The sequence below is a fragment of the Meleagris gallopavo genome, chromosome 2, assembly GCF_905368555.1.
Source record: "Meleagris gallopavo chromosome 2, MGAL_WU_HG_1.1, whole genome shotgun sequence".
Classification (NCBI taxonomy): Eukaryota; Metazoa; Chordata; class Aves; order Galliformes; family Phasianidae; genus Meleagris; species Meleagris gallopavo.
In genome coordinates this window covers 35212308-35464996 of record NC_139405.1, presented here as the reverse complement: position 1 = coordinate 35464996, position 252689 = coordinate 35212308, and the positions used below count along the sequence as shown (strand labels likewise).

At 36.4% G+C, this 252689-nt stretch overlaps 1 protein-coding gene across 1 annotated transcript; it reads right to left on the bottom strand.

The window, feature by feature from the left end:
* Positions 1-21324: 21324 nt before the first annotated feature.
* Positions 21325-248350, bottom strand: RGS7 (regulator of G protein signaling 7). Its single transcript, XM_085219651.1, has 16 exons — positions 248249-248350; positions 151851-151947; positions 118272-118322; positions 99444-99550; positions 89909-89960; positions 76261-76325; positions 74368-74444; positions 74149-74230; positions 63090-63164; positions 62473-62571; positions 61670-61731; positions 60324-60434; positions 59718-59843; positions 51691-51877; positions 48082-48171; positions 21325-22078 (listed from the first exon to the last, which is right to left on the bottom strand). Exons 1-16 carry the CDS (start codon positions 248324-248326, stop codon positions 21917-21919), a joined length of 1521 nt encoding a protein of 506 aa, XP_085075777.1. The 5' UTR covers positions 248327-248350; the 3' UTR covers positions 21325-21916.
* Between the last annotated feature and the right edge of the window lie 4339 nt (positions 248351-252689).

Below are 252689 nucleotides of genomic sequence, written 5' to 3'. Positions count from 1 at the left end.
CATCTGAGAGGTGCTGTTAAGTAGTGTTGGTATATCAGGTGCCCTCAAAAGTCAGCATTTATTCACATTTAGTGCTGTGGCATTTGAAACACAGAGGTTGGAGTTGCTGCGATACTCCTGCATTGCAGCATATATATGTTTTTAAAATGGTAACTTCCCCAACATTTCAAATTGATTCTGCGGATTTGGGATATTTTTTTGGTTGCTTGCTTTGGGGTCTTTTGTTTCCTTTTTTCATAAGGTTGGATCCTATTTCTCCCTCTCTAGAAAAAGTGTGCATACAGACCTAGTTAACAAAATGGTTTTGTTTATTTTTTTTTCAGGCAAAAGTCAGAAAAATAAGAACAAAAATATTGAGAAATATATGAAAACAAGGATATGTAGAAATATCCGTACTTGTGGTATAGTCATTCCTTATGTTACCAGCTCTGGTAGTGGAAATGTCCTTCAGTGTATTCAGTGGATCTATACCTCTGGAACATGAGAGTAACTAACTAACTAAATAAATTTAATGGTTTTTTATTATACATGCTTCCTTCATATATTTCTTATTTATTTTTTGCCTGAGATAAATGAAATCACTGGCTTAGAGACCACATACCTACCCATGTCCCAGTGGGTTTAGCCCCAGCTGCCATAGCAGTTCCCTGACCCACCAACACCTCACAGCAGACACATTTCTTCCTGCATCTTCTTGATCCATTCTCCTGGCTTATTTTCCATCAGAATTTCCCATGTCAAAAAGTGATTCCTTCTTTCACACTGTTTCTTTCCTTGGAAGAGTCCTGTATGTCTTCATACAGTATTATACTTCTAGAATTGCTGCTTCCCATAGCCCATTCTCAACTTAGCATTTGTCTCCTTTTTCAGTTCAGATTCCTTTGCTTCACTGATTAGGTTTCCCTCCAGTCTTGTTCAATTTAATAGCTTTTAACCTGTCTGTTTTATTTATGTCTGCTTAAGTGCTTATTTAATCTTTTCCTTTATAACTATAATGACCTTCCACAGGTTACTATAATCCTAGAAGGTATGTGGGGAATTTAAAGATTTAAAAGTCGTTTGACTTCATAAATAATTTTTATTTTCTCATTATGTGCCTTATTTCTAAAACAGGGACTTTTCTATTACAATCAGTGTTTGTTTCTCACAAATATTCCTTCTGCATATCTTGTAGAAGGGCTTGGTGAGAAATTCTGATTCCAAAACAGCTTTATTTATTTATTTTTTATATACATACAATTTTGTTAATGGGAATTATAAGAGGTGTTGAACTATCGTTGGAAATATGTAACACGTTTGTTCTCTGCCACAATTTTATGCTATAATTTTATGCTGTAAGAAGTATTTTATGTGCAGGTTTAATTTTTTAAAGTGTTGGTATTACTGCATCTTTCTTACAGCCAGATGTCTGTTGCATGCCCTGCTTAAGCAAATTAAACAAAGTTTTAACAGCCCCTCACAATTACAGATGCTGTTGAAGCATATATCTACTTTTATTCTATGTATTTCTGGATGGTCTTTCCTTCTGATGTGGCCATTCTTCAGGAATGGCTATTATCCATATCTTTGGTCTCATGTTGAGACAAAACACAAGCAACCAGTGCCCATCTCCTTCACAGAAAAGACTATACCTCTGTCACCATCATGATAGAAACACTGTTCTGCTTTGCACCTGAGCACCGTGATCTGTAGCAGTGTCCTACAGCCATGAGAGTCCTGGGAGGTGGGGCAGCCCATCACACCCCAACCTCCTCCCGTCCTCAAGTAAGAGTCACAGTTTCTTGAGATGGAAGAGAAGCCTGAGTGCTCTGTTAACGTCGTTACACCCATTTTCCAGCGCTGACCGGATAACCTTGTTATATGCTAGAGGTTCAGCACATGCATCCTCTCTCAGGCCCTGCAACCAAGCACTGTAGCCAGGAACTGGGAGGTCAGTATCCTGGGAAGCCTGACTACCTGAGATTGGTATGTTCCTGATTTGGGCACAGAAGGAGACCTCGCTAACTGCTTACATTCCTTGGTATCCCATTTGGTTCTGAAGAAACTTCTTGACTAACCTGCTTTATCTCTTTGTAGACTTAGCTCATCTTTGTCTAAGACTTTACCTTTTACTGCAAGCTCTTTCATTTCCTGACCTTGCTTTTAATTTGCTCATTGGTTTGGGGTACCTCCGGTTTCTCCATTTTTCCAAGTACACTTTCCATCTGGAGCCTTGGGCTGGTCTGTCCTTGGTGACTGACTCCTGATCTTGAGTTTCCTCAGGCTCAGTGACTGGTCCCACCCCAGCTACCGTCACCACATGAAAGTATTCCCACTTGTGACTCCTTAACAGCACCCACTTATATCCAGCTTACTAAATGGAAATGATACTGCGTGATATCACAGTACTGACGCAGAGAGTTTGGCTCATATCTTATCTGCATGATAATTCAGCACCTCTGTAAGAGACTGTAGCAGTGGTACTGGGTAAAGGTTTAGGAGAATCTACGAGAGCACATGAGAATGTCATGTCCCCTTAGAATAAATCACACTTGTCAAGATCTTCAACAGCTCATACTGTTTTCATAGACAATTAGGCACCTAAATGCCTTTGGACATGGTGCACCTGTTTTTTAATTTGGAGTTCTTTTTGACATTGTGGATTCAAGCCAGGAAAGCACTCTAAGCAGCAGTAATTTGAATTCTTCTTTTTTTTTTTTTTTCCCCCCTGTACTTTATCTCTACTGTGTAAAACAACTCTAAAATACATATCTACCTGAGTTAGTGCAGTATCCTATCACTGAACATGAGTAAATTCTTCTCCCAACCACCAGTAATGAAATTCCTTAAAGTGAATAAAATTATTTTTGTCAAAGATGCCTTGTATGTATTTCACAGCAAACATGAATGAAACTTTCACAGGCTAGCCTGATTCCAGCTTCAAACAAAAATTACTCTGTGTACTCTTTGGAAGGAAAAGAAAGAGCTAACACATTTCACTACCTTTATCTTCTACTGTTTCATTTCCAGCAAAATTTCATTCAAGTCAAATTCCATCCAGATGTCCAGAGCCCAGCTCTATGCTCCAGGAACTTGTGCTTTGGGTAGCACATCTCTGGCTATTCTTCAGAGGCTCACATATTCAGTTTACCAAATAATTAATTTTTAAAGAGTCCTAGCAGAGGCATGAAATAAACAGTTTTCCTTGACCAGAATGTTTTCCAGCATGGGGGTGATTTCTTCCTACCCCAGTGAAGGTTTAATGATACACTCTGCCAAATTGTTTTTGGGAAGATCATGGTAGGAAACGGAGTAATAAGTGAGGAACAGAAAATAATCTAAGGGGATGAAGAGTTGTGAGATGTTGTGAGATGTCAATGCTGTCATTCTATTTTTAGACAGAATGGGTCTGTAAACATTCACTGTTCCTTTCCTTTAATGTGCTCAAGGTAGACCAAAATATACTTCTCATCACTAATTTTAAAGCTATGATTTCTTAAGTCATGAAAATTTTACAAAACCTTTGATGTCTCAGAAAGAGTCTGAGAGCCCTGAGCCGCCCACAACCCTTTGCGTTGCAGTGTTGCAACCCTGAAAACAGTGATCTCATGTGTCCGAACATTATAAGTGTATGGACTTACTTATATATTTTATCTCACAATCTAAGTCCTAGACCAGGATTTTTGCTTGGATGTACTTTCACAGTCATCCCTCATCTCCAGACTAACCTTAGACACTCATTTTTTAACCTGTTTTGATGATGCTCTTTCTGTTTAAGAGAAGATGATCCTGCCTAAATCCCAGAGGAGGTAAATGAATGAGGGGACTTACTCACTCCACCTCTGTTTTCTCTAATTGGATGGAGAGAATGTCAAGCCAAGGAAGAAAGAGAAGCGGCACAGCACAGAAATACATTTGGTATGAGTTCTTTTCCTTCTTCACTGTCATAAGAGACTGTGAGGACATCTGGATCTCTTGGGAACATCACTAAACAGGACCAGATAACCTCAAAATGTTAGAGCCAGACCAGCTCTGTCATGTATGATTCTCTTGCTGTATAACGACTAATAAAGGCAGTATGTGTGGAATCAGGAAAGCAGCCAATATAGCTTCTTCCAAGAACTGTGAGTAATTAACTGGGTCCCTGCTTAATTTCTTTCATGAAAATGTGTTGAGAGAGATTCTTACAAGTGGTTCTCTTTGTGTGACATCTCACTCTACTCCTAAATAGAACAAGTTCATGCAATTAGAAAGGAAGAAAAAGTAAAATATGAAGCTTAAAAATCTTGGGGATATTTTTTTCCTATAGAAGCATCAGCTTACATTTCCTTGTTACTCCTTAGTTCTAAATCTCCTGATGGTTTTCCTCTCAAAACTTGTTCTATAATCCAGATATATATACACTGAATCCATGTATAACACGCTGTAGCGTCTTGCTTTAGTCTGAGGTGTTTCAGTTTTCAGGTGTTTCAGAGGAAACATTCTGTAAAACTTCCCTACGATGGAAGAAACCTTATTAGTTGCAGAACCTCCCAAAGGAGGAAAAACTCACACAAGGGGCCACGTTGTCCTTCTTTGTGAACCTTCCATCACAGCAAGGAAGAAGAAGAAAAGACAGCTGTTAACCTAACCTGCTACATCACTGTTGCACCTCGTTAAGAAAGCTCGAGTTCTTTCGCTCTGTATACTTATGGCTTTCCCGTTACTGCTCTGGAGGAAGCCCATAGCTATCCACTACTGAGAGCATGCCTCCTTCAAACTTGAGCATTTTTTTTCTTGCTACTACAGAGTTAGCAGGCTGTGAGAGATGTTCGAGCTACACAAAGCAAACAGAGCTTCCCCCTCTCACACCAAATGCAGCAAAGGATCCTCCAAACAAACAAATTAAGTGATGGATTGCTCATTCTGACAGCAGGGCAGATTTAAGTGACAAGAATCCCATGAAGGATATGTTCAGTACGGAGTACATATGACAGCAATTTAATATGTACAGCACACAAGGGAAAAGTATATTAATATCACATGGTGAAATTGCATTAAATATTTTAAGTAAACTGAAATTTATCTCACTTTGATAATGAATGATAGTGGATGTTTTGGGAAGTGCACAAGTATTTTGCTGAAATCATTGGTTTAAACAATAGGATAGTAACTTCTTTCAACATTTCAAACATATTATGAACACATCAGCTAAAAGTTATGAAGAAATAATATTTAGCTGCTACTGGATGAGGTAAATGAAGTGACAGAGCACAGAATATCCTATAGCATAACATTTGCCACAGATTACTGTCCCTGAAATTCCAGTCTTTAGGATGCCACTTGAGCATAATGTCCAGTCTACATCCTCTTACGCTATTTTTATTTTATTTTTTTTCCCCATAATCCTAAGAAATAAATAGATGTGATCAGCGCCCAGGAAAACCAAATGACAACAAAATCTGTATCACTGTGAAAACATTCACATGTATTGCATGAACAAGAAAGGGACCAAGATTTGGCCAAAACAACCTATCTAAATAGGAATATATGATTTGTTGGGAATCTAGGAATATTTCCTTTTTTTTTTTTTTTTTTCCCCTAGGGAAATGTACCAGTTTGAATAGCACCAACTTGTTTTTGTTGTGTAATTTGACTCTGTGGATTGAGTTATTTTTGCCAAGTTTTGTCAATCTGCCTGGCCTGTTTTGTACAATTTATACACATTTAATACATCATTCATCAACTCCATGTAAACGATAGTATTTTTTTCCTTCTTTCTGCTTGTATTCATATAATATTGTCTGCTCAGTTCTAAATAACATATCCAGCTAAAGTTTGAGATATTCATGTATTATCTTTGTCCTTCAGTTTCTCTTTTTTTTTTAAATTAATTTCCAGTTATCTCTGTTAGATGTGGGTTTGATATTATTAAATAACAAATAATACTGAATACTGAACGTTATGCAAATAAAATCACTTATTTTCTGTATATTGAAAGTATTTACACACAAGAACTTATATGAAAAAGAAAAAAAAAGATATTTCCTTTCTTCTTTTTAGAGAGGCTAGAAATTCTTTGAATTTGAGCTGACTACATATGTGTTTTTCTACAAAGGTACAAATAGAAGGTTCAAACTGACACCTGAGTAGAACTATCAAAGCAGATGTCTCAAGAGCAAATCTTCCATCTGAAAAGCTCTGCTGCTTTTCCTGTCCTGTTAGAAAAATCCCCCTGTAATTTGAGTTAAAGCAATTATTTTTAAGAGCAAAACATGCCATCTTCCCACTAAGTGCAAAGGATCTGGATGGAGTGTAGGAACAGCAAGAGCCTGGTCAGAGGCTGTGGTTCTTCTGCTCATTCCTCCGTGCTTACATAACTAACCTTCTGCCTCAGAGGAGTCTGAGCTGCATCCACTCTCAAAAAGCAACTATATATTCATATATATGTTCCTTTGAGTACTGGAATAGATTGCTCAGAGGAGGATTCTCCATCCTTGGAGATCTTGAAAAGCCACCTAGACATGGTTGGCTGCAGCCTGCTCTGGGTCCATTACTTGAACAGCAGTTGGACCAGATAGCCTCCAGAAGTCCTTGCCAACCTTAACAGTTCTGTGACTTTGATTTTGTGAATGCATGAGCAAACTACTTAGGGAATTCCTCAGTGATGGAGTGAAATTATTGACAAAGTCCTGAACATCAAAAAGTGGGGTGTTCCAGGTAGATGTATCTAACAGATAGCAAATTGGTTATGGATAACAATGGTTACGATAACAAATATGTTCTACTGATTGACATAAAAGCATAACAAATGTGCATTCCTAAGTGCAAATGCATTTTCGTACCAGAAATACATAAAATGAGATATATATTTTAATTCATGTTAAATTATAGAAGGACAAGAAGGAAATCAACCATAAAAAATATAAATAAATGGGTGCAGTGTAATAACATTTATTACTTTTGCAGGGTTTGTAGGTGTTATGAATGCTTGACAGTAAAATTGGAGAAGTATCATCCTTTCTACAAGGGGCTGAAATATTTTTTTGCAACCAGGCCTCCAACTCCAACAAATATTTGAGGATCTTCAACAAGTTAAAAATGGCATTATTTATGAATATATATTTCTCTCTTTTTATAGTCACACTGTATAGGAACTGATAACTAACCTATCTAAATAGGACAATAAGCCTCGATCAAAATAGTGAAAAATCTGCGGGATAGAGAAAGATAAGATTACTAAAATTATACTAGAAATAGGAAGACAAGACACACATAGACAAGACCCCATTCCCCATTGAGGATCCTTCTAGTCCTCAAGCTATTTTTCCTATTTTTATTTTTATTTTTTTCTACTGCTTAATCTGTGTTTTCGTAGATCCACCTTGAGTCATCTTCTTGTTCAGAATGGATGTTAGAGATGGACTGGGATTATTCATATTACTGACTCATATTAAGCCAAGTTAGAGAACTATAAATACTACTACTAATAATAACACTCACACACAAAAAAAAAACAAATTTCTGAATATATAAGCATATCTTCAGGTCTTTTTTCAATGCCATCTCTATCTCCATAAATGGAGAAAGCAGGGTTAACTATTCTCTCCATTTAATTATCTGTAGCCATTAGGAAATTCAGAAGACAGGTTTTTTGGCCTAGTATTTGGAGATACGAGTTACAAATATGGCAGTTCTTCAGGTGTTGTTGGTAACTCATAATGAACATATTTATTTAGGTAATTAAGTACTATGTACGCGAAGCACTCCATTCAATGGAGAAATACACTGCAGAAGTTCATAGTGCAGCTACAGCAAAGTGGCTTGCACATATGCCTCCTCATTTTTCCAAATAATACAGTTTTATAAGCTTAGGGGCTTCCATCTGAATATGCCACTATTTGTATTGGATGTGTTAGACTATTAATCCACCCAACGTAAGCAATACCATGTAGCCATTGCAATTCAATGATCAAATAAATAAGTAAATAAATATTTACAGTAAGATTTTATCTGAAAATAAAATAAATGGTCCAATACCTTCAAATATTGACCAAATGTGATGAACTTACAATTTGCAAATGGATATTGAATGAATCTCAAAAGAAAAAGTCCTAGTGTAAATTTTTTCTGCATAATCTCATTGTTTTTACAGCATAATCTCTTTTCCAAGTCTTTGGACATATGCACCAACACATTAATTTCATGAATTTGGATGAAAATTCAAGTCTCTTCTACAAGGAAAAAAAAAATTAGAAGCATTCCAGTTATCCATCTATAAGAACCTAAGAATGCAGTTTAAAATGATCAGTTACCAAAATTGGCTCAGCTTGTCTCAGGTTTTCTTTGGGTATGAGATTATTGTACCAACATTCATGTAGCTACTAAAAAAAAAACAAAAAAAAACAAAAACAACAACAAAAAAAAAAACCACACATGAGGCTTATCGCTTGAAATTAAGTACCTCATTCATCGCTGCTTTGGAGTTTGACAAAGCCCAAGGAGAATCTTACTAATTCTGGTCTCAAATCCATCATTCTGGTTAAGCATAGGATGATCTCTTTAACAAGAGAAGGCAGTCTAGATTCAAAACTTGGAGGTGACAGAGAAGCTTACTTGACACTCCCTGTCTAGAAACTCCTTTTTTCTAACCTGAACGTTTCAGGATACAGCTTTCCGATACTGGATCTTGTTATGCCTTTGTCTGCTGGATTAAAAAGTTCTCAAAGCATTCCTGAAGCAGTTTCCTGAATTCTTTCCAATTTTTCAAAAAAAAATACTGGAACTGGACACAATATTCCAGCTGGCAGTTGAGTTTTATTACCTTGAAATAAGGATTAACTGACTTGTAAGTCAAAACTACGTAACTTGGTGCAGTGACATTTCACCCTTAGTGACCTAGGCTTTAATTTGTGTTTAGTCAGCAATGGAAATTGTTTTGCTAATCTTATCCTAGCTCTGTCTGACGTTTTTCCATATCAAATAAATACCACTTACATTGGCATAATTTTCTTTCTCAACTAAAGACAGGCCCAGCACTTGTGTGCTGAATAATGGATTAGAACAGCAAGGACGCAAGTGTGAGGTAAACTGACAGAACTGTGTCTGCCTCTGGCACATGCTATCAGCTCCTGGGCTCCCAGACACAAACATGTCCTGAGCAAATGCTGTGTTTACATGAGTCACAGCAGCTCATTTCTCTCTGTTCTGACCTCAGGCACTGCCAGCACAGAGCCTAGCAGGATACTTTCGCCCCTTTGCTTAGTGGTCCTGCTTGAAAAATGGAGAAGAAAACAATTTTGTTTACAGCTCTTAGAATGAAATGATATTTCACAGCTGTAAATTTATATAATGACTTGAAGCTCACAAGCTGAGCAACAGGAAATAACCCAATTCTAAAATCACTTTTGCAGTATAGAATATTGCCAAACAGTACGTGATAGAGAGTACAAGATGTTTCCAAATGCTTTTCCTTCAACGAGTTAAAAAATCCTCATCACATACAAAGTATGTAGGCAGTGATGTCTTCCAGACTATGAAGAGACCGAAGGATACGTCAGGAAGGAAAGAGAAACAAAGAAACTTGACGTTGCAATCAATGTAGTTCAGGCAAATTAGCATAAGGTAGTTGTATTTATAGCGGGTTTTAGATAAACTTATTAATATTTATATACGTATACGTAAGCATATGCATAATTATGTTCCTGCTTAACAGCTTTTTAGTTAATGTAAAAACATTTTGTTCAGTAGTTATTAAAGCTAAGAAGTAGCTGTTAGTATTCCTGAGATGTAAGACTAACAAAATTATAAAAATTAGTTCAAGTTAATCACCCAGGACTCATCTTATGATTGGCAGAGTGGCAAAATATCACTACGGAGTCATTTGCGCCATAGTCTTACACGTGTCTCCAGAAGAAACGATTTGCTCTACTAAAGTTCTCTCTCTGTTAAGTATCAAATAAGCTAGGGAAGTCATTTACAATTAATGCCTAATTTTTAGAAAACTGAGGTTAAGGAGTTATAATGGATACCCCCACATATTCAGATTAGAAACATATACATATCAATGGCTACACACAAACTGTCCAATCAAAGAAACAAATGATTATTGCCCTCTTTGTGGTATATTTTTAATTCAGCATTTCTCAGTTTTGTGAAGTAAACTAAGTGAGAAACTGTTAGAAGTCTTGTATGAGTTGATATCTGCATTTATTGTAAGAGCTACTGAAATGAATACCAGATTTTGATATGATGTAATACTAAATCAATATTCTAAAAAGGATGTGAAGGGGTAGTTAGGATACTTATTAATGTGTGTTGGAGAGGGGTAAATAAACTATTTCCTTTGTGTCAAAAGAATACTATAGCATATAAGACAGTTTAGTCAAACTTGTATGATAAGCCAGCTTCGTCCATTTTACAGTTTCAGTATGACTAAGGATTTCATGCCCTTTGGTGGCAGAAGACTCATGTCTCACCTAAATATCCTGGGAATTCTGGCATGGCACTCTTGAACTGAATAAAATAAAAGAATTAGTTAAAATCAAGGCTGATGGTAGGCCTGATTGTTTTGACAGAATACAATAGAGCAAGAGAAGAGGGAAAGAACAGGCTTCCAATGCCAAAGGTCCAACCTGGCTATTTCTACCACTGTTTCATTGAAGAAAGAGCTGGTATGTTGGAAGTTGTCACCATTCTGGTCTGGAAGCAGCATTCTCAGGCCCATTTTCCCTGTCCTCCTAGTAGTAGCAGTAGCGAGTCTGAGGATCTAATGCTTTTCCTCAGCTCTTCATTCCACGTATGTACCTTTCCGATCTACTTCTCCTGACCCCAACAGGAATGGCCTGGCTCTCACCCGTGGGTGGCAAAATTCAGGTTTGCTTGCACAACCAAGACTTAATGAGTTATCTTTGATCATTAAATCTTGATATCCTTCAACTGTGTAGACACAACATGGAGAGCCAAGCATTTGGCATGAAGAACTGCGTAGAAGAGTTGAAATATTCTTGCATGTAAAAATATTGTTTTGATTTCAAATTGATGTAGTCTACACTGAGGCTGCAATACTTCTTGCAGTTCAGAAGCACTGTAATTTCCACTAATCATTTTTAAAATCCCTAGTGAAATTATGTTTTGAGTCAAAAGATCAATTGGTATAATACAAATATATCATTTCTTGCTTTGCTATAAATGGCAATTTCATTGCTTTTATTCAAAACAAAAACAAACAAAAAATGTTTAAAATGTTCCATTACGTATTTTGTTTCAAAGTTTTTATTTTCTCCTAAGTCTGTTTAAAACTTCCTGGAGAAAATACAAGATTATTCTTCAAGCAGAAACATTCCTCAACATTTTATTTTAAAAAGTTCTTGATGAGATGTATTTGGACTTCTGACCAGCTATTGCCATAAATCATTTCATCACTAAGCACAGTAAAAAGAAGTCTCAGTTGGTGAAAAAAAAAAAAAATAATAATAATAACAACATTCAAACAGCCTCATCTGGAAGAGTACTAGTGGTAGCAGAGAACTTCAAGGCATTCATTTGGTTAGTAGATCTACCAAGATTGTGAAGTAGAAATGGTTCCTACTTCAGAAGAAATAATGGTAAAGATGAACTTATAATTCAGATTGAAGGAAGAATTTGATTGAATTGCTTCCCTAAGCAATTCAGGTATGTAAGTGTTTACAGAATTGTAATAGTTACAGGTTAATGAACTGATCAGTACAGTTCCTAAAGCTTTCCTACAGCTTTCCTAAAGCTTTCCTACAGTTCCTATGGGCTTTCAGAGATTTTAACGGCTGCATATGCGGACTTGTAACAGTTATTAAAAAAAAAAAAAAAAAAAAGGGCAGCAAACTTTGTGTTTATGTATTTACCATTCAAACTGCACCATGTTTTTCAAAACATGCATCCGCATACAAGAAATTCCCAGAAGCTATGGCTGTTATCTTACTGTCAGCTGCCATTTCAGGCAATAGTAAAAACTCCCAAGTTGAAACAGAACTAGGGCAATGTTAAACACAGCTGGGAGTATCACCCATGCTGCGAAAACAGTGTAAGTGATCATTTGCACTACAAGATGAAGTATTTAGCGATTTCCCCACATATTATTGTTGGACAGTAGATAGGAGATCAACTGTCTGCAAGGGAAAACGTGAGAGGTAGGTTAACGGAGCAAAAGGCGAAGAGGGAAGACATCAAGTATTAGTGATCTGCCTTGTGCCTAAAGAATGCTCTTACATACCCAAGCAGTCACATCATGGAGACCTTCTCCATATTTACTGATCTGAAATGGGTGCTGGGAGACAAAAAGGTAAGCAGTCTCATAAGAATTCATCTTTAGTTCAACATACAAACTGGGAAGTCCATGTGCCACAAACCTGCTGAATGAAATCTAGTTATGAACTGAAAAAGACTCTTTCACTTCATCTTGGGGCAGAGAGGCCTGGTTTTCATCTTAACCAAGTGAAAGATGGCTTCAAATTTTGATCAAAATGTTTTGATAAAAAATTAATGTAGGAAATGGATGCATTTCCATCACAAGGCTATTAAGTCTCCAGTTTTGGCTTTGCTCCATCTAGTGGTAATCAAACAGAAATTCTCTTTGCTCCATTCACTCAGAAACAGCAAAGTGTACAGTATAACTGAAAGTCTGCGTTTGATGTGCTTGGCATTGTTTGGGCATGTTTGCAGTTAGTGAAGCGCAAAAGAAGTCAATGAATTGGCTTTGATGTGTTCACTGCTGGAAATGTGTTTCTCATTAGACTACACTGTCCTGGGTAATGAAGCCCTGCGCAGGAAGCATCAGAAAGGCAGGAGGAGACCGTGTCTGATGCAGATGGAAGGAAAAGTCCGCTGCATATACATAAACAAGAGGTGTGATGTTAGCAGGGTTTGAGAGAAAGGCATTCTTAACTTCTGTTAAAGATTTTCCAGGCAATAGAAGTGTAGAGACAGATTCATCTGGAGTCAAGTTTGTGACCTAGAGTCCTCAGTCAAAAATCTTGGATCAAATCTTGTTTTGTATGCTGTAAACAGACTAGTTCTGTAAAAATTCTACATGCTTTATATTACTTTTTCTCTGATGCATTACCTGAGCTTGTAACCCTACAGTTTACACATGACTTTCCTAATGAGACAGAAACCATCTCTAGGTTTGCCCAAATGAAGATTCAGAAGCAAAGGATCTGTACTGGTCATATCAGTCCTGACATTTGTTTTCTGTGATACAGGTTTGGACTTTGTGTTGGATTTGGATACATTACATGGTCTGTGCAAATACTATTAAGACATGCAAGCTTTAATTAAACCTTGAAAATTGTTTATATGTATGTGCACATACACATGTATATTATTATACATATACATTTATGCAATAGTGTAGTCGTTCTCTAGAGATACTACAAAAGGATCTGGGTCTCATTCTGCTCTATTTTGTTAAATAGATACTTAAAGTGCAATCTTTTTGCAAGGAAGGGGTTGGAAGAAAGAAACTGTAGGAATGCATCTTATATGACCTTTCTATCAACCAGAATAACAAAAAACTCCAAATGTATTGAGATAATCATCACTGAATCACGCTCTGTTTTCGTTCAAATCATATAGTAATTAGTAAGTGATGATCTGGTTTAGAAGAAAGAACATATTGTTTTTGTACACTGTGCTTTGTGTACTGTTTGGGCTAAATTAAGACAAATAACCAAGAAAATATTTTGCTTTGATATCAGTAAATATTGGCATGAAGAAACCATTGCCCCATTATTTTTAATGGGAAGAATTCAGCCTAAACCTTTTTTTCATCAAGTTAAGGAGGTGATGTCATATGGTAAAGGCTGGATATTCAAAATAAATCACTAACAAGTCATTTTGGCTGAGCAGTATGTGTATCAGATATGCAGTTGAACAAGTCTGGAAGAAAACTCATTATTGTCATAAGATTTAGGAGTCAGAGCCTGATGAGTTTGTATATCTCGCAAACAGTTACACAACTAACCAGACATTTCCTGCACTACTCAACATTTTTCAGAGAATGTGCTAGACTTTATAGGAAATTACTTTGGGTTATGCACTTAGATCCTGATTTGGCACCCATTACTGAATGCTTTTCTCTCTTCCCGCACATCCCAAATGACATGCCTGTCAAATACATGTTGTAAAATCATTGCAACATCCAAAGTGAGCAAGTGACCAAGCATTTTATATTCATTCATGTGTTTGGGATCTGCATTCCTGGAGACACTGCAGCAGATAATAATTATGTGCCTTCTGTACTTCACTCAATCTGTGATCCTGAATACCCAGAATGACTTAAGAGCCAAGTGAGCCAAAATTCCCTATTACTCAGAAAAAAAATTCTGGTTCCCCCATGCTTGTTCTGTAGGTAGAATATGAGGAAATACTATTTTGGCTGCTACTAGGATTCAGTCCACACACAGCAGGACACAGATGTATAGGTGTCTGTCTATCAATGTCTGATTCCAAAGCAGATGCCCTGGATGATGAATTCAGCTCCCTGTGGGGATTATGTGGGTGATTTAAGAGCCTCATAGACAGCATGTGGTACCTGAAAGTTCTCAGGGTAATTATGAGTGCTCCTGCTAATTTGATATGCAGTAAATCCTGAAAGGTTTTATCAGCAGGAGGTATATAAAAATAAGCTCATTAGTCTTTCTTACAAATCACCTATCATTTTTTTCCCCGATTTCGCTACCTAGCTTTATGAATTGACAGAGAACAGAGCATCAGAGGACAAATTAGTGTCTTTGCCTGATAACAACACAGCAGACATCCCTTCAGAAAAGGAGTTGTATCAGTACAAGCTTGGTTTATGCATTTTTTTCTTTCAGTAGGGTCACTGTGTATCTACCCTGCAGAAAACCAGAGCAGATGTGTAGTGTCTGTGTGGAAATAGGAGCCTTCCTTTCTAATCTACACAGAACGGATACCTTTGACACAGATTAGAATCCAGGCAGGGCATTTCTCATGCTATAAATTCTGACGGTGGGTGAATATTTTCACAATCAAAGTGAGGCTGGAAAAAGAGTTGGCTTGTCTCCAGGAAGTTCTGTTTTTCATTTCACCTGGACTGTTTAGAATTTTACAACTGAAAATTGCTTCTTTCCATCTGTGAAGCATTTGCTTCTTGGAAAAGATGCACAAAGCTGAGACATGAAAGACGTTTGAAATAAATAAACTAATGCATTCTTTGGAGAATCCACACTGTTTCCCTACTGCTCCCCGTTTTCTTACAAAGACCCACACACAGATGGAGGGCAGCCACGGTCTCCTCAGCAGTAACAAGGTATGGAAAATAATTCTAGTAAGTAAACTACAGTAGCTAATATGTCTGCAGTCTTAAGTTCTATTTCTAAAGCATAGGACACAAGTTGGCTTAGTGGGGGTAAGACATCTTTCATATATAAGCATTCGTAAACTTTATAATGTCCATAGAAATTCTAGCTTACTTAATGTGATCAGCTGTGAATACTACTGGCCTACATAAACATTTTTGGGCAGGAATGGTGTGGTGATGCCACGTGAGGCAGCAGCACATGCTTAGGAATGATTCAGGTCACTGCTTTTTCTAACACAAAGGTAGCTGGAGACTGTTGTTTCATGTGGATATGGAGAGGCAGAGATACAACGACTTATTTCTCTGGATTCTCCATAATCTCCCACAAACCCCAAGTACCCAGTAGCAATTATGAAGGTGCAGTGGTGGTTTAAAGTCACCTTCAAACCTTCTCCTTCTGCAGTGTGACTTTTGTCATCACTCATCTTGGAAACACATCACACAAAAAAACTTATCCAGAGACATTGATGAACTGAAACTGTGTTAGGCAATTAGGGAGTTTTCCACTACTCTTTGATCTGAGACAAGTACAGTAAAGTAGAAAGAAAAGTCCACAAGCAAAGAAAGCAGTAAGGGCCAGATATTCACTTGGAACAACTAGAAATCTTTCCATCAGCCTCAGCTGAACACCACTAGCTCATTTCAGCTGTAAACCTTACCCTAAATGTTTCTCACTGGAAAGCTGCTGCCAAGTGTTCTCCCACATGTTTCTGGTAGTGAAAGAGATCAATTGGTGATTATTATTATCAAATTCTCTCTATCCACATGAAGGGACTATTTGCTGGATTAGGGTTCAGAAAGTAAAAGCTGCGTTAACAAATGACAGGAAAAGATCCTGGCCTTTCTTATTGCAATTAATTATTTGATGGCACTTTTCTTAATTGTTGTTTTGCAGTGCCAGAGTAGTAAAAGGAGTTACTTCAGAAAACGACACACCATTCAGTTAACTGTTTGATACATTGATTTGCAGCAAAATGGCAGTACCAATCTCCATGGTCCACCAAACTGGAGACAGCATTTTTTTCATGATTCTTACTGCTGGAGCTATGATTAGATTGTATTTGTGGAATGCAGAAAAGAAACTGGGTCTGATAAAGACCTGAGGAATCAGCTCGATACTAAGGTTGAAAGCCTGACTGCTTAGGAATAGAGCACAAAAGATTTGCTCTCTTTTCTGTAACTACTCTGAAATACAGAGAGATGGGATCTGATCATCCTGCTGCTATAACAGACTCGAGAGTAAATTTCTTGTTCTAAAAACTTCTCCTTGGTTCACAGAAGTTTTGGTTAAACAACCTATCAAGTTCTGAGCAAAAAAAAAAAAATAGAAATAAACAAAAAACACTAAAGGCAAGGCATTTGATCACAAGAACAGCAAGGCTGTAGATGAATTTGCAAACATCAGTTATATCTCTATGCAATAGTCAGAGCTATCAGACTCTCCTTAATGCGTTACACAAAAGGGCTTCAGCACACAAAGCCTGGAACACATCAGTTTACAGATCCCAAGAGGGTCCTGTGGAGTCTATTACTTTGATGAAGTGGTATTTAAAACCGCATTACCCAGCAGTTGTTTAACCCTCCAGATGTTGCCCCTGTGGAGTGTTTAATATGACGTGAAGCGCTGGTAGGCTAGGCCATAACCTCATGTCATCTTTTCAGCAGGTCACATCAGGTCTTACTGTCTTCTACTAAATCAATACAGGACAACCTCACAGCAATTTTCTTCTGCTGCTATACTTTCCTAAAGTAGTGAATAGAAAATAAATAAATAAATAAAGGAGAGAGAATCAATCCAAAAGAGGAGAAAGAAAGGAGATATGAAAGCAGATAAACTCTGAGAAACCTTCACTCTGCCAGATTCATAGCTTACTCAGAGTTTGTGCCAACAGCATGGATGAAGCAGCCTGGTGCTGCCATCTGCTGTTTCTGCTGCTTTTGACTTTCTTCATCCTTTTCAATGCATCAAGAAGCAGTTACAAAGAAAGCAACATCACAAATAAATAAACCTAAACAGAAATAAGCAGAAAGTCTGTACGTGCTAAGTGGGATTATTTTGTTAATATCTCTTAGCTTTCTTGACTCTTTTTACTCCTCCATTCACCAAGAGATGAGGCATGCTTGTGAGTTCAGCTAATTTTATTACCTTATGATGAAGTTTTAGAAACATTTGCTCAGAAATCTCACGTGGCTCTCACAGAGAACAAGGACCTGACATATTCTCTGTTTTTCACAGCTTAGATATTTGGTGTCACAGGTATTTGCTTTATAGACCTGACTTCTAAAGCCCAGAAAATTAACACGAAATATCCCTTTGACTACAGCTAGCATTTGCTAGACAAGACCTGCAAAGAGAAAACTTTCTGTTAAAGGTTCCCTGATTGCCTGAAGCTCCTGTCTGAGGCTTCAGAATCAGATTCACCACACTTCTCAGAATACAAACAAAATCCCAACATCTACCAGAAAGAATTCAGTTAATATCTGTAACACGATAGAAAACACAGCAATAACAACAGAGCAACAAAGTTCTAGGCTACAGCAAGGGAGGATATGCTCAAATGCAGCAGCAGCAGCAGCTTAGACATATAAAAAAGAAAAGAAGCTGCTTACCTTTGAAAGGCCCTAGTACACACAGATCTCCAGCAAGATACCCTTGCCTCCACAGCCAACCCTCAAATGAGGTCTGGGAAGGGAGGGATGGATCCTGGCTCCACCCCTTCTGGTCATTCAGGTAAACTGCATGCACCTGAGCTCCCCTAGGTTGGCTCTGCTTTCCCACCTGGTGCTCAGTCACTTGTTCAAGCTGTGACTTAATGATTACAGTATCAGATCCATGTCACTGTTCTGATACTTGGTTAGCAGTGAATCTGCTACCATTAGGATTAAAACATAGTCTTGCCAGGTTTACTGTTTTAGAGAATTAGAAATGAATCACAAAATCACAATGGCCCGGGTTGGAAGGGACCTCAAGGATCATGACTCTCCAACTCCCCTGCCACATGCAGGGCCACCAACCTCCACATTTAATACTAGACCAGGCTGCCCAGGGCCCCGTCCAATCTGGCCTTGAACACCTCTAAGGATTGGGCATCCACAACCTCTCTGGGCAGCCTGTTCCAGCGCCTCACCACTCTCATAGTAAAGAACTTCTACCTGACATCCAACCTAAATCTGCCCTCCCTCACTTAAAACCATTTCCCCTCATCCTGCAGTTATCTACTCTTTCAAACCTATCTATACTCCTGTTTGTAGACTCCCTTTAGGTACTGAAAGGCTGCAATGAGGTCACCCTGCAGCCTTCTTTTCTCCAGGCTGAACAAGCCCATCTCCCTCAGCCTGTCTTCGTAGGGGAGGTGCTCCAGTCCCCTGATCATCTTTCTGGCCTTCCTCTGGACCCTCTCTAACAGCTCTCTGTCTTTCCTGTACTGAGGTCTCCTGACCTGAACACAGTACTCCAGATGGGGCCTCACAAGAGCAGAGTAGAGGGGGACAATCACCTCCCTGTCCCTGCTGGCCACCCCTCTTCTGATGGAGCCCAGGATACCATTTGCTTTCTGAGCTGTAAGAGCACACTGCTGGCTCATGTTAAGCTTTTCATCCATCAAGACCCCCAGGTCCTTCTCTGCAGGGCTACTTTCAAGGATGCTCCTTCCAGTCTGTAGAGATGCCTGGGATTCCTCCGACCCAAGTGCAAAACCTTGCACTTTGCTGTGTTGAACCTCGTTAGGTTCACCTGGGTCCAAATGAAGTTAGAGGAGTGAACTCTTTATTGTTCTTCAATTTTTATAAACTTTAAGGCATTAACATCCAGGATGTTGAAGAGCAGAAAAAATTAACCATTACATAAAATTCTGTTTTTCCATCTATTTATTTTTCCATGAAAATCAATTTTACTTCTCAGTGAAATTTTTATGCAAGGTTTCAATAGGGCCAAGATTTCAACCCTTGCTGGTTGCTGTTAGCACAAATTTGACTGCTGTTACTATGATATTATATCTAGAAGGAACCGGTGCTTAGAGAAAATAATAGTTTACTGGCCTCCTTCTTCCTAAGTTTTTGAGATTTAAGTATCAAGTATGTGTTCTTGTATTGAATTCACCATGCCAGCACAAATAATCTCTTGACACATGACTGCAACCGCAAAACTCAATGCCAGCATCGTTCTATCAAATTTGAGACCACTTCCTTTCATTGTTTGAGAATCCTGCATAGGAATGTAAAGAAGATATCTGTAGCACATGGCAGCACGGGAACGGATTGTCTGTCACACCAAACTGTTGACAGACATGTTTTCCATCAGCTGCCTTACCCTTCTGCTATTCTAATAAACAGTCCTACTGAGTGACATCTTTGGTCTGCAACTAGTTCTGGCATTTCCTTGTCTAATATTAACAATAGTAGTAAACCAGCATTTATTGTCACTGTTCTTTTCTGCAATAAACAAACCAGAGATGTACAGTAACTTCTTGCTCTGAGGAATGCTCCTTCGCACCTTTGCCAGTCCATTTCCTCCATTACTTACCTCTTTCCAAAAAACAGGCCTCCTGGAGACTTCTCGCAGCAAGAAGCACTTGCACCTTTGCATCATTTTAGAATGAAACAGCTAGGGTAGAAGTGTTTTGTATGCACTTGTGTGAAAAGAATTAAGCAAGCTAATTGAGCAGGTTTGTGCTTACAGAGTGTCAGAGCTCTTGCTGAAGGTGCAGTTGCTGTCAGTGGCAGAGAATGGAGTCCAATCATCAGAACTGCAACAGTAGCTCCAGTGATGATGTGCAACCACCACTTCAGGTCTTAGACTGAAAGTGTGCTGTCAAAGACTCCTCAGATTCAGACTCTGGGACCTAACCCTATAATGCTACTGATACACCCAGAACATACTTTAGTCTCTTCCCTCTTCTCAATTCCCTCCCATCCATTGTTAGTGAGCTCAAATATAAACAGTTAATGCAGACATTGAGTGTAATGTAAAATGTAAAGTGAATTGGTATTAATAAAAAAATCTGAAATGCAGATATGTGGAGATACTACATCTGAAAACTTCTTTGGTGTATTGGAGTGGCAACCGTTACAATTACTAGATGGAGAGGAAATAGTATTGTCAACTTATCTTACCACATTGGAATCATTTGTGCTCACAGCAAGACTGTAAATGTAGGCCTGGAGCTGGAGGTCGTGTTCAAGTCTATTCGGACCATCCAGGAAACAAAAATCACTATTATTCTGACAATGTAGATGCAAACTCATGCTATTTGCTTAGTAAAATTCATGTTTCCTTGCTTGATGCTTTAGGGAAGAGAGAAAACACATAGAAAACACGCAGAGAGCAAGCTGTTTGAGTTTATATGGTAACTGTGGGCCAAATAAGCATTTGCCTTTTTCAGGTTGAGCATACTCTCAATAGTGAAACCAGAAACAGCTGATCTGACCTTTTAAAACCAATAGTATTATTTGCCCAGATTTCAAGATGCACATGAGTTGCCCATACATCCTCACAGTATCCTTGCCCTTTATTTTGTGAAGTCTGCAAGAAAAGATTTCAAAGATAACACTCCAGTGATTGTTTTGGAAAAGAAAGACATCAGTAGTTCACTTGCTCACCACAGTCCTCCCACTTGGAATTCTTTTCCTGTTCACAGACCAGTCAGACCTTCAGAGAGCAGCGCTCCTCACCTTGTGTAACAGTTTCACAGCAGTCAGGTATGAGGGCATCCCGTGGGCAGGAGTGGGAGACTTTACACATCAAACTATGCCTGTGGAAAATGGATCTGTAGCTTTTACAGTAGTTCTGTATTTCTTTACCTCTAGCTCATGTCAGCTCCCAGTTTTCCCAAACCACCCTCTGCTGTAGCTGTTAACATAAAGACAATCTCCCCAGGCTTTCTTGGGGACAAAGACTATTTATTAAAAAGTAGATTTTGCTGGATCATTTTCCATGGTTCAGTTTACCTTTTGGTACCAATATCATATTTAAATGGTTTATATATTAGTTAAGCACAGTTGAGTCATTACTTCATCAGATTTTTGTTTCATCTGACCTGATAGTTTCCATTCCAAGACCCGTATCTTTAATATAATTCTGTCAAAATACCATTTTCTGAACATCAAAGCTTCAAAAGTTTTAAACTGCTATTGTCACTGACCTATATCCAATAGAGGGAACATATTTTTACTGCAGAGGAAAATGAATTTTTCATGCTTCTCATATATTATCTTTATTAAACATTCTGACAGATATGCATCCATTTATCGTATGAATAACCTATGGCTTAGTCTGCAAATGCTGGCTGAAAGTTCACAAGAGCAGGCTTTTCTGTGAACTTTTTGTATCCATATGACCAGTCAGTGCAATGCTTGAGACTAATGCCTGCTTAGCAGTATTTTGCACTGCATCCCCATGGCTATACCACGGAAGCTGGGCGTTCTACATCTGAGTATTTCATAATCTCCGAGCAGCTTGATTGGAGCTTCATTTTCTTCTGAAATAGTGCAGGTGGTTCTGAGGAGAACACATAATGACAGTTACCTCCTACATAAATCCTTAGTGGCTAACATACAAAGCTCCACTACTGCTCAGTGCTAATAGAGGTTTCGGTTAAGCAGAGCCTATGGAAGCATTTTGTAGTCACTAGAAAAAAAGTGTTCTTTGTGCGTGCTGTAGTTCAGAGCTGTAAGGTCTTTATGAATGGTTACTCTCAAAGCGCTACAGAAGTTCCCGTGTTCAAGGTGGTTCCTGGCTCCTCGGAAAAATGAATGTGGGGTTCCAGCCTGGGAGGAGAGAAATGAGTGAAAAAGGAGCATCCTTGACCTAGGCAGGAGAGGTCTGCCTAGTGCAGCTCTGCAGTGGTCACCAGTCAGCGCTATGCTGGGTCAGAGGAAGGAACAAAGGTGAGCGCTGACCCCAGTAAACATAATGAGCACCACTGAATGCAAAGTTTCAACCAGAATAACAGCTCCTCCAGCCTTATTTGTCAGAGGAAAGATTTTTGGATTACAGAACTAGGAGTCACCATGTGGTCACATAATCACATAACTTAGGACACAGAACATCCTTGAATGAGATCCAATTTAAACTTGAGTACATCTTTTAGATTAAAAAAGCAACAACAACATCTATTCTCGGTTTAAAAATTATGAATGAAAGAAAAGCCACAGTATCTTATTGCTGTCCATGCCAGTAGATGCATATATCACTGGTGTAGCTGCTTCCTCCTGTAAAATTGTCCAACTCTTGCCACCAGATCTTTTTTATATCTTTGTTTGCTAGATGGGAAGAGCCCTAGTCCTGAAGTAAACACTTACCGACCATGATTGGTCACTCTTTAATGTTTAAGCTCAGAGGACTGGGTACTCAAAGCTTCTACTGGAAGGTCCTTTCCAGTCGTTTAGCTGCTCTAAGTGCTGTTGTCTTTCAGAAGGACTTTAAGAGCGCCTGAAGCAAATGGGATGCTTCAGAGCTCAACACATGTGTCAAAGAAACAAGACTTCCCTGTCAAAAATTCTTATCCACAGGAATCACAGCAGTTTTGGACCAGCTTTTCTCCTTTGTGTTCAGCTGATGATCTGGACACGGGTCTACACATTCTGTTTAAAGTTCTTATGGAGAGTGCTCCTGCCAGCAGGCACAGCCTATACTCTGCGTTCCTCTATGTCCAAGCTCATCTTTGTCAGCAGTAGAAATGACTATTGTTCATTCAGCTGCCATCAAATGACCAAGCGCTTCACATTTTCTCTGCTTGAGATCCTTTTATCTTCATTATATATGATAACCCTAATCTTTGTAATATTTGCCAATGTTTTAAGCGATGGTTTTATTCTCTTGCCCGTCATTAGTGATTAGTAAAGCAGCACCATATTTTTGCAGGATACTACCAGACATAAGCTGTTCCCTGCTGAAATGTTCCACTGCAGAAACATTAGTTTGTAACACTATTATTTTGTTTGGCTTCATTTTCCTGAAGTCACAAGTTATTATTCACTTAATGTCTAAGATATTAAACAGAGTTAACTGCACTGCATTTTCACACCAGAGATATCTCTCCATAGTGATGCAAGGAAGCTTGGCAAACAGAAATCATTTTCTCCAAGTCTGTTGTGCTTTTCAGCCGAGAGTGACAAAGCCATTTATTAATTAATCAGCTTCATTTACTAATTGAAATAATATATCCTCCATGTACTATCTGAAATAATAGATTATACATAGATAAAGCTGCAACAAAAATAAATAAAAGTTTTATGAGAACTAAATGATAGAACTCGAAGAGGACCCTGGGAGAACAGTGGAAACAAGTCTCAGTTGCCCTGTTTTACTCACAAAGGTAGATTTTTTTCTGTCTGAAAATGGTTCATACTCAGTCTTTCCAGGCTAACCAACAGTATCTTGAGCTGCATCAAAAGAGGAATGGCCAGCAGGGACAGGGAGGTGATTGTCCCCCTCTACTCTGCCCTCGTGAGGCTCCATCTAGAGTATTGTATCCAAGCCTGGAGCCCCTCGCACAGGAGGGATGCAGAGCTGTCGGAGTGGATCCAGAGGGGGGCAACAAAGATGATCAGAGGGCTGGAACACTTTTCCTGTGAGGAAAGGTTAAGGGAGTTGGGCTTGTTTAGCTTGGAGAAAAAGAAGATTCCAGGGAGAGCACATTGTGTACATCCAGTACTTGAAGAGAGCTCACAAGGAGGAGGGGGATCAGCTTTCTACGTGATTTGATAGTGACAGGACAAGGGGGAATGGCTTTAAACTAAAAGAGGGAAGAATTAGCTTAGATGTTAACAGGAAATTTTTTCCTCAGAAGACCTGACATTGTTGCGCAGAGAATCTGTGGGTGCCCCATCCCTGGAGGCACTCAAGGCCAGGTTGGATGGGGCCCAGGACAGCCTGAGCTAGTGGGGGGAAGCCCTGGCCACGGAAGGAGATTGGAACTGATTGATCTTTAAGGTCCCATCCAATCCAAACCATTCTGTGATAATGTTCTATGCTTTCTTTTTTCCTTTTACAGATGCTGGGTGTCTCTTGACGTGTCAGATAGGTCTCCATCAAACTATTTTCATCAGGCTCCTGTATATCATGTAGAAAAAAAAATCTCACGGCTCCTCTGCCACATGAATTTCTGCAAAAATAACCAGCTACAAATAACCAGGGATGCATATTTTCCATGATTCATGCTGCAGATTCTGCCATAGACTGAGGAGCTGTTGCACAGAATTTAGCCTTCACACGAAAAAATGTTACCAGCCTGTATGATGGTGAGGGAAGCCTTCCAAAACAGGAACTGAACATGAATCAGGTCAGGATGACTCAGATTGTTTTTGTGATTCTGCAATCTGAGATAATAACTGGGTTGTGTGAACTATTGCTATAATTTATTGCCGTAAAAATTCAAAATACAATGACTTACATTCATATTACTGCTGTGAGTTAGATTTTTACTTTTACTATGTATTTCTAGATCCTTTGTGTGAATGGACGCACAGAATATATTTATTAAAAGTCTTCTGTATGGTTCTTAGGCAAAATGTGAAGCTTCACCCTAACAAACACAGTAGTGTTCCTTTAGTGGGTCGAATAAGTGCATTTTGCTATGAAGACAGTACTGTCACAGCAGGACTGAGTTACAGAGGTAGGTAGCCAGACTGAAGACACTGAAGAATTCATAATACGATTATTACATGTTGAAGCCTGGAGCTTATGACAGAAAAACATTTCCTTTCCAGATGGTGAAAAAAACACTGGGAAAAAGAAGGCCAAGCCTTTGGTTAAATATCTAAATTAGATTTCTGCTGCTTTTAATATGAGGAAAGAAATAAACCCAGGCAATTTCTATTTCACAGAATAAAATTACCACCTGGTTGCTGCAGCCAGTGTAGCGTAGGCAGCACAGAGTACAGTACAAGGACATCTATGATTTTTGTGTGCTGTACAGGCAGGTTAAGTAATTGGTTTTAATTTAAATAACCAAATCTTATGACTAAAGGTGCGAAAAATTCTTCTTTAGTGCTGCATTCCATCTTTGCCAGAAAGCTGTTCTCAATCAAAACTATATTTATCCATTATTTACCAGTTTAGTCAACTGAGGACAAGCTGTACTGAAAATATTTTTTTAAATCAGTCAGCCAGGCAGCAATAGGAATAAGGGAAGGAAAGAAAGAAACAAAAACAAAACAGAAAGACAAAACACATCTAGAATTCCAGGGAAAGCCTTTCTGTTGACTTTACCAGGGTTTGGCTGAGAACTGAAGTCAGCAGATGAGAATGATGGTTATTAAAATACGTGAGAGAGACTAGGGACTTTGAATAAAGAGGAGGGAGAGGGAAGGAAGAAGTTTGCAAGGTAAAGAGAAAACTGCAAACAAATAAAAGAAAAATGGGAAAGCAAATTAGAAGATACGCGAACACTGACAATAATGGGTAGAGGTTTTTTGTGGATTTTTTTTTTTTTTTTTTGGTAGATTTTCCTGAGTGGGTTCTGGAGTCACAGGGTAGGTTTATTATGGCCAGGAAATTAAAAGAGCTACAAAACTCAGAGAAAGACTATTCACATATGAAATGTTGGGAATATCACATCTAGGTAGTATTAAGAGGAAATACTTATCTTTTCATTGTAAATTACAATTAGTTTGGAAATGAACGGGGAGTTTTTGTTATGAAAGTTATACCTGAGGACTTCCCACTGTGAGAATATTTTAATTTGCACCTTCTGCCCTGACAAAATGATTTTAGTAGTGCAATGTATTTTATGAGTGCAAAAAATACATATTAACGATGAGAATGAAATGACAAACTCTGGTCAGGTAAATGCAGCTCCAAGAAGTCTTACATTAAGGAAGGACAGAGTCTGAGTTTTAGGAAGAAAAAAATCCCAACCTGTTAAGAAATGTGACTGTAATTCTATGACTAGCAAATACTTCAAAAATGAGCCCTTGTTGGAAGAATAAACATGAAAGGCATATTTTGTCTTTTTAATCCATAACAGAGATAGACACATCTTCTGAAGAACAAAATGCAAGTCTTTCTAAATTATGGAATCCTGACTGGAGAGCAAACACAGGATCTGAACCACACCAACCCTGGGAACGGAACAACCAACTTGCTGGGAGTGCACCTTTGCCCAAATGATTCTTAATGATCCAAAGAGTCTGTCAAAAAGAAAAAGAAAAAGAAGCTCTTCCAATTTTTTTGTTTTTAAGAGCAAAACAAAACAAACAAACAAACAAAAAACAAGGAAGAAAGAACCAGGATTTTTCCGCCATTGTGAAAAACATCAGCATTCACTGAGCACAAACACAAGACATTTTTTCTTCAGTAAAAAATACACTCAGCATAGAAACAGATGGGTATTTGATAGAAGCTGCTTGCTTTTTTTCTCCCATGCTTTTCTGGTTGGTAAGACTTTAATTTCCTTACCATGTTTCTGATTCAGCTTCCAGTGCAGTGAATGGTTTCCATTTTTATTTTGTCAAACTTAGGTAATTACAGCTTTCTCTGTGGACGTGGGGAAGGACCTGGTTGTCTTTACAACCACATTATAAATGATGGATGCACGTGCTGTTGATATTTCAACTAGATGAACATAGGCTGCCAAACTTCATATTAAAAGACGTTTTTATCCTTGTCTTACAGCCATGAATTGGGACAGAGATGATCCATCACCACAAATATCTTCTCCATAGCCCAGGTCATGGCCATCACCTTCTTTCAGCACATCAAGATACTGGTGTCCTTGTGAGCTGCAGCACCTCCTCACCTTTTGGTCCATGGAGGCTCTGTAGACTGTTTGCCTCTGTTGTGAAATGCTGCCTCTGAGGCCATACACTTCATACAGTTCTAACAGTTATCTGACTTGGGCTTCTGCTCCATGCAGATGGGCACCATGATTTGTCCCAGGTGAGAAGGATATTGCTCTTTTCAATTTCTATGTAGGTACAATGTGATTCTTTAGTACAAAGTCAAAGAACAATCTTGCCAGTTTTCCAAATCCTTGGAGAATGCAGAAAGGCGAGCCTGACTGACAAAAGCCACCTCTGATGAGAGACAAACTGTCACAAAATTGTTTCTTTTCCTAGCATGCATCTCATTTTGCTAGCTTGCTTCATCAAGCTTCTCCCAAGTGGTAGAAGATCGTATAGGATTACACAAAAAGTTATGTAAAGCCTTGCTAGGAAGGAAGAAGTATTTGGCAGCAGTCTTCCACATTGTAATGCTCCAAAAACATCAGCTCTGTCACTAAATGGCCTGCAGGAATCACAGCAGCTTCCAAAAATCCAGCATTTCCCTGGAAGCAACCAGATCTTCCTTCTTCCATCATCAGCTGACAGGTTTTGAGCCAGCACAAATTACTAGTAATAGTAGTATTAGTGGTACGGTCGTTGCATCATCTAGATGGGAAAAGGCTTCAGGATAATCAAGTTTAAGCACCAAGCTGACCTTCCTAAACCATCACTAAACCATGCCCATAGCTGGGAGCAGCAGTAGCAGTGACAGCGGCAATACTACTACTAATGCTTGCTCTGTCAGTGCTCCTCATAGGAGGTTTTGAAGACCAGTTTTCCAGCAGCGCTGTGCCAGTCGCACACACAGCAGGCAGCAGCAGAGCACATCTGTTTCAAAGAACGTGCTGTCTGCAGCAGGCACTCCCATGCTCATGTACACAAAGGCACCAGCAGAATTGCTGTAGGACACTGTGGGGTGGGAGATCTGTTCCTACCGTGGACAAAGACAGAGCTGTGCTGCCTGTGTGTAGCAGTTAGCCACATGCAGCCTGCATCCTGCTGCTCTGTACACGCAGCACCACACGGCTACACTCACTCACCAGCACAACCATCAGCCCTCCTTCTCCCTGGGAAGCCAGCACCGCTTTAAGCTGTGTGAAATCCACAACCAGACCCCTTGTTTTCGGTTCCTGTGCCTGCCCAGCCACATCACCAGACTCAGTTTTACCAAACGATGCAGACAGGAGTGAAGTCTCCGAGTACTCCGGGAACGTCCTCCTGCCTGCTGCCCCACCTCATAATGTGACCCCCCACTTTGAGTGCAGTCCTTTGAGTTATCCTTCATTTGTTTGTTGGTGTGTTCCCTCAGATCTGCAGGTCGCTTTGATTATTTGCACATCTGGAAGTTGTCACACGCTTTTTCTGACCGTGACCATCTGAAATATTATCCAGCAGGACTTGAGGGAAACACAGTAAAGAAACAAAAACGTCCTACTCATAACAACATGTGGCAGAAATTATTAAGTGACACCATCTCAAAGCGGAGTGCCATATATCCAAGCAAAGATAAGCTTAACTCCATTCCCTAAAGCTGGGACAATCGCTTTACATAGCATCTGGTCCAGACATAAAAGATATTACATATAAGTACTTATTTTTCATTAAACATCATATAATGAAAGTTATCCATCTGTTACAAGGGCTGGGGTTAAACAAAGCCATTCCTTCCATCCAGAGGGGAAGACCATCTTCCCACTACATGATTTTCCATAGAAAAACCTCCCTGATAAACAGTTCAGAGGACACCGGGGTGTACAGCCCGTTGATCCCACACAGCCCCCAGGGTAAAGCTACAATTCTGTATGCAAAAAAACAACGTACGGACACGGCTGAAGTAACAGAGGCTGCTTTTCAGCAATCCCAACACACGGATGGTGTGAGAAAGAGGGCAAAGATAGCCTGAGATCGGTGCCCGAGAAACCCGTATATTTGCACACAACGCATCAGCACACGCCTTACCCCGAGGCCCCGCTCCTGCCCCACGGTTCCGGGTGGGGGCGCCGTCCCTCGCCACAGCGCCACCGCGCGGTGAGCGCCACCGCCTGCGGGGCCGCGCGTCCCCGCGAGGTGTCAGCAGCCGCCCAGGCCGGGCTGGAGAGCGACAGGGCCGCTCCCACAGGGCCGTAGCGTGAGAGGGCTAGGTGAAATGAAAGGGACTTTTTGTGTTTTCTTTCCGTCAGCAGCAGTTCTCAGCAAGGCTTAATCAGAAGGAAAATCCAAACGGAAAGAATGGAAAAACGATCACTTCAGAACGATTTGGGAAGGGGAGAAAGTAAATAACAACAAAAGAATCAATCAAAAAGCAAAAACAAACCAGCCCGTGTACCCCCTCCCGCCCCTCAACCCCTCCAGCCCCCCCCCAAAAAAAAACAAAACAAACACCCCCACCCTTTTACAGCACCAAACTGTTTGCTTTGCTATGGTAAAGAAAATTGTTTTGACTGATGCTGCTCCTTTGGTTTTGATTTTATGCTCTATTTAGATTTCTTAGATGACAGACTGTAATGGATACCAAAAATGTTCCATCCAATGCACATACAAAATTTGTATTTTAAACCATTACACAAATCCAAGTGAGTGCTACTGCTCTGATTATACTTTTATCCTTAGCAGAATTAAAACCTTGGCCGTATTGTGGCAGATGTGTGCTGATATGCTGACTGTGCTGGTGCTGCCACGTCAGTACCAATAAACAGAGTGCTGCAGAGCCCAGGGGAAGGCTGATTCAAGAAGCCAGCACTGCATGGCACTGAGGACAGGTGCTGAGTGCTGCAGGCAATGTTTCTCTGACTAAGTAGGAACTTGGAGGCAGCCACAGGATCACAGTGCCTCAGCAAGGAGGGGCACAGAGCTCCATCTTGGCACAGGTGCTGTCAGGGCTAAGAAAGGGACACAATGGCAACTTTATAAGTCTTTGCCACACCAGGAACTTAGCTGGTTTTCTTCTTCCTTCTTTTCTTTTACACAATGCAAACTTTCTTTAGATGAAAAGTAAATATGGTGGGCTTTGCACGGTTTGAAGAGCACACAGATCAAGCACCTCTGGCGCCTGACCTCAGCCTTTTATTTCTCTGTGCCAAGCAATATCAGCAAGTGTGTGCAGTCCACATCTCCCTCTCTTCTGCTGCTTCCCCCAGAGCTTTACTGGGACACACAGAGCAGAGGCTGCAGCCACCCAGAGCTGCTTGCAGGAGGCAGAAGTTGGTGGCTGTAATAATGGTACCAGTGCCACTACTGCAGAGGTTATTTTTGTGCTCTGTTCATTCCTCCTTCCTTGTTTTATTTGTTCTTCTGGGTCTCCTGGCCTTCAAACCTTTGTTTTTTCTTTCCTAGGGCTCATGAAAAGACATAGAGTGATCAAAGTCGCTCTGCCCCATCTATGTCATTGGTGGAAAGAGACTTCAAAAGCTTCCAAGAGACATGTGCACGCCCCACATAGGAGGTGGGGTGGGCAGGAGTGAGAGGAATCATCAAAAACATCTTTCAGAAGTAAAAAAAAAAAAAACACCACATCTTATTGTACCAAAGAAGCAACACAGGTGACAGCAAACATGATAGTACCCACTGAGCAAAAGTTGATTGCACTTTAAGTCAGCCCTGGCAGGTTTCACATCTCCAATTGCAGTGGAGGTCTGCTGGGAGGTTGGGGCAGGAGGAGGCAGTGGAAGATGCCACCAGAGGCACTGGGAGATCAGCAGATACTCAGCTCTCCTTGTAGACAGGAACCCCAAAGTGCAGTTTTAACATGGCAGTGAGGTCAGAGTAGATAGTATTGGTCAATTAGTTTGTCTTTAGTTCCAGTCTGCTCTGACCAACAGAAATTTTAGAAATAATCAGAAAAAAAAAAAAATAATCAGAACTTTCTTTTTTTTTTTTTTCTGAAAAAAAAATAATCTTTTTTCATCCAAGTAAGACATCTAAGTGTCAATAGTAGACAAATACAAAAAGAAAAAAAAACAGATCATATCAGTCTGTATGACAGGAATTGCACTGTGAAGAAGCTCTTTGGAACAAAATGAAAGTCTGACAGTATGTGTTCCCATTACAGGCAAAAAAAATAAACATAGAAATCAAAATCCCTCCTGCCCACACATGCACCAAGTAGGAGCAAGCTGCAGTGACAGCCCCAGGTCTGGGTTTTGGAACAGGGACAGAAAAGGATGAAGAAAAAGAAATGAGAAGGGAGTCGAGAGGAGATCTAGCCAGAGACCCAGCCAGGCTAGTTAAGTGATTCAGGTGGGGTGAAGAAGAAAAGGACCAACCTTAACTGCCTTAACAACTATAAATGCATCCCTAAAACTGTCTTGCTAGAAACCAGTTTCATCATTAAGTAAACATTATCTAATTGCCTTCACTGTATATTCAACAGTTGACTGATAGTGCCACCTTTTAAAACACCGGAACCTTTTTTAAAAAGGGTATCTGTTGATGAAACTAGAGACTTACATTTCTTCCTTCAAAAAGCTGCCTGTACACCATGGGCTTCCATACATCAGTTCATTAGTGGATCAATATTTAGAAACACTTGCTAATCTTAAGCTTTAAGCTCCCTTTCTGTCTCCTACAGATATTTTCCTTGTTAAGGAAAGTTCCAGGTGTTCTGCATTACCCTGTCAACTCTCCCACCCCTCTGTTGCTTGGAGGGAAATCCAAGCTCCCAATTACTCTGAAACACAAATGCCTGCAGTTGGTCCTGCACCTCCACCCCATCCAGAGTAACACAACTAGACTTCCTTTTGTCTATACCTGATCAATGCACCTGAGCTAAAGAATATCCAGCTCCCTCCTACCTCCTTTCAGGTCCATATCAGGGCTTGCTCATTGGGCTTCCCTAGGACAACACACCAGGCCCTTCCTCCTCCCACACCTGTTATCTGCTTGGGCCCTGTAGGCACCACATCTTCTCTACTTCAGTCATATATGTCATTTAAATGCTGTTTACCAATGTTAGCCAAGTTTAATTGGGAGAGAAAGAAGACAAGGCCAGACGCTCCACAGCTCCATTACTGTATCAGTGGAATCATGCTCAATATAAGTATAGGAGTCCCAATGAGGTGTGGGTTCCTGCCTTTATGGAGAGATCTGGAGGGCTTTTTCAGCAAAGAAGGTGTCATCGCTAACAGCCATCCTCTAAAGTGGGGAGTTTGGGGAAGCACTGGCTGGAGCACTGAATGGAGGAAGAGTGGAGAGTTGGTGGAAGCTGAATAGGAAGGTGCTGCGAGATCAGGTCATGGTCAGAGGCATTATGTGAATCAGCTCTGGCACCAGTTGCTGACCATCCTTTTCTTTAATGTTTTCTCCTTATTTTCATGCAATTTCTTTCAAGTCCAAGAAACATAAAGCAGAGGAGGGAAGTGCAAAGAGCATTTGTGGTCACTGTGAAGGAAAAGAACCACAAGAGACTGAGAATCCTAAAAAGGTGTTATCTGGGGGGAGGGGAAGAGAAGAAAGAGAATCTAAAAGAAGAGATGAGCCATATAAAGAACAGAACATAAAAATAGACGAACTCAAAGAAATGTCATAGACTTCAGATTATGCATTCAATAAAAAGGTGGAAAAGCAAGTTATATTAAAAATGCCATTGCTGTGCATCTTTCAAAAAGGAAAGGAGAAAAGGAGTAAAGAGGTGGATAGAAAAGTTACATGAATAATGAAAGGCTTCATTCACATGACATAGCAGAAGCAGCAGCCACAGGGTTAATAGCAAGGGTGGTAAACAGCATTTGTTTTGAAAAAGTGACATCAACATAATGAGAAATTTCAAAATCAATTTAAAAAAAAAAAGAAAGAGAGAGACAAGGTGAATGCATCAGAGTATATTTGGTGAGCAGAGAATATGTATAATAAAAATTGTGCAAATGCCACTAACAAGGTAACATTTACAATTGTGTCTGAATATTATTTGATATTTATTATCCATGTTTACCCTTGTAAATAATTTTTGCAGGTTCCCAGAGTCTATTGTCATGGCAATTTCTTTTAATGATCTGTATATACAGATCCCTTATGTCACTACCATTCATGTTTAAGCATTAACAAGTTTGAACAGTGGATTCCTCACTCCCACTCATCCAAATAAATACCAGCAGGAAAAAGGAATACAAATATTTCACAACCTAAATTAAAAAAAAAAAAAAGAAAAAGAAAAAAAAAAAAGTGACCTTGGTAAAAGAAAAGTACAGTCTGAAAAACTAGGATGCTACTCAATGAACAACTGAAGACATCTCACTGACCCGGGAATAATGCTCTACACACCAATGGGAATAACACCTATGTGTTACCACAAAAGACTGGGAAATCACAGTGCCTCGTAAGCCAACACAGTTCAGCAGCCACCACCTATTGCAACAGGGGCAAGCTCTGCCACTTTGTGTATAGGCAGACACACAGCTGGCACAACATGAACAACAGTCCTCCTCCTAGGAGCCAGGGCAGGAGCACTGTGGCCTCCACGGGGTGCTGTCCTCCATAAAAGATCCATAACATCTCCAGTCTGGAGGAGGGCAAAGGAGTCAACCCACATCAGTAAGGAAATATCTCCTTGGATACACCGAAAGAGGCTGCAGCATTGCAGTGGCCATTTTAAGCAATAACAGAGGGGACATTTTATTATAGTCAATGCAGCAGCCTCATCAAAACCTAAAGGGATAAACTGAAGCAAAGAAGATTTTATTGGGCTTCTTCAGTGTATCTTCAACTCAAAGGAGACAAAAGCATTAATCTGTTCATCCTAGTCAGATCAAAAGGCAAATCAGAACTATTTAGCAACACACTTAAATGAATTATGGACATAGAATATGTTCAAATAAACTATTGGCAATTTCCCTTAAAGATCTTCAGATTAAAACCGTATTTTAGAAATGTCCCTTAACTATTAAATTCCCTTTAGCAAAATTTGTTTTATGCACTTAAGTTAGTAGTTCAGTGGTATTGGTTCTATGCATGACATCTCTAGCTAGAAAGCAAATTAAAAATATGGTAATTTTTAAGTCTAAATTCAAACAGCTGCTAATAACTTGGCATAAAGATAAACAAATGGTAGAGCCACAAAAAATCACTGACGATTCCCAACTGTTACTTAAATAAGACAGCCTTCTCTCACTTCAGTCATCGCTTTGGCTTTCACTCATATTTTTAATAAGTGAATATTCTAAATGCATTCCTGCAGTTCTCATTTTCTGGAACTCTTTTTTGCTCTCCTATCTGTTATTTGTTGGAGAACTACTTGGCATTTATGCCTTGCGATTTCAAATAATATTAGGAGTGCAGTTTGAACAAAGCAATTCCGTATATTTGGTATTAAGCGCTTTCTTTCAGAAGAAAAATGTCTGAAGGAGCAGCCGCAGCTGGTGCCGTTGGATGGTTTCTGCTGGCAGCCCTGCCTGGCGCTGGCGTCTCAACAGTGGCATGCTGCCTCTCCAGCACCCAACTGCTCTGTGCATGAGTTCTCCTCCCTCATCAGTTCTGTTCTGGTCACTGCAATTAATTTTCATTTCTTTCTTTTGTCTTCACTTTCAGCTCATTAATTTTTGGCCAGTCTCCATGGCTCTTTCAGCTCAGCATTTTGCTCCTTCTCTCTTCCCTCTTTAAGGCCTTTTCCTTCCTTTTTTGGTCTCGTAGGTTCGAGGAGCAGCTTTTAATGACATCTTACACAAGGTCTGATGACTGTTCTGCTGTTCTCAGGTCAAGTGGTTCCTTTAATGAAAAGCAGGATGCTTCCAGCCTCCTGGGAGGTGCCAGGAGGTGCTGACTGATGACTCTGCCCAGGAGGCAAAGAGCACAGCCCCTTCCCATTGGATTTCTCCTTTGGTTCTTATTTTTCCTCAACAGATTTGTGACCTCACTGGACTTCCTAATGGATACACCATTGTGTAACCAAAGCTATACTTCATCTGCTCGGTGGTTGCCCCAGTAAGAACAAATAAACCTTACCCTGGGTTAATCCTAATTTATGGAAGTGAATTTTCATAATGTTTTGAAAAAAAACAACAACTATCTTTTCTCAGTGGGGAAGTAAAAGGATATTGTGCCATTCCCACTGTGGCAGCACTGACAGATGACAGTGATCAGTGGAGGGATGAAAAGATCTCAAATAAACCCTTTAAAAATCAACTGGCTGCAGAGCAGGTTTTGTTTGGTTTTCATTTTCAGCCAGATTCACTCACAGGTAACAGTGGAGTTGCATCACTGGAAACACAGGCTCAAATGAAACCTTGATAGAGCTCCCTGACTACTTTGAAATCCTTACTTTAATGCATACTTTTACCTTATAGCCATTGTGTTAATTCCTGTGCAAATACAGGAAAAGACTGCCATTCAGTATAAGCTTCATATCTTCTGAGGCAAAAGAAGAACTAGAATGAAATGGGTCTAGGGATACAAATAATCCACGTATTTGTCTGGACAATGTTGCAAAATGCTTTGAGAAGAAATAAAAATAATAATTTCTTTCTGGTAAAGTTGCATGAAATATTTAATGCGTGAATCTGAAATGCTAGTTATTTGATGGGAGTGATTCTTCAAAGCAGACACTGGTATCTAATTAGTTAAATCCTAAGGAAAAGCAGGCAGTATACCAGCTGATGCAATCGGTGGCAGCAGGAGTTGGGAAATAAATATCTCCATTTGGCACTGAGAAGTGAAACAGAGCTCAAATTTCTGTGGATGTCCTGGCCCCAAGTTCATGCCTCAGAGCTCTCATTTCTGCAGTAAAGGAAAATTAAATCTCAGAGTTTAAGATCTGGGGTTCAGTGTGACTATTTATTAGAATTCATCTAGCCTCCGTAGACAGAATATTTTGACTTGACCTAGATGGAGCTCTTGATAAAATCAAGCTCTCATGGGCATTACCAGTGTTCTGTGATAAAACTCAGCTTGGAAGCATTGTGCTGACAGAAACTGCAACACTTTAACGCAGTGATTATTATCCTAGTTGAAAACCAGAAACACCACAGCATGTGAAAACAAAGAACAACAAAAAAAAAAACAAATTCCCTTCCCTTCTCCCAAATCTCAACCAAGCAAAAAACCAGGGGAGAAGCCATTCACGGTGATGAACAATATTCCTAGGTTCCTAGGTTTGTTCCTAGGTTTATTCAGACCGTTTCTCTGGGGATGCTGCAGTCAGGGTTATGACAGCTTAGCTCCCTTCTGCCCACAGCAGCCCTGTCCCAGCGGCAGTAACGCAGGTAGGCATCTGGTGCTGACCGAGATGACTCCAGCACTAATCTATTCAAATGTAATACTGGATTGTGTCTACGGCCAGCTTGTTTTGTGTCAGGAATGGGGGGGCGGGGGGAAAGATGACATTTTTAGGTTTAGCGGTCCCTCTGGAACAAGATCTCTGTTTATCAATATCACACAAAAGTGAGTACAACAGATGGTACCGGCTCTGGCTGTCCTGAGCCAGTCCTGTGCATGGCTAAAAAGGCTCTTTCAGTACATTTGTCCTACACACCACATAATGCCCCGGAGCTATTTGTCATTTGCCTTAGTTCACACCACTGCTTTTCTACTAGGAGATTCTGCCACTATCTTTACATCATCTATTATTCAAAAATGCTTCTTCTCTTCTGCAAGCAGAGATATTATAGCTCTAGCTCCGTTTAGCATCAGAAGGCTCTATATCCATTGTCTCACGGACAATGTCTACAAGCTCCTGTGAACCTATGAGTAGATCTCTTAAGTGAATATCACTATTAGACACACATACAACAGCGCACTTGAACTGAGCCCCTGAGTTAAAATTGCAGGTTTCTTCATTTGCAACCCAAGGTTTGAGCTCTAGTCTCAGCACTTCCAAACCACCACCTTTTCAGCTTAAAATGTTGCACTGTGGCACACATGACAGCAAGGAGGAAGAAATGGTGTATATTTAGCAAAAGCATACTCATGTTCTCAGCCAGACTTGATCACGTCCATTCCTAAGAAAATGCAGTTCAGTTGATCTGCTCTTGGACAGCAACTGAATCGCTGAGCAGACTGTGTAGACTGCGTAATTACAGACCTGATCTAGCTTAAAGAAAAGTTTGCTTATGTGATGATGAGCAAGCTGAAAAGGTCTCACTGCTACTAGCTTGCTAAAAAGAAAATGAAGAGTAAATGATTATCAATAAAGTGTGTTTGGTTAGGTGTCGCTCAGAGAAAGAAAATGCCAGTTCATGTCACTTTTTAGAAAGCACAAGGTATGTAACTTTTGGAAATGGCTTTGCTCTGGACTAATCTTCAGATTCAGTATTAAAATCTCAAACTTCCCAAAGGAAAGAGACTCTGCATATTTTAATGAAAGATAAAACAACAATATAAACATACACAAATTTACAGAGGAAGGATCAACTTTAATACAACTGGAGTAAAAGGTGTTCTTTTTTAAATATGGTATAAAAATAAATGCAAGAAACATTAACAGAATATACAGACAACAGACAAAGACACAGGCTTTCTTTCTCAGTGTGAATACATCAGTGAAATGAAACCTTCTGTGCTAATTTATTGTGCAATAAATGTGATGCCATATGTATATTTATTAATATATGCATTTTTTACATTTCTTCCAGTTTTTGATTGACGTATTTTTTTAATAAACTGTGCCTAGCAGAAGCTTTTTTTTCACTGTACTTGAGCTTGCAGAAAATAAAAAGACACAGATCCAGCTTGATATGAAGGAGGAAGTGAGCAGACAGTTTTCGAAATGGAGGCATCGAAAGGCTAGAGAGTCCCTCGGAGTCTGTAATGCCTTAGTATACACAAAAGAAAACAAGTCAGGTCCTTGCTCATGCAACATCTTGTTCTACTGTCCTCTGATTCAGGCAATCAGTGAGCTACAAAGTATGTATAATGATTTGAGTCTGCTTCCATGCTACAAGGTGATCCTTTTAGTAGGACTGCACTAGACTGGTTAACCTCTTTGATGTGAGCGATTTCCCCTGAGGAAAAGATAAAAACAAAAAACAAAAACAGAAAACAGAGGCATGATCACTGCAAACCTGTTCATCAGCAACCACTCAGTGTTGCCACATCACTGTCAAATATCTAGGGGCACCAACTGGAGTCTGTCAAATCTTAAACCACAGGAAGCCCTGACACTTGCACACCTGCACTGCCAGCCAGCCATTCTGCTTCAGAGCATAATCCAGCAAATTCAAAGGCCAGTTTTGAATGAGATTGGGTTTGGCTATTAAGAAACTACTGCTGAGGGCTTTGCTGTTAGTCACTCCCAGAACTACTTGACGGTGGCCACTAGAAGTGAGGGTGCCTCATGCTACAGCGATGATGTGCACAATGTAGTAGCTCCATCACAGATTGCAGAAAGCTACTTTACAGTTAAAGTAAGAAAGTAAGAGGCAGATTGCATACAGGCAGGAAAGCAGCTTTTCCACGAACTTTGCAATAGACTTGCTCATACTGCATTTACTATTTATAAGGAGTATTGGTCAGGTATGTTACATGGGACTGCCTAAAATTGCTTAGAAGGTGTTTGGATTTTCACATTGTCTTTTTCCTCATCGGTCCTCCTATTGCAGAGATGCTGTTTCAGTTTTTTAGGAAGTTCTGTCCCACAAGAGTTAGCTGTAGAGTCCGAAGAGGATAGTGTAGGTATGTTGTGATGGCATATTTCAGGCAGATCTGAGCTTTAGCTGAGCCAGACAAAAGCCTCAAAACCACACAAGATGTCAGTTAGCTCTCCTCAGGCCATCCTGCTGTGGCACCAATTCAGCAGAGGCAGAACTGGCACAGCAAGCTTACAGCACTTCTCAATACACCACAGGGATACCCTGATAACATACCATAATTAGATCATAAAAAAATAAAATAGTAAAGGGCTCTATCTAACCTGTCAGTTAAAGGGTATGTAATATTTACATCTATTGTATTGTTCATTTTAAAATCAAACTGACTTGAAGGAGACTCCAGTAAGAATTACTGTAACTGTGAAGAGAGATGACCTGCAGTAAATGGTAGATAAACTTATTCTGCTTTATCAATGAGCTGTAAAGTAATCTTTTGTGTAACTCTGTGTTTTCCCTACCAATTAATTTTATGCTCAAAGAGATATGCAAGTTGGTTTTTAATATTTGCTTAAATGCAATATACCAGAATGGATCTTGACAAAAAGAATAGCCATTCTACTCTTTGTGCTCTGAAATAAATGTCATACAGATGAGGGTGAACTTTCACCCTACAGTATAATCTTGAAGGGAAATAATGATCTGTAATGTTGGATTAGATTCCTCATCTCTCAGGTTCACCATATTGCCTGACAATAATAGCACTTGCTTCGCAGAAGGACAGCATGTCTCCTTCTAGGCATGGTCTCCTCTCTTTATCTAGCTTTAACTCTATGAATTTCTACCTACATTAAATTCAGTTTTTTGGCATTAATTTAGCTTTAGATTATGTTCTCCCATAATGTAATAAGTAAGCTGTTTAAACCACTAAGCTGAACACTTTTTAGATAACCAAAATGTCACCACAGCTATGTGGCACTGGACTACTACAATTTAAGATGCTATGCCCAAATTTGTTAATTGATTTTAGAGGTGGTGCAGGGTTGTCAGCCTTGTACATAAGCTAAGAAAATATTCAGCATCTGCTGATCTTTCCTTCTTACAGAGATTTTTGTCTGTGAATCTGTGAAATAATTTTGTCTTCTTATTTGCAGCAGCTGATTCTTTAGGAGTTGTAATTCCATGGAATTTGAGATGAACCATTTTGGCAATTATGGAATGAACTGTGATATTATATAAAGTAGGAATTTTTGATCTAAGTGCAGGCAAAAAAACTATTCATTAATTAGTTGATCTGACTTGATAATCTTATTCTGTGTATTAATTGAAATTTTTCCTATAGATGCATTAAGATGTCATGAAAATGTTGTTGTTGTTTGGCATCACTTCTTCCCCAGATACTGCTCACTACAGTAAGCTGAAAGACTTTGGATAGTTTTTCTCCTAAGTTAAGGATTTCTCTGAATGTCTTATTCACTACCTTCCTTTCCCAGGGTTGCATCTATTTCTTTCAGGTACAATGCTAATTACAGTTCCTTAAGCCAATTTTTCAGTTTGATCAACTACAATAAACAGGCAAGTTCTAAAAGGTGTGGCACACGACTAATCACACATAGGAAATTGTTTGCTGTGCTAGTAAGATTAAAGAACGTTTGAAAACAAATTCCGAAGTACTAGATTTTCATCTGAGGAATGAAAAGAAGATCTTTAGTATTTTTGTTGCATTCTTGCCATCAACATGTAGGAGTATAGGGCCAAATTCTAAACGAGAGGATTTTGGTCTTTTAGGTACAATTTGGACATATGAATTGAAACAATTTAACAATTTTATTGTAACACACCAGCCAAATGAAGCCTTGTGCATATATGCAAATGACCTTTAAAGAACACTTCTGACTCTAAGGATTCCATGATTCTGTGATTCTGTATCTCAACAAGAGAGTCAGAGTACAAGCAGGCAGCAGAACAACTGGAGTCAACTACATTGATGAAAAACAAATAACTGACCTCAGTGTTCTCTCACCTACCTGAATGCATTAACTTTTTAAATGCAGAGTTGTCCTTCCGACTGTACTTTTAGAGAGCTTGGGGAGAAAATTACAAAAGTATTTGCAGATTTATGACCATGTGCAGATTTATGAACATAAATATGCTGACTGACCTATTTATGTAGCTGGACACTAGCAACTCAAATAATCTGGCAAGTAAGTCAGCAACAACTTCGATTCATATGTGACTTATAAGAGACCAATGTGAAATTTATATAGGGACCAGAGTTGAAATATATGAAGGTTAAAATATTAGTTTTCAAATTCTTATCCTTTCTGCTAAGCAACCTCAGTCACTCCTTTTTCAAGTTTCTTTATTGTCCTCAGGACTTATATTTCCAATTGATAGAAATGGAAAGGGAAACACCACATATCCAATAGGGAGAATGCCATGCACCTACTAGGAGCAAAATGAGACAAAATGAGGACTGGCCCTCCTTGCTCTCACTATTCCTGATCTGCTTGTGTGTGGCATACATGCCGAACGCCAACAGCTTGGCCAGCATCAGCAGGCAAAGATCCCAGGTGATATCCCTGGTGCCACAGACAGTGCTGAGATAAACAGCCCTTGGCAGGCGCACATCTGGAGAGGCACAGAAGCAGAAACAATAAGTCTCTGGTCAGGATTTAGCCAGCCCTTGCTCCTCTAAGGCAGGCAAATGGATTTAGCATTGCCCAGGGGATCAGGATTTTGCTTTGATTTTCATCCAGCTGTGCCAGCGTATTTTTCTTTCAGGAAGGTGGTGAAGAGGAGGAGATTAGCATTCACTGAGTTTAGGGGACAAGTTCTCATCACTACCTTCAGTGGTTGCATGTGCCTATAGTGGGGATTTGCAGTCCTCTTCTAATTTTACACTGCAGCTCTTTCCTGTCCTGGGCAGTTCATAGACAAAAAGGAGTGTCTGAGCAATTGCATATTCTTGGTTTGGCTTGTTCCAAACTGGGTGATAATTCCTCTTTCTTTCTCCTTCCCCAGTAATCTGCATATTCTGATGAGTTGCTCTAATTCCTGCTTAACCTGCAAAGTCTTTCCATATGGGATAGTTTTAACTTAAAAAATCATCGGAAGGATGGGGTAAAATCTAAGATTTTCTAAGGTGCCAATGCATTCAACAAATAGTTCATTTCATTATCACTCTGTGTTTCTCAGTCTTCCAGTAGCTTAGGACACAGACAAATATTTGTCAGCTGGGAAATGGTAGTCACTGGCCTAATATCTGAATGGGATTGCTCTGCTTCCTAGTGGAGACAGACCCATGTGTGGGTCTTCTGTGCCAGTATCACACAGCAGCCCCTCCGCCCCAGCACAAAGCAGGGCAGCTCAGCTCATCATTGCAGAACTGGGCAAGGAGGCCAAGCTTCACTGGAATCTCCTAGGGATTCTCCTTTTGATTTTCCTCACTAAGCTGGGCATCATTCCTCAAAAACAACCTAACACTGGATTTTTGGACTAATTATTAGTCCAAACTCAAAATTTCAATTTTTTTTTTTTTTTCATTAAGCCATCTCTTTCCTAAAAAGAAAAGGTTCATTTCTATGAAAGTTTATTGTTTTTAGGGTTTGGGTTTTGAGTTGTTTGTGGGTTTTATTTTATTTTTCAAAGCTTTGTGATTTTTTTCTGACACACTATTTTTCTTTCATGTTTTAAGAATAACCCATAAGCAAATTTCAAAAGTCTAACTAGGAAGAATTCCATGATTGCACATTCCACAATTGAACAGAAGATCCTACAGCTGATATTACATTAAAGCTTGTTCAAAATGCTATTCTCAAGAAAAATATAGCCCATGCTTGGATTTCAGGGTGAAGTGGACTTCTGGTCTGGCTCTCAGGTATATATAAAAGGTTTTTTCTGTCCAGAGAAAAAATTATTGGCTAATGGGAAATTAATATCTGCATTTCTCAGTAAAGGGGCAGTTCTTAACATGGCAACATCAGTTTAAACATTTATAAAGTCTATACCTGACTGAAAAGAAAAGAGGAAGATATTTTAAAGAGTTTTAATTTCCACCTCTAGACTATGATTTGTAATTTTTCATATTAAGTTACACTGGACATTGGATTGTGAAAATGTGCTGTGTTGCATGGCCTTCGTATTTCTTGTCTCGTGCATTAAATAGTCTAATGTTACTGATTTGGAGAGGAAAATCCTCAGAGGAAACTGGTGAGCAAGTTTTAAGCTAAGTGGAAGCAGAGAGCTCTAAGTGGAAAGAGCATGGGTAATGTAAGATATAGTAGTTTTAAACCCAGTGTCATTAAATGGGGTTCTTTCTTATGAGGCTATGAGAGAAGACTATTATCATTTGATGACTCTCTGGTTTAATAAATGAACTGAGTTAGCTCAGTTTTATACTGGCTGTCTTTTCATAAAACACCACAAACTTGCAAAAAGCCCATTTTTTCACCTCGACAGTTAAGCAGCAACAGATAAAACTCTGACACTGGCAGTGGAATCTGAAGCTGTCACACCCACATACAGTGATTGAGCATCTCCCCAGGATGGCTCTGAGGAAAAGACTGCACCTTACTGCCCTGTTAACTCGTCTCCTGCCAAGACAGGAAAATTTGCATGTAGTGGAAAAAAAATGAGCATACTGTGCTGTAAATGAAATGCTTTGTTCTGGCTTTCTGGACCACTGATCACAGCGAAATACAGGCAGATGTTCACAAAGGTGTGTTGCTCAGAGACTACCAGTCTGCTACTGTCACAGTTCCTGATGGGAAGGGGAAATTAAAGTCTTCCTTAAAGGACCTCTTTTCTCCCATCAGTGTTATCAGTGCACTTTCCTTGTGTTTTGTTTTGTTTTTTTTTCTATGCTGTGTAGATGTTATTACTTGAGGTAGAGGAAATTTCCTAACTTTTTATTTAGGACACAATATTACACAAATATGAGTATATATATAGCAAATATTAATATTAATAGCAATATATTATAGCAAATACGAGTTTGCTATTACTTTACCTGTATTGTATCTTATGTAAACATGTTTCTGACACTATTCACATTGTCTGTTATAGAATGCCAAAAGCATTAGCAACTGCACTATATAATTTACAGAGCAAGCTAAATAACTAGTGCTTTTAGTTGTGCATATAGGGCTTTCATAAAGTGCACTGAATTATTGAAAGCTTTCTGAAAAGAAAACTCTACAGTCTCAAAGAAATGCAAAGCTAAGCCTAGTTTTTATGTGTGGATAGATTCACTTCTGCTTTTTCCCACCAAACTAAAATAATGAGTGATTATCTTAGGTGATTTCCATTTAATTTTATGATTAATATAGAGAGATAGATGTAGAAAGTTTTAAAACTTTCTAGCTTAGCAAATGCTTTCCGTTTCAAGTATAACTCACTTCCAATTACTGCTCAAAAGGTTCAGAAAGCTCTTATAGTCTCAGCTTAACAAATCAGGTTATGAATCACAAGGTCATCCTCTCATGTTCAGTCCCTATACACAACAGGTTGTTTTTTTTTTTTAACATTTCAAATAAAAATACTGAGGTCTAATTTAGTTCAATGCAAAGCCACTTGGGTGTAATTGAGAAAAATAAAGGTGGAAATGAGTCTAAGTTTTCTAAATTGTGAGAAGATAAGTGAAAATACAATTTTCTTCTTTATAAATCATTCAGAGACCACCACATTTGGCTAAGTTGTAGAAGACCTGTTTCACATCTGTTTTCTGTATTAATCAGAAGAGCAGGTCTTTTACCACAGTCTGTCCCTTCACAGTAGAACAAGTTAATCAGTAGGATATTCTGAGAAACACTTGCCTCATCCCTGCATGTTAGAACCAGTGTACCGAATCACATAATTATACATTATAAACTCATCATAACTGAGAACAAGAATGGAAGAATAAGGATCCCTGGTGCCAAGGGGTCCTGGGTCTGTGGGGGATTAGAAACTCTGATCTCTCACAAAATGTTTGTACCTGAGAACCCTGATATTTGGGAGTAGTTTGCAAGCTTCCGAGCTGCTCATCTCATCAGGAATGTATGCTTAAAAGTGATATTTTTTACTTTTGTAGCTGACCCAACTTGACAGATTCCACCCAAATTCATAGGGCAGTAGTTTAAGGAAAAGCAAATGCACAGTATTTACATTATAGCTTGCACCATGAGAAAAGAATCACCCTCTTCTACTGAAGTATTAATGCTTCCTATACAGAAATCCTCGCTCCCCTCGTTCTAGCTCACAGCTTTGTTACTGGGCCTGCCTTACATCTCCAGCATCCTGCTGATCTCATCTCATCTGCCTGAGATTAGCTGCTGAATGTTGGGCATGCTGGCAGGGCACTATGCTGCTCCAGTGCTGCTGTACAGGGCTGATGCTTTATCAGAGAGTAACTTTAGTGCCTCCCAGTCTGTGTTCACTTTTACACTTTTTTGTGTTGTTTTCCTTGCACCGGCTTGGAGCTTGCTATTTCTCTCCTTACAGCCACTTGTTTACGTACTTTTTATCACAACCAGTTCCTGATCAGCTGGCTACTTAAACCCAGCCTATACACTGTAGGCACTATGATGAGCAAAATCTCGCCTCTCAGAGGTCCCAGATGTACTGTCTGCGCTCTCTCTCATTAACCCAGGCTCGTTTGTTACTGTGGAACTTCCTGTTAAACATCTCCATGGAAGAAAGTAGAATCATTATGTATAATGTTGTCACGTATAACATTGTTGTATAGATCAACCTGTTTAGACAACACACAAATCACACTGCAACATGCTATGGCAACACCACCATGCAAAAAAATAGGGGTTTTTGTTTCAAACACTGAGATAGTTTACTTTGTGGCTGTTTATTTACTTTTTAGTCTTACTGACTTTGTCCCATTGAATTCAAATTTGTTCCTGATTGCAGTGGATTCAAAGCATATTACAGGAAGCCTTTACCTATAAGAAAGTAGTCAAAGGATTACAGTTTTGTTTTAACATGTGAGATATTCCTACAACCTCACAGAACTTTGTACTTTCACTGTGTTTGTTTCTTGTTCTGATTATTGGAACGTATATGCAATTTAAATACTCGAGGAAACACTCTTAAGCCTCATTATATGGGAGGCAGTTTCTGAGAACTGCTTCTCCTTCCCTAGTAACTAAAAAACAAAAACCATGATCTTTGCTGAAAGCTCTCATATTTGTCATTTCAATGCACACAGCTTCACTAACCAGGTCACAGAAAAAGCCACAGATGCACACACACACAGCAGCATCAACTGCACAATTCAACAGACAATGCAGACAAACTTGAGTAGAATCCAAGATCTTTCTACCTCTTTTCATAACAGGTTAGTGCTCGCCCTCAGTGTTGGTGTACAGTTTTTATGGCATGGGAAAATAGGGATGTTTCTGCCCTACAAAAATAAATGCGTTGAATGCTTTAGTTGGAACTTTCACAAAGTTTAAAAAAAAATCCAAAGAAACCGGATAAGTAAAAGGAATCCCACATTTCAAGCAATCAGTGGATCTTTTGGCTGGTGGCAAGATAATGCCCACAGCAAATTTACTAGCCTTCACATTTTTACCCTGGTGAAATATATTTCCAAAATTATTACTAAAAAGAAAAATAATCAGTTGCTGTATCCATAAACAAATTGAAATCTTAATCAAACCCTTCTGCATCATCAGCATCAATTCTTTGGTCCTAAAGAAGCTGTGCATTAAGGAGGATAGGGAAAGAGAAATTATTATTGTTTATTTTTCCCTGTCCCCAATTACAAAAATGGGACAAATGCTTTTCTAGTAAAAAAAAAAAAAGAGAGACAGCAATGAAATCCATTATTCTTAAACTATATCAGGCTTAGTATTTTGGGAGGCAATGGAAAAAGGAACAACATCAAGCAGGTTTTCACAGATTCTTTACTACACATTAAAAAAAGAAGCAAATCATTTCATGCTTCCTAGTGTAAAAAGCATGGCTCCCAAAGTTCCATTCCTCCATGTGTGACTGTGGAGGTCAGCAGGAAAGGGACTAGGGAGGAGGGGTTGTAATTAAAGTAGATTATAAATCTGACATTCCTAGGAAAATTCACAAACTGTGATAAACAGACTTTTAACTGTCAGGTTAGAGAAGCAAAAAGGGAAAGGAAGGTTCGGTGAGGGGGGAAGGAGAAGGATGTCCCATCAGGTTTACTAGTCTTCCGAGGCAACAAACTTACCACATTGCGTGTGAATTTCTCAAAAGATGTTCGACGATCCAGTGTGTTTTCCAACTTAAATTTAAAATAAAATTAAAAGAAAAAGGAGGGGAAAAAGAAAAGCAAGAAAAAATGGAGTAGAAAAGGACTGATGAAACAATGGACTGCAAAACAAAGTTTGTATAAATAAGGAAGCAAACATAGGTATGAAGCTGTAATGGAACTCTGCAAAACAGCAGATGGGCAAAGCAGATATAATATTTGACAAAAATCATTTTTCATGGGAATCAAAATGGTTTGATTAAAAAGAAAAACTGAAAATAAAAAGAAATAATGAAGTGCACATCTTGTGTTAATGAACTGACAATCACAAACTTAAGGACTTCACACGGACAGTTGTAGCTTTCTGGTATTTTCAACATTTCTCTCTATATTGGATCTTCAGAAATCAATGTTTGAACAAAAAACAAAATCACACAGTACTTTCATATAATTTTAGGTTGTCATTATAAACAGTAGAATGCTACGATGTCAATAACTACCTCATTTCGGCAATGACAGGGTCCTGATTTTGCAAGCACATGGCTCCCAGGTGATTCTAGGAGATGACTATTTAGAGCCCTCTAATAAAATTATTTATCATTATAGAATTCTGCATTGCACAAACTGCTCCACATACTCTGGGCTGTGCCTTTTCGGGAATCAATTCCGAATCTGGGCTTTTCTAAGCAAACATTACATGCCAATACATGAGCCTCTGATTGTACAAGTGTGACATGATCAGTCTTTCAAGTCATATTTCTGATCTGTTTGAAACTATTCATGTAATAATAGGGAAAGAAATAGGATTAGGAAGCCCCTATTTTTATAGTTGGAATCAGAAGTTATTCATATAAGTGAGACTGTTTCTAAACACATTCTGTCGATTTTACAGGTGGAATAAAGAGAACAACAGTTATTACATAAGCAAACTTGCAAACATGAAAGACTATTCTTCTGGGATTTTATTTTATTTTTTAATGTATTTGTAAAGCACTTTGCAATTTAAGGTGCTTCATAACAGAGAAAACAGTACAATATGGGATGTAAAAATAAAAATACGTTTTGCTAGAATAACTTATTGCAACATGCCCACATGCAGGATATATACACATATATGTATATTGAACTCCTGTGTATATGTGACCCTCCAAATACGCCAAGTTGGTCACCTACCAGATATCCAGTTGCACTGGCACAGGGGAGAGAAGACTGAGTATTGTTGCAAACATAACCACTGCTTTGCACAGTGGCAAGACAAAGGCAAGATGGACCAATACCTTTTTCTTGGCCTGTAGCAGCTCCTGGTAGGCACTGGATCGTATAAAACGAGGGTAAGAATCACTTTTCATCAGTTTGTAAATGTGCTCCTGAAAGGAAAAGAAGGTGTTGTTACTCCCACAAAAAAAAGATATAGGTGAAACAGGAGGCAGTTGTATATCTTTAGCCAGGTACCACTACTTAGAATAGGCAGTGTTATGAGGTAGGGTTAGCTGAGCTTGCAGTTTCTCAGCTAAAGATGAGTTGCTTTCTGTTGTTAAACCAGAAATTCCACTTATTTGTTACGTATAAAGGATATAGCACACCTTCCTTAAACTTACTGTCCCTATTTTCTTACAGAATTATTTTTTCTGAGAATTTACAACTCAGTTCTATCTTAAAGCCCAGCTTGAAACCTCCCTTACATCAGTCAGTTCAGTTAAGCGACCACATTGCTTAACTCAAATCCTATCCCATCAGACTTTCTGAACTCATTTCTGGAGATGCTTTTCTGACTTGATATGCTTGAAGAGGTGGTAGGTTTCTAATTTAGCACTACAGATAAGTTCTTAACCTAGAGAGGGTGTCCCCTGGCTACTCTTGGAAGCATTATTTGAGAGATGTTTATTCTGCTACCCAGCTGATGATATAAAAAGGAAAATGCACGTGCAAACTGAAAAAACAGTTCCAAGCTAATCGAATTTTCAAGATATTTATTCTTCAGAGACATATAAAAATTTGATAGCACTAATGGAGAAAGAAGTGACACAGGCAGTTTATGGAGCTTTTCTTCTCAACATTCTCATCTCTTTAAAATAAATTAATCAAAAAATGAGGAAACAAATGGAAAAAAAAACAACACTAAAAATCTGCAACATAAAACATTTTATAATCTCATTCCAGTTATAATGTTAGGAGAGGGATTTTTAGGAAAAGCAATTTGAACAGGAAATATTCTCACAAAAGTATTTTAAGAAATGTACTGCATTGTGTTAACTGTTTTCATTTTCTTTTTCACTTAAGCCCTACCTTCTACCACAGGAAACTTTAGCAGAGCAAACAGGAAACAGTAAATAAACTCTACAGTAAATACTGTTTTTGAGGTTGGTACTGCATGCAATTAATGAATAGAAAAAAACCACCAAATTAAAATTATAGTGATGTAAAATTAAAGCTTTTTTTTTTTTTTATCTTAGATTTGTTATTAACTCTAGAGAATGATTCTAAGTGCCTTTCATTGTGCTTTCTACACTAAGCCAAGAAATTCTGGCATATAGTCAGAACTCAGGCTTGTTCATTTGGGGAGTTTTAATTCCATTCAGTTTATACAAGAGCAGCTGATTCAGGCAATTGAGAGCAGAAGGGAGACTTTGGTACTGGCGTACAGATCAGTGATGATGGGCATTAAAATGCTACCCTATAAAAATCTACCCTATAAAAACAAGACTAAATTAGGTTGCATTAATATTGTTAATGTACAATAAGTCAGGAATTGAGGATGGATATTATTTAGCACAATTGGTCTATTTTTACTTTTGTATCTCTCTCATTTGATATAGAATCCCACAGTACCATCTTTCAAGTCCAGAAATGCTTTTCAAAGCATTTTAAAGCACAATTAAATGACTTGGTGTCTGCCAAAAATGAGTTGTTAGTGGTCCCTTTCCCAAGAGGCAGTGCCCCACTCCTGACTGAACTCTGCCACTGCAGGTGGGACACAATGAGAGGTGGTAAAGCATCAAGCTGGAGTTGGGCCTGCCCCTTTTACTCTGCAAAATGGATCCTTCCTGGCTCGAGCTGTATGCTGAACTGCATCAAATACACAGAAGCCTGAATGCAGGTAAGGATTCTTTCTTGCATATGGACAACATACTTTACCTCTTTTAGAAACTGAAGGGGAGAAAAAAAAGAGGAAAAAAAAAAAGAAGTAAATCTGGAAGTAAAATGACATTGAAACTTTACACCTATTTTTATGAAACAAAAATTGGACGCTGGCAAGGAATTAATTTTTCCTTTTCTGACTCAATTGCAAAGAAGTATTTTCCTTTCAACCTCTGAACTTGCTAGAGCTTTTATTTGAGCAACCTGTTTTTGCTGTATGTTAAATTCCTAAATCTCCAGTGGCTCAGTATATGTAAGCAAGACCCACTTGTTTGGCTTATTAAAATCAGTATGAATTATATAGTGTTTAATGACTATATTATTGTTACATCATAGGTTGCTATTATAACAGCAATATGGGAGCACACAAATTTTCTTTCTTTTTATATTGGTAGAATTATTTGTCTTCCTATTTAGGGCAGAGGCACTTTCCCAAAAAGTAGAAGTACTGTCAGATTCAATTTCCCTTCTGCTTTGAGGGTCTTAGAGCAGTATGTCCTGGCTTCCAAGTTGATGGCCTAATAATCAAGCTGTAGAAAATTCTGTAGGGATATGATCTCAATCTCTCCTTTTGACACCATTTCACTTTGCATTAATAATTAAATTTTCATCACTAGGCTGCTTATGAAGAACAGAGGGTAGGAGTAGTTCTACAACTTTTGTTGTGAATCCAGTTATTTCTGTTGCATTACTCAGAAGTCTTCAAGTATAAAATATTAATCTATGAGTCAAATGAAATTTCATTTACTATTTAAGTGCTTGGTTGTTTTTTTTTTGTTGTTGTTTGTTTTTGTTTTTTTTTGGGGGGGGGGGATTTTTGTTTATCAGTTTCCCCTGAGGAAAACAGAAATTTGTATTTTACTGCTTTAACTTATGCTCCCTTCTCAAAAAGTAAGCATCTTCACAAACTAGCTCTGAATGAAAGTATCTTTTGATTGTGGTATTCAAAAATGTACTAACTCAAACCCCAAAAAGCCAGATTAGACATTTACAGACCGTTCTTTACTTCTGTAATACTGCTTATCAAAGAACACATCCTTAGGATGTTCTGTAGATGATAATTTAAAACAACATCCATGGAATATGATATTTCTGCATAAGCCATTATCAAGTTTTCTTCACAAGTCATATTTTCTTCATGATGAGAAGGCTCACTATTATAAATGACAACAGCAGTTTTGGATGAGCACTGAGAGAAAAGATACTGAGTTTGTATAAAGGGAAGTCCTTCACAGGCAGATCTTGAGAACTAGAAATTGATGCATACCAAACCCAGTTGAAGACACTGGATACAGAAGTTTCATGAACAGAATTAATCATAGAATCATAGACTCGTAGAATCCTTTGAGTTCAAAGGGACCTTTAAAGGCCATTTAGTCTAACTCCCCTGCAACGAACAGGGACATGCACACCTAGATCAGGTGGCCCAGGGCCTGATCCAGCCTCACCTTGAAAGTCTCCAGGAATGGGTCATCAACCACATCACTGAGCAACCAGTGCAACCACTGGGTTCAGTGCCTCACCACCTTAACTGTAAAAGATTTTTTTCCTTATGTCTAACCAAATCTCCCCTTTTTGAGCTTGAAGCATCCAGATGCAAATAAATGTTACACATTTGAATTTCCAAAATATCGATTTGGGAAACAGAACATTACTGTTTAATTTTCAAATATATCTTCTTTTATGCATATGCATCTCAGTAGCCAATATTGTGTTTCAGATGTCCATAAAAAGAATTGCAAACTGACCTGAGCATCTTCAAATGTGTATCTTCCAGGGTCTTTTACATTCTGCGTGGTTTTGTCATAACTTTTTGAATCTAGATTGATGGCACTGGGTGCACCTGGAGCAAGAAATTCTTGCCAGATTTCTTGGACACGAGCAGGAACTTCACGGATAGGCCTCTTCTTCAGGTCTTCTACTGCTAACCAGAACCTATGGCACAACACATCATCTTGACTTCCAGCTCAATATAATCACTAATGAAATGCTGACAGTTTTCTTTGCTCTTAAAAAAAAGAGTAAGGCAACTAAAAGTTTCATATGAAACGCATGAAAATAGGTAAAATCTATCAATTTATTCTGGGATCAAAACTGGTGCCTTGTCAGGCAATCCAACTGTCATAAAAAGCAATTACAAGCCTAGATAAGAGAGGTGAGAAATGCTTCATTTCTTATGTATGTGTAGCTTTCTTAGGAGGTTTTCATTTAACTGGAATTAAACTGAGATTTCATTTCACCTGAGTCACAAGGTCTTACATCACTTATAAACTTATTGCTTTTGACATTCCTTCAGAAGCTAATAAGAACTTATGCTCCTGATTATCTATGTAAATCTAAGTCCTGCTAAGCTATCAGCCAAATAACTGTATTGACAATATTGCTACTTTTACTCCATAAATTATGTATATAAAGGAAAAGCATTTCTATAATTTCATTTATTTGTTCAGTATTGCATTTCTAAATTTATTTATTTTTTTTTTAACTGCAGCATTGAACAGAAGCACCCATTCCCCTGCTGCAGAGCAAACCAGCATCAGGCAACCACAGTGACAGCCATTCTTCTCATTCTAGAGAAGGATCACTAGAAAGGGCTTGATCAAGATGTGATCACAGCCAGCTAGCTATGAGCTTTGTTATTCTGTTGTTATTTCCTATTAGAAGCTCTTTATTGTTACCTCTCTTACAGCTATTTGGACTCTCACTGCACAAAACTCAAATTAAATCAGGATGTCATGCTTATGTGCACTACAGAACCCTTACACTGTTGTATTTTTTTTCCTCAAAGAGCTCGATTAAAGTATGATTTTTATCACGTTACATAATGCAACCACTGCAAAAGATATAACTTTTCAGTATTGTTTTGACATGGTTGTCCCTATGAAACAAGTCGGCTGAGTTAACTGTGAAACAAGTCAGATTTTTACAAGGCTGACAGCTAATTTAGGTGGACCTTTAAAATGTGGTTCAATCCTGTTTAAAACATAAAATCAAACTGAAATCTCCTAGCTTTGTCCAGGAGTGAATGGTTGGAGAGAGGAACTGTGGATGGGTGTTCAGGTAAACAAAATAATATCACACTAAGTAGAAGTCATAATTTGGTTACTGCAACAACACATAAGAGACAGTAAAGCACTGTAAAGAAAAAGAGTATTCCTCTTAGGATACATTCTTCAATTGAGATAATTTATCTTCTGGGCAGTAATTAATCCTTCAGTTCTGTTTCGAAACTGCTTTATAGCACAGATGGAAGGAGCCCATGTTCATGGCTTCCAAGCCACCATAGTCGGTGTCACACCAAGCTGACTATTTTAGGTACTTCTGCAGCTTCCAGTTGCATAGTATTTATGCACAGCCTCTCAGTCTGTTAATCCCATAAAATTCTCCAAGAGATAAAGAAGTAATATTGTCCCAGTTTCACAAATACATTAATAATGTACAGTGTTTTCTCCAAGGTCACAAGGTCTGTGCCAACACAAAAAAAAACTTTAGTTTCAAATATTCTGAGTAGAACCACATATTTGTACGATCTGCGATATGAATTGAAAATAGTTCTGCACAAAGCCCACAGATATATTCTGGGAATCTGACGGCAATGCAGTAAGTATAAAGGCCTCATAACTCAAGTTTAAAAACTGCACAGCTCAGAAACTCTAACTCAGTTCACTCTGTCAAATTTGGGCAACCTACTTTGGTTTCCTTAAGCTACTTTTAATATTTGCATCTAAAAGTGCATATCCTGCAGTGCCAACCCCTTTAAACGCATCTTCTGGGACTGACTGATTACTCATGTGTATCAAAGTCAGGTAAGGAATAGAAAAATGAAAGAGAAGGATGTTCTTTGTAAACATACATTTTCTATCACCCTGCAGACATCCTGAGTATCTAGCTCAAAGCTGTCACATTCTTGTTTGTTCCTTTATATGACTGCCAATATTTCTGAAAGTCACTACAAGTATGCCTTAGGATGCTATTTTCTTTTTCAAGTAAACTGTTTCCATACAGTAGGTTATACTCAATTATAGAAAAATAGATGGGAGATAAATTGGACTTCTTTGTGTTAAACAAGAAGCTTCCAATACGGAATAGCAAGGTTGTATGGATACATTCTTAGAGGCTGAACATCAGATTTTCAATAAATTAATTTTATTCCACCCTTCTAACATTAGCATTTAAAAGCTCTACTGGAAATGTGAGGCTCTAAATATAGAAAACACTTTAAAAGCATGAAGAAAATGCTGATTTCTGCAGTATGCTCCATCTAAGAAGCTTATTCACAGTCAAAACCCAGTTCACTAATTTAATCTACTTTTCAATTTCTTAATCTACGTTTAAGAGAAAATGCTTACCCTCCTCCCACATAAGAATTAAAGTAAAATATGCAAAATTAGGAAAAGCCAAAAATGAGGCTGCTACCTCTTGTATTTTCTAAAATAACATTTCTGAATATCACATGGCTACCAAAAGCACAGATTATTGAAGGAAGTGAAAATGGATTCTACAAGATCTCAGCAGAGGCCTCGAATCAAAAGATGCACCTGTCCTCTTTTATACCTCTGCCTCGCGGGCAAGAGCTTAAGCATGGAAAAACTCCAGTAGCAAAGGGTATGTCTGCAAGAGTAAATATACAAAAGGGGAAGAGAGGATAGAGGGGATCCCAACTGCATTTTCTGGACAAATTTATGCACATACTTGGTTCTACACTTCACAGAAGGAACTAGAGCTTTGTCTCTTTCCTTGGATAAAACTTGAAAATCCTGTTCATGTAGGTTAGCTTCAGTCATGGAGATCCTCACTAGAGGTTGCTCAATACCATTTGAATAGACAGTCTGAGGGCCAAGGTATAAACCTTGCTGCTTTGTTCATCCCAGCATTTGGGCTGTGTTATACTGGGTCACAAGCCAGATGTATGGCTGAGTGAGAAGCATGAGAGTTGTACCTCCAGCCACATAACATGATAGGACACATGTTGAAAGACATCTGGGGCTTATGATCTCCAGCTGGAAAACTTTCAAAGTGTGGGTGGCCATGCCAGATATATAGCACAGCTGTATCCCAGCTTCTGTCCCATTAACTGACCTAAATGTATGAGGCAGCCAACAGCAGATCCCAGATTAAGCTAATCAGCTATATTTAGCCCATAGGAACATAAGAACACAGAGGAAAAAAGCTGCAGAGATTCTCAACAAATGTGTAAGAATTAAGCAACATTGAGAAAGCAAGGTGGATTTTCCATGGGCTTTGCAACCAATGTATGTGTCACAACAGGTCAGACACAGACCTCAGCACTTTCAGCAAGACTTTAACAAATTGCATTGAGAAAAACAGCTAGCATTTTTTTCTAGCTGCATGAAAGATTACTCTTTGACTCCTAGAAACCACCTTCTTGCCAAATACAACTTCAAACTTCAAGATTTGTCTTCTGATGCAGAAATTACAATATTTTGGGGACTTGGAGTTTACACTTCTGACTGAAACAGAAGTAAAGCACAGGCAATTTCAGCCTCAAAGATTACATTTTGGCCACATTAGAACACTTTTTTGGCACTTAGAACAAGGTCTCATAATCAACAGTATGAGGAATAAACACTAGCAGTGCCTCAAAGAAAGTTTCCTTACCAGTGCTTCTGTTCAGATTTGCTAAACTATTAAGTACAGTTAATTCTTCATTATACATTTATAACTTCCCTGTTAGTGAAGATTGGTCATCAATAACAAAGAGCGACAAAAGAAGAAAGTGAAACAAGCTGGATTTAGAGAAAGAACTTCGCTTCTTGCACTATTTTCCCTCTAGTGCTCTAGTAAAAGTACTGTCATGCTGTAATTAAAAAAATTACCAGTACCACTGGAGTAAATAAAACATAAAATTAAGCACTATGACTGAAACAATTTGTGGGCAAAATTACACATTTTGGTAGTACTTTTTAATTCATTTATTTTATAGGACATAATCACAGCATTGATTTCCAGTGTAGAACATTTTTATAGCAATTTAGGAGTCCATGATAAAAATTTCACATAATCTCAGCTTGCAGAGCTCTGAGCACATCAAACTTCATTGGGAGAAAACACTTAATTTAACTAACTTCTCAGTCCCTCACCTTTCTCTAAACAGATAGAACTCAGTGCCTCTTTTCCTTAACTTGCTCATTCATTATTGAAGATAGTAAATGAGGATCAAAGGAAAGGGCAACAGGTCCAGTGGCTTTTGCTTCTGTGTATCGAGGAAGATGCTCTGTCACTGCCCTCCATTCATTAACCTGTGAGGCTTTTGCAACTTTGGAGATCACCCCTACTGCAGTACTGCATAATAGACTGTGACAGGCTTTCAGATTGGCAGCACTGAAACTATTTAAATCTTCCAATCGTTGGTAATTCCTACAAAACAACCACATAGAAGCAAACGTACAGTTCACATGAATGCTATTTTTCCAAAAAATTCTGCTGCATTGAAGACAAAAGAAGGGTAGGGAGAGGAATGGAAATTTTCTACAGAGATGAAGAAATTCAGTTTCCAGGTGCCACATTTCCATAAGATTCATTTCAGTAGGTTATTCTTTGAAAATCTCCTTTCCCATGCTTGAACTGCCTTGCAACTGAACTCAGCAGCACTGGATCATGCCAAAACTTAAGTCTCATGAATTCTGAATATTGGTCACCATGTTTGTAATATGTAGTGGGAATTTTTATAAATTATCCAAACTTCAGCTGTTTGCTCTCCTGTATTGAACTGTATGCAAAGTGATCCATTCAAAACAGCTGCATGATAAGGAGAGATTACAACCCGTAGATATGTTAGGTGAATGAAGAATCCATTCTGGCTGTTAGTAAAACACAATCACATTGCAATTAAGCTGCCATGCTGATAAACCTTATCGGACTTTCTAAAGAGCTCTTTGCTAAATGATCAAGCAGAGCTAGATTCATGAGATGGCTTAGAGTTTTACTGGATATCTCCCTCAGAAGGAACATTCCTTTGCTACCCTTTACAACACCCCTGGAGAGGGAAATACTATTAATTTCAATTTATAGGCAAAGAAAGAAAAACAACAGAGAGAGACAGAAAAAAGAAGTAAGTTCTGATTGCATTCCCCATGATTGCACAGTTCTTAGTTTTAACTCATGACTCAAGTTTCTTTATCCCTGTTCTGTTTCTCAAAACACAAGCTATATCCTTTAAGACTCAGGTTCTCAGCCAGTTTAGGCACTCTCAGTTCAAGTCAATGAAACAGTAATACTGGAGCATTTAACTACTTAGACAATCACACTTGAATACAAACGGTGTATCTGGTAGACTTAGCAACTGATTCATATTTCAGGCTTTTGTGATTGTTTGTTTTGAAGTGAGGTATAAGAATTCTAATCAATTAATACTGAATCTCTCTGTAGTGTCTGAATATCTCTTGTACTGTACTGGGATTTTATATTCCTTTTGCTATTGGTGAATGAGAAGTGGTACAGATGACATTTGACAAGATGGAATATAGAGAAAACAGTGGCATACATGCTTATGTACTATATACAGCCTGACTCATCAATCGAAATACTGTTATTGGTTCCTCTGGTAATACAGCTGTATTACCTCCCTTGAGTTTAATGGCACTTATTGATTATGACTGTAGAAGGATAAGAGCTAGCTACTGACTTGAATTCACACTGTTACAGTAGGAAGATGTGAATGGAAATAAACATTTTGTTCAACGTGGCTGTCAATTCAAAAAAAGAAAAAACTAATTGCTGTAGTGAGGTTAATAGCCGAGCAAACAGACAGGTAGTCTTTTAAATTTAAGGTTTCTCTAACAATAATGCTTGAAACCACCATGCCTCAAGTGCTTTTAATTTTTCTTAGTGTGACCTGTAATATTTTTTTCTCATATACAATGAGTCTTACAAATTCATGCTTTGTAACCTGATTTTACTGTTTGAGCTTAACTGTGGATTGATTTCCCCAGCTTGAGAATGCATAAATGTAATTCGGAGCTTGTGAGACAGTTTTCAGTTAATCATCGCAGAAAGCCCCTTTAAAGTAAGAATTTGATCCTCTGCTTGATTTTTCCCAATGAAGCCTTTAAGCTCATATTCACTACTGCTGCTAGGTATTTTATAATACCAATGTAAAAATCTAGAGAGATAGAAGAGAAGATGGCATGTCAAGGAATCAGCTCTGAACAAATTTCTCTAGTGTATTTTTCTGGATCAGTCACTTGCAGTTTGCCTGTGGTTAGTGTTGTAAATAGGATTAGAGAAAAGAGCCGGGGATTATGTGGGTAACACTGCAGTTGGCAGAGAGACAAATGAATCACAGAAACACACTGAAACTGCAGTACATACCAGGCTGGATAGGTTTATGTTTGAACAGCTGCTCTGCATAAGGAATTGCCAGAATGTTTTGTGAGTGAAAAAATGATTTTTTCCCTCTTTGAGTATCATGCTGACTTCACCACTGGATTTGTTAATTAACAAAAAATCTGTATATGTCACTAATGAACTTATCTGCATAGAAATCAGGCTATATTTCCATGTTTGAGCCATATTTCCAGAGGGGTAAAGTAAAAAAAGTGATTTGGGTAATATAAGGTACAGAGTAGACAATATACACTTGTGATGCAAAGTTCAGAGTATGAACATGGTCAGCAACTTAGATAAATCCATCTCTCTTTATTCCGTAGTTAATTCTAAATTAACAACAAGGAGGTATGTGCAGTTATTGAGCATTTAAGGAATCAACACCACAAAGTGCTAAATGCCTTTTGTAAAATACTATGTAAAGGTAACTCTAATGCTGTGTAAAGGAAAAGGAAAGGTTATACTGCACCACTTAGGACTAGGTGCAGGCACACATGAAAAAAAAAAAAAGTGGTTCTGGAATTTTCTAAGTTTTGTAATGTAAGCAAATAGGATTTTATATTCCTTATGCTATTGGTGAATGAGAAGTGGTACAGATGACATTTGACAAGATGGAATATAGAGAAAACAGTGGCATACATGCTTATGTACTATATACAGCCTGACTCATCAATCAAAATACTGTTATTGGTTCCTCTGGAGTAATCCCTGCCATAAGACTTCCTCAGAACAGCAATACTAAATATGCTGAAAGCCAATGGATGGAATATGATTTATTTAAGACAAAGAATATTTCTCTTGAAATATTTGAAATAGTACTTTGAATAATCTTTTTGAAATAATACTGCTTATATACATATGTGATTTAAGATTCATACACTAAAAACAAATTTGCATTTTGCAATTAGTAAGAAATTTGAAAGGTGAACATCACACTACTTCTGTTGTGTCTGATCCGTATGATCTTCATGGAGCTTCTCAAAAGACCAAGAATCCACATAAATGGGACCAACAGTGAAAGTTTTAATTTTTATTTCTAAATACTTTATTTTTTTTTAACAAATTTTCTTTAAAACTTTACTTTTTTCACAAAACCAAACAAAATGAAAGCTACTGAATAGGTTTTGAGTAGGTCAGTGTTTTAATGCTGTATAATAGAATGAGCTAAGAGAAAGTCTCTTATGTGGGTATTTGGACCAAAAGTTGAATATGAATGGGAAACTATTTCTTGTGAGTCTCTGCTAACTATATTAGTTTTTCTCTCAACCTAAGTATAAAAGCAGGCAGCAATCCACATGACTTGACTCCAAAAGATAAGATACAAGATAATTTTTGATTGGATTGAAGTCAAGAAAGAATATATCATCCAAAAATATTAATAAGAAAATAAGAAGTATCTTAGGAGCTACTAAAACATAAAGTATTTCACCTTAAATTTTCAGAGCTGAATTCTGACTCCAGGAACTTGAGAAATTGCTCTCTTCCCACAGGGTCTTTCAAAGCTTCATCCATGCCAAATCCCCATCGTTTCACCCTCTGCTGTCCTGGCTCTTTGCTACAGGAAAGGAAGCAATAAAACCCACAATCAGCAATACTTCAGTGTTTTAGCGCTCTATGTACAGAATATAGTAGATAAAGTCCTAGAGCTCAGCCAAAATTTCTCACTTTCCAGATCGCTCACATCAGTGCAAAGTTCAACAATGAGTAACCCGACTGTTAGCGCTCAGACAGGATGAAGATAAAATGCATTCACTTTTGCAAAAGAAAAAGGACTTCCAACCAGCAAATGTTACCAGATTTCAAAAAGTCATGGTTTTTTTCTCGACACTGGAAGCCTATAGACTGGTTACTGTAACTTTACGCAGATTTATTAATCCATAGCTCTTCACATGTTACGAAACTAAAGCTAGAAAGACCAAAAGGATATTGCATTTACTTTTGCTTCAGTACTTTCCTTCGATACCTCTTTCTGTCTGAAACTTTCACATTTCAAGAGAAGCACCCTTCACTCAAAAGACAAAAGAAAAATATATACCTTGCTTCCAGTTCCCAGAAAGTGGTGTCATCAGATATCCAAGGGTTTGAGGGATCAGGGGGCACAAGAAAAGGATCATATTCCAAATACTGCTCTGTATAAGCTAATAGACTAGGAAAACAAGAGCACCAAACATTGTCATGTCAGGAGGGGAGAAAACCTTATTGTGTTATCCAGTGAAGAAGCTACTGTGCCTCAACCGACCCATTGTAACCAGGTATATGTGCATTCCAAAACAACCTACAAGCTCAAGCTAAAATATGTTTGCTCTGCTTTAAAATAATTAATGATTCCATTGACACCAAACTTGTGGATCCTCGAAGAAAGAGAGTGCTTTAAGTCTTTCTTATCAAGAGCTGAAATAAAATAAATTACAAACTTTCCTAATATGTCCAAAAATATCCCCAAAAAACACAAAGCTGTTTTTTTTCAAAAATCTTCAGGGTTCATGAATAGGTCTGAATCCCTGAGCAAACTAAAAACTTCTTTATGTTTTGTTCTGTTACTTTATGTCTCCCACGTTCTAATTCCCACTTTCTTTTTGCCTAATAATTCTTGAAAATCATTGAAAAGTGAGGAAAAATATTAGTTGTTGTTGTTTACTGCTTACAGTGTACTTAGTCTGGTCTGTAATCTCTACTGTTCAGCAAGCAGAACACAATGCATGTGAATACATAAATATGTATATATAAACAAACACATGTGGACACACCTATATGATAGGATGAAGACATGTTTGGTTTTATTTCCTTCAGTTGATCTTATGCAGCTTAATCTTTCTGCAGTTTTTACTTTATCCATGTACTTCATGATCCGTAAGGTACAGCAGACATTTTCTTTACCTAAACTGAAGGTGAACTCCTTAGAAAGGAGCCTTTTTGAATGGTTTGGTCTAGCCCCTTACTTGCATATTTTGTTCCAACTTGGAAACAGATTCCTGCTAGTGTTACATGCTCTTGTTGGTTGTAAGCTCAGAGCCATTTTGCTCAAGCTGAGAGCTCATCACCCTGCCAGCTCTATCAATCAGATCCCTTGCTTTGTCAGTGATTACCCTTTTGAAATATCAAACTATAACCCTAGACCTATTTCTAGTTAGCCTCCCTGTCAATGCAAGGGGAAACTTGAGAACACTTGGTCAGAGGCCACTACAGTGACTTGAATTTATCAAGAATATCTGGGCCATTTTTTATCAGAAAAAGACTTCATACCTCACACTTAAACTCTCTTCAGTTATTTCTGTGACATGAGTTTTCTTGCCTCTCTTTCTTTCAAGCTATTTCATGCTGACATTTTCCCAATAGTTATCAGTCTAATTGAAAAAACAGAAGCTGTAACAATATACTTACCTCTCTGCAACTTTTGACATTTTTAATCGATGTCTGTCTAATTGCATTTGCCAGTGTTTAATCTGCAAGAAAGGAAAGCAGAGTGTTATGAGTAATTCATAACATGACTCTATTTCCATAACTTTTTTATTAGGGCTGTAATTTACCCTGAGGCACAGAAAAGAAGTATATCTGAAATAAAACAACACTTCATCAGTGTAGTTCTAAAATAAATGGAATTTTCCATCAAAGAGAAAGATTATACAGAGGCAAAAAAAAAAAAAAAGACCCAGTGTAACGTGTAACATTTTCCCTACAGGTTCATCAAAAGAAATTCAATTAGCCTTTTTTAGATTTTTGAAGAAAGCTACTAACTCTTCAGACATTTACCTTCTCCCAATTCTAATGCCTCAGGAAAGATTAATGAAACATTAACAATAGATAAATGTGTGAACCCATATATGCACACAATGAGAGGTTAGTGTGCCCCCATAGCTCAAATCAGAGTGTTGAAAGGAAGAGTGATTGAGCAGTCTAATACTAAAGGAGCTAATGGGCTGAGCTATGCAAAGAACCCGCCAACTGGACTGTTTCTAACTGCCTTCAACTGTTTCATGTGAGATATAAAACATGTCACGTTCTGTCTCATTAATTTTAATAGAAATTACATACCTAAGTCCATATATACGGTGCAAGGAAAAGGTCTACTAAGAATTCACAGATCTACTCTGAACATACTTCCCAGGTAGGACAATTTTTGGTTTACTACCTACTTTCTTAAGAAGTTCATTTAAAAGTAAATGCTTGTAGTTATTTTTTCAAACCTCTTGGTGTAGTTCATCTTCTGTTGGAGGCTTAGTCTCTGGTACTGGTGTGTGAGTAGGGCTGTGACTTCGGATGTCATTTTGTAAGCCATAGACAGACTATGCAAAAAATATGGAACAATGATAGTTGCTTTTAAACACCATTTTCTACATTAACCCACAGTACATAACTGGAATAAAGTGCTCAAGACTTTATTCCAGATCACCAGCTTCTAAAAAAACTGTAAATAAACCAATGTGCTCACATAAAATTTTGTTTCTTTTCATTAAAGGTTGCACAAGAAATACTACTGTTATAGTTTACACTGCAGTTTTCATTTATTTTTCCTTAACTAATGACATAAACAATTTATTCAAACTACTGAACAACATGAATAACATATGCAAAAATGATTATTTTCATAATCTCTGAGTATTCCTCCAAACACTTTCTTATGTGACAGAATTTATTATTAGAAAATTTGTAAATACTAATTAATTTAAGAGCTTATTAAGTAACAAAATATGTTCATGTACTCATTCCTGCAGCAGTAATAAAAAAATATTTTAATAAACTACAGAATTTCATGCAATAAATTACCTCCATTTCCTGCTTCTTATATAATAGCAGTACTTACCTTTCTTGTTTTATGTGGATTTCTCATTCTTGAAGACTTTTTTATATCCACTTCAGTAGTGTTTACACATCCAGGCTATTCAAGAAAAAGAAAGGAAAGCACTAGTTTCTTTTAATTCATCTTTCATAACTTTCTTTAAGTACTAACTCCCTGTAGAAGTCCATTTTTTTAATTCATTTCTGGAAGCAACTAATAATTGTTATTCTCTCGGGTGAGCTTCACCTATTGATTTTAAGGGGATTAGATATCCCACTGGGTGTGGGAAGTAAAAAATCTACTCTCTAGTGAGAGTACATTCTTAGTGAAAGTAGGTTGGCTTGTTTTATTTTTAGTGGAATTTGGAATTTACTTGCCAGACAAAGTAGAATTATTATCACACTAAAGGCAAAACCATCAGGACTGCTCCAAAAGTAATGCCTCCTGTTTTATTATGTTGGCTCATGATATCAGAGGTGGATATTGATGGTATGACAGTCCAAGTTGAACCCTCCCATCAACATTCTGTTACATGTTGTTGCCATGTGACAGACAGCGGCAGAGGGGCAGTCTGACAAAATGGTATCTGACATGGAAGTACGAATGGAGCAAAGGTGTGTCACTGAATTCCTTCAACCAGAAAAAATGCCATTCATGGACCTTCATCTATGCATACTGAACATTTATGGAGATCAAGCAGTGGTTGTGAGCACAGTGAGGTGGCGGGTGGTGTGTTTCAGCAGTGACAACAGCAACAGTGGGTCACCTCTGTTAGCATGCGAGCTCCTGTTCAATGCTGGTAAAAATGCACAGCTAATGGTGGTGATTACATAGAAAAATAGTGTTTTGTAGCTGAGAATTTGCTCTAATTATTGTTATTGTGCTCTTTTTATCCATTGTAGTTTCTATGGAAATAAATAGGAGACATTACTTCAAGAGTAACCTACATGTCTTCTCATCATTCTGCAAAACGCTTGATAAGGTGCAGGTGTAAATCTTCACAGAAAAAAACTTTTATATCTTTCTTATATTGACAGAGCCAAGAAACAAATACATTTCATTAAACAGGACAATGGTACTTTATCTCAAGAAACCTATTTCAAATAACAGCCTGATTTTAAATGCAATATTTTTTAAAAATTACACTTTTTTAACTGTAAAGTACTACAATTATATGTATTTTATTCATATTATATTTCAAGAATAAACAGTTCTTCATTACTAAGAATATACATAGGCACTGGGATAATATCAGGACTGGATCTGTGTAATGTACCAAGAATACCATTTTACTGCAGAATTTGCATGCAAATGCATTCTTATTCCTTTGGATTGGTACAGAGCATTAATAACCCATTTACTGAGACATTTTTTTCCATGAAAATATAATGTCCATAAAATTTAACATTATCCATGTTACATAAGAGGAACTGTATAAGTTCATTGCAGGGTACATTTGAAATTTTGTGGGTTTATTTCTTTTTCCTATAGCAATCAGTACGCTGTATTCAGCACTGCTCTTCTCTGCAGATCTGTTGGCAATAAATTCTTCTACACTGTTTTCTAATGTTATTATCACTGAAACAGCTCACCTTGTGGCTTTCCACAGTAGGGAAGGACAGTGATTTAACAATATTTTGACTGTGAGTGTTGATAGATTAACCAATGATTAGACTGTCAAGAATCACTGTTGTAACTACACTGTTGTAGTTGGGTTGGTATTATTTAGGGGAAATAAAGCTCTACCCAAAGATATTTTCATCTTTTAATTATGTAATAATGAAATAAAATGTAACAAACAACATTTTTTCACCACACTAGCATTTCTTCTATTTAGCAACAAAAGTTAATTGAGTGCTAAATCTCAGAATAGTTTGTAACTCTCAAACTCAACAATAGGTTGAAAAGTACAAAATTCCGTATGACAATCAATTTAAAGCTGAAAGCAATTTCACAGGATAGTATACTGAGATACAAAGTTAAAAAGAAAACATTATATCTACTTCAAGATTATGGCAGCAGCTGGCCATGAAGACTCGAGCTTTTAACAGTATTTCAGCCCCTGAAAGCAGCTATTTGAATAGCAGGCACACTTACATAAGGTACAAACTGTTACAGGTTTTTTTTAGTTTTCAGTTATGGTTTGTTAAAAACATGTCTTAAAACAAAACTTAAAACTCATCTGAGGCATCTTGTTTTGAAAGATTTCAAGTCCACTAGCAATGAATTGGCATAACCAGATCTAGCACTTTGACCAGGTAACTTACAAGTTCTGCAGACCGATGACAACAAGAAATTCTGGGAAACTTGTAGGATTGAAAGAAGGGCAATGCCTGCACTTTTCAGAAGGAGACCCAATTCAATAATGAATTTCTACAGCATCAGGTAGAATCTTACTGAAATCTGGCTGTTTACAACCTCTTGGGGTGATGTTATGTTGCTGTTGCACAGCAGGAGTAGCAGCAGAATGGAAAATCAGGAAGCTTCATTGAGCAGGGGAAGGCAGTGAAAGGCACTATCACAGTACTATCACAGGCTAGGGTAAAAGGGGCTTAGCAGATATGTCACCACTATTACAAGAGTGTTCTCATAATATGATTCAAATTATAGCACTAGAAGAATCAGGGTCATAATTTGTACTTTATTCTCAATTAAAGAATATTTATTAAAGTGATTCTTGATATAAGTTTTCTTGTTTCTGTGGTGCTGCCACACTTCATCTGTCAGTACTTAAGAATAAATACCAAACATCTTTTCAATTAAAACAAAAATAAAAGGTTGCATCATTTGAACATCTTGCCAAAGTAATCCAGTCTTTGCTGGAAAACCTTTGCTTTGCTGGACAATGTTTCATTTTATTCATATGCCCCTATTAACATAATAAGTATGTCTTTCGATACAATTACATCCAGCTGTGTTTTGTGTTGTTTTTTAACTGGGCTACCATAGTTAAAATAGTGAGATGCCTGTCAGAGTGCTCGGCTGCAAGACTCCCATTTAGTGTGTAGTATATAATTTCCATACTAATGCCATAAATAATTTTCAAACAGACTTCCTGGAAGAATTGAAGCCTATTATATAAAAGTAAATAGAATGCTTATTTCTTCCAAGACTAATATACTATATGAAAACAGTCCCCCATAGTCACAAACACATAGGAAGCTCTTGTGACCTTGCTGAAATTGTCATACAGCAAGATCATAACCAGGATAGAATTAGACCCCTATCTGATATTAATAAGATGTCTGAAATACTGACACATATTTAAAGGAACCTGATTTTATTTTCATCCATCAGCTGACTCACTCTCAAAGTATAAATGACGCTGTTAATTTACACAGAATCGCTGAGATTGGAAAGGACCTCAAGAGATCGTTGAGTCCAACCTCCCTGCAAGGCAAGGTTCCCTACAATGGGTTGCACAGATAGGCATCCAGATGGGTCACAAATATCTCCATAGAAGGAGACTCTACATCCTCTCTGTGCAACCTGTCCCAGTGCTCCATCACCCTTCCCGTAAATAAGTTCTTTTGCATGCTTTTATGGAACTCCCTATGTTCACATTTTAGGCCATTGCTCTTTGCCCTATCACTAAACACCACCAAGAAGAGCCTGGCTTCATCCATTTACCTCCCACCTCCCTGTAGATTCCTATAAACACTAATTAGATCGCTCCTAAGTCTTCTTATCCCCAGGCTGAACAGACCAATGACAATAAATTCAGTGCTGAATTGAAAATTTACAGATAAATATTTAAAAACAAAAAAATAAAACCCACAACACATATTGAAGAATTTATTTATTCCTACTTCAGTTATTGAACAATCACATTAGTATGAATCCCTGTCAACACTACTTTCTATTGATACTGTATAGGAGGCTACATGGTAGGATTCCACTAAGAAACACAGCAGAAGGATGAAGCTTCTCTTTCTTTGCATCACACGGCTGGTGGAGTGGAAGACTTTATGTGAATCTGACCTCATCTGTTGGAATAGAGTGGGAATTGCCTGCCTGTGTTGCTGCTCTGTAGAAGCTGAAGTAGGAGTCAGCAGCGTGCCCTTGCAGCCATGCAGGTTAATCACACATCCAGCTGAATTAGCAAGAGCACAACCAGCAGGCAAAGGATGGGGTTAATTCTTTTGCTTAAGGTCTTGAGAATAATACATCTGGAATCCTAAGACCAGTTTGGGGCCTCGCAGACAATGCAAGATATAAATTCAAAATGGAAAAATCTAGTGAAGGAATATGATCAGCAGGCTAAATGTATGACAGACAAAGAGAGGCTGAGGGAATCAAACTTATTTATCTTTCAAAAGGGGACAGCTAACTGCTGTCTTCTGATGCCAGAAGGGGGCTTGCAAAGCTGGACTTGTTCCAGACGTGCACCGTAAAAGCACGAGAAGCAACAGTCAGAAATGGCAGTAAGGGAAAGTGCTGTTAGCTACAAAGGAAATCTTCTTCGTAATAGAAAGAAATTGCTTAGAGGGGCTGCAGAATCTCTATTCTTTGTGATTTTCAAAACTTGTGTAAACGAGGGCCTGGACAATTTTATTCAACTTAGCACTGCTATGAGCAGGAGGTTGAAATCAAGGACCTCCAGAGGTCCCTCTCAGCCCATGTTTTTGTGATACAGGCTATGATCTTTACAAAGAGCAGGGAATGAAATACAAATAATCCACACTGTGAAATCTTCAGTGAAATGTTCATGGCAGTGTGAAATTGATCACCCTGTCCTCCAATCTCCTCAACAGCAGAATGGAAAGACAAGACTGGTAAGTTGCTTCCTCTGCTCTCTAACAGCCAGTAGTGTGTGTTCTCAACTCATAAAAATAAACTAAGTGTTGACCTAAGGAAAAGTAAATCTCACAGCCTCTTCAGCTAGAAAAGCATAGGTGATATTTAAAATAATTGCATCCTTTCAATATGCACACCCATAAATGCAGGGTACATTAAAGTAGTAAATGTAAAATTTCCCTGGGTTTCATTGTCAATTCATTTTGAAATAGATCTTTACATTTGTTTTGCAAGCAGGGACTAACTGGTTAAATGTAATAAAAAATAACAAATTTAATGCTTCAGATTTATGTAATTTAACATGAAGTATCTCAGTTCCCACTTGGAAAAAAGAGAGTAAAAAAAAAAGACAGAGCAAGTATGTCAAATACACAAATGTAAAGACAATACAGAGGTTGAAAACTGTCTTTTGACCTGTCATGATTTCTGTCATGATTTGTTGCTTTTTTAGGAAAGGAGTCTTCTAAACCTCAGCAGTCACTATTAATATTTCTCACTTCTAAATGAGGGAAACGAAGATAATTAGATAATAAATACTTTGGAGAATATCAGAGTTAAATTTTATCTGTTGTTTTAATATTCCAATTTACTTGTGGAGCTAGCTGGACTGTGCATAGTTGAAATTCAAACAAGAATAAGAGGATGAAAGAAGCATGGCAAAGAAAATAATGCCAGTGGTGCTCAGCTGGAAAAAATAAATGAGGATAGCCAGAGGAATCTCCAGTTTGACCTTGGATATGTGGGAAAGTTTATTTTTCTCAGACAACATCTAGCATCAAAGGAGACATTAAAACCTTTTATTGAGCAAGTTGTCAGTAATGGCTAGGAGTGTTTCTCACAGAGAAAAACACAGGCTATATTCTCCTGCAATGCAGCAATTTTTCATTTCCCAGAGATGCAAGTCATTGGAGTGTGTAGAACCTGTGAAGACTTATAAGGAAGGGCTGAGGTTTTCGTACAATTTTTTTTATATTTTTGCTTTTTCCTCATTTTACTCTACGTTATGCACTTCAGGGTCAATGGGTAAAAAGGCTTTGCTGTGCAGGAGCTCAACTATTAATAACTTTGATGGTACAATGGAAAGTCTTATAGAAACACTCCCAATGTGCCAAGTACAATTGGTCAGCTCTTTTAAAAGAGTTTAGAGAAACAGCCTTTATAAGGTCCTGTCAAAGGATGGTTGCTCTCTTTGATTTTCTTTAAAAGAAAATCAAATAACTGTTTTCCTGATGTTTATTTGATAGCTCACTTTATAACTGTTACATCAATCAGTGTCAAATAACTGACCAAAAAAAAAAAAAAATCCAGTAGCCATAGATTAAAGTCCATGGGGACATTATAGAAATTGCAATAAGTAGATTAGCTTGATTATGACTTTATGTACAGATATTACCAAGTTCTTTCAACTCTCTACAACTCCAGACCAAACTTTTCTAAAATCGTATCACAGTTTTCCTAGTTCTTCTCAAGGACTCTCTTTTCTGTTGTAAGTTAGCTCATCTGGGAAGTACAGTGATGCTTTCTAATTAACACTGATAAATTATATTTAATGTTTAGGAAGAAAATCCCAAGATTTTCTTACAGGATAAATTTTGTAGCAGTTATGTTTCAAATTAATTCCTGGGTGCCTTCCCTGTAATCAGGAAAAAATTATTAAAACCTGCTTGTTCTACTGAAGTATTTTTCACAATTTCTTCAGCCTTTTAATCATTCATCTTATAACACCTGTACTATACTACTAAATACAATCCTTCTGGAACACTAATAGGGTAAATAATTACAGTATTATGAATTCAGTCTGACACTAAAATAAGTGAATACAATTTGGAAGTGGACTTGCATAGAACAGACACAAATTTGGTTATACTCCTTGATTTGAATGCATTTTTAAAACATGATACATTTGACAAGATGCTGGAACTATCTTTGAAAATAGTGATCTACACTCAAGTAATATTATGGAAACAAATTTGTATTACACATCTTAGCTGCTAAAACTTGCCTATATCAGCTGACAATGTACAATCTGTTGGCTTTTAATTTCCTAAATATAGCTTTTCATGCTTTCTTATTCATTTATTGAAATGGCATTTCAGGCCTCAGTATATCCAATGTCAAACCTTACTGGAGTGGTTCCTACAAAGGAAAGGATCGTCCTGCTAATAATTAATAAAAGCTTTGTTAGGATTAACTGTTCTCTCCTGTTGAAGATTTTAATAGAGAACTACACAGGAAGCACAGAGTGAATTTAAATGCTCAATATATGTCCTCTTTAGTTAATTTCATTTTGAGTTATTACATAAAAGAGATATACAGTTACAAATTTATTTATTAAAGTGAAATGAATGAGCAATAATCCTCATTGTGTCATCCACTGGAAATACACTGATGCAGAAATAATGAATTCTTGATAAACTGCAAATACAGGCATAAGCATAAGTTAAACCTACTATAGACAAGTCTCTTATAAAGGACAACTTGCGATTTGTACCAGTTAGTAAAATCAATACATGCTTTAGTAAAGGATTTATTTGAAGATAACTGATACTATTAAAATGGCAGAAGATCCCCTGTTGTTCTGCAGTTTAAAATTAATCGAAGCATGAATAGGATTGCAATCAATGGATTAAAATTTAACTAAAAGTTGACAAGTTCTCTTGTTTAGACAAGAAAAATGAGGTTCAAAGAGCATCAGATACAGAAGAAATGATCAATTAGTTTGATCAAGCTTTAAGTAACACGTGCAGTACAATAAAACTAATTGTTTTAAAAAGTAAGAGATGGGAAGTCACACTCAACCACTAACAGCAAAGTTAGTGTTGCTTAAAACTTCAGCATCTTTTCCAGTATCTTTAAAAAAAAAAAAAAAAAAAAAAAAAAAGGATCTAATATCAGGCACAAAATAAATTCCAGTGCCTTTGCAAATAAAGGGTTTTCTTGGGACAGGAGAAGAAGAGATACATAGAGATTTTCAAGAAATTTAATATAATAAGCTTAGCCATAAATTTAATCCATATGTGAGCATCTTGAATCGTGACATTGATGCTCACATTCTCATTTCCTTGCTTGTTTAAGATTTAGTACAAAACTGGGTTTTCACTTTAAGAGAATAGGATTTCATCATATCACTTTTGAAAATATTTCTTATAGTGATTTCTTTGTCACAGAAAAGACATAATATATAAAATTCATACAAAAGGGATGTTGAAATGTAATTTTTAAAGACTTAAGTCACTTAAAAGTAAACTAGAAACAGTGCTAAAGAGTTTATGACTCGACAGAACTGATATGCTTAATTCTTTCTGAAAGCTAATCCAATTTCTGACTATTCTTAATTTACAACAGGTTGTTTTAGGTTTGTAGTGACTAGTTTTCAGAACCAGATATTACTGTACATAAATTACATAAAGTGCATAGATTCAAAATTTGTTTAAGTAGTATGAATATTAATTAAGAATGTGTTAATATGATCTTTGTGAAAATTACAGTATTTGCAATACTAATGCATAAGGAAATCTGTTAAATCTATGTTTTGTACTGTACTTAATATTTCAGCTTATTATCCCAGTTGCTACCAGAACTGAGTCTTACTAAAAACCAGGTCATCTCATTTTTCTGCATCTTCCCATTACCTCATCAGTTTTATTTCACAATTCCAAAAATAACACACTGTACAATGCATTTATTTTATTACCAGAAGTGTGATTATTTGAGGCTGCCAACAGCTGTGTTGGCCACATTCCCTGACTGTTGGATGGGTAACTCCCTTGTAAAAGTACATGGTGAAACAGGTGCAAAAGAAGACATGATACATCACCAGATAAGTTGGATGGCATAATTTATGTCTGTTTCCTATAGATGTTTACAAGGAAAAGCAGAGAGAAGTGTTCTGTTGCTGAACAAGTAACTGACCCAGAAAAGTTCAAGGTCTGTAGCACATGAAGTGTGAAAAAAAGGACTGTTCCACCTTGGCCAAGTTAAATGGAGTCCTTTGCCAAGTCTTTGAGGCTGATCTTGAAGAACGGGATGGAAAAGTCATTAAAAGCAAAATAAATGAAAAAAAAGAAAAGAAAGCCCAGAACAAATAACCACAGTTATCCACCGCATGACCCTGAACACCTGGTAGTATTACCTTCTGGCTCAGATACTGAGGATCATGTTCAGACCACATAAATTACAATTTTAAAATATAAATAGGTAAAATGAAATCAATGGAAACAGAATGCAGTAAACAATGTAATAGGCAGAAAAGATGAGGGTGTGGAATGTGTGACAAGGCCTTAAAGAAATGACAAGGTTACTTTTTCCTTACTTTGCTACCAGGCAACAAAGTCATGAAACCCCTAAATCTTGAAATCAGAAGTATTTACAAATGTTGTATCATCAGTGTATTGGTCTTATAGTCACTTTTGATCTTAACAGAATCTGCCTAGATTCAGGAAAGCTATGAGTTCTTTTATAAAGGCTTCAATCCAGACATTTAACATTACTTTTCAAAGAAGAACAACTTAATTTCTTTTCACCTTAGAGGAACTGTCTTCCCTGCTTTAGCTGTTTTGTTACTGCTTTTTGACTGAAACTCTAATTCTCCTAATCAATTTTCATTCAATCAGTTCCATAGTCTGCTATTTATAGAAGTTTCAAAATTAGGGAAATGCTCTTTCAGGGAAGATGTAAAGAAAAGGAAAGCTCTTAAGATATATTTACTCTGCCATTACACAAAGGGGAGGGAAAAAAAAAAAAAAAAAAAAAAAAGTGTTGTTAGGTTTAGCCCAAGTGCCAATGATTTCCTCTCCATTCTTCTATTTATATCTCTCAAAGTCAGCAATCTAGGCTCCTGACTATAAGTCAATCTTTTATCTTTGATATTTCCTAGGTCTGTCTACAGCCAGGTTAAAAATCTCAGAAAGACTAGGTAGATTTATCCACAGTTCAGTCAAAGCTCTTAATCAGATTCAATTTCCTCTATCTCTGATGCCTTTAAATCTCTCCTTATTGTCTGCCCATACCTTAACTCAAACCTTCAACTACTTCTCTTCCAAACATGGAAACAGCATCTCATTTCCAGATTCAAATCCCTTAAATCCATTTCTGCAGCTAAGATAAGTGCTGTCTGCTTTTAAACTTCTTATGTGCATAGAAACATTCCATGTCTCTCCTATTGGCAGCTTCCATCAGGTGGCAGAACATCAGGTGGCAGATTGTTTTTCTGCCCTCCTTTGTTGTTTAATGCCAGTGACTAGACAATAATGTTCTTGTATCTAATGCCTGCAGACTGAATCTTTCACTTCAAATGATTTTCCCTACTTGATGTTTTAAATCCTACCTAAAAATCCATTTCTTCTACTGCTCTTCCAATACCACTCTACACAAGTGCAAGTTGACTCTGTTGAAGTTCATTATTTTTTCTTTGAAACTTTTTCACGCCATCCACCTCTTCTAAAGGTTTCATCAACCTGACCTTACTTCCTCAAAACAATTACTTGGAACATAGCACCAGCTGTTGTTACATTTTAAGTCATCTAACAACTAGGAATAAAAATGACTAAGCTTTAGTTCCGTATTTATTAAAATGTCAGTGGAAGATACAGTCCATGTTCTATTTCACTGACAATTATATCAAAAATATATATGTAGCTTAAAAACAGATATAATTCTGTAGTAATGCAAAACAGTGTGATTATTCACTTCTCAAAGATCAATCAGAATTGTTGTGGCATTCAGTGTTTTCTCTCTAGTTTTCACTCTCTGAAGCAGTAGGACTTTTTTTTTTTTAATTTCAGATGGACTTTGAAAGAGAAATCTGACAAATCTTGTCAAGACTGTACAGCTTTCACATATCATAGCTAACAATAGCTAACCCTTATGCACATTAAAAAAAAATTGAAACTATGACCAGTGAAATTGGAAGGCTTAGCAAGCAAATAATTAGATTAAAATATATTCTGATTTATTTAAAAGCAGTTTTAGATATGATGAAAATTTGGTGGTGTGACTCATACCTTGCAAAAGATTTGAGACTGTAATAGCCAAAAAAAAGTTACTTTCTGATTCAAGAAATTAGACACAACAAATCTATTTCCTGAAAACCCTAAACTGTGTGTAAACTTAAAAGCAGTCTTAAATAGCAGAATGATAGAAACTGTTGATATTGCAAATAGGAAGGCGGGCCCCAAATCATGCTTTACAATCCTTTTACTTGTTTCCAAACTACCTGAACACCCTGCAGAGACTAATGTTCATTATCAGTCCTGCTCCCAGGCAGCACAACTCCACCAGCACTCACCACTGGCCGGTGCACATCCCAAAACGCTCGCTCCTGGCTGTCAAGAATTTTCCTTTCTATCTTGTCTCTCTTCTTGTCAACTCTGTCATTATTATGAGATATTTGAAAGAAAAACGTGTTAGTGATTTGAAACACAAGAGGCTTCCAATATCTTATTTATCCCCTATTCCCTTTAAAAGCACACACACATACACAAAACTCATCTTCAAAGGAACTTACTTTGCTTGTGCTTCAGCTTGCATAAAAATAAACTCCCACTTCCGAGCAAATGCGCGCTGTAGCCTGGCCAAGCTCTCCTGAAAACAGATCACAGTTTTGACAAGTTAGGTAGCAATTTACTGTTTAATAGTTTTTGCCTTACCTTTTCCTCCTCCCATGCCTCCCCCCAAAAAAGACGTAATGCAAGCCATAGTGTGTACCAGTGTAAAAGTACCTTATGATTTAAAGTGTTTGCACAAATCCAAGGAGGATAGAACACAGCATCAATCTACTTTTTAATGTCCTCACTATTCTTGCTTTGAAAATTTGATGATAAGGGTGGAGGAAACCCTCTAACAGAACAGGAGATTTTTGAAAGATTTCCATGTGCTGGGTGTTGGACTGGGTAATCCTGTAATAATGCAAAACCACATTCTTGTTTTATATCTACTCATGAAAGGTAACAGAAGAAATTTCCATATTGAATGATCTACATGACAAATTCCATCAGTTGCCTGTATGAGTGACCTGTGTTTGATAATGTTGGCTACATTCAAATGTATTTAAAATACAATAATGAGAAAGTAGGAATATTTTTGTAATGTGGGAGTCTTTCAAGCTATCCACAGCTATTCTCATTTCAAAAGAAATGCAGACTAAAGTTATTTAATACTGCATGAGGAATGTATATATACTATATTCTACTACTAATAACAGGAAGAAGATTTTCCAATCCTTGAGAAAATTATTTTGGTGGCACTGGAACAGTTTCATGGTCTGTGACAGAGCTTTTCTATCTCTCTCAAGCTTAAGAGGCAGCAGCACGCAGTATGATAACATGGAGAAGAATGAGGTACTTACATTCATCAAGAAAGATCCCAGTTGCCACTGCACATTTTTTTTATTGACATTAAGTGAAAAAACATCTTTAAACTTCCTAACAAAAGGTGTTGTGTTAATTGTATTTCTATGCATTGCAAACATCTCTCAACTAAATTCTTACCAAAAATAAAGATTACAGAGACTGGAAATCTTGCAAATACCAATAAAGGCTCTTATGAATAGCATACTGGAGGTAAATATTCTAAGGTATGCAAATATAAAATCATACATATCACAGCGCAGTACACTGAAAATCAAGTTTGTGCCAGAAGATGCAATGAAGTCTGTCAGCATGATGCTGAGGCTGGAGTATTTGGCATGTTGAGAGGTCTGGCTGACTATCCTGCTATCATGTCATAGTAACACAGCTGGACAGCTTTCAGAGCGGAGACAGGACTATGCATGAATTTTATGTTGACACTTTCATGAAAAATTCAGGAACTTTTGGAGGAATAGGGATGGAATCCAACCCATCTCCTTGGTCAGTGCCGTCCTCATCACCTAATCAAACTCCTTCCTCCTACTGCTCTTCCTGGCCTCAATTACCTTGCTTTCTTGCCTGGGGCAGAGCACGACATTCAGAGTGGGAAGTGCTTCTACTCTAACAGTCTTTGCCTATAGTATAACTGATGAGATGTAAGCTCAAGTGCCTGCAACACTTTTAAGAATGAGATTCATATCTCTATAGCTACTAAATGCTTCTCAAAACATTGCCAGAGACTTTTCATTCAAGCCTTTACACTATGTAGAGTACAATTGCTTTCAAACACGAGGTGTATGTGGGATTTGCAAGCAGCTGTTTCTGATCCTTGCATGATGATCCTGTATTAGAGACAAGCCAAAAGTGTCAACTCTTGCCCAGCCAGCCTTTGCTACTGTCTCTCAAACAGCTTTTATGACTCCTGAGCAATGTCAAACCCACATGCTGGCAAAAGTTGTATAACTACAGAATGCCCACAGTTCTCATGCTTATCATTATTTTACATGCTAATTAAGATCAGCAAAGAAATTTACTTTTCCTCAGGTACTTACAGCTTCATAGTCTGCTAGCTCTAGCCTTGCTTTATTTTGCATTGTCCGCTTGCAGAGGTAAACCGCTGAAACAGAATAAAAATCATACAGGATTTGCGACTATCTCACAAACACAGCAGACCAGAAATCTAGAGCCTTCATCTATATTTTACTGCTTGCTCTCTTTTTCGTTTTGAATTCTTCTTCTGTTCTGAAAAGCTTTAAATGGAGGATCAATACTACAAGTAATTTAACTGAAATTACAGGTCAGATACAAAGGTTCATTAAATAATTATAAAATCTGCTTTATGTAATAGATATCATATACAAAATGCACGAGATACTTGCAGTGAATTTATTTCATGGCAAATTAAAGACAAAATGGCAAAAACATCTTTAACTGTGTGTGCATTCCTCAGGAAAAATAAAAATTGTGTACCTAAAATTTTAATTAAAAATTGATTTAAAAAAAAATCAAGTATCATACAGGACAGTCTGCAATGACTTCCATTTAAAACAAGATTAGATCACAAAAATGAAAAAGGAGTAGCACTAGATATAAAATCTTTCATTCTTTTTTGAAACCAAAATCGTTCATCAGATCTGTTCTGCCTCCACTTCGTGCTGACTGAACAGAATAGTAAAATGGAAGTAAATACTGAAAGCATGAAAATGAAAGTTAAGGTTATACAGACAGCACAGTTGTTTCTATTTGAATAAAAGCTTGATTCTTACTTCTTTAGTCTCTATATTCTTTACAAATGAAGCATATTTCCAACAGATTTATTTACTTCCCAGCACCTCAAAACATTACACAGGATGCCCCAACAGAAAGATAAGGAGGGCAATACAATTCCTTCTGCTAAAGCCTGGCAGTGGTGTCTACCCACATCACTACTTCCGAGCACATTCTTACGTGTAAGATGGGAGAATCTTTTGATCAGCGCAGGTAAGAGAACCTTAACATAACAGTGGTCTCTGTGATCAGCAAAATGAGCCAATGGTTCGCCTAGGAATGAGCAATTACTCCTACCTCCCAACTACTAGCTTCCTCACTATAGGTCACAAAGAGAAATAACTACCTATAGGAAAATCACTCTTGCAATCTCTAGGAAGAAGGAACTGTTTGTTTTGTATTTAGCTTTGATTTTTAAAGTAATCAAACCAATTACGTATATTATACAACTCTGAAGGAAATATATTTATGTCAAACAAATCACTTGCAAATGCATGGAAACCCCCACTGATGGATGTTATTTTGGTGCAATTGATGACAAGCACTTCTCATAACTCCAGCAGCAGCTACAAGTGTTACTTGACATAAGATGAAGTTATTTGATACAGTTTTGTGTCTATTTTTTTCCTCATTTAGTATACATTACCTAGCCTATTTTCTTTCACACTTTTTCAATTCCTTTAAGAAGCAATGTCCACTTCCTCTGTTTGTTATACTCCCACATCCCCTTTGGTTCCAGTGCAGTGTCTTTGTCTTTAATATGTATGGATACAAATACACTAATCTCAGATCCAGTACAGCAAGCAAAGAATTTTTATAGCCTCTGTTTCCATACATTTTAATAGTACTATACAATTACACTAGTACATTGGCACACATACTGAAATGTCACAAAAAGATTAGATGAATTCTGAACCCTTTGTAGCTAGGATGTATTCACAGCTCTAGGAAAATAGTAAGTACAGAGACGGTCTTTAATATTTAACTCCTCTGATAGTGAAACATTTTCCCCCCTTTTCCTTCAAAATAAGTTATTTTTCTGAACATGAAAAAACATTCTTAAAATCCTTGAAAATATCATCAATAAAATTTATACATACAGTATATATTTAATAGAAATGTGTAGACAGTTCTAAGAATTCCAGAAGTCGTCCATTCCAACCATTTTAACAGAAACAAAACAAACTCTCTACTCTCTGCTCTCTGCACTTGCTTATCCTCTTCTAAGTCATATTTTCATGTTCCCCATTATAGGCACCTTTAGTTAGCTTAGCACTTCCTTGAATCCCATTATAGATAAATTTTGGGATTGGCATCTCCTGCTACTTTCAACAAAAGTCACTGCTGTAGAGGCAGCCAACTGTCCACCTTTCTGCCAGAGGAGGCTTCAAAAGAAGAGGCATCTTCAGATCACAGAGTACTCAGAGATGGCAAGACAACCACTAGGTCGCCAAGAGCAGATGTGGACAGAAGAATTAGCTTTCTGGACTCTTAATATAATATTGTGTCTGAGAAAATCTTTGTCTTCACTAGGTGAGCATACCACAGTATATTTCCTGCAGTTCTCTTAATGAACCTTTTTGCTTCAATTCCTTGGCAGAGAGTTCTTATAAGAACACTTTTTTCTCATCATGTACATAGTTAGCTAAGTCATGTTCATCCCCTAGACATGTTTCTCCAGAAAAAGAATTCCTCTAGTAGCTAGATCATCTCCCTTTCAGGAATATAAAGAACAAAACAGTCCTCAAGAACATTCCTTCTCCTTGACTCAATATACCATCATTGTGGTGTGCTAACAATTACATCCTTATAAAAGTGCATGTTTGAGGATCTTTTTAAGAGCTACTGTAGTCAAAAGAGAAGCGGGCAGCAGCTGAGGAATTTGAGTTCACTAGTTCACAATACAATACAAAATCTCGGCTTGTCCATAACAAAATTCACTAATCTATTGGAATGCAGAAAGAATGCGAAAATCTCTCATGTGAAAATCTCAGCATGCTGCTGTCTTTTTCTGGTACCACTCCTTTTCTGCACCAAAAAATGTAGCTTCACACTGAGCAGTGTGTCTCCCGTCCTCTACCAAAAGACAGTCATGATCCCTTGGCATTTCAGAGTAGTATGACAGTATCTGTTTTTCTAAGTTCATCATTTGAAGGAGATTCTGGTGTTTTTACAGCTTCATTTGGAACTACAATCTGCAGTAAGGTTCTCAAACTACAAGTTGCTCTATTTTCACATATGCTTTTCCAGCACAAAAAGATGATGCAGTTAATGACAACATACCCAGTGTTGTGTTTCCCATTCTTTTCCCGAAAACATGAACATCTGCATTTGTAGAATGGAAATTACAATAATAGAGAAGACATTTCCAGCTCATCAGTGTTCATTTATGATCTGCTAATGGGAGATTTTTGGAACTGCATCTTACATTGACTTACCAGACTGCATCATTATCAGATGGTCCTTGGTAACTGTAGTGTATTGGCAGTTTGACAGAATCTGTAAAATTCTGCAGATTGCTTTTATGCCTGAAGGAAGCAAGATGTCAAAATATTCTTTTTGTTCTTACATATCTTCTTGTAATCCTACTGCTCCACATTAGAACTGGAGGCATTTCCCAGCCAGGAATGCTTATGCTTAAATAAAAGCAAGTATGCTGAGAGAATGAAGAAAGTTTGAAAGACTTCAAAGAAAGGGGATTGTATCTGAATTCAGCCAAAATTTTTTGAAGATGAGTACTATCAGCTGACTGTCAAAAAACAAAAAGATAGGGCTGCAACTGTTCTTTCAGTTTATTCTGAAGCAGAATCTGTTTTTGAGCCTGCACTACTCTAAACCTGCACAGGGGGAGATCCATTAATTTGTAGCATACGCGATAAATAAAAAAGACCTTTACTGAAAGTGACTCCAAAGGACCCTGTTCTCGACCCTCAGTTCACCATGGAGCTGTAAGTGTTCTAAAGAACCCATCCCAGGACCTCTTCTGACCCATAGCTGTGTTCAGGCACAGCTACATTCCATGGCCCCTGCTTGATTGGTACAAGGTATGCCTGTAACCAGCCCTATATACTACCAATGCTGCCCTGAGTTCCTGGCTTAAGCCAGGACTTTCGTGGTCACTCAATACTTTGTTGGTGAGGGATTAGCCCCTGTCTGCACTGTTGCCACCCTCAAACCTCATATATCTTCTATTGCGGAGCTGCCTGTGCTTGCTGTTTCCTCACAGGGTGTTGAAAAATGCTTAACATATGGATGAGTGATACACTGGGAACAGGGTCTGATTAATATTCTCAATTTACTAAATATGAACTGCCACGTACAATCTTATTTTGGTGCCAGTGTATTCTGATGGATTTTGCAATCAACAGAATTGCCTCCACTAAAGTGAACTATGTATTAAACGCTATATGCTTTACAAGTTACTGATTAGCACAAGAAAACAGATTTTCCAGCAATTTAAAAAGCAGTGTGAATATGTAACATTTCATACTGGAAGATGGCCAAAGATATACAAGAGCTGCCCTAAAGTAATGCCTCCTATTTTATTTTGTTGACCCAGAACATCAGATGTGGATGTTGGTGGTATGGCTGTAGAAGTAGAGCCAACCCGCCAATATTTAATTACATTTTGTTGCCATGTGATAGATGGCAGCAGAGGGACACTCTGACAAGTGGCATCTCACATGGAAGTGTATATGAAGCAAAGGTGTGGGATTGAATTCCACCATTTGGGGAAAAAAAAATGGCACCTACTGACATTCACTGATGCTTGCTGAACGTTTCTGGACACCAAACAGTGAGTGAGAGCACAGTGAGGCAGTGGGTGGTGTGTTTCAGCAGCAGCAGCGCTGTGAAAAACAAGCTACATTCTGGAGGGCTGCACAGATTTTTACAAGCACAGCATGTAGGCTGTTGTTTATTGATGGAGAAAATGTATAGCTAATGGTGGCGATTATAAACAAAAATAATATTTTATAGCTGACATTTTGCTTTATCCAATAATATTTTTGTGTTCCATGTATGTGCTGTAGTTTCCATGGAAATAAATAGGAAGCATTACTTTTGGAGTGACCTACATTATATAAATGGTATTTGAACCACAAACTGGAATTAAAAAACAGTGTTATCTGTGAAGCAAGACTACTTGCTCTTGAAAACTCTGTTCAGACATTCACAAAACCCAGACAATTAGAGAGTTGAAAGTGAAAACCAGAAACTGGAGAGGGTGCATAGACTTTTCTCCCCTCCAAATTTTTTAATTGTTACATACAAAATAACATATTTTCATGGTTAATTACCTCTGTTTCCTGCTCAACTGCACTTGAAAATGCACACAAACTTCTATAGGTCACAGTGATAATTTTATTCTAGAATCAAGAAGCTGGACTGCCTATCGTATTAAATAAACATACTGACAGAAACAAAACAAACACCTCAAAACACAGAGCTTCCAACTGGAAGTTAAAGCTGGGAATTTAAGGTTGTTTCTAAAAGGGATCTAAATCTACACAGAGCAGAGAAAAAAAGCTTCAGCTGAATTCTATGGAAGTATATCCACACCTCTGAAGACCACAGATAATGCCACCTACACATCCACCACCACGTACACAAACTTAAAACCCCTTACGTAACTGTCCCAGTGCCAACAGTGTTACAGCTTGATTCACCCCTAGGTGGTGGGTGTAACATTCTGTGAACTTCATTTTCTTCACTGAAGCCAGATTAAATTTATAGCCTCTCTGAATCAAAACTCTCATTTCAGAGTCAGCGCCTAGTCATGTCTAGTCAGTATTTAAAGTGCAAAGAAAACAGAAAGTAATGTAAGCTCCAAGGGTTTCAAAGTGCCCTGTGGGCAAACAGAAGTTCTCCGTATGTGAGTATCTGCGTCAGATGGAGAATTACAGGACAATAAACACAGAGCATAAATACAGAACAGAGATAATGAAACCAACTCTTTTTTAACATCAGTATTTATAGGGTTATTTATGCCATTTTAAGATCTGCTCTAAAAAAATAATTTTTGGTATTTGCGGCTGCTGTTGAGTTTCTCTTAATTATAGGAAAAAAAGATAATTTTCTTTTAGGTGGACAAATGGGTCAGCCTCATTTATCAGTAAACGTACTGCACCCTTCAGTAAATGCTAGTGACATTAAGCAAGACTGTGACAGTTTATGTGTGCTAAATCTCCAAATGGTCCAAAACAAAATTTCTGTAATAGTCCTACCATTCACTAGCTTTTACTCTGTGGTCACAACATTTCTATAACATTTAAGGAATTTGGTATGATTATAAATTTAGAAAAGTAGAGCCAATTAATTACAAATTTCTTAAATAAATCAAGGACAAGAAAGAAACCCAATTTAAAAATACCAGGGAGTTCAAGAACTAGGGAGAGTTCAAGAAAAAGCAAATCTATCTTTTTATACACAAAATTCTCCAGATTATGTTGCCAGGTAAAATTGTGCAAAGTGACAAATAATAGTACAGAATAAAGGCCACCCAAGTCACCTAAATTCCTTTGAATTTGCTATGCAAAACTCAGCTGCAGAGATGGCAATTACTTAGTGCCCACCTGGCAGAATGCTGACAGTGTTAAAGCTAAAAAGGACATTTGTAGTCACAGCCTGAAAGCTCTAACTTTGATATTAATAACAAAACATTAAAAAAAAAAAAAAACATATTTAATGTGGTAAACATGGTGATTTGAAAGCAATTCTGAAAATTATGTTATGTTTATAAATCTCAGAATCTCTATTTTTAGGGGACCTAGATGCAGATTATCAATGCTTTTAAAGTAGCACTGTTAAAGTAATGCTGCCTACTTTAGTATGAATAGAAACGCCCTGACCAAACACACATCACATGTTACATGTATTACAGAGATAAATTACATATTCATGAAGAAAAAAAAAAAACAAAAAACAGAAAACAGGCAAGTGAAAAACGCTGAAGTGGTGAGGGGATTGGAGAGCATTTTCAAGAAATGCCTCCTGCTTACAGAGCCCTAACTGTAGTGGCCTGTCAGTGTCCGAATTGCAAGGTTCAGAACAAAATTCAGGACATGCTTGTTAAGGGAAACTTTCTTTTCATCACTTATATGACAGAAATAGTTCCTAATGAGTGAAATTTGTAGCTCTGAAGTATAATATAACTGGAAAAATCCAGAGTGGAAAAGTAGTTTACTTAGACCATCTTTCTGCTAGTGCAGTTCTCCTTAAAGCACATTTCATGAGGTTCTACTCAGATTAAATTTTATGCATAGCAAATACCTGATCCAGCCATATTTTCTCGAGGGACAATGCTGCTCATTAGATTTTAGCTCTCACCTAGCCCCATCACCAAGATCCTAGTCAACGAATTCTGTGTATCTAGTTTCTCAGTGAAGAGCCACTCACATAAGGAGTGACAACCAAGTAGTACAACAATTTGGTAAATTACTTGAGATGAGTGGAAGGCACTGTTTCTCACTGCACCTGGAAATCCAGGAAATTTTGAGATATCCTGAGGCAGATCCTTACAATAGAGATTTCTATTAAAGACCCAAGAGGATTGTTTACAGGAGTCATTGCTGACATACTCTTGCTGACATGAGCTGCTGAAAAAATGGTATGGAGCATCAAGATTCAGGATTATCGAATTGTAGAGCTGTGCACAAGCTATTTACACTATATTGATAATTTTTTCCTCATTCTCATGGCATAAATTTTAACAAAGATATTTTTATTCATATCTGACAATTTATACATAAGAAAAATGCTACTTTGCCACCAGCTTGCCCCAAGCTACTGACTCATATTTATGGATTCATTTCCAGAGATGCTGAGCACATGCAGTTTTCCAGCAGAGTTCAAGCAAGCAATACAGCTTAATATTTCTCAAATCGACATTGCTTACTGCTAAGCTGTTGCCAAGGGAATCCCTCCTGAGCATACGGGCAAAGAAAGGACATAATGCCTCTTCTGTACAGTCCTCCTTCTTGTCAGTTATTCCATGCAAAACAATGCAGAAAGATGTATAAGAAAAAAAATTCCTAAGAAAATCATTATTTCAGATAGAGATTTGAAGCTAGTTATATGTAAAGTAAGTAGGCAACAAATGCTAGAGAGAAAATTATGTGAAAAATTTCAAGATGTGAAAAAAATGATGCATGATAGCAATTATTTTTTGAATGCTATGTACTTGTGTATGTGTGGCTGCAAGCTTGGCAGAGGACAGGCAGATGAGCCAGTTGCCATGGCTCATGTTCAGAAAGGAGCAGCAGATGCTGAACAGAGAGAGGTCTTTTTCAGTTCTTCCTGGTAAGAAAGTTTCTTTTAGGAAGGAAGCTTTGTATGGTCTGACTTGTTATATGAATTATCAAGAAAATTTAAACAGGACAGAATCTTGATTTTACAGAAATTCTGGAGAACAATATCTATGAGACAAAAGCTTTCACATAACAAAAAATGATTTCTGTATTTTACTGTAACTCAGCTGGTAGGACCATCATGAATATTTATGGAATTGCCACAGAAGTTTACATGCAGCACTTGTTTTTATCTAAATAGATAGCATATCTATTTTAAAGGGAGTAATTAATTAAGGCATTTTATTGTGTGTTCTCATTTCCTAGAATGCTGCATTTATAGAACGGCTTTACCTGGAAGGCTAATAAACATAAGTACATTTTCAAGATTTGTTATTCTTCATAACAGAAATCACTTTGAATATATAGAAAATAGCCTTATTTAATGCAGTTTATAAAACAGATGGTCATATGCTCTTAAACTCATGTTGCAGTATCAGTTCTCCATAACCTACCAAAACTGCAAAACTCCTCCATTTCTAACTCACCTGGGGAAAATGCACACACAACAATGACAAGGCTGAAACAGATCCTCTTGCAACTGTGTAGATACAATTGATTATTGTCTTCTAGCATTAGTTCAAACTTCTTTTACATCATAAGTGACTGTGGCACTTACAAAATTTTCTGACTCTCTTTGAACATCTTTTTTTAATATACAATCAAGTGTAAGTGAACGACTTTATGTGTCAGATACCTTTGACACTAAACTTCAGCAAAAGTACATTAGAGAGAAAATGATTAAAAGTTACTAATTGTCCTTTGTATCTTATATGTCTGAAATCCTTATATGACTCTTGTATTGCTACAAATATTTTCCTGGGTTTTCTTAGACTTTGGCTTGAGATTCTCAAATATAAAAATCAGTTTGCGTTTGCTTGCGAGTAGATTTTTCCCCAAGACCCTTCTATTTCTTATGTATCTCATTCAGTGAACTGAATCCCTCAAATGTGCAACAGCTGTGAGTCACTACACCTCCAAGAGAATCAAACTAATTCCATGAGGCCAAATGTGTAAAGAATAATAATTTCATACATGACCAGTCTTCACCAGTTCAAAAATGAAACATACTTAAGTTTCCATCTTTAATTATATCTTAATGACGTGAACTGTTTTTAATATGCCAGGAAAAAAAAATCTTAGCAAAAAAAAAAAATTGTAGGAAAAATGAAGACGATTGTAGGTAAGATAGCACATTCAGCCATTCATTTTCAGAGACAGTTTTTTTTTACCTGAAATCCAATTCTATTTGTCATAAAACCAAACAAATTCAAGAATATGACAGCCCAAAGGAAATGCAAAGTGACTTAACCTACACCACCGTTTTTTTCAACAACAAGCAAACAAAAACTCAAATACTAAAAATGTGAGATGTACATAATTATTTTCACTAATAAGATCCCACTGAAACCAGTGAGATTCTGCACAGAACAACATGTCCTGCATGGGTGGACTCCAAGACATATGGCATTAAAATTGGTGTCTTCGACAGATGGAATAAAAGAATCCAAATTAACTCAAATTGCAAGTATTTTTTTTTAAATCTATCCTGAGATATCTTACAGCATGATTTTCAAGAGAAGATTTTCTGCAATTTGTGAATAGTAAGGTTCTCTAAGCAGTGGTCTGAGAATGATGGTCACTACTGCAATAGTTAAAATCAAAACCAAGGCTGCACACTTCGACTTTTGTATTTGTTATATTAATCCAAGCCTTGTTTTTGTCACTGAGACACAGCAATGCACTATTGTTTATGAGTAGAACTAGCTTGAAGTTTCTTGAAATTTTGGAACACTGTTTTTTTTTTCCACCTTTTCTTCATATATCTCTTTTTAATGAATATCTTTTATTTTACAAGCTAATATGGGGCAACCAATATTATTTCAGAGATGATAACATACTTTATAAAGTAGTAAGGATATTTATTTTTGAGTTAGTTCCAGTAATAAACTATCGCATGCTCTAACTCATTTAATTTCTGGTTAAAGATTAATTATTTTCTGGCTGTATTTTACATTCTGGACAGCAGTCCAGCTGTAGGTGAGTAAACATCAAGGGTTGGGCATAGTTGTTCAATTAAAATAAATCTGTAGTGTGCTTTAATAGAGTTGTAAAATTAGGTCAGTCCCATAGAAAGTGATTTTCTTTTTTGTTTTCTTTGATAAAGGAAGATTACACAAAGCAGATTTTTGTTTGTTTGTTTTCTTGTTTCAAAAACACCTAATTCCTGTCATTCGTTTTAGGATGCAGAAATTCAAGTTTGTTCAGGATAGACCCATGAAAATAGAATCAATGCACAGCACTGCAATACATGACAAGTACAAAATGCATTTAAGTACTGCAATAGAAAAAATCTATTTTATAGTAGGTAACAGTTACTATGAAAATCTGCAGAACCTTGTTGGAACATGTTTGTGATGAAATTTAATATCATCAAATCATTTCTATCCTTCTTTGGGTTTTGGAGTATTATTTATTTGAGTTTTCTTTATTCTTCTAATGACCATTTCTTTACAACAGAGATGTGATCCTTTCTCCAAATAGCTGTATTCTGTTCTCCCCTTATCTTTTCTCTCTATTTACAGAAAGCCATCAGGGAAAAAAAAACCTCAGGTCACAAAACAAAGGTTAACTTCTGGGTCTGAGAAGATGCAAACCAATAAAAATGTTATTGAAAAGTAGTCTTAAAAGACTACTTTCCTGTTAATGCTCTAGCCTTAGTCATTTCTGGCAATACATAGGTTCCATAGGTAGATCCTGTGCAACCACTGGGCAGATTTCTTACAGGCTTGCACCTTTGTCTCATGAGATGGCAGGGTTGGGGCTTTTCCTTCCTTCACCCCACTGCAACAGAACTTAAATTCACCAACTGGTAATTATTGTAATGGTCTTACATTGAATCTCGAGGGCTCTCAAGCTAGTAGACTTACTGCTCAATGAGGGTTAGAATTTGATCAAGTTAAATTCTGTATTTTTGACATGAAAAAGACTACACAGATTATATAAGGATTCTGTTCACCAACTTCTACACATAATTCATTGCTCTGTCCAGTAATAAGCTGGATCTAGAAAGTTAGTTTCTTACAATTTAGGTTAAAGGACATAAAAGGAAATCTCCTCAGACTAACCATGAGTTCAGGTGTGTTAAGTATGTGCTTATTAAAATTCCCCTAGTAATGTCGTACACACGACAGCTGAAGAACTCAATGTCTCTTAAAACTACAGCAAATTACTTTCTGATCTTTAACAAATTAGGAGACTATACTGAAGGGCTCCTGTGAGGAAAATAAATAACTTTCAAGGACAGAAAAAATATTTTAATAACTAGTAAATCAAGTATTTCTCCTTCAGTGATTAATTCCCTCATATGCAGTGGCTAATCACTCAGGTACGGTATGAACTACCCTTCCTTCATAGTCTTTGATAACTACTTGCAGGAAATCTTCAAATGTCAGTATTTTATAAGATTAACATTTTTCTCATTCTATAGAATGAGAAAACTGGTACATTTTTCGAACTCTCCTTTGAAGGTACTCATCTCTGCTCAGAGTCTCAGTTTGAAACTGTTTTATGTAGCAGTGTATTTGAAATCAAATTTTGTGAGCTCTGGAAAAGCAAGAAGTGTCCATCGGAACCATCCATTGTCTTGAGGTTCAATCTAACAAACAGAATGGTAGTTTGAAATAAAAACTATGAATCGTGGAGAGTTTATTCTGCTCCTCACCCAAGACTTTAGGTCAGGGAGGTAGAGTACCCTGGTGATAACTAGTATGAATTTTAAAGACAGATGTAAAGAAGGTGTTGAAAACCTCAGCCTTTTCCTCATCCCCAGTGGCTTTTCATCCTGGTTAGGCGATCTATAACAGACCCCTACCAAGATATCCACTTTGTTGGTCCTCATCATGATCCTCACTCACAGAGATTCAACCGTATTATTCCTGGTCCTACGCTCAACAACATCAAAACACTCTCTAGCATGGAGAGTCATGTCACCACCCCTCCTTCCTTACCTATCCCTTCTGAAGAGCTTGTTGCCATCCACTGCAGCACTCCAGTAGTTTCCATAATGGCAACTAAGTCATAGTTTGCATGCTGCACAATGGCTTCCAGCTCCTCCTGTTTACATTGGTGTAGATGCACTTCAGCTGAGCAGCTTGCTTCATCTCTAGTCCTGTAATTTTCCCCTAGACTCCTCCCTAGGAGGCCTGGTTTTATCCCCTTCCCCCTTCATACCCCCCCCCTTTATACCCCTTTAAAGCTCTCTTAATAAACCCTGCCAGTTCTAGAGCTAGGATCTGTTTCCCCTTTGAGACAGGTGAGATCCATCAACAGACATCAGGCCAAGTAAACCACCCCACAGTAAAAAGAGAAAAAAAACAAAATGTTTGCAATTGCACCAGCCTCTCAGCCATGTATTTATGAGATAGGTTTTCCTGCCCCTCTCAGTACACAGAGGAATGTCTCTTTGGTCAGTTCAGGTTAGCTGACCTGATTCTGTGCAGCAATTTGTGTCCTCCAGTCTTTTTGCTGGCAGGACAGCATAAAAAGCTGAGAAATTGAAATGCCTTTGGCTCTGTACAGCACTGCTCAGCAACAACTAAAACATTGGTGTGTTATAAATGTTATTTTTCTCCTAATATGGAATACCGATAAACCAGGACAAAGCCAAAACTCAACATCATACCAGACAAAATGAAGAAAATCAGCTCTGTCCCAGCTGAAAACAGGACATACCCTTACAATGACCCCTACAGTTTTCAGCTCCCAAGCATTGAGACTGAATTTGCCTTACAAGTGAACACCTGCCTAAATTTCCAAAAGATTTTAGTTGTTTTTTTTTTTTTTTTTTAAAAAAAAAGGTAAGCCATCATGTATGTGCTTAGTACCCTTAATAAGTGACCTTGCCTTCAGATGAAGTGAGTACTTACAGTCTGCAATGGAATGGAGACTACACAGACAATTTTTTTTTTTAAGGGAAAAGTTGGTTATTGTTTGCTGTACAGAGACATTTAAATCTAGTTTTTGAAAAGCTTAGCCTAAGGATTTTTTGGCAAGTCTAAGTACACATCAGTAATTGTTGCATGCAAGGTGTGAATAGAAAACCAAAAAATGGAGAAGTAAACAAGGAATTTTCTAATGCACTTCATATTAGAACTATAGCAAATAATTTTACATGTCACATATCAAAAATAAGAGACCTAAACTCATTACATCTTCGGGTCTGAATCTGAGAATAGCTATTGCAGAACTATCAATAAAATGTGTTTTGCTTCATTAAGACTTTATCATTGCAAATGATTACACTTCCTGGCAGAAATAGAAAATGTAAATTGTAAAATAGATAGGTTGCCCTTCGAGGATTTTTTTTCTCCCCCCTCAAATTAGCACCAAATCTGATTTCTGCTTTAATAAACTTTGAAAAGGGTAACAGCATATTTGTTTCAATATCAGCAAGTATTACACAGGAATTACATGACATTAATTACGCTTTTAACAGTGGAATGATTAAACAAGATAGACTGCAATGATATGTTCATTCATATAATACATAATTCCCAAAATAAAAAGGAAAGATTTCCACACTGACCATAGTCTGTGTTTTCCGGCTCCCAACAATTTGAAGGCCAAAAATAGGGTGTCTATAGACAAAAGAAAAAAGTAGGGAATTCAAGTTAGACAATGCAAGCATTATACAGTTCTTGGATCGATACAGTTTCTCAAAATTGATTTACGTTTTTGGCAGATCTACTATAATATTAACTTGATGATTTTGAAATAGGCATCAAAATAGAAAATTACTTTTGTATGCTTGTTTATTGCACTAGTGTCAGAATGGCATTGGAAAAGAAGAACGTGTTCTTTTTATTTTTAAAGTTAAGGGAACAAAAACAAAGGTTACATAGTGAGGTACTTTTACATCTTCCCTAGCAACATACTCATCACATGACCTACAAATTGGTTTTAGAAGCAGAAAAGATGGAACATACTTTTGGATACAATCCATTCTTCATTGTAGAGAGTTTTCTTTATTGTATGTTAATATTCAATACTGTTTTCTAGAAGCCATTTCTTAAAAAAATGCTAATTAGCATATCCAGTCTTCAGAGTTATCAAATTTGTTTTCATTTATGGAAGTCTATTTTTTTCTAATTATTTAACATCATTCAAAATATGATTTCTTAATAGAAAGCCAATAAAATGATCAATAAGTAGTTTAATGCTATGATAATAAGAACTGCAAAGTACATTTCTAAAACATTTCTTGTCTACCAAATGAAGAATATAAAACAATATAGGGATTTTTCACATCAAGAACTTCATTTTTAAAAACCTAACTTTCTAGTGAAAATGTAAATGGTTATGATATTTATACTTAACGCATAATTTTATATATCTGCCCACAGGAATTATATATAATTTGAGAAATCGTATTAACTTAACTGAATATGTTGACTAATATGAGCAGATGTATTTCAAACTACAGATACCTCCTTGGGGCTCACTATTTGCTTCACTCTTTTTTTCCTGTTGTTTTTTCCTCAAAGATCCCTCAGCTACACAAATGGAAACTTCTCTTGCTGCCCACTTATCTTAAAATTGTTTTAATGTTTATCCAAAAATCAACAGGACTGAAGGGTGACACATTTACACCTACTATCAGGTTAAACATACATTGTGAAAAATCTCTCCACTGTAAAAATGGCCTATCAACTTTAATAACTGCAATTTAAGACTTGCTTTTTACTAAGTAATAACAATGAGCTAAAGAATGAAAAAAATAAAATCACAAACTAACTTTGAAGGTTGAGACAAGTTTCTTGCCAGTTTTTTTTCTCTCTCTCTAGTGGAGAAGCAGTAAGTCATTCTTCCTACAAGAAATTCCTTCATTGTGCCAGTAAAAGTGAGCACTATAAGTACAGATATAAGTACAGATGGAAATAGAAAGTAAACTCCTCAACAATAAATAGCAGCAGTCGGAAAACGCTGGAGAAGTGAAAAGGTATAAAAATAATCTAAATCATATAATGCATAAAGTTACTTTTATTTACGTTTTCAGACCTGAGGAAAGAGAGCAGCCCTTCCTTTGACACAAAGTGCATTTTAAGAGATGCCTAAGAAGAAAAGCTGAATAAAATCTGCTTTCATTTGTCCAACCTAAACTTAAAAGAAGAATCCAACAAGGGGAAATATCAAATATGTAGAAACCTCACCCACTCAAACAGGTTCTGAGCTAAAACTGGCTGGAGTTCAGATATTGTTTGTGAAACAGAAGCAAGTTATGCTGCAGAAGGGCTAGAAAAGCTAGAAAAAGATACAGCAAGAGAGCCTTTTCAGTAGTAAAAAAGGCAAAGATTCTTATGATTGTGAAAATACTTGCATAACTTCTCAAAAACTTTGGATTTCTCTTTAGAAATTAGATAAACAACCCTCCCACACTGATGATATTTGAAAAATAAATTCTGTCTTCTGATTTTAATCCAAACCCATGACATCACGAGCCAATGCCAAAGAAAGTCTGTTTGCAGAGATTATCTTAGGCATGGAAGGTCCCTTGGAAAACTTAAGTGAGGGATGAAGAGGAGGAAGGGAGATCACAGTTATGGAAAGAGACCTTACTAAGTGTTCAATTACCTTTAGAGAGAAAGCACAGAGACAGACCAGTAAAAATCACACCAGCAATCTCCAACTAGCTAAACACAAAAAGAAATCATTCAAAAACCAAATAAGAATATGTATGCTAGTAAGGAGGAGTCTAAGCATTCCCATGCCACCATCCCTCTGGAGATAAAAAAAAAAAAAACAAGATAAAACAGAACATACACTTTAATTAGCAAAGTACACAATAAATCCGTATAAAAGATTTTATTAGTGTGTTGTAAGCCAAAAGAGAAAATTCACCACAAAGAAAATACTGCAACATGGGAAAGGTTTCACATAACAGTACATGTAAGCACAGGAATACATTCCTTGTTTGAGCCTCCAATAGAAGGTGGCTATGAAAGACAAGAAGCTTTCTGCTGCCAGAGAATAACAAGCAGGTATGAGCTTTCCTTGTTGCAGCTCTCAACTAGGCAGGCACAAGCAGCCTCCCAGCTGCAAGCCGTGACCTTGTCTGCATGGTGCTTGAATGCATTTAATTGGACCTGCTGAGAAGCACAGTTCAACAGCTCTGGTACTGCTAGGTGGCCAGGGCTAGCCTCGAGCCACCAGGCTCCTAGTGGGAACAAAGTTCAAGTCTCCTCACAATCAGCCACGTGAATATGCTCCAAATTAATTTTGATATGAAGATAAGATAAAGTACAGGAGAAAAAAAAAACACAATGAAAAGCTCAGATTGAGGCCCAATAAAATACATAACAGAATGCTTAAGGAAAATCATGTTTTCACATAGGTAAACTGCATGTATATTCATAGAAAACAAATCAAAAAACAAAGAATAGATAACTATTATTATCAATGCAGGAAATGGCACTGGTGGAGGTAAAGACAAGAAAAGTTCTCCTAAGGCCTGGCATAAAAGTGACAATAGAGGACAAGATTAAAACTTAGAAAGAAAATCCAAAACCCACACTGAAAATAGCATAAACACTGGTAATGAAACTTGATATAAAATCAGATTCTATTAAAGAATTTTTATAATTGTGTTTCTGTGGAAAAAAACAATAAACTTGTATATAGTTGAAATGACTGACATTTTCCCAAAGATGTATGCAACGTTTTCTTGCTTAACTGTTTTGTATTATCAACCATGAAGTTCTGGTCTTAAACTACTACCTTTTTATCTGTCATGCACAATGGGATAAACTGGAATGCTTCTTGAAAAATGGTCATAATAGAAGAAAAGCTAGCTGAGAAAATATCCAAAGAGATACCTTATCACAAGACTTCCAGAATAGTACAATTCAGTAATTAGAATAACACATTCTGCTTTCATGTGAATGGGTGTCAGTGAGCCCTTTTCAGGCTGGATGCCTGATGCACCAGGTAGGTCCTTGCAGTCTCTGCTCCACAGGGGATTATCCTCAGCATAGCTCTCCAGCTATACTCCTCAGCCCCAGTGCCACACAGGCTTCTGCCAGCACAAAGATGGAGACTGAGGGTCTCAAGGACAGAGATTCACGGTCTGACAGCAACAAGACAAGAGGGAATGGCTCCAAACTAAAAGAAGGGAGATTTCGATTTGGGTGTTAGTTGGAATTTTTTTTTTGTACTCAGAGGGTGGTGAGGCAGTAGAACAGGTTACCCAGAGAAGCTGTGCACAGTCCATTCCTGGAAGTATTCAAGGCCAGGTTGGATAAGGATCTTGGGCAGCCAGAACTAGTGGATGGCAAGTTTGCCTGTGGCAGGGGATTCGGAACTAGATATTTTTAGTATTTCTTCCAACCCCCACCATTCTATGGTTCTATGGCGATTCAAAACCCCAGTTTTTCTAAAAACAAACAAATAAACATCGAGATGTCTATGTTTTTCAGTTTATGCACATAACACATGGCTGCTTTCCTCCACTTCTATAACATAAGAGCTGAATTCACATCTTCTCTCTTCTGTTCCAAAAGTCTCTATCTCTACACAGCTTCACAGTCCAGATATCTAATATCCCCATAGAAGAATTTGCTGGAGAGTTTATCTATGAAGACTATGTGACAATGCTTTTACCTTATTCAAAGAAAGATTAGGAAATAAGACAAGATCAATAGAAAGATCTCTGGTCTCTAGGAATGAGGTCAGGAATGAGAAGAGGAAGAGTGTGCAAGACGACAGCTGGCAGCTCTCCTCTGATCTACTAAAACAGCCCCACAGCCATGCAAGGAGACTCTGCCCACATAAATGAACTTATCTATACCTGGGGAATGCTAACAAAGATTGGTTTAACTATTTCTTACAAATTATATTCAGAGCATATTGCAGTATTATTACAACATTCATTAAGTACCACATAATCCTATAATACAAGCATTATACAACCAGCGTACCTTGTCTCAAGATCTAGAAACTCTGCATAGGCAAATACCTTCCCCAGGAGGCTTTCAGATGTGGTATAAAATATTGTAACTCAACAAGATCATTTTCAAAGGCAAAAATATAAAATATCAACTAGCTTTCTTTGTGAAATATAGAAAACCTGATGGAATTTTACTTTTCCTCAGCAGGAAATGTGAAGCAGTTCGTCATGAACAAATATTAAAGAGGGAACATTTGTCATTTTGCCATGACATCCCACTTATAGCCGGAAGGAAGGTGGGTGGTAGAACAGTTTGGAGAAAGTCAAGTATGTTTATCAGCACAGGCAGAAACAATGCTGCCAGTTTTTATCAGTATGCACTGATAAGGCACTTTGTTTAACTTTATCTGCAATTTGAATAAGAAACCAGTCAGCAGCTAGATAAAAGAGGCTTACCAAGCACAATGTGCTACCGTGGAATCATTTAAGCACTCGGAACAGAACAGGCTGTCATAAGATTCTTCGTGACCATTGGCAGAGCACTGGTTTTGCACTCAGAAAAGCACTGTTTCTCTTGAAGTATAGACTTATATTATAAGCCAATATTAACCACAGAAATCCATAATCCTCCTTTTAATAAAGTCACATGAAACAAAATCTCATAACATAGCGCCTATTCCACACTAAACAATTTGTTAGAAGTGGCTGTTATGCATGGTGAGACATCCTGTGATAAAACAAATAGATCTGTTTTGGCTTTACTGTTAAATTAATCAATAATATGTGAAATAATGAAACAGCCACTTGTGAAAATCAGTGTTGCCTGTCAGCCTTTATAGAGCATGATTAATCTATGCATTAAAACTGTATTACTGCAGAAAGAAGCCATTAAGCATCTTTCAGCTACCATTGCTAATAGTAGTAAAAACAATTGTTTCTGAAGCTGCTCCACTCCATGACATTTTTTTAAAATTCACTGGAACACGGGAGGAATATTCAAATCACCCATAAGCCTTCCTTCGTATATTACAAAATCACAGAATCGTAGGGCTTGGAATAGACCTCATGAGGTCATCTTGTCTAACTTCCCTGCTAATGCAGGTTCTCTACAGTCGGTTACAGAGAAAAGCACCCAGGCAGATTCTGAGTATCTCCAGAGGAGACTCCACAACCTCTCTGGGCAGCCTGTTCCAGTGTTCTATCACTGGATAAGAAGATTTTTCTCAAAGAATCACAGAATGTAAGAGTGTGCCTGAGCAGATTTAAACAAAGACAAAAGGGCACTGATAGAACAGACGAATGGTCTTGAAATGATTTTTCCCTCTTTGAAATCTCAACTGCACCTGCATATGCTGCATATGAACTGAAGAGACAATGAATTAGTTCTTGCACTTGCAATTTCTAAACAAAATCTGTCAAGTCTGGATAAGACAACCTGCTTTTTTATTGCAAAACCTGGCTTCCAATAAAATGCTTCTCTCAAGGCACAGATGATCCAGCAAGACAGTGGACAATATCTAGAGAGCTGAGATATTCAGACATACCTTAAATAGATAGAGGCCAGATTAGGACTGAGTCCTGAGGTGGTTAGCTGAGCAGGGTGACTCAGTGATGTTGGCAGTAACACCATTTTGCAACAGATATTAAAAGATCTCAACAGTGACTGCTATATATAATTTCCACTACAGATATGGGAAAAACAAGGTTGGAGAGGTAAATGTATTCATCAATAGAGTGTTACAGTGGTAGAACAGAAGACATCACAGATGAAACCATCTTGCCAAAAGAATGAATTTTGCTGCTATCTTCACCAGAATCAAGCTTTCACAACAAGAAATTTTCCATTCCCACATTTGTTCTCACCTATGTATGCCTCCCAACTTAAAAGTCATAAAATAACAGAACCTAAACTTCATCTCTGAAAATTCAATCTCTTAAAAAAACCGTGCGATTATCAAAAGCCTCAATATTCCAGGAGTTGGTTTAAAAACAAAAAGTATTAAAAAACACTACTTTCATTATGAATGTTGAAAGACACTATACTGAGTATGTAATTTGTAAAATAAATCAACATTATTTCCCCGGGAAGCAATTACAGAAGCATAGCAGCTGAAAGGTTAAATCAAGCATTCCTCACCAGGGTCAGCCATATTATCAGCTACATGGATACTGATGAAATGCACTTAGTGAGTAATGCCTGGTCCTTAGAAGATCTTTCCAAGGTGCACCTTACATTTCTTATTTAAACCCCTCTTACATATTACCCTTTGAGTGCAGGAAGGTAGGTAGTAGATATTCAATTCCTTCTTTGGCCCCAGCTTTAAATAACATGCAAAAGCAGTATGCCTTATGTTCAGAATGGTTCAAAAAGTATCACTAAACCTAAGCTTCCACTTTGCTTTGTTGAGACAAAAACTCACCTCTCTCCAAGTAAGGTAAATAATATTTAGATCTATCCCCTTTGAGTTAAATTGCTATAGCAGGAACTGACCCAATTAAAACAAAGTCAGTCAAAGAATGATTAGGAATGATTGTTTATTTCTAAAGCCACACTGTTTAAAAGAGCAGATAAAACTACAGTTTTACAGCCATCTTAGTTGCAAGAGTAATAACTGAAAAAGCATAATTTTGTCTGTAGAAGGGCATTTGTGCAAATGAAGCACAATTGCTACTGCTTTTAGCTTCTTCTATACAACAGTAACTTGTTTAAAACAAACTGGAAGTAATTTTACTGTTAGGAGTGAAAGCATCATCCTTTGGAACATGAAAAATGAAGTGAGAGGGGAACACTGTTATAGCTAGCCTGTTTTTTGTAGGTCAGGTCTTTTTATTGTAGGCAAAGGTTTCTCTGCAGGAATGGCTTATGAACGTTTCAGTGCTAGAAGGTGCACTGTTTTCTTTCTATTTAAAACCTAGAAATTTGTGAACCCTGTCCAAGACTAAGGGGGTTCTGTTTCTGAAGCACTTAAACAGCTATTCCAGTGCAGCATTCACACATTTATAGTTATTTTCTCTATAGAATATGTTATCTTCATCTTCCAACTTAACTGCCTCAGAAGTAGATTTTATGCTAGCCTCGTTTTGTAAGGAATGTCGAATTTTAATGACAAATCTGGCTGGTACAAGTCCAGTTAACAGTTTGACACCACTATAGATTTCCCTTGTGCTATATATAAAATTAAATTGTTCTAACATTGTTAGCATGGTAATAGCAATGCAACGGGTGACACAGAACAGAAAACTGCCAAAGTACTGCAATTATATACAAGTATCATTTGAGGAAAAAACTTATTTCATACACGTCAAATAGGTGTTAAATCCTTAATTTATATAAATCAATTGATGTCATTTTACCATCTAAACTTAACTAAACTTTCATGTCCACATATGTAGGCTGTAGACCTCTCTGAGAAAAGTTTGTAAAAGGCTACCTGCAGTACTCTCAGCTGTTCACAGTGCAACTAATATTCACCTACACTTTCCCTCAAAAGAAATATCATGCCAGCAGAGGTGATGTTTTCTCATGTTTGAAACAGTAGTACGCTAGTAGCAATACAGAAGTCAATGCTCAGCACCCCTATTTATCCTATTCTTTGCAAAAGAAAATTATCAGATACTTCATCCTCCTGACCACTGCTTATGGGAAGACCCAGAAACTGAAGCCTTATCTATTTCATGATTTCTTTCCACTTTTTGCTTACTCCACAACCACATCAACCCCTTTCCTTCAGCAGTAAACCCCTTTACCCATATGCCATCCCTCTCATTTACACATGTGCTGTCCCACAGGGGTCAGTGCTGAGACAAATACTCTTTAATATCTTCTTCAGTGACACTGACAGAGGGGTTGAGTGCAGCTTCAGCAAGTTTGCTAATGACAGCAAGCTCCGGGGTGCAGTCAACACACTATAGGGATGGGATGCCATCCAGAGGGGCCTAGACAGGTTTGAGCAGTGGACGCAGGTGAACCTCATGAGGTTCAACATATCCAAGAGTAAGATCTTGCACCTGGGTCAAGGCAACCCTCTCTACTGACACAAGCTGGGGGAAGAAAGAACTGAACAGAACACAGTCCTGCCAAAAAAGACCTGGGAGTACTAGTGAATGGGAAGCTGGATGTGATCCAGCAGTGTGTCCTCACAGCTCACAAAGCCAACTGTATCCTGAGCTGCATTAAAAGATGCATGGCCAGCAAGTCAAGAGAGGTGATTTTCCCCATCTACTCTGCAGTGGTGAGGCCTCAACTTGTGTACTGCATCCAGATGTGGAGTTCTCAGTACAGGAGAGACATTGACTTGTTGGAGTGAGGACCACAAAAATTATCAAAGGGAAGGAACACTCTCTCCTACAAAGACAAGCTGAGATAGCTGGGGCTCTACAGCCTGCAGAAGAGAAGGCTCTGAGGTAACCTGATAGTGGCCTTTCAGTATCTAAAAGGGGAGCTACAGCAAAGAAGAGAACAGACACTTTTGCAAGGTCTGATGTTATAGAACAAGGGGAAATGGCTTCAAGCTCAAAGAGAGTAGATTTAGGTTGGATATAAGGAAAAACACTTTTACAGTGAGGGTGATGAGGCACTAGAACAGGTTGCCCAGTGATGCAATTGATGCTTGTCTCTGGAGACTTCCGAGGCAAGGCTGGATCTAGCTCTGGGCAACCTGATTTACTTCTGCATGTCCATTCATTGCACGGGATTTGGACAAGATGATCTCTGAAAGTCCCTTCCAACTCTAAGGATTTTAATTCTATGATTCTTTCATTCTATATGGAAATCATCAAATAAGAAAGACTACCTACATTACACTTCATTTTTAATCAGATCTCTTCTACAGGCTTAATAAGAAAAAAACTTCCCCTCTAAATTAAGACAATTTTAGAAGTCATAGTCTATAAGATAATTTCATTTCCTTTACTACATTTTCCGAATACTTCTACAGTTTTCATTACCACACTTACTAAATCTACAGGTTAAAAAGGTCATTATCATTTTAGTACAAGATATTGTCTTCATTTTCTAAATTAAATCCTTCTATTATTTTTAACTTTAAGAGGAATTGCTACCATTTACTAGGTTACATAAGAGAGAAAGTATTGTTAAAATTTACTATAAATCTTAGTGTGAGGTCTTTAACACGAGGCCTCCCTTTGTACAAGTCAAGAACATCTCAAAAACACTTACCTGGAATCGATAAAATGTGCCATCATCCTTTAGTGTTAGAACATGGTCTGAGATTGGAAAAAAATAACCATGTGCTGCCATCAGTGTTCCCAAATGTAGAGCTTCCACTGTTTGAATATCAAAACAAGATAAAAAAAACATTTTAGAAGTTAGATAACTTATTTTAAGCAATTCAGTTTTCTATTTCCTGCAGATAGCCACTTACTCTTACTCCAGGTCCTGGCACCACAAAAGACTTCTCTTTTTTTTTTTCTCTTGGTGATGGAATGATACAACAACAACAAAAAAAGTCTTTACTTTCCTTAATCACTGGCTATTAGACATCCCATTTTGTAGCTGTAATTTCACATCAGCATTAGTGGGTGGCTACTGTGACATTCACATACTTGATCCAAAGGTGAAAACAGCAATCACTTTTATCTTGATAGCTTTGCCTCATTTTCCTCTTCAGAAGTTTCAGATTACACAACATTAAAATAGTTGACTCCAACTATATGATATATTCCTCACTAGCTTTACCAGAAAAGTAGTAAAAAACAGAAATTTTCTTAAAAAAAAATCTCTCAATATTGGAAAAATAATAAAGGATCACAGAATCACAGACTAATTAAGGATAGAAGGGGGAGGTCATCTAATCTAACCCCTCTGTTCAAATAGAACCATCTAGAGCAGGTTGTCCAGGACTGTATTCAGCAGGTTTTGAGATCTCCAAGGACAACACTCCACAGCCTCTCTGGAGAATCTGTGTCAGTGCTCAGCCATCCACACAATAAACAAGTGCATCCTGAGTACATCCTGATGTTCAGATTGAACTTCATGTGTTCCAGTGTGTCAATTGCCTTTTTTCCTGGTAGTTGGGTACTAGTAGAAAGAATGTGGTTCCATCTTCTTTCACATCCCTCTTCAGGCATTTATAGACATCAGAAAGATCCTACTGAGCCTTCTTCAGGCTGAACAGTCTCAAGTCTCTCAGACTTACCTTATAAGAGAGATGCTCAAGCCCTTCATCTTTGTGGCCCTTCTTTGGACTCTCTCCAGTATGTCCACAGCTGTTTGGTACAAGAGAGCCCAGAACTGGGCTGAACTCCATTCTCTTTAGTGAATAAAACCATCATACCTAACAGGCACAATTATATTCGTGCTTGTATTTTCAGTAAACCACTGACCATTATCAATCTCTGAAGTCTCTTTCATTACTGTTAATATTTGGTTCACGATAACATCATACTGTAGGAAGAGGCAGTCATTAGTTAGAGTCATTCTCTCGATACTGTATTTAAATCCTAGTCTTCAGTATACTCTTTAACAACAATATAATGACTCTAGTGCACGTCCCTAAAATAACTGCGCACAGCAGTTTCTGCTGCTATATTGTTTCCTAGCATACAAGTGCACAACCACTGAAGCATATTAATTTTAAAAGATGAAGCTTGGAGAAGATTAAAAGGGTTTCTGAGCTCAATCAGAAAGCCATCAGATATGGGAGGGAGTGACAGAAAGGACAGCAGTGCAGCAGCACAACACCAGCAATGTTAAAAGGAAACAAATCAATACAAAAGCCATACAGGAGAACTTGGGAATAAAGGGAAACTGGGAAAGAGGAGGATGAAAACGACAGAAGAAGAACAGAAGTAGTGTGATCTAATAAAGGAAGATTTTTTTTTTTAAAATCTAAAATGTGACTTCAGCATTATATAATCAATGAATATACAGACATTATAATTAAGACATAAACAGGAAGCTAGGCTAAACAGGTTATCACACCAAAGAAGAATGGATAGAAAGCTTACCCTTACCCTGGACTACACTAAGAAAATTCCTAGAGGAGCAATCTCCAAAAGAGATCCTTCCCCATTGGTAGTCAGCTCTTAAATGGGTCTAGGAAAGGTGGAGCCAGGCTCCACCCTTTCCAGTAGCACAAGTGAATTATCTTCACCTGTGCTCCCAGGGCTGACTCATTGCTCACCTCAGGTGGTCAATCAGAGGTTCAGGCCATGATTCAGCAGTTCCATACAAGCATAAAGAGGTTTCAGGCACAGTATTATTGTGCAGAAAAAAAACCTGAGTCTTCAGACTTGTGTTTTTTATGAGGATGATAGAATCATTTATGTTTCAGCTTTATCACTTTGAACATAAGGATGAAACACAGACATACTTTTTCATCGATATTTCATCAACATTCCAGAAAATTCCCTCTTTCACCTATTTGCTTACCTAAGGATATTCATTGGTATAGAAGATACAGGAGGCAGAGTGGTATGTTCTTAAGCTATCCCAAAGCCAGCAAGCATGTGTAAGAAGAATGAAAGGGGTCTGGACGGTAGTTTATTGAGAGCACACAACCCTAGAAGGGCTTATTTGGTACCCAACAATCCTTGTGATCTCTGTGTTTTCCACAGTCTGTGATCTCTGGTTCCTGCTCCTCTGGCAGAGCCCTTATCTAAGAAAATCCAGCACCCTCTCTTTGGCAGTGAATTCCCTAATCTGCTATAAAATGCTGCAAAACTCTTAACAAGTCTTTTCCAAATTAAAAGCCTACAAGAAAATTCAACAAAAGAATGCAGTTGCATCTCTCCCAGCACTTGGGATGTGCAAACCCACGCATTAATTTTATCCTAATTAGCTTAACCCCAAGTATTGTTGTTATTCATCTACCTAAAGCTACAGAATTATATTATCCTTTGGATAAGATACTTTGAGAAGAACCTTCTGCAGTGAGTCAGTTGCTGATTTTCTTTTCATTTTGGTTTACTTTACTTTTTTAAAAAAATTTTATTAATCTTTTCTTTGTTCTTCACTCTGCAAGTTTAAGAAGGTTTTTTTCCAGGCATTATGAATCTTTGTGGAATAAGAGTAAAAAAAACAAAAGCAAAAAATGTGCTGACGTTTTCAGGGAAAGATTTCTTAGATTAAGGGTGACAGGGCTTACCACAGAACTCTTGACGCAGATGAGAATGCATTCCCTTCAGATATAAAAGAAACTAAATATGTTCCAGATTTGCTTCATGCTTTTCTTGGTTTCTTAATTGTAATATTTTTCAAGAACACAGAGAGATCACATTATTATCATTTACCCAGCAACCGTTAGAGCACATCTGGGCTACCATGCCCAGCTGTGAATACCACATCCACTCCAATACAAGAAAGACACAAGTGAACCTGGCTGAGTCCAGTGGAGGGTCACTGAGTTGGCTGGAGAACAGATCGCTGCCCTGTGAGGAGAAGCTGGAGGAGCTGGGCTTGCTCAAACTGAAAAAGAGAAGATTTTGGGTGTGCCTAGCAAAAGTCTTCCAGTTACTTAGAAGAGATTACCAAATAACAGAGCCATGATTTTTATAAAGGTGCATGACAAACGAAAAGAATATAAATTAAGAGAGACAGTGGTCATAAACTAAGTCAGGTTCTGACTTGACATATGGAGAACGTTTTCACGCTGAGAGCAGCTAAGCAGCAGAAGAGGCTGCCCATATAGTCTGGGTCCTCGGCAAGTTACAAGACTGAAGGAGCTAAAGTCCTGGACAGCCTGCTTGATCTTATATTTATGCTAATTAGAGCACAGCCTTGGACTAGAGCCCTCTTCAGTTCCCTCTCAACCTGAAACATATTACAGTTCTGTGACTCTTAAGTGGATGAAGCAAAAGTGAAACAAAGAGTGGAAAACAGGGATGTGGACAGCTGGAGAATAAATTATTTGAAAGCTGCCAGAGCAGCCAATAATCCTGGGAAGGCTGGTTACGGTAGGAGTAAGAGTTGATACTTCTCTAACTTACTACTGAGAAACTTACTGTGTACCCAAGTGTACAGTCACTACTGGCCCTCTACAGAGAAACAGAAAAGACTGTGATGGTTTTCTCTAGGCAATTAAAGCAATTAAGGTCAACTGAGATCTGAATTGTTCCCCATAGCAGCCTATGTCTCATCTTCAGCTATGCATGGAGACTAAAAATGTTATACTCTCACCTCAAGTACCTTATTCAATTAGGATGAATCTACACTGACTCAGTGTTAAGATTTCTCTCTGCAGAGCCATTATGAGGTAATAGGGACACGTAAACTTCCCTGTATTTTCCTTCAACTAATAGACAATTAATTTAAATTTGTATGACTATCAATCCAGAAATTTATTCCAGCACTGCATAAATATAAATGAAAAAAATATATCCTTTTAATAACAACCTAAGGTCCTCTGTAGCTCACACAGGTGAGGAGTACCTGTTCTATTAAAAGAAAAAAGAAAAAAAAAGAAAGAAAAAAAATAAGTGTATTGTATAATAAAGACATTAACAGATCCATTCACTTGGTAATCTAAAATCCTCTCCATTGATATTATCTGACAATGACGCAACTGCATAACCAAAGCATTTTTGATTTATACAGAGACTGAATAACACATAAATCAAATACAGATCAACTAGGTGAAAAATGTTCACAAAATTGTAAATGGTGAATAATGTCCAGAAATCTGCAACCCTGCCTCACATCAGACTGACTCAAGACCAACACTGCTCTTCTCTGCAGGACAGCAATGTAATTTCCACATAGAATGAAAGGATTCTTATTTTCAAGCAACAAAAGGAATTCTTAGATATACATCTGATTTTGCTAAAATCAAACTGAAAATCCAAATGAAGTACAATTGTAGGATTCAGGAAACAAAACCATGAAACAAAAAATGAGCTTGAAGAGGAGAATGTAGCCAGCAGTAGACTAGTCTTACATGCCTAAATACCTAGAAGTTCAGTTCAGACAGCTTCATTAGTCCCCAGGTATTCCTGCAAGTGGAGTTAGGGGATTTTGACCTAAAAAAACATCTTTTATCTGGAAGAATGGCAGAGGGAGATTAGGAACATTAAAAACATTGTGAAGTGCATTAGAAAAAAGAAAAAAGAAATCTGAAAAAATACTTTTATAAAGTTACCACTTAAGAAGTTTAATTACTTGTGTATATTCAGAATAAAAAATCCAAGAATAGGAGGAACATGGATTAAAACCAATAAAAAACTTCTTACGTGGCAACTGTACACAAACATGCAATGTGATATGTACATAACAAGTATTTCCAGGTATTTAGTCACTATGCGTAAGAATATGCAATACATATGAGACTACATTATCAATTTCACCCAGACAGCATCATTGAGAAGGTATAAGTCAATTGCAGCAGAGATGCACACAAACATTTGAAAGAAGCAAATCTCACAGAGGTATAACTGGTACAGAACACAGGAGATTTCAGCTTCCTCTCTTCTTGACTGCTTGTTTTGGAGATGATCAGTTATATGAATTAAGGTTCCAGGCATAACTTCCTAGCAGTGACAGTACAAGTAAGTAGAAAGTCATGTTCAAAAACCAAAATCACTAAAATCACTCTTAATTTTTTTGTGGTTGAAAAAGGGCATTATACTGCAGAAGTTCTAAGTTAAGAATATATAACAGAAAGACAAAAATTGGTCTTTATCAGCCCAATTCATTTCAACAGGATATGAAATATTTTTATATGAATTCAAAATATTGCTGTGGGTGGAATTTTGACTCTTAATGTGTATGCTATTGCTGGGCTAAAAGCCGAGAAGTTTAAAATGTCATGTTTCCCTCTGCTGTAGAACTTTATTTAGCTGTGTGGGTGAAGTGAACAACAACTGTACATTGATTAGCAATCACATTTGGGAGAAATAACACTGCCCTGCCATCCGCTATGGATTACATATGGATTACAAGGAGAGTGATTTTGATGGATTAAATGCTAGTCACCTTCTAATGTACTTTGTTATAAGAGAGAATCAGGCTATTACAGCACTTTGGGACAACACAAACCTGATGAAGTCTGAAAAATGAAAATACACCCTGATTGTTGAGTTTTCATTTTATTTTATTTTCAAACATGGTTCGGTTTTCTCCTTACTGTACAAGCTATTGTATGGATTGAGTGATTGTTCATCTTAAATTGCAGGCTGTGGTAATATGCATGGAAGAAGTTGTTTCTTATGATAACATTCACAGGGGAGGACTAAAGTGGATGGATTATTTGTTTTTCTTTGGAATAAACTTGTTTTTCTGCTTTGAAACCTCTCAAAGTGTATGATTTCAGTGAGAAGTCTGGATTCTGCTTTTTCTTATGCATCTCAGGGTTTTAGGTGATGTAGTCTCTATATTTGTGTTTAATCTTAATTCCATAAAACACTTTACAATATCACACCACTGTAATTTCAATCTCATCACACCTGAAGTAGATTGCAGTATTCTCTGAGGGACAAAGGAAATTCTGTTCCACTTTAAAATGTCATTTTTCAGAGCCTGTTTTATGTTCTTCCATGCAACTTCCATGCAAGTCCTAGAGAAAAAATTCCTAAAAGGAACATCATTTGGGGGCATTTTATGATCTTAAGATTGTTATATGATAAAAGTAACAGTAAAAACCCCAAATTTGCATGTATGTCATTCACTTTTCATTATTGCCATGTCAAAAAAAAAAAGGCAGCCTCCCTTTCCTCCCTCCACAATAAAGTGTTTGTTATTTGGGGCTTTTTCTCTAATCTAAAATCCATCACTGTGCTCAAGTGCATGCCACATGGATACCTGGAAAAAGAATTAATGACTCAGAACTTCACAAGCACACATTCGTTTTAAGTGCCGAATGCCAAGACGTTATCACTTACTCTCACCTCACTCCTGCTGTCACTTCATTGCCAGTGTGAAAACAGGCTGTAAGAATTAACTTAAGGCAATAAAATAAAACCCACTTCTGATGCTCACACAAAGCGTAGGAGAGCCTCCCTCTCTGGGCCTGACTTTGGCATTTAAAAAGGGGAAAATAAAAGAGCTAGAAAAGTTATTGAACGCCCACATGACTCTAAACTGTTCTCTTTTGACCCATATGAAGGATGGAATTGCAAAAGGAGCAGTAGTCACTGAGAGTCATTTCACAGAGAAGCAGAAAAGACAGTGAAGGAAGAGGTACTATTTACTCAAACACACTTAAAATGAGATTCATGCTTAATTGCAAGATACTCATCACAAACTTCTTTATGTATCACCACAGCACGTAGGGAGGATTTTTCTTGTGCCATGTGCTAGACAGTGGCATCAGTAGGAATATCACTCAACAGGTAAGGAGGAAAGTCTATCAGAGATCTGCCATGAATCCTCACCTGCCCAAGGACAGGTAGCAATCACCTTGACAGTCTGATGATCTATATCATGAGATCGCATGCACCTATCTCAGAGACAGGGATGTGTATATATATATATATATATATGTATATATGTATATATACACAGGTGTGAAATAACTACTTTATTCACAAAAATATCCAGCAAATGGGTATTTGGGAACACCACCAGTCTTGCCTCTTATGCTAACAGGATGTGGGTGAATTGAGACTATATCTGACATAACCCTGGTAGGATTTTACTCAGACAAGGTCAACAGAAGTCATGTCATTATGACAGACCAATTGAAAGGAAAAGATGGCCCCCTACAAAAGGCAGTTACAATTTGAAGTCTCATGAGGCAGACAAATAGGGAGTGAGGTTCTGAAACTGAGCAATGCTGAAACCCCACATCTGAAAGGATTGGTGTGTTTGTTTGGTGCACTGAGAGCAGATAGTTACACAAGGTGGAAGAAATTCATCTAAGCTGCAAGCATTATGTAAACCGAATATCAGGGAAAATAGCATACAGTGTCAGTTGGCCACTAGATAATCAGTTCATTCAGCACACCGTGATGGAGAGTAGCTTGAATCTATTTAAATTTGCTGTTAGTTTCTTTGTCACCTTCTGAATTTTTTTTTACGTGCCTATGTATATCACACTAGCAATCAGTCCTTCTAGTGGGGGAATTTAGCTCTCTTGCCAATGACCCATGTCAGCATGTAAAAAATATTTCTTCTAATTTCACTAGTACTACTCTTGAGTTTTTATATTCTCAATTTTGCCAAAATCACAGAGTTCACGATTATTACTATTATGACTGATATCTCTCATCTCCTAAAATTGGAAAGATAGAAAATGAAATCCAGACTCCTTTGAAGTACTACCTCCCTCTTTTTCCCACTGGCATTTCCTCTGAAGTGACAACTTTTTAGTTTGAGCTTTGATTCACATACTACTTCAAGGCAAAATACAGAAAATATAAAAATTTATGTCTTTTTTCCCCTAATAATAGTCTGAACTTGTCTTCATAAGATATTTCCTGACGCTTCACACATTTCCCTCCCTAGTATGAAACTCTACTCTAGTTTATACAGTCATATGCATAGACCTTTGAGTGAACCTGTAAACAACAAAATCAAAATTCCTGCAAATACTATACTTCAATTTTTCAAAAGTTTGTTGTTTTTTTTTTTTTCTCCACAATTTCAAGTATCAGTAAAAGATACAAAATATTGGACATAAATCACTTCTACTCAGTACTAGAATCTTTATATTATTTCAGGTTTTTCTTCTGTACTGTTTGTTACTTGCTGTTTGTATGCCAGATCATCCAACTTTCCTATCCTCCAGTAGCTGGGACTGCAGATGTGTGATCAATTCATTTGGCTGCATGTATTTGATGAGGAGGTATGTCATTCTCCGTGGCATATGGTACTCAGAAATTTGTGCAAGCACGTGCCAGCCGGAAAACTCATTTTACATCATGGTTCCTTCAGACATGCCTCTCTGCATGATGGTATGTTTCCCTGCTACCGTGTAACCACTTTTCTCTTTCTTTGTGATGCTCAAGGCAGGGCACAGCTAGCCACATGCAACTCCTCTCTCAATCAACTGTTTGGAAAGCATAGGCCCGTGAGCAGTCTGGAGGGGGGGGGGTTCGTGGAAGGAGACAGTTATGTAAGGTGCTGAAAAATGCGTGTGGATCAAGTAGCACTAGGATTTGTGGCCACCAGTGTTGCTCAAGAATTGGCACAGGCTTTTTCAGTGCACAAAATATTTGTTCCTGAAGGAACTATAGAATTGTTGAATAAGAGGGATGTCAGCTAATGTATTTTTTTGAAGTTGGGTAAGGGTAAACAATAGGTAGCACTATCTTGCTATGATTACTGCTGGTTAAGATGAATCGTGACACTTTTTTAGTCTCCGAGTCTGTTTTGATATCAATTGCTTACTACATCAACCATTAATTTCGTATCATTGTTATACATTGCTATCATGATCACAGAACACCCACTTATGACCAGGCAGTTCAGGTAATACAAAGAACATGCTGCAGCAGCTCAAATAATAGCTACTTCTTTCACTGCACTCTACACAGTAAAGATGAATTCAATCTTCTTCATAACAACTTTCCAGCTAACTGAGGGCATAAAAAGCTGAAGATAATGTATTTCTTTCAATGGGAAGAATGCTGTGCATTTAAAGTCCAGCAGGAGTTAAAAGCTTTGTAAGTAAAATGGTGTCATTCAGACACACAGCAGGGAGAAATAACCAAAGCTCATGCAAGCAAACTACAAAGATTGTGGAGATAGCTTTCCAGAGACTAACATAGGAGTGTGATCTGCTATGTCATTAGATACAGTCATCTGGGATGAATATATACTAAAAAAGGCAATTAATTCTAGAGAGCTCTCTTCCCTCATTATAATTAATTATTTTGTCTGGTAAATTATATATATTTCACTGACCACACTTTCAAGATATTTTAAGACTCCATTTTTTCATTTTTCTTTTCTTTCCTACAGTCTGAATCAAAAGTTCCTTCTGTCATGAAAATTCCCCTCCCAGTGCTTACGTTTCCCTGTTGTAGCAGATTTACACAGATAATTGCAGAGCACTGACATTTCATCCAGATACACTCACGAATTCTGCTGTTAAAAATATGGAAATACTGAAAGAAACTCACCAGCAAAAATAGTTCAACGAAAACCCTTCCATTAGGGCTTCTTTTCCCATAGGAAAAAAAAAAAAAAAAAAAAAAAAGCCTTCTCAGTGACTGACCTACTTTTTCTCTATTGGCAGGTTCTAAATGTAGAAAGAAAGGATAGCACTGATGACAACAACAGCAATAAAAAATTGAAAGGCTTTAAAAAAAAATTGATAAAATGAATAAAAATATCTTGCTGGGTCAACATAGTGGTCACTCATAATGGTTATTCTATGTTTTTAGGCAAGTCAAATATTAACTCGCTGAACTGTTAGCAGTAGTGTGCAATTTGTCACTTAAATGACCCTAAGTGGAAAAGAAAAGAAGCTGGAATATATGTCCTCAGATTTTAGAAAGATATACAGTGGTAATCAGGGTCTGGGGAGGAGGCACATGAATAGAACAGAAGCTCATAGAGGCAACAAGATAGAAAGTATAATAAAGTGGAGATTGTGTATATATAAATGAGACAGAAGGAAGACAGCACACCGTTATTAGATGATGCAATGTCTCAAAAGTGTGAGTATTGTTACGTAGAATTAGTGAACATACAAGGTTAAGAAAATCTGGCTAACATATTAACTTGGACTTCCTGAGGGTTCTTGATATAATTCCCCAAAACATCTTTGTAAAGGAACTAAGTGGATCTGTGATAGAAAGTCATGGAAAAAGAATAGTTAGAAAGATAGGCATAAAGGTTAGCCACAATAGATCAGTTACCACAGGGTAGGGAGGCAGCCACTGTAGCTGATCACTGTCTTCAGAAATTATCTCCAGAAGAGTTTGCTTGATGATATAACAAAATTTGCTGACAGTAATAATTTCTGAGGTAAGTAAAAAGTCAGTTTTGAAGAGGCACAGAAGGACTTCACAGTACAGATTCAGTAGACAATGCAACAGCAGATGGAATTGATTTTTGGTAAATGCTAATCATTTCAAGTACAAACTCTCCATCCCCATGTTCACATGGGGCTTTAAGTTGGCCGCTCAACAAGAAAAACTAGAATCACTGTATACAATTATGTGGATTTTTTTGCTCAAATGTCAAACAGGACAAATTATTTGAAATGGGAAACAAACCATAAGACATCACTTGCATACAGGATAGCATGCACACACCATAAATTCCAAGCAGGGAACTTGTCATTTCATCTTAAACTATGTATGTATGGAGAGGGAAGTTGAAAATCACAGGAAGAAGGGGGATATGGACTGTAAGGGTTCTGTACAACAAGAGATATCACAAATACATCGGTGGATGGTGGAGGACAGCCATTAAAGCAGTCAATAAAATTATGGCGAGACGAGGAGTTGAATTAATGAGGAATAATAATTTGCTAATTCGCATAACTCAGGAACTCAGAGTCAACCAGTGTGATTATCAGGCATACTCTTCCAAACAGAAAATATATCTATAGTATCAGAACAATCGCAGGAACATTTTCATGGAAAGTTTTAAATGCAAAAATGTCACTTAAGTATTATTAAACATGAAGCTGAAAACGACGAAGGTCAGGACCATTACACCATCTTTCTCCTTCAGTGAAGCAAAAGGGACTGATCACTGCCAGAAACAGTTAATGTTTCACATGGTCTGAATCCAGTGCTGCCTGTCTTCTGTTCATATTGAATTTGTTGTACAAAATTCATTTAATCTCTACTGTTCTGGAGTGTGCATTGGATATAAACTAATTTGGATTATTAACTATACTTTCTCTTGCTGTGCAGAAGTTTTTGGCTTATTAATTTAAAAAAAAAAAAAAAAAAAAAAAAAAAGCTATTATTTGCAATCATTATTATGCTTAAATGACCTTAGAGGGCAGAGCTTCTTTCTATATTAGAAGTGAAATCGCAATATATTCAACAAGTTAATTGCTCTTCCTGGCCATATCCTTGACATGTCAGAATATCTTCCAAATGCACTATGTAGGAACTTAAATACATGGTTCCATTTCTACTTTATTCTCAGACATCACTACTATGGTAAAAACTGTGGATTGCTAAATTATCTTTAATCTGTTTCCTGTAGCCATATCTTTTGATCTGCTTCAACTAACTGAGAGCATAAATTTAGCGAAAGCTCATTAACATGAACTTTAAAACCCCTGGAATTTTACAGTCAAAGTTCTCTAGATAGTTTTTCCACATTGAGTTTTATTATGATAGTGGCAGTTACTATTATTAAAAAATTCAAGTCAGGTTTAACCATGGAATTAATTTCTTCAAACCAGACTACTTTAAATATTGTTAAATGAAGTGACAAATATATGAAGCTATCTCAAGAAATAATAGTTTCAACTTTTTTAATAAAGAAAAAAACAACCATTTGTTATTACCCTGAAAGACTTTCAACAAAATTTATTGATACAGCAGTTTCTATGACAAAGGAGTTTTTTATTTTATTTTGCTTTGTTATTTGTTATGCTAGATGTAAATAATTACATAATTGCAATATGCAAAAATGTCACATTGATAGTTCCTTATAAGCTTCCCAACATGTTTTAAAGCTATTTAAAATGTCAAGTTTTCCAGTTCATCTACAAAAGAATTTCCTTAAATTAGACATTAATTAAGAAGCAATCTTTCAAAAACAAATGTAAATTACTTGCTATAATTTCTGTATGTATAGCTGGAGATAAATAGGATTTTTCATGGTTGGGTTCTATTAAACTATATTGAGTTACAGCTTTAGTGGGAACTGAAATTTTTTCTTTGTGGATCCCAGTATTCCAAAGACAAATGAGATCTTGCAGCTACAAAATCACAGTGGACATGGAACAGTTAAACTCTTGATTATTCAGCTTCAATTTGTCTGTTTTCCTATGTGAAATCTGAAAATGTGACCAAATGCAACCAGTGAAATTAAAGAATATGTAAATGAAGAAGCAAATGTGAATAATAACCAACAGCTCTTAGCAGATAAGAACCAGAAGACGCACTGGTAAAACTAGGGGACAAACCATGGAGATGAAAATGTAAAAGACAGAAAATGAAGAAAATAAGAGAATACTGAAAAACAAGAGAGAGAAAGGAATATTTTTCCATTAATGCTGACATAGCAAGAAATTTCTTTTGCTTAGTAAAAGAGAGCGCCCAGCAGTTCACTTAACCTTGAACCTTCACTTTGCTCTTATTTGAACAGCTGCATTTCTCTACGTGTACCATGATAAAATTGAAAACCCACTTAAGGACAACTAGTAACAAAATCAAGAGAAGGCCTTACATTAACCATTCAGTCATCAAATCAAAGGTATTAAAAAAAAGATACAAAAGATATAAAAGTCGTAAAATAAAGAAATATCAAAATATTTTTGTTCACTTGGTTATAAATAGTTGCAGCAGCTGCTGGCAAGATGAAATAGAAGTTCAACTACTTTTATTTAATTAAGTTGTTCAGATATATAATCTCACTTCCACCCACTTGTGCTTTCCATTGCCATACAACAGAGTTCTCTGGGAAACAAGGAAGCAGAAAGCTAATGAAGTCTCTAGACAATTATTTAGCTACTTTTAATTAAATATGCCAGCATGAATTGGAATTTACTAAATATTCTTCCTCTTAAACCTCTAAAACTTGATATGATCCCAAAGGTTCAAAAGGGAAAATGAAAAACAGGAAAAAAAATAACAAAAAAAAATCTTAGTAACTTCAGTAAAAATAGAATCAAATATTGTATTAGGAATATTATTGTTTAATTCATTAATGAATAAGCTTTATTTCTAAGAGGCATCAGAGTTCTTCTTAAAAGGACATATCTTTCTTATGATTCTTCAGTAGTATTTTTGACTTTAGCTAAGTTGATAAATACGTTTCATTTTTTTTAACAGCAATAGTAATACAACAGGTTCTGACCATGATAAATAAGCAAAAAGTGGCAGCTAGTAATGTGCAGTTACAAAACAAGCAGACAAGATGGAGAACACATAACATTTAAATTAGTAGCATTTGGTATCCAAAGCCAGTTATTCTAAAATCTGATGTGTCAGCAAGAAATTAATATTGGCTAGCAATATATTTTCTTACTCTGAGATACTGGCTCCATATGCTGAGTGATGACATCAAGTGATGCATACAATACCCACAAGGAGATACCCAGTTTAGGTCCATCACTTCTTCTAGAAGTACATGGAATATTTTCAATTGAAAACCATGGAACAAAAAAATGCCTGATTTATTATTCAATTCTAAAAGAATTGAAAGATAAGCTTTTGGGAGAATTCAGCACCAGTTTTCAACATATAGTTTTACATATAATAATAGCTTCATCATAACACTTTTTGATGAAGCTGTATACTTTGGAGGTAATTTGATGGAAAAAGATTTCAATTGAGTAATTTAGATTTCTTATAGACTAATTTTTTCTGTGACAGAAAGGATAAAATAGATTCCTTAAATTGGTACAACAGAGCATCTGAAGCACTTTCCAGTGAAATTACTTGAAATTAATGCTTACTGATTTTTCAGTATCTAGTAATAGTTTTAGCATTAGCTTTTTATCAGAGTATCTTCTTTAAACTCACTTTAAACTCAAATACTTTGTATTCTATTCAGTACCTCTTTCTTACTTCTTGCTCACCAAGACTCTGAAAGACCTCAGTGATATAATGCTCATATTACCTTCTGAATTACAAATAAAATGCTGTTTATTATTATTATTATTAGCTTCAATTTTAAAATTCTTACTGGCACATAAGAAGAGGGAAAACTCATTCCCTCTACATTCTACTGCTCTGTGTGCTCCTGAGAATTGCACTGTACACAGGGTAACATGCTATACCAAAATGGAAAAACCTTTAGTGGAAAAGCATGAAAGAAATGATATCCTTTAAGTCTGGCTTCTCCAGTGGCAATTAAATTACTGTCAATACATCCTTGTTCACCATTTCTGAAGTCCTTCCTAGGGCTTTGGACAAATACAATCACCTCTGGAAACAAACTTTTACCATTTCAGCTCTGAATCCTCAGGATTGGCTATAGCCCATTGACTATCACAGACTACTAGGTGTTACACGAACCTAAAGAAAAACTGGCCTATGCAGTTTCATCCCTACATTAATACAATTGGTACAAAACACTGCCTGTAAATGTTGACATTTTCTATTCCCTGCCTTCTTTCTGTTCATCTAAAATTACAGATATTATTTAATTTAAATGCTACAGGACCTGACAAGCTCAGATCAAATTCACATTTGTTTTATTACCACTGTTTTGATTAATGCAAAAACTGCAACCAGAAGTATGATCTCTCCACTCCGTTCTTTTTTTCCTTTCATAAGAGGCTATTTTCTCCTTTAGCAAGCTCTGGAAAGGGAAACAGTCTTATGCCTGCAGCTCGCTGGTGCTGTGTCCCAGGTTGCAATGATTTGCTGCTCTTTGCTGCTGCCTTCCCGCACATGCATGCAAGAAAGGGGCAGAAACAGGTTTCCAGCTACACTCAAATACACTCAAATAAAATACACTCAAATAAAAACCCTAATATTTTTCTGCTAACTCGTACTATAAACAGAGTGCATTATCAAAGATATTATTAACACAGCTACTGCTGGAGAGAGATTTAAATACAAAACAATTGAAGGAAAAGCAAAAGAAACAAATAGATGTCCTACTGAATTGTTCCTCTTTCTTGCACTGGGTTAGTGATTACAGTTTACATGGCCACTGATACTGCAACTATACTACAGCAATCACCCAAAAACAATGTGTCTTCAGCCAAATAATTTCCATTGGGTTAGCAGATATCAATAAATTAAATATGCAACACTTTGAAGTAAAGGTACTATGGAGGAGAAAGAAGGTGATGGCTTAACATATTATCAACTCCTAGAGACTCTTTGGGAGCTACCTATATAGACATACTTCATGGACTATGTGAAGGATGAAATGAGTGTTTGTAACTAACACACTTGTCTTTATTAAAATACTAATTATTCTTCACTAAACCAAAAATTGATACTGACTGCATGCAAGAACCAAGTACAGAGCCAGAGACTGGGAAATTTTAGCAGACATCTTTAAAACAGTTCACTAACCCTAATTGTTCTGTTTTTGGTCTGGAAGGATTTCAATCTCTAGTGTGGTCAGCCTGGTACATTTCACAGTACTAATTGTTACTTAAAAAAAGAAAAATATAATGTAGAAAAATGGAATCGATTTTCTTCATTGAGATTAATTGGCACCGTCAGTGAAGAATCAGCACTTACCCTGTAATGGCCAATTCAACAAACATATGTCTAAGTGCCAAACCACACGCCATTACAATTCTATAAACTCAGTTAATTGCTTCTTTTCAGGTTGAGGCTTATTTTTACGACTGAGCTAAGTTTCACATTAAAAATAACTTAGATAATTTCCATTCCTTAAAATTCTACGCATAATTTGTAGGCTGAAACACAAACATTTTTTAAAGTACATACTGAAAAGTAAGCAATATAACAACAACTGTACACTGCACACAGCTATTCCGGGCAGAAGCTGTATTCTACTCCACTGAAACAACCTCAAGTCTGGTATAATTTAGCAGAATCCACCGATCATCCTTAGTTTACTTTCTTGACAGAGATTTAGTGTAGCAAGACAAAATCTTACAAATCTTCCACACAAGCTGTTTTTCCACTATGGAAAAATGTGCTTTTTTTGTTTTGGTGGGAGGTTTTTGTTTGTTTTTGTTTTGTTTTGTTTTTACTGGCAATTTACACTTGTGAAATTTTTTGGGGTTGAAATTACTGTTTCCAGATACTAGCTTTACATTGATTATCACAGTGAAAGGAAATGTTGCTGCCAGATCTCCTCCTCTCTTTTGTTCTCCCAGTATCCAAAAAGCAGATTTCTTCCCATTTAATGTTACTGTATTTGCATGGTCTATGCAAAACAAAGAAGAAAAAAAAAGGCACTACTTCTAATTAGTTCTTCGATTTACTAAATAAGAAGAATCTGCCTATGTGTTTATCCCCTTGAGAATTTACATGCCTTGCTCACGTGAGCAGTTCACACTGACATGGAGGGATTATAAATAGTTGTTTTTTCCAGAGATTACAGAATATACTCTTAAAGTATGTGAACCAAGGTTTACATTATGTTGCTGATATCAGAATTAGTTGGAGAGTATAACTTTCAGTGCAAACACAGGGCTTATTTATTTCTGCATCACAAAACTGCACAACAGCTTGGTAACACGACTTTAAGGAGTAAATTTAAAAGAGAGCCATAGTAAAACCCTGACATACTGGTGAAAAGTACACAGAAGGTAATGGAAATCCAAATTATGCTGACAACAGCCCTCAGAAGGTTAGGGCTTTTGTACAGGAAATTCTGGACAGTTTTGTCTAGAACTGGAACAAAAAGTCAAAAATCTTCAAAGATTTTACAAACCAGAATTTTATCAGAAGCTTTGCCCTGTGGATAGCTCTTGCTCGCCATCTGTGAGGTTCATTGCTATCTGGCAATTCTGTGTGCTATCACAAGGCAACATTTGGGGTGGCTGGCCTTCCAAAGATTTGCAGCCAGACAACTCCAGACAGCTGGCTTTTGGCTGTCCAGTCCCTGGACTAAAACCGACATGAATAAGACATTTTTGTTATTGTGGACAGTCTTTCCACTCATGTAGTCCAAGGGGATATGACACAGATTAGATAAAATTACATTAAAATGTGTTCTGGTTATATATGCAAGTGGCACGTGTATTTGTTTAATTTTAATTGGGTATTAACAGAGTTAATGTTTCCCATTTAGTTTAAAGTTTCTTCTATTGTGAAGTTTCACAACAACCAGATAATCTGAATGACAGCCTATCATAGGACTTCAGTTCTGGTTTGACAAATAAAGGTTGAGCTTCTGTATCAACGGCAATCTTTCAAACTCTGGTAAGAATAGACAGGTACACGTTTTTTAGTTGACAACTGAAAAACACAATATCACAACCATGTATTTATTGACCTCCACATTGTCTTCAGGAAGAAAATATATGACACTCTGTGGGAAGTAATACTAATCTCGCAGCAATTAGCGACCTCCTTGATGTAGTAATTTAGATAATTTGTGAATTGCATGTTTGCAGATATTGAATTACGCACCTACAGTATTATCCAATTTATAATTTTAAACACAGTGATTTTACTCTTTCCTTGAATTCCACAACGATTAAACTTCATTTCTAATATGTAAGGTATCATGTTTAAAATTAAAAAACAAACAAAAGATAGAAATTACATTCTCAAAAGTCTGAAAAAGGAAAATTGGAATTTTTTTGATTATGCTCTAAAGATAGAAGATTATCTTTCCCCTAAAGAAAATATAACAGGAGTTCCACAGAATTTTATTTCAGATATTCAGTATTTTATATTAGAAAACATTCATTTCTGGAAATAAATATCAGACATGCACAAAGACATAAAAACTGAGCTAGGACCTGGCCATATAAGAAATGTGTGACACACTTGGAACCAAAGCTTTACTTCCATGTTCCAAGGCAGTTCATTGAACACTGATGCTATTTGCAGTTCACTTTCTGTTTAAGATACTGTAAAAGCATCTAAATTTAAAAATGCAAATGCAGCTCTTGCTAGCAGTACTAGACCACATTTTATTATTTTATTTATTCATTGATCTATTCAAAATTCTGTTAAGAAAACATCATGTGCTTATGAAGCTATTTAGTACAACTATGAGTTAATTCCTAACAGAGTAGAACATAAATTAATTTTCTACTAATTAAAACACTCATTTTCTTGGACATCCTCTAGCTTCCCAGTATGTGCTCCAACAAAATAGATAACCAAAATCATCAGATTCTTAGCAAAATTTTCTGAAGCTTGATGCTGTCTTTTTTTTTCTGCAGAAATTACACTGATAAAACAGAGTCTCTGTATTGCAACAGAAGACAAACAGAATGTGATCCTTTAAAAAGATAATCTAGAATTTACTAATATATATAAAATATATATTCTAATATTAAAAAAAAAAAAAAATTACCTGGATCTTCTATAGATAAGTTCTTTGTCAACCACTGAACAATGTCTGAACCTAGGAACAAAGAAATAGATATTTTTAGATTAATAAGTTTTCTCTTCCTATTCTTCTATTCCCTAGATCTATTAGTGTTATTCTACATGTAAAAGAAATCTCTATCTTTTGCTCTAAAATCACCCAGACCACTACATTAGCTTTTTTTTTTTCTTTTCAGTTTCTCCACAGCTTTGGCCAAAGAAACATACTACTTCCTCCTTTCCTTAGGTCAAGACTCATAAAACACAGAAACGTCAGATAATAGCCTACAATTTAAATAGATATTGTTGCAAAATTTGCATTAAAACCACTCTTTTAGAACTCAGAATGATAGTTTCCCTACATTCCAAATTAGGTTGCAAATGAAGCCTAGGAAAAATAAATGCAACACAGATGATTTTGCAATATATGACACTATATGCTGCAGGCCATCTCTAATAAAAAACCTCCTTGGTACTAACACGTACCATTATGAGCTCACTTAAGGACCTCGATTGTGTTCAGCTTAGCCTTCTGACTTTTTATCTTTAGCTCTTGATAGAAGTTATTTTTCTGTGGTGTTGAAGCCCTTTCCTTACAATTCCAGATTCCGTACTTCTTTATCCCTGCATTTACTGCCTATCCATTTCTTTGTATTGCGTTTCTTTCACTTATCTTAAGGCCATATGTAATTGCCGTCCTCTTAACAACTTTGATACCAGACTCCTTGTGTTTTACAACGAGTATTCTTCCAACTCTACCTCCTGCTTTCTAACTCTCTCTTGGCTGTGCACTTCCTATCACACTTCACACTTTTCATACCAAGCCAAGCTGAAGGATGTCTCATTTTTCAGACTGAAAGCTGCAGTTGGACTTCACCACTCTGAACATACTGAATTACAAAATAGATTATGTAGCAGTTTGGCAGACAAAAAAAGACATTCATGATTTAAGCAACTTTAAAAACAAAAACTGGCCTAAGGGGAAAACATACTCTAGACAGTTGGGGGTGATGTGCATGTTCTCTGCATTGCAGCATGTCTCCATTTCAGATAAGCAGTCTAAAGGAGAGACATGTCCAATTTTTAAGTTTCCTTATCCATTTCTAAGTGAACATAATAACTTCATTTTTTTAAAAAAACAAAACTCTGAAAAGTGAAAAGATCATCAAAATCAACATACGTCAATGTGAAACAGTCAAAATAATGAAATCTCACAAATAGCAATAATATAAATATTAGAATCTGCAGATTTCCCCATCACTCTCAAGACTCAGATTTCTTCCTATACTTCTATTAGTGCATAATTTTCTTTTATCTTTGTAAGACAAGGCATATAAGGCACTAATAAACCAATTCAGAGAAGAAATAAAATCTATTTTTACTCTCTTAATTGCAGAAAATAAAATTTTGTTACTTCTATTTTATTACATTTTAATGAACAGATTTATCATGTATTTTAGAAAGCCTAGCTGATTTTAATATAACTTTTGATTATACAGCAGTGAAAACTGTGGAGATTTTACAGCTGTCTCCAGAGAAATATTTTCATTACTTTATTACATCTAAATTTGGATAGATTAAACTTCAGTGGCAAAATATCTCATAGTATTTACACTGAATTATTTAAGTGAAGCAGTCTACCTTTACATGCTCTTGGACATAAACAAAATGTTTCAGATGGGTATTCCTACCTCAAAATATTATATTTTTGTGTATGTTTATAAATACCATTCCTATCTTTATTCATATGAAGTTTATCAAGCTGATGTTGGAGGAAGTATTTTAGCTCAGTGTAAGAGAAAACTTCATAGATTTCAGTGACACAGTTCCAAGCTTAAGCATATGTTTCCATCTGCTAAACAGAGAAATAATCAGCCCTAAGTATTTCCCTAAAACCTCAAAGGTCTGAGGAAAAAGTCATTAGAAAAAAAAACATAGAATTTTTTTAAACTTTTGTTTCCTTCAAATTCCTCAGGTACCCTGTGGGAAGAAATTTTCTACTTTTGATCTCACCTTAAAATGCTTCATTTCTCTTTACCTCTCCTGAACGCTTTCCTACAGTGACATATTGCAAATCTGAGTCCTCAGCTCCTGGCATCGTATTTGTGTGATCTACACATCAGAAATTTCACCTCCATATGTTACACTGTCTTCTAAATAACAGTGGGAAATAGGATTGACAATTATAGTATCTGTTTCTGAAAGATCACTACTACTGTATATTATTTTGTAATAAGCCATTTCCCCGGTACCAAAAGCCAGAATAGCAGTTTAAGTCAGCTATCACATTTGAACACTGCCATGATTTGAACTGCGTGATTTTGATGACAAAAGCTCAGGCCAATAAATATTAACATTTATATTCTCTCTATTGTGAAGGGCATTCAAGTGAAGCAAAGTTGCAAGTAGTTTGTCACACCACAAGTGAGAAATTTATCAGTCCATATTCCTTTGGGAGATCCTGTGGGCAACTCTAGTTCTAAAAAGAATAATAAAAGTACCACCTTTAATAGCTGAGTGTTTTAAGCTGTAACTTTAAGTGTCTAGTCAATAACATGATTTCATTCACTCACATTTGTCCCCTTTTCTAGTTTATTAATCATGCAAATTTGTTTCTGAAAGTGAGACCGGTACTATAATTTCTTATCTCAAGAAAAGGACAAAGCAGCAAAACAGGTAAATGTTTTAAGCAAAAACGGTATTTCACTAGAGTCCCAGATTTGAAAATTCATGTCAATTTTCATACACTGTATTTGCATCTAAAGAAAACACACAAGAATTAGGATGAAAAAGGTTACAGACTTTGTTAATTCTAAGCAAGAGCTAATTCTTACATGATAACACACCTTCAACCTTAAATCCTGAATCCTTCTCATCACCAAGGATCTATCAAAGTGATGAGGACAGAAATTGCACTGAAGCATTATCTTCATAAATGAGCCTCCCAAGAAGGAAATAAAACAGGAGCTTTTGCTTTCCTGAGTTGGAAGAGAGTACTAGGAATGCCTGATGATGTTGTCCAATGATAAAATGTCTAAATAATTCGAGCTATTTAACATATTTCCTTTTTATAATTTGGAATTACCTAAAACAAATCTTTTTAACTAGAAGGAAAAGCAGTCCAGTAGGAGGAATTACAATTCTCTACTTAAAAGAGAAACTAAAGTAGTTTGAAATCCAGACTGTAAATGCTACATTTGAGAGATTTAAAGTTACAATCCAAAAGATTAAAAAAAAAAAAGAAATTGCTACATCAAAAAGATATTCAGTTTTTGTCAGTTGCTTAAGGTGGCAGTCACTAGTAATATACAATAACAAATACTCTGTAATAACATTTTCTAAGGAGTTCCCCAACTGAAATTCCCCAGGTCTCCATGTCTCACTTCTGGGATGCAGCTAAAGGGGAAGCTTGCTTTTAGATCTCTAATGTATAAGAGATGTTACAGACCAATCACCATTTTGAAATCCAACAACCCTCACTTCTCATGCAAATTCCTGCATCAAATACAACTGAACATTATGAGGGGAAAATCCTCAGAAAACATTAGAAAACGTTTGCAGCTAATCAGATCAAGGAAATAAAATTCACAAGGTCTTATCCAAGTCCACAAATTTGAAAGACTTTCCACTTTTTAAAGGAAAGCAGCAAAAATAAATAAAATATCTGCTGATAAGCCAACTGGTGATTAATTTTAAATGAAGCAGCCTGAAAATAGCAGGTGCTGAAGCTGTCACATCTTAAGGATTCGCCAGGGCAATGCTGAAGTTATCTTTCAAGAATAGAACCTCTAATTTAAACAAGCCTCTACAGAATACATTTTAAAAAGGTGTTGATTCTAAACTCCAACAAAATTAATAGGAATTATAGATTTGTTTTTTGCTATGCAGGGATGCAATGAGTCCCTGATCTGACAAGAAAAAGGTGTAACTAGATCTGCAAAATCAAATTAATGTTAAAATGTTATATTATTTTAAAAATTTTAAATGCATTTCTCTGAGAAACATTGAAATTCTAATAAAGTGCAATTTGTTAACCACAATCACAAGTCATGAGGTTACTGAGGAACTTAACTGACCTACAGTGATCTTCATTTCACAAGAAGAGAGGTTTGATTATGCAAAAATATATATTATTTTACTGCTAAAATCTAGGTATTGTGACTAAATACTATTCGTTTTTTTCACTTGTAGTCTTCAGAGTATTTACATATAATGAAGTTCATGGGAAGTTTGGGAAGTTTTCTGCATTCCTGATACCAAAAGTAAGGATTTTGCTGCTGACAACCCAGCAAATATTGTATCTTCATGAAGGCTTTTGTCATCTGAACTCTCAAGAGTAAGCTAATCATTGCAGAGTTTCTCCTGTACTGTAAGAGCCAGGAGGCTGGGCTTGTCTAGCAGCTGCATGTTTGCTGAACGGCTTCACACCAAGTTGCAGGAACCTGGAGAACAACTTACTGTAGGGAAAGTTTAATAAACACTACACACAAAGTATCAGTTTCTAAATTTATGACAACGTGGTTGTTACTAATTAATAAGGTAAGATCACTGTCTTTCCATTGGTTTATTATTTTACTTTTTGTCAGAAGACAAGGGACGTGCAATTTCGGTTTCTTTCTTCAATACTGTTGCTTTGTCACAGTGGGTGAAATACTACAAGAAAATAAATTTAGTTGATGGTACACTTCAAAATCCTTGATCATGACTGAAAAAAAAATCATGTGCAAATGTAGTCATCATCATTTATTCAGAAACTGGAAACAGAAACTGGATGTAGATCAGTTTCTCAGCACTTGCACTTCTTTGCTCTTCACCCACTCACATAAATTGCTCTTTGATGGAGTTGGAATCTGTAAGAAAATGTCTGATGAATGGGAGATGATCTACATTCTACAAGTTTTCACGGTCACAAACCAAAGTACAGGTTATCATTGAATTATTTCACCATAAATATTTTACAGTTTCTTTCTTTCTTTCTGAGAAGTATAGTTTGTGTATCAATTCTGCATGCATACATCTGAAAGAAATCAAGTACCATACATATTTTATGGCAGAAGAGTTGAGAGAAAATAAGCAATGGCTGCCAACTCTCAATGCCAACTCTTTTGATACGCTTAACGCTCTAAATATATTTTTTCCATACTTGCATCCATATTGGTTTATTTTCAGATTATTTTTTCCTTATGTGAATCACTGGTAAGCAAAAAGGTTCACATCAGTCACTTGGTATGGCTATGGATAGAAAAGTAGACAATAAAAGGGTGTTGGGACTCCTCTCTAAGGCTTGCAGTGGTGCCTGAAGAAATAATGAGTTATTTCATGTAAAATTACAGCTCCAGTCAGTGCTAAACTGGATTTCAGTCTAATAAAAAAAATGAATTCAAGGATTCTTTCATTGCCCAGTTCCTAGATTGATGTAAGCTGGAAAAAAGTGTTCCAATGATTAAAAAAAAAAAAGAAGAAGAAGAGAGAGAGAGAAGAGAAATTACTGATTCTGTAATTCTTTGTATTAATTTAAATGCTTTCTACCTTGAATTCTTATTTAGCAGCCTTCATTTTCTCTATTCCTTTGGATTACTGGAAGACAAATTCATAGACCTAAACCAGTATCATGGTCTAACATAAGCGGCAATAGAGCTGAATTTGTAATAATTTGAATGCATTGCTGATTACATTTACATATTTAACATACTGACCTTTACTATTTAAATATGCTGGCTTATAGAAGAAAGACATCACTGATCAAAGTGCTGTTTAATTAATGAAATTTGCATCTCAACTTTCACACATCTATTTCTGCCACTTTCTCTTTTAAATTACTGATGAAAACAAATGCATAAACTTACTCTTTTGACTTATTACAATTGAAGTTGTCCCACACATCTGCTGTAGTCCCTTTACTCCTCAAGGAAGCTTGTAGCTAGTTGCAGATTTTAAAATCACATGTTAATAATACTCCTAACTGTACAGAAAATACAAAATATTTTAATGAATCTACTGCAGCACACACACACACAAGATAGTTTCCTGGATTAAAAACAGTATAATAAGCCATGAGGATTTCTTTCTCTCTTTCTCTTTTTTTTTTCTTCTCTAGTGTAAATTGACTAAGGAATTTGCAGAAATAGCCTCAAACGAATCATCTTATTGCTTTGAATCGGACGATTTCATTCCAAGCTCCAAACAATTCTCAAAAACACTCAAGCCAAGAATGACAGAAAGACATGTTCTTCTGGCTAGCATAACCATGGAAGAATAATACATCGCTTGATATTGTTCAGTTACTGAATCCCTGCTTCAGAGAGGGAAATCCATTTACTTTCATATTGCAAAAGAGCTAATCAGCTAATTCAAAAGAGCTAATATAAGATGTGAAAAATCTCTTCTAACTCCCATACCTACACAAAATCACTTACTAGTAATGTAAACAAATTCCAGTAATGTGAATTCTGCAATTACACCCTGCACCATATCCAAGCTTCAGAACAGAAATTCCGTTCAATAACCACAAAAAGAGCAACTAGTCTAATCACAGCTGTGCATCTGTGCCCACCGTTTCTTCTAAAACCACAAATACCAACAGGACAATGCTTTCTCCAAGCAAAAGGAACTGCAGCATTATTCCACCAACGTTTGCCTCTAAAGTTTCTCAAAAGACATCCTCTAGTCAGATCTCTTCAACCGCCACAAGTGACTGTTTTATAGATGACTGGGCTATGCTTAATTGGCAACATACCAGTAATGACAGATGGGACCTCTGTAATCTCAAAGCTGTTATATATATATAAGAATGATGCCATTTAGAAAAACTGTGTGCTTTGAAAACTCGGAACAGATTTTTATAGTAAAGGAATTTTTATGCTTTCCTTCAATACGTTGTAAAGCAACGTGATCTTGTTTGACTACCAATATCAATGTTCAGATGACAGAGATAATGAAAAGACTATTTTGCACATTCTTTTGGCAGCAGAAATGTACAATTTCTTCTATGTAAAAACTAACTGTGAAAAAAAAATTAGAAAATATAAATAAAACTCTGAACGCTGTAAGGTCACCTTGAAGAAATCTATTTTTGAGAAATCTTCATCACCAAGCAGAAAAAAGAAAAAGCCTTAATTCTAAAATACTTGATGTATACTCCAGTCAACCAGGAGGAGCCTAGCAGGATTATCAATGAGACTTACTTGATTTCCTGCATGTGAAAATCTTAAATAATGATAAGAGATTAAAAGCTAAGTGACTATCACTATGACCTATCCGTGTTCTCCTGTCAACCAGTTCTGAGAGAGGAAACCTTCAAATACACATAAAGACATTTGGGTAATACTAAGAGAGAAAAAGATGAGAATTCAGAAACCCATCATGTTGTCCTTCCCCCATTATGTTTGGGAACCCTCAAGCTAAAATCCATCCTCTGGTTTGCATCAGTCTTCCTGTGGAGTCCTCCCAACACCATGTGCAACTGTCTAGCACTCTTCCATACATGAGTGTACACTGCACAATTCAACAGGCAATGAAGCTGTAATGAAACCTCTGTCCCATCTCTCTCAACCCACATGCACCCCATGTGCAGGTGAGGGCCCAGCCACCAGCCAGGAGTACAAACTTTTTTTGTATCCCATTGCCTGCTGTTTCTGATATTTCCTGAAAAACAATCTTCACCCAAATCTGCTCAGATACATGCAGCTCCAGGCTTATTAACCCGAATGTGTCCATCTCAGTTTTCAGGCATTATTGTCAGAGCCCATTTTAATTGCTTTACTGGAGCTGTAACACTTTTGTGTTAAAAAGATTTGGAGATAACAGGAGAAAATAGATACAATTTACTGTCTTACTGGGAAGAATACTCATGGAGGGAGTGAAGCCCCTGGAGTCCCTTCTTTCCTGGTCTTTTATGGGAAAGAACAGCATCTAGGTGCAGCCATGGAGCACTACAGCACACACCAGTATATAAGCCCCCCATCAAGGAAAGCATTCAGATGTAGAGAAGGAAATGGTAAGGTTGCCCTTCAATTCCTGAAATTACATGTAAAAGGGGTGCAATAATGCCACTGTTCTTAGCTTGAACTCTCTAAATATTCAGGCAATATCTATGTTTTACATCTGAGAAAGACATTTTTGAAGAAAGAAAAACGCTGTTTAATGTAAATAGTTAATCTAGCTTTACTTTTAAATCTGTTAAAGTCTGTTTCACTGTGTCTTGAAGACAACTTTTTACAGAAAATAGGTAGATCAATAAGCACAAATTTTTGGAGTTCACTGTAAAGAGATACCCCAACATTACACTGATCACCTCCTAAGTCTTCTTTCTTAATTAGCAAGCAAGTTTCAACCTAAAATAAGAATATTTTATTGCTAGTTTTATGACAGAGGTCTCCACAAAGGAAAGCATCACCAAAGCACAGGGTTGGGTTTGCTCTCCCCTGCACATTTAAATTCTTTCTTCGTTCTACTAATTCAGCAGTAGCTGAAATTTCTAAATACACATTACTTTAGTCATTTGAATTGCTTTCTTTCTGTGGGGAAGTAAAAATAATAAATTTATGCTTTTAATATACTGAGACCACATGAGAGGTATGCTAGGGTGAGAGCCCAGAGCTCTACAGCTGCAGAGCAGACGTGGTGTTGGAGTGGAGTGGGTTTGTTTGAGCAGACAAACTGACACCATCATTTTGGGTAGTGAATGCAGATGGGGGCAACCACTCTAAATTAAATTTCCACATATTTTATATTTCTTCTCAAAAATTGGTATTCATTGCATAAAGAGTAAAGAAATCTAATTTTACTATTTGCAGTTTTTAGCTCTTAATTACGTTAAATTCTACTTGCTTAAATATATATATATATTATTTTGGAATTTTTTAAGAACAAAAAAAAGCCCAACACATAACCAGTTGGAGATATTATTTATGCTGTTTTTGCAAATTTCACAATTATAAAGTCTTGAAAAGAAATACAAGTAAAAAAAAAAAAAATCAAAGTAGCACTATCCAAAGCAACCTTACTAACTTTCAGCAGTGATGTCATCACAAAACGCAGCTTCTGACCTCTCTGTTTTTCCTAAAATGCATATTATCATTAGTCAAATATTTTCTTCCTTTCATGTACACATCAGTAACTGTCTTCAAGTTGCACATTAATAATCTCAAAAACGCAGTAAAAGCTGCCTGAGATTGAGATACCTGACAAAATAAGCAGTTTTACTTTCTTATTTTTATATTAGCAGTTTGAAAATAGTGGTTGAAAACCGCTTCAGGTCCAAGCAAAAGACACTGTAAAAATCTTCAGTACACTATTGCTTCAAACAATTCTGTATTTTTTCATATATTCACTTACAAATGTCTAAGAAATATTGTATTTTCCATCTGAAATGGTTCTTCTAATTCTTACCATACTGCCCCCCAAAGACACCCACACACAGATGGCAATGGAAGGAAGTGAGGCAGCAATGTAATTTTTACTAGGCACTTCACATCCACAGAGGAAAATCCTGAAGTTCTCATTCAGGGGTAGTGGAAGTACATACATAAGCGATACATCATTTGTCTTGCAATTTTGACTGCAGGAAAAAAGCCTGTGGAGACAGGGCGACTTACTGTTTTGACATTTGCCCAGCAATAATATCAATGTGATTTCTTCATCACAAAGAGCTCTCGCACAATAGTTCGTTTATACAGCTGTCTGGAAACTGGCTTTCTCGTTACTGCTATTTCAAAACACTCTTTCAGTGACTCATGCTCTTATTCTTCTCTATGCTTAAGAAAGAAAAGTGATGCTGAAAAAAACCTTTTTGATAGTCATATATTTACTGAATTAACCAAGTTGTTTTACTCAGATATGCTGAATCTAAGTATATCATCCTTCAAGGAGAGGCAATGATGCTAATTACAACAGCATAAAGTGATGCTAAACAGCAATTCCTGATACAAGCTGGAGAACTTATAAGGAACTTTAATAATTGCTCTTTAGCTAGTCATTCTCACAGCTACAGAAATATTTACAATGCATAATTTCATTCATGATAAAAAAGAAGCTATGGTAGAGTGACCACATAAAATACTTGCATTCAGAGATAGCACCCAGTGTGAGGGCATCAGCTATAACAGTCCCAAAACACAAATTTAATGATGAACTGCCACAAAACTTTCAGATTAAAATACTTTGTTTTGCCAAAGTAGTCATCTTTTTTTTTTCTTTTTTTTTTTTCCCAGTGCTTTTTAACACATAGGTCCCACTGTTTCATGACATCCAGCGAAGACTAGCTATTTATCAGGTAATAGCAATGAGTACATAGTATAAGATATGAGAAAGTTTGCTGAAATTGAGCAGAAGGATTCATACTTAATCCCAATACTCAAGTGTTACACCAGAAGCATCATAGAATCACAGAATGGCTTGAGTTGGAAGGGACCTCAAGGATCATCAAGTTCCAATTCCCTATAAAACTTTGCTCAAGGCTCCTTTTTTTCTACTTGAAATATGATATATTTTAATATTCAATAGACTATGGGAAGTTCAAATGAATTTCTATTTTTGATTAAACTGTACTGGATGGTTTTGTGCTGCTTCCTCTAGATCCATGGCTATTTTAATACTGTTGTGTCTCAGAGTTTACATATCAAATATCTGCTGCACAGCTACATTTTTTCAAAAAGAAAAATTAATGAACTAAAATTGCAAGTACCTATCATTTGGACCATTTGTCTGGCTGAAAATCTAATCCCATTCAGCTTTTACCAAAATATGGAATTGTTTCAAGACTTTATTATGCTCAAGTGCTTGGTGTAGTAAAAATCATTTACATCACACAGCACGGAATGAACTGTTAGAAGTGAAAGTGATATTGATACTTCCACCAAATTCAGTATATTTTTCATTTGCAGCCTTTCATCTTCTTTTAGGCATTATGAATTAATTCATTCTCAATATCAGTAATTGCATTGCTCTCCTGTCTGAAGTAGATATGACGGTCTTTTCTCAAAGCAATATAAATCTCTTGGTTCTTTTCAGAGTAGTTCTCTACACATGCACTTCAGCTGTTCTATTACAATGAAGGCAAAATGTATTATTTCTTCAAGATAATTCCTAAAGAAATATAATGTGTACTGACAACCAAAATTCTCTAACATGATCTATCTGTCAGTGTATATTTATCAAAAATTTAAATAGACATGAACTATCATTTTAATACACTATCAACAGTTCTTAAATTTAAGAGATCCTTAATCATACCATCCCTAACAAGTACAGTATTTCATCTAAATTTGAAAATTGAAGCATGGTGAATGCTCATATAGGCCAACCTTTTTCAAAAAACTATGCTCCCTCAAATCACAGTAAACTTAGCAAACTGACTTATAGAAAATAAATCCCTCTACATTTTAGTTCACTAAGTTCATTCCTGTTCTGATGAGTTTTCTTGGGGACATTCACAGTAGCATTTCTGAGATATTAATTATAGCTCTGTATCTATTACCAGCTCTTTGATATTTTTACATGAATTGAAAAGCAGTTTTTCTACTTTTACAAGTAACTTGGTAACATTTAAACAAATGTCTCTTAGAAGCAAAGCGTTTTCTTTTCCATCAGTATCAGCTTCTGATAGCAACCATGAAGCCACCATGAAAGGCTCCGGTTTAGGAACGTTTCTTAGTGTCTGGACAAAACAATGACCATTGCAAAAACCACCTGGCTTCTCCCATCCTTACCTTCACATTCATTATGTCCGTAACTACCATTTGATATATTAATCCATTGGCTTCCAGAGAGTAATTGGAAGTTTATGTGAGAGAGTAGGAGAGAGCCATTTTCAGCCACCTATTATCAGGCAGAGGAACAAAAAAAAAAAAAAAACCAAACAAATTTTCTGAACATTGTTCAACCACTAGTCTATGGTGTAAATGTTTGCATGTAAGAAGGAGGGATATTTACCTCTATAGTAAAGATAATAGTTACCCATAATGTGCTGTGGATTCAGGGGATTGAAAGAACAGTAAAGTGCATTGAAAGGATTTATCTGTAAGTGTTGGGATAATAGATAATTGTGTGTCCTGGAGCATGGATTCTATTCATATTATTTTAGTGAACATTTTCATGTTTTATTTCATTTAGATGAAACAGCTGAGAAGGGATGGTGACCTACTGTGAACACAGAATGTGGCTTTTACAACTTAATCTCATGAGTATAGAAGCTCTTTGTGAGGATGAGGCTGTAGCTCTGCTTTTGTTTTTTTTTTTTTCTTATTCACAAAATGCAGAGAAAAAAAATTAAGTTCATATGGTTGCCTAGCAGTATGCAGTGATGTCAATACTACTTTTAGCACCTGTTGAGTCTTTGCTGTTTACACTCTCAAGAGTAAGAACCTTTTAATGAAACATACACAAACGTATTTACAGACGTATCTAAACCAGCTCCCCTTTTTCCCACCCTCCATACACATATGGCAATTTTCTTATATGTTGGTCTACCTCTTCAGTTAAGATCTGCACATATTTTATCTAAAATTGTTGATGGCCATTTCTTCCCTAACCACTGATTACAGACTCGGGAATGGATCGCATATTTTTACCTTGGGAAAATAAAAGCAGGATCAGTTAAAAAAAAAAACCAACAAAACATAATGCAATAGGCATCCAGTACCTTCATTGGATTCACTCTAGTATGTCCATGTCACTTTTGTACTGAGGAGTCCAGAACTAGACTCCAGTCTTCCAGGTGTGACCTGTGACCTCACCACAGAGGATACGAGGAGAAGGATCATCTCACTCGACCTAGTGATTAAACTACTTTGGTAGTTAGTTACATCAAAGGCACTTTGCTGGCTCATCTTCAGCTTGGTGTCCTTTCCTACCACGCTGCCTTCCAGCTGGGTGTGCCCACCATGTACTACCACGTGAGGCTGTGCCCTCCCTCACACAGAACTCTGCAGTTCTTAATGAACTTTATGAGATTCCTATCAACTCATTTCTCCGGGCTGTGAAAGTCCCAAACACTAACAGCTAGTAAAACACGCCACCTCGAGACGGCTAGTTTGTCACAAAACACACAAACACAACAGCAATTCAAACCAATCAGGAAGAGTTAGAAGTCTTTGTTCAGCTTAGATTCACTAGCTTTCATCTCTTACTGACTACGTAAAGAGTATATGTTTGACCACCTTTATTTCGGGAACATACACATTCCATGGTTTTAAGAAATACCTGCTGTAATATATGAGCGCTGCTCCGAAAGTAATGCCTCCTGTTTTATTTTGTTGACCCACAACATCAAACGCAGATGGTGGTATGGTAATAAAGGCTGAACCTTCCCACCAATATTCCATTACATTTTGTTGCAGTGTGACAAACTGCAGCAGAGGGCAGTCTGACAAAATGACGTCTGACATGCAAGTACATATGAAGTGCAGGTGTATAACTGAATTCTTCCATGTGGAAAAAATGGCACCCATTGAAATTCATCAATGCTTGCTGAATGTTCATGAAGATCAAGCAGTGGATGTGAGACCAGTGAGGCAATGGGTGGTACATATCAGCAGTGTCCACAGGAGGTCACCACTGTTAGGGCAGAATTTTTGAGCACAGAATGCAGGCTCATGTTCATTGCTGGCAAAAACTGCATAGCTAATGGTGGTGGCTACGCTGAAAAACAGTGTTTTCTAGTTGCGAATTTGCTTTATCACACAGTGCTACTATGTTTTTTGTATCTGTAGTAGTTTCCCAGGAAATAAATAGGAGGCATTACTTATGTATTCATATGCTACTGAGATGTTTTTAGAATAAATTGATTATTAATTTAGGTGCATTTATTAAAAAATATTTATAGATTCAACACTGCAACTTTGATTTTGATATTTTAATAATAGTAATGAGGATCCCCTCCAATGTTATGCATCTAGAAATCAGGATCACCCAGGAAAACAAAGTAACAAGATTTCATCATAACTAACACATCTTTAAGTTTCAGTTCTTTTTCCTCATTCTGTGTTTAGAATCATCATATAACTTGGCTTATAAGAAATGTATTTCTAAGTTGGCATTTTCTTCTTTTTAGCAAGTCAGCTAACAAAGATAGACAAGTTCTTTTACAAAGAAGAACAAATGTGCACTGAGAAAATAGAGGAAAATTACAGATCTGTGCACAGTTCTTTAAGATGAAGCACCCACTGTTAACTTGCTGCATATCAAGCGAAAATATACACAAAAACAGTACTTGAATGCTGCTTAACTTGTTATACTCTAATCTTAGTGGAGACAATACCCAGGAAGCCAAGCACATCATAGAAGGCATAAGATCTGGCAAAGGTCAAGCTACCCTGCAATTTGGAGTTTCAGGGCTTGTTCAAGAATTTTAGCATGCAAATATCTTATACTAAATGCAATTTAAATACACTGGAAAAGTCTCTCCTACAGTCAGATTTCTGATGTGATAATTTAAATGGATAATGAAGACTTTCTAACTACCAACATTCCACAGTTGCTCAGTATAGCCCCTTCCTTCTCTGTTATCCTCTGAGTTTCCCCAGCCAAAGGCACTAGTTGATGATCCTCAAAAGGATACTTTGTGAATGACTGCAGAACTCATTAAACACCAAAGTTTCTACCATGCATCAACTTCTGAGGTTCTCAAACTTCATTTTATTCTGAACTGGAAGCCCAACATCAAACATCAAACTCTGCACAAAATGAAAAATACCAAAATACTTTAATGTTATCAAAATGTTTAATTCAACAGAGGCAAAATCTTTTTTTAGTATAAAACAAACAGACTGTTTCATCTTCATCTGTCTGACTCATAGGAAAAACTTCTAACAGCGTAATAGAACAATAAAATCAAAATGCGGTATTTCAGTATTTCCAGATAACAGTAGCAAAAAAATTCTCATGAAAATTCTTATGAAACAGTCTGGCTGTGAAAACACTTTCCAGCAGAAAACTGATTTCTGCATAAAGCTTCACAGAAAGCTCTTAATGGATAATTCTTCTAAATTAAGCAGATGCAGAAGATTGAAACGCAACTAAGATGGATGAGGTTCATTATTCTGTGATGTTCTCACCTTTTCAACAGGCCAGAGGATGATGCTTTATGATCTGCTATACTGAGCACGCAGATAAAGTAAATTGATAGTTTTAGATACAAGAGACAAGAAGAAAAGAGAATAAAGGTCAATACCACTTCCATTTTCTCTTAAGATACTTTGTCAATGGTTAACTCTACAAGAATGAGTCAAAATCGCTTCTAAAATTTTAATAATATGTTACTTTTATTATAATCTAATCTGAATTCAAGGAAATTCTTATAATGCAACATAAACACTAACCACAGAGGTAATAACTCTGTTTAGCTCATATCATGCCTTGCTGTTGGTAATTAGTCATCTCTTCTCCCACTGAGTAGTAAAGAAAATGTATGAGCTTTGAAAAGCTACCTCTTCTTTCAATTTCATATAGCAAATATGCATATACCATTTCAAAAATATATTTGTGTAATTACAACTCTTGTAACTACTACATCTGTTTCCAGAGAGTGAGTTATGCAAGTGAGGATGAAAACACTTGGGAACTCTTTAAAATTTAGTTTCTAAAAGATGATCACTTGAAATGTGGAGTAAGAGTTCAACTTAGTTTTTCAGTAGTTTTAACCCATGTACTTTTAAGCTTTACTTTTATGTATATCTTCTATTTTGGTGCTATACTATAGTACTATACTATACAACAATTTCTACTTACTGACTGTGAAATCCAAAGGGATATCATAAAATCATTCTCTATCTTATTTGCAGTGCAACTCCACTATCGTCAATACAGTTGTTTTGAAAGTTTCAAATCAATATAGTTTGAGGAAACGATTAATAGAATTAGTGAAATATATCTCAAATTTCTTTCAGCTGTGACAAACAGTGAGATTCACAGCAAACAAATTGAATCTAAGTTTTATAAGAAAATTAAAGTCTACCTTTAAATTTTTTCTCCAATGTGCATGCAAAATTGTGCTGAAGTCAACAATTTAGGGGTATTTAACTTCAAACAAAAAAGGAACTTCACTATACACTACTGTACAGTTTTATCCCCAATTAAACCTTTGATATGTCTGTAAAATCTGTAAGTCCCCTTATAACAACTCATTTCTCCACAAACTGACCTCATTTTTTTTCATAGGCAGGTGAAACAAATACACAAAGAACAAGGCTCCAATTATCAGTCTTATTAAGGAATATGTTTGGAATGTCTTTCATGGAGCTTCCTGCCTAATGAGAATTGAGGCAACTGTGCTCCAAAATGGACACTGTCACAAACTATTCTTCAGAGGAAGCATACAGGCTACTTTGGCATGATATACTTTGCTTTATGGAAGGCATTAGAAATGTGATCATTTTTTGTTGGAGTGCATTTTTTATTAAGCTTAGCATTTTCTTTGGTTTTAATATATCATATTCTATCCTACGTCTTTTTGAAGAAAAGAGATTTGAAGAGGCTTGATAGACTTATTTTCTTTAATATAGTTAATGGAAAGTATTTGCAAGTAAATTTGTCCAGTTGCACAACAAAGCATGAGGTAATTATATTTCTCATCACAACTGACTACCACTGCCTGCCAGAGGAGCTTGGAGGACATTTCTTTGAAAAAAAACTTTATCTACTCGTCTAGGGTTAACACCTAGACGATTGGAAGTTAACATATATTCATATTATACAGCATTCTTTTAAAGTTCTTCTCAACTCTTGTAGCTGCCTCCTATAGCTAATTCTTCATTCTTCTCAGTACACAGGTTGCTATTTTATTAACCACAATAAGACTCTGCAAAGGTCTTGATATTGCAAGATAGTAGGCTTCCTAGGTAACAATGCCCTTGAGCTATGTATCTTCTCACACTAAAACATTTTCTTGTGTCTTACTGCTTAACTGTGTAACACTTTTCAAAATACATTTCTGGATTTCTTTTTTTTTGTTTTTTTTTTTTAAGATAATATTTTGAGTATTAATATTTGACTCATGATTCAAAACACAGACTTCATTGATGAAACAGTAGAACTAGAGAGTTTGCACTACCTAGTCTTCATTTTCCTAACCCATTTTTCTGTATATTGATCTCAAACACTGTCCTAACCTCCAAAATTTTTCTACTTTGCATGAAATCTATAGGCATTGCACTGTTTTGCCAGGTTTTTATTTTCTTAAACTGGTGAAGGGGAATGTAAACTGAATACTTAGAAGTAATAGAAAGAGCTTAAATTCAGGCTTTATCTTAACATTCTGCCATCAGCATGTATTAATACCAGATACAAAGATCATGAGAAAACTACAGCATTTCTATAATACTGGTGACTTTAATTCCCACCACATTTTCTTTCCACTGCTCAATGGGCTAAGATACACTCCATTTGATGTACTGCACAGAAACTGTTTTGCAAAATGTGCTTCTTTATTTTGCAGCTATGTATAGTTATTAAAGGACAATTTGTGCCCTTTGATGCTAAGTTTGATACTCCTAATAAACACCCTCAGCTAGAAACTGCAGAAAAGTATCTTGCAGATTCTGGGAAAACACCTTCACATACCCAAGGCAAAACCCCAGATTCAAACTGGCACATCCACATTTTGTCAGATTCTAGACATAATTAGAGAAGTTTCTGGCACAGCCATAGAAGAAGTCTCTCTTTGATATGAGTGCAGGCAGTGCAGCACTGGTTGAAAGTAGTTTATGGATCCCCAGCTCTGCACTTCAGCAGGTGGCACCTCCACAAAATTGGCAAGTCTTCAGCTCCCAGCAGTGGCAGAAGGAGCACAGACTGACCTGATGACAGGGGTGGGTGGTGGTGTTCTTGGATTTCTCTGGCCTTGCTAGGTGCTGTCTCACTTTTAATCAATTAATGTTTGTAGATGAATTACTGGTAATTATAAAAGCAGATTTCTGATTATTCTGACACACATACTTTATAGAATGCTCAGGCACATAGTGCAGTGCAGATTCTGAGTAAAGAAAGACCTAGTCAAATCTGTACTGAAGCTTTTCTTCTGCAGAAGATATTCTAAAAATGTGTGTGCATATGAATCTTTCTAAACAATCTGTTCCTTCTGTTAGCACTACAATTTTAATGTTTATTTCACAAGGAAAAAAAAACTAGTATTTTATTCAGTTTGAGAAAAAGTGGCAAAAGTAATACCCAATAAAAATACATCATTTTGGATTCATCTAAAACTACCCATGCTCATTGCAGGGGAAATGCACAAAATTTATTTGGGATTTTTCGGTTTCTGTTCTCTCCTTCCAAGTCAATACTCATTTCAGATCAAAGTCATATTTTATCTTTAAGTGATGTCAGCACAAAGAATGTTTTGACTTCCTAAAATAATAGAAAAGATAGTTCCAACGTAACCCAACCCAAATCTTTATTACATTTGAGACACAAGGCTATAATCTCCCTTTTATTTGACAGATTTGTTGATTTGAGCAAAGTTTCAGCTGACTGAGGACATCTCCTGCAAATATAAGAACTAACCCATTTGATTATTCCGTTTGCTACATGTTCTGCTTGTTTTTATGCTTTTTGCATAGCAGTAAAACACAAAATAGGAATTCTTTCTTGTGATCTGTGCGTTCTCTATTCTTATTTCATTTTTCTTTTTTTGGGGGGGGGGTAGGAGGGAAGATATGTGGAATTAAATGTTCTATTTGGAAAGCATATTAGAAAAAAATATATATATGCATTTAATTTCAATGAATCCATTAATAAATCCAAAATGGCACTTCAGCTTAAAAAACAGATCTTTAACTTACCAGTACATACTGTCTCTAACAGAAGATTGTAAATCATAATTCACGAAAGGATTATCACTCTTGAATTCTCTTTCTAATTCTCTTTCTTATTCTCACTTTTCAAACATTTGTGAAATCATTTTAAAATTCAGACTTCAATAGACAGGATACCAACATAATGCATGGGACAGTCTAGCAAGGCATGTGAACAGTTTTACTTCTGGTCTTAGTGACAAAGCATTTTGATATTTGCAGGAGCAGTGTACAGCACAAGGAAAAGGAAGGCAGCAAAAGCCTAGTTACAGAACTTCAGAACTTCACTTTTTTTCATCACTTTTCCTCATCAGCTTGCTTTTCTTTCTGTAAATCAAGCACCATGGTAGTGAAAAGATGCAAGCAGAAATCAAGCACAGTTTCAGCTGATTAAGAGTCATACTTAGTAGGAAAATCAGCTTCACACTCTTCTTCCTCCTAGCCCTTCTCATATCTCACTACGTCTTCATCAGGAAACCATTATTGAGCACTTATAATAGACAGTTTCTATCCTGGTTTGACTAGTATTACAGTGAACACAGGGGCTCAACAAGTTTTGATGACTGAGTTTGACAGTGTGGACTAAATAGCTAGGCTCCTCAAGAGTGCTAGAAGAATATTCCACAACCACTGAATTACAGATTTTCCCTCACCTTAGAACAAAGGACATTTGGCACAAAATCCTTAAACTGGGGTTAACTTCTCAGAAGAACAACAATCATTTGATTCAAAATAGATCTAATATATATAGGAGCAATTTGCTACTTTATTCTCTGACTTTCATGGACATTTTAAATCAAAATTGGAAGGAAATCTCCTTTATCAAGCTGTTCAATCAACAAGTAGTGACTTACTTTCAGTTGAAACTAACTCGAATATTACATTTTAAAGCACCAGAACATGAGTATGCATACATGAAATGCAGAGTGTATTCATGGGCTTACTTTCAAAGCCGTGTAAGGATACAAGTCATTATTGCAATCTAGATAACAATACCACAGAGAATGAGAACAAATAATATCAAAATGAGTACCGTGTCCTAGATGACCATAATGCAAAATCTGAATTGTAATACCAAAGCTCTTCAAAACTTGAATCACTGAGAAGATACATTTTCCTTAAAAAATACTGTTGCTTCCACAATAAGCTATTTTTTACTCTGCATTAAATAATTTATATTCTCTCAGAAAGGCATTGATCCCTAAATTAGTAAATATTGTTCCCAAATAATTCAAACAGACTTTGTTCCTAAACACATGCAATGTCTTTGATCAAACAAAGAGTATTTTCAAGTAGTCTGGAGCCTTACACTGGCAATGCTTCACATTGTGTTTAAATTTACTTCCCTCAATTCAAATTTTTATTCTGGCTTCCATCTTGTTCAGGAATCTGTTGCAATTCTTCCCTGTAAAAGAGCTCCTGAGTCTCTTCCTAAGATGCAGGTGGCCTTCTCTTTTTTGGCTGACACTTTCCAGTTGGCAGGCTAGCTTAAATTCATTATTCTTATCAACCTATCTGGGCTTTACTAAAACACATTTTTAAAAGGTATTTGATGTTCACTTTATTTTCAGTTTTAATATTTCTCTGAAATGAGAATTTGAGCTAGAAAAACTTCTAACTTTTAGTCTGCTACATTAGCATGGTTTTTCATAGGTCATCAACTGCTGGGATTTTTAGAATCATAGAATAGTTTGAGTTGGAAGAGACCCTTAAAGGTTATCTAATCCAACTCCCCTGGAAATGAATAAGGGGCACCTACAGCTATGTCCAGGTTGCTCAGAGTCTGGTCCAGCTTCACCTTGAATGTCTCCAAGGATGGGGAATCCACCATCTTTCTGGGCACCCTATTCCAATGCCTCAGCACCCTTGTTGTAAAAAACTTCTTTAAATCCAATCTAAACCAAGCCTCTTTTAGTCTGAAACCATTTCCTGTCACAGCAGATGCTGCTAAAGAGACTGCCCATTTCTTTCTTAAATTCTTCTTTTCTCCAGGCTAAGCAGCCCCAGTTCTTTCAGCCTGTCCTCAAAGGGGAGATGTTCCATCCCTTGGATTACTTCTGTGGCCCTCCACTGGATACACTCTAACAGGTGTATCTCTAACATTTCTTCTGTACTGACAACTCCATATCTGGATGCAATAACTCAGGTGAGGTCTTATCAGCACAGAGGGGCAGGATCACCTCCTTTGACCTGCTTGGTTTTGCATCTTTTGATGCATCCCAGGATACAGTTGGCTTTCTGGGCTGTGAGGGCACATTGCTGGCTCCTCTCCAGCTTCCCATCCACCAGTATCCCAAGTCCTTTTCAGCAGAGCTGTGCTCTATTTCCCACCTTGTGTTTATAGCAGGGGGTGCCACAGTGCAGGTACAAGACCCCACGAGGTTCACGTGGGCCCATTGCTTAATCCTGTCTAAGTCTCTTTGAATGGCATCCTGTCCCTCAGACGTGTTGACCACACCACACAGTTTGGTGTTCTGCCTAATATACTCCATATTAATACAGCTACCTCTGTATAAATTTCTTCAGATGCTTTATTAATTTACTATTTCTATTTTATAATAATTTAAAAGTAGAAATAACAGTTTTAAACATGATCAAGAAAGCACAGTTACATCAGACTAAATTCGAAACCAGTTATGTGACTGGCTAGATTAAACATGGTACATAGTTTCCTATGTCCATTGCAGGACAGCCTAAACTATGATCAAAACAGGGAGAATAAGAGATATTATTACATTTGAGCTTTTTTGGTTGATTGGTTGTTTCTTTAAACACAGAGAACTGTATTTTTAAGAGGCAAATAAAAGTGAGATAAGCTGCTTTCTTTCTTTCAACAACTGTCGTACAAGAGTGATTTGCTATGACCAATTTTCCAGACACTTTCTGGAACAGTAGCTTCAATTTCAGGTCTTTAAGTGGTCCAGGATTTGGGGAAATAATCCCTGACAGAAGCTTTCATTTGAGCATGTGACAAAATCAAGATTAACCTCCTAAATCCAGCTCAAATAATGTGATGGTCTTGGTAACACAGCTGTATTTCTCATCTACTTCGAGCCCAGAGCAACCAGCCCAGCACACATGTAGAGCAGACTGGGTCCATCTGCAAATGTTGTAACAATGTTTTTATGACTTCTCAATTTAGAACTCATGGCAATTTTTTAGATAATCTATCAACAGTCTGAAAAAAATGTAGATAACATGCAATTGTATTTCTGTAAAACAGTATTTGACCAAAAGCACAAAAACAAAAGAGACAAATAACTGTCTTCACCTTTCACTGAAACATAATTCTGATCTATTCTATTGAATAGAAGCCTTTGTAAGTATGAAAGGACTTGTTTTAGAACAACAGTTCAGACAGCAGGAACACAAGAACACTACTAGCCCAGAAAACAAGTGAATAGAGAACAGTGAAGTTTTTTTTTCACTTAAGAGTAAATAAAAAAGGAGATCTCAAGATTACTGAAAGCAGAAAAATCAGGAGAAGATAAATGGGTGGGAAGAAAAGCAGGAGGTAGAATTTTTGTAAACAAACCATTAATGGGCAGGATTGGCCCAGTGCCTTTTCTGTATTCATAAAATATTTCCTGCTCTAGAAATAAGTGAAGTAGTTTGGGTAACAACTGGATTGTTACTTTCTTTAGTATCTACAAATCTTTCCTCCTACAACAAGTCAGTGATATAACTGAAGGTACTCTTGACAAAAACTATTGAGGTCTATGGGTCTATAAAGCATTTCTACATTTTATCTATATCACATTCGATTATAAGAGGTTTAACAGCAAAAATACTGACATCAGACAAGCAAATGGAGTGCCAACATCCATAAGATACTCATGTGCACATGCTAATTTGGTATTTGGCTCTGCAGAGAAAGAAAAATGAAACCTAATGATCTACCACTTTCAACTACTACACAACTCTTCTCAGTATCTTCCACAAGCTCGCTATATATTCTGAACATGCAGAATGCCATGCAGTAGTTTTAAATGGCTAATATCCATGCAGTTTACTACAATTTAAAAATAAATAAAAGGAATATTTGCATGTACTGATGCCTGAACCAAGATCCAAACAAGTATATTCAAACACTTACAAAGCCTTGCTGGTGTTTATCTATCAAAACTACACATATAGCTATTGTAGTACAAAACATTACAGACCTTTTCTGTGGCAAGGAAAGATGTGCATCACACTTCAGCTTTTAAGAACAGCTTTTTTATTTTCAAGTATTTAACACACTTGAGAAGGTAAGTATTTCAGGAAGAGCAGAGGTAGTTCAATTGTCTGCTGCAAACGCCCCATGACCGGTGTTTTTCATGTGATATAATAGAGCCAAATTCTTAGCAACAACTGAAATCCTTCAGATATTATATTATTCTAACAGTGAGATACACATCAAATACCCAGAAGTTCCACTTTCAGCTCCTTCACTCAAGCACTAGCAGGTCTCATAATCAAAACTATTGTGTTACTATTATGTTACAAAATGCATGTGTGGTGCAGGGAATATTAATACTTATTTTCTCCTCACCTTTATATAAATTTATATATACATATAGACAAACAAATAGAATTCTCAGTTATTTCCAGAGGAGTTTGACTCCTCTATCCATGTTTTGACAAGGTCTGTATCCTCCTTCATGCTAATAATGGAGGATTTTGTAAAAGAGGACTTTCCAGGAATCATAGGCTGCTGCTCTGTTCCTCGTCTTTTTACAAGGCTTGATTACACATATAACAGACTTCAGTGAGCCTATATTATTAACTGCTTCTACAGAAGCTTACATAAGCCTTGAAGTGGTTTTTAGTTTTTTTGTGGGGTTTTTTTTCAAGCTAATAATTTATGCACTATTTCTATGGATAAATACGTATGATATACCCATGAATGCTATATATGCTCATATGTGCAAGTTGGGGGAGGTCATTCTTTGTGTAAGTACTGCTCATTTTTGCTACTACAAAAGCAACATAACAAAATAGTTATTAACTGGTGTTATTATACCAGAAAAATAATGGCAAGCCAGCTAAAGTGAAGTTGTGATAAATTGGAGAAATTCTGCTACTTTCAGGTTTATGTGAAACAGAATCAAGGCTCCATTTTCAGCCCAGCGTTTTCATGGATTTACATGTCCAGCATCTAGAGACTGAATGTCAAAAAATGGCAAGTACACCAAAGTAGTTCCACCATAACAAAGTTTTCTCATACGCTGCTCAGAAGTACTCAGACTTCACAGGTACAATCCTCTTCCCCAACCACCCCCCTAAAGAAATAAAATAATTAAAAAATCAGGAAAAATTTTACATACAAGAGGCTTGAAAGAAGAAGGTACAAGGACTGAGGGAAACATTTTCAAGACAAAACAACGTATTAGGAGAAGTTAGGAAAAAAAAATTATTTATAATCAGCAAGCCCCAGAGCTATTTATCTGGAAGCATGCTCAGAGTTTATGCAGAACTTGGGAAGCAGGGGATCATCTAATTCCAACAGTGCAGTCCTTACAAATGAACCACAAATAAAAAATGAATGTTTCCATTGATCTCAAATCTCTAGTCAAAAGAGAAATTATTAACATCTTTTTCCTGCAAAAGCATGAGTTTTGGACCTGTTTATTTTGCAAATATCTGTGAAATTAAGCTTTTCATAATCTACTGACTTTAAGGGAACAGACATTTATAATGACTGTTTTATGTACAAATTACTGTAAAAGACTTCTCAATGGGTTTTCAGTATATTTCAGTTTCTTAGAACCATTTTGCTAAATTACCTCAGACTTTCATTACTGTATTTTCCTCTTTTTACTAATGCTTCCAATGGTAATCACCACTGAACTGAAAGTTAAACGAGTACTTTTTTTTTGCACTTCTTCTTTTGCTTGGTAAGGAGGAAGCAATAAAAAATAAGAATTTATTGTTCTGTTTAAAATAACAGATGAAAATATTTATACATTTTGAAAAGATTTTAATTCTGAGAGATTAGCAAAAGCCTGATATAAACACGTGTTTTTCTTAAAATGAAAACAGGAAGCAAAATTATCACTGAATATCAAGGTTATTCAAAATAGTTTTTCACTTCTTTCATTTACTTCTCATTCCAATGGAATACAAGCTGAATGTTCTAGGGTGGTCACAGCCCATCCCAGCATGTCACACAGAAATTCCGAGCTCTGCAGCTGCAGCACTGATTGATAAAATACAAAAGTTCTGTCAAGTTGTAAGCAGTTTAAGATCACCCTTCAATGGCCATATTTCCGATATGCATGATGTGGCCAAGACAGACATGCAAACAAACAAACAAGAATTGTGAGGTAAACATGTGCAAACTGCACTTAAATACTTACTTTTGTTTTGTTATATGGTAAAGCATACAAAGCATCACTCATTAACCAGTTCATTATCTCAGTATCTTGAAATGACTGCACGTCCAATCTTACTCTGCAACTTTAGTAAGTTCTTCTACTAATGTCTCAAAAAATCATAAACATGGTATCAATATATAAGAGCCTTCTACCGAAAACTATCAACTCCCAAAAGACCATGAACATGCGAATCCAAATCAGTCACTTTTTGACAAAATAACGAATACAATACACAAGAATGATTGGTACTTTAAATTCAAACCAACTATTCATTTGGGGATAGAGCATTGTTAACTTTTATTCTCAAAAGCTCTGATTTGAAAACTGAAACTGTAAAGATGGCAAGTTCCTGTCTTTGTGAAGAAAAGAAACGAGGGAATAAGCCAACTTCTGTCATTCCTGTACTGACAAAGATCTTTTTATTTCATCAAACCTTTTACTAAGATTGAACCCAATCAAGCCTACCAACTTGCAGCTTTGACACTGAAGGCTCTGTTTGCAAATAACATACCCTGAAAATAACTGGCATAGAGTACCCAGCAATTACTATTGAATTATACCGGAAGAAGAATGCAGTAAAAAGGAGAAGGGGGTGGGGGACTTGAAGGAATTAAAGAAAGCAGGACCTTCTTATCAACCTAGCACTGGAGATACACTGAAGGGGAAAAAAGTACATAAAAATCAAGGGCTTGGGATAAGGGAATCCTAGATTCTCCTGCATGGTTAATTTATTCTGAAAAAGATATAAAAATATGGAAGTTTAAAACTCCTTGCATTTACCTATAATGCAATATTACATTGCTTCAAAGATACCAGATGACTAAAGTATTATGCTTCAGTGAGGTTTCTTTTCTGTCAATCCAAGTGGTAGAGCTTTCTCTTGTATCTTTTCAGTAGGTAATTTTCAGTACAGAATTGGATAAACCTATCAACTCATTTCATATGCAACACTGAACAGTCATCAGATGCTAACAACTCATTACTGAGTTGGGCAAGATCAAAACTAATGACAAATGAAACACTCTCTTGTCATTAGTCCCCTGAGTCATCCAGTTTCCTCTGTACTGCTTTGTATTTTTTGCTGCTTGCCCCTATATAACAAGCAACAGTGTTGTTGTAGGCAGCTCCTGTGATTCATTCATATCTGGGGCTCAACCATTGATGGTCTGTGGGTGAGATGGGCTACCATGACACTGCTTACTTCTGGAGTATCTCTCACTACCTCTGACCAGACTACTGCTGGTCTGCCAGTCTGCTTTCGAGCTGAGTGTCTGAGGATTAAACACATAGATTCCTTACTTTCATCAAGTATAATATAAATGCTAAAATAAAGATTGAAAATTTATGATTATGTGAATACATTCACAGATCAAAATGCAGCATCTTATTATCTTAACAATTTCCTCAGAAAAAAAGAAAAAAGCATTTTCTGAGATAGGAAAACTGATTGATTAAAATGTCATATGATGGCAATAAACTTTCTAAAAATGGCAAAATGCAGTGCTTATATTGAATAGGCACAATGTCATCCTCACATCTAGGAATGAGAAAAAAGCTAAAGATAAATGAATCTTTTCACCTTCTCTGTGACTCAGGAGATGTTATAAACCATCTTTCTACTGATCTTTGCCTATCATTGCTGGTTCAAGCTGTGACTCCTTTCTAAAAGTATTGAGTCACACAACAGAAACAGCTAGGAACAATTTGCATGAAAACTCTCTCCTTAGATACCTTTTATTCTGCCTCTGCATGTACATTTTAATTGAACTAACATTTCTCATACATCTCCCCATTCCATTTTCCACAGATTTTGTTCAGTTTTTCCTGCCATCACATTTATCAGCAAGCATATCTGAGTACTACGTAATTTAAAATCCTGTAAAGCATCATACTGGTAATCTGTAACAACCATGAAATCTCTACATCACTATATCTGTTTTTAAAAATATCCACATTCTGATTAGCTTATGAAGTTTTCAGTACTAGTATTGACCATCTGCCTTGCTAAGATCCCTGAAACAAGCCACTGAGTATTTCAGAGCATTATCCACAAACTCTGAATGTTTCTTTCTGCTGGAAATTGAACATCAAAACTTTGGCATTTACTTGCTATCTCTCCTTAGTAAAAATAAAAATGATATTTTAGAGCTCCTCCTAATCCTTATGATTCATATGTCAGACTCCCTACATTCATCATCATTTCAAGCAAGTTTTTTATCCGTTTCCAGGCCTAATGGTGAACCATGTCCCTGGCAGATTGCCTTCTTTTTATTTCTAATGCTCTAATCACTGTTAGTAAAGAACACACATGACAATCTTCATGCAATTATTATTGTTGACTGGCAAGATGTCTATATAAACATCTTCACTCCTCCAAAGCACTTTAAAACCATGGAGACAACAGCAGCAAGCCCTTCCTTTGTTCATCAAAGTGAAAAATAATCACATGGAAGGAGCAAATTCTCCTGCCTTTTTTTTTTTTTTTTTTTTCTTGGAGCCATTAAAGTTTCAAATCAAAGTCATAATATGTATCTGATAAATAACATAATTATGACTTCACCTTTAGACTACAGATTGTAGGCCTGTGGGGGGTCCTGCATTATTTTAAGTTTAGTCAGCTATCAACTACTGTTTCAAATATGTGCCTTCTGAAAACTGAATGCCTATGACTGTGGTCATCAGAATTAATGGTAGAAAATGACTTTGATCCAGAGACAAGGATAACTAGAATTTTACCACTGAATGGAAAACCATCAGATTCCCCAGGAACCACATGGAGACAACACAGGTGTCAATTCCAGCTCAGTTTTAGATGCCCAGATTTGTAACAATATGCTCAGAGCTACCGAGAAAATGGACTCACTTTCTCCCTAAAGAAACTTCTAGCTTACATGAACTGAACCAGAGATACTTTAGGCTCTCTTATATGCTCCTAAAATAACACAATTTAAAAACAAACAAAATCCACCCATTTGTACAGCTCACCAGTTCTAAGTTAGAGCAGTGCAATAGAAAATATGTTATGTAATAAACAAACTCCATACAAACATCTAGTTTACATTACCAGCTTCTTTTACATCATCATTTTATAGCTTCATAACTGTCCACTTGGAAATCAGCAAATTTCTTCTTGTTTCTTGAAGCTAATAATTTAATAGAATTCTATGGGAAATTCTGTATTAGCCTTAGTAGCTCACTAACCTGATCTTAAAATACATTCTTTAAATCACTGTGCAGTCACTAAACCCTCAATAAAGGTTATGAGTTTGTGTGGTGAGTAGTGAAAGACTATACCAAAGTACAGAGATCTATTCATTCCATAGTAGACACTGCAGTGAACTGGGCAAAACACTCAAGAAAATCTATTTATTGTGTCTTTATTGTGTTGCACAATAAAAAGAAAACAGCTACTTTCAAATTATACTTATTCATCTTTCCATCATCTCATATGTGAAATACTCAATTTATCCATTAGCCCTGTTGAAAATGCAGCCTGTCTCTACGGAGATGTACGTGTAGGTTTTATTCACTGAATTCAGATTTGGCTATCAGTTATTCCTGAGTCTTCTTTTCACATAGTTTCTCTTTAGCTCTCATCATGGTCTCTGTTCTGCACTTTTTGATACGGACTCAAGGTGATCAAGAGACCTAACAGACACTAAAAAAGCAGTAAAATGATTCAAACACAACAAATAATGCATATAGAAGTCTGGGAGAACATTCCAGAACATAAATAATATCTAGTTCAAAGCCTGCTTCTGTTTTTTCAGAAACACTTACTATAGACCATGCAATTAGAAGATGAACATGAAATGCCCTCTCCCTGGAAGCATTCAAGGCCAGGCTGGATGGGACTTTGAGCAACCTGGTCTAGAGGGAGGTGCCCCTGCCTGTAGGAGGGGGTTGAAACTAGGTGATCTTAAAAGTCTCTTTCAACCCAAACCATTCTGTGATTCTGTAAGATGCCCAAAGACAAACTCCGTGGCTACTACAAATTATTAAGATAATAACGTGAATGGTCAGAAGCAGACTATTTCTTCGTAGTAAAAATAGTTATTCCACTCACAAAGACCCAGAAGCTATTATTTGAACAATTATATCTTCCACCGTAGTGTGGCAATATGCTTAAGCAGTCGCAGAATCTCAAAATATCGTGAGTTGGAAGGACCGACAAGAATCATCAAGTCCAACTCCTGGTCCACACAAAACTAACCAAAATTCAAACTGTATTTCTGAGTGTTGTTCAAACACTTCTTGAACTCCAGCAGGCTTGGGGCCAAGACCACTGCCCTTGGGAGACTGTTCCAGTGCCCAACCCACCCCCTGGTGAAAAACCTTTTCCTTATGCCCTGACACAGCTCCATGTCGTTCCCTCAGGCCCTGTTGCTGTCACCAGAGTGCAATGCTGCCCCTTCTCTCCCTGTGAGGAGCTGCAGTTGCCACAAGGCCTCTTTTCAGCCTCCTTTGCTCTGGGCTGAACAAACCAAATCGCTCCTCATCCACCTTGCCCTATAGAGCCTTCACCATCCTTATAGCCCTCCCTCAGGTGTTCTCTAGTAGATTTCTCATAGTGCCCAAAACTGCACACAGTGCCCAAGATGAGGTCACACTAGTGCAGAGCAGAGTGGGAGAACCCCTTCCTTCGCCTGGTGGTAGTGCTGGGCTGGTGCACCCCAGGGTACGGTTAGCCCTTTGGACTGCCATGGCACACTGTTGACAGATTAAACTTATCAACCACAACCCTCACATGCCTTTCTGTGAGGCTGATCTCCAATCTTTCTTCCCCCAGTCTATACATATATGCAGGGTTTTCCTTTCCCAGGTACAGAATGCAGCACTTGTTTTGTGGAGCATCATATGGTTGGTTGGTGGTTGCCCAGTCCTTCAATTGTCAAGATCTCTTTGCAAGGGTTCTTTATGCTCAAGGGAGTCAACAGCTCCTTCCAATTTAATGCTGTCCACAAATGTAATTTGTATATCAAGTCCTGTATCCAAGTCATTGATGAAAACATTGAAGAGAACCGGCCCTAAAATGGAGCCCTGCAGAACCTTACTAGTGACTGGCTGCCAGCCTGATGTAACCCCAACTCATCAGCTACTTGTTCACCCAGAAGAAAATCACACATCTTCCAAAAGAATTACCATTAGCAATGACCAGTGTGGTACTAACAATACAAGAAGTCTGTTTTTAACCAGTGATGTTCAGGATGCTTAGGCTCATTAGTCTGTTTTCTACAAAGCTCTACATGTTTATTCATCTGTTCATACCTATTCTGAGCCTAGTTGCAAATAAAATTGTGTTGAATCAGCTTGATGTAAACTATCATTACAAAGACTATCTGCTACAGCACATTGTAAGTTCTTTCTGTTCAAAGACCTCACAAGCACTAGCTGACTGAGGTCATTTAGCAAGATTCAGTAAGGGCTAACATCTAGTGTAAAAATATTATTGGTCAAAATCACACTACGCATACAGTAACAATGGCTCCAGAAGGCAGTTAGTGTCAGGACTAATCAGTAAAGTGCTATGCTGATTAAGCAATTTATAGCTGGGTAGTCAGTAGAATATCTATTTATGAATGGCACAAACATTGGTATAAAAATATTGAATGCAATGAAACCATTAGTTCATCACATCCAATAAGAAACACTGCAGCATAATTCTGAGATTTGATATTTTTGTTGCTTGCCATGACAAATTAAAATGCACCACAGACATCTACTGATGAGCACAACAGGTTGTAGGTCTGCCAGAAATACAAATAGAAGTCAGTAGTCAGCTCCCAGTACTGCACTTCCAATGATTCTTTTATGCAAAGTGCCACTTGGAATTAGTCAAGGATGCATTTTTTTTCCTCTTCAGTATTTGTTCATTAATATGTATAATAAGCGCTATCATTTCTGTTACAAACTTTGCAATATACTGAGTTGTTCACCATAGCTATTTGAATAATATGAGGTATAATTTTATCTTATAAAAGAATTTAAATGAGTATCATTAACATCACTGATGCTAAACAGCTGTGAAGAACTTCTCCAAACCAAGGGATGGAGTATAAGGAATAGGACAAGTGTCAATTTTTGTGTCAATTTTTTACCTCCTTGTTTTCAGTGTTTTGTATTTTTGCACACTGGAGTTCAGTCAAGAATTGAGGGTTTTTTCATAATTCATAATTCACCTAGATGTAGGTGATTGAAATGCTGTTATCCAAATTAGTCTGCGATTCACTAGCTAGTAAATTTACACCACAGATAAATTTGCTGCTTACTCAATCTTACACACTCCCAAACAAGTGTATACGCTTCTGATAAAAATATGAGTAGTATTATGACAGAGGTATGGATCTGTATTCTTTTTCATCAAATGGCTTTTCATCAAACTCAATCTAAGCATATTTTAATCTGGTAAACTCAACTAAATTATTTCTTTTTGAAAAATTTCAAGAAAGAAATCAAATGAAAATAGTGTTTGAATTCAAGCAGCTTACACACACTCAGGAACATATTCATCTGGCTTCAATATTAAGCAACATATTTGCTCTCCATGAAAACATGAAATATAAAGAATATATTTTTTCAAAATTTCACAAGGTGAAATAATCTTTTACATACCATTATTTTTCCTTTTGTGCTCTTGTGAAGAATAACAATGCATACTGTACTGGCTGTGAAGAATTACCTGTATCTGAAATGTTTCTCTCTGTGTATATTTTATTTGTGACATCAAAGGAATGACTCAGTAAATGAGATAATACAATCACATTGTCCTATTTTTTTAATAATCATAACATTCTAATAACAGGTCAAATTCAGATACCTTTCCCCAAACTTCTTTTGCTAATTTATTCATCCTTAATAGACATGGTCAGTAATTCTGCAATAAAGACTAGCTGCTGTCTAAACTAGTCTGTTATTCTCTGTTTTTAGAAACAATAGTATGAAATACAAAAAAACAAAAATTAAAATACCACTCCTGCTTTTACAGTGATAGCCTATAAGACAGAAGTACAGAATTGGAAGTGACAAGTGACCTCTGGAGATCATGAAGTCCAACTCCTGGCTAAAGTAGGTTGCAGAAGAAAGTGTCCAGGTGGGTTTTTGCTATATCCAGAGAAAGAGACTCCACAACCTCTCTTACTGTTCCAGTGTTGTGCAATACCAATGTAAAAAAACTTTTTTTCTCATTTTCATAGCAAACTTCCACTTCTCCAGTGTGGGCTCATTGCCTCTGTAGCTGGGCATAACTGAAAAGAGGCTAGCTCCATCCACTTGACGTCCACCCTTTAGATATTTATAAGCACTGATAACATCCCCTCTATGTATTCTCTTCCCAAGCCTCTAAGGATATCTATAAATTGTTAAGATTAATTTTAAAGACTGTTTAAAGACTCTAACAGGTATTATCTATGGCATAGACACAAGCATGAGTCTAACCACTAGTAGAAACGTGACTTAACTGTGGCATACCTACTTATTTTTCTCTCCTCAATCAAACAATTGCAAAGTTCCAGATTTTACGGGATATTTTCCTGGGCAGCGGGCTAGGTATAATACATACCTTTATAAATACACTCAAATATATACACTACTTTTTTTTTTTTTTTTTTTTTTTTACTTTTTTCCAGCAGAAGGAATGTAAATATTAAATGCATTAAAATATAGCTGTGCTTTTCTGGGGATTTTTTTAGTAACCTACTGCAAAAATTACTGCAATTGTATTTGAGGTAGAAAACCTAAAAATGAAAGAAATGAATTGCTATGCTTTTTCTTCTTCCCCTCCACCTCCTCCCAGTATTAACTAGATCGTTACTAATTAATTCTAGTTAATTAAAAAATGAACATATTTTTGTGCATACAACAGTACTGGCTTGAGTTACCTATAAAATTTACGGCTGTTTTGCATGTCATCACAGAAATCTCAGCCTTAGCTTCTTGGGCACCAGCAGCCAAAGCTCATAAAAGTAGACTGCAAGTGTTGTAAGAAATATCAACAATTCAGCACCATGTAGAGTGCTACGATTATTATTTTCTTTTGCTGATGCTGTAATAGTTCTTATATTCATATACTGACCTATATTTTAAACTATTTATACTTGCCATATAAAAAAGTTAAAAATTAGATCTGAAATGCAAAAACATTGCAATAAAAATAAATTGAATTTTTACAGTAAAGTAAGTACTGCCTTCGGAAAAACTACTGGACAAAAACACATACGTGAAAACACATTCTAATGCACCAGAAATATATAAACAATTTTTATTATCAAAGTACTAAAAGGGTAGGGTAATTAGTTTCTCCTCAGAGCAGGTAACTGTGAATTCCCCATAACACTAAGGTAAATGTTTGCCATCTGAGCATCCTCTTACACAACGTAAAATGGGAATCTTAAATAATATCAAAATCAGACTGACTCTTACCAGAAAAGACACTGGGGATCTTGGAAAGAAAACTTTTCACTGTACGAATAGGAATCCCATTTTTCTCATCTTGCATGCGAGCTATGACGTCTTCCATCTGAACACAGATTTAAAAAAAATGAAAGGAAGAATAAAGTCAGAATTATTCCTATAAGAACTTCTACAATAAATCCTAGGCCAATCTCTCAAATTAAAGGTCCATTCTTGCTACTTTTTTTAATTTACAATTTTTATTTTAGATTTTTTTTGAGAAAGATAAAGTATTGGAAGTACTTTACCATGTCAACAATAACTTAATGTATGGGCTCAAAGTCTTTAGAGAAGGAAATATCAGAATAGAAAAGGTATAAAGTGGATAAAAATGGTTAAATACTATTGCTGGATGCAAAATTTAATGTTTGATAGTATTACTGGTATTGTATTGAATACGAAAGTATAATACATTCATTCACCCTTCCACAGTCCTGACACAGTTGTCAAAGGCTGTTCAAAACCAAAAATAGAGCCTTTAAGTTCAAAGCAAAAAATCCCTCTTTTCTTTTGAGAAGTGGAAAAAACTATGACACAATGCAATTTTGCAACCCTGGAAAAAGCGGGGCCAGAAACAGAACTTTTTTTAATAGCTAATGGAGTGGATATAAAAACATTTAGAATGATTTTGCTGTATTTTTGTCATATTTTCCACATTAACTTAATATTACGGGATATTTTGCTCCATATATTTTATAATTCAAACTCAACCCAGAGGTTCATTTTCATTTGAAGTACAAACACTTTTGTTGGAAAATACAAAGACTGTTTAGACAGAATCATTGGCTGACAATGCAATTTTTTTTTTTTTTTTTTGCAAATTTCATAGTGGATTATTATCTTAATTACGTATTAAATAACTTTCACCTTTCTTCCTTTTCTTTCTTTAAATGCCTTACCTCTCAAAATATAATATTCTGGTAAAATAACTTACAGCTATCTTCTTTCCTTAATTACCAAAGAAAACTGAATCTCCATCTGACTGAACATTTCATATTACTAGTCAAATCTTAAAAAAACTGTGCTATCTCATCTATGTTCCTCAATAAGCAGTAAGTCTGGGAGAAAAAAAAAAGAAAAAAAAAGAAAAAAAAAATTTTAAAGTTTGTAACTGGGTGATGTGGAAAAAAAGAAAAACAAATTATTCTAAACATCTTTTTTTCTGCATAAGTCTGATGACTGCAATCAGCAAATAGCAAATCAGCATTATTAGCAGCTATGAATAAATTCCCATATTGAAGATGTACAAATGCAGGAAAGGGAAAGGGAGCTGGGATCACATACATGGTGTACATACCAAAAGTGAAAACAAAATCAAACACTTCCACTGCTTATGGAAAACCTGTTTATGCAGTGTCTGGAGATTCAAATATTCTCTCTAGTAACAGATCATGTATTAACAATCCAAGAAACACAGATCCAGTGGCGTAGTCCAAAACAAAAAAGTACAGTGAAAAGGCAGACATTGTCCAATAGCAAGATATGGAACGCTGAGATTACTGTTCTCATTTAAAGAATATACAAATACAACTCCAAAGAAAGGCAGCAATGTTTTTTTTCTGTGCCAACTTATGACATTCATTTAGCATGGAATTTTATTATTTAAGTAGAAAAAGCTATGAATAATGTTCCAAAGAAACAGTCAAGTAGACAAGCTGTTGTCTACAAAATGGAATCTGTCCCTACATTTATTATCCATATAAATAAGTGAAAGTTTCCTTCAACGCCCCAATTCAGATGGGAAACCATCTTTATGAGCTTCTAAATGTGAACAAAGTCTCTCAAATTCAAGTGTATCTTTGCTTCAAAGAATAAGGTACACTTAGAGATATATGGGTTTTCCGCGGAAAAAACGTAGATAAGTAAATTTGATGATAAATTGTGCACATGCATTGTAAGCAATGTAAAGCAACATGATAAAGATACATTTACATTATAAGAAATGGAACTCAATCCGGAAACACGATATTCCAGGGAGTGATATGCAGATTCTTCTTTCTTAGGAATGCACAAAAGTGCAAACAATGGCTAGCATTATTCATACTGTTGGTAATCAGTCTTTCGAGTGTATATGGAATAAATTACTAACTGACGTTCATATATGCTTCCCTAAACTTGCGTCATGGACAGGTTTTAAGCTGAAGTGCATAAAACATAATTAGGACAGTGAGATCTTGGATGGCTGAACTGCAAAATTACACATCTCCTGCAGGTCTAGCTCAAAATATTGTTCTGTATCAACTGTGAATACCCTTTATGCAAAAGTCAGCTTGCACGCCAGACATTACTATTGTGAGCAGCTTGGTTAGTTCAGCATGAAAAGATTACTGCGTAATAACTGGAAATAATCTGACAAAATAAAACACAATACACACCTTATTAGTTATAATTGACCTGCTAGTCTTTTCTATCAATCAGACTACTAAGCTCTTATTTGTTTTGTCCCTTTTGAACCAAAAGACTAAAAGGTCTTTTGTTTTTATGGCCATCTTAAACCTTAAAGTGTGATTTTTTATTTTATTTTTTTTAAAAGGAAAGCTTCAATTAAATATTCAAAATCATCTAATCCAGCCTACAAAGTTGCACAGTTTAACTTCAAGTACATGTAGTCCTTTTTTCTGCAGTTTTGGCTGTTTTAAATGCAGCAAACGTATAATTTCTTCCACAGAAAACATGTCCTCATTTAATTATATTTGGGAAAAAGCACTTGAGGCTGCCATTCATCAACGGTGACTTAAGACAACGAGAAGGGCAAAATGTTTTAATTAGAATGATAAACAAAAATGTTCATCTAAATTTGCTTAAGAATTCTAATCTGAGAAACACAAGCTGATGCCTGATATAGAAACTCTCCTTTTTTTTTTTTTTTTTGCATCTGAGTAACCTGACCTGATGCTCATAAGGGAAACATAGCTCCTTCATTTCCCTTCACAATTAGGCTTTCCTAGTCTTTTATCTCCTGCTTACCTTGCTAAACCTGACCAGCTTTAACCATGCAATGGGATTAACTTTTTTAGCCCTAAGTCTTCTTGGAGGACTCAAAGAAAACAAGTGCACAAACAACTGCCTCGTGATCATTCTCAAAGCAAAGCTTAATATGCATTAAAAAAAAATGTTATATAAGCACACTTCATACCACTTCTCAGACACAGTTACAGAATTAACAGGGAAAGTATACTAGAAAGTGGTTTCCAATGCAGCAAGGATTCTGCAGGTGCTTTTCTGAGTAATTCCAAACATCAAAGACCGTGTCATTTATTTACTACTGAGTCAGTTCTAACCCTGGCAAAACTCATTCTGATGTCTGAGGCACCTCAGACCAAACTTAAAACACAGTATTAATGTTTAAAACTTCACTCACCTCCTCGTGAAGATAATTTGCAATCTTGGTCTTGATATACAAGTGTACTGTTAAATTTATTTCAAAGACAAACTCTATGACAACACTGACAATGCATCTTATGTGAAGAAAAAATATGACTGTGAGAGCTAGGAATGGGAAAGTACATGGCCTACCACAAGGGCAGAACACACTGACAGCTGACAAGACTTCAGGCAGAGGTATGTGAGTATAGAAGAAATAGCTTGAAAGTTATCAAGACAGAAGCAAAGGTGAAAGTTTTCAGTTGAGCGTACTTCTAAAGGTTGGAGGAAGAACTGTGCTAATTTAACTAATTTTCTTTTTTGATGGTCATAAGAAGTTTCTGCCACAAGGGATACACTTCGCCTCCTCTGTCTTTAATCAGTTTCTACCCCAAAGGTATCTCCGTGATGGACAGTGGAAGGCTTGAAAACAAACATATACTAGTATCCATTATTTACTTACAGCTGAGAGAAATGAATCCAGCTCCTAGGAGCAGAATTTTTATGGCTTCTTAAATTTCAAAGACATGTGGTTTGGGATGACCCAGATCATTAAATTTCTAAATCTAAATATGAATTCCATTACTAAGCATACAAATTAATCTCTCTGCTCATAATTTAGCATTGGTGCTTCATAAGAAGCATTTTTCCTGTGAATTAGTATTACCTATATTTGCCCTTGCTTTCAACAGTAATCTTATTTTGAAATTCCATTTTACTACATGTGCTCACTCACGCATTCTCTACTGGAGATTTTCTGTTGAAATGCTCATCAGCTAAAAAGCCTACAATTACAGGGTACAGAGAATTGGGAAGAAAGCCTTTTGCTGTGCTTCACTGAGGTAAAAATTTGTATGTTTAGATGAATAGCTGAACTACTCCATCAGACCCATTCTAGTTGCTCCAGACTATTTCTTCCCATGTGAGCTGCTCTTTGCATGGACTACACATGTCAACAATCATTGTAATATCCTTCTTTAATTAAATCATCACAGTGCCACCCGAGAGATGCCCAACTCAGTGAACCAGGAGGCTTTTTCAGCAAGTCAAGCTGCATCGCAGAGAAGTAAAGAGCACAAAACACAGCAACTACAACTCCCAGGAGGCTGCACCAGCAAGCACAGATACAGACAAGATGATTGTCAGATAAAATATTTCAGTGTTGTCCACCAAACTAAAGCAAATCACCTCAGGTCAGGAATGTTGACAACTGTTTTTGTAAATCATATAGAAAAGATTTACATAGATGACATCTGTATACCCCGGATTTTAGCATTTTTCCTTTCACAAACTATTGGATTATTTCAACTCTTTCTTCCACTTCGGATGAAATCAAAGTTTAAACCCTTTACAAGCCATACCATTACATTTGTTCGAAGTACAAAACTGAAAGTTGGCTTCAAATATCTAAGATTAACCACACTGGTAATGACAGACATGCATAGGAGTAGGGAGCTGCCCTAAGAATCTCCAATTTCAGAATAATTTATTCAGTGAAAATAATCTGACTTTTTAGATTGCTTCTATCCTCTTCAAAACCTCTATTCCTGGAAAAATTATTTGAACACCATAAAATCAAATGAGAATCATAGAATCATAGAGTTGTTCAGGTTAGAAAAGACCTTAAAGATCATCAAGTCCAACTATAACTCTAAAACCTGCCGCTAAATCATGTCCCTAGCACCACATCCAAACAGTTCTTAAACACATTCACAACCACCTCCCTGGGGAGCGTATGTGCAACACTGATATCTCATGGTCCTGCCTATCTGCAGAATGAAGTCACCAGAGTGAGGAAGTAGTTCATACTCTCTGTTCAAACAAAGTGCTTCTGGAGATCCAAAGAAGTTTTGGCTCCATAAGTAGTGAATTCTGTATTGAGGCATTATTTATGTTCAGTGTTAATGATTCCATTTGTAATTATCAGTTTGTGAATATCTAATTAAGATTCAAATTTATTTGTCCTATTTATTTATACTGTTTCAGATACAGCATATACAAACCATTCCAGACTGGCTGCAAGGAGTGGTACTACATACATTAGAGGCATATGCTTACATTAAATGAGTGCAAGGCAAGCTTTTGTGTTTGTTAAGAATAATTTGAATTTGCTTGAAAATCGATTCCAGTTCTGTGCAATTGTTATTGAGACTAGAGTTACCTGGGCAAGTTCGAGTCTTAAGGACAATTAATGAACATTTAAGTACAGAGATATCCACTTTTCAGCAATGTTGAACTACATAATATTAAGGCTAAGGAAAATCATTCCATTCTTAAATATGTATTCTCAAAGAAGAAAAAAGCACAGTCTTCATATAAAGTATATTGAAATCACATAGAATATTCAGTCAGTTAAATTACTGGCAGCTCAAATGTTAACAACCATCACACTGCAAAGAATCTTCCGCAATGTTATTTTATATGTTATTTAAGATTATTTGTTATTTCTGAGTAAGTAATATAGTGATATAGTAATATAGTGCCAACATCAAAAATGCTGGAAAAAATAATAGGAAATAGTCTGCTGAAACAGAATTTAATTTAGCTCTGATTTGTACCTTTTAGAGAAAGCATAAATTAAAGCATGCTTCGAACTCTGGTGAATAATCTGTAATCGTATGGCATGTTTAGAAGCTACAGCTGTCAGTGCCCCTAACTAACGAATGGATTAAAGTTGATATCTATAATATAACATCATACAATATTGAATGGAAAACCTTGAAGATAGTGTATAGTACATTCTGCACAGAGTGATTTAGGCCAGCTCAACTGGAAAGTTGATCTCTGTGGCCCCGGATTGACATTTCAAAACAATACTGCAGAAAGGTTTGGATTTTTTCAAAGGAGGAAGCAAAATGCCAAAATTCAATAGACAAATGCCAGAACAGATTCTGGTTACCTGTGTACAGGCCAATATTATAAAGAATATTTTGAAGAAGAAGAAGAAAACCAAGCACCTATTTTTACTGGAAATGCAGAACTAGGGCAGATTTAGCTTATACAAAGCACCTTCAGCTACAAAAGTGACAGACAAGTAGTGAGGCATTGTACTTGGTATATCCATTAGCAATAAGATATAGCAGAGTCTAAAAAAAAAGTGCTATTTCTCAGGAAAATACTTCTTTTATTCCAAAATATTGTCATTAAATTTAAAAGTGTACAGAACAGATATTTTCTATGTTAGTATAGCTTTCTTATGTAATCTGTTATTAATAGTTTTAAATCCAAATTTGTGTGGTTAGAGACTTCTCCTGGCTTATCAGGTGATCTAAAACACAACCAAAGCCACAATATAGCAGCATATCAATTTAGAAGTAGCTATTGCCTGGCAAGGAGAACTTTAAATAAATATCATTATTCTTCAAATACTGAAGACTGAAGCAGTAATTACAAAAATATTTAATCTTGTATTGAGAGAAACAACATTATAGGATGAAGATGACAATACAATGGAATACCGATTTTAAAAATGAGCCTTCCTGTATTTTGACAGCCTGCAGCCTGCTCTGGAGAACAGCTGATGAGGACACTGATCAAAGTCGGGGATTACTTGTGCATTCTCAATGAAAATGCAAGGAGGAACACTTTAGAGAACAAAGCCTAACTCATTCAGTGATTTCTGCATTGTTTTCTACTTGGCAGTGATGGAACAGTGAAGCTGAGCTTCTGATAACCCTTCAGCATCCAGGAAGCTGAGATTCCACATATGAACTATGTTTCTAGCTCTGTTGATATTCAAATTGCTCTCACGCATTAAGCCCCATTAAATACAAAAATACAAGTGCTACCACCAAAACAGATTTTTGCCAATAGCTACACTCTTGTAAGAGATCTGTATTCATGTAACAAAGTTGTTCTTGATAATTGTATTACCATATGATAAGCTTTCAGTGATCAATCACATTTGGCATTGAAAAATAATAACAAAATGGGGGTGCTGTTGACGTAATGCAGTAATGTAGCGTTAAATGAGAGATGGATTGATTTCACATTTCACAATCATTTGTTCACCATCTGTTACACAATTATTTAAAAACAATTATTTTATTTTACCTTATTTGAATAGACATAAACTAGAGTCATGGATATTCTTTCTGTTCTTGAAGCATGTATAATTTACCTGTTTTCACTTAAGAACAGTGTAAATGAAAGGAAAACAAATTAATTACTGAGGTACTGATCTATCAAGCAATATTCTACAGAGAGAAAGGACAAATTCAACAGAAAATACAATCATTACACATTCTATATGCAAAAAAATGTATCAAAGAGTGTAATAAACAAATGAAACAGAGTAGTTACACAATTTTCTGTAAAAATTCAGCAACTGACTTTCCTGTTTTCCCTGTTCATTAAAAATCCTTTGAGCTAGCAGAAGTTTCAGCCCTGTTCATCTTCTTACTGCTCTTGAAAACATCATATACAAAAGTAGTTTGGCATGTCAGAGCTACCTAATATCTCCTGTGAAGCAGCAACTCAGGAACTGCAGTGAAAACCATAGGTTAATATAAGCAAAACATATATGTATTAGCCTACCCTACAGTGATACTTCTCCATGTCTTTTTTTCTCTCACACTCATTATATAACTTAGGCTTTACTTCTATTTTGCAAAAGCTTTTTATGGCTTTGAAATTTATTTTAATCTGAATGGGAAAAAAATGTCAGCGCTTGCTAAGAAATAAAACTGTGAAAACAAATAGTTCAAGTCAGAACTTTCTCATTTTGACAAAATTTCTGTCGTCTATTAATAAATAGTATAATTAAAGAGTACTTCAAACTATTAAATGTATTTTTAAAAAATGCCAAAATTGCCATTTATAATTTCTCAACATTTCCAGAGATTTTTTTCAGTGTGGGATTCTAGATATATCTGCCTAATTCTAAGATGTAATTAAGGTTTCATTAAAATCCAATTATCTCATGACTGACTAAATGTTTTCATGGTACCCATAAATTTCTGGTATTCCCCTAAAAATTACTAAAATCTTGGCTGACCGAATGTAGCCCTTCGTTTCTCTTAATAGTTCCTTGGGAAAAAAGACAGAGTATTGACAAGGGCTTTAGTTCTGCACAATAAATAGACAAAACAGAAATGAAAAATCCTTTTTAAAAAGCCTGGTTAGCCATGCAGTCTTATCACAGCAATTTCCTAAAAGCTTTCTTAATATGAATCTCTGAAAAAGTTCAGTAGAGCCAGTCTGACAAACTCTAGTAATCTTCTAAATTTCATCTCATGTAGTTACCTCACAGACATACACAGCTATTGACTTGGCTTCATTTCTTCAATTAAGTACATATTCAGTTTACATGATTTCCAAAAGCCCTGTCCTTCTTCATCCATTCATAAAATAAATATTTTTCTCACTCTCACTCTACATTGCCATATTTTCACAAGGATTCTCTACCCTGTGGCAGTTCAGGAGCTATTTCAATAAAGCTTTATTCATCAAAGCATTAAATACTTGGCAAACTTAAAGGTTGAATTTTTTTTTTAAGAAAAAATGGATGTATCTAGTCACCTAACCAACGTTAGAAGATGGTAGGCTGACATATCAAAACATAGAAGCTGGCACAGAGATGGGTATTTTCTTGCACTTTGTGAAAAAGAACTCCATTTGAATATAATATTTTCTAGTTCAGATTTGTCTGGTCACAGTATAATCAGCAAAAGAAAAACACATTTTGTGATACTTCCTTTCAATGTATGTAGTGATTACATCAGCTATAAGACTCTTCTGGTTGTTAGAAAAGAATTAAAGATATTAAAATGAACTATCCCCTTCTGTCATAGTTATTAAAAAAAACAGTTTTTATTTTTTATAAAAATGAACTTCTTTTATGAGTTCGTGTTATACTGCTATGGAAAATCCAACTGTATTTTAATTGCCTTAGGAAAAAAAGGAACTAATTTCATTTTTACTCTATTTTGCCATCAAAACACTAGCTTTTGAATTCTTATAATTTTGACACTTAAAAGCAAATCAGGTCTGAATGTTCTGCACTTGTCCAATTTAGTCAGTTTGACATTTACTGAATCTACATTTTATTCTTCTTTGCAGTCACATTCTTTTTGATTAGAAATATTGTCTTTATGGTCACTTTATTGTCAAATCATGCTTGTGACACAGATTTGAAATATGAGTTCTTAAAATTGTGAATGATGGTTATAAAACCATTTGTTTAGTCTACATGATAAACAATTAGGAAAGGAGATATTCTTTTGTTAGAAACCAATTCCAGTATTCACATAGTATTACGTTCTCTCCACGTATATAATGAGAGTAGAATAATATTAAAATCAGGCACACTGTAATTTACAACCAAAAACTGAAAATGGATTTGAGTGAGTTCAAAATCCAAATAATTTCAGGATTAAAGCAATCTAATCATTTGTGCATTTGCGAGGAATGTTATTTTTAGCCAAATTTGGTTTTGCCAGAAGTACAGACTCATTCTGGATATTAACTATGGTGAGCAGAACACATGACAAAATAGCTACTTCTGTCCTTGCAAATGATATACAAAAATATTCCAGCTTGTATCTCGTAAGCTGTCCTCTTGCAACCTAGTACAAGTTTGTAGAAACACAGCAACTTACATCACCAAGAAAACATCCATGGGGAAACAGGGGTGGACAGCATCAAATTAAGTAATACTCATCATACAGAATAATTTAGCCTCCCAAATAGAACATGTATACTGAACCCCATTGGTGGAGTGCACTGAACATTCACATAAAAATGCATCAACATTTATTCCCAAAATCAGTGATTTTCCAGTACAAGGAAAATTCCACACTTCAGGAAGGACTCTGTTACCAGAGGATAGAAGGCACATTGTCCCTTCAGTAAACTTGCTGTCCTACACCTTATATTTTCTGTGCAAACAAGCAACTTCTTACTGTGTCAAACTGGTCTAGAGAAAACCTGTGGATGATGATGTTGTCTCCTAGAGGCGTAAGTCAGAATAACAGAATACACTGCACATGGAGATAGAGATTTTGCTTTCCACTATCACTCACTAATGAACTCACTCAAATCCGAATCAGTGTACAGGAACAAAATGAGCTTTGTTTTCCAATAGATTTTTACTACAGGGCAAAACAGCACAATACTGAAGTTTATCTACTAAATGGATGGATACTGAACCATCACTGAGCTACCAATTTAATGAATGAAATGGAGCGATGCACTCTCACATGCACCACTGCTGTTTGTAGGACTGAAGCCTATGGTTAAAGTTAATGACTGATTAAATGATAAATTTAATTAATTCAGTATAAATCAATGCTTGATTCTTTACAAGCAGATGGCAGAGTACTTTAAATATACAGCTAACGGTCCCAAACTGGATGACCAGGAGATCTGACTGCAAGGATAGACCAGGCACTTTCAGCTCAAGAATTAGTATATATTGCCTGAGGTAGCCAAATTGCTTTAACTTTCCTCTAAAATTCATTCATTTAGACAGAGCTTTTAGTGATAAGTATGGGAAGAAATGATATAGATCATTTCCATAATGGGAACATGTTTATTGATGTTTTGTCACTTCAGACATTTCTAACCAATGTTTTTAACTGGAGTCTGTCCACTCCTTCAAAACACTTTAAATGTTTACATTTCATAAAATCAGAAAAAAACAAACCACATCTCTACAGATTGAAAAATTTATACATTTTTGAGTTACAAAAGGAAAGTAAGATGTAAGCAACTTGAAGTGGATAACAGACTAGCAAACTAGTAATCCACCTGGTAAGGACATCACTTCAAGACTCTTCCATTTCACAGACTGCACTGAATGTGTTCTTACAAGTGAAAGAGCTCCCCATCAAAATCATGTTCAAAATTTATCGACACTTGCTGAATACTTTTGAAGAGCAACAGTGGCTGTTAGCAAAAAGGTGGTGAGTAGTGTGTTTCAGCAGTGGCAACACTGTCATGAAAGACAAGCAACATTCTGGACAGCCATGCACAGCTGTTACCCCCAAAAGGAAGAGTGCTTCGATCAGCTCATCTGCGCAAATCAGCAGATTACAACCAGGATACTGGTGTGGAGCAGGATATTGGCTTCAATGCATTGGAAACAATGATGGCAACATTGAAATATCACAAACTTTGCACTAGATGAGTCTCACAAATGCTCGCGCAGGAACAGAAAGAACACCATATGCAAATTGGTCGGGAGCTATTGAACCAATACAAGGCTGAAGATGACAGTTTCTTCTATCACATCATTGCTAGTGATGAGATGCAGAGATGAGGTGCCACCACTATGAGCCAGAGTCAAAACAGTTGTTAATGGAATGGTCACATGTGAATTCCCCATTGAAGAAAAAGTTCAAGATGCAGCCCTCAGCAGGTGAAGTGATATGCACTGTGATTCTTCTGGATTTCCTGGGACCCTGACAAAACCATTAGATCTGACTGCTACATTGCAACTATCTAACTTTGCTCTAACAAGTAATATTATTGTGCTCTTTGTATTTGTTGTAGTTGCCATGGAAATAAATATGAGAGATTACCTTCAGAACAGCCACATTTTCATTATGCACTCACTTGGCAGCAACCCTGTCCTTCTTCTCAAAAAAGTACAGAAATGGAAAGGAGGTATAAAGTAGTTTTTGAAGGAGGAAAGATTAAGCAGATTAGGATTTTGTTGAGCAGAAAACAAAAAATGAGGTTTTGACATAAACCTATAACATTAAGATTACTATGAAGAAGGTGAGTGCACAGTGAAACTATATATGCATTACATGTCTTTTCGTTGAGACATAATAATTTACAACATCAGTTGAGAGATATCTGGTTAACCTGAAGAGTTTATTTTCCTTATCCTTTTCTCAGTTTTCTAGATTGTGGCATTTCAAATGAACGTAACACTTTTTAAATTGCTGTCTTCTTTCATGTAACCAGTATAATTTAACATTCAATAGTTCTTGCACAGTATCTAACTGCTCATCCTGCTAAAGACAAGTGAGAGCCAGGATGATATAGCTGATTGTGGTTGTGCCAATGGTGCTATCCGTTAGCTGAAGTAAGGGATTTACAGCTTTGAGTGACTTAGCAAACAGAGCAAGAATCTCTAGTCCTCCAATCCATTACCATGATCTCAGAAAGCCTCATGGGGCATTTGCATGTTTCGAAAATATTTAAAGTATAACAAACATAAAAATAACTTTATAATCTAGCACAGCAAATAAACCCATGAAAGATAAATATACCATTACAAATCTATCCATATAATTATATGAGATCTTGGTGAATATGCTTTTTCCTAGCTTGCCATAAAGTCTTTACATTTACTGGAGTCCAAAGTTACAGCGTTCCTGTTTCTGGATGACTTTTTTTCACCTAAGACGTATTTTAGTCATGAGTTTCTCCCTTAGGCCTATTGAACCTGTATTCTAGATAATGCTGTTTTCTTAGTTTGCCAGCTATGCTTTCTGTATATCAAGGTGACTTAATCAGATGTCAGTGCTGCAGACCCAATAACAATTCATTTAACTTTCCTCAAATTTCATTAATAATGTTTCAGGAAAATGCTACTCATCCATCATATAATTAAGAAAAAAACAAATCAGTAAAATATTTTTCTGTTTTGATCCAGAGGAAGATACTTGCAGTAATACCTGTATTACAGATTCAACTATAAGTTTGGACTATTTTTAAACAAGCCTTATTGGTCTTTTCTCTGGGGTCAGAAAGCCTAATTAAATTTTTAATAGTAAAAAAACTTCACAGAGTATTTAACTGAGAAATGCTTGACCTTACGATAAATAATCTGCCAATAAAAGTGTTTAAATGGTTTTCCTCCATCTTTGTGGGCATAATTAAGTACCATCACTGCAAATGAAACTGGACTGAGTGGGAGTCTTTGTACTAATTCCAGTTGGAATTAGTTAGTAGCTCAGATATGAGTCTTAGAAACTTTGTGCCCCAAATTTCAGAGAAAGAAGTTACCCTCAAAACAGAGAAGCTTGATAACAATGAAGTTCTCTCTTACTCCAAAAATGCCAATTCTTTTTGAAATACATCTTTTCCATCACCAGTTCACCCATTTTACCAGTTTAAAGGATAAGAATTAACAGTGCTTAACAACCTAAGCGCTAGTATTCTTGAGACAGTTCTGAACTAATACATGGGAGCATTCAGAAGAATCCACCTCACACTCCAAATATATGAGAGATATATAACTGCTAGAAGAAATTGGATACTTAGTGGAGAAAACTATACAGAGAAACTACCCTACAGGAGAAGTCTATGGTAATAAATCAAAACAATCATTAAAGGTACTCTTTCAGTAGCTTACCAAGCCTACTCCTACCAAGTAAAAAAAAAAAAAAAAAAAAAAACAAACAAAAAAAACAGATTCTTACTTCCAGATGAGAAAAGTAAACATACTGCACAAGTAGTTTTATTCAGACAGAATTAAAGGGGCTGTGCAAAAACAGTACAATATGATTCAGTTTCACACTGATAGGAAAAAAAAAAAAAAGAAAGAAGTAAACATATCAACTGTGATAAGATTCCACTAGTATTTGAAAAAAGCAAGTTTCATTTAGCAGATGAAGCGCTTGACAAGGACTTGAAAATCATAGAATTACAGAGTGGCTTAGGTTAGAAGGGACCTTGTGAATAACACTTGTGCATTTAACTGTACTTTCCAAACAAACAAAATATACAAGAAATGTGCAGATGCAGAAAGCTCACTAGAAATAACCAGATCAATTCAGACCTTCTCTCAGTGATGGTTTGCTTTTTTTCTTCCATATGCCAGTTACACTCATCATCTCGTCAAAGTATTCGCAGTGTGTACTTTGAAGCATCTGAAGAAGTTGTACAACCAACTGGAAACCATGAATCAGAGTTTTATTAACAGCACACAAAATGAAATGAGTTACTGCTACCAAGGAACTGTAAATAACAATAGTTTTTAGTCTCAAGATCTAAATGTTATGTTAGGTTGGTAGTTCACATGTCAAAATCCTCCATATAAAAGATCTTTAACATATCTTTAACAAAAAAATTCCTCTTATTCCTATTCACTCTAAGTAATAGGGTTTGCTGTTCAACAGCCAGAAACTACCCAATTATACTGGAATAAGTATGATATTCAGTACATAGGAACAACATCAACTAATAGCATAGCATGACCACAGTTGACTTCCCCAAGACTGAATCTAGTAATCTGACTCAAGTCAGATCATAAAACTGTAGTTTCCAACCAATAGTTCAAGACTAGCATATCCTTTAATAGATTTGGAGCAACAGAAACTAAAAATTAAACCAGGTGCCAGCAAGAAGAATGTGTTTGTAAGGAAAACTTTTGCATCTGAATCCTGGAATATTACTCCACCTAAACAACCCACTCATATTCAGAGCAAATTTTTCTTTTTACTGGTAAAGCAAAGCAATAATGTTAAGCATAAGCCAATACCACACTAGGAAGTTACATTCTAGTCAGTTCTAAAGTACACATCATCATAATGTAACATAATGCATAAAGGAATCCCTGCCTTGAAAAGCCATCATGTCTGTAGGTACAATCAGGTAAATAATTCAGTTGGCCCAAGCAATTAATATTCAGTAGAAATTAGATGCTTTACAGCAGTTGCAGTGGATATGGGCAGGCACTTTCATGTAGCAGTACTGGAACAAGAAGCAAGAATGAAACAGCCGAAGTACGTTCAGTAAATACAGGGAAGTAATCTATGCCTAAATTGGGATGCAGGCGAGCTTTAAAAAATAAATAAATAAATAAATAAATAAATCACAGAATGCGTAAGAAGAATAGTTAAATTTTGCAAATAAACTGTAAATAGAAGTGGGCAGATATTGGGCAGAAAAAAAAAAATATTTTAGAAATAATCTTCAAAAAAAGCCACAGCACCTCCATGAATTCATTTTTCCTTAGAAGCTGATTGACTCATAGAATAAATTCTGAAAAACACTCACATTTCTGAATAATTCTTGCATTTTCACTGAGACCTGTATTGCTTTAAAAATCAAAGATTTCATGTTCATTATTGACATTAAAATAAAAATTAAATGTGCTTAAAGTTATATGATTTATGTCATTTCTTCTTACATTTAAGCTATTCATTTTGAGATCCTACCTCCTGAAGGCATATTACTCATATAACATGTAACATTTTGAGATGTAATTATATCGAAAAATTGAATATCTGCACTTTAAAAAAATCTATATTTTCCTATTATTTGTCTTCAAGTTTTTTTCATTTGTTTGTTTTTCCCGTCTAAGCTTGCTTTTTGTTCATGGAATTATGACTAACTTCTAATAAATCTAATGAATCCAAATCTAATGAACTGGGGTCTTGGCAATTCCATACTGTGGAACAGTAGGGTGACAGTAGCTCTCAGAATAAAATAGCAGGCATTCTGCTCGCTTGAGATTTCCTCCAGCCCACCACAAACACACTAGGAAAGCATATCATTTGTGTTGCTTTTTATGTGGCCAAATAGATGCACCTTAGCCCTGTTGCTTGGCTTAGTTGCCAAAATGACATGTTCAGTGCATCACAGCAAAATGTGGCTGCCCACTACAGAATCTGCAACATCCCAGAAGTGTGTTGAATGTGTGCAGCATCCATGGCTACATGGCATTGATACCAAGAGTAAACTATAGAGACTGGATTCACATTAGGTTTCAGTTTAAACACATTTTCTTTCCATTTTCTGGAATATCTCATATATCTCCAGAATTATGTTACATATTAGCATGTAAATAGAGAAGAGAAATAGAAAGCATGTTGATTATTTATAGATTTCTACTTTTTTTTTTTTTTTTGCTCAAAATCTATTTTATTGTCTTTCATAACTATGTGGTCATGCATTGCTATGAATATTTTATTTCTTAGTAGTTTTAAAACAATGTAAATCCTAGCACGTACAGAATGTTTGAGCTTAATTAATTCTGGGTTCTCTTACAAAACTCCAGTTTACCAAGCACTGGCAATAAACTTCCAGTTTTCTCCCCCAACCCCATCCTCCTTCCCACCAACTGTTCCTATCTCCAGGACTGAAAGCTTTTTTTCCAACTACAGTTGAATATCAGGAGTTTTAAGTATCTGAATCAACACTATGATTTCTAATCAGCGTGTCCCAGACTAACAAGTCCTAAGCTATCAAGTCCACAATTTAAAATGATTGTCTTCTTGTATTTCCTCCAGCAAGTTATTGCTGTAGTGTAAGCATATAAGCAGGGTCAAAAGCTTAACAAATAGTTCAGAGCTGAGGACAATTTACAGATGTATCACATTTTATCTCTTTCTTTTGACTTCTTCAACCTACCAAGCTAAAATTCATAATACTAACAAACATTTCTATATAATTATTTTAATATTATCTAGCTTGTTGGATTTCCTACAGTTATGCACTAAAATATGATATATTTTTCTGTGTAACCGCCCAAATTATTATTATTCTATAAATATAACAATAAACTGTTATAAAAGGCCACCAGACCAAAAAAAGAAAAAAAAGAAAAAAAAGGAGCAAGTCCATGGGACAAAAAGCTTATTAGGCTAATAGAATCAAAAATGAGTCGAACAGTTTCCAGTATATTATATATAATCAAAGCCTGCAGCTAATTGTTTTTCTGTTTCAACTACTAAACAAATCTCTCATGCAAAACCAGAAGAGAAAGAAAATAAGCAATGGGACTGAAGAGCTACATTTATGAAACTAGAACATAACATCCTCCTGTGAGCTAGAGCTTAGGAATCAATCCCATATTGCAGAAACTTATCCAATTTGTGTAACTTTTCCAATACCACTAGCTTTCAGAAGAGTGCTCTATCCACCAAGTCTACCCTGAGGTATTGTTCACTCATGTTTGTGCCACATACATAATTCTTTATCAACCAGTGAGGAAGTCTGGCACTGAAGGATAACGTGCCTCATACACACGCATTTGAAAGCAGAGACACGTAGAAAAAGAACATGAAGAGAACAATCCCACAGCATACTCGCACCAACTATCATAGGTTTTGTGTGGTAGGTCTACTCTTTTCAGTAGAAAATATGGATGCACTTCTCCCTTTACAAAAAAAGTTGGTTAAAAAAGGGTTCCAGTTCCAGGAATCTTCCTAATGAAACAAAATTGTAAGTTTGGATCAAATCAGCAGAAATTACTGCAATGTGCAAAAGGAAATTTCTGGGCATCAATAACTTGCATCACAATTATGTTATCCTGGAGGATCAATAAATTAGTATGATATTATGATATATCCATTACTTATGATCAAATTTAAATAGCAAGTAAAAGAACTACCACTGACTTACTTCTGAGTTACTACCTATTTTTCCAGATGCCTTTTTGTTTTTATTGTGGATAAACTGAATCACCCTCCTCACATTATAGATAATTATTTTCAATCAACCAAGAGATTCTGAAGGCAAAAGCAATATTAGAGACCAAAACACTGGAAATACAATGAGTTGTGGTGGGTTTTTTGAACTGCAAAGCTGCCACAATCAATGTTCTGCTGTGTTCTATTCCCACATCATGCTACTCCAAGCCATACATTTGAAAATGCCCGGATAACCATACAGTGAAGCAAGTGGAAATTTAGTGGAAAACTTATCAATAGGCTTGACTGTGAAACATCATACTTAGTTTAGGACATGTGAATCTGAAAAAGATAATGCAGACTTCCTGCCTTCCAACTCATTTTCTATGCTGTTTTATTCTAAGATAACTAATCAGATTATTAGCATGGTCACTTTCTATTGTCCATTACAGAAACTGTGTCAGAAAATTGTAAATCAAAATATCTCATTCTTATCACCTTCTCACTCAATATTGCAGCAGCAAAACAAATCAGTAAATCTAAATCATAATGTAGTATTTTCAAATTATTTGCAAAGAAATCCTCAACGTTCTTTATTGTTCCCATGACTATCGATTCTAAAGCTTTTTTTTAATTTATTTTTATTTCTTTTTTTTAAGCTTTAGATGAGGCTCAGAAAGTTTTGAATGAGATACCTAAAGTAAAAAAGAGAGTAAAATTTTCAAATAAAGATTCACGACAGAAATTCACCTGAATTCGTCACAGGAGAATATGAGATTTTTCAAAGGGCGTTGTCAAATCTAAATAAGAGCACATTACATTGCAAACATTCCTCCAGGTCATATTTTTAAAAAATTGTAACATAGAGCTGAACCCTCTCTGGCCTTGCCTGCAGGGTTGAGCACAGGAATTGTCCAAACTCAGTCCCTCTTGAGCACTCATATGGGCAACAGGACAGCAAGGGCTCCTTCACTGAAGTAGCAGCAGACTTTCTGTCTGCTTTTGCATCCTTGTCAAGCACATTAATACAGCAATAACTACTTCTCAATCTCCATAGTGCTCACATACTATCATTTCAGGAGTTGTTAAATGCCTGACATCATCAAAATTCAAATTAATATAATTAATAATTACTTAACTTGAAATATACTTCACAATTTCAGATATATAGCAAATCAAAAGATTCACACTGGTTTTGTTACACTGGCTGAAAACCTGACAGCACATGAAACATTCAGCTTCTCTAGATTTTAAATTCAACTGTCAGGAGGTAACTCAACAGTAACATTCCTTCTTCTGAATACACAAGACAGCAAGAATTAATATTTATGGGTAGAGAAGATGTACTGAAAAAAAAAAAAAAAGTGAAGGGTGGGCAAGAATGAGAAAAAGAACAGAATGGGCTTTGTGCTGGAAGTGATAAAGCATGGACTCAAAAATTCCAAACAGCGATGATCAAATGGTGAGGAGACAAATATAAAAGACATGAAAGGCAGAAAAACTAATGCAAGAAAATTAATATTTCTCATCATACATGAACTAAGGATATGAAATTAAATTATACTGAGCAAAAAATTTAAGACAAAGCAAGAAATGTATATGTAAATAGGTTGTAAGATTAGCAATTTCAATTTAACTAAATATAAATTGATGGTTATTTGAGACTCTACAACACATGAAAGATTTTAAAAATTAACTGAGCTATATGTCAGTCATGCTGGGATAAAAGCACAGCTTTGCTATTGCAAAAAACCCATGTCACAGTTTTTAAAGATGTATAATCAATGTTATAATACCTTTAAATGTATTATTCAAATTAAGTTCATGCTTCCTCTGCCTTGGTATCTTCAAAATTTCACTGTAAAAAGGATAGGAGGGTGAGACTGACAGTTTTTTTCTAAGAGCCTTAAAAACCATTTAATGCCTCAGTTAGGATGATGTATGACAGATGACTGTTATATATATATTAATAGTTTCTTTTGTGCACACAACTGAAAATATTTCATACATGAAAGAAGGAAGAAAATAAGGCAGTGGCTCTATAATGAATTCACTTACTAATAAAGTGAAAAAACAAAAACCTGGAATTTTTCTTTCCAAAAAAACGTTCAGAGCTGTGCATGCTGGCACATGGATGAGAACGCAGACACAAAAATCTTTTTTAAATTTATTTCCCACAGATTTATTACATAATCACCCTTCTGCAAACCTATCAAAATTTCTGGTAACCAGCTAATTAGTTGTTATACAAAACTATTTTACTTGACATTGCTACTGTCAACATTTACCTTATTAAAATCTTTATCAAGTAATTCTTTTAATTCCATTTTAAATTACTAAAACTGAAAATTGATTTTTTTTCACTGCAAATCTTCTCTTCATATTTTTTCCATGCATAGGTATTTGGTTTTTTTCTGTTTGTTTTTTTGTTTTGTTTTTTTAATACAGTGGGGAAAAGCATCTTTGCATTAAACTAGGACCAACAGGAGAAGGAAAGTATAAAAAAATCAAGTGAGAAACTGGTGGACCAGGCTGGGAAACAAAAGATATGGGATGATATGAACACGAATTCACATCAACTAAACAGGAATGAAAGGAGCATACCCAAAGCGCATGCACGTAATTAAAGTTGACTTTACAAGACAGCTTTTGTAGAGCTGTGGAGGAAGCTTTCATACCTTATCAAGAAAATCATCACAACAGGATGCTTCTTCAAAGTGCCTGTATACCAGTGCATACAGTAAGGGGAATAAGGAGGAGGAATCAGAGAGCTGCTTGCAGTTGCAGGGCTCTGATCTCACTGGGATGATGGAGACCCAGTGGGATAGCTTACACAGCAAGAGTGCTGCAGTGGATATACATAGACTCTGTTTGGGAAGGACAGGCTAGAAGGGGAGGATGAGGTGTTTCTTATTAAGTGAGAGAGCATTCGGAATGTATGGAGCTGTACTACATGTCAGGACTGTGAAGTAAACAAATGCAGGTGAATTTTTTTTCTTTAACATAAGGGTGACTGAATAGTAGAACAGGGAGTTTGTGGAGTGCTCATCCTAAGAGACGTTCAAAACCTATCCAGGGATGAACGTAAGTAGCCAGATCAGGTTAACTCTATTTCATAACTGAGTTGAGTAGCGTGGTTGACCAAGGTGATCTCCAGGGGTCTGTTCCAGCTTCCAGAATTCTGTGACTTCAGGAACCATTTTGTTAAGCTATGACTGAATTGTCATCTAAAGCATCAGCATGAAGATGCATAAGCAGTCTAAGACACAGTGCTACATTTAAGATTTTACTGCTCCGAAGTTTTATCTCACTCATTTTTATTTTGTATTAAAAAATAAATAAATAATAATAATAATTAAAAAAAATAGAGAAACAGCATCTTCCTTATTTTTCATATTTTATAGGGAAAGACATTATGCACAATCCAGCTTTGATGTTCAACCGCTTTTTGCTGGTTCAGAAAGCTGAATGGCACTCTAACAGCATCACGCGCAATATCCCTCTTGCTAGCATGTACTTCTGAATAAAATATCTGCAGGTATCAAGGAATGGCAAGAAAATGAGAGCTAAAGGATCAATAATGCCTGAGGAGAAGCTTACTACTCTCTGGATAAACGATTTTATGAAAAGCAGGCTCACAATTGTGAAAAATGATGAAGGCCTTCATCTTTACTGACCTCCCTGAAATGATAAAGATACTCAGCACTTAGCTGCTTGGTTTCCCTACTGACAAAATGAAGATTTTCAATTAACTAATAGATGAAAGCTATTCAGCAACTAATGAATTACTTTCATTATATCTTAATGCACCTAATGGAAAATTTATTCAGTTTATTCTGTTAGTGTAATCAATAAGAAAATATTCCACATATAAACAGAAGTTTTGTAGCATCCTTGGACACCATGCATAGACTTTAAAAAAAAAAAAAAACTTATTTAATGAGTATCTTTAAATGTTTTGAAAAAAAATGAAAAACTCTTTCTGGAACCAAAGTTATTTTTTTCAGCACAAATAAGCAGAAAAAAAAAAAAAGAAGAACCAGACATAAACTATAGAATCTTATCTATGTAGTTAGTCTCAAAGTGGAATTATAAAACTTAAAAGATAGCAATAATAAAAAAGGAGACTCTGATTGAAAGATACAGTCATTTAATACCTGACAGAACAATGAGATAAAACCTGAAAAGATCTTTTCAGATCTTATTTCATGCACTGATGTCTTAGCTATACAATGGATTTCATCACTGCACTGGTGCATTTATTTTTTATTGCTGATGCTGTGCTCATCTATAACTGAACAGTTTTGATTTTTTCCAGAGGAAATCAGTTCCCCCAAAAATAAAAATTCCCCTTCCCCTCAGCCTTTTTCATTCTAACTCCACATATTTTTCATTCCAATTTAAGGTTGAAAAAGTGAGTGTGAGAACATATGAAAGAAACAGCATTTTGAGAAGCAGTGTAATTTATCAGCGTGAATGAAACAGACAGGAGGAAATGAAAGCACTGTGCAAATGGAAACCCATGGTATAGTTGCTGTCACTAAAACCTAGTGGGATGATTCCCAAGAATGGACTGTGGCTATTGACAGCTGTTCAGTAAGGACAGTTGAAGAAAGAGGGGAGGAAGCATTGCCCTCTATATCAAGGAAGGAACAGAGCATGAAGAGCTGTACCTGAAGAATGGCCACGAGAAGTCAAAAGCCTATGGGTGAGAGTTAGAGACAGAGGCAACAGAGGGAGCCTTGTGATTCTTATCTACTACAGGCCACTTGACTGAGTGGAGACTGCTGATGAAGCCTTCTTTCTCCAACTACAGGACACATTGCATTCACAGGCTCTTGTCCTCTTAGTGGACTTCAACTACCCTATCATCTTCTGGAAAAGTAGCACGGCAAGCTGTAGGCAATCAATGATGCTTCTGGAATGTATCGAGAATAACTTATTGAACCAGAGGAGATGCAATGATAAACCTGTTGCCCACCAATGTGTGAACTGATTGGTGACATAAGTACTGGAGGCTGCCTGAGTCGTAGTGACCAAGCAATGGAGAAGTTCAAACTCGAGAGATATCAGACATGCAAAGAGTAAAATCAGGAAGCTTAATTTTAGGAAATTCAACTTCCAGTTCTTCAGAGAGACAGTCACCAAAACCCCCTGGCAATCTGTTTTTGAAGACAAAGGAGCAGAGCAAAGTTGTCAGATTGTTAAGGAAGCTTACCTTAGGGCACAAGAGCTCTCCACCCCACATGTAAAAAGTCAGGAAAGGAAGGCAAAAGATCAGCATGGCTGAAGATGGATCTGCTGGTCAAACTGGAGAGCAAGAAGAAAATGCACTGATAGTGGAAGCAGAGACAGGTAACCTGGAAGGAGTATAGGAATGCTCCTAGGCTGTGTAGAAATGAGATCGGGAAGGCCAAGGCACAACTAGAACTGCACTTGGCAAGAGATACAAAGAAAATAAGAAAGACTTCAATCAGTACAACAGTCAGAAAAGGAAAGTCTAGGAGGGTATATCCCCCCTAGTGAGCAATACAGGCAGGCTAGTGACAATGGACCAAGGAGAACACCAAGGTACTCAACAAATTTTTTGTCTCAGTCTTCACAAGTGACTGCTATTCATACACTGCCCTTGAGTGGATGGTTCATAAGGTGGGAGCACTGAGGAGTACTGCCCTTCCTGCTTTAAATGAATCAGAGTCACAGCTGACTGAGGAACCTAAATATACATGAGTCTACGGGTCCCGATGAGACACATATAGAGTCCTGAGGGAATTGGCTGACATAGTCGCCAAACCACTCTCAATGATATTTGAAAAGTCATGGCAGTTAGGTGAAGTCCCTGGTGACTAGAAAAAAGGTAATATAGCACCCATTTTTAAGAAGGGTAGAAAGAATGACCCAGGGAACTACAGCTTTATCTCTGTGCCAGAGAAGATCATGAAACAGATCCTCCTGGAAAAAATGCTAAGGCACAATGAAGACAGGGGGGTGATAAACAGCATGGTAGGATAAACAGCATGGCTTCACCAAGGGCAGGTCCTGCCTGACCAACTTTGTTGCTGTTTATGATGGCATAACAGCATCAGTAAACAAGGGAAGAGCCACTGATATCAACAGTTTGGACTTCATTAAGGCCTTAAGTCCTTTACCTATTTTCCTTTTGCTTGTTTCTCATCGCATTTTTATTTCTTGTTTATATCAACTCTTCACTGACATTCCTATTTGCAAAACAGTATTTCACGAATAAATCTATGCCCTAGAAAAAATAGTTTGTCTGTAAGCTATACAATGATGTTCCATATGAACATTATATGTACTTGATTACTTCCTATCTACTTCCTGATAATTCCTTTGATGTTATTTAAGTTTCAAGATACTGAAACTCTCCTGCAATTTCCTCAAGAAATTACTGCTCAAGTTTTCTACCCTTTGTCTTAGACTTGAATATCAAAATTTGAATTATGTTTTTGGTTGTGTAATGGCTTTTTTCCCCATACATTGTGCTTGTAAGATATCAGCTGAAAAGCTTACACTTCTTATTTTGAAGTTTATCCTTCAGCACACTAGGTAAACTATGAGGAACTGATGCAATTAAATAACAGAGTGAAGAATTAAATAAAACCAACTCAGAATGTGTTTGCTTATACTGCAGCACATGTCATCATGGAATTCATTTTTAATTCAATCTTAATAAAGAATCATTCCCATGGTACTTAAAGGCTTAAAAAATCCATGGATTATTTTCTACTTCAATGGAAAGTGGCTTCAAAGCAAATATATTTTTTAATTTCATTTGGACTTGTGAACAACTTTTTGAATTGATTAAGTGTAAATTAATGAAGAAATACATAGGAGTGATAGCGGTACAGGAACAATTGCTCAGTTAAGAAGTTAAATGAGGTGATCAGTTCCTGACATACCACATGGCAATTCTTGCTGGTTTTTGATATTTTTCTTTCATAGCCGTGGTATATTAGATACCTGCTGGATCCTTTGTCTTGTTTGTTATTACAATCAAACTCCAACATCCAATATCTAGTCTGCTCAGGACAGGAGCATGCCAACATCTTCCTTGAGAATCAATTTTGGCGATTTGTATCTTTGACTTTCTTTTCTTTTCCTTCTCAGATATAAGCCATTCTCCTCTCTTTTGAACCTCTCATTACCCCATTTGCTTTTCAGTTGCTGGGATACATCCCTGAACCCAGCTAAGATCCCAGTGCTTCTGAATCAAAGTAACAGAAAACAAAACTCAGCTCTACCATTCAGAATTCAGATAGCCCAGAAATAGCAAGTATCCCCCGTGTCATGGATCACTCAGGTATAGCCTGTAACTACCATCTTCTGATCCACTACAATGATTCATTTCTAAACTACTCATAAGTATCTTCAAAGCACCATCTTGGGATTCAATAATCTAATTCAGCAGACAGATGGCCAAGTGCTATTCCAACTCAATTATTTATGATTTTGTAGTCGAGCTATGTAGATTAATTTCTGTAGTTTCTTTTAGGTGTCTGGTAAAAAAGACTGCTATTGACAGATGTTAAGCCAGATAATGAACACTGTGGATTCTTTACAGTGCAAGATGTACTGCTTCTGAATGAAAGAGAAAAAAATAGCCTGATTAAAATAGCATTAAAAGTTTTAGCATTTTCTTTGATTAGTGTAGGGTCCTATTTCCTGATAAAACAAAGTAAAACAAACACACACACACACATACACACACACACACACACACAAAAAAAAAAAAAAACACATACAAAAAAACCTGGTATGGAAGATTTCCAAGCTGATGACTATCAGAATCTGAACAGAATACATTGAGAAAGGATTACTTCCTTTTGTCTTGTCTCTTGTACACTTTATCTAAATATCTGCACCTTCCTATACTGGATTTCAAATAAAAAGTGTTAGTTTAGCTCCTCATAACAGTGGAAATGTTTTTAAGGGACTGGAATAAAAATCAATGATAAAACACTCAAGACATACTCAGACTATACTATAAAAACAAATAGAACCAAATAAGAGGACAAGTGAGACCTCAACTGTTGTTTCCAATGATGCCCATTTATGAAAGCATTCAAGGACACAGTGAATGCTTTGCAGATGATGGCTGACTGGAAATAGGATTTTTAGCACTGTGAGCTGACACTTATACTAGAAAGACAACCAACTCCTCTGCATTTACAAGAAGCTTACCCCATCTGTACTTTAAAGCTACACAACTGGGCATGAAGCAATGAAGCAACTGACACTATTAAATCAAATGAAGCTATTAAATAAATACCTCTGTCAAACAAATTTACCTCAGTTTTCTTCTCTGCTAAGGAAGAAGCACCTGGCAGATGTGGGCAGGCCACTCTGATTGTGAAATTGGACTTCAGCATGGTTTCATGAGAACTGTGCTGGCATAAATGGGAGTACAAATAGTGGGGAGAGGGAACACATTCAACTAATAATGCTGATGAAACATCTTGGGAAACCATTATCTCAGTTGAAGCCTCAAGCTACAAGTTTTCCATTTTCTTTGTTTTTAATTAATCCAGGTCTCTTTCTAAATGCTTGAAAACATTGTTGCCACTCACTTCTTCTACAACTGAGCAATGCAATACCACCAGCTTCCTTTATACGGATTACTAAGGAGACTAGTTTTAAAAGAAAGAGGAGCAAAAAGGAGAGAAAGAAGAAAGTGGAATAAAAAACCATGCACTTATCATGTTGCACTGCAAAAATACAACCAAAACATCTTCTGATATTTTGTGCTCAATTACAGAAAGATAATCTATTTTAAATAAGACCTTACTGAAAGACTAAAACGGTAGACGCACACAGCATGTTAAAAACAAGAAACAATTTACTCAATTCTACAGCAGATTTTTCTAGCGCAAAACAGCTATACATCATGATGCATGATTTTGACGAAGTCCACCTTTAAAAATTAAATAATTTTTTATAAACTTGGAATTCAATGAAAATTTTAACTCCTATCTAGAGCTAAGAACCCGTTGTTATCACTAATTTCCCTTTTCCTTTTCTCTTCATCAATAAATGGTTTACTTTATCTTGTTTTTCTTAACTTCAATTTTTTTTTAATTTTGCATTATATTGTGTTTAAAGTAAATAAGTAGAACCCAATAGGAATATAAAATATTAAATACTTTATCCAGCTTACAAACTCAAAATACATTTTTCTCTTAATTTAATTAAGTTATAGAGATTGGAGAGAATAATTTTTTCTTTCAAGTATAACTGTGGTTCATAATGGTAAAAATTTATTAGTAAATTCTGAACTTCATCCAGTTTCGTTTGCAATACAGCATCTTCTCTACAACAAGAGTATAATGCTGTAGCAGAACAAACACTGTGAAAAATTCTGCATACTGAAAACCTAACTGTTGCAAATTCTCTGTATGATTTTTCAGGTTTAAAAAAAGACAATATTGTTAATGCTGAGGCTGTAAGCATAATAGGTACTACTGATATCAATGAAAAAATAGTATTTTAATCAGACTTTATTCCAAGATTCCAAACATGGTGAAAAATCAACAATCAAGCTGTTCTGGTAGGCAGCCAAACTGAGGAGTTAGAAACTTTCAGCAGACAAGACTCAGGCATCTACAGAGCAGATGATGATTTCCACTGACAGAAATGATTTCTACTATTTTAATACTCCCTCTATTTAGAAGGCTGTAAAAACCAGATGCTTTTTTTCATGACATTCTTTTCTACATTGCAGTGATTTTTACAGCCTTATCTGTGCCAAATTTTTGGTGACCCATGTGTCAATGTAGGGGCATAAAGCATCATCAGAAATAATGGCCAGGAAAAACTTTGACAGAAGGGGAAAACATTGCTTTCTTGTTCAATATTGTGTCCTTAGCAGAGAGATACTGTACAGAGTGCTAGCATCTAATTCATTTAAACTAGTGATTCTGTCCATCTTTTTGATAATAACTGGCAAAACCACCAGCAGAAATGAGATTAGAAGTATTATTTCACTTTCATTTTAAATTGTGAATTTTAATGTTTTTTTAATTGCCTTTATTTCTCTGACTCACCTAAGCGACCCAGAATAGATTTTTCGTCTATAATAAGTCTACCAGTTTTAATCCTCTACTTATTGCCCACAGGAAGAATCTCAAAGTAAGAGCAGACTCAGTTTGAGTAGGCTATAACCAGATATTACTCCTTTCCTAACCTATGAAAGATAATGCAAAGCACAGTGTTGTTTATAATTTAATATCTGATAAACCTTTCAGCGTCAAGCTCTGAAGAACAGATGGTACTACACAACACCTTGCTAGAGCTACAAAATTAAAAACATACTAAGGCAACTGCTTTTTGGAATTCCCACAGCCGCTCCCCTTGTATTGTAGCAAGCCTTCCACTAGGACACTTGCATTTTCAATGCAAACAAGACAGAAATAAGTAAGACTTCAGTAATAGTCTTACTATTAGTAATTCAGTAATAGTCTTACTAGTAATAAATGGATTTCCATTGTGAGCCAGTGGCAATAATGTTTAATTTGTCGATACTCAAGAGTATTAGTACTACATTTAAAAATTAGTTGTTGTCATTTATATATGCATTCAAGTTTATATCAATACAATTTATTGACCATAACTAAGGTTTTGTTATGCATGTATAAACCATGAAATAATAGCTTACGTATTTTATAATGTCCACTAAAATACCAATTATCATAATATAACCAAAATGCAGCAATCTTTTCAAAGCCAGTTTACACATAAGTGAAACATGAAAGAGATTGCTATGCTTCTATTAAAGAATACAAAATTTCCAATCTGAGAAAAAATAATCACTTTATTTCAGTATTGGTTAAAGCAAAAACAGATACCTGCTTTAGCATAAAATCATAGAATCATGAAGGTTAGAAAAGACCTCTAAGATCATCTAGTCCAACCATCCACCTACCACCAATATTTACCCACCGAACCACATTCCTAAATATTTCTTGATTGCCTTCAGAGACGGTGACTCAACCACTTCCCTGGGCAGTCCTTTCCAGCACCTGACTACTCTTTTGGAAAGCAAATTTTTCCCAACATCTAACCTGAACCTTCCCTGGTGCAACTTGAAGCTGTTCCCTCTACTCCTCTTCCTAGTCTCACAGAAGAAAAGGCTGACTCCTACCTCATCACAATCTCCCTTCAGGTAGTTGTAAGATAGCAATAAGGTCACTCCTGAGACTCCTCCTAACTAAACAATCTCAGTTTCCTCAGCTGCTCCCCGTAAGACTTGTGCTCCAGACCCCTCATCAGCTTCATTGCCCTATCTGGACATGTTCCAGGGCCTCAATGCCTTTCTTGTAGTGAGGAGCCCAAAACTGAAAACACTACTCGAGATGCAGCCGCACCAGAGCTGAGTACAGGGGACAACCAATTCCCTGCTCCTGCTGGCAACACTGTTTCTTACACAAGACAGGATGCCATTGGCTTTCACGGCTATCTAGACACACTGTTGGCTCATGTTTAGCTGAGCGTCCACCAACATTTCTTCCACACGGTCTTCCAGCCACTCTGCCCTGAGCCTTAAGCATCGCCTGGGGTTGTTGTGGCCAAAGTACAGGACCCGGCACTTAGTCTTGTTGAACTTCATTCCATTGGCTTCAGCCCTGTGATCCAGTCTGCCCAGATCCCTCTGCCCAGATGCCTCTGTAGGGCATTGCTACCCTCAGGATCTACACCTCCTGCAAACTTGGTGTCATCTGCAAACTAACTGTGAATGCACTCAATCTCCTTGTTCAGGTCATAATAAAGATAATAAACAGGACAGACCCCAACACCAACTCCTGGGGAACACTCCTTGTGGCTGTTTGCCAGCTGGATTTAACTCCATTCACCACATCTCCCTGGGCCAGGCCATGCAGCCAGTTCCTTACCCAGCAAAGAGTATACCTGTCCAAGCCAAAGGCTGCAAGCTTCTCCAGGACAATACTGTGGGAGACAGAGTCAAAGGTTTTGCTTAAGTCTTGGTAGATTACATCAATAGCTTTTCCCTCATCCATCAAGCAGGTCACTGAACACAGAACAGGCTGTATAGTGATGCACATATTCACACTGCATGGACAACTTACCACTGCCTTGACCTTTGAGATTTCCATCTTACAGTGTCAATACTACTGTTTATTACTGTGCACAGATTTCCTATATTTTTAAACACTAAGAGGCAAGTTAAGAAACATCAGTGCATTTAGTTTTTGTTAAGCTATCAGTGTGGTAGGAATTCTTGCTATGATAAGACAATAAATTTATAATCTTTCCTTTGATGAACTAGTAAGAAGGCATTCCCTTTCAAAGTTCCCAAGGTACATACAAACAAGAGAAGAAAGAATATTTCATAGAATCACAGAATGGACTGAGTTGAAAAGGACCACAACGATCATCTAGTTTTAACCCTCCTGTTATGTACAGGGTCACCAACCACCAGACCAGGCTGCCCGCCCAGAGTCATATCCAGCCTGGCCTTGAATGCATCCAGGGATGGGCATCCACAACCTCCTTGGGCAACCTGTTCCACCACCCTGTACGTCACCACCCTGTGTGTGAAAAACTTCCTCCTAATATCTAACCTAAACCTCCCCTGTCTCAGTTTATAACCATTCCCCCTTGTCCTATCACTATCCACCCTCATAAACAGCCATTCCCTTGCTTGTTAATATCCTCTCTTCAAGTACTGGAAGGCTGCAGTGAGGTCTCCCAGGTTGTTTCCATAAATTTAAGCATAAAATGTTAGGTATTCTTTCAGAAAATATTTAATAAACAATGTCCTCTTCACTGAGTCTCTGAAAGAATATTTCTAATCAGCCTAGATCTCTAAAAAAAAAAATACAGGGCATTATAAATTACCCAGCTACAATAGTTGCTCCAAGTAAAGTTATTTTACAAAAAAATGAATTTCCTTTGAACATGGAAACTGTAGCCACATTTTGTTTGAAATCATGCTTGCTAATGTTAATGTCCAAAATGAAATTCATAATGCTTTTACACTAATGCTTGACCATAATACTATATCTGCATGTTGTTCTTGTTTTTAAATCTTTGACATCTGGACAAAATAGTTACCTGCTGAGACTCAGCTTTAATAGTTTTGTTTTTTATTCTGCTTTTCTGGATTTAGAAATAATTCTTCAATTCAAACTGATGTTTATACAAGACTCAGTCACATGAAAGGGTAAATGTTCATCTTCCAATTTCTCAAGCAAGGACTCCATATGCATACTCAATTTTTACATCTTCACTATATAGTTCATTTTTTAAAAAACTGAAATTCTTCAAGCCAAGACCTCAACCCCAATCTCAAAGTGTGTTACAGCTTTTTGCCTAAGTCTAGTCACAAATTTTACAAAATTACAATGAATAAAACCTCAATAAATTACAATTGAAAACAGGCTTTGCTTTTAACACTGCAACTGGGAAATGTTTCTACCCTTTGCTGTTCTAAGGTAACATCTTCAAATTTATTTGGCCAGCAGCTAGACCTAAAGGGTGGAAACATTCAGGATGTAAAACCCAAACAAGTACAGAGCAGATCGACCACTGACGGAGATTGTTTTTATTCTTTTAACGTTTTGTCTATTTAGAAGATTCCCAAGTGCAGACATGGCACCTCATATCTTATGACATTCTTTCTATATTGCTAGTGATTTTCGAACCTTATCTGTGCCAAATCAATCATTTTTGTGATTTCTAAGTAACATTTTAGAACAGTAAGCTTATTATTAACAGCCATAACAAGGCATGGAAATTCATATGGACTTTTTTTTTTTTTTTTCCCCAGAACGTAAACTGCTGTAGTTTGGCTGACAGATAAATGAGTCATCAGTCTGTCAAATAAGAGAGTAAAAACACTAGTATGAAAGTCTTGGTTTTGAAGGCATTTGGAAGTCATTCAATCAGTGGGATATGAATTTTAAAAAGAGCTGGCATTCTGTTAGAAAAGTTAGTCTCAAGGTCAAGAAAATTACCTGGTACTGTAAAAAACACATGCTGCTGTAGATGCACAGGCTGAACTGAACCCCATCTCAGGACAGCATTTTAGAGTGCGGCACCAAGGAGAGGCACCAGCACTGAAAAGAGCCTGCAGTGGTTGGGAGCCATCTTCTCTCTGGGCTCCAGGGCACACACCACTCTGTTCTCCCCAGCCTCACAGCAATAATACCCATATTCTTCTGACCACATCTCTGTTTCAACACTGAAATGATTCTGGGTATTACTCAGCAGCAAACGCACGTGATACAAAACCTGAGAGAAGCCTGGTTCAGGTGCAGGGAATGCAGCCAAATTGAAGTAAGCATGCACCACCTTTCAGCTGCCAACACAATGCCTTCTAACCCATGATTTGTTGCCAAGACTGAAATAACTGATTACAGGTGCCCAGGTGCTGGCAGGGGCTCCCCTGTGCCAGGTACAGCTGTACCATTTTTGGTGAGAAATTGTTACTTTGTTCATCTCACAGATCTGCTAGGGATATCTGATAAAAACTACTGCTGGTTAAAAAAAAAAAAAAAAAAAAATCAACAAGGTATTCTGAACAGGCAAAAGCAGATATCCAGCCTTTTCCCTTCTCTATTCCCACTCTTTTCCTTTGTGTGATTGAACAGTTTGGAAAACCACTCACACACATACTAAATTTTCCTGGTCAAATGGTTTACCGGGGTGACATTTTTATAAACCAGGACTTAACTAGAGTTTAGTTGGAGGTAGAGCAAAGCAGTTTTTCCTGAACTACAAATATAAGAAGTGTTGTTGTCTATCTGAATCTGAAATGTCCATTTGACATCTGAAAAACAGACTTGAAAGGAATTTTGATTTAATATGATTTGCCTACTACTCCCATCATCTCAGTGACAAAGCAGAGATTATGTAGTTTGGAGTATTCCAAGTATTGCGACAAATATTTTTATATTTCTACTATTCTTTTGAGGAAGAAATATGCTTTGACAAAGGTATACTTCTTTTAAATGGGTTATCTAAAGATCTCCATCTAGTTACTACAGATGTTTCTGATATTGATGTTTCCCATTGACATTTACAGCAGCTTTCATTCAGTTTTTCATTCATGTTTATGCTTTTCATCCAGAATAATCACAGAAACTTTTAAAACTGTCTGTGATCCTGCACAGAGAACCCAATCAATGAGCAATTTTCCTGTAGCAGCTAATGTTTTTCAGTACCACAAAGTAGAAGATAATGTGCTTCAGTATTATCCTATGTGTTGAGCCACACGAGGTTCATTAATAGAGCAATAAATAAAACACTGCATGCTTTATTTTAAGGTAGATGCAAGTGATAGAAATTGAAAATGCCATGTTGAAAGTTTGTTTTTTTAAATTCTACTTAGAACTCAATTTTCTCATCTTAGCATTCTAAAGCTGTTCATTCTTATTATGCAGAAAAATGCTTTCTTCAGCAAATGGTCTCTTTGTGAATGACTATTAAATGTCGCTTATCAAAACACATTTCAAATAAATAAAATACATTTAACTTCTTCCAGATTATACTGCCATCTGGAAGACACCAATATTTACATATGAGATGAAAATTTTTCTAATTTGCTTTTCAATTTCTTTAGGAGAATTCTAATGTTGAGGATTCAGAAAGATTCAGAAACGAAACAAAATGTTCACATCTCAAAAACATAAAAGAACATTTACAATGCAGTTAATGAATACCTAAAAATGCCTTAGGCTATGCTAACTATAAAGATGCATTCTTTCATTCCAATTATAATTGGACTGTGATTTCTTTCACAAACAAGGCATTTATTATTTTTTATATAATCATTCTTATTATACAAATGTATGTAATCACTGCATATATATAAAATATTAATCAACAATAACTTGGATTGTTATTCAAGCATTAAAACAAACAAAAAAACATCAACAAACAACAACAACAAAACAAACAAACAAAACAGAAAAAAAAAAACCCTTGTAATTACAGGTTGCCTGCACAGTGCTACTTCATTGACCTGGTGCTCTCCATTTCTGACATTAACATCTAACTATCTTCGTCTCTCTTCAAAAGATGAAAAACTGAAAACAATAAGGCATAGCTGACTGCTCCATATGTTTTTTCTGCAGTCTCCTGTTTTTAGTTGTACTCTACTGAGTTTTTTTAACCTATACTCTTTGGACATGTAGGAGGACTAAACCACCATTTTTTTTAAAGTGAAGTCAGGGTCTTTTCAAAGTAGAATCAAAATAACCTTTAAAAAATCAGAACGTACTGTCAACTTTTCAGAGCTTTGGACAACACATTCACAAATGGCAAGCTTTCACAAATGAAAACAAAACAACAGTAGTCTTACAAGAATTGAATAGATTTGTGATAGGAAAACTCACAAGCTTTTTTAAATGCAACAGTTCATATGCAGAAAACTAAGAATTAATAACTATCTGCCTTTTGTTATCAAACAAAATCTGCAATAGTCTTGAATGCACTTACATGATCTTCAGTAAGTTTTAGAGAAGACAGAAGACGGTAGTACAGAAAAAATATTTAAGTCTGTTCAATCTTGAACACAAATCCAGCAAGGCTCAACACCTGCTAAAAGTTTATTGAAGCTCTTCGATACGACACTGAAGGATGGTTTTTTCATGGTGCTGCAAAAGCATTTATCTGAGGAGTCCAAGCCTGTTGGCTTCACAGCTCACTGACAGGCATTCACAAGCTGTTTCTTTCATTATACTCTTCCTTGTGATCAATGAAAATAACCACTGCTAGTCAAGCAGCAAAAGCACCAGAAGTGGCTGTAGTCATTTCTGGGGGTGAAGACCTACTGACACCTAGTTACATTTTTTTCCCCATGCTTTTCAACCCAAATATGAGAATTTCCTGTTGAAAAACCAAGTGCAGCTTCCCTAGTTTTGCTGTAAAGATTTTCTGAAAGTTGACTTACAGCAGCAATACAGTAAGGGCAAACAATACAGCAATACCGACTTGAATTTAGAGGTAATTTGGAGACTATCACCCTTTCAGCTGACATTAACCAACATCTTTCACTTATTACCAACTTTCTCAAGGACCTTAAGGGTTCATTGTTTTCTATTACAAGACTATTAATAATCCAAGCATCATTTTGTTTCCTTTTCTGCTCACCTGACTGAACCTACTCTTTCTCTGTTTTTTTTTTTCATTAAGAAATAAATAAACCATGTTTCCTGTACTCTTCTTTGCAAATTCTCCTCATGGGATAAAGACCACTGCTGGAGCTTTCTACAAATATTTGTCCCAGCACAGCACAGAAGTCTATTCTGGCTGATTACAAAATGATATCTAATTAGAGATCATTGCAGAAGACTCTTTCCTTAAAGAAACAAACAAAAATCTAAACACTCAAAAAGACACCAGGTACTTTATATTCTAGAACATTTTCAAACAGGAGAAGCATCTGGTGTGCCTTGATGAGAAATGAGGTCTAGGAATCAATTGCACAGGATGACAAATGAGAATAATGAAAAAGATGTTTCAAATGTACAAATTGGAACACCTCATAAACTTGCTGTGCAGTTCCAGTGCAAATTTAAACAGCAGCAGCCTCATGATAGAAGTGATGCTTATTACAAAAATAGTTACAACAGGATAGAAATGACAGAAGATTCAGGTAACACACCTGTATTTCAGTCTCATTAAAACATTCTCTGCAACACTTTAAGCCTTATCATCTGTTTCGTGTAACTATACAAAGGAGAAAAAACAACCAAGGACTTGGTGGGCTTTTGTTTTTACTTGCTCAGTTGGTTGCTTTTAGCTACTTAGAAAATACTAAAGCAGGATAAACTTAATAGGATGAAAAAAGAAAAATTCTAAACTATCTGCCTTCTTTTTGTCTTTAGTAGCAATTCTGCAATTTAAAAAGTATGTTTGAAATCAGGGAAGAAAAACAAAACAAAACAAACAAAAAAAAACACCAATGTACCTAAACCTCTAGTAGCACCTCATCTTCATAATTAGAAAGAAATGAAATGCTAGTTCCTTTTTCACACCATTAAAGAAAGCAATGATGATTTCAGAAGAAGAGCTAGTATTCATGCCCATTTTAAGAAAAACAATAGTATAGTATAGGTAACAGGAATTACAGCTGGGTGAGCAATTTTAAAAGCAAAGGCAAGATACCCTTCTTTTGGAAGTACTAGTTAATTAACCATGACCAAAAGCACCTGCTGGGTAGCGCTAAGGACTGAAGTTAGGTTGTTTGCTTCTTTTTTAAATACCAAAGAAGATGCATGTATTTTACCCATGTCAGCAAATAAGGGAAAGATTATGTTCTAAATGAGCTCATGTGTAACATTCTGAACACATAGGAGCAAATAACAGTCCATCATCTTGATGCCAGACATACCTTCTGTTTCCCATGGAGAAAATAACTATATTCTATTTCTTGTCAGTTATATATACACAAGATCTTCCTTTAAAGCGTGAAGGCTTCCATTCTTATATTTCTTATATAAGAAATCCTTTCTCTAGGAAGGATTTCTGAATGAATCCGCAATATTTGCATAATAGTTGTCCAAGAATATTATTTAAACAGAAAGTCATAAGTAATACCCATGATTGACCAAACACTCAGGACCTAATACACAAAAAGCTCCCATTAAGTTTAGTAGGAGATTTACCTACATAAGAAGCACAGTACAGAACAGAGAGGTAAGACTTCTGCTCCACCACCTTTCAGTCTGAATCAGGTTAGATACAGTGCGCAATGGAGCACAGGGTTAGGCTTAAGATAGAGCAGATAGGCACAATAAAAATAATATTACAGCCGTTATCCTAACGGAACTATAATCCATAGCATGATGTAATGGCACAAAGACAACACTTGCTATAATACATAACTTTTTGCTGCTTTTGGGCTTTGCTTTAGCAGATAGAAGCAACTCTCTGCAACTTAAAAATAAGGCATTGTATAACTGTATTATCTCAGATCCATTGATGTAGGTGCTCATCACTGCTCTTTTGGCATAGACCTACTTTGTTGGCTAAGTGGGACGGTTGTTTTGTTTTGAAGTGGCCGAAAAACATTTTGAAAGAATAGTTTCAATAACAAAAACAATCTTAGAGTTCACCTCAGAGATGGCATTCCAGGAAGCCAAGGCACTGCAAATCTCCTTTCCTCTGCCTCCAAAGAGATCTGCAAAGTGCAGAAATGGATCCGTCCTACGCCTCCTGCTGCTTAACTAGTAAATATACACAGCATCCTTCAAACACCTTCACCATATTGTTGCTCATTTTTATGATGACACAGAATCACAATTGTTGCAATTGGAAGGAGTCTCTAGAGATCGCCTAGTCCAGTCGGTTGCTCAAAATGCGGTCAGCCAAATTACAATTAAATGCAAGCAGTTCAGAGGACCTGTCAGGTTGCTGCAAAACCTCTACGTTCTATTCAGTAATATTAGGGCATTTCAAAGTAGTAGCTATTCAAATGTTATGTTGTCTAAAACTAACTACCTAAATCTGTATGTTGCACCTCCAATTCTGCATTATTACCTAAAGCAGCATGACCTTAAAGGCAAACCTGTTATATTTCTGTATTAAGAAAAAGCAAAAATATTTTATAACCAGCAAATAATTTCCCTTCGTTTAAAGAACGGTCACTTTTAACTAGGGAGACATACTATGGCATAAGTACAACACATGATTTCAGTTTTTACCTGTATCGCTTATGAAAGAGAAACTTTATTAAACAAAAGGTAAACATTCTAAAACTGCACAAATGAAAAATATACTTACCAATGAACATTAAATGGCACAACATAAATTAAGATGTTAAAGAATGTGTGGTAGTCTTTTCACGCCTGTAGGAGCTGCATCTCTGAAAAATTGCACTTTGACTTAGGAAAGTTATTTATATTTGTTGCTTACTTTATCATAAGAAGAACACATTATTCTTCAAAATGCCTTTGAACTTCAAAATAATATTAAGTGTCGACATGGCTGATATTTATTTTCACTTCTATCCACATCCAATGCACAGAATTTGTCCTGAATTAATGTATTCTGGCTTGTTTCAGACATAGTATTTCAGCAGGAGCAGGGAGGTGATCATCCCCCCGTACTCAGCTCTGGGGAGGCTACACCTTGACTATTGTGTTCGGTTCTGGGCCCCTTACTACAAGAAAGACATTGAGGCCCTGGAGCATATGCAGAGAAGGGCAACAGAACTGTTGAGGGGTCTGGAGCACAAGTCTTATGGGGAGCAGCTGAGGAGCTGGGATTGTTTAGTCAGGAGGAGTCTCAGGAGAGACCTTATTGCTATCTACAACTGCCTGGCAGGAGACTGTGGCAAGGTGGGTGTAATTAGCAGCAGGAGTAGAGGGAATAGCCTCAAGTTGCACCAGGGGAGGTTCAGGTTGTATGTTAGGAAAAATTCGTTTTCTGAAAGAATGGTCAGGCACTAGAAAGGGCTGCTCAGGGAGGTGGTTGAGTCACCATTCCTGGAGGTGTTCAAGAAATGTTTAGATGCAGTACTAAGGGGACATGGTTTAGCAGGTAAGTATTGTTGATAGGTGGGTGGTTGGACTAGAGGAAGACCTCTTATAGGACTTTTCCAAGCTCAGTGATTCTATGATTCTAGGTAATGCAAATCACACAACTAACATTTTTATATGTTGTTATTACTGTGATGTTGAAGAGCCTGAGGATTTCAGCCATCTCAGTGATAGCTCAATCTTTCTGCTGTTCTACTTGAAGACTCTGTGAAGGTTACCACAATAACTTGACTAGGGTAAAACGACATCAAGTAGAATGTCTGTAATATGTCAGTTAGGAAGTACTCCTTCAGGCAGAATACTGGGACTTACTTCAAGAAAGCCCAGGGGGGATAAAAACAAACAAACAAAACCCTCAATGCATTCATTTGAGTTCCAGTTCTGCAAATACTTCACATGAAAGAAATCCAGTTGATTGAGAAAATGTAAAGCGTACAAAGTGCTGATAATTTACTTGTTTTTTTTTTTGTCTTTCTACATACTTAAAGATTTCTGGTCTCCTTTCCTTTAGTTTATTTGAGACTCTACATCTCTTTGTTGTTGTGGTGATTATCTAAATTTTCAATCTCTTTAAGCCTAGGGGGAAAAAATATTGATCGGCTATGAAAAGCATACTGATGCTGTACTCACAGATACATTTTAAGAACCCAGATTTCACTTCCTATGAGACATAGAGCTTACATAAATTTGCAAACTATATCCTACAAGCAAAACCAGCAGTAACCAGCATACTGCTGTGATGTCGATCTTAGCACAGCATTTCAGCAGACTCCTACTCTCGTGATCTGACAACATGGATGTAAAGTATTTCTGCCTATGACTGTGGAATCTACATACTCTGGCAACAAATCAGAAGCTCTGAGTCTGGGATTGAACACTATGCCACCTAAATCTCTACACAAAGATTTCTTTCTGTGAGCAGTCAATTGCAGTCACACAGTCTTTTCCAAATGACAAGTTCTCTACTAATTCACTGTTATTGTTACCTGTGGATAAACTATTTCCACCAGTTAACTAGAGGAACTAAGATGTTAGGAGTTTTACATGCTTCTAAGAATGTAAGAGTATTGCACAAGAACAAAAGCCTTTTTTTTTTTTATATAAATACAAATAATGTTGTCTGTTCACAACTAGGTTATTCATGAGAAAAAGGAGAAAATAAGCCAGTCAGTTGTTTTAGGCTTAACACATTTTTACCAACTCTGTAGTTCTGATCCTTTAACATGAAGCTCTGCCAATATTATGCCTAATGTTCTGACTAATGAAAATTATGTACAATAGTACTGTAGTCCTTGTGCTCTAAATACACACCATTTATATCTTCTCTGTCAGCAAGAGGACTGAAAACTGCAATGTTTACAGAACTTTTCCATTTTCTTGACTCCTGGTCAGGAAACAGCCTTTCTTTTCTCTAGAATGCTATCTTTTCACCTCATCTTAATTGAATAAGATGGCAGGAGATGAGCCTATCTACAAAGGACCACAGTCAGGAATTAAACTGTGGCAATGTGGGGAACAACTGCTATACTCAATCACCTTTATGCTTTCAGTACAGTCACCAGAACTTCTATTTTATCTCTATCTCTAAAGACAGCTATTGATTTGGAAAATGCATTTCTTACTTGTCAAGAGTGTCTAAATTTAGCATTTTTGAGAACATTACATCCACCATTTGGGATACACACCTATTCTTGTTTTTTGTCCAACTATTTTTCTTCTGCCTAAAAACCAATCACTACAAAAAAAAAAAAAAAAAAAGAAAATACTCAGGTACAAGCCAAATTGTATGACATGGAAATGAATATCTTTTCAAATACTTTGAGTGATATTTTCTGCTTCTAGTTAAGCATTTAAATCTACTACTCAAGAAAGCCTGTGATATGACATTCTTTCTCAATTAGCATTTGTTCTTGTACAAATATTAATCATTAGACAATCTAAATGTATTTGGAATAAGCTCTATGAAAGGATGAACATATTCTGTTTAGAAAAACTCAGCCCATGCTTCAAAATGATCTGTCTAGGTGAGACAGAATGACAGGACCATGGCAGTTGTGAGATATTACATAAGAAAAAAAAAGATGCAACAGCATTTAAGGAAGAGGACTGGACTAACACAGGCAAAACAGCATAGAAAGAAAAAGATGATGCTGGGAAGCTGACTTTCCAATTGTTAATTGATTATGCAACAGGTTCTTCCAAACACGTGCTCATTTTGAAATTAATCAAACACTAAATAATATGTATTATCATTAAACAGCCAGAAAAACATTGCAACACCATGCTGCAAATGAACGCTTTCAGAATAAACTATTCTGAAGCTTGCAGATGACAAAATTTGCACATGAAGCATTTGTGGAGCTTGTGCTATGAGAGGAAGATAAAGAAACAGACAGTGACAGCAACAGACAGAATAAAGAAGGTATCTCTACAGAAGAATTTGAAAGGTATAAGGGTGACTAGCTTGCACCTTCCTAAAACAGAAGAGAAACTGTTTTAATAACCAAAATAATTTGACAAAGTCTAGATGAACGCTGCATATCTGGAAAGGAAAAGTAACAGAAGTATTGCTCATAACACAGTCAGATTCACTCATATTCTGAATTCAAGATGTATTTATCAGCCTGAGGTGTCCAGCAGTCAAGAAAATTGAAAAAGAGGTTTACGAGACAAATCTGTTTGCTAGTTAAGCTTGCAGCTGAATATGTAGGTTAGACAAGCAGATTTAGTTTGGACAGAAGATTTAGTTTGAAATAGAAAAATATTATTAGTTTAAAATAGTAATACTAGTTATATCAAAAATAAAATTATTCTGGGACTTTATCACTGAGAAAGAAAAAGATCAAGAATAGAGGCCTACAGCTCTGCAGACATCCAGGAATGGAAGATCCTATAAAGAAAGAATGAGAAAGAATGGGAGCTTGGGCTGAGGACTTCAATGGAATACATTCCATGTTTGGCACAGACTTCTAATAACTGTGGGTTTGTAGCAGTAAAGTTTTTCTTATGAGACTTAATATAAAGTGTTTCATTGATCCTTTGCCACGAGACAGCTCAGGTCTACCACCACCCATGAAAAAAAGGGATTAGCATGAAGTCACAAGTCAGTTGGTAAAAGCAGCAGAATGACAGCTGGCTGGAGAAGTAGGGCTGGCAAGCAGCTTGCTGCTGACAAGAGGATCAGCACTAAATCCAGCAGATGGCTGCACAGCAGGGACCTATGTGGAAACCATGCACATGGGTAGAAAAAAGTGAATTCTCACTGGAACTACTGCTGGCTGCATGTGGTCAGCTCCAGAAGAGGTTATAACCTGAGCATCCCTGGCATTAAAGAGAATGAATCTATACTCTTGTACTAAATTTCTCCAGAGAACTGAAACAGTACCTGTTCCATTTATATCACTAAGCTTTTAAGACACTGCTTGATGGCTGAGATGCCAGTCATTTCTCGTAGGACTGGTGGCAGAATTCTCTTGTACATTCAGAAAATATGTCTGTCTATCTGCCGCAAGCTGAAATAGAAGGAGGAATTTTCTTGTAGGTTCAGAAAAAAAGTCTGTATATCTGCCACAAGTTGAAATAGAAGGTGTCTAAAATAGATAAAGAAACTCAAATTTCATTTTTCAGATAATTCATTTGCTTAGACTATGGCTAAGGTTGTTTAAAAATTGTGTTTAAAGAAGGCAAACAAAAATAACTTCAAAGATGGAATAAAAAATCTATTGTAAACTGTTTGGAAACCATTTATCATTTTTGGATCTGATGGTATTTTCATCTCCTATTTTGTTGCATAATTTTATCATAAGACTTACCTTAAGAACACGAGCACAACTAAACACAATTGATAATAAACACTGTCTAAAAACTCATTCCAACCTTAAACTATCACAGTAAGCAAGACTACAACTCACATCTTTCTCTTCATAATCAAAACACTGACTGCAACTTTAGGCTCTTCTAAGGGATTATCTCAGGACACCAAAAGCATAAATTACTGTAAAAGAACAAGTTTTATCTTTGGCTCACTTCTGAGTGTCTAAGTCACTGACATCATTGAGAATATTCATATGAATTATAGTTCTTAACTCTGAGAGGTAAAACCTAAATGTGATCCCTTACAAGTACTGAGAGTCCTGAATAAAACAGGACTGAGATGTGGTAGCACAATATATCAATATATACATATGTATATGCAATATGCACAAACATTCAAACAAGTTTAAAGGAAAACAATATAGTCAAAGCATAAAAGCAAGCTCTGAGAAATCAAAAAATAGAAAGCCAGTGCCCAACAAATACAATTCAGTTTTATTGCATATGTAGGACAATCTTAAAGTAATACCTCTCTTCCTTTATTTCCATAGAAACCATAACAAATACAAAGAGCACAATAAGACTAATTGATAGAGCAAATTCTCAGCTACAAAACACTACTCTTTAACACAGTCACCACCATGAGCTATGCATTTTTGCCAGTGATGAACAGGAGTCTGCATTTAACAGGCTCATAAAAATCTGCACCAGTGGAGGTGACACACTGTCACCAACACCACTGCTGAAAAGCACCACCCACCACCTCACTGTGCTCACAACCACTGTTTGGTCTCCTGAAACATTCAGCAAGCGACAATGAATATCAACGGGCGCCATTTTTTCCCCATGGAGAAATTCAATCCCACACTTTTTCTTCATATGCATTTCCATGTCAGACCCCAATTTGTCATTCTTCTCTTCTGCTGTCACCTGTTGCATAGCAACAAAATGTAATGGAATACTGGTGGAAATGTTCAGCCTCTACTGCCATTCCACCAACATCTGCCTCTAACATCGCGGGCCAACATCATAAAATAGAAGGCATTACTTTTGGAGCAGTTCTCCTAACATTGTTTATAAATTAGTAAAATAACTCTTTAATATCAAAAATTCAATACTGCACATCATAAAAATCTTCTGTCCTCAGTTTCTTTCTTACAAAAAGGTTAATATTATTGCACACTCCCAGTGGGAACGGTTTGTTTGCTTTCTACAGAACTGATTACGCAAAAGAAAAAAAAAAACAGCTAAAAGTAATGTGCTTCTAATTTAGGTGGAAGCTCACTGAACCCAACATCCTGAAATATCTTACTTAAATGGAACTTTTTCATGTATAGCATTTTTGGATGCATTCATAAGCTTGAATAAACATATATATAAACCATAATGGAACTTATGAGATTTTTTTTTTGGAAAAAGTTAAAGGTAGCATGCACCATGAATTATCAGATTATTCAGATGCTAAATGTGGGTATTTGCTAACATAGTATTTTCCAAACTGTGCTTGTTACTGAAAAATTACATGCAGTGCATTATGAAGAGTAATTACTCAAATATCTTTCCTTATATTCTACAGATTTTTTTTAATTTATTGAAGTAGTATAGTTAGTATCTAGGTATTGCATTTCTATAGCAATTTTTTTTTTCCCCAGGAAAAGTTGCAGTAACTCACTGTAACCAGATAAAGTCCTATGTTTTTTTAATTAATGCACATGTCAGAAAAAAAAAAAGTTAAAGAAATGAATAAGTTCAGCAGCTTTCAATTTGTATGAGTCACAGCATCTTTGGTTTCCTGCCATAAAACTGATTTTCATAAATCCACATCTGTGAAGATTCTTCCAACATGTGAGCACAGCTGTCCCTCAGATCTAGCTTACTACACATTTTCTGATCTTCTTTTTGTCTGTTTGGCAAAATCAAGACTTCAATTAGTATTGTATAAATTATTCTGACACATAGTTAGCATCTTCTTTCCTCCACTAAACATCTGTTAGAAAAGTTGAGTATTCATAAGCAAATTATATTTTCTTTTGAACATAATCTTTTAAGATGCTGTTATCAGATAAATTCCTTGTATTCATCATGGGAGGTATTAAACTACATAAAGAGCAAGTGATTTCAATTTATCAATGACCAGCCATTCTCCAGCAGTTACTCCAAAAGCAATTTTATATATCAGACAGTATGTGTTAATGCAAACACAAGTAGTTCATATATATTCTAAATCTATTCTGAACAGTTTATTTATATTTTTCTTTAATGCAATCAGGAACACTGAGGTAATTCTTAAAGTCTAAAACAATATCTAATTTTTTTTTCTGTTGATGACTTGCTATAAAGCATTTACTCACTCACTATGAGTGAAACAGCAGTTTGAAAGTGAATTTCAGTCTGGTGTTTGCTAGATATTTTCAGTGTTCATTGCTCTGCCACATGATTTATCACCCAACACAAGTTGGGTGATTTCCAGGTTTTAGTTAATTTAAAAAAAAAAAAAAAAAAAAAAAAAAAAAAAAACACCTTAGGTTGGGACCTAAGATTTGCAATCTGTATCCTCAGAGACATGACATGGAATTCTTATTACTTGGCTTCCATTTTTCAGATGTTTTAAGCCTGCAGTCGGAGCACACAGCCTCCCACACATTAGACATACCTACACAACAAGTAGCTCTTCATTAGTGACAATTTTTAACAATTAATACATATAGACATATTCATTTCAGCATAACAACGCTGCTTTTACTAAACAGCAAAGAAAACATTTCCCTATCTATTGTATTTCAATATTTCCAATCACCTCAAACAACTGGTTTAGAACCTTTCAACCAAAACATCTAAAATATATTGCCTTCGATTCTTTGTTGCATGCTTCAGGCCCTGGAGTCCACAAGTGATATAAAGCTAGATAACTTCAGTAAGGAATGACACAAAACTCTTGATTATCTTAGTCACTCAAAGTGCATTCATATTTAGATGCAATGAGAATGAAAGGCAACCTGCTGCTTATTAGTGGCTTTCTAAATCTAATAGTGGAAATACAATTTGGAAAGTCAGTAACTTTTCCTTTTAGAGGGTCTCTATTTAAAGGAATATCAATAAATGGAAAGATAGCAATTGAAATACTTCCGACATCTACCAAAACGAAGTTAATAGTTTTGATAATTTAAAAAAAAAAATCTTTGTAGAATCAGCACATTTGTTTACATAACTTTGGCTTCAGTGCTTGTTTACCGTCATGATTAGCCTTTAAATTGTGTTTAGAATCAAACATTATTTACTTGTTATATCCGTGTGGAATGATGAGGAATATCAAGACAGACAATGAGGACTGGGTCACCGCACAGTGACAAGCTCAAGTATATATGTTTTAATCAAGCTGGAAGCACTTACCTATGGGACAGAAACACATTGAAGGTTTCTGAGAAGTAATACAGCAGACTGAACGATTTGGGCAGACACAGCATGTGGTTCTATACTACCATGCCGTGCCTTGAGGAGAACAGTCAAGTGATGACTACAGCTGGCATAAGACCAGACGTTGCAGGGAGAAGGCCACAATTCATATGCTCACCCTGCCCATTTTACTTCTGGCATGCACTTCAGCTTCTGTTAGGGGTTTGTTTACCAGACCCCGAAGCTAACCCTGCCTGAACATTCAGGTTGGCGTTCGAATAACAGTTTAGTGCAGGTAAATTGAATTGATATGAATTGACTGTATTTTTGATGTAATGCAAAAAGTAGAGAGGAAATTTAACACATGATCAAACACAGTTACTAGTGCTATTTTTACATGAGGTATTTCCCCCAGTTTAAAGATAGGTGAAGGCATTTTATCTCTCTTCTTAGTTCTGAGAATGTATTTTCTTGCGACATAATGCCTCAGGTACCATGTCACTTCCACTGAATCTTTGTATTTCCCACATGAAAGTACATATAACTTCAAATTTGGTCTATACAATTATTATTTATACTGATATTTCTTTCTCATAAAATTGTATTATCCATTCTGCTGTCAGTTATGAAGTTTTAAAATAAAGCACGCATCTACAATATACTACAGTTTTAAACTAATAAAGGAAATGCGCAAGTACTTCTCAATTCTTCCAAATCCGCTGACTTGGAAGGTCTGAATAAAACAAGGAATAAAAACATCCTCAATCTAATCTATAAAATCAGTAGCATTTTTTCAGAGAAGAGACAAAAAAAAAAAATCCTCAAGCTCTGAGATCATATTATTTCAACTGATAAACAAAAGCAAAGTGCATTCCAAGAGAAGATACTGGAATAGATGAAGGCTTATTCTGCATCCCCAACTAATCTCAGTTTTAAGATGTGTTTCAAATATACATATCTTAATTACTAGAGAATCCATGTTAGCAAAAAGACAAAACATATTACTAGTTCATATAGTCTCAATATTTAGATAGAGAATCAATGGTAATATTTTTATTAATAATTAATTTATTAATAATTACAATCAATTGTGACTTACAAGTCTTTAAATTGGTTCAGACTTCCATGAAAGGTACTTTTATCTCACTCTCTGTTTGGGTGAAAAACATCAGATCAGCCACTCATGCTGCAGACAAAGGGGAAAGCACATCACCGCTCCAGCTTTGCACCTGACTTTTTTTTTTTCTCTTTGTGTATTCACAAGTACTTCTATATGACAAAGAACACAACTGTTGCCTGCAGGAACTTATGTCAGAATGAAGCTAAATGTATTTAGAGAAGTTCACCTACCATATTATTAGAGCCAGCTAAAGCAATCTCTGATAGTTCAAGGAAGACTGGCAAAATCCCAAAGTATTTCAGAAATGCAAACATAGTAACTTCTTTTAAAGCTAGAGAACAACCTAAAGGACCATCAGATTTGGGCACTCAGAAAAATATTGGGAAATATTAAACTGCTTTAGTGGTACGCACAATATAAGATGAAGTTCAGTAAAAAAGTAACCAACCCATGTTTCTTTGTTTCCTTTTATGCCAGGTGACTCCTTATAAAGAAGAATAGCGAAATAGTGAGAATAACGTGTATCATCAGGTTTTAGAAAGCTTCCAATGTTGCTAATTGAAAATACTGAAAATATTGAAAACACTGAAGTACTAAATATAACTTTCCATTAGAACATACTAAAACCGTACAGAGGTATTCAAGGTAATCTCTGACAGAATATATGAGCTTGCTATATCTTGGTCTTTTGAATACATTTTAAAGATATATAATCTTCTAGTTCTATTAAAACTCTTCCAAAAAATTGCACAGCAGATTTTTTTGAGCCATGAGTTATTCCAGATCAGAACAAGTTTTTAGCAGTTTCATAACTTCCCAAGGAAGCTGCAGATGAATGAGACAAAAATAACAGTTCACCCAAGATAGCCCTGTTAACTTCAGCAGTTAAAGAAGGAAATAAGACATTTCTTCCCTATCATAAGGGAAAAATTTGAGTTAAGGGGAGAAAGGAACAAAACAGAAGGAAAGAATCTCAAACGTTTTCCACCAAGAGCACAAGTACAGATAAATCACTATATAATGCCTTATTTCAAATAATTATTTTTTTTTTAATTAAATGTAAAGATAAAACACATTCCATTGCTTTTCCAAGTGTAGTATTTAGGTTAAAAAAAAAAAAAAAAATCTAAAACACAGAGTTTTTTTCCCCCTCTAAATCACAGCTTTTTGGCATTAATCTATTAAAGTCTACACTGCTAAACATTCATTTTTTAAAAACATACATTATTATTCTTAATCCTACCAATAACCCATTGTCTTCAGCTAGGTCAGACTCCTGTTTAAATACACTGCTACATCAAGCCTTACAGATAAAATCTATTCAGTTTTTCAGACTTTACGCTTTCTATAGACATATAAGATAATCAAGCAAAATGCATCACAATCATAGGCTGAATGTAGAATTCGAGTTTGTCGTACTCAAATTCATATGTCTTACAAACGGTACTTGAGGGGCCTTAACAAAGAGCTACTGAAACTTTCTCTAGGTGTTTCCACTGACTGTTAGATTTTGCAATGTTCCATTTCAGCAATTCAAACTCCACATATAAGAAAAATAGTTTTTTTTTTCTTTTTAATGCACACACTCTCAATTTCATATTCTTTATGAAGAACTTTCATATTTCCCAATTAATATAAGTATGAATGCCAAGCAAACAAAAAAACAAGACCACCACCTTGATATGCCGGGAATTCAAACAGTTCATATGTGATATATTCATCTGCCACTAATGCATACAAATCAGTCATCCAGGTCAACATGAAAGTCATTGACATTACTGGACAAAATGCATCTCAAAATCTTTTCAATGTGGTGCTGTAAAAAGGACTCAAAGTTTGTTGGAGGAATGTGAAAGTTGAAGTATAATAAAGAATGATAAAATTCATGGAAATAGCCTACATCGAAGAAAATACACATCTGTAGTAGTCCAAATACATTCTTTATTACAGACAATTATTTAGAGCAGAACTCAAAAGAAACAAAGCCAACCACAGAACTTGTAGACCTGTAAGTATAGAATTAGGCATGAAGACAGACAGTGATCAAAAGCTTTGTTTAATTATCAGTATTTCAAATGCTGAAGCGCATGAGTATTTGAGGTATGCTAAGGTACCATATAATATTTAGAAATACTATTTTGAGAAGATATAAATTTAACAGAGCTTCTCAGATTTGATCCGTTTCTAAACTACTTCTGCCTAATATGAGAGAATTCCTGTCAAGTATCTGTCTAGGTAGAATAAGAAAGAGTTATGCATGCTAAATAAGGCAGTCATAGTAAGTATGCTGGTTAAATTTGTGTAAATCATTCTATTTTTCAAAGCAATAAAATGCCACTTAACTAATTAATTTTGTACACCTTAACTATACAACTAGAATTTCATTTATTAAAAACAATTGAAAAATTTGTCACTTTAACAAGCACCAAATAGTACTATTCTTGTCAACATCTCAACTATCCTTCAAATATTAAACAAATACTTTACATAATAATAATTTTAAAAAAATCAACTTAAAAATATGTATTTATGGGTTTTTTTTTCCATGATAGCTATTTATAACTGATTCTAAAGAAGAATCAAATCACTAAAATTTTAGTGATTTAGAAAAATGTAGAACTAGCATATTTGTTTTAAAAAGCAAATTGCAGGTTTTACATATATAATGTTAAAATCTCAATAGGTACTGAATTTTATTTGATGAGGTAAAGACTTGAACTCTAATTACTGTAAACACCAGCGTCTGTGTATTAAAAAAGAGTGATTATATTAAAACATGCTAACAGACAATGAAAATGCAAAGTATCGGTTGTGTTTTTACTAGCTGGTTTTATACTGATAACTGTATTAACTTGTAATCAGATAGCAAATGAAGATTTGATTAACTTCATACAATAGTATTCCCAAAAGAGCAGGTCAACATTATGAAACCATGAAACTGATTAAATGACTGCACCTCAAATGAACAAATTATCAATAGTAGAGATTCATGGGTTGCCATCACTTTTTTACAAAAGGAGAAACAACAAATTAATTATTTTCCAAACATCATTTGTTGAAACTAATTTTACTAAGAATTAAAACTGTCCTCAATATCACCATTAAAATAAACCAAAGCGTTCTGGGCTCACAATTCTTTGGTCATTGACGTGCTACTACAAAACATAACAGGGTTAGAATACATAGGAAAACTGACAAACAGTTGTCCAAAATACAGTTGCTAGTATAAGCTACTTAGCAGAAGCAAAATCCAGAGAATTCCCAAAGGAAAAAAAACATTCTGATATTCACTGTACAATGGTACTGATTCACACTAGATTTATTCTCATTATTGCAATACAGGCACTTATGAGCCGCCTTTAGTCATTTCTCTTTCAGCGATCATTTATCTAATGATCTTCATTAACTAACCCTTATGACTTCCACAAATATACAGAAGTTTAGTGTTTGAGAGGTAGCTGTAGTAAGGAAATTTCCTTTATTGTGCAACTGAAGTGTTTGATATTGCAGATAAATTGTTGTTAGGTACGTATTATAGACCAGATTTACCTTTTTTTTTTTTTTTTTTTTTTTTTTTACAGTTATGGTAAATAACTGGCTTAGATCTACAGACCAACTAGTGCAGATTTGAATTAGGTGGCTCCTGTGTTAGGAATCGAAAGACTTAGCTTTCCTAAAGGTTTTCCTCACCCACAGATATATTTCTGATGTCTCTTCTCACATGAATTTCTTACACAAACTAACATAAATTGTTTCCGTGCAGCTTTTTTTCTGAAATATTGCAATCAAATACACTGAAATACTTTAAAATAAGACTGTAAGAAACTTAGTGAATTAAATTCACCTTTTAACTGTGTTGCTTTGCTTCAAAAATTACACAGGTGTTTTGTGTTATAAAATCCAGTTGAACATCAGATTAAAAAAAAAAGAAATATTTTCCAAAAAAATTGTTGTATTTGCCTGAAATAATTAAAAAAAAATAAAAGTCTACTGATTTACAAAAGTTCACATTTATAAAGATAGAAAAATGCAGAATTTAATACATGTTGTTAATGGCAACATCTGGACACCATATGAAACATAACTATAAAGTACATTAGTATTGCAGTCTATAAATATAAAAAATGTATTCTTCAACGTAAGACATGATGAAGTTAAGCAAAATATTGTCTTATAATTGCCTGTCAATTTGCCTTTTTTTTTTTTTTTAACAGCTGAATGTAGCCTTATTTTTGGCATGTCTTAGATTAGCTAAATGTGTTACAGAACTATAAAATACGGGCTATTGTATTCTCTCCAAAAGCATAGCATTTATTTTCTTCATGTTCCTGCTTCAGATACCTGCTTCCTTCACTGCAGTTGCTCTTCTAACAACTGGGCTTACCTCAATGACCAGCAGTATGAGAAAAAAATACAGAAGTACTCATAGTTGCTTTATTTAACAGACACAAAAATTTGGTAACTCCAATGTAGATTATTTTACAACGAAGTTTCAATGAGCTATGTGTCAAGGATGGAAAACTACACTATACTGTATTGGTAGAAGAGAAGCTAGAATATATTTACTGACATAATACTGACTTTACTGACTGATACAAGACAGTGTAAAGCTTTATTGCAACTAAGGCAGCAACTTAACAAGAATTAAGATGGCTGGATAAACTTGAATATTTACTGCACAGAGGGTAGGGTTAAACACTCACATACAGGAGGCCCTCCCATTGTGTCAAAAGATTCAGTATGGATCCCTTGCTTTTCTTGCTTTTCTAAAATCCCTGAACCACAGAGGTAAAGAGCCTAGATGCAGCTGAATCTACTCCTAATCCCAGGTCAATGCTTTATGTCTAAGGAATTATATAGTCAATCTAAGATATAATCTTAGTGAAGCTAATAGAGCTTACAAACAATATACATTGTGATCTTAGTGAGGCTAACAAAGTCTAAAACAAACTACTAGTCACTTACTGAGGATCTGTATTGGTACAGCATCTTGACGTGAAGTTGTAAAGGGATTTCTGTGCAGGCATAACCTCAAGAGGCTTTCCTGCACAAGGGGAGATCCAGCTGCTGTGCAGGAGAGCTTAAAGACTCTTGGGCTGCTCACTATTTACAGGGGTAAGATAACTGACTCATAGGTCCCCTATGATTACGTGCATGTTCAATTGATCCTCATCTATTGAACAGTAGGTCTGCTATCAGTTCTTTCAGCCCCCAGTCTGAGACAGATTTATGGTCATTAATCTCTTTTAGCAACTGTTATCAGTATTGATGTTAACTGTCTTCCTGTGCAAGGCCAGGCTGAAAAAGAGAGCTGAGAGAAGAAGCCAAGAGGGTGGGAAGGGGATGAGCAAACGGAGCATACCATCACACTATGCTATCTAGAATCAATTCCAGCTAAATCTGTCAGACAGAATATTTTTTAATAACAATGTTTTATAGATGAAAACTATAACCTCTGCAAATGTTTCAATAGATTATGCGGAGTTTCTCACAAAGAACAGCAGAAGGGAAAACAAAATGGATGTAAGATGCCCCTTACTAATACAAAGTATTTTTGGAAGGTTGGAGGAGAAGTTAATTTGCTTAGGGATAGATCCATAGCAATCTGTCTTGACTGAATAAATGCAAACTCTATTGATTCATTAGTGAAATACTCTTCCTTTTTAACTGCTTTCTAGTTGTAGCTGAAATTAGATAATCCCAGTGTCCCACAAACTTTAATACACTAAAAATCAGTAAGCAACAAAAGTGAATGGATACTTCATATTATGTGCAATCATTCTCACAAAATTAACATTTTATTCCAAATCTTTTTTGCTAAAGTTCCCTTAGGTAACATTAATGTTTTTATATTGAGACAGAACTATCAATGGTGTTTAATCCTCACCAGCTAAGTTGCTGGGAGAAGAAAGGAAGAAACTATGAAACTAACATCATAGAAGAGATTCAGTCAATGAAAGAGACCAAATTCCCAGCAGATACTCCTCTGTCTGTATCCGTTGCAATTCTGTTCACTGGACTGAGTCACAGAATCACAGAATTGTAGGGGTTGGAAGGGACCTCCAGAGATCATCAAGTCCAATCCCCCTGGCAAAGCAGGCTCCCTACAGCAGGCTGCGCAGGTAGGTGTCCAGGCAGGCCTTGAATATCTCCAGACAAGGAGAATCCACAACCCCCCTGGGCAGCCTGTTTCAGTGCTCCGTCACCCTTACTGTGAAGAAGTTCCTTCGCATATTGGTGAGGAACTTCCTATGCTCCAGTTTATGGCCATTTCCCCTTGTCTTGTCCCCACAGACCACTGAAAAGAGTTTGGTCATGCCTCTTTGACTCCCACACTTAATATATTTATAAACATTAATAAGATCACATAATCACATAATAAGTCCTAACTCTCATGCACATTTCTGTGCATTTTCAACTATATTCAACATACAGCTCATATATATATATGGATATTCATTTCAGAATAAGTTGGTTCATAAGTTCACATACAGAATTTCTAAGCATTAGGCAATGAAAGTCATACTGTTGAATTCTGAACATTTATCCAGAATTTACTGTTCCAAACACAGTAATTTATGCTACATTCTTCAACAGGCATGGAATGGATAACCAAAAAGCAAAAACAACTTGCTAACTATGTCCATGAATGACTGGAAAAATCTAGATCTTCCTCTTCAGAAATCTTCAGAATGCTGCCTTCCAATAAAAATATTGTAAAGCTCAGGAGATCTAAAGCTTCATCTGTTTTTTTCTACTGTTATTTGTTATTTATAGTTAAAATGTTCCAAGTGCACCACGGAAAGTGGAACAACAGGACCACACTCCCAGTGTTTTAATTCTAAACAGTCTGTATAGAAGACAAATAAAGATATAACACTTAGAACGGAAACAGAAAAAAGAGAGTGACAGGATAGATGTTATTTAAGCAAAAGAAATGCACAGTTATAAGGAAATATTAAATGTTTCAAACCATTTGAATGTTGCCAGTAGTCACAATGGATTCAGTAGGATCAGACAGCTTATAATACCAGTAACATTTAACGTTCTAAAAACGAAGGCAGCAAATTAAAAATAAAGGGAAAAGGAAAGAAAAATAAATAACTACAATCTTCAAGGAGGAGTATGCTGAAGCCATGTCATTATCTAAAACAAAAACTGGCGTTATTTCCAAAAGAGATGTTTAAGTTCAGATGTTAATACGCTGGAGGAGAAAAAGGAAAGAAAGAAAGAAAAAGCATAATTCACCGAAATATAAAATAAGCAAAAGTTGTAAACAGTAGAAAAAGCCGCTGAGAATATCTCAAATGCACAGAAGTGTCTACATTCTCCTGTTCCACATTTTTGAATGTCACAATCCATCTAGCCTGCCAATTAGTCCTCAGGACAAAAAGCTTGCAATGCAACTGTGACAAACAGGGCTTACTTAAGGTAAGGAGCCTCAGCAAGCAAAAACATTAACTAGCAAATCATCATCTTTTTTTTCTTTCAGATTAAAGTTGCCAAAAGCAAGAGAAGACATCTGCCTGTACTTATTAAAAATAACCACTTCTGTCAATAACTGAAATACGATTTTAAATTGCAAACAGTAGAAAAATGGAGAAACTACCATATCTATAAATTACTAACTGCCAAGTAGCTGAGATTTGCAAAAATATTTATTGCAGCAAACACTGGTTTAATGCAATCAAATGACATTCAGTGTCTTTTTTTTGTATTTGAGGATGCTGAACATTTCCTTGCAAAAAGAGCTAGAAAAATATTCTCAGCCCTACTCTCTATTACCTGTTTTATCACTGAAGTCACACAGTTTTACACAGATATTGGCCATCATAACAACCTAAACAGTGGGAACAGTTTTTTAGAAAGGTTTTTTTTTTTTTTTCCTTGTGAAACAGGATTCAGTTAGAGAGAACTATTTTTATGAGAGCAGGCATTCAATAGACATTTAACAAAACACCCACTGTTTATTTTATTGCTGCTTTGTTATATAAGACACCAAGCCCTAGCTCAGCCAAAATGGCATAATTCTGCCACTGAATAATGTTTCACAAACTGTACATGGAATCTGTAAGAAAAAATGTAGATAAAACACAGGTTCAATATCATTCCAGTGCACTTCTGTTCAGCAGATTTTAACAGCAGGTCCTTCATTTGTTCTGGGATGCCTGATTCCAGGTCTATTGCAGTTCAAAAAACCTGTCCAACTGATTTCAATTAAACTCTGAAAAAATTCTGCCTTCTGAAAAACTGCTTGGAAATTATTATATTGTTAAATGGGTTCATAGTGGAATTTCAATCAAATAAGGCTCTTAAGTCTTGGCTGCCTTGTTTTGAAAAGAACTGTGATGCAAGCCTACTTTTCACAAAAGACATGCTGACTAGTCCCAAGTATATCTATCCTATCTATGTCATATTTTTGTAGTTGTCCACTAAGAGTAATCTAAATTTCTACTTGTAGGCTTGTAATTCCTTAGTTTCCACATCAAATGCTTCCTAAAACCCGCCATCATATTTGCCATTCTCTAATCTTCAGTGCTGGGAAAATTTTAAGGGAAAAGTTGCACATCACCAATTGTATCACCAGCTATTTCCTACCTGTGTTCCTGTAGCACTCCTGAGTGAATACCATCTGTTCCAAGTAGTTTGTTATTAAGACAGTATTTGCTCTACAGACATACTGCAAGATTCTTCCTGTTTCACATTTCTTTGCAGTATAGCAACCAGATATAATTAAACATTTCAAATTAGCAATTCAGTAAACCACATGAATCAAATTCATCTGCTGTACCTTATTGTCTGGCTTTTGATATCTTCAGCATAAATTATCTGACATTTTGTGGTACTAGAAACCCCACTGATATACTGGGAAAAAGCAGAATTTTTTGGGAAGTCAGTGTTTTTTTCAATCAAGCAAAAATAAGAGTAACAAAATCCACTGAATTTTAACAATGCACAAATTCACATTATATCTTTACAAATATGCAGACCCTAACACGGTGCTTATAATAAACATCTAAGGATTTATTTTCTTAGATTTTCTTCCGTTAATATTTGGTAACACGTACAGAGCAGAGTCCTTCAGCATCCAAGTAAGCACATGGGAGAAAATGCATCAAACATTAGTTAAGAGTAACTCATATTTCACATTTAAAAGTTTCTCACATGGTCTCATAATATTATCTTAATCATTTATATAACAGAACCAAAACGGAATTCATAGATATTCTTTAGCAATAAGCACATACATTTTTACTTATTTTGACTTGGCTAGAGCCAAGTCATTCTGCTTCGTAATAATAAGGGACTGATTGAAGAATAAAGTCCAAATGTCTCCATTATCTGAACTACCATGTTTCATTGATTCTTCATTATAAAAGTCAGTTTCTTACTTCACAGCTTTAGGAACTGCCATGAAACAATGCGTTTGATTCAAGGTCTGCGTTCATTATGCTGAAATGTTTACCAGTTTTAAGGAACACCTAGAGTGCTTTCAGTCAACTTGGTTACACATTATGAAAATTGTTTTTATTTTTTAATCATATTATACAAGTAACACCAAGTATTGTTACAGTCCTAGTATTTGATATTTTAATAACACACACATTAATAGCTACTGATCTTTGATAGGGGGAATTTTTTAAAGGACAAAAGGTAGCCAAGCATGAAATTGATATCCGCAATCACTTTATACTGATTTTGTTTCTGAAAATCCTCATCTCAGTTCCAATATGTTATGACATCTTTTGAAAAAGTTATTTTAAAATTCCAGGAGCAATGTTTTCTGCTTTAAGTGTTTAACTCAAAAGGTATCTGGCACAATGAAAAGCACAATTGAAAAGAATACTTTTTAAAACCTAACGTCTCCTCTACAAGAAAGAGGACATAGAAGGGAGTCTCCTCCTGCCACAATACTTTCTCCAACACTTTCTCTGAAGCATCCTCATCAAATACAAAAGATCACAGGTGAAATGGAAAGATATAGGGCATATAAGCCAGGCAGATTTTTCATGACATGAGGTATTCAAAACTCAAATGTGGGGTTGTGAAGAAAAGTATGCCAGAATTTCTATCACAGACCTGTCAATCTAGAAGTCCTGGGAACTGCAGCTTGCAATCAGGCATGCTAGAAAGTCTAGTAAGGATTCTGGCACTCTGTTACAGAGCTGTGACTCAGAATCTCAGGAGCCCTTGGCTGCTGTCTTGATAATGTCATTGAGCAACCATAGCACAGGAAAGCGAAATTTTAGAAACATTGCAGTTAGTGTTTCTAGGAAAGAAAAAAACAGAATTTGCAGCTAAAGAGTAAATAAAAAATAGTGCTGTCTACTTATGACCAAACTCAGGCAAAAATAATGAAAAACACAGAACTTCTTATGGATAAAAAATGCTGCACTTTTGGCTTCTGCACTCACCATTCATACCCAGGAGTAATAGACCAGCATTTTCACACAGATCTCTAAATAATTCAGTTATCAGAAACTTCTGACCTGGTTACATATAGATTGGGCCCAGAAAGTCTATCTTTAAGATAGACTTTGAGCATTTGAACATTATTCTTCTTAAAATCTACATTATGCTGGTTTGACAATCCTTTTTATCAATTTCCATTATTTCAAGGCTGATACTCAGAAAATCAATCAATTGTACTTTATGCTTGCAGTGACATACTTTGTTTCTTGATTTCTAATATTTCATTCTGTTAGACATTTATTCACACACTAGAAGAAAGAAACAAAATAAGCTACTTTCCATTTTGCTCCAAAAGGCAGCCACGTAAGGGTATATTTAATCTACCTTTTAAATGTCATCTTTAAGTTGCTTCAAGACTTTCTTAAAATACTGTCATGCTCTTTTTCTGGTGACAGCAGTGTTCTAATTCAAATTCTTTTGATAGCCTTGTTTGAGCCCCTTCTCATTCTCAAATTGTTTCTTTCTGGAAAATGCATTATCCTGATGGAGTAAATGTTAAGTAAACACCATTTTCTTACTGCTTAGTCTATTTGACAATCTTCTACATCCCAATTATCTCAGCGTGACTTAAAACATCACAAGTTGTTATTAAGTAGTGGAAGCATTTTTAGACATCTGAGAGAAGAAAAAAAAAGCAGAAAATAAAACTTTACAATTGAGAAAAATACTGCCATTTCTCAATGAAATAACACTGTAAGTACAAGGCTGTCTAAGTATACGTAAGTTTTACATATATCAGCTCCTAATATTTCAATCTAAGGGAAAGTTTTGAATTCAAGTAAACTGTTACTAAAGCAGCTATAGAGAAATCACACACACACAGAGTCTAATCTTCTATTAGAATCAAGTGCAAGAAGAATTTAGAGTAAAATCTGCCAAGACAATTCACAGTTGCAATTGCCAAAAGATACCTTATGGTGGAGGAATAAAAATGAAATACCAGAAAATACAAAGACAACAGATAATCAGATACAGAATCTTACTGTCCAGCAACAGTATTCATTAGAAAAAAACAGTTTGAAAAAATTCTTAACTAATGAACCTTTCACAGTTTTAATGTAACAATTTATTAAATTCATTCAGAGTTATTCATAGTTTTATATTCCTTTTCAGCGAGATGCCAAATCAGAAGACAGAATTTATCTAGTCATTCCAAAATAAATTCTTCTGGCACATGCCAAAATAACAACATTGTGGTTTAAAGTTCTGAAGATTGCTGTTCCTGTCAGGTCACATAGAATCCACAGGAGTTAATTATGCATTTATTTCTTCTCCATCACCTTTGGATTTTTTTCCAGGACATAAATAACATGACTGAGTAAGAATGGGGTACAGGTTTTCAGAATCACAGAAAGAGTGTTTTCTGTTTCTGAGCCCTCATAGCATAATTTGAATGACAAAAAAAAAAATTCTTATCACCAGGAAGTTCCCCAAATCCACAGTGCCAATCTGCAAATGAAACTGTACCATCCAATACAACACTGACAAGACAGAAATAAAGTACAGCATGTGTGGGGTTGTCTGCCCATTGGCTGTAGTGTACAGAGTATAACCAAGATTCCCCCCATTAGCATATTTGATTTCCAGTATACTTCTCCAGTATCAAACAAGATACTTGTGTATTTTGAAACCCTTAAAAATATATCTTTTCAAACAACTCTCATACTTTCCCTTACAATCTCGCAAAACAAACTGCCCAGAAGCAGCATGGATTCCTTGAAAAGTTTCATCTATTAAAAAAAAAAAACAAAACAAAAAACGCCCTCCACTTGGGATTTTGGTTCCTCTTTTTTCCGTATCATGAAGAAAGCCCCAGTGATATTTTTTGGAAATAATGGCAGGAGAATTCTTTCTCCATGTATGAAATTCCATGAGCTTAAAAAAAAGAAAAAAAAAAAACTAGAAAAACTAGAATGCTTGGCTGTACAGTTTATGCTAACAATCATGAAGTTAATGAGAGTTGACACAAAAATCATGTAGAGGGAGTCATCAGAAGCAGATGTGTTCACTTAACATTCTTGAACTAGCCAGATATAATAGATGGAAAAGATGAAAACAGCCCTCTTTACACATACATGAATTCTGACAATGAGAAGTAGCTCACATAAATTCCATCATGCCACTTAACATTTTTAAGCATCACACCAGTGGTAGGCAGCAGTCAGTAAGAATAAAAGGCATGTAATAATCACTGCCAGCTAACCTTAGATAAGTCAGTAAACAATACTATGGCTCTGCATGCTACGCTGATACTTTTTAGTCAGGAAATCGTTTGACATTGCAATGCATAATCAACATGCCAGCCATATTTCTATTTCCAGAAAAAATACATCTTTAATATAAGTTTTTAGCGGATAAATCAATAATGGCCATTTTGTCAGAAAAGTTGCATATTTTCTTAAGGTACCTTCTTTGAAGTAGGAAAATTAATGGATGAATTCAAACAAAATTTTACTTGACAAGATGCAATTCTTTATGAAAAAATAAAGACAGAGTAGACTACTGTTCCAGTTATTACCATCTCCCAGATACAAGCCAAGGCAACACTAAGACCTCACACATCTCTAAACAACCAGTCACTGATTGAAGGAAACAACCTTTACAGACACCGCTTTCCACCCAGAACATCCTTGTAAGAAAAATCTAGACAGAAACTAAAAAGTAATAGTCCTTCAAACTTTTTTTTTTTCCTGTACCAACATGATACTACCCTTATGGCAAACTGTTCCCCAGCTAAGACAACACTTCCATCACTTCTTTGCAAATGAACTATCTGAAATATTTCCCATCATCACTTATAATTGTTGATTAACAACTTTCCTAGAAAAATCTCAGAACATGTCCATTCATCTCAAAATGCAAGCAAGGCATTTAAAAGTACTTTCAGCTACAGTATCCAGTGCCTTGTGTAGCAGAGATCTGATGTCAACATCACACTGGGATGAAAGGATACAGAAAGAGATTCCTGCTCCCACTCCTTGTCATTGTGCTATTCTCTATGTGAGAGAGAGCCTCTGTTAGTTAAGCTACACTTCCTCACTTTAGAAGACAACAGTTTAGAGACAGAGGAGGAAAGTTACACTCTAAACTATTTAAAGTTCATTGAGCCATTACAGCATGCAGACAGGTGATTCCAGAAATGCATCTTTTTAAGTGCATCTGCTAGCTATATTAAGGTATATAATTGATTTTAGCAGTAAATATGTGACATCATCTTACATAAGCAGAAAATCAATGAATTTCTATTATGACTCAAATGCCATTGGGGACCCAAAACTGAAAGGCAGCAAGAGTTAGCTGAACACCTTTAGTTTCTCTCTGAAGATCACAGAATCACAGAATTGCAGAGGTTGGAAGGGACCTCAAGAGATCATTGAGTCCAATTTCCTACTAAAGCAGGTACCCTACAACAGGTTACACAGTTAGATGTCCAGACAGGTCTTGAATATCCCTCCACAGGAGACTCCACTTCTCTGGGCAACCTGTTCCAGTGCTCCGTCATCCCTACTGTAAAGAAGTTCTGCATGTTAGTACGGAACTTCCTACGTTCAAGTTTTGGGCCACTATTCCTTGTCCTATTGCTATGCACCACCACGAACCAGGCCTCATCCATTTGTCTCCCACCTCCCTGTAGACATTTATAAGCATTTATCAGATCTCCTCTCAGTCTTCTTTTCGCTAAAATGAACAGACCCAGTTTACTCAGCCTTTCCTTTATGGGTGATGATCCAGGCACTTTATCATCTTTATGGCCTTCCATTGAACTCTGTGGAGATCCCTGTCTTTTTTGAACAAGGGAGCCCAAAACTGGACACAGACGTTAGTAGTCTAACGGTGGCCCCACCAGGGCACAGTAGATAGGGAGGATAACATCTCTCGACCTGTTGGCCATGCTCTTTTTAATACACCTCAGGATACAGGTGATAACCTGTACCGATGCATGCAGATATTGCACTTTGCAAGTGACTTTGCACTTGCTCTTGTTAAAGCTCATCTGGTTCTCTCTGCCCAGCTCTCCAGTTTCTCCTGGTCTTGTTGAATGGTATCACAGCCTTCTGGTGAGTCCACCAATCCTCCCACCTTTTTGTCATCAGCAAACTTGCTGAGGGTGGACTCCGATCATAATGACAAATTGAAAGAAGAGTTCAAATGCCAGATTAAAAAAATAGGAGAGAATTTAAAGCTCTAGAATTTAAAGAGAGACAAAAATTCAGAGAAAGAGAAGGAAGCAGAAAATGCAACTAAAATGCTGGAGGAGCAATAGAAGCAGCTGGGTGAAGAGGTGGAAAAAGAAGAATCAGTGCTGGAGAGGAAAGTTATGAAAGTATGGGGGAAGGTGTGGGAAAGAAGTGAGCAAGAACCTGAGGGGAGGAGAAAACTAAAGAAGAAAACAGACACTATACATTTTAAAGCATATATTTGAAGAAGTTTTGCATATTTACCATCTGGCAGCATATGTGTTTTATTATGAAGTACTGGGATGTGTTTAGTGGTGTGGGGAGAACTCTTTCATGAGCTCATCGGAGCTAGATACCTAACATACAATTACCTTCTGAGAACTGGGAGAGGACCCAGTGATGACTCAGACAATCATGTCTAATCCCATCACCAGTAAAAATTAAAAATGAGTTCAAACCAAAATCAAATTCTCACAGTGATGCAAACCTCAATGCTCAACTAAACCCCCAAAGGTGACATAGCAAATCCTCCTACTTCAAGACAATATGTAACATTAGCATCCAGGCAAATTAAGATTTCCTAGGAAATGTACTACTTGCAGTTAGCATGTTGTTGCTGATGTGCTAAACTGCACTGAGCCTAAAATGAAATGCCTAATTCTATCACTATTGAAGGGACAATTTCACCCAATAATTCTTCTACTTTTAAGTTCATAGCAATGTTAAAGATAAAACTTAACAAAAAAAATTTCTTTTACGACTCAGTTCTAGCTGTCTCTTTACAAATAGCCACATCTGACAATGATACTTGGGAGCAGAAGGTGGCAGTTCCTATTGTGTCTCAATTAAAATTAAGCACACTTTACAGGTCTTCAAGATTTGTTCAATTATCAAATGAATTCAAGTTTCCATTTACATTGACTCATTGGTGTCTATATATACAACACTCATTTCAGAGTGGAAAGAATATGGTGTTTTCTGCTCAGGGCACTTGAGGACAAATCTCAGAACAAACCAGTTTGATGAATAGACTCATCAATTTCAAAGAACTCTCCCTGCTTACAGGCACTAATCTGTTATTGAAGATAAGCTATATCATGCATTCAAAGGCATAAGAACAGTTTGACACAAAGTTATACTGAAATCACATTAAGACTCCTAATTAACTATTAAGTTGTAAGCAGCCTTCACTTATCAGACTTACTTAAATACTTAAACAGTTATGAATATTATGAAAAGCTAGGCATAAGAGCAGTAGAATTCATCCAATAGAGCTGTACTCACACGATTACGAAGAATCACAGGTTGGAAGGGATCTCAAGTATCATGAATCTCCAACCCCCCTGCCACATGCAGGGCCACCAAACTCCACATTTAATACTAGACCAGGCTGCCCAGGGCCCCATTCAACCTGGCCTTGAACATCTCTAGGGATAGGGCATCCACAACCTCTCTGGGCAGCCTGTTCCAGCATCTCACCGCTCTCTCTGTAAAGAACTTCCCCCTGACATCCAACCCTAACCCTGCCCTCTCTCAATTTAAAACCATTTCCCTTTGTCCTGCTGTTATCTACCCCTTCAAAGAGTTGACTCCCCTACTGTTTGTAGGCTCCCTTTAGGTACTGAACGGATGCAATGAGGTCACCCCGCAGCCTTCTTATCTCCAGGCTGATCAAGACCAGCTCCCTCAGCCTGTCTTCATAGGGAAGGTGCTCCAGTTCCCTGATCATCTTTGTGGCTCTCCTCTGGACCAACTCCAACAGCTCTCTGTTTTTTTTGTACTGGGGACTCCAGACCTGGACATAGTACTCCAGATTACACCTGTGTGTACGGACAAAAAAAAGCTGAAAATTTTTTTCTAAAAACTACAAAGAAAAAAACAAAAAAGACAGCTTGTCTACCAAAACATGTTAAAAGAGATAGCACATACTTTCCTGATGAATTTAATCCAAACTTTTCACAAGTGTACAGGTCTAATCAGTGAACTACTAGAACTGAATAATCATACTGAAGTCTGAATGTTATTAAATTCTGCAGCTGCAGAGTTTGCCACACAATTTCTGCGGAAAATGAAGCATTAAAAAATAAGACTAGTGTAGCTTTTTGGTAGGAAATAAAACCCTAAAAACAAAAATGGCAATTAAGCTGTTGAAGTCATATTTGCCTGAATTTGCAGAAAGCCAAACACAAAAGCTCTGAATTACATTTTCTGAACTTTCAACATCACCATTTATTATTTTGTGGTTAATCAAACAGGCTTTTCAGACAAACCAAGCTGTCTCCTACATCTTCTTGCATAGAATAAGCCCCAGTTATTTCTAAGCCATTACAAAGATTTGCCTTAACAAACTTTTATCACCAAGGAAATGACACTACACTATTTAGTTTATAGTCAAAACTTTCAGTACAGATCTCAATTTCATCTTTTATGATGAAATCAATGAAAAAACCTCCAGCTGCAGAATTTACCATCTTCCAGAAAATGTCTTCATCCTCAGTATTCAATACAGCATGCTCTCACAATGTATATTTTTTCAGATATGTAGCAGTTTTAAAAAGCTGCTTGTTTTCCAACTGCAATTTAAAATTTTCACAACTATAAAAAACATGCCATAATCCTTGGCAAACTGGTGCCAGCAGCCACTTAGCAGTCTTGGCCAATTTCAGAAGACTCTTGCATACCTATTGCAATGTTAGTATAACTGCAGAACAAATACATTTCTGACTCTAAATCATATTGGAGCTGGTGTTTAACATGATTGGAGAACTGAGGCAAATTTGGCAGGAACTCGATGTCTGTACTCATGGCAAATCATTTTGACTTTAATCTTCAAACAAACATAAGCTTGGTCTGGAGTTGCTGTTTAAAGCTAACTTGCCATTACTCTTCAAGGCCTTCAAGGTAGATGCTTACCACACTTACACAAATGCTTCATCGATGCCAGAAATCAAATTCCTAAAAGGAATTTTTTTTAAATCCAGAAAGCAGAATACATGCTTTAAATTCAACTCTGCATGAACAGGAACATTCATACCCCTCTACTTACTTGGCTGTTTGTATAAAGGATAAATCTAAAGTTAAAAAAAGAAAAAAAAAAAAAAAGCAGTCTCTGGATGTAATGGCAACATGAACTGTGAGAAGGAAGAGATGCCAGTTTGCATTCTTCAAAGCATGCTAGGGACAAAGGATAAATTTTGCATACATGTAAACTCAAAACAAAGAAAGAAAGAAAGAGACAATTAAGAAAAAATGTTGGAGGAGTTGGTCAATTATATATCTTTCTGCAAGTATAAAGACTCAACCTCTTCAGGTACAGTCATGAACTCTCCTTTTACAAAAGATTTTTGAAAACACTTACTGTAAGTAGACTACCTGTAGGTATCAGAAAACTTTCATACTGAAGTCACAAATGGGTTAGCTGCAATATGTTGTTCATATAACATATAATGAAAGATAGAGCCAAATTAATCCACGATGGACTTCTGCCATTTTCTTCTGGAAGTTCAGTGGGAGTTATCCGATTTGGCACTCTGAAGAGTGAGATTCTATGGCATCTAATGAACTAGGGTAAATCTCAAAGGGGCTCTAGACTTTTGCTTTTATAACACAAACCTAAGCTCCCACGTTGTTAAGACAAAATGAATTTCCTGTAGAATCAAATCATAAACAAACAGAACTTTCATGTATTTGACAGTCCATAAAAAACAGAACTTAGTACAGTGTCAAGAAAAATATTTCACTTGAACAACAGAGGAGTTTCAGGGTTAAATGATTTGCATATGTTATGACAGATACTCTATTCCCAAGAGATGAACAAGTTTGACCACACAGGTACGGCAAAGTATCCAACTGTGGACTGGGGTGATGGAGAGATTCAGGTTAGCACAATTTTCAAATATTAGTTGCCATGAGGTAACCAAGTAACAAAAGTTAACTATAAGGTAAATGTGTTTATAAATGTGTTTAAAACCAAAAAGAAAAATCTGGCTTCAGAAGTCATTATGATGAAAATCCAGAAACAGCACAAGAAGTTTGAAGCAAGTGGAGATGTTTTGAAGAGTACCACCTAATTAACAACACGGAGGGCCACAATGACTTCCCACTCATCCTTTTCTATGAATGCAGTTTGTTATTTCTACCATGTATGTGAGGGTTGTTTTTTTTTTTAAATAGCAATTGCATCATTGTGCTTATCTAACAAATGTATTTCCTTAAAGAGTGGAAGTGTAGTTTCTGTCAGTGAATTATAAGTAGCAAAATAAAAATCCTCAAAAACTTGAAAGAACTTCACAATAAAATCCCCAGATTTTTCAGATGTTTAATAAAATATTAACATTATTCAATTACGACAACTAATATCAGAATAAAAGAGTATATCCAGGTTAGGATGGAAGTTCAGTAGGGCTACAGACATTAAATGACTGTTGGTTTCTTCTCTATTGCTTTTCATATATTTCAGTTTTTGACCCATGATCACAGATGAAAAGAAGCAATTTTATGAATGTGATAAATAATTTAAAGAATGTCACTATGATTAGTACATCTCTTTTCCTCACTCTGCAAAGATGTAAGTCACAGCCTTGCAATAAGTAGCATAATTTTAGCCAGATCCTGGTTCAGAATTCTAAAGATGAGAAAAGCAGGAATGACAATGGATCTCAGCTGCCTGCTATGACATACACTGGACAATTTAAAGCCTTCTATGACACAGAGCAGATTTAAGGATCTTCTTCATTTTGTTAATCACAACACAACTGAGATATCTTCAATAGCCATCACACACTGAAAACTGCCATCACCCATCCCTTTTCTAGCCAGGTTCTTCATTTGGAGAACGTGCAAGAAGAATAGCAGGGAACTCTCTCTCTCTCTCACACACACACACACACACACATTCCAAAAAGATGGAAATTAAGAGAATATTTTTACATCAGAATTAGCACATGTATCTGTAAATAAGTACTAATTCTCAGCTCTCACCTGATCAGCTACCTAAAGCCTGGACTCTTGAAGCTTGTTGCAGACAATGATGGATTTCCCAAGGAAGGAATATTACTAGACCTATCATGGTTAAGAGTCCTGCTTGAAAGAATTAAAGAATTCAATTCTTGACCCAGCTTCCCAGTTCAGGTGTTGCACCATTTCATATATTTACCTCCAATAAGTAGACAGCTGTTATGGCCCGTTACTTTTAGTTTGGCTCATAAGATCAGTTTCTTTCTATGAAAGGTAAATATAAGCAATATGTGAGACTGCTCTATGAAGCTAGCAATATCAGTAGGGATCATGAGTAAGGAATCTAATCACCTAAGTGATTTTTTTTTTTCTTTCCAGGATGATAGTCATTTCTATAACATTACTGGTTTATTTTACTCTAAGGTAATCTTTAAGTACTTTACTCTGAAGGTTCTTTTCTTTTACATACTCTTTTATAGGCAGGAAAGATCAAATGATCTTTCTTTCAAAGTCATTAAATATTTTAGTTTCAAATAACTATAACTACTACTTCTGTTTCCTTCTCCACTGAAATAACATAGAAGATTAAACTATTTACAGGTAAGTTATTTAGATGTAAAGTTTCTCCTGCTCTTATTTATTTTACAGCAAGAAGAAATACCTATCTTAAAAGACAAAGCAAGGAAATAAGAGGTGGCATATCATAAAAAAAAAAAAAAAAAAGATAGAGAGAGCCAGTATGTATGCAGAGGAAGAAGCTAAAAGAAGTTTATAGCAAAGTTTGAACACTTGTATAAGTATTCTTTATTATTATATTATCAATTTATTATTTTAATTATTATATTATCAATTAAAATACTAAGTAAACAGAAATACAGGTTTATATTCCTTCCAGAATACAAATATGGTTTTTATATAGAAACTTGCAACTTGTTGCCCCCAGCTAAGCACAAATACTTCTCGATCTAAAGTAGGCATTGAAATATAATTAGATTTTATAGTCAGGCTTGATTAAAGTTGCAGCTTCTGTTATGAACAAAGCTTTAACTGGGTCATCTATAGCTTAGGCAAGAGTTTAATCACAGCTTCTCTCTACTTTTAGGATAAAAAGTAGGATTTTCTGGAATGGACCACTTCTTATCTTTAGCTTTTTCTGGTATTATCATCACAGTCTGAGCTGTTTGCCATTTGTCTTGCCCTTAACATATCATGACACATGATAAGCATGAAAATTCATATTCCAAAAAAAAAATTATACAAGTACTGTTTCCGCTGTACTATTTAAGAAAGTCTCATCTTTTATTTCCCAACTTCCATCTCAAAGCAAATATTATTTGTCATTTGGTTAAATGTTACTGAAGTTGCATGTCACCTTGTTTTTCTAGTGTGTAAAAAGGTGTCATAGAAACTGAAAGCTATTTAAAAATTCTGGTCTGATATGGAGTTTCATAACATTGCACTCCCTGTACAAGATCAGATCTTTTTAATCAGTTATTTCTTATGCATACTATTGTTTGCAACTTCAGGCCAGATTTGCCTTATGTTGCTATTAGGACTTATAATGTCTGAAGAAGAGTTGTACATACCTTTTGGCCACTGCCAGGTTTGTATACTGAAAGCTTATTCTAAGTTGATTAATGTGAGAAGGATATGATGCATCCAAAACCTTAAACAAATAAAAGTCATCTGTGCCCGTTAAATTAAGGGATTATAGAAGAAGAAGAAATACTTGTTTCAGGACACGAAGACCAAACAGCACTGAGAATATGCAGTAAAATATTTAGCATGTAGTCTATTTGCTTTGATGTGCTGTGGCTCTGTACAAATCTTCTGTCTCAGAAAGCTGCTCTGTCTTATAGCATTCAAGGATATGTAATTTGCAAAGATCGACAGAAACGGCTGCCTTTGAAGTCTGCCAAATTCAGCTAAAAGGCTTTATGATAATGTGGAGGCAAGTTGCCATTTTGAATGTATGAAGACTTCTAATTTTTAACATATGAAATTCAAGCTTATTTCAATACGGAATACATTTTATTAGCTTTCAGTGACTTCAGTTGAACTTAGGACTTCAATATACAGTTTGATGGTTCCTTCAACACTGTCTCCCACAGCATTCTCCTGGAGAAGCTGGTAGCCCATGGCCTGGACACATACAACCTCTGCTGGGTAAAGAACTGGCTGTTTGACCAGGCCCAGATTGTGGTGGTGAATGGAGTTAAATCCAGCAGGCAACTGGTCACAAGTGGTGTTCCCCAGAGGCTAGTATCAGGGCCTGTCCTGTTTGTTGGTTCCTTCTGGATGAGGGCATTGAGTGCACCTTCAGTAAGTTTGCAGATGACACCAAGTCAGCAGGAAGCATTGATCTGTCTGAGGGTAGGAAGGCCCTAAAGAGAGATCTAGTGAGGCTGGAAAGCTGAGCTGAGGCCAATGGGGTGAAGTTCAGCAAAACTATGTGCCAGGTTCTGCACCTGGGCCGCAACAACCCCAGGTAATGCTACAGGCTCAGGGCACAGGGGCTGGAAGAAACAGACCTGGGGTATTGGTCAACGCTTCGCTGAACATGAGCCAGCAGTATGCCTAGGTGGACATGAAGGCTAATGGCATCCCTGCTTGCATCAGAAATATTGTTGCCAGCAGGAGCAGGGAAGTGATCATCCCTCTGTACTCAGAACTGCTGAGGTTGCACCTCAACTACTGTGTTCAGTTTTGACCTTCTCACTGAGAGAAAGAGATTGGTGATATGTAGAGAGTTGAACTGGATCATCTTAGAGGAGTCTTCAAACCTTGGTGATTATATGATTCTATGGTTTTAAATGTTAGCTACAAATGAAAAAAAATTATACTTAGTAAGCTACCAATAACAATTGCTACCATTACCTTGATTTGAAGATGATGAAGCAAAGAACTTCAGAGATCTTCATAATTTGCATGATTGGATCACATAAAAGGGATGTTAACTGTGCCATAGCCAGAGGAATATCCCCTTCCGAGAAACACACACCTTTACAAACTAGCCTTATTAGAATTTTTACAAAGTAAAAGTCTGTGAAGGTTTCACTTACCTAACTTCTGAAGTAACATGAACTACCCATGATTTTTGGGGGTTTGGTTTGTTTCTGAAGAGTAGGAAATTTTAAAAAGAAGATATTAAAGGACAAAATTTCACGAAAGCATGTCTCCTTATGTAAAGATATTTATAACGTCAAATCTATGTATGTGATCAAAATTTTCTAGTTAGTTTAAAAGTCTGTTTGTGATCAGGCTTTTATGAAGAACTGTAACATAACTCTTCCATGCCTTCATTCCATCACCAGTAGAGAAAAATATTATTTCTGCCAAAGTTAACCTGGACTGACAGCTTAGCATCAAAGTCATATCCCCTGCATTTATGAGACAATGGCCATCTCTTTAGCTTCACAGGGCTTCTCACATTTAATGTTCCAAAGCTAAACTTGCATCCCCAGTTCCCTGCAACCAATGTTTGTCATATCTCTGGAAAACAGTAAAAAAAAAATTTGCTATGCCATTATCAAGTTGTCATAAAATGGCATTAAAATGTATAATTAGTAAAGAAGACAAGTCTGTGATACAAGACACCAGGATTTGGCCATTTGTTTCCACCTATCACTACTGTGTCACTACTATTAACAAGTGCCACTGCTGTTTTAACTAACAAAAACGTGTTTTTAATACTGAAGGCATTGCAATTACTACTGTGAGGACTGAAACAAATGCCAGGAAGCATCTCTATAGCCTCCTCTCCAAAGCACTGTCCTCTGTTTAGCTCTATCAAGTTAAGTAAAAGTCTAAGTCAGCTTTTCCATGCATATTTGATTACTTCCCCTGGACACAGAGTGCAATGAACTACAAAGAATGCCAAACTCCTACAAAGAACAGTTCATTGTCAAAATATTCTTCATTATTCCTTCTGAGCTGATGATCCCTCTGAGGCACCTATAACCATTGCTGATAATCCAGAAGACAATTACCCTGATGTGTGTCAGCAGCATACAGAAGAGGCAAGATGCACAAACAGCACTTCTGAACACTGAAGCAAGATTTTCTTTCATGATCTCAATTTTACTAAAAGGGCTTCTGGAATAACAAATCTGTTCTAGAAAAAGCTTGCATTTTGTCTCAGCATCTACTTTTTTTTTTTTTTTTTTGCCAAAGAGCTCAGATTTCCTAGGCAAAAATCACAAAACAGCAATACATTTAATCATTTGATGGTGAGAAATACTATCTGTTCCCATGCAGAAGCAAACAAGGCCCTGCAAGGGTTAAAAAAAAAAAAATGAGCCAGGACCTTACTTTAGACAATTTGGGTCTTCCTTTCTTCTTTACTACATTTCTAGCTGTGCCAGTTACAACAGATCTTCTGGTTTCTATCAAAGAGATACATAATGAACTTCTTTGTGGGTGGGCTATGAAAACACAGACAAACCTGACCATTTTCAATGACTTTACTGTGAATCTCCTCACTGGAGTGCATGTGAATGCCAGCAGCAGCAGCAGCTGCTGCCATAGCAACAGAGTTATTTAGGAAATAATTTTAAGTGAGTATCACAGCATATTCAGTCTCTTATAAAAAAAAGCAGAGTTGGCAGGAGATGGGAAAAGGCAGAAAAAAATTAGTTTTACGACTTTTTTAATTGAAAAATTTATGTTTTTCCCATCTACTTACCAATACAGAAGAAATCTCTGTAAATCAATACTTTCCTTTGAATAGTTTTGGAATTTTTACTGCATTTGAGAGCGGAAAAAATTAAACACTCATAAAGAGCTTCACAGCAATAACACTTCTATCATGCTAAGCCATGTGGAATACTGCTCTCTGAAAAACAGTCTACAAATCAGGTTTTCTTAGTTTAATGAAGGAATAAACTGACATAACGATTTGTGGCATTGAACTTAAAATCATAGGCTTCCCTTAGAGAAATCCAGCTTACTTATAAAATAAGAATGTTGAATCATTACGAAAGAGGTTTTTTAGTGACTGCGTATACCTAGATCAATGAAGTAGTTTGCTTTGAGATTTTCCACTTTTATCTAATTGACAGTTCAGGGGGGGTTGTTTTTATAATTTTGTCATTACAGTTTATCCCCTTCAAACAAAATATAGCTACATTCCTATCAGAAAATAGTTACAAGAAGGATCAGAAAAACGTGCTACTATAAGTACAAATGTTTCAACAGTGACCCTTGAGAAATCTTAACAGTTCCTCAGAACCAAGGTCAATTACAGCATAGCATATTTTTAAATTCCTCTGTATTTGATATACTATATAAGCTAAATTTCCATATCTATGCTTCCATTGCTCTTATTCCATCATTTGTACTTTTATATGGATAACCAGCAACATATCTTTCTATACACATTTATGGCACCTACATCCATGCAAATCAGTAGATTCATTTGCCTGCTTAGCACTAAAAATATTATATAAACACATTCATTTTTTTTCAGTGCGAATGTTTGCAGTAATGACAACCTAAGTGCCCTCCTCAAACCCACTATTACATCACTCAGTCTTATATATTTGTTTTTAAAAGTAATATTTGCATGTGTACACAATTCCAAAAACAGCTGTTAACGGTGTTTGCTCACCTGCTGCAGGGCTGGTGTAAACTAATGCTACTGAAAAATATTCTGTTGTGCTATAATATTCTCTACAATATTCTCCTGGGTTAGCTAGAAACGCAACAAAAGAGCTAGTCATATTTGTCATCTTTCCATCTACATAACTTTCAAGAGCTTGTACAAATAATGTAAGCTCATTCCAAAAAGGCCTGTTGGGTCTGTTTAGCCATGAGAAAAGACAACTGAGAGGGGACCTGATCCAGGTTTATAAATCTGAGGTGTGGTGGCCATAGTGGTGAGGCCAGTCTCTTTTCAGTGGTACGTGGAGACAGGACGAGAGGAAACAGACATAAGCTGCAGCATAGGAAGTTTCGCACTAATGTGCGTAAGAACTTCTTCACTGTAGGAGTGACGGAGCACTGGAACAGGCTGCCCAGGGAGGTTGTGGAGTCTCCTTCTCTGGAGATATTCAAGTCTCGCCTGGACGCCTACCTGTGCGACCTGGTGTAGGGAACCTGCTTAGGCAGGGGGGTTGGTCTCGATGATCTCTAGAGGTCCCTTCCAACCCCTACAATTCTGTGATTTTTATCAGTTCCATCGTACAAACAAAAAAGACTGAATGTATGTCACATTCTGAAATGATGTATGCATAATATACCTTTGTTTCTGACTGCTTTTCTTTATATCTAGATAAGTTACTATACTCTCAGCTTGTGAAAAAAGTCAGCCTACAATAAATAGGTATCACTGTATCTATCAAAATTTCCCCTACCATAGGGTGGACAGCTGATACACAATATGGATATCACAGTGCGTAACAGGACTCTGAGACGTGCTGTTCATGCAGAGTATCACAAGAAATAATTTCCTATTAATTCCTATTCCTGACGCTGTCTGTGCCTGACAGTTACAAGCATCACAAAGCCCTTTTCCTTTTTCTAAATGTAGTTTTACTAAAAGCTGCAGTGCAATTCTTTAGATGATGTCTTATTAAACATCACTAAAACCTCAAAGTAAACATACTAGAAGCTTCTAGCACTGGTGAGCATTTCAAAGTGGAACCAGACATTCCAGCTCTTTGGTTTTCAAGATACAAACTTACTGGAGATTCCGCTATCTCTACAACTCCACAAGAACTATTGCCAATGATATTATTCCTTCCTAAAATATGCATTCAGGATAAGTTAACTTTAATTTCTGCTGGCTTAAAACACTTTCTTATAAATCTCTGCCCTAAATTAAAATTAAAAATAAATAACAATACTGTCCCATTTATTTTTTTATTTATTCCTATGCAAAAATACATCATCCACAACAAAGAGGTTTTTTTTTTTTTTTTTTTAAACATCATGAGGTGTCATTGCTTCCTGAGACATTTAATCTAATTTCTATAGAACTTAGTTTGTAGGTACAGCAGGTTAACTCACTTTGGCTTGCCAACATTGTTCTGTTTGGAATATGCAAGCAGTAAGAGAAAAGAAAATAAAAAAAAGGAAATGCTTTCTATAAGCGAACATACATTTCAAATGTGTTTGCCTCAGTCATATTTGTATACCTTTACTGTTTCAGATGTCTCTAGAAAATAACTTAGCTTTGCTATCAAGAAACAGATGCAGAAATTTCCTCTCAAGTTCCACCGATTAGAGGCTCATTTACATTATATTACTACACTACAGAAGAATGCCTCTAGATGTGACAAAAAAAAAATCAAACTTCACATCATTTAATAGTGCAGTTCATGGTTTAGTCACAGTCCCAATTCTAGTACGTAGATTGCTGATTCACTGTATGTCTGGTTAGAAATTCTGGTTAGAGCTCTGATTCACCACCAATGTCTCTTCAATCACTGCCAATTTTCCATATGAAATTCTGGCAAAGAATTAGGATTAAAGAATATTTAATATTTAGGTTTATTATAACTACAGCTCAAATCTCCACTTTGACTACAAGCACTGTAAACAAACCTGAACAAAAGCATCACGGTCTTATGTTTCTAGGTTAACCCACCTGCAAAATCAGAATATTTCCTACAGAGCATTACCACATATCATTAGATATCATTAGCCTGCCCAGTATAGATGGGACAAGCAGAACTGCTGAGAAAGGCAAAAGCAATTACAGATTAGGTGAAAACACTTGAAAAGGAGGCATCAGAACAATCAAAACAAACTGTTCTGTATGTGTTTTTGTTTTGCTTTTTAAAAATATGACAGCAGTAAACATTTTTAGTTTAAAGACCAATTTTAACTGTAAAATATACCCAGATGTTAACTGCATAGCAAGGCTATCACTTACATTGTTTAATTTTTATTTTTTTTAATATACAATTATGATATTTCTGGAAGAGAGAAAAGGGAGATTATGAAGATATAGGTCACAATGATCAGAGACAAGTACACAACCATCTCACTAATTAAAGTTGACCTTAAAGTTGATCTCTAGCTTTCAAAACAGTCCAACACAGACTGGTATCTCTTGGTCCTCTCAACTGTTCTATTTAAGGAATTACAACCCTAGACAGGTAGAAGCAAAGACTGTCAGAAAATATTTTCTGTTTAAATCAAAAAAGGAAGGGAGGGGTAGGGGAAGAAGATATAATGGCAAAGCAGCAAAGCCAATTCATTCAGAAACAAGAGAAATCTTCTCCATCTTGGGTCATAAAACTTCACAGATGTGTTTTTGACTGCTTTAATAGGAAGCTCCAAAAGACCACTACGGCAGACTAACTTGTTCTTATGCATAACACAGTAGAACAGAATCTCCTCTAACTAATTCTGTAGCAATCTTAAGTCTTCTAGCTGGATTTGAAAGAAGAAAAAAAGCCTCTTGCACTCTTTCTTCACAATTCCCTTCCATCCTCCCCCACTCCCTCCCCCCCCAAAAAAAACTTATTTTGTCTACATTAATCAGCACTGGTATAAGAAACCTCTTTGGGAAAGATGGATAACATTTTTCTTTAATATTTTCAGATCCTAGTTAAAGCATTGGTTTAAAGGCATCCACACTTAAGTCAAAGAGAGCTTTCACTGATTTCATTAAACAGAGTAAACCTCATACCTATCAGACTTTTTTCTTCTCAAAAGAGCATGGCATTTTCTAGGTGAAACCCTTATGTTTAGCAACACCTGCCAATATAGCTGTCATAATACGAGCAGAGAAAACTCCAGTTACCTAGATCAGTTAGACCATTTGCTACTGTGAATGTGCATTTAGGGAAGAAATTTTTCAGGAGTATTTAGGTCACAAATCCTTTCCATCACTGGCATCTGGTATTAGAATTGTGGGCATCTGCCATTTAATGTTTGTTCTAAAAGTAGAAACAGTTTATCCTTGATAAGTAGTAAACTGCATATGACTTGGCTAAGAGATATTTCAGATTTTTTTATTAATAGAATCTGGTTATGTTCTGTTTTTTAGATTTAATACTCCCATCTATATCTACATTCGTTCAAAACATTTGTTTCTATCTTACCAGCTTGTAAAAGTTTAGAGTTCTTAACCTGCAAAATTGAAAATACCTTTCAAGTGAAGGTACAATGGCAATAGAACTGCAAGAGCAAAAGTTTTTAGAGATACAAATCTTAGACTTAAAAAAAAAAAATCTGCTATGGGCTTTTCTGAAAAGAATAGCCCTACTACTTCATAAGGAGAAAGCACAGTTAGTGGTGCCACACAGCTTCCCTGAGCACTGACTAAGAAATGACCAGTACATCCTGGAGCTGCCTTCCACAGATGGTTCCCTGTAGCATTGCTGAGAGTAAACCCATCAGAAGTACTCTGAGAGCATAGCAGCCTCATACTACTTTGCACAAGGAAAAGGGGCTAACAGAAAGTTTGAGCGTATGAAATATCTGTCATTAATTTTCTCAAAGATTCATTCACCAGTGTAAAATAGGGGAATAAGCCAGACAAGATTTGTCACAATTTTATTGCAAAGTTCCAGATGTACCAAAAAGTAATCTGGATAATCTGCATGCTGTGCACCAGCACTCTTTAAAGTGTATTCTACTGGATGTAGTATCAGAAACAGTTCCACCAGCTGGAGCATGGATGAATTGGCTTTAAAAACCAAAGAAAATAATGAGATGTTTTGCAAGAGAATATTAATTAATCAAACAGACAATAAATTAATATTCCCCTTCCTTAAAAGATTATAGATTTCAGAACAATTAACTACAAAGTAGGTTTCTTTTATATGCAGCTGGTCACAATTTTTTTTTTCCTATTATCTCCACATGTTTTGGATACTGTTTATATTTGGTGAGAATGTGAGAGCAATTTGCAATAATTTTCCACCAGCTTAATTTTTTACTTTTTTTTTTTTAAACAAGGAAGCACTATACTAAACAGTCATTATGCCAGTGGACAGGCAATTACTGTGGAGCTCTGAGTCTGATAAACTCTCACTCTGGAATGGAGAGGAAAGAGTAAAAGAAGCAATATTCACCTTCCACTTGTTTATGCAGATGTAACTATGGTGGTTAAAAAATGAACTGGCTGGAACTTCTCACTTCACTAAGCAGATGACACAATGCATTATGCTTTTTTTTTTTTTTTTTTTTAAAAACAGCAGTCTTAAAAGGCACAGATGCTTAACCAACCATTTCATCCACTCTCACAAATAACTGGAAAAGGGAAGCTGTTAAACAGAACTGGTTTCGGAGTACTGTAGGCAGTGATAAACAGGAGGAGTAGTTTAAAATTGTACTAATAGGAGCACGTATTTGAAACTAATATTATAATTCACAATTATGTGAAAACGCACACAAACTCTTTGGTAATAACTGAAATTATCAGACTTTTGAAGTTAGACCTACATTTAGACTGATTTGAAGAGGAATATAGAGTAAATAGTAAATCTCTCTCATTATATTCTGCTGATACTATATTTAGTAAATTAGTTTGTTTCACCTCAGTTGTTTCATCTCAGATTGTTGCCGCTGTTTTCAATTATTTTGGGGTCCCCTATTTTCCTTTTCCAGTGGCACGGATCCCTCCACCCTTCTAGTCACGGAACCGGACCGAACCAGCCCGTAAACCGTTGACAGTATAGACAACAATGGGATCCATACCAGTTTTTCAGATTAGTCATCTTAGTATTGCAAAACTGTTATCTGCTTTTCCTTCAGCTTTTCATGGTTGATATTTTAAATGGAAATATTTTCATGTACGTCATATGCCATGTATTTCATGTATATAATAATTTATAGTGTATTAAGATAGTAGAACAGTGAATACATTTCTTCTATTTAACTGCTGAGGATCTAAGACAGAGAGACTGATAGAGAGACTGATAGATTTCCCAAGCTTAAACAGAAAGACCTTGTAGAACAAGCAATCATCCTAAAGCATCTCATAGTCCAAGCTAGAAATATACCTTTCTACTTTGCATTACCAAGGACTTTCCTTAGAAGACCTTGCCAGAAATGAAATGCGTCTTATAAAATCAGTATTAACACACATTTTTCTATATTAGTTAAATTAATGAATTTAATTTCATTCATCACAAGTTAAAGTTATTGCACATGCCTCCAAAAAGAATTTTATCACATTGATTGAATAAAGAAATGTCATCTTATGCTGAAGCATCCAAATGTTGAAATACTCTGAAAAAAATTAATTGTAAACTTTCATATATTAAAAAGATCTCAGATTTTAAACAAGAGTCAATGTTAACCAAATATTTCAAAGAAGCCTCACACAAATATAAGGAAATATATAATACATATATGAGTATGTTGATATCAAATAGCATATTTCTACTGTTTTGGTTACAATCAGCCATCCTCGCATTTTATCGTGTCACAGTATTCCTATCAAGTCACTGTGTCTGCAGCCACTTTTACATTTCAGGGAGGTTATCAGTTCTCCACTTCTGCATATGCATGCAAAGCTTTGCATCAGGAATGAATGCTTCCTATTTTGAAGAGGATTGGAATACATTACTATTTACAAGTTGACTGAGAATAACTCTACTCAAATATTGAGAAATTTAGACATAAGACTTCTTTACTGAACAGACTTGTTTGGAGTATGGCAAGATAGAGTAAGATTTTTAAAAAAAGGAAAATGAAGCACAGATAAGGATTAGGTGAGAACAAAAATATTATACTTTCCGTTAAGGCACAAGATACCAAAACTCTTGGCCTAAAGTTTTTAAAAAAGATGAATAGAAGATAAAAATTATGTAACTATCCAGAAAATTAGCAATAGCTTATACTTAAAAACCTTCTCCAGTAGAATCACAGAAACTGGAGTTCTATGTTATCTTTGGGCCTGCAAACTAAATCATTTAATTAAAATGCATTTTACTGTCCTCTTGTATTTCGGCACAATGCAGGCAGGTTGGCTGAAGCACTAATTCCAAGTTTCCAATACCATCACCCCTACAGCAATGTACCTCCTATCCACAGATACCAAGTTCTTTCAATTTTCACAGTATTTCAGCTGCTTTTGAGGAGCTCATTCAGCTTTGCCATGTAGAATTCTGTCTGTATAACTGACAAAGGTGTAAAGCAGTTTGACAAGTTACTACAAAACAGAAAACCAAAATTCTGAAGGAATGAAAAGTGGGAAACACTACAGATGAGGTTGCACAACATTGCAAGAAAAGGAGAACTATTTTACAGCAAACCAAAGGCTGAGGGTAGCTCCTACATAAACCTTTTGAAAATTGAATGTAAAGGTAAGACATCACATAGAACAACTTTAGAAGGGCCCAGATTTTCATCTCTACTTTACATTCCATGAGACTACATATGAAGAGACCACAAGCCTAGGAAAGCTAGTCACTTCCCAAAATCCAAAAGCAGTACACAAGAAAAAAAAATTCCCACAATCATTTGCTGTTTAAAAAAAAAAAAAACAACAACAATATAGCCAGAGATGTTTTCAGAAACAGAAGATAGAAACTGTTTATTCGTTTATCTCTTCAAACGAAGTTCATCTCTTCAAACGCATCCCTTTACCTGCAGCTAGATTTTAATTGTGCAATCACAAACTCTTGTAAAACTCAATGATAAAACTACCATGTGAAGATTATTATCTTCCTGCTGTGTGCTCAAATGGCTTGAAAAGTACTCTGTGTCCTTGGAATAAATTGACTCAAATACAAGAGTACAAGATGCCAGATAAACAGAAAGATCAATAGAGTAATGTGTAGGTAAGCAGTTGAGCCAATAGATACTTATCAGTGGCAAAGCAAGTAGTTCATATATAAAAAAAGTCTAAGATCATCATACTGATAAATTAGAATGGCATTAACCACCAAGTTAACCTGAAAGTCATCAAATGGCAAATGCTACTACATGCAAAAGTAGCATTAATGAAAATCACTAACAAAATTGGTTTTATATGCAATAAGAAAAAAGCAAAATTCCTTTCAAAAGTCTACTTGAAAACTAAATAATTGATTTAGACTTACATTTATATTTTTTAGCTTACAAAACACAGACAATTAATAGCTAGGAAAAAAAATTGATTATAGAGCTAGGCAGGTGCATGAAGAACTCTCCCAGGTAAAAATAAAAACAATAGCATTATTTCTTAAAACCTTTTCAGCAAATTTCACGAGCAGTTTATTTTTTTCTTAGACAAATACAAAACATCTGCTGCTGATGCACTCAGTTTCACCATTGCTTTGAACACTAGAATTATTTTAGAAAGAAACTATTTAAACTCAAATACACACCTTCAGCTGTTTTACCCACTAGAAAACCTTTCCGTGTGTTTATCACCTTAGAATAATGCTCTGAAATGCAAGAGGTATCATGCCAAAAGTCATGCCAGGCAGCACTGCAAATTGCATCCACTAGTTGCTGTATCAAAGACAAATTACATACAATTTGCTTTCCTTGAACTACAGAAAGGTTCTGAAAATACGTAGCCAAGTAATCTTACTAACGAATGGATGCTGTACTGTTTTTGCATCCCTAAATACTCTGCAACACTGAAGTTTTTCTTTCACTAAGACTCAGGGAACCAGCCTTGTTGCTAGTTGCTTCAGATGACCTGCACTGACCAAAAGAAAGGTCAATCTTATCAAACTTCAGATAGCCATGACTATGCAGTCAGGAAAACTACTACCATAGTTTAGCATACAGTCAAAATGTGAAGTGCCAAAAACTTTCTAGCAGTTTTAAGACTTGACCACTGTATCAAGATCTCGTACTTCTGACCCTCCATTATTTAAAATTGTTTTATTTAAAATTGTTTTCATTTTTTATTCTGCAACTGAAATACTGTTGTGTAGTAGATTTCTTTAAAGCATACACCAGTCTATGAACTTACACTGGCCACTTAGCCGTTTGCAGAATTACAGAAATGTTTGTTCAGACAAGTATCAATGGGTAGTATGTACAATATTTCACGGCTTATAGTAACCAAAAATTGAAATGGTGATTGAAAAATGATTATACAGTCACATGATAGATGTGCTCTTGTGAATACAGTTTTGAAACTTAAGAGTCTCACAAACAGAACAGTCAAGATTTTTATGACAATTGCAAGTAATATTAATAACGAGTTTGTGTATTTAATCCCTCAAATCTACAATACAAAAGCCAAAGATTTTTCTGGTAATGTATGGCGGTAACTCCATATAATGATTCATACATATTTTCATTGAAACTACAACAGATAAGAGTACAGTATTTGGTAGAACAAATTCTCAGCTACAAGATATTTTACAACACAGTCACCATCATTAGCAGATTTGCATAGATAAGCTGATACCTCTCCATTTAGTAGCGTGACACAGCCATCCAAACATGGCTTATCTTTCTCACTGCTGCCACTGTTGAAACACAGCACCCATTGCCTTGTTGTGCTCACATCCACTCTTTGGTCTCCAGAAATGTTCAGCATGCACTGATGAACATCAGTGGGTGCCATTTCTGCATGGAGGAATTCAATGTCACACATTTGCTTCTTATGGACTACTGTATAAGACACCATTGAGTCATACTGCTTCTCTGCTGCCATCTGTCACAAAGCAACAGAAGGAATGGACTACTGATGGGAAGATTCAACCTCTACTGCCATACCACTATCATCTACTTCTGACACCATAGACCAGCGTAATAAAATACGAGGTATTACTTTTGGAGCAGCCTTCATACCTTCCTAAATATATTTTTCCCCAGTGAGGTAATTCAACAGAATAAAATTATTTTGCAAGTTAAGACGATCACATTAAGTTCTTAATCTAGCTTGCACATGTAAATTCATCAATTCTTCCACTAGATTGGTGCTTGCAAAAAAATCAGGAAATTTCTTGGAAGATATTTGTATTAATGAGCATCGCATTTGAGTACATACTTCAAAATCAAGAATGTACAGCTTAGTTTTCAATCATACATGTACTTCCATATAATAAAAAAATAGAAATTGAACATACTGAAGCAAAACTTCATGTAATACTGCAACTGAATTCTAAAACTGGAAAAGCAATTCTAAGTGAAAGACAATATCTTCCCTTAGGGAAGTATGTCTGAAGCTAATCATAAAATAACATACAACATTCTCCTTAACGTTGTGTTTATTAAAAATGTCTGTTTTGGAATCTTTTTGAAGGAAAAGAAAAAATTCAAAACCTGCAAATTCCATTTTAAGAACAGTGAATGGAAATAGATCTGAGACATTAACACGTCACTTTCAAGCTTTAAGATCAAGCAATACTCTGCAGGGAAAAAAAAAATCAATTTGTCAGACCGGAAGATGAAATGCATTTTCTCTTGCATTCCTAGTGAAGCATAGACTGTCAAAGACTCTTTTCATCTGAACTGCAATGTCTGGTGAGCAATGCAAGATAGCAGTTTAAAAAAAAAAAAAAAGAAATACAGACAGTCAAAACCAAAAAAGGCCCTTGTAAATTATTATTACAATAAGCTAGGAGGAGTCTCTCATTTAGAATTTTTATTTCTTAAAAGTAGCATAGAGAAGCAATGGTTTGAAGTGGATCACCAATCTTAGACTATGGAAGATCTACAAGACAAATCCTGTGGCTTTCCAGGTACTTCAGAAAAGGCAAAAATCAGAAGCTTAAATAACGTCCTTCATATCTACAACCAGACTAATTTGCTTTTTGCTATATTATAAAGTAAATTTTGGCAACGTACTATCCAATTCCTGTAACTAATATCTGTTAACTGCACATAATTAGCAAAACATTGTATCTATAAATAAACAGATCTCTTAATTCAGATCTCCAACTGTACTGCGTGTATGATTTGGTTCCTTGCTCTAGGGTTTAGGCTAAAATTTCAATACAATAAAATTAAGCTTTTTATTAAGTTTCTGTACTGAGCTGAATCAGTGAAAAATGAACTAAAATGCAAAAAATTGAATGTATAATAAGTCTTAAAGTTTTGTGATTGCAGAAGGAACAGCTTGATTGGACATAAATTGTCATTTGTCATATGCCTACCTCAGACAACCAAAAACATTACAAAACTCAACATATCAAGCTTAAAATAATCCTACCTTGGACATTACCAGAAATAGCACCAAATCCAGCATAACATCAGACTCAAAATCCTGAACTGTCTACGATTACGACTCAGCCTCATTATAGCATCCAACAAGACTCTAACAATTTAAAGTGATATTAATCTTAATGTTATTTAAAACCGAAAAAAGACATCATTTGAAGTGATGCTTTTGGCAAATAAATTGGTTTATAAGTGACATATTAAGGTGCTTTTAATTTTACTTAATAAAAGTTTATGAAAAGTGAAAAAGCAGCTGGACGCTAATATGAAGTGGAGAAAATATTTGAAATCATTAGCAAAGCTATCATTCCAGAGCTACAGTCTTAGGAGTAGAAGAGGTAAATGAAGAGAGACTTCCAAAAAGAAATTGCAATATCTGTCGTAGAGGTGATGAGGGAACTCATAGGACTCGCTAGATCAGAAGCAATACTTGCAAAAAAATTTGAATATATTTTAATTTCTTCAATTAAACATTACACAGCTATCACAAAATGATCTGACAGAATAATGGTTATGAAATACCCAAACCTGCTGATGCATTTCTATGGACAAGATGCACTTTTGATAGTATAATCTTTTCTCTAGGGGGAAAACCACTTCAAGCACACTTCTATGTTTTTTATGCAGATAGGCGTATGGCATTATAGTAAAAGAAAGGACCACACTGATAAAACAGATTGATTTAAGCTAGATGGATAAACTTAGTCATAACTCAAACAGCTGCAAACATGCATACACGTGCACACGCACCTTGGGGAAACAAATATTGCTGGCTGTGACACAGATGTCAATTAAACTTAGTGCAAAAAACACATAAATAGCCCACTGTTTTGCATATCTACTCCTTTTCACAGGAGTACAGTGCATAGAACAGCATAGGTTCATTCAGATCTTCACTAGTCATATTATTCATACGGATAGCACGAGTTTAAAGATTAAAAAGCAGGACTTTATACTTTAGCATAGTGAATGTTCCAATGTTAAGATATACTGCTGAGAGGTACAATTACAGTATAGGTTACCAAAAAAAAAAAATGAAGCTCAGTGAAGACAGTGTAAATGAATGCCTCTTTACGTATACTCGCCTTGATTCTTACTCAGCATTCTGATTATCTTTTAAACTGCTGGAAAGCAAAATCCCTCAAACATGGCTAAACAGGGCTCCCACATACCACTTTAGATACAGATATCTAAATTTCACATTATTTCAAGCTCAGCATTCATTGGCATTACAGAAATGAGGTTAGGCTACAGTGGTTAGAAAATACAAAATGCCACATCAATAAAGGCCAGTACTTCCAATATTCTTTTTTCAGTGCATGAGTTTCCCTGGACAATTTACATGAAATGGAAATGAAAATAACCAAATCATTGGAAAAACTATTATAGATGCCATCTGGTATTCACAGATGGGCCTGTACTGTAGGTCACGTACATTCCTTCCCCTTGTCATCACCCAGAGAACTCAAAACAAGTGAAGAAACAGATAAGATGACTTCAGGAAGGATATTACCAGCACATCACGTGGAGATGTAGCCACTGCATCTCTGCTCAACACTCCACTGGAAGTCAAAGTCCTCCGTGCCAGAAAAACTTCACCAAAAAAGGACACAGAATCCCTTAACTGGATTAATCCTGTAGCACTGGAATAGACTCCCCAGGGAGGTGGTTGAGTCACCATCCCCGAATGTGTTTAAAAACCATTTAGATGTGGTGCTCAGCAACATGATTTAGCAGAGAGTTGTTCGAGTTAGGGTAGTATGTGGTTGGACTCAGTGATCTTTAAGGTCTTTTCCAACCTCCGTGATTCTATGATTCTGGCATATTGGCCAGTCTCCAGCAGTCGTGCAAGTCTGTTTAATACTATAGAACTTTTTTAATCAGAAAGTCAAAGACATTACAAGTCATTAGACTTGTAATGAATCACATAATCACAGCAAATTCTAAAAATGTAACTGGAAAAAGATGAGGAGAAAAAAGGCAATATTCATTGCTGTGATACTGCCATCACCATACTACCCACTGTCCAAAAACATAATTAGCTTTATCTTCAGTGTCCCTTTAAAGTTTAATTCTCTATAAATTACAAATGGAAAACAGAGGAACAAAATTGCTGCCATTTTGTCAAATGGGAAATCAGAACAATGAATCATATCCATGTTCTCAGTGCCTTATTTTCTAAATGAAATATTTGACTTTAGACAAGCTTCTTTGCTCTGTGTTCTTGTGATAGTACAACAATTCACCAGCCATGAGGAATCTACAGTTTTTGTAGTACTGTACAAATGAAGAGTTTTTGTAGTTCCAATTTTGTTTCTCAAAAATGTAGGTAAGGGTTGTTTACTTTTAAAGATACACACTAATTCATCCATTTGAGTAATATCTATATCTTCCCTAAACAGCTAAGCACAAAGGGCCTACAAGTTTTTCCGCATCTTTGATCTGGAGTGATTTTTTTTCAAAACCATTCAGATGCACAACATAGGCAACCTTATTTCTCCCACGCTCAGTCTCCCTCTGCAAGACCACACTGAATCTTAAGTGGAAGGCAATAGGCTGAGATCTGACAGATTAGAAGCATGATACAACAGATCATTCATCACAAATCATCCTAGCATTAGCAAAAAGTATAACTACTACTGCATTTCAATGCAGTATTTTAGCTGCCACTGCTTTTCTACTATATTCTAATGCAAACTACATCCTCGAGGCATCATTCATCTCTTCATTCATGAAAAAGGAGTTATGCTGGCTATTGACTAACATCTCATTTATTCTCACTTGTCAGAAGTCATTCACTGCTTTAATAGTGACATTTACTATGGAAACTGGAAAATGCAAACAAAATAAGATTTCATTTAGATCACTCTACGGTATAGCCAACTTCAGTGAGAAGAGCCTACTTCTCACACTTCTAACATACTACCATCAGGACACTAGTGAATAAGAACTACTATAGCATTTTACTTGCACAGAAATGACTTAGTAATTTTCAAGAACATTAATAACCTGAGTGAGGACAGCATTTATTCTGCACTTGGGGACACACAAAGTAAAATCCTGTGCCTACAACTACAATGTAAAAAGGAAAAAAAAAATCACTGCTTTAAATAATATTAAAAAAGTCAGGAAGAAAACATTTTCCCCCTCAGGTGCATCTAACAGATGCTTTCATCTTGAGAAAGTTTCTGTCAGAAGGATAGCTAAAAATGCATTCATGCTGAATGTTTCTGCTAACACTCTTAAGTATAACTGACTATTAAATAAGCATGTTAATATTCTATCTACTCAACATAGCTTGCAAAAAGAATAGGACTAAAATATTTAAACATAGCCAACAATATGGCTAAACCATCAAGAGATGCTAAGATATTCGTGTCAAATTTGAATACTCATCTAAAATCCATTTACCATGTCTTATGATGGATTAAATAAGCTCAAGAAGTGAGAAATGCGAGACCATACAGAAATTTTCTTGCTAAGGCCTGCCAGAACAACCGAAAACACAAACATCTAGGAACAAGTCATGTGAATGATTGAATTTGTAATAAGCTCCACTTGGTGATCCTGACATACTATTCTGAAGATGAGGCAAAGACCATTCCACGCACTGAGGAAAGAAATAGATGGAAGTTACCTGGTCTCAGCCTCTACTGAGTAGTCGCCCAGAATCTCTTAGCCATCTTTGTTTTATACTTAAGAGTGCAGAATTTCATGCACAGAAATTATATTTTCAGCTTGCTAGCAGAACTCTAAATCCCAACAATCTCTTATGTTTATTAACGGTAGGCAATAAACTCCAGTGTTTAGGTTGGTTGATGAATTCATTATTATAGTAAAGGCTTTCCACACTGGTAACTGCAGAAAGAATTAATTGATCTAGTTTATTTTGGTGCTTTTAACAATTTCACCAGGACATCAGCACCAACACCTACCATGGAAGGCAGTTTGAGCCAGTACTCCATTCTTCCTCAACAAAAACCCTGCCAGAATCACAGTGCAACGTTTGTTCACTACCCAGGGGAAAGAGCACCACCTAGTGAAGCTTCGGCATTATTTCCAGAAACACCCGCAGATTCACCGCTGGCCTCACTCAACCCTGGTATGGCCCATATGAACACATTGCAAGTGACAAAATGATGAAACGCTAAATATTTTCCCTTCAGTGCTTCACTTTCCGATTTTCTTTTTTCTTGAACTTACTCCAAGTCTTTTAACACTTCTGAGAGCAACCAAGCATCATAAAACGATCTAGCTCAAGAAACACAGGACCCAAAAGAGCAGAATTTCAGTTCGAAGTCAAAGCATGAAATGTAGTTCCTCAATATGTTTAAATAAATGGAAGACAAATCAAAGGAACTTAAAAATGCATACAGTCCTGTGTAACATAAGTCTCAGCATCCATGGTTGTCTTTGCAACTTGGAAAGGAAAGACAGAACCAATCTAGACTTACAAGTTCATAGCTGTAGGACACCTTATTTTCCATAGCTTAAAATGGCAGCTTCTAAACACCAGAATACAGAACTAGAAAGGACTCCAACTCCAACATCCTGGAATCAAAGCTATCCCTTAATTTCTAGAGAGAAAAAAAAAAACAAATAAATTAATACATAAAGCAAAAAAATCCCAGAGACAATACAGCTGGTTATAGCCTGCCTGATCAACTGTGTTCCTGAGCTTCTGTCAAAAGGTTCATGTGATGACAGCTACAGATCCATCAAAACAGGTAAGTACAAAAATACAAATGAAATTATAGTAATAGATCTGCACGCTTTTTTTCTGGATATACATCTGAATGAGACAAATAACAAACATTACCTGAAGGAGAACAGCACAGTGTATTTAGTAATTAACTGAATATTGCACTTAAAGATCCAAGTTTAATTTTAACATTGGTGGAATTGCTGGTAAAGAGAAAGATCAGAACTATTTTCATCCACAATAAATGTAATAAAGTATTTCAGGTCACAAGAACAGTTGAACAATAGAATAGTTGCTCAAACATTGGAAGTTCCAGTATTTAAAGAGGACCTACAAGAAAGACGTGAAGCGACTCTTTATCAAGGAGTATAGTAACTGATCAAGAATTAAATCTTTTAAAGTAAAGAAGGTAGTTGTAGATTATGTATTAGGAAGAAAAGCATTTCTCCTCTTTTTAGGACACCAAACAAATGTTTTAGCCTCATGAGTATTAGTATGGTTCTTCTCTTCTGATGGACGCTGTTTGGTACCTTTAACCTCAGGAACCAGAACCTTCCCCCTCCCACCCCCCAGCTTGATTCAGGTAGCATGAAAGACATGATTTGTGAAAAGTTACTAGAAAACTTTACCTCTTGGCAACTTGAATGAGATTTGTGGTTGCTTAGTAACTATGAAAAAAATGGAGACGTGAAATCTAGTAATACTGTGTGAGCAGCTGGGTAGAACTCTTGTTCTCCATAGCTAAAGCAGAATTCCTATGATCATAGTACTTTCATATCTAATGTAGTACTTTGATAAATTTAGGGTACTCTGTAGAAAATGAACAGTTAAACTTCACAGAATAGCATCAAGTTTAATTATAGTATAGATTATCTATATTACAGATGACACAGCTTTTATTTTAATAAACTATTCTAGCCATAGAGAAATCTCAGAGTGGCCCTCTATGATAGCATTAATTCATACAGTAAGTTTTACACTCGCTACTAAGACGACATCCTATTTTACAATACTGAGGGTTTTTTTTATTCTTCAGATCACACTTTTCTTGCCCATATCACCAAATATGCCAACATCATGGTACAGCCATGAAATGTTCCACATATTACATGCGTACAGACAAAAGCATGCCACACGACAAGAATTCTTACCATAAAATACCTTGAGGTTATGTAATTTTGAGGGGGAGATGTTTTGTTTTTATTGAGCTTTGCCATTCTTCTATATTGATACTGATTCTATAATCAAATGCAATGTATGGCTCCCACTGATATCAAGAGCTACAGAGAAACTGTACCTGAGGGCAGAATCTAGTTCACAGATTTATATTTCTTACAGTCTGTAATTCAGATAAGCGTAGGTGTTAAGAAGCCCTAGTGTCTTTCTTTTAAAAGGTATTCAGTAAACTGCTTATTCATCCTGATATAAAAGTAGATCAGAAAAAAAACTATATTTTTACACCAGAATTTAGGGCACTTTGAATAACAGCTCTACAAAATATTTAAGTACTGAAAACAGAACCCTGAAGAGCAAGGAAATACTGATTTATTTCTGTTGCAATGCATATACAGGAGGAATGAATTGTATGGACAAATATGTGCAGTTCATTTTTACAGCGTGGAAGGAAAGGTACAATACTGTTACCATATATGTAAGAGATACTGTTGAAGACTACTACACTTTTATACACTCACTAAACCAAGTTTTACATTCATGTTTATGCAATTTTGGTCAGTTATGACTCAATCATATTACAAAAGTAGTGTTTGGTTGGTATAATATTCCTTCCAAAATAATTTCCATGAAGGCTGCAAGCTTTTTAGTATTATATTTTTTTCTACATCAACAATAAATGGAATAGAAAGAGAAAATATTTCTTCACTCCATGAAGGAAAAAATTTTCACTTCCAGCTAGATGATCCTTGTACATCTGAACTGCACTGAACTTGATATCTCTTTCTGTGGAGCAATCCTTCTCTAGAACTACACGTTATGTTAACTGAATGGGATTTCCATAAGTCAAAGGAAGAAGAAAAACAAACTGCAACAGAAATGATGCAGAAGAGCTGACATTTTCAAGATTTTCATTTTACCTGAAATGCAATTCTCAGGAACATCTTTTCACAAAACTGCAAGAATCTATGAAGATGAGAAGTATGTCAAGGGTATATTTCCCTCTGGTCAGGCTTTGGGATCTATTCAGATCTTGCTTAAGGTTTTTCCAAAATGAAGTCACCACATCTTTTGTTTGAACACAACATGATAAACCCTTCACCTTCTGATGTGAATAACACTAAAGATCAACTACACTTCAAATTCCATTTAGAGGTTAGCAAAGACGACCCTAATTAATTAATAGCTCAATAATGGCAAAATACTTGAAAAACAGGCAATGGACTTAAATATCTTCTATGGCAAAGGCAGATGGAACATACATTATGATGTAATTTCTCCAGTTTCTAGTTTATCAACAGTAGTATCACAGCTTGAAGGAAAAGCTGATAGCAGAAGTAAGAAAAACCAAGAGCAATGACCTGTTCACCTCAAAAATAAAGAGGCTTCTCAGAGACACACAGATACATAAACACATTTGTATACACATATGCAAATAAATTGAAAGAATCATAGCAGCATCTGAAGAATGAAGCATTCAAACAGAGGTACACATTTACATGAGCATGGAACAGGCCCTAATTGTAGAAGGTTAAATAAGCCAAAGATCTTAAACTACCCACCACAAGGTACCACACATACTCAGCACAAGTTGATTTAGCCTTAGAGAAGATGACCAAGAACCACAAAGAAAAAAAAAGAGAATGTATGATGGCACTTTTCAAAGAAAAACTGAATGTTCACAATACAGACCAACTCCTTATTTTGGGGAGTTCAGCAACAACCTGAAAGGAAAAAAAGTCTTAAATATGCTGTCACAAAACCTTATTTCTGAACTCTTACAACTTAAACATTGAGTTCTAATTAAAAATATACACTTAAACTTTTTTCTTATTATCTGAACGTATTTTTGAACAATTTAACAGGCTGCAACATACAGACATTTAAATATTGCAGGTTGCATTTCTTTATTTCTCTCTCATGTTTCAGATTGTTTGTTGTTGTTTGGTGGTGCTTTTTTTTTTTTTATGCCAAGCTCTCATCCCTGACAGTTAAGAAGTTTGTGTTATCTAGTAAAAGACTTTCTTGACTGTTATGATGGCTTTATGAGGGGCCATTATTCCTGTTCCTATACCACTTTTTTTTTTTTAAACCAGCCTGCTTTTCTGCACAAACTTCCAGCAGTTCTCACCCTCCAAATGAAGCTACATTTCCAAACCTTGGTCCACAGAAAGTTCAGCTCTCACATTTCCAACTCCTTCCCCCTACTACTGTAATTCGTTAAATAAAGTAACTAATAATGATGGAAAGTATTGGAGACATTCCAGGTAATATTTTGCAAGCTCAGCTCTGATGTATCCCTCTTCTGTAGAAAACTGTATTTTGTATTTCACAAAAAAATAGTAACTTCTAGCTTCTCCGCTGCTTTGTCATGTCACTGTCATGCCTCAGCTTGTTCACTGGTAGCACAGAGAATAACCATATGTATCTGTTACAAAAGAGATATCTTTTTGCAGAGATATGTTTGAAAAACATGTTTACATTGTATTTTGTTATACAGCCACCCTTTAATCCCTTCTCCAACATTCTGCCTGAAAAGTTTTATACTATGTTACACAGACATGTTCTGATGACAAATTTATTCTAACTTCATTTTTTATTTCTTCACGGTTTCATGTCATTTCAGTTGTAAACGGACTTCATGAACAATTTCTTTTAGCATCCTTTACAAATTGTTTCAAAGTGAGGTTCATGTATTTCACCTGTACCAGATGACAACATATAACCATAGAAAAATCCTGCACTTAGAAAGCACATTGCAATTCTGAAGAAAACAAAACTCATAACTCCAAAACAAACAATTTCTTACTTCGAGTTGCGCATTGCTGTCGATAGCATCATTGTTTCCATAGTTACAAATGTAGACTGCTTCAAAGGCAAAACGGAGAGAAACTAAAAATGACAATACACAATCAAAACAGGCACATTTAGTTTTCAGATAGCACATGTGGGATGGAGAAAGGAAGTAGCATGGTGGCACAGAATTCTACTGTCAAATACAAAAACACTGCAGCACTAGTGATCTGAGCACATCAAGTTCAGAACAGTATGAAGCAGTAAACCTCACTGCAAAACTACTTGATACATTTCTACAACTAGTGAAAGGATGAGGAGAACAGAAAGCAAGAAAAATATCAGCAGGAATCACCAAAGTAAGTATATGGAGCAGGTGCACCTCTCACATCTGCAGATCCAGCCACCTACAGACTCAAGTACAAGTATTTTTAATCAAGTTTCCTTGGGTTGCGTTATCAGTGGTTTTCTATAGTTGTGAGACAGTCAATTCCTTTATACCACCGTTATCACAAATGATGCCAAGGCATATATGCTCTAGCTAGCATTGACAGTAAGCATTCCAGGACGGGATAGAGCATCAGGTGTCAGAGCAGGTAGATACAATGGAAAAAATTAGTATGAAGAGAGATGAGAGCATAAAACAAAATGTAATCTCACCACATGAAAGGCACTCCACAGAATCTAGTAACTATACTGTCCTTCAGTATGAAATTCCTACCCCCTACATACCATCTATTTTACTCTAACAGCAACCAACTACTCCAGAACAACATGACAACATCCTCATGATGTTCATGCTGAATAGGGAGGAAAATTTTTTTTATAGTTGGAATTCCTGAGGTCCACAAATGTAGATATATCAAAGTCATTCTGTACTAGGAGAATCAGAATGAAACCAAAAGCAGCATCCACACTCTGCACTAACTGCAGCAACATCATTACTCTTCTCAGAGGAAACTGTATATTGTATATCATCTATTTTTAATTAAATTACAATGTTTCACATCCTTTAGTCTGCCCTGGCATTTGCATTTACAACATAGTAATAACAAACTCTGCAGTTTTTGCTGGAAGCAAGATGCAACCATAAGAAATGCAGAGTATCAACGCAATTCCTCTCTTATCAAAGCGAGTGACAGCACTTAGAAAATCCCACCTACTACGTCCTTCCTTGATCTCACAGGCTCTAGGGAATACAGTTCTCATATACAGAAGATTGTTAGAAAAAAATTAAGCGAACACTTGATAAAAGCCACATTAGAGCATCACATTATATGCAGTCAACACTGAAAGTCTTTTTTTTTTTTTTTTTTACAAGCAGAAGGCAATGGTTATTAGAAGTTGGTAACAGTGTTCTAATGCTCTTTTACAACAACATTTTTAAAGTATCACACCTGGGAGGCTTAGTTTCTAGCAAGAATATCAGAAGACAGTAAACTAAGAAGTACCCTGAGATTACAAATTTAGCATTTTCAGTACAGGAGCACTGGCATATGACCTTCAACAATTGACACAAAAGAACACCTCCTTAGCTTCATTACAATACTGGAAGCATCAACTGTTACTAATTCTAATCAGCTTTGGCAAAAGCTCTTTTAACATGTGGGGCAGTGAGGAAAGCAGAGAGAATCCAAGTCTCAATCACAAGAACTCAGACTAGAGCAACCTTACTGCCACAAAATAAGGCTATTGCCTCTCAAATGAAGCTAGTTCAGACAGCAATGTAATGACCATCAACTTTCCAAATTAGAACTCTTAATCCTTTCAGACTATACTTGACTAAAAAAAAAAAGTAAGAATAGATCAGAAAGATAAACAAAGGTTTAGAAGGACCAGCAGTATGTCTAAAATGAGGTTCTTCAAAAGACAACTCCTACTTATTTAATTATCTGTGGCACACAGAAGACAAAACAGGATAAGTTAAGCTCTGAAACTAGGGAAAACTGCACATTATAAACTTCAATTACATTTGAAGTATTGTCTTTAAGGCTTAACTTCCAGTGATAAATTAGTGTTGCTGAAATCTAAGATTGCTGTATGAGCAAAGAGCAAGCAGTCTAGTGTCTTATGTCTTTTAAGTGCTGACTGAAATGGACTCTGTTGGAGGGGAAGTAAGAGCAGGAGATTTAAATTTTTCATGTTGGCCTCAGGCTACTGGCAGAAAAAAAAAAAAAGAGACTTTTTCCAAGGTATGTCAGTATTAATGATGTGTCACATGTCATTATTTTATAATTAGGCTGATAGCCAAATAGAATAATGCAACTGACATTCTATTAAAATAAAAAGTATTCCCCAAGGCATAAAAGCACTGACATACAAGCATCTTAAGAGTCAGGGTAAAAATGATATAAGGAGCTATTTATTTTGTTACTACCCTTTCTATCATAGGGTCAAATAAGCATTCAGAATTAGACATGCACAGAATATTTAATTCACAAATTCAGCATAAAATATACTTCATTTCTGAAAGCAGAATGCAATGAAACTCTTCTTTCTCTGAGAACACAGGCTACTATAATATGTTGTCTACACTTAATATTCTATTCTGCATTTCAATAACCCGTGTTTCTTCAGTCTCCCAGATGAGTAATCACAAACCAAAGACATTTTAAAAAACTAAACAAAAAACAAGCCTACACGTAAATACTTTTCTACGTACTTAAAGTGCAATAATGACTCTATAACAATTCAAAGCTTTAAATACTTAGTTTGCAAACACCAAAACATCATTCTGTAGATAACGGTCTTTACATTTTCTATAAAATACTCCTGACAGAATGAGGATTTAGGAAATCCAGGTCTGAAACTACATGTAGCTTTGGTTGTATTTAGTTCAGATAGAGTCTGGAAGTTAAACTAAAAGAATTACTAAAAACTACAAAGTCATGTTTTATAGGTATTGTCTCCATTTATCATGGCCAAATTTCAGTTCTTCATTATCGCAAAAGAGATCTCACCTACTTCTTGCAGACACATGTATCACAAAACTCGTACTAATCCCTGTGTTGATGCTGTATAATCTACAGCAAGAAAATATTCCAGCATTTGTGTATTTCAGTTGCATTAGTCAAAATACAAGGCTTCAAATTCAGTTTCCTTCTGAAGCCAGCCAAAGGCACTTTTATTTTTTTTTCTTTTCTAACAACTGTTAATACTTTTTCAGTTGGCCAAAAAAAAAGTTCTTCATGAAGCTAGCAAATGTAGTTCTTTGTCCACTCTGCAAAACGCTTTCATTTCCAACACTATGACAGACAGAAGTATTATGTTTTCTAATGTATTAGAAGGAATCCCATGATTTAGCTGTTGCTATTAAAGAATGATATTCGAAGATTATATATTCTGAAGTGAAATGACTTCTACCTGTCTTTCTCGTGCTCTAGACAGAACTTATAAAACATTCACCTACACCAATATCTTACTACAGAAGAAGGTAGGTGATTTTTGAAAAGGTTATCTATTATTTTGTCACCTATTCCTTGAGTTCTGCCAAAGGAAGGACTATTTAGTTTATACTCCTTGTATGCTAACCATCTTAAATAACCCTTCTGATTTACTACGCTAAAAAATACGTTGAAGTGTATAAAAATAAACATGGCAGATAATACTGTAGAAGGTCAGTATTTGTGGAAGTTTAATACTCAGTACCCCACTTGCACTTTACCATCAAGAGAAGAACCACTGTTATACTGGAGATGACACAAATTGATACCATCCCCATGCCTTTGATTTGCTGAAAAGGTATTTGACACTGAGTGACTACATGAGGCTTTATGTCCTATTTCCACTCCTCATTTTCAAGTTTTCCCTGCATCACCAACGTTTTGGTCACTTGCCTCAGAATTTTCCTTTTAATCTGGAGGCTGCTCAGGGGCAGTGTTAAATTGTGGCATAAGGTCAGACTAAATACAATGGATAATAAGCTCAGCCCGCTACTCAGACATACACACCACTGGAGAAGACAAATTGTTTCTCTATTCCCCCCCCTTCTCCTTCCCCCCCCCCCCCCCCCCCCATCTACTAAATAAGCACTTTTTCAGCATAGAAGTACATGACAAATATGAAAAGATGCTGTTCGGAAAGATCAGAAGCCTGTAAAGGACAATAAGCTTTGCTATATTGCTTTATATCTGCACAGCACATTTTTTTTTTTTTTTTACATATAAATTCATGCACATTATTTCATTTTGAAACACACTTGTCAAGTTACTGGTAAGGTACTCTATTTTTTCCAGATGTCTGTTCTTACACACATGTATAACTAAGATTAAGTTCATAAATCTCATTTGTGTAAAAAGAAGCCTGATTTTCCAAAACAGTAAATAATGGAAAATAACACTGAAAGTCACTGAAATCAGCAACATATTTGAAAATAAGAATGAAAAAAATAGAGTATGTATCAGTCTTCATTTTGAAACTATTTTATAATTTCTGGGGAAAAAACACAGTTACTGATGATACCTCAGTTCACCTCAAAAACTTATCTGATACGTATTCAGATATTTTCTATTACAGTTAAATTGCAAAAAGAAAAGTTGAAGGCTCTAAGAAAAAAAAAAAACATTGATTTTTCCACCTGATAGAAACAACCACAAACAAGTTAGAAAGCACTGCATTCTAGGAATAAACAAGTAGTTGTGCAATTACATATTTCAGTTTGCAAGAACAGCTATTCTTCTGCATTATTAAGATGTGTTTATTACCATAATTTTTTTTATTCACTGGGAAGAGTGACAATTGTCAAGTTTAAAATAAAGAAAAATAAAGATGTATCAACCCATCACAAAATCCCCAAGCATCTACTTTAACAAAAATGAAAGTGTAGAGGCTATATAAACCACACTGTTGGAGCTCAGGATCTAGAAATTTGTGTATTGATGGAATTAGAATAACTACATTAGATATGCTTTCCAGAGAGAATCCCCAGAGTGTACATTTGTGTTGTCATGTTGTGTTTTGTTTCAATTTTTCTGTTTTTATGTTCTGGTGATTGCAGATAAGTATAATGCCTGCATTCATTTTATTAATAGATTTTGTGAGTGAACACTTGAACCCACAACATTTTCCAGACTGACACATCACCACCATCACATGCCATATGTTTCAATGCATAAAATGAATACATGAAGATTTCAAATTCTAAACAGTTTCTGAACGTGATGCAAAGTTAAGGCACATATATTTTGCTATTCAAAACAAGAAATCTAGTCACTTCATAAAAAAAGAGTCGCTAGCAGTTCCTGAGGTATAGATCTAGTTCTCACAAGCCGTTTGATCTGCCTTAGATAGCATAAACATCAGCAGCCAAAACATTCCAAATTCATATCAGGTGACCACATCCTGAAATCACACTGCTCCATTCATGGCAAAGCACAGCAGTAGCTTCTCTTCAGAAAGGTGGAGAGAAACAGTAAAAACAATGGTCTCACTTGCTAAGCAAGAGAGTCAAGGACATCGTTTCCTGAAGCACCTTCTCAGATTTCAAAAAACAAAGCTTACCTTTCTGTACACCAGCATGTTTGGGGATTCATCAGCCACCCCATTGCTGCTTTGCCCATAATTATTTCCTTGTGCCATGTCCCACAGATTTGATCCGCTTTTGGTATGCTGTAAAAGGTACAAGTGGTCTCAGTAAGACACTTCCTCAGTCTCCTTCCCTCCTCGATGATTAATGGACATGACTTTATACCAAGATGTTATTAGATTCAGTGTATGCTCTAAACTTTGCTACAGATATTTACATTGAAACTAATTCACCATTTACTGTCATTACTCTTTTGCCTGTAAATAATGAATGTAATATGTTAATCTAATTCAGACATCAATGAATTGTCACTCCAAATAGCTCCCTGACATCTCACTAACCACCACATCATGAGAAGCCTCTCCCCACACATTCCCTCCCGATATGCACTCCCAACCAGGGATCTCAGCACCCTCCTGACCACAGTTTGGGGAGGGGGGGCGACAACACTGACTGGGCCCACGACTGTGTGTTCAGCTCTGCTCTAATCTCATGGCTCAAACAAAAACAACTTCCACAATCCACAAACACAAGGTGAGAAGAACAGCCTCCTTAAAAACTTCTCTTGGCACCAAACAAGAAACGCGACAATGCGCTCCCACTTGCTTTCACCTACTTTCCTCGTAGTTCACCGCAAAGCCTCGTCTGAGCCGCCAGCCCCGGCTCCTCCCGCCCTCCCCAACCCCCCTCTCCCCCCCCCACGCTCACCCGGGAGCCGCACTGAGCGCTCAGCTCCTGCCGTAGCTCCGGCTTTGCACGCAGGTGTAAGAATGTGCTCCATCTACAGACGGCACCGGAGGCTGCGGAGAGCGGGGCGGACTAAGCTCTCCCTCCGGAGCCCCCAAACATCTCCCTCCGGAGCCCCCCCGAACCTCTCCCCAGACCTCCCGATGGGGGCTGAGCCGCATCTCGCCCTCGGCACGCCCCGCCCGGCGCCTGCCCCGCCGTGCCCGCACCTCCCAGCAGCAAATGGCCGGGGGAGCCCTGCGGGCAGAGCGGCGTGGCGCTTTCAGCACCGCGGACAGCGGCAGCGGCGCCTGAGAGGTCTGAGCACGGCCGCGGCGAGGGCGCGGAGCTCGGTTACCTCCCGGGCCAAGGTCAGTGCGGGGTGGCCGCGGCTCCTCGGCTCCTCCTGCCGCTGCTCCTGGCGCGCCAGGCGCTGGGGGTGTCAGCCGGCGGCGGGCGGAGGGACGCGGCGATCGCTCATCACACACACGCGCGCACGCACACACGCTGCGGCTGCGGCTCTCCCCGCTCTGGCGGAGCGGCGGCAGCTCAGCGCCCGCCCCGCAATGGAGCGGCCGTCACGTGGGGAACGGGCACGTCAAAGGTGCTGCTGTGCTGTGCTGCGCTGCCGCCGCCGCTCCGCCACGCAGCGGCCCAACGCCGAAACCCGCGGCCAAGAAACTACAGCTGTCTGCGGATCTGGCGGTAGCACCCGTAAATGAGATCAGACGGCCCGAGGGCTGGACAGAAAGAGAAATGTGGGCTAGCGAAGGAAAGAGAGGAGTCGGTGGTAAAAGACTAAGGGGAAGCAGATGTCACCTGTCTCCTCACACATTTCCCGACAGTAACAGGGGTCTATCTGCCCGTTCCTCTGCCTGGGCGCTTCCGTATTTTTTCCAGGATGAACTGGGGAGAAGTCGTGCCCTGTTGGCACTGCAGACCTCTGAGCAGCAGGGAGCAGAGAGCGAGTCTGTTCCAGCCAGCAGGAAGGAGTCCCGAGGACACTTAAGGACACCGTCAGGGCTGCTTTGCTGTATGCAGGCAACTGCCTGATTTGCAAAGGCATAGAGCTGACCACGATAAAAATCAAAATAAGGTCTCTTAAGTCATGCTTTCCATCACATGGATTAGAACACTTTCATTTTCCAAAAGATTGAAATGCCTTGCACTCAACATCCACAAGAACAGGAGATACCTAACTGGTTAGCTTTGGGATATTCCCATTTGAAAGCGTCCTTTCTGGAAACATAAGCTCTCATTACAAGGATGATCTTGCAAAAAAAAAAAAAGTCACACTGTGTTTGCACTTCACCTTGTGGATTGTGCACTGCTAGAAGTGCACAATTCAAGCACAGATTTCAATACATACTGCATCATTCCATTTTTTCTACCTTTCTCCCATCTCAGAGATTCTCATTAATGACATCCTGCTAGAAGTCATTAGAACATACTGTTAGCTACTAACTCCTCTTCTAAACTTTGCAAATATCTTGAAGTCCTTTCAAAAGTGAATGTGACAAGCTAAGGCACCAATAGTGAGTCACAGTGGCCATCGCATGGTAAAGGAGACAGGACAGAGTTAATTTGGACTTCTCAGAAAGCTGAGGAAAGAAAGACGATTAAAAATGGCACTGTAACAAACACTGGAGTAGAGAGCAGACCTCAAACATAAATATGAATGTTCTTCAGGGAAAGCAGAAGTAAAAGCTGAAGTGACCTAACAAAATAATTTCCCTAGCTTCAACATACACTTCCTAAGTAAGCAGCACAGCAGTGGCTCAAATGTACTGACAATCAAGGAAAATATCTTCCAAGATACTCTTGTATCTTATCTAATATATTCTTATTTATTCAGCTGTTGTTCAAATTTCTCTTTCAGATTAAAAACAAGAACTGAATATACTTCAGGCTTTAAAAGGAGGGAAAAAAAAAAATCAAAAAATGTTGATTATGCACATGTTCCTTCCATTTACTTGGCCAGCCAATGCTCAGTATAGAATTTGAGATAATGAGTTAAAGGTTGTAAAAAAAAAAAATCATAAGCAAGTTTCCAATAAAGTCTTATGCTTGTTTTCTTACTCTGCCTGATCTGATTAGAAATCCAGTTGAAAAAATACTACAGAAAACAAAATTTTGTACTGGAATTCTTGGACTACATACACAAAAGATGTTACAAGATGTCTCTAATCTACCTATTCTATTTGCCATAAACAAGAAGATCTTGGCAGGGATTATGTCTTTGAAAAACTCCCCAAAGTTGACTAACTTAAGCAATGCATTTCCAAGCTTTTATTTTCTGAGAATCTCTTTAAAAAAAAGTAATAAAGGCAGGGGTATCCCCAGCTGAGTTAGAATTTTGGCTATGCTGCCTCCAATCGTGCTTTTTCTTCAAACATTGATAAATTTCACAAATAAAGAAAAAAATGAAAACATCATACTAATTGGGCAAGGCTTAGATATTTTCTTTGAAAATAAATTAGTTATAAATCAAGTTCTAAAGTAAATTTGTTCAAATATGCAGACAGAGCAACAACCTAGACCTACTGAAGTCAGTATGTGTTTGCCCATTAACATCAAAAGGAACAATATTTCACAGTCTTTAATCTTGTCCTTGAAAATAAAGAAGTCAGTCAATAATCACTGCTATTTATCTCTTAACTACAGACTTGCTACACTGAAGCATATCAAGAAGTCTTCACTTCACCACCTCACCAGCTTGTCCATTGTCAAAAGGAAAAAGAAGCTCTGATCTCCGAGAGGGCTAAACAGAAGAGAAAACCAGAAACAACCTAACAAAATTTCTGTCTGCCACTATTTTGTGATGAAACAGACCCTGGAGTGGACTGCTTCGTAAATACAAGTAAAAAGAAATTAATTTCTTTTAAAAATACATAACTGATAGGATAATTTCATCCTAACACAGTTGGATATGCTTGCTCAGTAGCCTATAAGAGGCTTTATAATTCATAAATTACTTACGTATCTTGTTTGAGCCATCATTCATTTCATATACAATCAGCATTAGCATCCTCAGAAAGCAGAGTCTGCCAGAAGAGGAATGTCTTGTTTCAAAATGCAAAGCAAAACTACTCATTAATAAAACAATGATGATGGGAAAGGCTGCCAAGGGGCAGCTTTATCTAACAAGGCAATAAAGTACACATGATTTAGCAAGGTGGTGACTACATTTTCTGTGTTTAGTTGGCATTGTCAATACAACTCAAGTATTCCGATAACATCATAAGCACACAGTACACATAACACAGGCATTTTTAAGTCAAAACATCATGTCAGGATGTTTTTTCCTATCTGGATTTAAAATATATCAGGAATGTTTATCTCTGTTATACTGACCAATGCTGTAGCATTACATCAGTATGCTGTTTATATCCATCAATTATCTCGCTTTATACCTAGACCGAATGTTCTCTGGAGTAGACGATGTGCAAACTCTTAGAACAGTTCAATCTAGCTCTATGATGAAGTCTTTAAAACACAACTGCATTATAAGCAATCACATTTGAATATACTAAACTAACAGAAACCTTTCGTCTAGGCTCTAAACCCTAAATACTCACTTGAGTTGTTCTGTGCTACTTTAAAGTATAAAATCCAAGGTTTTTTTTTTCCTGCTAGCATAGTTAAGCACAAAGACAATCCTACTTTAGTCAAGCATATATATTTGTGATC

Bases quoted from the DNA above. Each gene is read 5' to 3' on its own strand.
- RGS7 (XM_085219651.1), bottom strand. From the start codon at position 248,326: ATGGCACAAGGAAATAATTATGGGCAAAGCAGCAATGGGGTGGCTGAT. The intron at 61,732-62,472 runs GTTTGAAAAAAT...CCTTTCTTGCAG, and splicing joins AAGATGAACTACACCAAGAG to ATTAAACACTGGCAAATGCA. The intron at 60,435-61,669 runs GTAAGTATATTG...TTGTTTTCCTAG, and splicing joins ATGTCAAAAGTTGCAGAGAG to TCTATTAGCTTATACAGAGC.